The sequence below is a fragment of the Pteronotus mesoamericanus genome, unplaced genomic scaffold (genome assembly GCF_021234165.1).
Source record: "Pteronotus mesoamericanus isolate MK-2021 breed Mesoamerican mustached bat unplaced genomic scaffold, CSHL_Meso_final contig_171, whole genome shotgun sequence".
In the NCBI taxonomy this organism is placed as follows: domain Eukaryota; kingdom Metazoa; phylum Chordata; class Mammalia; order Chiroptera; family Mormoopidae; genus Pteronotus; species Pteronotus mesoamericanus.
In genome coordinates this window covers 43460-278387 of record NW_026555070.1, presented here as the reverse complement: position 1 = coordinate 278387, position 234928 = coordinate 43460, and the positions used below count along the sequence as shown (strand labels likewise).

The following is a 234928-nucleotide window of genomic DNA, read 5'->3' as shown; positions in this document are numbered from 1 at the left end:
GAGGACGGATTCAGAGTGTGCCCTGGAGGCCAGGAGGCCGGCTGGGGAGGACGGATTCAGAGTGTGCCCTGGAGGCCAGGAGGCCGGCTGGGGAGGACGGATTCAGAGTGTGCCCTGGAGGCCAGGAGGCCGGCTGGGGAGGACGGATTCAGAGTGTGCCCTGGAGGCCAGGAGGCCGGCTGGGGAGGACCGATTCAGAGTGTGTCCAGGTGGCCAGGAGGGTGGCTCTGGGGAGGATGGATTCAGAGTGTGTCTTAGACGCCAGGAGGCTGGTTGGGGGAATGCCCTCACCTGGGGTTCCCTGGTGCGTTGTGTTGGGGCTGCGGCTTAGTCCAGGCGTAGTAGCGAGAAAAGTGGGTGGCTCTCAAGGAGATTCTAGGGTTAAGTAGGCTTGGTGTTGTGCAGACATGAAGGATAGGAAGTAAGGATGCCTTCTGGCTCTCTGCCTGATTCTGTAGCCGACAGCCTCTGGGGGAGGATTTGAACATATCGCACCACTTCCCACCCATTCACAGGTGTGATGTGTCTGCCTACTTCCTGACAATTTACCACCTGTATTTCCTGTGCCTGGAATTTCCTGCAGTCCCCCTGGTCACCTTGGAAGTGAGTCGGCTGGGTAGAAGATTCCCCACTCCAAGACCTGACCCAAAGGCAGACGATGTCCTAGGCTCCTGCCTTTCCTTTTCCTTGGGGGCGAGCGTGGGATGGGGAGGGTGAATCTTAGACCCCCAGAGTAAGGGCAAGGCCTCCCGTCCTGTGCCCTCAGGGATTCAGGGCTCAGGAAGCCCAGGTTTGTGGTGGGGACTTGGGGACCGTGTTTGGGTCATCTGGACACGTGTGTTGCTCTGAGCTCGTGTCTGCCTCTGGGGTTCCTTTATTCCTCCATTTGCCCACTATGGCTGGAGGCGCAGTGACAGCGTCCACCTGGGAGAAGCCGCCCTGCCTCCATCTCCCCATCGGGTCTCCTTCTCCTTAATTCCGTCCCTGCTCCAAGAGCACCTTCTCTGAGATGCTGTCTCTGCCCCTGCCCTGCCCCTACCCCACCAACGCTGTGGAAATCTTTGAGCACATGCCCCCTAGGCTCTTCCCCCCATGTCAGGTTTGGCCCATTGCTGAGCTGGAGACGTTGGGTTCTCTCTTGTCTGTGGGTTCCTGCAGGGCAAGATCAGTGCCCACCCCCCGAGAGCCCGCATCTACACAACATTGTGGTCCATGGATGTTTGTCGCCACGCAGCAGAGCACTGACGACAGTGGCCTGAGCAATGAGGTCATGCATGCTGCTCTGTGTCACATGTGTGTTCTCATGTACCAAGCATGTCTGTGTGTGCACCTGAGGCTGTGTGAGCATGTGTGCCCACACCAGTCCCTGCGTGTCCTGAGAATATCTCTGTGTGCCATCTCACACGGGCACCCCTGTGTGCACACGAACCTGTGTATGTCTGCCCCATGGACCATGCACATACCTGAGCCTGCCCATGTGGGTGTGTGGGAGCATTTCTGTGAGTGCGTGATCACACAGGTGTCCAGGTGCACCTGAGCATGTCCATGTGTGTATTTGCATGTGTCTATCTGAGTGTGTATTCTTGTCTGTGTGCCTACTAATGTGCAAACATTAGCTTGAGCATGTCTGTGCATTTGCCCCCTGACACATGTGTCTCAAACATGCCTAAGTGTGTACCCTCATGGGTGTGTCTGAGCTTGAACGTAGGGATCTCCTGACTCCTGGAACTGTCTGATTTTAGACCCAGAGAAGAGCCTGGCCCAGGCAGCCTCGCTCTCTCTCCTGAGCCCCCCGGGCCCTCTCCCAAGCCAAATGCTCCTTCAAAGGACATGGTCACAGTGAAGGAAATCCCTCTTAGCAGCTTCTGGGCTGGCCACGCTGGGGTGTTCAGGGGCTGGTCCTGCCAGTGGGGTCCAGCTCTGTGACTGCGCTGCTGTGTCCAGACACGGGACTGGAAGCTGGCCACAAAGTAGGTGCGATCTATTGGACAACTGGTGAGCATCTGGACGGTGTGTTCAGGAAGCTCGTGGCAGCTTGGGGGCAGTGTCAACATTTCAGAGCCAGGGAGACGCAGGGAGCAAGATTCACCTCAAGTGTGGGTGATTCTAAGCCAGTGGTTTTCAACTGGGGGCTGATGTTGTCCCCCCAGGGGACATTGGTCAATGTGTGGTCTGGAGATGGCTTTGGTTGTCACTTCTGTTAGTGGGGAGGGGTGCTACTGTCATGTGGGTAGAGGCCCTAGATGCTGCTCAGCCTCCTACAAGGCACAGGGCAGCCTCGCATGGCAAAGAGGGGCCCAGCCCCAGTGTCAGGAGTGCCCAGGCTCATGGGGATAAGACGGAGGAGCCTGACGGGAGGCAGGCAGCATCCTGAAAAACAGGCTGAGTTTAGAGACATCAAAGGTATTTCAGGTGCAAAAGACTTGACAGATGTGTCAAGCCAAAGAACGGATGGAGAGCCGGTCTCTGAAAAGATGCAAGTGAGGAGAATACAAACGAGGACCACCAAGAGACACTGCCACATACCTACCAGGACTGCCAAAGGAGAAAACTCCGACACTAAACACTGGCAAAATTCTGGAGCAACCAGAACTCTTCACTCTCTCATTCTCTCTTTTTAAAAGTGACATTTTATTTGACATCTTGCTGTACCTTTGACTATAGCTGTTTGGTTTGGGCCTCTCCACTCTTGCTAGTGGAACATTAGATGGTGTTGCCACATCTTTGGGTCACATCAAGGTGTGGAGAGTTGCGTGGCCGCTTGGACTCGGGCTGGGAAGGAGGCTGCGCTTATGACAGACTCGCGAAGTACTGCAGGCATGTCTCCTGATCAAGCAGAATATTAATGCTTCCCCAGGTTCATGAGCAGGGGCTCAGGGCTCCCAGTACCTCCCACTGAAAGGGGAGCCCGGTTCGAAGGTCAGCATTCAGGGTTTTCTGTCCCTGCTCAGCAGAAACATTGTTAAAATGCAGTTGGCTTCTCATGAAGCCTGCACTGGGCAGCAGTCACTGCGGAATGTTTTAAATATAGTTGGTAACTACAATTTTTTTGAATAAAGATGAGTTCCAAACAAAGTTTCTTTATTGAGTTGTTTCTTCCTGAGCCATGCTCAGGAAAAAGACAAAGGCATGGCTGACATCTGACAGAAGTTTCTTGGGAAAGTGGCAACAAGGTGTTGACTCTCCAGCCCTGTTCCTGGCAGGTGGGTGTGGGTGTCCGAGGACTTGAAGAAGAATGACGTGCCAGCTGGTCAGGCTGTTCCCAGGCCAGGCCTTCCTGAGTCTGGCCTGGAGGAGTTCCCACATTGACATTTGTTCTGTGGCCACACGTAAGGCCCCGGCATTTCCCAAAGTTCAACCTCCAGGACAGCAGAGGCTGCTCCCACCTCTTTGAATGCAGTCATGACAACTATTCTATTTATTGAGCATTGGCTGTGTGCCAGCCCCCAGGCTAAGGCACTATAAACACCACTTTATATCTTCCTCCGCACTAATTGGACCTCCCTTTTCCTGTTCACTGCTCTTCAGAGACAAGAGCTGCCTTTTGGTTCAGACAGACCTCCTTCCAGCCGCAGGGCCTTGGCACTTGCTGTTGCTCCTGCTGAGCCCTCTCTTTCCTCCCAGATCTTCATGGCTGGCGCCTTCGCATCCTCTAGGCTTTAGCTCGAATGTTATATTCTTCCTCAAGTCAGAACTCCTCACCCCATCACTCATGATCACATCAGTCAACTCTACTTTCTTTATTACATTTGTGACACGCTTTGAGCTCATTCATCGTAACTGGGCTTATTCTCTCTCTCTCTCCCTGGTTTGAATGGAAATTTTGTGCGAGCAGGGGCCTGTCTGGACTATTTCCACTGAGCCCAAACCTGACTGCTTATTCCCATGTGGACAACTCATTGGACACCTCTCTATCTCCTTTTTCTGACCTAAAAAATGGGTAAGATAATGATTCTTTTTAAAAAAAAATAATTTTAAAAAAGATTTTATTTGTTTACTTTCAGAGAGGGGAAGGGAGGGAGAAAGAGAGGGAGAGAAACATCAATCTGTGGTCGCCTCTCGCGCACCCCCTACTGGGGACCTGGCCTGCAACCCAGGCATGTGCCCTGACTGGGAATCAAATCGGTGACCCTTTGCTTCACTGAGCCACACCAGCCAGGGCTTTTCTTGATTAACTTTTAAAAAGTGTGGTTTGGATATTGAATGTCCACTATTGAAGAAAAAATTTTACAAAAGTGTTTTGGCCCCAGAAGTTTAAAAATTTTATCTAGTCAAATTTATCGATTTTTTAAAAACTTACTGAGACCTTTGGTAAATATTCATCTTTATTTTCTTCTAGTGATGTGTTATTGAAGTTTTTTTTACATTTAACTTTTTATCCATCTGAAATTTATTTGGTTGTGAGAGTTGAAGTGAAGGTCAAAACTTAACGTTTTCCCAAATGATTCATCAGTTGTCCCAGATCCATCTATTAAGTAAGTAACTGTTTGCATTCAGATTTGAGGGTCCTCATTTATAAATACCAAACAAGTATATTTGAGCCTGTTTAAGAATTATCCATTCCTTTTATTAAATCTTTTTTGTTATCTGTAATATGGTGATATCATCACAATATTCTTCCCATCCAGGAATATTTATCTGTCCAGTTTTTTTATATCCCTGAAAAATTCTATGATTTCATTCATATTAACTCTATATAGCTATTATCAATTTTATTTCTATGTTATACATAGTTTGGGTTGATATTACAAAATGAATCACTTCCTTGGTTACATCTTCTGGTAGTTGTTGGTCTGTAGCAGAACTATTAATATTTATGTATTTATCTTGTATCCTATTACTTTCCTGAATTCCTATTAACTCTAATAGTTTTTCAGTTAGATTTTTTTAGGTTAAATAAAGTTATCATCTGTAAATAAAGATGATTTAACCTCCTTTTCTCTTGATACTTATTTGTATTTTTATTTTTTCTTCTTATACAGCAATGGTTAGAACATTTGGGTGTTAACTAACAATGACAATGACATTCTAATAATGGCAACATGTTCTTTCCTTCACTGTCACGTGAAAGCTGTGTTTCTCTGTTAATCATGATGCAGGGGCTGAGGTAAAACAATTTGTTTTTAGGAAAGTATGATCTTTTTTTCCCCCACACTTAACAATTGATAGCAATAACTACCATTTACTGCCAGACACTTTTCTAAGCATTTTACAGGTTTGTTTCACTTAATTCTTTCAAATAGCCCTCAGAGGTAGGCACTATGGTAATAGACATTTACATAGGAAAAAAACTTATGTTCGGAGAACCTTCTTCTTTTCCAAATAATCCAACAGAAGAATCAGGGTCTAAACGCAGTTCATAGAACTTGTAAGTCTGTGTGTTTAACTGTGTGCTATCCCTCCTTCCCAGATAATAAAATCTTCCTTCCATTATGAACTTACTTTTGATATTGGGGACAAATCAAGAGTTTATCAAATAACTTTCTGCCTTCTTTGGAGATAAATATGTACTATTTTTTCTTTCACTTACTGAATTTTGTTTAAAAGACTTCTAAATGTTCAGTAGAGTTCTGGTAAATGGAAAGAAAAAGGTCGAAGCGTTGTCAATTTCTGTGGTGTAAACCGTCCTACCACGGCTGACTGCAAGCTCCCCATGTGATATTACTGAATGGGGAGCTGGGGAGGAATGAGTTGCCGACATTGAGTCATACCTGCATTCCTGACATTAACCCCAAAGACCTTGGTGAATTATTACTTTAATATGTGCACACACACATATACAACACAGGGCATATATTGTATTGCTACCTAACACCCTTAGTGGGATGTGAAGAACCTTATAATCAAGGACATCAATATTTTAGCAGCAAAAATACTTAAATATTCTTTGTCATAAATGCTATAAAGAGGCTCACATCACTTTGGGTCAAGTTAGTTATCAACTTAGTTTTAATGCCAAACTTACCCAAAAATTCAGTTTGCAGAGCTTTTTGATTTTCAGAATTATGGATAAAAGTCTCTAAACTTGGGTTTTATTTACTTTTTTTCTCTATTTTTTGAACTTGGTCTTTAAATTTGTTTCTAGGTTGTTAGGTTTCATATCAGGGTTGAAATAGTTATAGAATGATTAGGACAATTTCAATCTCTTTTGAAAATCTTCACCTGTTTCTTGAACTTTAGAAATTTGAACAATGGCATAACCATTTGAGACTGACTTTTTGGGGAGAGATTATTTTGGATAATGTTCCTAGTTTTTTCTGTCATTATTTGTTTATCCATTCAGCTGTTCTATTTTTTAAAAAATACTTTTTTAAAATTTTTAGAGATTTTATTTATTTATCTTTAGAGAGAGGGGAAAGGAGGGAGAAATAGAGGGAGAGAACCATCCATGTGTGGTTGCCTCTCCCCTGTGCTCCTCACTGAGGACTCGGCCCGCACCCCGGGCCTGCGCCCTGGCTGGGAACCCAGCAGGCGACCCTCAGGCTCGCAGGCCGGCGCTCAGTCCCTTGAGCCACGGCAGCCAGGGCTCCATTCAGGTATTCTGTTCTTTCCCGGGTGAATGTTGGTAATGAAAGCTCAGTTTCTTTGAGATTTTCAAAAAATTCATCACAGAGCTGCACACCACATCCTTTTATTTAAAAAACCCTCTTTTCACCTATGTTTATAGACCTTTTTCTATTTCTGGTTTTAGATAGTTCCATGTGCTTCCTTTCTTTGTTTCTTTAATAAACTGGCTAGAGACGTGGCTATTCAGTTTATGAGTCCCCTTTTTTAATGTAGGAGTCTAATGGGCAAGGAGCTACTTTGTCACCCAAGACAAAGTCCTCCTTCAGCTTGTTTCATTTCTCCCTGACTTCTTGAATTGAATGCTTCAGAAGCTCAATTCCACAGTAGTCATGGTACAGTGGAGGAAGGTGTTTATTTTATGAAATGCTGGAGAGAGGAAAGTCAGGGGAAGTAAACTCAAAGCTGGGTTTTCATTGGTGAGTAAGTGTTTCTGGGATGGAGAAGTTCTGTCTGGTTGAGTGACCAGCCACAGAGGGATGAGAGGCCGGCTGCATTCTAGAAATGACCGCTGGCACGGTGCGCTGGAAGAGACACGTGAACGGCCTTGGTAATGAGAGATTTATTTTTTATATTTATAATATTAATATCTTTACTATACAATATAATGAATTATAAAATACAATTTAGTGAACAGAACTTTTTTTCTGGAGCTGACGGCTGGTGCGGAAAGACTTGACTTGGCTGGAACATAGGGGCTGGGAGAGAGGGTGGCGGGAAGTCAGCAGGGACACCCCAAGGGGCCACCTGGGAGGGGCGCTGCTTGCAGTCTAATGCATTTGGAGTAAAGCCAAGCCCCGTGGCTGCAGTGCTGAGAATGGGCTGTAGGGGGCACGAGCAGAAGCTGGGTGGTGCAGGTTGGGAAGCTGAGGCTCTAGAGAGAGAGAACCTTTTCTGCTGCGGTGCATGTGTGTAGAACTACTTTGGATTAAATGGGCCTCTTTTGTTTCTATTTTTAGTGGCTTTGTTGAGGTATCACCAATATACAATAAACTGCACATTTTTACAGTAAAAATTGGATTAGTTCTGACACATTTGCACACCTGTGAAACTTCATCACAAGATAAAGTAAGATAAAGGGACACCAGCCTAAGCCTAGCCCTCACTGGAGTTTCCTGCTGCTTCTTATCCCTACAACTTCCTTCCCTCTCGTCTCTCTCCTCCCACCACCCACAATTAAAAAAATAAAAAAATTAGCCCACCGACATGTTTTCTGTCACTACAGACTAGTTTGCATTTCCCAGTATTTTATATAAGTGGAATTAAACTGTATATACTTTTTTTTTTTTTTTGGTCTGAGCATGTGGTATGCTCACTCAGCATAATGATGTTGAGACTGGGCCACATGGTCTGTGTCCATACCTTGTTCTTTTTCTTTTTATTGCTAAGTAACACCCATCCTACAGATATACCATAATTTGTTTATTGAATGTCTTTCCAATTGGGGGTGACTATAAACAGAGCTATGAACATTGGTGTGCAAATCTCTGTGTGGACATGCACTTTCACAGTTCTGGGTAAATATTCAGGGTTTTTTTTTTTTTTAAAGCTTTACGAGAGACTCGACAGCCAAAGTCCGGCTGTGATCATGTGTGAGGTTCCGGCTGTGATTAATGCATGTGAGGTTCTGGCAGGTGAGAAAGGGTGAGTGGCTTTGCACTGCTTCTCACTGCAAGAAAGAGGCCAACGCTACAAGGAGCTTATGCCAACTTTATATGCAGGATAGCGATCCCCAAGTGCCAGCATTGAGAGACCTGTATCCACCCCTTTGATCCTCTAACACTGTTTCTCTGCTATGCAAACCTTAAACACCATTAAAGTTGTCTATTTCACAAATTAGGTGACACATAGCTGTGTTTCCCAAAGGCCCCCTTTTTATCTATCTCTGTAGCAACAGCCCTGCGTCCCAGAGCCGTGGGTGTTTTCAGCTGGCAGTGCCCACCGGTGCCAGCGCACTTTCCAGAGGCTTGAGGTAATGGCCTGCTGCCTCCAGCTGTCCCCGCCTCTGAGCAGCCTGGGTGCCTGGAGCTCCACCATTATAGGCCACTAGGATTTTTAAAGCTCTTTTTTCCTTTCTGATTTCAAAAGTAATAACATGTTGATGAGTGAAAGTCTTGAATATACATCTCCAAATAAGACATACAAATGACCAATAAGCATGTGAAAAGATATTTGACATCATTAGTCATTAGGCAAATGCACATCTAAAGCGCATTGAGATGCCACCTCATACCTGTTAGACTGGCTATTATTTAAAACAAAAGAAAAATGAAAAGGAACAGTGCTGGCCAGGATGTGGACAAATTCGAGTACCTTGTGCATTGTTGGTAAAAATGTAAAATGGTGTAGCCACTCTGGAAAACAGTATGGAGATTCCTCAAAAATTAAAAATAGAATTACCATTAGGTCCTGCAACCCCACTTCTGGGTATATATTCAAAAGAATTGAAAGCAGGGATGTGAAGAGAAATTTGCACACCCATGTTTATAGCAGCATTGTTCACAATGGCTAAAAGGTGGAAACAACCCAAGTGACCATTGACAGAGGACTGACTGGGTAAACAAAATATGATTTATCCAAATAGAATACTATTTGGCCATAAAAAGGAAGGAAATTTTGACACCTGCTATGACATGGGTGAACCTTGAGTACATTTTGCTCGGGAAAATAAGCCAGACACAAAAGAGAGATGCTGTGTGATTCCACTCAAGTGAGGTCCCTAGAGGAGTCAGGTCCACAGAGACAGAAAGTAGATTGGGGCGGGGCAGGTGCTGGGGGAGGGGGAGAGTTAGTGTTTAACGGGGACAGAGTTTCAGTTTTGCAAAATGAGAAAAATTCTGGTGATGGAGGATGATTGCACAGCATGATGAACGCACTTAATGCCACCGAACTGCGTACTTGAAAATGATTAAGATGGTAAATTTTATGTTATATGTATCTCACCACAATTTAAGATTTTTAAAAATTGCTGGATTAAAAAAGAAATACATACTGTAAAAAAACCATAAATATGTAGAATGTGGAAGTCCCCTACAGTGATCCCTACCACCGTGAACCTGTGTATATCCTCCTAGAATGCAATAAACACACACATATACACCTGTATACGTATTTTCTTATGTCCTCTAACTACTAGGTCTGTCCAGAAAAAGTCCAGCCACTGTTAATATAACAAGAATAGTTTGTGTGACATAGATGTAAACTGGCAGCCAAGGAGAGCAGACTGGAATGCAGGTGTGTGAACAATGACGACTTCACTGTACTAGTCAATGGGGGCGGTAGATGCTAGTGAGTGAGCATGTGTGCTGTGTGGCTGTCGCATTTAAAATGACTGAGCGAGTAGAACAATGAATCTGCATCAAATTTTGCGTTAAGCTTGAACATTCCTCCACTGAAACTATTCGGATGATTCAGAAGGCCGCAGCTCTGGGCAGCTGGTTATTAGTAGCTTCATCGAGACAACATGCCTGCTCATGTATCATGCTTAGGCAGAGCTTTTTGGTGAAACGTCAAATCACCCAGGTGACTCAGCCCCTCTGCAGCTGAGATTTGGTGCCCTGGGACTTCCAGCTTTTCCCAAAACTAAAATCACCTTTGAAAGGGCAGCAGTTTCAGACCATTGATGAGATTCAGAAAAATACGACAGAGCAGCTGATGGCGATTGGGAGAACGATGTGAGGTCCCAAGGAGCCTGCTTTGAAGGGCACTGAAACGTCATTATTCTATGTACAGTGTTCCTTGTATCTTGCATCTTCTTCAATAAATATCTCTATTTTTCATTTTACTTGGCTAAATACCTCTGGACAGACCTTGTGTACACAAATAAATAAATAACAGCCATAAATCTTCCCCAAATGGTATTGTACTATGCATATTTTTCTGCAACTTCTTTTCAGCCTAGTAATAGATCATGTTTATCTTTCTATGTTGTTACCTGGAAAATAGGACTTAGCATGCTACTTTTAAGGATGGTGTAATATTCCATAGTAAGATTTGGCATACCTTTCCTTAACGGGCCGAAGAGTACATATTTAGGCTTTACTGATCAAGTGTTATCTGTTGCAACTACTCAGCTCTGCTGTCATACTGGAAAAGTAGCCACAGACAATATGTAAATGAATGGGCATAGCTGTGTGCCAATAAAACTTTATTTACTAAAACTGGCCTTTGTCCTGTGGCATCCTTGCACCATCATTCATCAGCTGGGAACCTCCCCTTTACAGGTGTAGAAAGTGAGGTCTAGAAAGAGATGGTCATATAAATGAGCAGGGAGAATCGAAACATTAGGGTTTATTTGCTACAGCAGCAGCGTTATCCTCAAGCAGTGGTTCCCAGGGGCATTTGGTGATGTCTGGAGACATTGTTGGCTGTCACACTGGGGAGGCGCTGCTGGCACCCGTGGATAACATCCTGCGCTGCACAGGATGGCCTCGTGTACAAAAATTACCCAGCCCTTAAGGTCAACAGAAACCCTGTGCTAACTTCATAAACTCCCCGCTTGCAATACTTTTATCTATTTATTTTTTTCTGCACCATTGAGCAAATTCACATTTCTTAGCCAAGGGGAGAGAAGGGGCTTTCATCTGGTCAGGGCAGGCTGGGCATGGGAGTTGTTCGGAATAGAGCCGGCTTATCATTTACTGCTTGTTTTGGCCTTGCCTGAAGGGTGGGCAGAGGATGTGACTTCAAAACTGACCTCCTGGGTTGAGAACATGCGTCAAGGTCTCAGATGGATCCACCGCTTAGATGTCGAGGCCAGGCTACCTTGAAGGATGAGGTTGATGCCAAGTTCTAGGAGTTCTTTTGGCTGTTGATAAGTTGGTGGTGATGGTGGAAAATTATTATTTTATTACTGGTGTTGTTTTTGTTGGTCCATTTTTCAAGGTCCAGCCATATGGACCTCTTTGCTGTTCTATGAGCGTGCTGGGCGGTCCTGCCTCAGGGCCTTTGCACACGCTTGGGCCAGTCTTCTCCCAGAGGTCCATGCGATTTCTCCCTTGACTCCTTCAGGTCTCTGCTTTAATGTCACCTCTGATGAGGTGACCTCTCTGACCACCCTATTCAAAATCTCACCCTCACCCCCAGTGATTCTGTCTCCCTCTATCGAATTCTCTCCAGCCTGGACGTAAACCAGGGACAGCCTGGACACTTGAATGACAAAGAGAAAGGGGCGTGCACAGGTAAGGCAACATGAACTGGCTGGCAGTTGTCTCTTTCTTTGAAGAGGAAAGAGAATGGACTCCTCCTTTACATGGAGATGTGTTAGAGATGAACTGTGTTTCCCTGCATTCATATGTTATAGCCCTAACCTTAGAATGTGGCTGTATTTGGAGACTGGGCCTTTACTGATATAATTAAGTTAAAGAGAACCTTTGAGGGCGGGTGCTAATCTGAAACACTGAGGTCCTCATTAGGAGAGATTAGGACACACAGAGAGACTCCAGAGATGTGTCTGCAAGCCAAGGAGAGAAGTCTCAGGAGAAACTGACTCAGCCCGCACCTCGACCTTGCCTTCTGGCTGCCCAGTCACTGGCCTTGGTTACAGCAGCCCAAGTTGACCAACACAGGATACAGGCCTGCTGGCCTGCTGCTGCCCGCGTCCCTGCGCTCCAGCTGCCACCCTCATTAGAGCCTGGCAGGGCCCCATTGTACAGACGAGGACTTTCAAGCTTAGAGGGGTGATGGCCTCTCATTCAGGCAGAATGTGACAGAGACGGAGGGGACCGCCTCCGCCTGAGTCCCCAGCAGCGGTGGGAGGTGGAGTGGGGAAGGCCAGAGGCCCGTGGCTGCGGGCCTGACGAGGGACGCCATCCTGAGGGTGTGGAGGGGTGGGACTGGCATTGGGGAAGGGCTGGCCCTGGACGGGAACAAAGTGCCTCTGGCGAGGAAGGAAGGTGAGGTGGCTGGGTGTGGGTGGAGGCTGGGTGCAGGGTGAGAGGGCATGGGGCGGACTCAATGACTCCTTTTCCTTTCAGGGGTGGCGAGGAGGTCACCAGCTGGGTGTGTGTGAGGTGGACCTGGGAGCCTGCTGGAACTGAGGAGGAATGAGGGGGGCGGGCATGAATCCAGCTGTGGGGAACAACCGAAGGACAACTGAAGAGGAATTAGGGAAAGGATGTTCCTGGGGCCTGCAGATCCCACATGAAAGCCGGTGGCACTGTCTGCTGTGTCTCAGCCAGCTGGAGCCTCTCCCTCAGGCCTCCTGCAGCCCAGACATGTATAGGGATTGGGCCCACAGAAGGAAGGGCAGGCGCCCCTGTGGTCAGAGACAGAAGCTGCGGCTGCTCTGGAAGCAGACGCTGAAAAGGAGTTGGGGCGTGACATGTTTGTTAGGGCAGACTACCAGATTCCAAAAGTAATACATGTTGGGCGAAGGACTTGGATGTATGTCTCCAAAGGAGACATACAAATGGCCAAAAAGCATTTGAAAAGATATCCGACATCACTAGTCATTAGGCAAATGCACATCTAAGCCACACTGAGATGCCACCTCACACCTATTTGAATGGCTATTATTGAAAACAAAAGAAAAATGAAAAATAACAATGCTGTCCAGGATGTTGAGAAATTGGAACCTTATGTGCATTGCTGTGCAAATGTGAAATGGCACAGGGCTTGAGGAAAACACCTTGTCGGTGCCTCAGAAAGTTAAATAAAGGATTGCCATCTGACCCAGGCACTTGACTTATGGGTATAATCACAAAAGAATTGAAAATGGGCCCTGGCTGGCGTGGCTCAGTGGATTGAGTGCCGGCCTGTGAACCGAAGGGTCACCGGGGATGGTTCCGTTCCCAGTTGGGGCTCTGGCCTGGATTGCAGGCCAGGCCCCCAGGAGCGGGGGCATGAGAGGAAACCACACAGTGATGTTTCTCTCCCTCTCTTTCTCCCTCCCTTCCCCTGTCTAAAAATAAATAAATAAAATCTTTTTTTAAAAAAAGAATTGAAAATGGTGTTCAAACAAAACACTATACCCACATGCTTATAGCAGCACTGTTCGCAATAACCAAATTGTGGAAACAACCCAAATATCCATTAACCAATGAGCGGATACACAACGTGCTCTATCTGGGCAATAGAATATCATTGAGCCACAAAAAGGAGTGAAACACTGACACTTGCCGCATAATTTTTTCTTATTTTGAAAAAATTTTTATTCAATGGATTGGGGTGACATTAGCTCATAAAATTTTATAGGTTTCAGGTGTACAATTCTACAATATGTCACCTGTATATTGTATTGTGTTCACCACCCCAAGTCAAGTCTCCTTCTGTCACCATTAATCCCCGCTCTGCTCTCTGCTACCTCCCCCCACCCACTTTCCCTCTGCTAATCAACATGCTGTAGACTGTGTGTATGACGTGTTGTGTTTTTTTGTTTTTTGTTTTTTTTTGGAAGGACTTCGGATAGAAGGAGCAATAGAAGAAGTGACAGAAGTGAGCCTGGGTAGGGCTGCTGTTGGCTCACTGAGAAGTCAGAGAAAAGGGGGCCTGGGAGACAGATCAGGGCGGGGCCCGGGACGAGCTGCTGTTGCCCGCTTCTCCCTTGGCTGCAGGCCTGGCGGGGGCCTTCGAGTTCAGGAGATGCATGTCTGTAGGGGAAGAAACGGGGGAAGGGTCCCAGAAGGAGGAGTGTGCCAAGATTTTTTTTTCTTAATCCCTTCACCTTCTCTGACAGCTGTCTGTCTGTTCCCTGTATCTGTGTCTGTTTTTATTTTGTTAGTTTATTTTATTCATTAGATTCCACATATGAGTGCAATCATTTGGTACTTGTCTTCCTCTGACTGGATCATTTCACTTAGCACAGTGCTCTCCAGGTCCGTCCATGCTGTCACAAAAGGTAAGAGTTCCTTCTCTTTCATGTTGAGTACTATTCCATTGTGTAAATGTACCACAGCTTTCTTATCCACTCATCTATTGGACACTTGGGCTGCTTCCATATCTTGGTAATTGTACATAATGCAGCAATGAACACAGGGGTGCATGTATTCTTTTGAGTCAGTGTTTTGGATTTCTTCAGGTAAATTCCCAGAAGTGGAATCACTGGGTCATAGGGAAAGATCCATTTTTAATTTTTGGAGGTACTCCACACTGCTTCCCACGGTGGCTGCACCAGCCGGCCTTCCCATCAGCAGTGCACGAGGGCTCCCCTTTCTCCACAGCCTCCCCAGCACTTGCTGTTTGTTGACTTATTGATGACGGCCATTGTGACTGCTGTGAGGTGATATCTCAACATGAGTAAGTCTTGAAAACCTGATGCTCAATGAGAGAAGCCAGACACAAATATCATATGCTTTATGGTTCTATTTATATGAAATATCCAGAATCGGTAAATCCATAGGCATAGAATGTTAATTAATGGTTGCCAAGGAGGAGAAGGAAGTGGGGGTGGGGTGACTGCTTAATGCTCATGGGATTTCTTTTTGGGGGTGATAAAAATGTTCTGGAACTAGTTGTGATAGATGTACAACATTATAAATATACCAAATATCACTGAATTGTTCACTTTATATTTTTAATATATTTTTTTATTGTTCAAATACAGTTGTCTCCATTTTCCCGCCACCACTTTCCCCTGCCTCACCCACCCTCAATCTTTCCCCACTTTGGCTTTGTCCGTGGGTCCTTTCTACATATTCCTTGACTTGATCCTTCTCCTTCTTTTCCCTGTTACCCCCTCCCACCTCCCCTCTGATTACTGTTGGGTTTGTTTTTTCTTTCAGTGTTGCTGGTTATATTTTTCTTGTTTTTTTGTTTTCTTGATTGTGTTCCATTTATAGGTGAGATCATATGGTATTTGTCTTTCACTGCCTGACTTATATTGTTTAGCATAATGCTCTCCAGTTCCATCCATGCTGTGATGAAGGGTAGGCGTTCTTTCTTTCCTTCTACTGTGTAGTATTTCATTGTGTAAATGTACCATAGTTTTTTGGTCTACTCATTTATTGATGGCCACTTAGGTTGCTTCTAATACTTGGCTATTGTAAATTGTGCTACTATGAACACTGGGGTGCATAGGTTCTTCTGAATTGGTGTTTCAGTATTCTTAAGGTATAATTCCAGCAGTGGAATCGCTGGGTCAAATGGTAGTTTCAATTTTAGCTTTTTGAGGAAATTCCGAACAGTTTTCTACAGTTGCTGCATAAGTCTGCATTCCCACCAACAGTTTTCTACAGTTGCTGCATAAGAGTGCATTCCCACCAACACTAGGGTTCCCTTTTCTCCATAACCTCGCCGGCACTTGTTTGTTGATTTGTTTGTGATGGTCATTCTGACCGCAGTGAAGTGGTGCCTCATTGTGGTTTTTATTTGCAACTCTCTGATGGCTAGTGATGATGAGCATCGTTTCGTGTGTCTCTGTACCCTCTGTATGTCCTCCTTGGAGAAGTGTCTGTTAAGGTCCTTTGCCCATTTTTTAATTGGATTGTTTGTCTTCCTGAGTGGAGTCATGTGAATTCTTTTTATATTTGGAGGTCAAACCCTTGTCCGAGGTATCATTGGCAAATATATTTTCCCATATGATTGGTCCCCTTTTCATTTTGCTGATGTTTTCTTTAGTCCTGCAGAAGCTTCTTATTTTGATGAGGTCCCATTTGTTTATTCTTTCTTTTATGTCCCTTGATCTAGGGCACATATTGGTGAAAGTATTGCTGTATGGGGTGTCTGAGAGTTTACTGCCTACGTTCTCCTCTAGGGCTTTTATGGTGTTGTGACTTATATTTAAGTCTTTTATCCATCTTGAGTTTATTTTTGTGTATGGTGTAAGTTGGTGGTAGAATTTCATTTTTTGCATGTAGCTGTCCTGCCCTCCCAACACCATTTGTTGAAGAGGCTATTTTTTCTTCATTTTATGCTTCTGTCCCCTTTGTCAGATATCAATTGACCATAGGGACTTGGGTTTATTTCTGGGCTCTCTATTCTGTTCCATTGATCCAAGTGTCTGTTCCTTTTTTTCCCCCCTCCATGTGTCTGTTCTTATGCCCATGCCAGACTGTTTTGATTACAGTGGCCTTGTAGCATAGTTTGATGTCAGGTATTGTGATCCCTCCTACTTTGTTCTTCTTTCTCAAAATTGCTGCAGCTATTTGGGGTCATTTATGATTCCATATAAATTTCTGAAATGTTTCTTCTATATCTGTGAAATACATCATTGGTATTTTAATAGGGATTGAGTTAAATCTGCATCTATTGATATGATCATGTGGTTTTTGCCTTTACTTTTGTTTATGTGATGTACTATGTTTATTTGCGAATATTGAACCCTCCTTGCCTCCCTGGGATGAATCCTAGTTGATCATGGTGGATGATCTTTTTAGTGTTTAACTGCTGGATGCAGTTTGACAATATTTTGTTGAGGATTTTAGCGTCTATGTTCATTAGTGATATTGACCTGTAGCTTTCTTTCTTGGTTGTGTCTTTATCTGGTTTTGGGATTAGGATGATACTGGCCTCATCGAAAGAGTTTGGGAGTCTTCCCTCTTCTTGGATTTTTTTGGAATACTCTGAGAAGGACAGGAGTTAGCTCTTCCTTAAATGTTTTATAAAATTCTGTGAAGCTGTCCAGTCCAGGGCTTTTGTGTGCTGGGAGTTTTTTGATTACTGCTTCAATTTCACCAGCTGTTATTGGTCTGTTCAGGCTTTCTGCTTCTTCTTCATTCAGTGTTGGAAGGTTATATTTTTCTAGAAATTTGTCCATTTCATCGAGGTTTTCAAATTTCTTGGCATATAATTGTTTATAGTAATTTCTTACATGTGGAGGATGGTGACGGCTGACGTCAAAAGCAGGTTGAGTGCTTGGCAAAGGCAAGCTTGACCGGCTTGCATCTGCAAAGCAGAGCAAGGCAGCAGCTGATGACAGCCAGAACCCAGTGGGGCAGGACATGGGGTGGGGAGGGGGGAGGGGTGGGAGCGGCAGTTGAGATGGGAGTAGATAACCACAAGCTTCAGGTGAAGACGGCAACCTTTGCAGAAGAAAGCTTTATCATGTAGGTAGCCTGGGAACAGAACAATCCGTGTCCACAGACATCTCTTAAGTCTGGAAAACTCCTTTGAGCTTTACCTAACCAACCCCTATAAAATAAACGCGGAGGCTGTGGTCATTTTCATTGTCTCTCCATCAGAGGACAATGCCTCACCTGGACCCCGCTTTTCCTTAAACTGTCTTGTGTTGTGTCTTTGTGATGTGTTGTCTCTGTCTCAATCTCCCAACGCCCCCACTCAGGGACCACCCCTCCGCGTGGGTCGTGGCGCTTACAATCCTTTGTATTTCTGTGGTGTCAGTTGTTATTTCTCCTCTTTCATTTCTGATGTTATTTATTTGGGTCCTCTCCCTTTTTTTCTTGATGAGCCTGCTTAAAGGCTTGTTGATTTATTTATCTTTTCAAAGAACCAGCTCCTCGATTGGTTGACCCTTTGAATTGTTCTTTTAGTCTCTGTGTCATTCAATTCTGCTCTAATCTTGACTATTTCCTTCCTTCTACTAGGGCTGGGCTTTGTTTATTGCTGTTTCTCCAGCTCTTGAAGCTGGAGGGGTTAGGTCATTTATTTGAAATGTTTCTTTTTTTACGTAGACCTGCCTTACTATGAACTTCCCTTTCAGGACTGCCCTTGCTGTGTCCCATAGATTTTGGACTGTTCATTTTCATTTGTTTCCAGAAACTTTTTGATTTCTTCTTTGATCTCACTGATTGATCTCAATGATCTCTTCATTGACCCATTCATTGTTTAATAACATACTATTCAGTCTCCATGAGTTTGAATGTTTTTTAGTTTTTTCCTTGAAGTTGGTGTCTAATTTCAAGCCCTTGTGGTCCAAGAAAATCCTTGTTATGATTTTGATTTTCCTGAATTTGTTGAGGCTTGTTTTGTGTTCTATCATGTGGTCTATCTTTGAATATGTTCTACATGCATTTGAAAAGAATGTGTATTTTGCTTCTTTGGGATGAAAGATTCTATATATGTCAGTTAAGTCCATTTGATCTAAAGCATCGGTCAGTTCCACAATATCCTTGTTGATGCTTTGTTTGGAAGAGCTATACATTTGTGACAGTGGGGTGTTAAAATCCCCTACTATCAGTGTGTTACTGTCTATATCTTTCTTGAAGTCCTCCAAAATTTTCCTTATATATTGGGGTGCTCCTATGTTGGGTGCATACAGGATTACAATGTTTATGTCTTCTTGATGGATCCTTACTTTGAGTATTATAAAGTGTCCTTCTGGGTCTCTTTCTATGGCCTTTGTTTTGAAATCTATTTTGTCTGTTATAAGTATCACTAACCCTGCTTTTTTTTCCCCCTGTCCATTTGTTTGGAATATTTTTTTTCCATCCCTTTACTTTCAGTCTGTGTAGGTCCTTTGATCTGAGATGGGTCTCTTGTAGGCAGCATATTGCAGGTTATGTTTTCTTATCCATTCAGCTACCCTATGTCTTTTGATTGGGGCATTTAATCCATTTTCATTTAAAGTTATTATTAATAGGTACTTATTCATTTTTTCCCTTTGTACCTGTGATTCTCTCTTTCTCAGTGTTTTTCATCTTCTTAAAGCACTCCCTTAACACATCTTGCAGTGCTTGTTTGGTGGAGGTATATTCTTTTAGCCTTCTTTTGTCTGGGAAGCTCCTTACTTTGCCTTCCATTTTAACTTAGAGCCTTGCTGGGTAGAACATTCGTGGCTGCAGGACCTTACTTTTCATGACTTGGAATATTTCTTGCCATTCCCTTCTTGCTTGTAGTGTTTCTGCTGAGAAGTCAGCTGCTAGCCATATTGGGGCTCCTTTTTATGTTACTACCTGTTTCTCCCTTACTGCCTTTAGGATTCTCTGTCTTTGATATTTGCCATTTTAATGATGATGTGTCTTGGCGTGGGTCTCATTGGGTTCCTCTTGAATGGGACCCTTTGTGCTTCCTGGGCTTGCCTGACTTTTTCTCTCCTCCAATTAGGGAAGTTTTCCATCATTACTTTTTCAAACAGGTTCTCTACACCTTCCTCATCCTCTTCTACTTCTGGTACCCCTATTATAGGATATTATTACATTTCAGGTTGTCCTGTGTTTCCCCTGAACACTTCTTCATTCTTTTTGAGTCTTTTTTCATTTTCTTGCTCTTTCTGGGAGCTTTTTTCTACCTTTTCCTCCAGCTCGCTGATTTGGTCCTCAGCTTCATCTAGCCTGCTTTTGATTCCTTCTACTGTGGTCTTCAATTCAGAAATTGTACTATTCATTTCCTCTTGCCTCTTATTGATAGTTTCTGTGTCCTTTTTCATGTTGATCTAGTTTGCAATAAGTTCCTCATAGTTTCCCTGTAGTTTTTGGTAATTCTCTTTGAGCTCACCAAGCTTCCTTAGAACCATTGTTTTGAATTCGATATCTGATTGTTTACTTGCCTCTATTTCATTTAGTTCTCTTTGTGGGGATCCCTCCTTTCCCTTTGACTGGAGGGTGTTTCTTTATCTTCCCATTATTTGTGAGACTCTTCTTTTTTTCTTCTGCTTCTGCTTCTTTAATTGATCTGCGTTGACTTCCTGACTTTGTGGTGTGAACCTCTACGGTAGGAGACCACATTTCTAATTTTTTTTCTTCCTGGATCTGCCTCTGATGATGTCAGATTTCGTCCCTGTCTGACCATAGGCAGTCTGTTCGAGACTCCCAGGAATCTACTGTCTGTGGCTGTCTCCTTCAGTTGTTAATCTAGTCACTCTGCCCTCTGCAGTCAGGGTCAGGCAGAGTCCCCCCCAACGGCAGGGCTATTGTGTCCTTTCACGCTGCTGCCGCTTGGGGGAGTGGTCTGCCTGAGCAAGATGGCAGCTGCAGAATCGGGGGTGAGTCAGCACCAGCACCTTGCCATCCATTTTCTCAGTTCTCTCCCCAAAGCCTCCTTCTCCAGTCTCTCCTCAGGTGGCTCCAGGCCACTCTGCCCCCACCTCCGCAGGAGCTCAGGGTAAGTGGCCACCACTACAAATTTTTGCGTTGGCCCTTTAAATGGCTCTTTGTGACTCCAGCCACCTGTCTCTAGCAGAGAGCACACTGCTGCATTTCACAGCTGGCTGTTATCTGTGTGCTTTTTGGGCTCTGGTGCTGTAGGCTGGAGATCCCCACTTACAGTTTAGACCCTGCTCTTCTTAGGGGTATACAACTGGCCATTTCAATATCCCTCTGGCACCGCTGCCCATGGGTGCCTATTCCATCTTCTCGAACCTCTACTACACTCCTTACCAGTTAGGTTGTGCCAAAGCCGATACCTCTGTCTGTCTGAGGTTTTAAGGCTCCTCTCTTGCTATTGTTTGCTTGTTTTCCAGGTGATTTGTCCCCAATTTCGTTGTAATTCCACATAGGTCCTGGGAGGAGGTCAGTGTGACTTTCATTCACTCCTCTGTCATCTTGTAGTCTCCCCTGTAAATTTTTCTTTATTTCACTTCGCATAACCTTCATTTTTCCTCCATTTTGTGACCATACTTAACCGTTTCTGTGAGCATCCAGATTACCAGCGTTTTGAACTATGCATCTGATAGGTTGGCTATCTCTTTGTCACTTAGTTCTATTTTTGGAGCTTTGATCTGTTCTTTCATTTGGGCCATATTTCATTGTCTTGGCACACCTGTTACGTTCTAAGGGGTGGAGCCTTAGGTATTTGCCAAGGCGGGGGGCAACCCAGGTAGCTGTGTTGTAATGCTATATGTGGGGGAGGGCTCTGAGAGGGAATAAGATCACTTACTCGGCTCTCTGCTGGCTTTCAGTCATTTCCCCTGCTACCCACAAGCAAATTGGGCCCTTCTGGTGCTGACTCCTGGGTTTGAGTACGTTCTAGGACCCTGTGGGTCTCTTCTATGCACTCTCCTGCGAGGCTGGGAGTTTCTCCCGCTGCCGCATCCCACATAAATTTTTACAGCCAGAGGTTTTGAGGCTCCCTTTTCCCGTGCCGGAACCCTGGGTTGCACAGTTTGTCTTGCTCCCCAGCTGTTCCTCACGGTTTATCCATATGCAAACGTGGGACCGCCTGGTCCTCCAGCCGCTGCCTTGCCGTGCTTCCTCTCTGCCCAGCTGCCCATCTCCGCCCCTCCTACCAGTGTGGATGAATATTCCTTCTTTAACTCCTTGGTTGTTGGACTTACACACAATTCGATTTTCTGGCGGTTCTTGTTATTTTGTTTTTAAATTTGTTGTTGTCCTTCTGTTGGTTGTGCAGGGATGCAAAGTGCATCTACCTATGCTTCCATCTTGGCTGGAAGTCCTCTAATTGTTCGTTTTAGAGCAGTGGTTCCCAACGAGGATTTTTCCTTGTAGGTCCCACTTGGCCATGTCTTGAGACATTTTTGGTTGTCTACTGGCAACCAAAATTCAGGTGCAAAATTTAGGATGCTTCTCAACATCCTAAATGCATAGGACAGCCCATTGATGAGGAATGACCAGGCCTAAGTGTTCATAGCCTTGGGATTGAGGAAACTTCCTGCAGATAAATTTCAGAATAATTTTTCTATATTCTTGTAGATATAGATTTTGATTTGAATTAGATTTGTAAATTATTTTTGGGTTGGGGAGGGAATGGCCCCTATATAATATTTGGTGTTTTACCCAGAAATAAAGTATATTTATTTATTCAAGTCTTATGTTATGTTCCCCTATAAAGTGCTATCCTTTTCTAAAAATGGGTCAGAGTCATTGCTGTTAAAATTTTTCCTTTGTATTTTATTTTATTTCACTTTGTAGATGTGGTGATGATGGTGTCTTATGCTGATTTTTAAAAAGACAATTTACATGCATGGTTAGAACAATCCAGACAGACAAAAAGGATTGCCAGTTTCCTGTTTATTCTTTGGGAGATATTTTCTAAATGTAAAAACACCTGTGAATAAGTATATATGAATTTGTGTTGGTTCACCTCTTTTAAAACACAAATGATAGTATTCTACTTACATTACTCTTCATTTATTATTATTTTTGCATAATAAGATATGCCTTGGAGATTTTCTCATCTTAGTACACATAGATTTAACTGATTTCTTAGGTCATGGTATGTTACTGAACATTGTCCCATTTTTTAAATGTTAGAAAATAGTTTTTTTAATTATATATTTTTACATACTACTTTTCTACCTAGATTCAAGTGTCTGTTGCTCTCAGCCAGTATGAAAGGGCCCGGTACATTTCAACTACGAAAAAAAAATGCTTCTGAGAAATAGAAATATTTTTACACAGTTTCCTCACATCTTTCACCTTTCTCAAAAACTGCGGGGGGCCGTGCCAGAGGAAGGCAGGCAGGGCGGCCACACAGGAGGAGTTCCGTCTTCTCACAAGTCAGTGGTATTTCCTTAATATTTTTTATCCTCTTCAGGTGCAAATAATAGTTGTAAATGGCAGCTTCCCCATCTCCTAAGCATTGTATTCCATGAGTTTCGTTGCTCTTTAAATTCTCTGAAACTTAGTAGGAGGAAACTTCAGTTCTGATGGCGGCCCTGTGGCATCAGGAGCCCGGAGAAGCCCCTCCCCTCCCCCACGCGGGGGTGCTGCGCCCCTGCCACACTGCGGGCTTTGGACACTGTGGGCGACGGCCGGGAGTGAGGGGGCCTCTGCGGACCCCCGTCCAAGGGGACAATGGGACATCATTCAGCCATCAGAAAAAATGAAGTAGTAATGCACTTAGAAAACATGGATGAAACGTGAAAACGTTATGCTATGGAGTGAAAGAAGCCAGCCACAAAGGGTCACATATTGTTTGATTCGATTCCTAGGGAACATCTAGAATAGGCAAATCCGTAGAGACAGAAAGGAGATCAGCCGTTGCCAGGGGCTGAGGGGAGGGGGAGTGAGAGTGATTGCTTAATGAAAATAGAGTTTCCACTTGGGGCGATGAAAAATTTTGGGCGTAGGCTTTGGTAATAGTTGTACAACATCATGTGCTGTATGTCACTGAATTGTACATTTTAAAATGGTTAAAGTGGTAAATTCTCTGTTATGTGTATTTCACCACAATAAAAATAATCAAATAAAACCAATAACCCAATGTATTTGAATGGAGATTTTAGGAATAACAAGAGTCCCACAGCGTTGTTGCAACACACCCCTGCGTGGGGCATGACGGACAGACGGGTAGCTGTGTAAACATAACATGTCTCTTTTCTTTTTCCCTTGTAAAGATACTGTGATACAATGGACAAAACACTGCGTATGTTTAAGGTGTACGGTGTGCTGGTCTAATACCCTTACATATTGGCAAGTATTATAGCAGTGGTAGTTCACACCTCTATCATGTAACATATTTATCATTTCTGTGTGTGTGTCTGTGTGTGTGTGTTGAGAACAGTTAATGTGCAGTCTCTGAGCAACTTTGAAGTGGCTAACTTAGTATCATTGACTATAATCACAATGTTGTGCATTAGATCTCTAGAACTTATCTACTAGTTGCAAGTTGTGACCTTTAACAACATCTCCTCCTTCCCTGGGCCCTGGTAACCACTATCTACTTTTTTTTACTAGTTCAAGATGTCCACCTTCTTATAACAATTTTACATCCTGGCTTTATAGCTCCAAAGTTTGAAAAGGGGAGAAATAAAGCCCATGAAAATTATTAGAGAATATTGCCTGTTACTATAAGAACTTGAGGCAAATCATATGTGAATGGTATCAGAGAAAAAAGAAAGAGAAATAACAAGGAAAATTTGAAACGTTTGAACTGATTAGGTAGTTTTTGCGGAGAATGTATAGGTATCACTGAAACATTGATTGGAAGGTGCCTCTTGTACACACCCTGACTGAAGACTCAACCCAGGCATGTGCCCTGGCTGGGAATTGAACCGGTGACTTTCCCCTTTACAGGGTGATGCCCAACCAGCTGAGCCATTGGTCAGGCTAGGCTGGATATTCCTGTGCATAATTGCTAGAAGTGAGACCAGTGGGGCAGAGGGTCAATGCAATTTAGATGTTGAAAGTCATCGCCAAATTGACACTGGGTTTGAAACTGTTCACACGAGTGATTCTGAGAGTGTCTGTTTTCTCATAGACCTTTGCATTGTGTTGCCTATTTTTCTGAGTGTTGGCAAACTCAGCAACATGGGAAGGGTAAACAGTCTTTTCTATGTTTAAATACCGTTGTATTTCTTTTATTTTTTGTTTTTAGTGGTCTGTTTCTGTGAGCTGCTGATTTATATGCATTGCCATTCAGATTTTTGGAAAACAAGAGTTTGATTATTTTTCTCACTGGAAAAGTTAACACTATGTATTATATATTATGTATTATAATGTAATGCATGCCTTTAACGGTCACTTAAGTTGCATATTTTTCTCCCTTTAAAAATGAATTTTGCCTTTATGTAGGATTTTATTTTTTCTTTTCACATAGTCTTAATGTTTACCTAGCCAAATGTTTTATTTTTAGATTTGGGATTTATATCTCGCTTAAAGAGATATCCCCTACTCTGAAGTTTAAAACAAAATTTCCCCAATGTAGAGTCTTATGGCTTCATTTCTGAAGGGCTACAGAATTCATCAAATACATTTGTAGTAGCAGGGATGTGTCCATGAGTCTCCCGTTCTCGGCCTATGAGTACCGTGACCGCAATGACTAGACTTCCTAGCACTGAGCCATTTTTGCACTCCTAGTCCAAGGTCCACTTGATCCTGGTTGATCCTGGTGGTCCTGGTGGTTGTGTTGTGTTCTTTTACTTATGTTTTAAAGATTTTATTTATTTACTTTTAGACAGAGAGGAAGAGCGGTGAGAAAGAGAGAGAGAGAAACATTAATGTGTGGTTGCCTCTTCATGCTCCTCACTGGGGACTGGCCTGCAACCCAGGCATGCACCCCAATCGGGAATTGAACCGGTGACCCTCTGGTTTGCAGGATGGTGCTCAATCCATCTAGCCACACCAGCCAGGGCGTGTTGTGTTCCTTCATTCTTCTGCCTGATTCTGTTGTAAATTCTTGACGTTGATTTTTTGCACTATTATTCACAAATGAAAGCTGTAGTCCCCCCTCTTCCCTTCTCCTACATGTCACGTATTAAAGCCAGTTTCCATGACAACACCAGAATCAGGATTTACATTAAATTTCCTGCTTCAATGAAATGGAAAGCAGCTAGATGGAGAGACATTGTGCCAAAGGGACCTGCTGAAGAAAGACCTCAGCAGGGGGGTGGTGGGGTCCCTCCCAGCCCTCCTTGACGGAAACGAAAGCAGAGCGTCAGGTGCTGATGTTCCTTAACCATGAACCAATCATGCATCAGAGTACAATGTGTTTAAATGTCAAACCCAAGCCAACTGAAGAAAAACAAACAAAACAAAAAGCCCCAAATGGGTTTTCAAACCTTAAAACTTCCTGTGCTGACATGATGGCGGCAGGAAAGGCGCACAAGCAGTGCGGGGCGCCCGTGCGCACCCCCTGCTCTGTTGACCGCTTATCGCCTTGATCGCATCTGCTCTGTCCTCTCTCTTTCTCTGCCTCATTTTTTTCCCTGAAACATTTGAGAGTAAGTTGCAGACATAACGTCCCCTTACCCCTGCATTCTTCATTCAGTGTGTATTTCCTAAAACCAGGGACAGTCTCTAATGTCACCTAAGTATAATGATCACAATTAATATTGATACAATATTATCAATATCAATAGATAATGATACTATTATCAAATTGGTCTTTCTGGTCTTCAACTGTCCCATTCATGTCTTTTATTAAGAAAAAATATTTAGGACCAACTTTGATCACTTAATTAAAGTGTACCTGCCAGCTGTCTCCTTCAGGAAGATACCATTTTTTCTTTCTTTTATTATTGACAAGTATCTTGCAAACAGTTACTTGAAGACCAGGGAATATCCTGTTACTTCTCAAACTTCCAACCACTAGCTTTAGCACTCATTGATGGTCCTTGCCTGAATCAATTATTTTGGAGATTGCCAAATGGTGATTTTTCTATTCCAATGATTTTAATAAAAGGCAGAGGTTGACTTTCAATTTCTAGGTGGTTGCTTGTGTGTGTGTGTGTGTGTGTGTGTGTGTGTGTGTGTGTGTTTCCAGAGGCCAGCATGTCCCCTTTCATGCCTTTTTCAGCACATGCTGCCTGCCTGGAGTTGTGGTGGCTTTCGGGACTCCCATGGGTCATAGGGAAGCCCACAGCTCTGCCCAGGTTTGCACACGAAGGAAAGGGAACAACATTATTGAGTGCATACTTCTTGCTATTCTGGGACTGCAGTGGCCTTCAATTTCTTCTCCTCGGGTCCATTCTTGCCCCATTGCATATGGTGAGAAATTATTGGGGGAAAAAACCTGATTATGTTAACACTTTTGTGTAAACCCTCTAATGCCTGCCCATTGCTTCTAGGATAAGTGTGAGTACTTAACATGGTGTGTTCTAGATCAGCCCACAAGTTCTGCTTCCTGTCTTCTGTGCTCCAGCTGCAGTGCCTGTTCTAGTCTCAAGAACACCTGTTTGTCCTCCCGTGGGCCTTTGCACATGTTGCTCCCTCTACCTGGAACACTTCTCTGATGCTTCCCTTAGCTGTTTTGTTCTCATCTTCAGATTTCAGTTCAAAATCACATCCTTGGAGAACCCTCCTTGCCATTTGATTGTTTAATTAATGGTCCTTTTCCTCCAGTAGACTGTGAATCTACAAGGAAATGGATCATGTTATTTTGCTTACTGTAAATCCCCATTACTTATTGCATGTTGATTCTTTCATTCAACAAATATTTATTAAGCAACAGAAATGTCAGGCACTGGGTATAAAACAGTGAACAAGATGGACAAGTTTTCTGCCATCACAGGGAGGGGAGAAGATACAGGCATGAAAAACAAAACAAAAATTTCAGGTAGAGATACAGATCTTCCTTGTAAATAAGAGGAAGGGAACAAAGGGATTAGGGGAGGAGCATTTACAAAGTGTGGTCCCAGAAGGCTCACTGGAGCAGAGGTCGAGATACAGGTCGGGGAACTGCCAGGGCAAAGGCCTGGAGGCAGGAAGAGGTTTGGCACCATAACAGAACAACCGGCCAAGTTCCTGGCAAACTGAAAATGTAGGCCTTGGGCCTAGAGCTGTACTGCTTGGCTTCTCCTGCTCTGTTTCTCCCGCAGCTCACCAGATCCAAAAGTCGGGTATTGTTACATCCATCATGCAAGAGAGGCCACCTCCCAGACAGCGAAGTCAGGGGTTCAAGGTCACAGAGTAAGTGAGGCGAGAGTGAGCCAGATTCTCACTCCTTTCTGCTCTCCTATACTTAAGGTGCCTTACGTCCCTTCAGTAAGGTGGGTGCACCATTGTCATGCCCTACTCATGAATGACATTTGCTAGACATTCAGACACACATGGAGTTCAGGTCTGCCAATTGAAAATCTGGTGTCCACCTGCCCGGTACACAGGATGTCTAGAGCCCAGTTTGCACTTTGGTGAAGTTCTGCACATTCTCCCCAGGTGTTATTTTTTCAACTTGAACTCCAGGCCTCCCACAGAACTTGGGCCAGGAGCACATTGAGCACAGGGGCGCTCCTACACATCGCTGTCTTCAGGGCCCTGAGGCTGAGGCAGGGAGAGAGTGGGGTGGGGGTGGGCTGGATGCGGGGCAGAACTTCTGGGGTGGGGCAAGGGGCTCTAGGACCAGACTCGCTGGCTGGGAGGACAGTTAAGGGAGTATGAAAAACCCAAGTAACCAAAATGGATAATATTTTAATGCAATATTAAAATTTTTATTTATTGATTTTAGAGAAAGGACAAGGGACGGCGGGGAGAGAGACTTGTTCCGCTTATTGATTCATTCATTGGTTGCTTTTTGTTTATGCCCTGACCGGGGATTAGCGCGCAGTCTTGGTGTTCTAACCAACTGAACTACCCCGCCAGGGCTTAGTGTAATATTTAAAAAAAAGAAAAGGAATGCCCCAAACGTCTTGCTGGGTTGGGTATCCGGGGCGCCCCCACACTCTGATTCAGGGCGCTCAGTCTCGTCAGGGATCTGGGGTGCCCGCTGAGGTAGCGCGCGACGACGAAGACCTCCAGAGCTGGGCCCAAGAGCGCTAGGCGGGCGGGAGGGGAGGGGAAGGGAGGGGAGGGGCGGCACCTCTCTCTGCTGGTCTTCCCTCCACCCCTACCAGGCCCCTCCCCCGCCGCCGAGTCCCGTCCGCGTTTGGATCCGCGCCGCCTTTTCTCGCCGACTGCTTGGGGCCCAGCTGACGCGCTGCGTTGTTTACGGGCGAGCAGCTCTTGCTCCCGCCCGCCAGCCCGCTACCCGCCAGCCCAGGTGCCCGTCCCTCCGTCCTTCTGTCTTCTGTCCGCGTGTGCGTTTGTCCAGGCGTCCGCAGATCGTTCGGGCCGAGGGCTGAGAGGTCCAGAGCGCAGCACGGGTATCCGGGCCCTGAGATCGCAGGACGGGGCCCGGGCCTCAGTGGCCCCGGGCTGCGGCCGCGCCGCCTGATTTGTAGTGGTCGAGGCCGCGCGCCCCTCCTGGGACTGAATCGAGGGCCCTCCCCGGTGGGATCTGGGCCCGTGGGCTGCCGGCGTGGAAGAGGAGAACTCACGGTGCCTCCCAGGCGGCCACCTCGGAGCATGACCCTGGCGGTCCGGCGCTGCACGCTCTGATCCGCCAGAACCCCGCGCTCCCGCAGCCATGGGCGCCGGGGGCGGACGGGGGGCGGTGGCTGCGCCGCTTCTGGTGGCGGTGGTTGCGCTGCTGGTGGGCGCCGCGGGCCACCTGTATCCTGGAGAGGGTAAGTCTGGGGTTCCGGGGCTGTGTGGGGAGCAGGCGTGGTGCCAAAATGGAGTCGCCGTTGGGGACTCGGAGCCCTCCTTGGTGGGGGGCGGATGGACTGGATCGTTGCTGCAGCCCGGCAGGGGGCGGGAAGCCTCTGACCTTGGCCTTTGCCCGCCTAGGCTCGCGGCTCCGCGCCCCTGTGCGGGCCCCAGACTGGAGGAACCTTCCCCTAGTCCCCGCCCCGCTGCAGGCGCCTCTCTCTCGAGCACGCCTCTGACCCACGCCTGGCCGTCTGGTAGCCCAACTCGGTCCCCCTCTGGGTCGCCTATGAGCAGTGAGATCCCTGGGTCCGGGCGGCCTCTGATAACCCAGTGCCCGGGGCGCACAGAGTTTGCAGACAGAATCGAGGGTGACGGACTGGCGGTCTTTTGGGGTTCCTGCTGGTAGATGACGCCGCCAGGAGTGGGAAATTGTAACATTCCCCCTCTTCCTGAGATCTAGGCCCTTGGCCACCTGGGACTTAGGTCCATGTTTACGCTTTTGGCGTCTGTTTCCAGATGTCCGGAGGCAAACTCCAGTGCTGTGGCAACAGCAGGATAGTAGCAGCAGAAGCAGTGGCTGTTGTTACCAGGTTTTATAATTAGCGTCTCTCCGAATGCCTCTGCTCTGGTCTGTCTTATCTCTGGATTCTCATAGTGGTCCCTGGAGGCAGATACTGCTGTTCACCCATTGCAAAGAGGAGTAAACAGGCCCTGGGAGGAGACATAACTCACTTGCCCTCAAGTCAGTGCCAGAGGGAGGACTTGGACCTCTGTGTGCGCCTCGAGTCCCCTGTGTCTGGGATAACGTCCTCCGACAGCTCTGCCCTTAATGAAGGGGCTTCTTGTCAGCCCCAGGCGGTCTCTCACCTTGGGTGAACCTCTCCTACCACCGAGTCCTTCCTGGGCGTCCCTGTAGTGGCAGCAGACTGAGGCAAACCTCAGCCCCAGCAACCTCCGTGGAACTCGATAGCAAGACTTTCTGACTGTGGGACAATGGCTGAAGAATCAGTTAAGAGGATATAGCTGGTGTGTTTCCCCATGGTGCCTGAGGCCCTGTTTTAAAAGTATTTGTTGGGTTCCTTCAGATCTGTCCTTGAAAGGAAATCAGTCGTGATGAGGAAGGGCTTGGGAAGGGACAGAAGCTCCTGAGATCCCCACGTGAGTGAGGCACAGGGGAAGGCACACACGGGCTCTGGGCTGGACAGACGCAGCGTGATGAGTGCCGCTGCCCGCTGCCCGGCGTCTCAGAGCCCCTGAGTGCCGGCCACACCCGAGGCATTCAGTGAAGGGTGGCGATTGGTTTGGGTTCTTGTTAAGAAAATCCAAGATGCGTTCTTAGATCTACCTCAGGCTTTGTGACTGTGTGTGCGCACACGTGTGTGTGCGTGCGTGGCTCTGTGCGCCTCTGTTTCTTGTGACGTTGGTAATTGTGGATTTGTGCCTGGGCTTCCAGGGGTCAGTGGATGGCATTACCACTTCTCTGTGTGTTTCCAGTTTCCACAAGGGCAGAGACTTTTGTTTCTTTCATTCTCTGCTGCATTTCCAGAGCCTAGAACAGTGCCTGGCACCTAGTAGGTGTTGGGTAAATATTTGTTCTTGATTCGGCTGGCACCTCATGCTCTCTCTAGTACGCCTTTCTTCTCCAGACAATACTGAACTAATAGTAATAGGAGGTGGGTGCTGTTCGGTATGCTTTGCATGTGTAATCTCAGTTAATCCTCACCACAACTCTATGATGTAATAGGGTTTATTATCCATTTTCCAGAAGGTGAGGAGACTGACTAGGTTACAGAGCCAGCTGGTGGCAGAGCTGGGGTTGGAATCCCAACTAGTCTGGTTTCAGAACACTGGTTTCTTACCAAGCAGTTCTTCTTTTGGGTCTGGGACTCTGCACCCTGCTCCTGCAGTAATGGTTAACAAAATCCTATCAAATGACTAAGTAGGGTGCCCCTCAGAGGTTTGGGGAGGGGGAGAAACTTGACAGATTATTAATCTCTAATGTCAAGCAATAGGGCATTCTGGCTGGGTGGGTGTGGAGGGAAAACGGCATGATTTTTAAGGTAGGAGGGACTCTTTCTCAGAGTTGTCCTCACCCCCAGTTCACCTTCCGTGGAGTCCCTGTTGCTTTGCTGAGCTGGGCAGTGGCTTTCTCCTTGGGTGAGCTGGCTCTGGCCTGAGATGACCTGTGGGCACTGCCAAGGCAGAGAATAAAGGTAATGTGGGATGAATTAAAATAAAAACCTACAGAGCTTTGGGGAGCCTCATGACTTGGCTAATTGGGGTGGGAGATGCTTGCTTTCAGATCCCCCTCATTTTTCAAGGCCGTATGACATGTTTCTGTTGTATCTTCTCTCTTTCTTTTTTAATGGCAATTTTAGAGATTTTATTTGTTTATTTTTAGAGAGAGGGGAGGGGAGGGAGAGAGGGAAACATCATTGTGTGGTTGCCTCTGAAACATCACCGTGTGAGAGAAACATCAATCAGTTGCCTCTTGTGTGCCCCCAACTGGGGACCTGGCCCACACCCAAGCATGTGCCCTGACTAGGTATTGAACTGGCAACTTTTCGATTTGCAGGCTGGCACTCAGTCCACTGAGCCACAGCAGCCAGGGCTGTTGAGTCTTCTCTTATGCATTCCTGGGTTCTAGGAGCAGAATACCCACCTGCTTAGTCACCTTCCTGGTGTGATTCCTAACCTTTATCTCCTGGAGACCTGCCCCTTGTCGCTCCCACCTCACTCATAGGGGTCATTAGGGTGAGCCCCCTGGGATCCCCACTGTACCCTACTCCATCACTGACTTCCATCCTTATTTGATTAGAGCACTCTCTCTCACTCTCAGTGACTTTGACATTTGGGTTTGGATTCTCTTGGTTGTGGGTCTGTCCTGTGTGTTGTAAGTAGTTGAGCTGCATCCCTGGTCTCTCTTCACTAGATGCTAGTAGTGCCTCCCTTCTCCAAGTCATGACAAACGACTGTCTGCAGACTTTGTCTCCAGTTGACAGTCACTGCATTTGGGGAGATAACTTTTTCTCATCTAGTGCACTTACCCCCCTGGGTCCCTGCTCTCTCCCCTGTTTGTTCAGGGATTGCCATCTGCCCAGGACCATTACTCTTTCCCCTGAACTCCATTACTCACCAACCCCCTCTGGCCTTGGCTTGCAGTCCCCTCCTCGGGCCCCACCGCCCTTCCGGCTGGTCCTCACCACAATCTCTGTCTAACCTTTCACCCACTGCTCTGCCCCTGGCATCTGGCTTGTGTCTCCAGTGCTTTGCTGATGGCTCTAGAGATGGTAATTCCTCACCTCCCAATTTTGTTTCCTGCAACCTCACCCCAGGTGACCTCTCCGTGCTTGCCACTGCCTGCTTGCTCCTGGAAGGCACAGACCCCTGGTGACTTTTCACCTGCAGCTGGCTTCTCCTGGCCCTCTGTTACCCTCCTTTGTTCCCTTTTGGGCATCTTAACATGTTAGTGCTCTTCACAGTGGACCTGTCCGTACCCTGACCCTTTCTCAACTCATTTTAAAATTTATGTATATAGTCAAACTCCTTCATCTAGAACCGGAGCCAGCAAACTGGAATGGGAGGGCCAAATCCTGCCTCCTCACATATGTTTTTGTAAATAAAGTTTTATTGCTGGTGGCCACCCTCATTCATTTATGCATCACCTGTAGCTGCTTTTGTTCTTGCACATAAAGGACATTGCAATTGCAAGGCCCGCAAAAATGTTTACACTTTGGCCCTTTGCGGAGGAAGTTTGCTGACTCTTGATTTAGAACCAACTCCTTGAGGATCACAAGCACATGCCTTGTCAATCACTCCTGTGGTCCCAGGGACAACGTGAATTAATCCAGTTTTGTGAAACACCCAGGGATACTGAGGTGTTTTTCTTTACAGGACAAACCCTATTAAACAAACGTTATGCATTCACTGTGCTGAATATATGGGTTCTGATGGGAAGAAAGTAACGGTGATGTTCCCTTGTTAGTTGTGAGTGTGTGATCTTAGGATTTATTGTTGCGATCTTGGTGTTGAAGGAGGATACTGTGCCGTCGGCTCTGTCTCTAAAGCCCAGAAGAAAGTGGTGTCTGCCATGAGCTTTTCTGTCAAAACCCCTTGTGTTAATTTCTGTTAAACTATGTCAGGGTGGCTTGGTTTATGTTTTGCAGTCAGACTGTAGTTACGTTATTTTTTTAAAAAATAGAATAACAAGTAATGCATTTTTGTTGCAAAAAAGTAGAAAAGTATAGAGAGGAAAAAACAAGTTCTCAGTTCCAGATGTAGCTTTTAAAATTTTTTAAACTATCGTACGTGTAGATATGTAACATCTACAGTAAAATGGACTCTCTCCTTTTTTTGGTGCGCGGTGTTTAGTTTTAACAAACCATGCGTAGAGTTGTGTGGCTGTCCCCACAGTCAGGACACACAGCAGTCTCTTCCTTCCTGGTTGTACGGTTGTTCCCCTACTTCCTTGGGCTGCCCTTTTATTGTTACATCATCGTCGTCGGCGCCCCCTACCCCCCAGTCCTTCACGCCTGGCCACACTGATTCGTTCATGCCTAGTTTTCTCCCGACTTTAAAAAATATCTCATAATTGGCTTAATATTCTTAAAGTTGACATTGTCAATGTACGTACTCATTAGATCCTCATTATTCCTGGATTCCATATTTGTGAATTCACTGTTCGGTAGTAATTTATTTGTAACTCTATAATCGATATTCGAAGCACCTTTGTGGTCCCTTCCAGACACGCGCAGCGCAGTGGAAGCTTTGCCTCGGTCGGCGCGGCCGCGACGCGCCGCGGCGGGTTGTTTCCTGCTCTCCGCTCTCCTCTTGCGGATTCATGCAGTCCTCGGAACCGAACCGAGGGTCCTTTTTGTGGTACATCGAGTGCTATGTTTTCCTCATTTTTTTGATTTTGTTGGTGGTTTTGTTGTTTCGGACGGCCCCGTGCCCAGACCGCGGCGCTGCCTGCCGCCGTGAGCCGGGGAGGCCGCGAGCGGGGCGCTCGGCCCGGTGCCGTCAGCGGTGTGCGTTGCGCACGGGGTTTCAAGGGGAGCCTCCCGGGTTCGGTAGGCCCCGGTATCGGCGGGGGAGTGCAGGGTTGCCCCAGTGGCTTTCGGAGTTTCATAAACATTTTATTTCCGACAGAGCGAGCCCTCCTGTCCTGTGTTGCTGGGTGCTGACGGGATATGCGTTCCAGTTGGAGCTCTAGTCAGGCTTGTGAGCGTTAAAACTTGATTTCAAACCTGGGATTTTCTTCCAGTTCCACATGGCTATGGTGTCGCATCACCGTTGTGCAGCCACCTGCGAGTTGTGCTCCCGGAAGCGCCCGCCTCTGCCCGGTGCCTTCGTGGGACCGCGGACGACGTGGGCGCTCTCCGGGGACCGCGGTCCCCCGCAGGCGGGAAAAGCGGTGGCTGCGCGCGGAGGACCACGGCGGTGGGGCCGCACTGCTTTCCGAGGGCCTTTCCACGGCTGCGTGCTGCCAGTGTTTTTCCAAAGATCAGTCCTCCCTTGCAGAAGGCCGGAGAGGGGACGTGTGTCGAGGTGTCCCTTCCTCGAGGTGCCCAGGTGCCCTGGGCCGCGCCACCTGCTGCCCGCAACCCCCAGCCCCCCTTCCGGCCTCCTCTGGCCCTCTGTCGCCACAAAACTGTGGCGCTGACTAGAGGGATTAACTTAGGTGTTCCTAGGTTTTTCAGTTTTCGGATATAGGAGGTGTGGGTGCCAGGGTGGCTTTAGGTCTTTGGCCCCCTCTCTAGTTCCCTGTCCTTAAACATTGTGCCCCCGCAGCCCCACCCTCATCCTTTTCCCCTCTCAGTTGCGCGTGTCCTCCTGGTTACACCACCTCTTGTCACCACTTCCACTCTCACTGGCCGCTTTCCGCGCGCGCCAGACCCACACCTTTCCAACGACCCACGTCGGCGAGCATCCCAAAGCCCTCACACTCTCCACGCGCCCCCAGACTGAGCCTGTTGTCCTCACCGCCGCTAGCTGGTCCTGCCTCAGCCTCTCGAGGTCCATCAGTGACCTCCTTCCTTCTCTTCCTCTCCTCCGCCTCCCTGGAGACCAAGGCCTGGTGATTCCAATTCCCCAGCGTCTCCGTGGTCTTGCTCCTCCTCCTGAGCCCGCTCCCGAGACGGACCCTCGGCCTGTCCTGTGTAGCGGTGGTTCCAGCGTGCCCCGTTCAGCCCCTTCTCCGTTCTGCGGCCGGAGCGATGCTTCTGTGGCCTCCGTGGGTCCCTCCCCGGCTTCCAGCTCGATCCCTGCCCCTGGCACGGCGTCTGGCCTAAGCTCTGTGCAGTCTCGCCGAAGCGCGTGGCGGCAGTTTCTGGGGCTCCCTGTTGTGCATGCATCTGCGTTTTTGCTTGAGTTTTCAGTGCTCCAGGCATTCTTCTTCCCCCTTCTCATCCACAGCCACCTGCTTCTTCCTCACAGAAGCTGGTCGGAGGCGCCCTTCCATTCCTCCCTGGCGTCATCACCCACCCCTTCTTGTTCCTTTTCAGCACAGACTGGCAGTACCCCTCTGGGTCCCCATAAACATTGGTCTGTACATTGGAGATGTGTTCCAGGACCCTTCTCATCCTCTGGCCACTCATTTTCTCTCCCCAGAGACAGCCAGTGTTGCAGTTTTCTTTTCTGGCACATGTCTACCCTTCTAGAGACTAGTGTTTGCATATGTAAGCTGACATGTATCTGTATTTCCACATAAGGAATAGCATATCACACAGACTGATCATCTTTTTTTAAGGTTTTCCTTCCTTCCTTCCTCCCTTCCTTCCTTCCTTCTTTCTTTCTTTCTTTATTTTTAGAGTGCTGGGAAGGAGAAAGAGGGAGAGAAACACGATGTGCAGGAGAAACAGATTGGTTGCCCCTCTCACACCCCCAACTGGGGACCTGGCCCACAACCCAGGCATGTGCCCTGACTGGGAGTCAGTCTGGGGACCACTTGGTCCACAGGCCAGCGCTCAACCACTGAGCCACACAGCCAGGGCTGATCATCTTGTTCTTCACTAGTAAGATGTCCTGGAGATCTTTCCATATTACCCATAAGGAGCTTCCTTGCTCCTTTTTTATAGCCATGTAGCGTTCTATCCCACCAGAGGTTGGCATACTGCAGCCCGTGGGCCAGATGTGGTGCACCACCTGCTTTTGTACAGACCCTGAGCTGAGAATAGTGTTCACATTTTTAAATGGTTGAAAAACTCTCTCTCTGGCCCTGACTCGTGTGGCTCAGTTGGCAGGGTGTCGTCTCACAAAGCGAGAGGTTGCCAGTTTGATTCCGGTTCAGGGCACATGCCTGGGTTTAGGGTTCTGTCCCTGGTTGGTATGTACAAGAGGCAACCGATCAAAATTTCTCTCTCACACTGACGTTTCTCTTTCTCTTCTCTCTAAAAAAAAAATAAATAAATAAAATATAAAAAAACCTCCAACTATGATTTTGTGACACATGTAAATTGTGACACAAGTTTAATATAAACTTGAATTTCATTTTTTTTTTTTTAAGATTTTACTTATTTATTTTTAGAGAGGGGACGAGAGGGAGAGAAACATCAATGTGTGGTTGCATTTCCCATGCGCCTTGCTGGGGACATGGCCTGCAGCCCAGGCATGTGCCCTGACTGGGAATCGAACCAGGGATCCTTTGGTTTGCAGGCTGGCACTCAATCCACTGAGCTACACCAGCCAGGGCAAATTTCATTGTTTCTAAATAAAGTTTACTTGGAGCACAACCATGTCACCTGTTGTGATGGTTTTAGTGCTACGAAGAATTGAGTAGTAACTGAGATGGTATTGGCCACAAAATAAAAAATATTTGTTATCTGGCCCCTTAAAGGAAAAGTTTGCTGACCCTTGCATTCTATCATTGGTTCTTGGACTTGAGTATGCTTCAAGGTCACCTGGAAGGTGTTGTAAAAGGCAGATCCTGGGGCCCCCCAGCCCTGGAGTTTCTGGTTCGGGAGGTCTGGAGTGGAGCCTGAGAACTTTCATGTCTAACAAGTTGTCAGGTGATGGTAACGCTGTATCACATGGATGGATCATCATTGTTTAACCGGTCCCCTTTCGATGGACATCTGTGTTGTTTTGGTCTTGGCCATATGGACTGGGCTGGGTTGAATGACCTAGCACAAGGCTCACACAGCGTGTCTGCCCACTGCAGGTTTCCAGGACAGGAATCTTTGGGAGCTGTAAGGCTGTCACCTTAGCCATGTCAGCCACCTCGACAGTCCCTGTACCTAGCATGATACCCAGCAAACATTTATTGAGTGAATAAAGGAGTGATTTTCACACAGCTGACTCGCAGTTCCAGAACCTGTCACCTGCTGCAGCTCCCCCATGTCTCTGTGGAAGTCAATTTTAAGAGCAGTTTTCAGGAATGCAGAGAATCTTAAGGGTATCTAATAATGCAGTGTCCCAAGTTTTAATTTTTGAAGGAAATAAATCTGGGAATTGGTTCCATGTAGTTTGGAGGGGAGAACAAACATGTGTATGTGCCCAGACTTCATGTCTCTCCTTCTCCTTGTAGCTTTTATCATGCTATTGTCACTGTTCACAGGTGAGGAAACTGAGGCTCCTCGCAGCAACTGACAGTGTGACTCAGGATCACACAGCTGGCAGGTGCCAGTGCCGGGGTGGGAAGTCAGATCTGTTGGGTTTCTGCCTGACCCCTGAACACATGCTTGTTGGTGCAGAACCCCTGAATTTTGGACGGAGCAGTGTTAAGACTGGATAGAATGCAGAAGAACATGTGACCCCAGAATAGGTTACTGGAGGGCATTTTAAGACTGCTGCTTCTAAGGAATGAGTACATTCATGATTGAAAGCAGAAAGTGTAAGACTCCTAGCATTGTAAAGGATTTTCAGAATCTTCTTGACACCTTCTTCTCTGCCCCCTTAAACTTCTCCTTTGCTGCTTTCATGGCGGAGAGAAAACCAGCGGAGAGGGGCCACTTTTCAAGACAGCTGTCATGTCAGTCTTCTTTTCTGGGGAATTCCCAGCTTCCTCTGGCAGTGGGGGAAATTTAGACCATCACGTCCCAGCAGAAGGTTTTTGTGTTGATGGACAGTCCTATGTCTGCACTATTCGACACGGTGCCACTGTCCACACTGGGGGCTCTTGAAATTGTGGCCGGCATGGCTGAATTTTAAAAAATTTAACTTTATTTAAATACGTGTGTAAAATTTTATTAAACCTTATTTAAATTTTAAAAAAAATCAGTACTTGATTCTGTTATTGGAAAACTCTTCCTATGTTCAGAACACCTTGGGTATATGAACCTACATTTTCAATGATTCACTTTGTGAAATCTACCAATACAGATCAGGCGTTTCTGATGAAATTTAGCATCTGAATTGAGACATGCTGCATGTGTAAAATACAATGGCATTTTAGAGGCACAGTGTGAAAAAAATTTTAGAGGCATAGTGTGAAAAAAATCCTGTAGAGTATCTCATTAATGTTTTCTTGGTATTGTTTACATGTTGAAGTGAAGTTTTTGGATACACTGGAGTAAATAAAATATATTGAATTTCATGTTTCTTTTAGAGACCTTTTTAGAGAAAATTTAAAACACTATATGTAGCCCACATATTTTTATCAGATGTTGCTGCTGGAGATCCTGTACACTGTGGCTACTCAGAGGGATGAGCTATAATTTGCCATTGCCCTTGACCTGCCAGTGTAGTAGGCAGAACTGAATACTTCTTACTGCATTCTTTGTTCAGGTTTTAGTCCTGGTGCCACCTCCTCTGGGAAGCTCTCCCTAATTCTCCCAGAGCAAGTCAAATAGCCCATTTTTATGAACTCTTGCAGACCATGGAGCTCCCCTTTACAGCGTCCTCCTCAGTTATACTTTTCAGTTGATTTGGGTAGTTAGTAGTGACTACTAGTTTGTGAGATCCAGAGCAGTATCTGTCCTGTGCCCTCTAGAACTTCCAGTACCTGCAGCAGCGTCTGGCTTGGCGCAGGTTCTCAAGCAGATATTTGCTGAAGGAGAGTGAATGAAGGAAATTCTCTTCAACGAGCTTTCTCTGGGTTGTCATGGCATGGCAAGCATTTCATTGTTTTCTTAAATCCAGTTCACCTGCTTCTTCATTTGGCACATTTTTGAAAAAACGAACATGGTAAAACTACCACAGCAGTTATAACACAGACTTTGCATTCGATACAGGATTGCAATCTTACTGGCACCACTTCTGATGGCCTGTGTGTGTCTGTGAAAACGGTATCTCCTCTGGAGATGATGTTTAGAATACAACAAGAGAAAATATTGAAAATGTTGAATTCATCCACTACAGAGCAGGAGCCAAGAGCTTTTCCATACAGGGTGTTCAGAAAATATTAGCCGTCATCAGGATCCGTGCCTCCCCCCACTTCTCATTGTCTTTCCCTACCTGTGTGTGGAGTGACAATTAGCCAGGTGTCACTTATTAAGAACTTGAAGCGTCCTTGCTTTCCAACTAGGGGCATCAAAAGCCAGCAAAGGCCCTCCATCTATCTCTGGCAGCATTTCTGACATCCTCTGGGGAATTTCTGTCCCAACAGTAAATGTGTCTGTTGTCTAAGGGTGATAGGGACATATATGGGATATATATGATATGTGTGTGTATATATATACACATATCATATATACGTGTATATATCATATACACATATATATATCATATATATACACATATATAGGGACATATACTCAACTTTAATGAGTTGAGTTAGAGTCATTGGAAATTTAAAAGAGGGCAATTCTTTATTGTCCCTTGTAATTATAATCATTTAATCTTTTTTATAACAACTTTATTGAGCTATAATTCAACAGCGTGCAATTCACCCATTTAAAATTTACAGTTCAGTGGTTCTAAGTACATTCGGAGTTGTGCAACTGTCATTACAATCAATTTTAGAACATTTGCATCGCTTCCAAATGAAATCCCATCCTTGGGCTGTCACTCCCTAGCCCCTCGAAACCACTGACCTGTTTCTGTCTCTGTAGAGTGTCTGTTCTAGACATTTCATGTAATGGAATCAGATCCCATTGTGGTCTTTTGTGAGCGGACGCTTTCATTGAGCATCATGCTTTCAAGGTTCACACACACTGAGGTGAGATTCTGCATCCTTCCTTGTTGTGGCTGAATAAATCTTCCGCTGTTTTGTTTGTTCATTCATCAGTTCATGGGCATTTTGGCTGCTTCTGCTTTTTGGCTACTAAAAATAATGTTGCTTTGGGCATTTTATATAAGTTTCTGTGTGGATGTGTGTTTTCATTTCTCTTGAGTGTATACCTAGAAGTGGAATTGCTGGGTCATATGTTAACCATTTGCTTAACTTCTTTAAAAAAATTAAGTTAATTTAATTTTTTAAATTTATAAATCATGTTTATTCTATAACAGTTGTCCCAGTTTTTACCCCTTTACCCCCCTCTACCCATCCTACCCCCACCCCCCACTCCCACAGTGAGTTCCCACTCTGTTGTCCATGTCCATGGGTCATTCATACATGTTCTTTGTCTAGTCCCTTCTCCTTTCCACCATTTTGAGGAACTTTTTGAGGAACTGCAACACAGTTTTCCACAGCAGCCACACCATTTTGCATTCCCATCAGTAATGTATGAGGGTTCCAATTTCTCTACATTCTTGTCAACACTTACTATTGTCTGACTTTTTGATTTTAGCCATCCTAGTTTGGGTGAAGTGCTATCTCATTGTGGTTTGGTTTTGCATTTCCCTGTTGTCCAACAGCTGGTTAATCTTTGAATGCATGTTCACATCTGATTTTGATTCTGTCACAACCTGGAGAGGATGGTGGACAGGTGGTCTTTGCACCTGCACCAATTTCGTGTGTGTGCGTGTGAGAAATAATAGAGGCTCAGGCTTGAGGAGCCCAGAGCTATGGCTGAGTCAAAGTTGTATTTTGCCAGGTAAAACACAGGACACCCCGTTAAATTTTAATTTCAGATAAACAACAGGTACTTTCTTAGGACAAGCATATCCCATGCAATGTTTAGGGTATACTTATCCTAAAAAATTACTCATTGTTTATATGAAATTCAAATTTAACTGGGTGTCCTGCATTTTTATTTGCCAGATCTCACAACCCTGCCTGTCACTGGTGGGCTGTGTGCCCTTGGGTGATTGGTTTTGTCTCTCAGAGGTCAAGTTTCCCATCTGTGTGGTTGGGATGGAACTTGTTGAGAGGTGTCAATGATTCAGTACCTGTAGTGTTGATATGACTGTAACAGGGAGCTTTACACTGGGCCGGGGAGGGGGGTGGAGCGTGAGTGTGTGGGGCCTGAACTGGTGTCCTTGTCTTCTCCAAGTTGCCTCCCAATTTCCTAATGAGGGAGGGGGCGAGTATGTGTCTTCTCTTGACTTAGCCTAATCTGTTCGGAATGTGACTCAGGAACATTGCTGCTTTGTTTTTCCCAATTTTTTGCTTGGCTGTTTTCTTTCTAATTTGTGCTTCTTTTGCCAGTTATTCTCAGGATTCATTTAAAAGAGGATTTTCTACTCTCCTCCAGAACAGTGTGTTTGCCTCGGGACAGTAGGGGCAGGGGTAACTACGCCTTGGAGTACAATAAGAAGGGGCTCTGTACTGGATCTTATTGTCGTGGCGCTGAGGGCTGTGTGTGTGTGTGTTTGGCAAGGAGAAGCTGTCTAAAGACTTTGAATCTGGTGAATGTTAACTCAGATATAAGGGGCGCAAGCACAGGAGAAAGATCCTAATAGGTGTATGGAGGAAAGGAAAACAGAGAAGGCTGCCTGGAGAAGGTGGCATTTGAACTGGATCTTGAAGGATGATGGGCTGAATTGAGAAATAGGGAGCTAAGATATAAAGGACCCTGATAGCCAACATGGCAAGTACTCCCCTGTCCAATGCATTTGGCTACTGGAGTAGCCGCCAGTCTCATGTGTATTTGCATTTAAAATAGCTAAAGTAAAATTAAATGTTCAGTTCCTCAGTCTTATTAGCCACATTTCAAGTACTTGAGAGCCACAAATGGCTGGTGGCTTCCAGAGTGGATAGTGTGGATATAGGACATTTCCATTACTGCAGAAAGTTGTTGGATGGCATTGGAATAGGGCAAGAGTGGCCAGACTATAGCCTGAGGGCAGAACTCTGGCCTGCTGCCTGTTTTTGAAAATAAAGTTTTATTGGAACACAGCCAATTGCACTTCTCATATTGTCTCTGGCTGCTTTCAGGGTGACAGAGTGCAGTAGTCTCAGTGCAGGCTGACCACAAAGCTGAAAATATTTATTATTTGAGCCATTATAGAAAATATCTTCCCATGCTTGGTTTAGGGGAATTGAAGGCACACAGTCTAGAGATAACTGATAATGTTTGGGAGAAATAAACAGTAACAACATAGCTGACATTAATAAGCACCTACTGTGTGCCAGGCACTGCTTGTGGGCCAGCTCTGCGTTACGTTACTCCCAGGCTGTGCTGCAGGGGGGACACAGAGCCGTGGGCTTTGTGAGAGTGGCGGGCAGGTCGGGTTAGTGTGGCCTGAGGAGGGAGGGGCACAGCCTCAAAGGACGCGGGAGGGAAGTGCAGGGTCACGGGGAGCCATGGAGGCTGCCAGAGCCTGGGAGGGACCACCTTCAGGAGAAAGGGTGGGCGCGCTGGCTCTGTGTGAAGGAGAAAGCAGACTCTCTGGGCGGCCCCTGCCACTCCCAGGCAAAGGGTCACGAGGCCTTGGCTGCCTGCCTGGGAGGAAGGCAAGTCAAGGAGAGTCAGAGGGGTGAGAAAACCGACCAACAAGCTCATCTCTCCTTGTGGGCACCTTGATCCCTGCAAACCCACTTCCTGAATATCTTCCCCTGTGACTCAGTGGAGACAGCTCCCCTGTCCCCTCCTGCACCTGCCGCATTGCTCAATCAATGCCTGTAGTCCCAGCATCTATTATGTCACAGTCCACGCAGTGACGCTAAGGCTTCTAACAGGTACTGCCAAAGGAGTTGTTTTCTTTGCTTTTCTAGTAATTACTTATACATAGAAACTACAGGAAAAGTCACTACTGAGGGTTGGCTATTGACTTTGTAGGTCTCAGTGCAGAATGAAAACGTGGGGTCCTTTGCTCAAACATGATTTAAAGATTTGAAGATGGATGGGAGAGGATTAAGCCAAGGGCAGGACCCTTATGAGCAAGTTGGGACTCAGATCAGATGCCCATGAAGCTGGCCCTGCCACTAATTTTTATAACCCGCCCATTGTGCGTTTGCTCACCTGTCATGCTTTCTGCATATTTTCACTTGCAGTGTGTCCCGGCATGGACATCCGGAACAACCTCACGAGGCTGCATGAGCTGGCCAACTGTTCGGTCATTGAAGGACACTTGCAGATACTGTTGATGTTCAAAACGAGGCCCGAGGATTTCCGAGACCTTAGTTTTCCCAAACTCATCATGATCACTGATTACTTGCTGCTCTTCCGGGTCTATGGGCTGGAGAGCCTGAAGGACCTGTTCCCCAACCTCACGGTCATCCGGGGCTCCCGTCTCTTCTTCAACTATGCTCTGGTCATCTTTGAAATGGTTCACCTGAAGGAACTTGGCCTCTACAGCCTGATGAACATCACCCGGGGGGCTGTCCGCATCGAGAAGAACAATGAGCTCTGCTACCTGGCTACAATTGACTGGTCACGCATCCTGGATTCAGTGGAGGATAATTACATTGTGCTGAACAAAGACGACAACGAGGAATGTGGGGACATCTGTCCAGGCACTGCGAAGGGCAAGACCAACTGCCCTGCCACGGTCATTAATGGGCAGTTTGTCGAGCGGTGTTGGACTCACAGCCATTGCCAGAAAGGTACGCTGGGGTGTTCAGGGTTTGAAGCTGTTGCTATGCCTTGTTCCTTAGAGAAGCTGGGGGCATTTTTGAGACAGGGGATGGCAAATCTTTTCTGCAAAGGCTCAGATATTACATACTTTAGACTTTGCAGCCTGTATGGTGTCTGTCGCAGTGACTCAGCATTGCCGTTGGAGTGGGAAAGCAGCCACAGGCAGCACAGAAATGAGTGTGGCTGTGTAAGAATAAAACTTTATTTATAAAACCTAGTGGTGGGTGGGATCTTCCGATGCCTTTGCTAGATAGACGGTTGAATGTCCCTCCTGCTTGAGAGAGGGTAGGAGTGGGTGAGTGTAGAACTTGTGGTAGAAAAAACAAATTTATTTCTTATCTGGTTGTAGAAGTCACATTGCTCATGAAAGACATTTGGAAAGCACAACACATAAAGAAAAAAATTAAAACAGCAATCCTTACTCCACAGTTACTAGAGTACTTATTTCCTTCTAGTGGTTTTGTTGTGTGTTAACAACTACTTACCTTTACCTTTTGTTGAGTATTTAGATTCTTTCCAGTTTTCACAAAGAGGGGGACAGACATTGTGGGGTCAAAGCTCTATTGAGCATTTGTATCTTTAAGGCTTGCTTTTCTAGAAGTGAGGTTTCTGTGTCAAAGGTTCTTGATCCTGATTGCCCAGTGGCTTTCCGGAAATGTTGCCCCAGTGGCACTCCTCCTAGCATGGGCCGAGAGGGAACACCTTGGCCAGCTTCGAGTCATTGGAAACATCTTTCATAACTCACTGAGGGCGGAGCTGATGTGTTGTCACTACTCTATTTGCATTTCTTTGATTGCTATCAGGGTTGGATCTTTTAAAACATATTTGTCCTTTAGGTTTTCTCTTCCTGTTCATATCCTTTGTTTATTTTTTAGGACCTTAGTGGTTTTTGAATTGTTAATCTGTAGGCAGCTTTCATAGATGCAGACTATTAACCCTTTGCTAGTTGTGTTCTTAGGCATTTTTCTTCAAATGTGCTAGATGTCCGTTGCCAGAGAAGCTTGGGGTGCCCATGGAGCTCAGAGTCGGATTTGCACGTTCCTCTCATGTTACTTGATGCTTAGAGAGTCCCTTTGTATCAAAAAATGAATGTTTTTTTTCAAGTTTTCTATTTCAATTATTATCATCAAAAGTATTCACCCAGGACGTTTGGTATCTATTTGTGTGCATGATTCGAAGGGGTGTCCATTTTCCCCAAAATAGCAAGTTGGGGTCAAGTGCTGTTTAATGTAGAAGTCTACCCCTTCATTGTTGATTCGGGGTCTGGTTCTGGGTATTTGGAAATACATCTGTCTTTTCTGGCACCAGGGCCATTACTGTTCTAATCATTGTAGTTTTATAATGTTTTGACATCCAGGGAGACAAGTCTTCCCCCCCCCACCCCACTGTGTCTCCAACCCCCCCCCCACCCCCACTCATTATTTGTTTACTGTCTCATGGACTCTTTCCTACATTGTGGAATTCCCTGGGGAGAATTAGTGTTCATGAGATCGAGGTGGTAGAATGTGAGTGGGTTGTTGTATCACAAAAGACAGGTGAAGGGAGAAAGGAGGGTCTTCTCACCCGCGCCCAAAGCTGCCAGGAAGCTGTGTAGGGTGAGTCCTGAGTAGAGCCTGTGGAGTTGTCAGTGAGGACTCCATCAGAGCCCCAGAGAGGTACCTTTCCACTGCACAGATGTTGGATGTAGGAAACATCTGTGAGATGGTGGGAGAGCTGAGAGTGGAGACCACCACACCTCTTCTGAAAGGTTGGGCAGTGAAGGGAAGGAGAACCTGGGGGATTGTGGTTGGGGGAGGGGATGGTGGTTGTATTGTGGAGAAATTTTGAGAATGTTGATAGGTCAGGGCAGAGAGAAGCTAAACTACAGCTGCAAGGGGAGCTTTGTTATCCTTGCTTTAGAGACCAGAGAGGTTACTTAATTAGCCTAAGACCGCACAGCTAATAAAAGAAACTGGGATTTGCACCAAGTCTGAGACACAAAAAAGCATGTGTGTGCTTTTTTGGGGGTTGTGCCCTCTGTTTAGAAACAGGAGAGCCACTTCTGGATGGGGCACCAGGGAAAACAGTGAATACTTTTATCCCAAGGCTGAGTTCTCCAAATTTAGGAGCTTGTTTGAAATTCTCTGGGCTCATATGTCTTGGGATATAATTTAAGACATTCTTCTGTAGGTTTATTTATGTATCCATTTTAGTCAAAATATCCAGGACAGTGTTATCTGCAAATGGCCCTGATATTTTCAGCAGTTTTTTTTTTTTTAAACCTTTTGCTCTTGAGAACAAAGCCTGCTTTTCCAGCAGTGGGGGTTTTGTTACAGGGGAAGGTGCTGCTCCACATGTGTCGCTGCAGCCGACACCTGCTGGGATTCTAAGTTCCTGGCACTTGGCCACTGTGTTGGCTGTTCCTGGTTCATAATTAGTGGTGGGTCCCATAGGGGAAGCATCGCTTTGTCCTGGTGACAGATGTCTACAAACAATTGTTCTTTGAACTGTTTTGCCATTGTCTGTTGAGTATATATAACTCAACTCTGGCTTAAAAAATTTTTTTTTATTGTGATAAAATACACATAATGTAAAATTCACCATTGTGACCATTGTAAGTGCACAGCTCAGTAGCATTGAGTGCATTCGAGCGTCTTGCCGCTGTCACCAGCATCCGTCACTATGACTTTCTCATCCTCCCAAACTGGAGCTCTGTCCCCGTTCAACACTCACTCCCCACTCCTTCCCCTCCCCCTGCCCTCTGCCCCCTCCCCCACCTCCTCTCTGGCCCTGTGGGTCTGACTCCTCTAGGGACCTCCTGGGACCGGGCTCACCCATTATTTCTCCTTTTGTGTCTGGCTTCTTTCACTGATCATAACGTCCTCGAGGTTCATCCATGTTGTAGCAGGTGTCGGTGTTTTCTTTGCTTTTTAAGGCTGAATAATATGCCCTTGTGTGGATGGACCACATTTTGTTTATCCATTTATTCATGGATGGGCTCTTGGGCTACTTCCATGTTTTAGCTGTTGTGATTAATGCTGCTATGAACATGGGTGTGCATTTCCAGTTTTTAAAATGCTTGCCTTACCTGTTGTTGTAGCTTCAGAAATCATATTTAACATTGCCTGGGACTTTTGAATGCCAAGCAGACTGAAGTGAGCCCTTAGAGGATACTCCCCAGTCTTAGGAGACAGACATCTAGTCCCCTAGAACACTCTCAAACACCCCCTTGAACATCCATAGACTTTGTCTTCTTCCTGCATGTTTGCCAGGCTGTGGGAGCTTCTGGGGACTGGTCAGCATTTGGGATGAAGGTATTGGGTTGTCCTCTGGACCCAGTTTAAGCGTTCTCTAAAGTGCCCCTTTTTCCACCTGTCCCCCAAACAGTAATGCTTTAGGCAAGGTTCTTAATGGCTAGGGTAATTAAAAGGAAAAAGTCACTGTGCTGTGCGGCTCAAGATTTTTTTTCGCCATCACTCTTTTTATAGATTTTGGGTGAAGATACCAGAAAAGGCCAAATGCAAGGAACTGGGTACCCACAGGGAGGAGAAGCTTGATCAGGAGACATGTTTATTGAGAGCTGACTATGTGCCAGGCATTGGGGGTCTTGGGAGAGGATCTTTGAGTGGCAAATACAGGCACTGAATACATGACTGAGTACCCTTGTGGGGAGAGTCACAACAGCGAGATGTCTGTGGGTAAAAGCGTGGTTGAAGCTTTAAACTAGTCTTTGGGGTCAGAGAATGCGTGTGTCATTCAGGCCTTGAAATTGGCCTCGCTTGGTCTGGTCCAAAGTGGTTACATGAATGCTGGGGGTCTGGCAGAATTTTTTTTACCTTTTTATTTTATTTTACTTACTCATTTCTAGAGAGGGGAAGGGAGGGCGAAAGAGGGAGAGAAACATCACTGTGTGGTTGCCTCTCATGCGCCCCCTGCTGGGGACCTGGCCTGCAACCCAGGCCTGCGCCCTGACTGGGAATGGCACCAGCGGCCCTTTGGTTCACAGTCCGGCGCTCAGTTCCCTGAGCCCCACCCGCCAGGGCCAGGCGGTCTGGCAGAATTGCTTGGAGTCCTGTTCAGCCATTCTGGGTCAAGCTTTAGTTTCCTCATTTGAAAAATGGGGAAAATTACGGGACCTGCCTGTTACCGTTGTGGTTCAGGGGTTCAACGAGATGGTGCAGAAGGTGCACTTAGCCCATTGCCTCTGCGAGTGTTCTGGAAGCTTCTCCTAAGTGCCATGGGTCCACCACTTTCTGGGCAGACAAGCTGCTGAGTGAATGAATACCTGCCAAGTCTTGGCTGCATTTCTCTCTTTAGTCTGAGGTTAGGCAGAGGGTAGGCATGTCTATGATGAAGGTTGGGCACTGGACCTGCTGCTCCAGAGGGAAGACCACTCTGCTCACTGGTTGCCTCAGCTCCCAGTGCTCTGGAGACCTTGAGCTGCGCTTTTAGGGGTACTAGAAACCACAGGGCTCGCTTGACCAGCTGCTCTAGCCAAATCGACTGGCGTTGTTTCCCTGGGAGGCCACCCAGCTGCTTGCTGCCAGTCAGAGGGGTGGGTGAGGCTGGGCATGCTGGGTGCCAGAAAGATGGCTGGCGACGCCACAGACAGACGTCAGCAGGAAAGCAGAAGCGGGGAGCAGAGGGGACAGGCCCTCCTCCCTGAGTCTGGATTTCCATTTGTGTTTCAGATCCTCTGCAAGTTTGGCGCTCTATTTATATTAAACATTGAATATTTAAATGCATGCCTACTCTTGAAGGGTTTGCTTTGAAGCAGAAGTTTTAGCTTCATATTGAAACTCTTTATTCCTTCTTTCATGGTTTAGCTCTGCCTTTAATATTTTAACAGTCAGAATCTCCTTGGCAACCCATGCTTGTTGTGTGCAGGGCGCTGCTGTGATGCTGCGCGCAGGCCCGCCGGCAGTCCCTGCCGCAGGCGAGGCTGCCGAGGCCCTTGTTCCAGGTCAGACCCCTAATGAGCCTGTGTATTCCGACTCAGAATCTGAGCTCTGAACCAGCAGAGAACAAAGAACTTGGGGCGGAAGGCCCCCTAGAATTTGTCCCTGCCAACATTCTGGCCACTCCCTATTAAGAGCCCTTCTCATTCCATCTTCAGTTAGCTGCCTCCCCCATAGGCTCAGTTCTCTGGAATACAGGGACTGTGGCATTTATTGTGTCCCCAGCACCTGTCATGTAGGTAAGTAGTGACATCTTTGACCACTCATGACTAATGTGTTTGGGCACTTACTAGGTGCTAAGAACTCATGGAATCCTCCTCATATGAGAGGATGTTCCGTTCTTATAGAAGGGAACGCTGAGGCTTGAAGAATAATTAAGTACTCTAGCAGACCTTGCTGGGAAATGGGTTGACCTTAGGCTTATCTGGTGTCCTTGACCAGAGGTCAGCAAACTACTATTATGTGCAGACCATATTCAGCCTGCTGGCAACTGTCAGATGGCTTGTGAGCTAAGAACGCTTTTTACACTTTTAAAAAGTTTTGTGGGGGGAAGTCTAAAGGGTAATATGTTGTGAGAGGTGAAAATAATGTGAAATAAATATTTCAATGTTCCTAAGTAAAGTTTCATTGCGACACAGCTATACTTGTTCTTTTATTCATGTAAGCATTGCCTGTGGCTGCATTAGCCGTGAGGAGAGAGTTGGGTAGTTGCAACAGAGGCTACATGGCCCTTTACAGAACAAAACAGTGGCAACCGCTGTTCTTGGCTTTGTACCTTATAAAGGTGAGGGGGCATCTGGGGATGGCTGTTTTCAGAGAAAGATGGAACCATCATAGCATTAGGCTGTACAGTCTCCCTGCCCCTCGTGGGCCCCAAGGGCCTACGAAGTATGGGATGTCATCCTTGGCCCTCAGGAGCCCTTGCTGCAGGCGGGGGAGTTGGAAGGCAGGAGTGAGTAGCCATTCAAGGCAGGCAGCGGGAAGTGCCGCCGCCGAGGTAGGCCCCCTTGTCTGTCATGGGGCTGGTGGTTCTAGATACCTTTGGAGCCAGAGCACCTGGAAATCATGACGTTTCTCTAGACAACAGGATGGAATCTTGATGAATTAAATTCCTTTGTGGCTATGTCACTGTAGTCCATACAGAAAGTAGGAAAGTTTAGCATGTACACATGGATACTGAACGGTAATAATAATATTTAAAAGGACAGTAGATCATGTAACATGTGAGGTTTATTAATTCATATTTATGCCTTTTTATATTGTCGCAGATCTTTTTAAAAATCTAGGACAGAATTAAAAGCACTGTACTGAAAAAATTATGTGGTTTTTGTGACTTCTTTATCTTAGGGTGATTGGAATTTTTCTTTTCTTTTTTCTTTTTCTTTTTTAATTTTGGAGAGAGGGAATGGGAGGGGGACAGCAACATTGATGTGAGAGAGAATCATCGACTGGGTTGCCTTCCGTACGTGCCTTGACTGGGGACCAAACCCACAACCATAGGCATGTGCCCTGTCTGGGAATCAAATCAGCGACCTTTTGGTTCACGGGAATGACACCCAGTTAACTGAGCCACACTGGCCAGGGCAGATGATTGGAATTTTTAAGATGAATTTCAGTTTTGGAGATGATTGGATCTGTGAATAGCGGGGACAGAAGAAGTGCTCCAGTGTGTGTGTTCTGAGCCTCCCTCCGCCTTGCCAGGGCTGATGGTAAATACATTGCCATTGGCCTGTGTGGAAGGAGGGAGACTGCTCCAGATGGGAGTGGTTATAAAGATGTGGTTTGGTTTGGGTGGCAGTGAACTTAAAAAGAGGGATGAGGGTAGGGTGTTCAGGTGGGGAGGCAGTGATGGAAGTGGAGGTCTTTTGTGGACGTGAGTGAGGAGACTGCCTCACGCTGTGAGGGGAGGCCTGGGCCATTCTGTGCTCTGAAAACAGATGTGCTCCTGCGGGCGTGGTGGAGAAATCACAGGTTACCCTGGGGCTGTGTTCAGGATGGACCCTTTCTACTGATACTGACATTGCTGAGCCAGGCATGTTGCTAGGACCCCAAAGTCCCTGCTGAGTTGGGGAGAAAGTCAAGGGAGTTAACTGTAAGGTTATAAGCCAGGTGGACATAAAGTCTTAAAGTAGGTGCAGGGGTGGACTGAAGAAAGGTAGACTAGTTGGCCACGTGGGCATCCTTGGCACAGTACTGTCTGAAGTTTTAGTAGTGAAGACCCAGACTTAGTTTTAACAAGAGCCCAGCTTCTTGGAGGGAATACAGGACTACCAATTCAGCTAGCTTTTTGCCTAGAGAACCAAATTGGCCCAGTACGTTGGCAGAAGGTGGGATAAGAGTTAAATCTCATTATGGAAAGGTGGCTCTCTGGTAACTTGGTAACTGGTCTGACGAGTTTTTTTTTTTCTCTGTCCTACTTGACAAAATTCATTGACCAGTTATTTCCTACTGCGTCACCAGACCCTTTGTCAGAATTAAAATCTGTTCTTTGTGACTGGGCACCTGAAATACCCCAGGGAAGTCCCAGGGCCCTCAGCCCCTATGGGACTGGGAGCCTAGGAGCTGGCTGGCTCCCTGTGGTCTGTCCTCTCTCCCTGCACCTGGACCTGACAGAATGTTGTCTTTCCCAAATTGTATGCCTTTTCTTCTCAGCACCCTCTCTCTTCCCTCCCTTCTTCCCTCCCTTCTTCCCTCTGTCCCCTCCTTCTCCTGTCTTTTTAGCTCAGGCTAAATGCCTGCACATACTTAGAGATAAATAATGTTGCCAGTGGGAAACAAATTAACAAGAGACTCACTCTCCTTTTGGCTCCATTGTCTGTTGCGGGTGCCATTGTCTGTTGCGGTGTGGTGATGTACGTGACAGCACTTTGGGCTCCTTTGCTCAGATGCTAAGTGAGTCTGACTGAGCTCTCCCAACCCAGCCTCAAGCCACAGGAAACAGGCAGGGGATGGAGCATGTCGCAAATTGGTGTGTGGGGGGGTGGGTGTTGTTTGCGGGGCGGGGAGGGGGGCGGGGGCAGGTCTTAAAGCCTATAATCCTCAAGTGCCTGGACAGTTTTGGGTTTTGGGTAAATAGTTACTTGACCTTCTATTATAGAAGTTTCTTTGCTTCTGGCTTTGTCCCTCAGGGAGAGTCTTTGATCTTTAATAATGGCTGCTTTCTATAAAGCAGGTCTGCCTGGAAGGCTCTAACTGTTTCCAAGTGGTCGTCTAGGAAGGAAACTGTTCTCATCAGAAGATCTGATAAGAACAGGGTTTCAAGAGCTGTTCCCTAGTTTCGTTGGCACAGAGTGTATGCAGCGGATGCTGGTCATTGACCACTTGTGACGCTTGTCCGCGTGTGAACGGGGCTCTTGTCTTGGCCTCGTGGCCAAGGTGGAGGGTTTTCACGTTTGCAAAGCAATTGGATATGTAGTGGGAAGTATGCAAGATAAGATAGGTTGGATCTGGAGCATTTAAACTAGCTCTTCTTTAAAGAACAATGTATTTTTTTTGTTTTTTTCTTTTTTATTATAGTAAAGTGCACATAAGATTCACTGTGAGTGACATTTAGCACGTTTATGGGGCTGTACAACCATCGTCACTGTCTAGTTCCAGAATATTTTGTCACTCACTGTCCTGCCAGTCCCTGTCAACCACTCATCTACTTTCCTTCTGTGGACTTACCTGTTCTGGATGTTTCCTATAAATAGAATCATACATGATGAGACTTCCATGTCTTGCTTTTTTTTCACTTCGTATAATTTTGAGGTTCTCCTACATGGTAGCATGCATGGGGGCTTCATTTCTTTTTACTGCTGAATAATATTCCATTGTACTTATTGATGGACCTTGTGAATAGCACTGATGGAGGCATTTGTGTCAGCTTTTGTTTGATTACTTACTTTCAGTTCTCTTGGGGGAATATATCGAGGAGTGGCATTGCTGAGTCATTTGGTAATTCTTTGTTTAATATATTGAGGCAAGGTTCCTTTATTTTTTTATTTTTTTTTGCTTTTAGTTTTATTTAAAAAAAATTTATTGTCCAAGAAAGCACAGATGCAGAAAACCACACAAAACATGTAGCCGAATGAATTCCTTTAAGATGGACAGCCATAGCCCCCGCCTGGCTGAGAAAAAGCTCTCGGCCAGCACCACCCGCTGCCCTGGGAGGCCTTCCCTGGGCTCCGTCCCTGTCACAGCTGCTCCTCCCCCCACAAAGTGGACACTGTCCTGTCTCTCCTACTAGTGGCTTCCTTCTTTCTGTATAGTTTTATCACTCAAGTGTGAGTCTCTAGACAATATAGTTTAGTCTTGCCCATTAAAAAAACTGATATGTCTCTTTGGATCTACAGCAGTGATTCTCAGCGCAGGGTGATTTTGCCTCGCTGGGGACATTTGGCAATGTCTAAAGACATTTTTGGTTGCTACCGCCTGGTGGTGGTGGGGCTGTGCTACTGGCATTGAGCTAGTGGGGCGAGGGGTGCCACCCGGCGCCGTGCAATGCGGAGAGGGTCCTCACCACCAGCCATGGTCCGGCACTGAGCCCCAGTGCTCAGAAGCTCTAGTACGCAGGTGTCCTCTGTCTCTTCCTTACACTCTCCCGGTTGGAGAACTGGGCTCTTGGGCCTGAGGCGTGTCCCCTAGTGCGAATGTGGCTGACCACTCTCATTGCCCTCTGTCCGCTGGACCCAGAGTCAGGATGAGACTCAGGCTGTCCCTTCGGTGGGTTTTATTTAACACGTTCTGCCCCCACCAGCATGGTTTGCTGCCAGCCATTTCAGAGGAGGTCCCTGGGCTCCTTCCCCGGGGCAAGGCTATGGGTGGTGGGGTGCACTTTGGCTATTTTTTTTCCTTTTTAAATTCTACAAATTTTGTTATTCATCCCAGAGATACCCACGGGCCGCCCTTTTTTAGGTTTTGATAAACAAGGCACAGACTGATCTTCATAATAAAACTTTGTCTTTACAGAAGCAAGTGTTGCTGAGAAAATTATGTTTCTACGGGCAGGAGGTGTGAGGGTCATTTGCAAAAGAATTTCATAAGGGCGAAAAAAACCCAAGTTGATCTTAGGGTTCACGGTTGTAAGGAAGATAGTGGACAGCTGACCTTGTGACACATGACAGATGGAAAACAATATATGGATCTGACAAAGGAAAAGTGTCTCTCGTGGGACTGAGTTTGATGAAGAAAAAAGTTGGACAGTTGTCTTAAAGACGCTCACATGGTTCAGAAGAGGACATGATTCTTTTTTTACTTTATTTTTATTGTTGACACTAATACAGATGTCCTGACCTTCCCCTGCTTTGCCCAGTTCCCCGCAGCCCCCCAGCTCCCATTCCCTGAGGCCGTCGCCACGCTCTTGTCTGTGTCCATAGGCCATGCGGATGGGGTCTGTGGCTCATCGCTTCACCCTCTGTCATCCAGACCTTCCCTCCCCCTCCCCGCTGACAGCTGTCAGTCTGTCCCATGGGTCCACGCCTCTGTTCTTGTTTTGTCAGTTTATTTTATTCATTACATTCCACATGTCAGTGAGATCATACCATATTTGTCTTTCTCTGACCGGCTTATTTCACTTAGCATAATAATCTATGCTGTGCCAAAGGGTAACATTTCCTTTTTTTTCCCGCCGCATAGTGTTCCATTGTGTAAATGTACCACAGCTTTTTTTATCCACTCATCTAATGATGGGCATTGGGGCTGTTTCCAGATCTTGGCTACTGTAAATAACATTGTTTATGAACACGGGGGTGCATATATTCTGGTTAATGTTTCAGGATCCTTAGGATATATTCCCAGAAGTGGGATCACTGGGTAATAAGGCAGTTCCATTTTTAATTCTTTTGAGGTGACTCCATCCTGTTTTCCACAGTGGCTACACCAATCCACGTTCCCACCAACAGTGCACTAAGGCTCCCTTGTCTGCACATCTTCACCAACACTACTCATTTGTAGATTTATTGATGACAGCCATTCCGACAAGTGTGAGGTGGTATCTCATTGCGGTTTTAATTTGCATTTCTCTGATACTAGTGATGTTGAGCATTTTTTCATATATCTCTGGGCCCTCTGTATGTCTTCCTTGGAGAAGTGCCTATGCAGGTCCTTTGCCCATCTTTTAATTGGATTGTTTGTCTTCCTGGTGTTCAATTGTGTAAGTTTTTTATATATTTTGGAAATTAACCCCGTATCAGATGTATCAGTGGCAGTATGTTCTCCTGTACAGTGGGTTCCCTTTTCATTTTTTTGGATGGTTTCTTTGATTGTGCAAAAGCTTTTTAGTTTGATGCAGTCCCATTTATTTGCTTTTTCCTTTGTTTTTCTTGGTGCAGGATATATATTGGCAAAAATATTGCTACGAGAGCTGTCTGAGATTTTAACTGCCTATATTTTCTTCTAGGATATTTATGGTTTTGAGACATCTTTAAGTCTTTATCCATGTTGAGTTTATTCTTGTGTAGGGTATGATTTGGTGGTCTAGTTTCATTGTTTTTGGCATGTACCTGTTCAATTTTCCCAACACCATTTATTGAAGAGACTGTCTTTACTCCATTGTATGCTGTTGCCTCCTTTGTCAAATATTAATTGATCATAAAGGCATGGATTGTAAAGGCATGGGTTTCTTTCTGAGTTCCTTGTTCTGTTTCATTGATCTATATGCCTGGTCTTATGCCCTACTGGGCTGTTTTGATTATAGTGGCCTTGTAGTATAGTTTAATATTAGGTATTATGATACCTTTCACTTTGGTCTTCTTTCTCAAGATTACTGAAGCTGTTTGGGTCTTTTTTGGTTTCATATAAATTTTTGGAATATTTGTTCTAGATCTATAAAATATGTCATTGATATTTTAATAGGAATTGTATTGAATGTATAGATTGCTTTGGGTAGTATGGACATCTTAATGGTGTTAATCCTCCTTATCCATGAACATGGTATATGCTTCCGCTTATTTGTATCTTCCTCAGTTTCTTTCTTCAGTGTCCTATAGTTTTCTGAGTCCGGTCTTTTACCTCCTTGGTTACATTTATTTCTAAGTTCCTTATTATTTTTGTAGCAATATTAAGTGGGATTGTTTTCTTAATTTCTCTTTCTGGTAGTTCATTATTGGTATATAAAAATGTCACCAATTTCTGAATATTAATGTTGTATTGTGTTACATTGCTGAAGTCATTTTTTAGATCGAGCAGTTTTTTGGCAGTCTTTAGGGTTTTCTATGTACACTATTATGTCATCTGTGAATAATGAGTTTTACTTCCTCCTTTCCAATTTGGGTGCATTTTGTTTTGTCTTGTCTGATTGCTGTGGCTTGGACTTGCAGTACTATGTTGAATAAGAGGAGTGAAAGCCGACATCCCTGTCTTGTTCCTGATCTTAAGGAAAGCACTTTTAGTTTTTGCCCATTGAGTATGACGTTGGCTGTGGGTTTGTCATACATGACCTTTATTCTGTTGAGGGTATGTCCCTTCTCTTCCTACTTGGCTGAGAGTTTTTATCACAGATCTTGCTGGATTTTATCAAATGTTTTTTTCTGTCTCTATTGATATAATCATGTGGTTTTTATTCTTCATTTTGTTTATGTGGTATATCATGTTTATTGATTTGTGAATACTGTACCAACCTTGCATCTCCAGATTAAATCTCACTTGACCATAGTACTAGTATGATCTTTTTGATGCATTGTTGGATTCATTTTGCTAATGTTTTGTGGAGGATTTTAGCATCTATGTTCCTCCGGGTCTTGGACTATACTTTTCTTTTTTGTAGTGTCTTTACCTGCTTTTGGAATTAGAGTAATGCTGGCCTCTTAGAAAGAGCTTGGAAGTCTTCGCTGCTGTTGAAATTTTTGGAATATTTTGAGAGGGATAGGTGTTAGTTCTTCTTTGAATGATAGGTTAAATTTGTCTGTGAAGCTATCTGGTCTAGGACTTTTGACCATAATTCTTCACAGACTGTCTTTACAGTTTTGAAAGACTCTTTTTGAAAGAGACTCACAAGCACTGCTTGATTTGATTTGGGAGCTTCTTGCTTTGGGAGTGTTATATTTACAAGTGTTCCCTGATGGGGATTGTAAGTAACAGTGCCAGGCATTTAACAGAGTGAAAAATAGGAGTTAGGGGATGTTAGAAAGTAAAGGACACATGCCACAGTGGCCCAGAGTTTTTGGGAGGAGGGATGAAGAAAGTTCAAGTAGACCCAGGTCATGAGTTACAAACTCATAATCAAAGAAATAAGAAAATGACATCAATTGTTTTCCCTTGACCCAAAGTACTAATGTTGCCCACTCAGCAGCAGACAGATTTCTAAGTTTGTCTTACCTTAGCGAAGGAGACCTTGGCAAGGGTCTAGCCAGCCTGAAACAGTCCATGGGAATCAGCTATTCAGGACCTCTTGTTGCTGACTGAATGGGTGTAAAAGGGAATGGGTTGTCTATTTTATTGTAGGTGGCATTGGAACATTTAGAGAGACTTCTGGTCAAGATGGAGGCATGGGTAAACATGATTTGCCTCCTCACACAACTATAGCAAAGATTGTAACTACACTACAAAACAGATATCATTCAGATTTGTTAGAAAATCGAGCTGTGTGGAAGTCCGACAACCAAGGATTTAAAGAAGCCATATTCATCCAGACAGGTGGAAGGCGCAGAGAGGCACAGACAGGTGGAGAGGTGTGGAGATGTGGCGTGGCATGGAGAGGTGGCAGAATGGGCAGTCCCGTACTCACGTGTGGTAGATAAAGATCAGAAGGGATACCTTGGGAGCACAGGATTTTAACCCCAGACCAGACCACCCAGCCCAGGGTTCCAGTGCCATGCCTTCTGGCTGTAAAAATCAGTGGGGGTTGGGGTGGTGGAAGAAACTGCAGGATTCTCAGGAGACTCCTACTAAAGGGTCCGCAAAGGTCTTAGGACTTAGGCAGACCTACACGCTCTGGGATTCAGCACCAGAGCAGTAGCTGGAAGGGCACCAGAGGCGTACAGGGGGAAACTGAAGTGACTGGCAACAGGGTGAGTGCCAGGGGACAGCTTCCTCCCGGGCAAACCTCCAGAGGCCGGTCACCTCTCCAAGCTCTCCCCTGCAGAGCCACGAAGTGGTGAAATGGTTTGTCCCACCCTGGAGATCACCTAAGGTTCCCTGTACAATTTACAGGTGCCCTTTTCTACAATAGGCCACGCTACTAAGACAAGGAGTCATAGCAGCTCTACCTAACACCCAGAAACAAACACAGGGGAGGCTGCCGAAATGAGGAGACAATGAAATATGGCCCAAATGAAAGAACAGAAGAAAACTCCAGAAAAAAAGAGCTAAACAAATGAAATGGAGATAAGCAATTTATCATATGCAGAGTTCAAAACACTAATTATTAGAATGTTCGGGGAACTCATTGGGTACTTCAACAGCATAAACAAGACCCAGGCAGAAATAAAGGCTACATTAAGTGAAAGAAAGAAAAATCTACAGGGAACCAACATTGGAGGGGATAAAGCCGAGAATCAAATCAATGATTTGGAACAAAAATGAGAATAGACAAAGGAGCCTCTGGGACAACTTAAAACATACCAACATCTGAATCAAAGCAGGGCCAGAAGAAGAGGAAGAGAAAGAAATGGAAAACTTATCTGAAAAAATAATGAAAGAAAACGTCCAAGTCTAGGAAGCACAGTGTTCCAAACAAGATGGACCCAAAGAAGACCACACCAAGGCACATCATAATTACAATGCCAAAGGTTAAAGATAAAGAGAGAATCTTAAAAGCAGCAAGAGAAAAGCAGATAGTTAACTACGAAGGAGTTCCCATAAGACTGTCAGCTGATTTCTCAAAAGGAACTTTGCAGTCAAGAAGGGACTGGGAAGAAGTACTCAAAGTGATGAAAAGCAAGGACCTACATCCAAGGTTACGGAGTCGAGCAGAGCCATCATTTAGAATTGAAGGGCAGATGAAGTACTTCCCAGACAAGGTAAAACTAAAGGAGTTCATCATCACCAACCATTATTATATGAACTGTTAAAGAGAACTATTCTTATATAGTTCCCTTTAAAAAAAGACCAGAACATGGCAAACAAACAAAATGAGAGCTGTCAGCAACTGAATCTAAAAACCAAACTGAGCAAACAAGCAGAAGGAACAGAATCATAGAAATGGAGATCATTTGGAGGGTTATCAGTGGGGAGGGGAAAGAGGGAGAACGGGGGAAAAGGTGCAGGGAATAAGAAGCACAAATAGTAGGTACAAAATAGACAGGGAGAGCTTAATAATAGTGTAGGAAATGGAGAAGCCAAAGAACTTAGATGCACAAACCATAGACATGAACTAAGCAGGGGAGGAGAGTGGTGTGGTGAGTGCTGGCCAGAAGAGGGTACCAGGTGGAGGGGGGCAAAGGGGGAAAATTGGGATAACCGTAATAGCATAATTAATAAAATGTATTTTTTTTTAAAAAAGAACATTTATAGAGGCCTTTCCTAGGTTTGGTGGCAACCCTGTTTCCCTTATGTTGCTTTCCCCTTAAGGTCTTATCTCTTTGAATTCCCACTTCTCCTGGGTTGTCGGGTGAGATTTAGGAGGGTAAAGATGTTGAGGGTCTCACCGTTGATGGCGGTGTAGAACCACCTTGCTGATATTCTAGAGCTGATATTCTAGACCCAACTAATAACCCACTAGCTATGTAGCTAAGTTTACATAAATTAAAGTTAAATAAAATCAAACATTCATTCCTCAATTGCACTCGCCACACTTAGACAGTGCAGATGTGGAACATTTCCATCATTCCAGGAAGCTCTGTTGGGCAAAACTGCTCGAGAGCTTTTCACTTCATGGTAAAAGATAGCTCTGCAGTTAGACAGACCTGCATTTGAATCCTGTGTCTTGTGTGAACTTGGACAAATTGTCGAGCTTTTCTCAGCCTCTGTTTCCTTATGTACAGTGAAGAAATTGTAAGGGAATCAGTCTCAGAATTTTTTCCCCCTCAACTTGTATATGATATCCCTTTTTTTGATGAAAATAAAAATCCTATTCTTCTTCTGTACTATGAGCTTGATTTTTCTCCTTAAGTATAAAATGTAACAATCAAGAGTGTTTTTCCCCAACCTCTGTACCCCTTTGAGAGTCTCTGGAATAGACAAAGAAGTGTCTTGGGAAAGTTGAATGGAACAAAGAGGCTATTATAGGCACATTTGAGTGAGAAGAGGAACAAGGAAGGGGGAGTAGGTATGTTGACTGGGGCTGAGAGTGTCACCATGCCTTTGGGTGACCAAGAATGAGGAATGTGTCAGATCCTTCCTGGTTTGCCCTCTGTCTCTGGGACCAGGGAACAGTGCTTTTCAGCGTAAGCAGAATAAAAAGGGTGTGGGTCTAGAGGAAGTAAATTTAGGATGGAGAAGGAAGTGAGGGAGGGAACCTCAGTCTGAATTTGTCTTTCTTGACTTAGCATTGAGCATCTCGGTCAGCTGGGGATACAGGTAATGGGAATCTACTCAGACTGCCTTAAACCCACAGGGGGCAGTTTATTGGGAGGAAAAAGGGCCTTCTCTTGGAACTCGTATCAGCTACCTTTTGCTGTGTAACAGATGACTCCTAGACATAATGGCTTTACTCAGTTGTTCATTTGGCTTATGGTTCTATGGGTTAGCTGGACAGATTTTCTGGGCTGGACCCACCAGCTGACCACAGACACAGGCTCGACACTCTCCTGGGTCTGGGATCAGCTGGTGAGATGATTGGTGGCTGATGGGGCTGCATGCCCTGCTAGGGCTGGTGGCTGGTGCTGGCTGTCAACTGGGATGTTTTGGTATTTCTCTCTGTGGCTGCTCATCCTGCAGTAGGCTAGCTTGTACTTGGATCTCATGGTGGTTTTGAGGTTCCAAGAGCAGCAGGAGATGAATCCTTAGTTCACAGTGCTTTTCTTTCTGTGCATCAGGTGTTCTAATGTCCCTTTGGTCAAAGCAAGTCACATGGCTAAGACTGTAGACTCCACCTGCTGATGGGAGGGTGTCAACTAATGGTTGTTGGCATCAGGTCAGCACCAACAGGAATCCTTAATTTGGGGTGCAGGGAAGAAGGAAACTTTACTCAGTGTAAATGGCTCAATTGGATGCAGCATGGCTGTGAGACAGCTCAGTAGTGTTACAGCGCAATTATGAAGCAGTACGGCTGCTTGGGGCCAGCTCCCTCTTCAGCTAGACAGGTCTGCTCCCCTTTGGCCTGCTCTGGGCTTCTTTGCCCTGCTCTGCCTGCTGTTCTCCACTGTGGTCCGGTGAGAGACGTCTTTGGTGTTTCAGCTCCAGACAGGGAAACACAGTCTTCAGTCTTTGGTGGAAAGGAAAAGTGCAGGCTTCCTGAGCCAGAGGGGAGCTGACTGATGTAGACAGAAGTCTTTGTCCCTGGTTCGTGATTGGTTTGTCATCATGCAAATGATGACGTCAAATCCTTGCAGTTTGATTGGTCCAAAAAAGCACTCTCCTGATTGGTCAGAATAAAGGCGATGTGATTGATTGGTGAAGATGTTGTTGGGGATATAGGTGCACAGGTCCTATTGGATGGGGAAAGCCTCTGTCCTATTGACTGAAATAGGATTCCAGGAGCTCCTACATAAGGGCTGGCTCAGACAGCAGGGACACAGTGCAGGGGGCAGTTAGGTGCAGCTGTAGGCAGGCAAGTTAGTGCAGGCTTTTTCCTGTAGTACAGCTGGTATGAAAGGCCCCTGATTAGAAACTGTTGCCAGGCTCTGTTTATAAATTGGAGCCCAGTTAGCCCCCAGGAGCCCTTGGTAGGTATCTTCTTTCTCACGATCCACAAGAGGAAGAATTTGAGTCCATTTTTGCTGTCTATCAGAGAACTCCAAGGTGGGAAACATGATGGTACTCATGAAACATTTTCACCAGGACCTAGAGCTCCAGCAGCCACCTAAGTCTGTGTATGGTGTAACTGAGAACCTAAAATGACTTTCCTGAATAGTTATTTAATTTCCCAAATACCAGTTACTAAATAATCAATTCCTTTCCCAAAGACTTGTTAAAAAAAGTTTAATTTATTTTGTTCTAGAGGGGGAGGGAGAAAGAGAGGGAAAGAAACACTGATGTGAGAGAGAAACATTAGTCAGTTGTCTCTCTTACGCTCCCTGATGGAGGACTGAAACTGCATCCCAGGCATGTGCCCTGGCCGGGAATTGAACCGACGACCCTTTGCTTTGTGGAATGACACCCAATCAACCTAACCACACCAGCCCGGGCTCCCAATGACTGTTGATTTTTTTTTTAATCATTTATTAAATTAAACCAAAAACCAGGGTCTGTTTCACTCATCTGTGTCTATTATTCCAGTACCATATGATTTAATTACTATAGATTTAGATCCATTCTTCTCCTGTTACACTTTTTCAAAGGGTATATTTTTTCTTGCTGAACTTTAGAATCTCCAAATCCGCCTCCTACAGTACATGTGGTGTTAAATCTGTAAATTAATTTGAGAAATCAGTACCTTAATATTTTTCCTTTCCATGAAGATATATGATCAGTTTCTCCATTTGTTCTCATCTTTTCATATTTTGCTTTTAAAGATATTTATTCCATCTATTTCCTGCTCTGATTATTTCTGATTCCTGTATCACAGATTTTGGTGTTAGTTGCTGCTGCTGTGAGTCTGCTTTTTTATACTGAATCCCTTGGTGAAATTGATTAGTAAGTTTAAAAGTTTTTTATTCATGGTGTGCAATTTCATTCTATAGAACTTTTGAACCTTTTTTAAAAATTTTATACAACATCCTGTCTAAATGTTCTCTCCTAATCCTGCCTAACCTCTCATTTCAGTTTTATAGTCTATTCCATTGATGAGGGCTTCAAGACATATTAAATATTTAACAATGGTATTACCTGACATCCATGTTTAATAGATTTCCTAATATAAAATCACTCTTGCTTCCCTGTGGTAAACCCTACTTGAGTGTGATGAATTATTCTCTTAGCATAGTGTTGAATTTGATTTGCTAAGTTAGCTTAATTTTTTCTTAAATTTTTTATTTTTGCCATCTGTGTTCATGAGTGAAATTGTGCTGTTATTTGGTCTGTTCTGTTTTATAGTCTGTTCATTTTATTATCTGATAATCTAGCCACATAAAGTGAATTAAGTAAGTTTTCATTTTAAATGTTTTAAATTATATCATCAACCCAATCATTTGAAAAATGGCCATTTGTTGGAAAAAATCATGGTACTATAACCTTTGGGGAATTCTTTGATAACTTATAAAATTTTTATGCTAGATTGTGTGAGAATTCAGCTTAAATTTTTTTTTAACCTCTGGTAAGATCTTTTTAAAGTCGAAACTAAAGTTTTTTAAAGTCCTCACCTGAGGACATTTTTTTTCATTGCTTTTAGAGAGAGAGGAAGGGAAGGAGAGAGAAACATCAATGCGAGAGAGAAGCATTGATTATTTGCCTCCAATATACACCTGGACCAGTGGTTGAACCCACAACTGAGGCATGTACCCTGACCGGGAATCAAAACCTGCAGCCTTTTGGTTATGGGACAATGTTCCAATCAACTAAAGCACAGTGGCCAAGGCTAAGTCAGTTTTTTTTTAAAAATAGTTTTTTATTTTTCAATTACAATTGAATACAGTATTTTATTATTACATTAGCTTCCGGTTTACAACAGTGATTAGACATTTATTTAACTTAGAAGTAATCTCCCTGATAAAACTTCTGTTCCTCTGACACCATACATAGGCATTACAGTATTAATTGGCTATATTCCCTATGCTGTACTTTACGTCCCCATGACTATCTTACAACTACCAATTTGAACTTGTTAATCCCTTCACCTTTTTTATCCAGTTCTCAACCCCCCTCCCACCTGGCAACCATCAAAATGTTTGCTGTATCTATGAGTTTGCGTCTGTATTGTTTGTTCATTTATTTTGTGTTTTAGTTTCCACATATAAGTGAAATCATACGGTATTTGTCTTCCTCTGCCTTATTTTACTTAGCATAATACTGTCTAGGTCCCTGTTGTGCAGATAGAGCTGAGGAATATCCCACTGCATGTGTGCACCACTTCTCCTTGATCCAGTCATCCAGTGGCGGGTGCCCAGGCAGCTTCCCGGTCTTGGCTCTGGTAAACAACACTGTGGTGAACATGGATGCGTCTGTCTTTTTGACTTAGTGTTTTGGATTTCTTCAGCGGTGGAGTTGCTGAGTCCTTCAGATTCAACTTTTGTGATTTACATTTTCTTAGGTGTCATTTCATTGAAATTTTCAGATTTAATAGCCTGCTATTGAGCTTGATACAATCTTGTTGGTATATTCTCCTTTACATCTATTTTAGATTTGTTAATTGTGCTTCTTCTTATTTTTTTCAAAGAAAAGCAGATCTTGGGTTTATTTATCATTGTTCACCTACATCCTTTTTGGGATAAATTGGGGAGTGAATGAATAAATGAAGAATTCAATACCATTCTTTTAATACAGCGAAAGCTTTTAAGACCATGAATTCATCCCTGAACATGGCTTTGGCTGCCCTCCTGGGTTTTGGCCATATAACATTCTTGTTTTAATTGTTTTCTAAAGAGTTTGTGAAAATAATTTTGATTTGTTATTTGTGATAGTCATTGTGAAAACTGCTATTGAGTGCCTATGATTTTTCAATCACTTTGTACAAATGTTCTCATTTATGTTTCATAGCAACCCTAGGAATTATTCTTGTTTACCAGCCTGTTTTAACATCAGATGAAACTGAGTTCCAAGAGAGGTTAGGCGACTTGCTCAAGGTCACACAGATAATGGGGTTGAGGGTGGGGGAAGGACCGGAATTTAGACCATGGTTTGTTTTGATTCTAAACCGTGGGCCTTTTGGACTCTGCTACACGACCTCTCCAGTTGAGTGAGTTTTAATCACTAGTTGTTAGGGTTTAAAAAAATTAACTTCATTTTAATGGGTTTTTTCAGTCTCCAAGTTGATGCAATTAAAAAAAATTAACTTGTGACCTGTAGAGTTTCTGCATTTTACAATTGCTTGTGGCTCCTCGTTAGCTAAGTGACTGTTGGATCAGCTTCTGTATGTGTTGCATGGAAGCTGGAAGAGTTGTCGAGGTCTGAGTCAGAGCTCACAATCTGCAGTTTCACAAGGGAAACTTCCCCTGGGACTGACATACACGTGGAGCATGAAAATAAAGGCTTAACTTTGCTGGCAAAATGTCTCTGCTGCAGCAGAATTACGAATTGTTTCTGGAGAGTTCTTATTTCGCACTTGCTCTGTTATCCCAGCTGCCCTGCCTCCCAAGACAGCTGGAACTGATTTTTCCAAACACACTTTCACTCCCCTTCTCTCATCCTGTGTGTATGGTTTTGTGGTGCTGGCCGCAAAGAGTGAGAGCCGCGCCAGGTAGGGGCCTTGACCTGTGGGCTGACCGGCCTTTTAGCCCTTAGTTCTATTTCTGGGTCTTGCTCTCATCATGACTTGCTGCAAGTCAGTGTGACTTTTTGTGACGTAATGTGGTCAGAACCTTTCCTTTAAATTGGGCTGTGATTCATCTTTATTTTTATGGGATTGTATTATATTAGAAGTATTACAGTAGGAGTTTTGGTTCGAAATCTAATAAAGGTTTTAATCTGCCATCTGGAATCTGTGTTCCTTACACTTTTGTATTGTCCATGACTGACAATACACCACCATGAGAGTGGTGTTGGGGGGCGGGTTGGGAAATGGGTTTGGCTAGAGTATTCACATCCACCAGAAGATTGGTTCCTTTACCCCAGACCTCATTTTCTCTTATCTTGGCTGTGACGGGAGACTGAGAACGGGTTGCTGGTCCTAAAGACGTCCTGCCCTGGATTTCTTTTCCATTCTTTCTTTAGACCCAAACCTTTCATTTATAATGGCTTTGGAGATACATAACATGTACATGTTTCCAGTGTTACAACTTTACAGCATAAATTTTCTCTTATTTAACATAGAAAAATAGGCTAAAAAAACCTTTTTAAATTAAAATTGAACACAAAGAGAAGAACAAAATGGAGAATGACGATTTTTCTAAAGTAATCAACAGTGAAAAAATTAATTTTTACTCATGTTGGTAGGAAATTAAAGTCACCATTTTCTCCATACCTTTCCCACAAATTAATAACATCAGACTTTTTAGTTTGGGTGAGAGTGGAGGGTGTGGATGGCACATCATTGTGGCCTTATGCATTGTCTTGATCATTAACAAAGTTGGATATCTTCTAATGTATTTATTGATCATTCATGTTGTCTCTTTTTCTTTTTTAAAAAAAATTTATTTATACATTTATTCATTTATTTATTTATAGGAGATGGGAGGGAGAAAGAGATGGAGAGAAACATTGATGTGAGAAGAGAAATATAGATCATTTGCCTCTTGTATGTGCCCCAGCTGGGGACCAAACCCCAGCCTAGGCATGTGCCTTGACCAAGAATCCAATTGGCGACCTTTGGCTTTGCAAGACAAGGCCCAACCAACTGAGCCACTCTGGTCAGAGCTATTTTCTTTTTTAAATGTCATTACTTTATGCAGGGTTTCTCAGTCACAACACTACTGATATTTGGGCTGAATGATTCTTCGTTCTGAGGGCCACCCTGTGTATTGTAGACTGTTGAGCGGCGTCCCTGGCCTCTGTGCCCTACCTGCCAGCAGCACCTTCCAAGGTTGTGACAACGGCAAGTATCTCCAGACATCATTGCCAAAAGTCCCCTGGTTGAGAACTACTGTTCTAGAGTGAATACCCTCATCACCTTCACTAGTTCAAGAAATAGCACTTTGTGAATTTCCACTTAAGCCCCTCTGTGGGCCTTGTCTAGTCCGAATGCCTGTCAGTCTCCCCAAATTAACCACTGTCTTGTTTTACAGTGGTTACTGCCTTGAGTTTCTGTATAGTTTTATGACCAAAAGTTGCATCTTGAGACACATAGTTTAATCTTGCCCATTTAAAAATATTTATGTCTTTTGAAAAAATGTATATTCTTCGCTTCCAGTCATGATAGTAGAGTAGGTAAATGCGGTGCTCACCTCCTTCCACCGCCACATCAGAATTACAACTAAACTACAGAACAGCCATCATTGAGAACTGCCTGAGGTTTAGCTGAACAGAAGTTCTAGAACTGAGGATTGAAGCCACATAGGGATGGGTGGAGACAAGGAACGGGCTGCTCCCACACCCACATGTGGTGGTTAAAAATTGAAAGGGAGAGCTCAGCTGCAGAGGTCACCCATGAGGAGCGAGGGGGTCCTAGCCCCACACTAGTCCTCCCAGCCCAGGTTTCCAGTCCTGGGAAGAGAAGTCTCCATAGCTCTGGCTATGGAAACCAGCAGAGACTGAGGCTGAGGGAGATGGTGGCTTTTGGAATCCCAGGTGTTCCTCTTAAAAGGCCCACATATGGACTTACTCGGCCTCACTTGCACTGAGCTCCAGTGCTGGGGCAGCAGCTTGAAAGGCAGCAGGGACATACAGAGAGGAATTGAATTGTCTGGTTTTGTGATGAGCTCTGACGGGGTAGATTTCTCCCAGACAGAGGGGCTGGCAGAGGCCATTGTTCCTTTGCTGAGCCCTCCTCCTGTAGCTGCCATATCTGTGATTCTATCAACCTGGTTGACACTGTTTTCCCCACCTCTGGTGATTTCTCAGACCCTCCCCGACCATAACTTGTGGGTCCACCTGAGCTGCTTCCAATGGCTTTGCCATACTAATGGTCTGTCTTGGTTCATGCTGTGGGCTTTCTAAAGTCTCTCAAAGGTTCACAAACCCCCAAACAAGCAGCTTCTGGGCTTGGCAGGCCCTACCTCTTGCTAAGTGACCCCAAGCCCTGCATGAGCAGCAACCAGCCTCAATTGCCAGCTGGGCCTTTTCTGGACACCTGCAAGCCCAGCAGAAGTGGCAACTAACTGCTGACTACTTGTAGCTTATACCAAGAGGCCTCAGAACCAGCACACTCAGTGGCCAGCTTCAGACTCCCATCAGAGTACCAGCCAACCATCTCCACTGGTGACACACTCAAAGGACAGACTTGGTGGGCACCAGAGCCCTGCTGAAGTGAGGCCTGCTCTGCGGAGGTTGGCCCCTACACAGCTGATCCTCCAGAGTAGTCGTGGCTAGTCCTCACAACCAATTAGCTGAGGGTCAGTCTTTCCCATTGATGTGCCAACAGCAGTCAAGGCTCAACTACAAAAAAGGGCACACAGAGCCCACACAAAGGACACACCTGGACTACCTGCCTCAGGTAACCAGAAAACTATGTCACTGGGCCCCACAGGACATCTACTACAGAAGGCCACTCTACCAAGATGGGGAGATGTAGCAGCGCTACTTAATGCATAGAAACAAACACAGGAAGGCTGTCTTCAGGGAGGAGACAAAAGAAACATGCCCAAAGTAAAAGTACAGAACAAAACCTCAGAAAAAGAACTAAACAAAATGGAGACAAGCAATCTACAAGGTGCAGAGTTCATATCGCTGGCTTATAAGGATGTTCAATGATCTCAGTGAGAACTTGAGCAAAGAGGTAGAAACCATAAAAAAGAACCAGTCAGGAATGAAGGATATAATGGGGAACCTCCCAAAACCTGGAATTTAATTATAAATTATTGTGTATTTATTCTTATGTTTAAACTCCAGTCACCTTTGAAGTAGTCTCCATTTGATGCAATACACCTATCAAGACGTTTTTTCCACTGCTCAAAACAGTTTTTGAACTTGTCGATTTTGATGACTTGCTGTGCCTGTGCCATTTTTTCACCTCATCCACATCAGCAAAATATTTCCCTTTGAGGACTTTTTTCATCAGGGGAAACAAACAAAAAAGTCACTCTGGGAGAGATCAGGTGAATAGGTAGGCTGGGGCATGGAGGGTCTTGCCATTTTTGGTCAAAAACTGTTGAATACTCAGCGTGATGTGGGCAGGTGCACTTGTAAATCACCCATCATGAAATGGACAAATGTGTTGAAAGAGTCTTAAAAAAAAATTCACTGAAACTGAACACAGCCTCTCACAACAGTGCCAGTTGGTACACTGATACAGATGGGTTCCTAGAATACTCATCTAGCAGGGGAAGCCTTGTACTACAAGGGGCCTGTCCTCCAGAAGATAATTCTATTTTGGAGGGAGGTGGCATCTTGCCTTGTCCACTGCAGGGAATCAATAGTAGATTAGATGAAGCAGAGGATTAAATCAGCATTGGAAAAAATATAGCAGAACAGCCAAAAAAAAAAAAAAAAAAAAAAAAAAAGGCAGGGCGGAGGTCGGTTTAAGGGACCTCTGGGAAAACATCAAGCATACCAACATTGACATCACAGGGGTACCAGAAGGAGAAGAGAGAGAGCAAGGAATTGAAAACCTATTTGGAGAAATAATTACTGAAAACCTCTCTAACCTAGTGAAGGAAATGGACATATAAGTCTAGGAAGTGCAGAGAATTAGTTTCAAACAAGATGAATGCAAAGAGGCTCACAGCAAGACGCATCATTATTAAAATGGTAAAGGTTAAAGACAGAGAGAATCTTAAAAGATGCAAGAGAAAAGCACTTAGTTACCTGTAAGGGTGATCCCATCAGACTGTCAGCTGCTTTCTCAACAGAAACTTTGCAGGCCAGAAGGAACTGGCAAGAAATATTCAAAGTGATGAAAAGGAAGGACCTACAACCAAGGTTACTCTTACCCAGTAAGGCTGTCATTTAGAACTGAAGGACAGGTAGAATTTCCCAGACAAGAAAAAGCTAAAGGAGTTCATCACCAAACCAGTATTAGAAGAAATGCTAAAGGGACTTCTTGAAGGAGAAGGAGAAGGTGAGAAGGAGAAAAAAACATGAATAATAAAATTGCAAGAATTACATATCTATTAAAAATGACTCTAAGTGAAAATGGATTAAATGCTTCAGTCAAAAGACAGAGGGTGGCTCAGTGGATAAGAAAACAAGACCCATACATATGCTGCCTACAAGAGACTTCAGGTCAAAAGACACACACAGACTGAAAGTAAGGGAATGGAAAAAGGTATTTATGAAAATGAAAAAAAAGTGGGGGTAGCAATACTAACAGCAAACAATAACTATGTGTGGTATCAGATGAGTATCAGACTTACTGAGATGACGATCACTTTGTACGGTATGCAAATGTCTAATCACTATGTCATGTACCTGAAACTAATATAGTATTGTATATCAACTGTAATTGAAAATTTAAAAATTATTTAAAAGAACACAAAAGTAAATGGCTGCTATTTCATAAATTATCTATGTTTACTTTGGGAATATAGAGATAAAAGGAAATATGTTAGTTCACCCTAAAATCCACATCCCCAGAGCCTTGACTTCTTTTTATATTAAATATTCTAAAATTACCCCTGCAAATATATGTGTGTCCATTGGAATCCTGTTGTATGTTAAAGAAAATCATGAGGTTATATGATGCCAAATGATACCTAGGTTGCAATCTACTTTTTTCTTTTAGATCTATTAAGACTGTATATTTGAATCTATATCACACTTTTAATTTCTTTTTTTAGGCTTATTTATTTAGTCAAGTTTATTGGGGTGACATTGGTTAATAAAATTATATAGGTTTCAGGTGTACATTTCTAGAATACATCATCTGTGTATTATATTGTGTGTTCACCACCCCAGGTCAAGGGCCCTTCCATCTTTTATTTTTTTCCCCATTTTTTCCTTTTTTAAAAAAACTTTTAAATCATGTTTATTCTATTACGATTGTCTCAGTTTCTACCCCTTTACGCCTCTCCACTCCGCTACCGCCACCCCCTGCTCCCACAGTCAATTCCCACTCTGTTGTCCATGTCCATGGGTCATTCATACATGTTCTTTGTCTAGTCCCTTCCCCTTCTTTCCACCATTGTCCTCTTTCCCCATCCCATCTGGTCACGCTCAGTCTGCTCCACGTTTCCATGCCTGTGGTTTATTTTGTTCGTTAGTTTATTTTGTTGAATGGAGTCCTCTTATAGATGAGATAATACGGTATTTGTCTTTCATCAATTGGCTTATTTCACTTAGCTTAATATTCTCCAGTTCCATCCATGTTGCAAAACGTAGGAGTTCCATCTCTCTCTCTCTTTCTTAAATGCAGATTGATTTTATTTATTTTTTAAATGTCAAAGTTAATTATAAAATATTAAAAAAATTTAAAACCATTATAACGTCTCAGCAATTAAACCAACATGACACCAGCACAGAAATAATCAAGTAGGTCAGTGAAATATAATGAGTATTCTAGAGACAAATGTATATGTCTAACACTATATGATTAAGTTGATGTTTCAAATCAATGGGTAAAATAAGGCTTATTCAACAATAAGTTGCATGGACCACTATTACTTGAAATAAAACAAATAGCCCTATTTCACACATTATACAAGAAATATTCAGGTGAGTTAAAAATCAATATGTAGAATCTAGGGAGTTTTAGAATCTAGAACTAATATTTTTCATGACCTGAAGTAAAATATTCAAACCCAGAAGCTATAAAGTAAATATTAACAATATGACTATATTAAAGATTTAACTATATAGTAATATACATATAAAAAAGTTAAAGGACAAGGAATAGAAAAGTATTTGCAACACATCTAAAACATGGTTAATAGGTTTTTTTTATTTTTTGTTTTTCTTGGAAGAAAGTTCTACAAGCCTTTAATCAATAAATGGATAGAGACTACCAAAAAGTCATTTAAAGCTTTTTTTAAAAAAAATTAATAGAAATAGGCAAGAAATATACTAAACAGGTTTAGTGTCAACAAATAGTAAAGGAACAGTTAAAATAACATCATTGTTACAATCAGATTAATGAGTATTAAAAATATTGATAATATTGGCAACTCTGAAAGGAACTGAGTATTTATAGAAACTTTTTCTTCATCTTAAAGCAGGCCCTTTAGCATATTTTGCAATGCTGGTTTGGTGGAGATGTATTATTTTAGCCTTCTTTTGTCTGGGAAACTCCTTATTTTGCCTTCCATTTTAATTGAGAGCCTTGCTGGGTAGAGCAGTCTTGGTTGCAGGCCTTTGCTTTTCAATACTTGGCATATTTCTTGCCATTCCCTTCTGGCTTGTAGTGTTTCTGTTGAGAAGTCAGCTGCTAGCCTTACCAGGGCTTCCTTATATGTTACTACCTCTTGTTTGTCTTTGATGTTTGCCATTTTAATGATGATGTGTCTTGGCGTGAGTCTCATTGGGTTCCTCTTGAATGGGACCCTCTGTGCTTCCTGGACTTACGTGACTTTTTCTCTCCTTCGATTAGGGAAGTTTTCCATCATTACTTTTTCAAACAAGTTCTCTATCCCTTCCTCATCCTCTTCTCCTTCTGGTATCCCTATTATCCAGATATTATTACGTTTCAGGTTGTCCTTCATTTTTTTAAATGCCTCTTCGTTCTTTTTGAGTCTTTTTTCATTTTCTTGCTGTTTCTGGGAGCTTTTTTCTACCTTGTCCTCTTGCTCAGTGATTCAGTCCTAGGCTTCATCTAGCCTGCTTTTGATTCCTCGTACTGTGTTCTCCAATTCAGAAATTGTATTCTTCATGTTCTCTTGTCTCTTATTGATAATTTCTATGTCCTTTTTCATCCTGATACAGTTTGCAGTAAGTTCCTCGTAGTTTCCCTGTAGTTTTTCGTAATTCTCTCTGAGCTCCCTGAGCTCACTGAGCTTCCTTAGAACCATTGTTTGGAACTCAGTATCTGATAGTTTATTTGCCTCTATTTCATTAATTTTTTTTCTGGGGATTCCTCCTTTCCCTTCGAGTGGGGCGTATTTCTTTGTCTTCCCATTATTTGTTAGACTCTTCTTTTTTGCTTCTGATTCTTAAGTTGATCTGTCTTGATTTCCTGACTTTGTGGTGTGAACTTCTATGGTTGGAGACCACTGTTTTTACTTCCTGGATCTGCCTCTGATGATGTCAGATGTTGTCCCTGTCTGACCTTAGGCAGTCTGTTTGAGACTTCCAGGAATCTACTGTTTGTGGCTGTCTCCTTCAGCTATTAATCTCGTCACTCTGCACTCAGCTGGCCGCCTTAGACAGCTCAGGGCGGTCGGAGTCCCTCCTGGGGGTGGGGTTATTGGGTCCTCTCACGCTGGTGCATGTATGGGAGGAGTCCGCACTGGGATCCCACCAGCTACTCTCTCCGTTCTCTCCCCAAAGCCTCTGTCCCCAGTCTCTCTTCAAGTGTCGCCAGACTTCTCTGCGCCCCCTTTAGCCAGGGATCTACTGTCCGTGGCTGCCACTCTGCACTCAGCAGGCGGCTTAGACAGCACAGGGCGGGGTGGAATCCCACCTTGGGCCGGGGCTGTTGGGTACTCTGACCCTGCTGCCACTCAGCAGGAGTGGTCTCCGCCTGAGCAAGATGGCGGCTGCCGCATGGGGGATGAGTCAGCACCGGGATCCCGCTGGCCACTCTCTCAGTTCTCTCCCCAAAGCCTCCTTCCCCAGTCTCTCCTCAGGCATCTCTAGCCCACTCTGCCTCCACCTTTGCTGGAGACCAGGGTAAGTGGCTGCAAATAAAAATTTATGCGTTGGCCCTTTAAACGGTTCTTTGCGTCTCCAGCCGCCTGTCTCTGGCAGAGAGCAACCTTGCCGCTTTTCTCAGCTGGCTGTTTTCTGTATACCTTTAGGGCTCAGGTGCTGGGGGTTAGAGATCCCTGCTTATGGTTTAGACCCCTCTCTTCTCAGAGGGATCCAACTGGCAATTACAATATCCTTCTGGTGCTGCCGCCCGTGGGCACCCCGCCTGCCTTCTCAGGTCTGTACTGCACTCTTACAAGTTAGATTGCGCTAAAGCCGATTCTTCTGTCTCCAAGGTTACAAGGCTCCTCTGTCACTATTGTTCAGTTGTTTGTTCCAGGTGATTTCTCCATAATTTAGTTATTCTTCCAGGTTGGTCCTGGGAGGAGGTCAGTGTGACTTCCACTCGCTCCTCCGCCATCTTGATTCTCTCCTTCCATCTTTTAATTTCTTTATTGGTGGACATTTTGAGATTGTTTCCAAATTATCATTGATATGAAAAAATGCTGTGACAAAATTTTATATATTATTTTTTTTCACTTTTCTGTTTTTTCAGTAAAGTTTCAAAATATTTGTTCAATAAAGTTGCTTTCAACTTGTTTCCCCAGCTTTATTAAGGTATAATTTATAAACAAGAAAATTATATAGGTTTATATACATACATTTGAAGTATACGGTTTGAAGCGTTTTGATAAGAGTATACTGATGTAACTGTTGCCCCAGTCAAGATATTAGTACTTTCCATTAACCCGGAAAGTTCTCTGTTGCCACCTGCACCCGCCTTCCCCAGCCACAGCATGCTCGGCTTCTTCTGAACTACGCCCTTGTCTGCGCCCCTGTGTTGCACAGATGCTCCTTGTCCCCCACGTTTTCCCTCCAATCTCTCCCCCACACACTGCACACCATGCTGGCCCCTCCTCATAGGGCTTCTGAGACTTTCATTTTCTTCTGGGTGGAATCAGATCCAGACAGAAAGTCTGCCTCATTCTGGCAGCGCTCGTTTCCTGGTGCTCATTCTATGCTGGACACTGTTCTTAGAGCTTTGTATGTATCAGTACCTGTCCTCTTCTCAACAACCTAAAGAAACAACATGCGCTGCAGTTCCCATTCCATAGAGGGAGAAATGAAGCCCAGAGAGCCTAAGTAGCCTCTCCAGGATCACCCAGCCTGTACATGGAATCTTTCTTGTTACGTCTGTGTTCTCCTGCTTCTAACACTTCTGAGCTCTTGGGCAAGAAGCTGAATACACACGAACCCATTTTCCCTTCTGTAAAATGGGATAGTGGCACTTCCGTATGCCTGTTGTGAAGGCCAGCTGGTAATGTGGGTGGTGCCCGGCAGTTATCTTCTAACCATGTGGTTCCTGAGTTACAAGAACCGCATCATTGGAAAGCTTCGTGTCCCACCAGTCCCCATTCGGTTGCAGCCCCAAATACCCCCAATAGACTGTCTCAAAGTGTATCTACTTTAGCATCAGTTTACCCCTAAATTTTATCTTTGGGGCGATTGCCAGTGGTCTCCTCCTCTAGTAGACAGGTTGAGCTGGGGACCGGCTTATTCCTCCGCTCAGCCCCTTCTCACAACGCATTTGGAGTTGGGCATTCCATGGATACCTGTGCATGGGAATGAACTGGTAACTTAGTGAGTTAACTTTATTTATTCTTGTTTGATAAGACTGTTTTCCTGTGATTATTGGTGCTTTTGGGATTTGAAAGATTTTATAGGATTTGAAGTCAGAGGGTAGAAACACAGCCACAGGATTCAAAGCACTGACAGGTATTTGATCTTTACTGTGTGCTCATAAGCAGGCTAATCCGCGTGACAGTGTTCTGAGGGAAAAGGTTCAGTTTCCCCACTTTACAGATGACGAAACTGAAGCATGGAGAGAGTATCCTGCCCCAAATCACAGTTTCTGGAACCACGCCATGCCATGTGGTACCTCCCTACCACGTGCAATGCCTGATGGACATGTTTCCCCCCAAGAGTTCCAGTGGGCACCTCCCTGGGTGTTCCCCTCTGGACTACACTGCTGCACATGGCTGTCTCCCTGCCAGACCTACAGGGTTGTTGCTGGAATCAGGTGTGATGTGGAGGTGAAGCTGTTCTGTCAGCTCTGTGCCACCCTGCGGGACCTGAGCTTGGGCACCTGGGGCTCTGGAACTCTGCGGGGAGAGGAGGTGTGCCCTGTGCCATGGTAGGCATGTGTCCTGCAAAGAGTGGATTGGGTGGGTGTCTGATGCTGCACGTGCCCTCATCACTGGCGTTTAGGATGTCACATGGAGATGGGGCCCAGTTATGCTAATTACCATCTGCCTGGGGCTACCAGGGTGGATTCCCCAAGTCTTCCCTGGGTAATGTTATCCACCTGGCATCTGTCTTCCTCTTCCGTGCCCAGGGGTCCTTCTTGAGAATATTCGGAGCAACAGTGTGAGGAGGGTGGCCTTGGGTAGGTGTATTAGTCAGACGGGGCTGCTATAACAAAATACCATAGACTGGGGGACTTAAACAGCAGACATTTATTTCTCACAGTTCTGTAGGCTGGGAAGTCCAAGGTCATGGTGCCAGCAGATTTGGTCCCTAGTGAGGGTCTGCTTCCTGGCTTGTAGATGGGCCACATTGTCACTGTGCCTCACATGGCCTTTCCCCGGTGTCTGCTCTCCCTCCCCCCGCCCCCCTCCCCCACATATAGACAGACAGACAGACAGACACACACACACACACACACACACACACACACACACTTATGAGGGCACTAATCCCTTCATGAAAGTCCCATCCAAATGATCACATCTAAATGTACTCTCCTCCCAAAGGCCTCATCTACAAATATCACATTGGGGTAAACCTCCCTAATGGGCTTCAACATGGAAATTTTGAAGGGACACAAACATTCAGCCCATAATATTTCAGGTGAGTCTGTTGTTTGGACAGTGGCTTGATGCCAGAGTACTGAGGAAGCAACATGAAAGCAACCTGAGTGTCTGTCGATGGGTGAGGGATAAACAAAACGGGGTCCATCCATTCAGTGGAATATTATGCAGCCTTAGAAAGGAGGGCAATGCTGACACTGGATACAGCATGGATCTGCCTTAGGGACATGACGCTTAGTGAAATAAGCCAGTCACAAAAGGACAAGAACTGTATGTCTCCACTCAGAGGAAGTCCCTAGAGGAGTCAGATCTATAGAGACAGAGGAGATGGGGGAGGAGAGGTGGGGGAGGGGGAGTTAGTGTTTAATGGGGAGAGAGTTTCAGTTTGGGAGGATGAGAAGATCCTGGAGATAGATGATGGGGATGGTTGCACAACAGTGTGAATGTACTTAGTGCCACTGGACTGTACAGTTAAAAATGATTAAGATGATAAATTTAAAAAATGTACCTATTATTAGTGTGCAGTTGGATGAGTTTTGATGAAAACGCACACCCCTGCAACTACCACGCACAACCATGAGAGAGAACATTTCCATCTCCTGCCAAAGCTCCCTCCTGCTTTTGGCGGTCGGTCAGTCCCCTCTCACACTCCCCCAGGCCGTCACTTCTCTGCCTTCTGTTGTCGTGGGTTAGCTTTGCCTTTTCTAGAACTCCATGCGAATGAACTCGGACAGCGTACAGGGTGGCGCCAAGGCAGGTTTGCAGTTGTGAGTATGAGAAACCCAGAGTTTATTCTTGTATTATTATTTATTAATTATTGTATTATTTTCCATACAAACAACTATAAACCTGCTTTTGCCCCACCTGTATACTCTTTTGTTCAGCATCATGTTCTTGGATTCATGCACATTACTGCATTTCTCGATAGCATAAGCTTTTTAAAATTGCTGAGAAGTACTTATTGGGTGGATATACAGTATGTTGTATTTACCTGTTGAAGGACATTTGGATTGTTTTCAGTTTTGGCTGTCATGCATAAACCTGCTATGAACATTTGTGTAGGAGCCTTGTGAGGACACACACTGTTGTCTCTCTTAGATGCACGTATAGGGGTGGTGAGGGTGGTTCAGAAACTGCCGGGCTGCTGTCCTAAGTGCTTGTGCCATGTTATGCTCCCGCCAGCAGTGTGCGAGACTTCCGGGAGCTCCCTGTCCTCATTAGCACTGTTCTAGCAATCTTTTTAAAAAACATTTATTATTATTTATTAATATATATTTTATTGATTATACTATTAGAGTTGTCCCATTTTTTCTCCCCCTTATTCCCCTCTGCCCTGCACCCCCCGCCCACCAGCATTCCAACCCTCTCCTTAGTTCATGTCCATGGGTCGTACATGTAAGTTCTTTGGCTTCTCCATCTCCTATACTATTCTTAACCTCCCCCTGTCTATTTTGTACCTATTATTTATGCTTCTTATTCCCTGTAGCTTTTCCCCTATTTGCCCCACTCCCACTCCCCTCTGATCTCCATTTCTGTGATTCTGTTCCTGTTCTAGTTGTTTACTTAGTTTGTTTGTTTTTTAGGTTCAGTAGTTGATAGTTGTGAGTTTGTTGTCATTTTAGTGTTCATTGTTTCTGATATTCATCTTTTCCTGAGGTAAGTCCCTTTAACATTTCATGTAATAAGGGCTTGGTGATGATGAACCCCTTTAGCCTGACCTTGTCTGGGAAGCACTTTTATCTGCCCTTCCCTTCTGATATCTTTGCTGGATATCTTTGTTGTAGGCTTTTGTGTTTCATGATTTTGAATACTTCTTTCCAGGCCCCTGCAAGGTTTCTTTTGAGAAATCAGCTGATCGTCTGACGGGCACTTCTTTGTAGGTAACTCTCTCCATTTCTCTTTCTGCTTTTAAGATTCTCTCCTTATCTTTAATCTTGAGTAATGTAATTATGGTGTGCCTTGGTATGTGCTTTCTTGGGTCCAACTGCTTTGGGACTCTCTGAGCTTCCTGGACTTCCTGGAAGTCTGTTTCCTTCACCAGATTGGGGAAGTTCTCCTTCATTATTTTTTCAAATAAGTTTTCATTTTCTTGCTCTTCCTCTTCTCCTTCTGGCACCCCTATGATTCAGATGTTGGAATGTTTAAAGTTGTCCCAGAGGTTCCTAAGCCTCTTCTCTTGTTTTTGAATTCTGGTTTCTTCATTCTGTTTCAGTTGAATGTTTATCTCTTCCTTCTGCTCCAAATCGTTGATTTGAGTCCCAGTTTCCTTCCCTTTACTGTTGGTTCCCTGTATATTTTCCTTTATTTCACTTTGCATAGCCTTCACTTTTTCTTCTATTTTGCGACCATACTCAATGAATTCGGTGAGCATTCTGATTACTAGTGTTTTGAACTGGGCATCTGATAGGTTTGCTATGTCTTTGTCACTTAGTTCTATCTTTGGAGCTTTGATCTGTTCTTTCATTTGGGCCATATTTCTTTGTTTCAGTGCACCTGTTCATTGTAAGGGGTGGAGCCTTAGGTATTCGCCAAGGTGGGGCAACCCAGCTGGCTGCGTTGTGACGCTGTGTGTGGGTGCGTGGGGGGTCCGAGTGGGAGCAATGCCACGTGCTTGGTTCTCCTCGGCTTTCAGTCACTTCCCCAACTTCCCACAAGCAAATTGGGCCCTTCTGGTACTGATCCCTGGGTGGGTGGGTTTGTGTACGTTCTAGGACCTTGTGGGTCTCTCCAATGAACTGTCTTGTGAGGCTGGGAGTTTGTCCTGCTGCTGCCATCCTCACAGGTTTTTACAGCCAGAGGTTTTGAGGCTCCCTTTTCCTGCGCTTGAACTCTGGGTTGTGCAGTCTGTCTCGCTCCCCAGCTGCTCCTCTGGTTTATCCGCACGCAAATGTGGGACCTTCTGGTCCTCCAGCCCCTGCCTGGCCTCGCATCCTCTCCACCCAGCTGCCCATCTCTGCCCCTCCTACCAGTCTGGAGGAATGTTTCTTCTTTAATCCTTGGTTGTCGGACTTCCATTCAGTTCGATTTTATGGCAATTCTGGTTATTTTTTGTTTTTAAATTTGTTGTCCTTCTGTTGGTTGTGTGAGGAGGCAAAGTGTATCTAGGTACACCTCCATCTTGGCCAGACATCCCTTATCAATCTTTTTAATATTAGCCATTCTAGTAGATGTGAATTGGTGTGCACCATAGCTCTAATTTGCATTTGTCTGATGACTACTGATGTTGCACATCTTTTTGTGTATATTAGAATGTATATATGCTTTGTGGAATGAATGTTAAAATTTTTTGCCTGTATTTTTTGTTTGTTTTGGGTTTTTCCTCATTGTTTATACATTTTGGAATCAAGAATATTAGTGGCTTAATCCTTTCATTTTTCTTAATTGTCCTTTTTTAAAAAATTGAATTTATTGTGATGATGTTGGTTAATAAAATTATGTAGCTTTCAGGTGTACAGTTCTCCAGTACACCATCTGTATATTGTATGTGTGTTCACCACCCCAATCCCAAATCAAGTCTCCTTCCATCACCATTTACCCCCCTTTACGCTCTTCACCTTTAACGCTCTTTTGAAGAGCAGCCAGTATTTTACAGGGTGAGGTTATTAATTTAATTAGCTCCTAGTTGTGGCTCTGAGAATTTCCCAGAAGCTCTTGCCCTAGACACACAGACATTTGTGGAATTTTATTCTTTTTTTTTGTTTATTAATAGACTTTATTTTAAAAACCAGTTTGAGGTTTACAGAAAAATTGAGCAGAAAGTAAAGAATATTTCCATATAGTCCTTCATTCTCCTTAACAGTTTCCCTTATTATTCACATCTTTGTTAGTGTGGTAATTAAACATTTCATTAGTGTGGTTTGTTGTAATTGATGAGCCAATATTGATATAGTATTATTATCCACAGTACATAATTTCTATTATGGTTCACTCACTGTGTTGTACATTTTCTGGGTTTTGACAAATGTATAATGGCACGTATTCACAATTACAATATCAAATGTTGCCTGTGTTCTACCTGGTCACCCCTCACTCCTTCCCACAATTTTATTCTTTTAAAAATAATTGAGATGTAACTGATATGTTACATAATATTAATTTTCAGGTCTACAACTTTCAAATATACAATACAGTATTATTAAATGTAGTCACCATGCTGTATGTTTCATCTCCAGGACTTACTTATTTTATAACTGGAAGTTTATATCTTTTGACGCCCTTCACTAACTTTGCTCACTCCCCTGCCCTTCGCCTCTGGCAGCCACCCATCTGTTCTCTGTGTCTTTGAGTTGTTTTTCTTTTAAAGATTCCACATATAAGTGAAATCATATGGTACTTGTCTTTCTCTGTTTGATTTATTTCATTTACAATAATATCAATCAAGTCCATTCTTTTTTTGGTGAATGGCAGGATTTTCTTCTTTTTTATGGCTGAATAGTACTGCATTATTTAATTTATATATCTATACATACAAGTATATCTCTACATATACATAACATTTTATTTGTCCATTCTTCCATGGTTGGACACTTCGGTTGTTTCCATGCGTTGGCTATTGTGAATAATGCTGTGATGAACATAGGGGTGCATATGTCTTTTTGAGTAGTGTTTTTGTTTCCTTCAGATAAATGCCCAGAGGTGGAATTGCTGGATCATATGGTAGTTCTATTTTTAATTTTTTAAAAAACATTGGCCTATTTTAAAAATGTATTTATTTATTTATCTTAGAGAGAGGAGAAGGGAGGGAGAAAGAGAGGGAGAGAAACATCAATGCACGAGAGAAACATTGATTGGTTACCTCTTCAACATGTACCTACCCCGACTGGGGATCGATCCTGCAACTCAGCCATGTACTCTGACTAGGAATCGAACTGGTGACCTTTTGCTTTGTGGGACGAAACCCAACCAACTCAGCCACACAGGTCAGGGCCTGTTTTTAATATTTTGAGAAGACTCCCAGAACTTTATTCTGTGGAGTAGTAGAAATTCTTCATGTGTGAGAGAGTTTGGAGGAATGATTTTAGGATGACTTTTCATTAGAATTTAAGTAGTACAACACTGTCTTTGAAGAGAGGGAACTATTTCGTGGTGGAATGAGCTTCTCAGGGTCTTTCAAGGGTGTTTTGAAAAGCTGGCAATTGAACCTTGCCTTGTTTTCAGACTGTTGCTTGGGTTCAAAGTTCAGCGAGTGCTGAGGCAAGTTAAGGCCGACTGATAGAGATTGATCTGATTCTGGCATGTGCTCTCATGACATCTGTGAAAAATCTATTTCCAGAAATATTTTAAAGAGGGGAGCAAAAAACCCCCCCAAAACCAAAAACAAAACAAACCCAACCAAACCCTTGTTTTCATGGTTTGAACATATGATTGTATTTTGAAATCTTATCTTTAGATCCTGACATTCTGAACTGTCAGTTTTCTCAGCTCTTTCACCCATGACTGTGTTGTACTGTGAGACACACCTACAGGGCAGCGCACAGAATATATGTATGGGTTAGCAGGTAATTGTAAAGAAGAGGACTCTGGTCAAGTATTGGAACATTCTGGGCTTCCTAAAAGATCTCCCTCCATGTCCTTTTTAAATCAGAACTCCTTTCCTATCCCCAGAGATAACTAACTGTATTTTTAAGTGACCACCAAAACCAAAACTACATTTTTAACAACTAAATGTTGACACCCACACAGCACTGCATCCATTTTGAATGGATCAACATTCTACTAACTGTTTAAAACCTTTCAACACAATCAGGTGAATTTTACTGAGTTTGTTCTTTTTGTATATAAGGTACTTGTGTCTCTACAAGGGTCCCATGTTGACAATGACTTAACATCACGTTTCAAACACACACAGCGTGGATACATGTTGAAAAGGTGTATTGAGCTAAGTCGTAGGGAAACCTGGAGCAAAGAAGTAAGGTAGTACACATGATACATAAGGTAGCTGGTACATTAACAACACCCAGCTATATTTGTGAAGGTTATTCAGAAGTTTCCATCAACTGGGTTGTATCCACAAACATCAAATTACCAGAATTAAAGATTAAAAACAAAACAACTTGGCAGCCGTGTTCAAGGAAACACTTTGTCATTATGATTAAGGGCTTAGATGAGTTTAAATCTCAACCCACTGTTAATTGACAACGCAGGCGGGTTGTTTATCCTTTTGGGGCCTTTGCTTTCCCCCTGTAAAAGGTAAACTATAATCCAGGCTTCCTCCTGGAGCTGTAGAATAACGCACATAAGCAGCTAGTTTAGAGTGAGCAGTCATGTAGAGCCAGGGCATGCAGTTCAGACTGAGGAGCAGGGAGGGAAAGCAGTCCACATCAACCATGCCAACCACAACCTAGGGACTTCCAGTCAACACGGCAGTAAACTTGTCTCCTCCCACACCACGTCTACACTAGAGCTAAACTACAAAACCACCATCACTCAGGACAGCCTGAAAAGAAGCAGCCACATTGAGATTGGTGGGAGGGGCTTGGGCAGGGAACAGGCTGGTCCCGCACCCATATGTGGTGGATAAAAGTCAGGAGAGATATCTCGACTGGCTATGGAGGTACCCCCTGAGGAGTAAGGGGTCCCAGCTCCACATGAGGCCCTCCAGCCCAGGGTTCCAGTGCCAGGAAGAGAAGTCCCCATAAGTTGTGTCTGTAAAAACCAGCAAGGATTGAGGCAGAGGTAGACAGAGACTTTTGGAGTCCCAGGCAGTTCCTCTTAAAGGGCCTGTGCACAGGCTTACTCAGACTCACTCCCTCTGAGCTTCAGCTATGAGGCAACAGCTCGAAAGGCACCAGGGACATATGAAGAAGAACTGAATTGTCTGGCATCAGGTCAAGAGCTGAGAGGCAGCTTGCTCCAGACCTGAGAGCTGGGGGGCAGCGTGCTCCAGACAGGGGCCATTGTTCCTCTTCTGAGGACCCCCCCCCCACCCCCGCCTCCCGTCAAAGCTGGCAGGTAGGTGTCATATCTGAGTCTCCATCAACCTGGCTCACACTCTTGGCCCCCGCACCCCCACCGTGACTCCCTGAGACCCTGCCCGCCCACCTTGCAGGCCCATTCTAGCTGTCCCCAGTGGCTTTTCCATATGAATGGCCTGCTTTGGCTCCTGTTCCACACTTAACTAAAGTCTCTCTAAACAAGCAGCTTCTGTCCTCAGTGTGGCCTGTACCTCTTGTTAAGTGGCTCTAGGCCTGGCACTAGCAGCAGCTTGGCCCTGCCTGGGCATCCACAAGCCTAGCACAAGTAGCAGCCATCTGCAAATTGCTCTGTGGTTCATACCAGGGGGTCCTGGGCAGAACACAGGGGGGGTGAACTTGACCTCTACATCCCCAAAGGCTCTAGGGCCAGCGAACCTTGTGGACAGCTTCAGACTGTGTTGAAGCACCCACTCAACCACCTTCACCTAAGGGGCAGACTTGGGGGGCACCAGAGTCCCACTGAAGTAAGTCCTGCTCTTTGGGGTCAGCCCTGCACAGCTGATCATCCACAGTGATTGGTGGTTGCAGCCAGTCCTTGCAGCCAATCAGCCTGAGAGTAAATCCCTCCCATGAACGTGCCAACAGCAATCAAGACTCGACCAGAACAAGAGGATGTCCACAGCCCACATGGTGGGAGGCACACCTGAAATGCTCAGCTTGGGTGGTTGGGGAGGCTGTGCCAGTGGGCCCTACAGGACATCTGCTACATTAGGCTGCTCTACCAAGGCTGGGAGATATAATAGCTCTACTAATACATAGAAACAAACACAGGGAGGCTGCCAAAATGGGGAGACAGGTAAACATGACCCAAATGAAAGAACAGAACAAAACTCCAGAAAAAGAACTTAACAAAATGGAGACAAGCAATATGCTAGATGCAGAGTTGAAAACACTGGTTATAAACATGTTTTACTCAAGGAACTTAGTAAGAACATCAACAGCATAAAAAAGGGCATGGATGAGGTGGCGCAGGGCTCTGGATCTGAGGCTCCCTGTTTGGGTGCCAGCTGAGGAGGGAGCGTGGACTCTGCATCCCTCAGAGCCCATCCAGGGATTGTCACAGATGGGGGAAATAAAATAAGTTGTTTCAGACACTTCTCTGTCTGCCAGGAGAAGGGATCACACTTGCCTCTAGTGGAGAAGGCCCCAAGCCCCTGTGTCCAGTGGCTTTTATTGAAAAGGTTATCAGTGGTGCTAGGTGGTAGGATTGTGCAGGTGATCTCATTACCTCAATATGTTAATGTTTACAGAGAATAGATGGTGTTTTGAAGAAAACAAACGGTAGGAACACACTGATTTACATGGGTCCGAGAGGAGATGAGTAAATATTGAGAGCGCCAAAGGGTTTAGGGTCAGGGTCTGTGAATAATGTAAATTTTCTTCCCAGCCTGAGCTGGTTATCATAGCTTTTGAGGGAAAAACAAAACATGCTTTAAAGAATTTATTTCTCGGCCTGATTTCCCCTGGGAACTGCCCGATCCAATTTAGGGCTGTCTCCAGTATTGTTTCAAACCTGAGCCAGGTGGGGGCTCAGAGCCACCAAGAGATGAGGAGACTTCTTTCAGGTAGAATGAGGACCCCGGGTATAACCAAGCTGAGGGGTGAGGGTCTTTTTGCCCTTTCTCCGTGTCCCCCCAAGTTCTTCCCTGATGCCCATGCAGCTGGGCCTGTCTTAGGTTGCCCCTGCCATCCTGGGGTCTGACCTGTCATTGACTAACCAGCCATCCTCTGGACCCAAGCAGGGTGATGTGAGGGAGGCAGTGGCTGCGCCCCTGCCAGGGGGACAGGTTTTGTCTCCTCAGTGGCCTGTTTTCCCAAGGCCCCCTTGATTAGCTCCAGCCTTGGGGCCTTCTTGCTTTTTGGCAAGGCTACAGTTCCTGAAACCAGATGGGACGTTTCCCAGCACATGGAAAACATAAAAAAAAAGGTCAGAAATGAAGGATACACTATTTGAAATGAATAATTTACAGGAAATTAACAGTAGAATAGATGAAACTGAGAATCAAACCAGCAATTTGGAATATAAGGAAGCAGAAAACACCCAATCAGATCAGCAAAATGAAAAAAAGAATCCAAAAAATGAAGATAGTGTAAGGAGCCTCTTGGACAACTTAAGTACCAAAATTTGCATCATAGGCATGCTGGAAGGAGAAGAGAGAGAACAAGAAGTTGAGAACCTATTTGAAAAAATAATGACATAAAAGTTCCCTAACCTGAATGAGGGAAATAGACATAGAAGTCCAAAATGAGTGCAAAGAGGCCCTCACAAAGACACATCATAATTAAAATGCAAAAGGATAAAGACAAAGAGAGAATCTTAAAAGCAACAAGAGAGAAGCAGTTAGTTTTGTGCAAGGGTGATCCCTTAAGATTGTCAGCTGATTTCTCAAAAGAAACTTTGCAGGCCAGAGGGATTGGTAAGAATTATTCAAAGTGATGAGGAGTAAGGACCTACAACCAAGATTACTCTACCCAGCAAAGCTATCATTTAGATCAAAGGAAAGATAAACAGGTTTCCAGACAAGAAAAAGCTAAAGGAGTTCACCACGACAAAACCAGTGTTATATGAAATGTTAAAAGATCTTCTTTAAGAAGAAGAAGATAAAAAATATGAACAATAAAATGGCAGTAAATGCATATCTACTAACAAAAAGAAAATAAATGAACAAATAAAACAGAAACAGACTGAAAGATGCAGAGAACATTTAGATGGTTGCCAGAGGAGAGGAAGGTTGAGGGGACAGGTCAAAAAGATAAAGGGATTAAGAAGCACAAATTGGTCATTAAAGAGTATTCATGGGAATGTAAAGTTCCACATAAGGAATATAGTCAATAATATTCAGAAAACTATGTATGGTGTCAGATGGGTGGGAGATTTATCAGGATGACCACTTAGTAAATTATATATGAAACTAATAATATTGTATGTCAACTGTAATTGAAAAATAAAAAAAATGATTTAACTAAAAAACAAAAACAAACAGAAATAAATGCCAAGATGATTGGCCCATATAGACTTTAAAAAAGTTGAGCAGCTACCTAAAGTGCAGATCTTCACTCACACAAACCGTACAGCCCCTGTGCAGGCAGCCTCTGTGAGCTGGCCCCAGCGGTCTGCCTGCTGATGTTCATGCTCCTTGCACCTTACCCTTCTAGCTTGCTCACTCTCACACAGCCAGCTCTCAGGTGGAGTTACCCTGTGGAGAGGCCCACATGACAGAGAGTGGAGGGCAGCCTCCAGCTAGTGCCAAGGAACTGAAGCCTTCAGTTGAACCATCCATGAAGAGCTGCACCCTGCCGCCATCCACTGAGTGGCTTGGAAGCAGATCTTCCACCGCCAGAGCCTCGGGATGGCCGCAGCCCTGCCAGCACCTTGGTGGTGGCCTCCTGAGAAACCCTGGGCCAAAGGACCCAGCTCAATTGCTCAGCCACAGAAACTTTTGTTTTAAGCCACAAACCCCAAAATTAGTTGTCTATATTTGTTTTGTTAAGAACAAAACATTCACACACACGCACATAAATGTATGTAGTGCATGTTTGAGTTAATAAGGAACTTTGTTAAGAGCCATAATAAATCGATCTTTCAGTGGTTAGCTTTTCTGGGCTGTTCAAAGTTGCAAGGACCTGATAGTCTGGGTACCAACATGTTGGGTATCCCGGCTGGTAGCGGGGTGTGTGTGGGTGGGTGGGGTTTCTGTCAGGGGTGGTGGCTCACAACGCTCAGCTTCAGAGCTTCCAGGCAGACATTTCTAGAAAAGCTGCAGTCATGTTTTATTTCTCTGTTGTCCTCCTACCCAGAGCATGCCGGGGCGCAAAGTAGAAACTATGGTTTGTAACCTGGCACTGCCACTCACTGAGGGACCCTGGGCAGGTTGCTGGAATTCTCCAGGGTCCCTCAGTGTTCTCATCTGTAAAATGGGAACAGAAATATGTCACAGGGTTGTAAAGATCAAATAAGATGATGCATGAACAAAAAACATTGTATTTACCTTGTTGCTATTATTGTAGTCATATTGTAGTTATAAATTGTACAGTAGTCTCTCCTTATCTGAAAATATTAAATAGAAAATTTCTGAAATAAACAATTCATACCTTTTAAATGGCACACCATTCTGAGTTGTAGGATGAAATCCCACTCTGTTCCACGCAGGACATGACTGACTTCTCCCTTTTCCCAGTGTCCTCACCATGTGCATCCTCCCTGCACGTTAGTCACGTAGTAGCTGGCTCAGTTATCAAATCAACGACCGTGGTATCACAGTGCTTGTGCTCAAGTGATCCTATTTTGCGTCATAATGGCCTCAGAGCACAAGGGCAGTGATGGTGGCAACTGGGACATGCCAAAGAGAAGCCGTAAAGCGCTTCCTTAAAGTGAAAAGATGAGAACAACACAATGAGATGTTTTGAAAGTGAGAGAGACCACATTCATGTGACTTTTATTTTACAGTCTGTTGTTATAACTGTTCTTTTTTATTATTAGTTATTGTTGTTAATCTCTTACTGTGCCTAATTTATACTTTATCTTAGGTGTGTATGCACAGGAAAAGGCATAATACGTGTAGGGCTGGCCTCTACCTGCAGTCTCAGGCCTCCGCCGGGGCCCTGTAACAAACACCCAGCAGGTGAGGGGGCATCACTGCAGTCACATTGTTGCTGTCATGTTCTTTTTAGTTAAATTTAACAACAAAGACACTTAACATACAGTGAAATGCACAGATCTTAAGTATTCTGTTCAGTGAATTTTGACAAGTGTATACACTTGTGTGACTATGACCAAAACCAAGATAGAGAACATGGCCATTATCCCAGGAGTTCTCTTATGATCGTTTCCAGTGAATTCCTCCAGCCCGGGCATGTTGTGTTATTAGGATTATTTAGTATCATCATCATTGATAAGCATTGTTCAGTTTGTTTTTTGAAGAAGAGAGTGCAGGAGGAGTGGGTTGATAATGAGGACGATCCACCCAGGGAGCCCTGGCTCACTTACGCAAAACGTCCATGAGGAGCCCAAGAAATGGCCTAAGAAAAGTTGTGCTTGAAAAGTTGAAGCAATGTTGGCAGTTGTGGCAGATGAGGCTCAGTGCCATGAGCCGTGAGAACCTGAGGACAAGCGAGTGGCAGAGGAGAGAAGGATAGGTGGCTGATCGCTGTGCACAGACAGCCTGGACAGCCAGTGACTTTGAACTTTTATCAAGACAGCACAGCATCTGAACCAAAGCAATGTTCACAGAAGCCAGTTCGGGATCAGAAAATTTTTTTCCTTTTCGCTAACGAGCTAGAACGGTCCGCAGAGATTTCCTCTTTTCTGGTTTTCCTGGGTGCAGGTTGTGCACATGATGCAGGCAGTTCTGAGTTTCTGCAACTCAGCAGACTGAACCCCACAGCTCCCCCAGCCCCTGGCTCTCACTCCCGAGGCTGCCTAAGGGCCTGGGCCTGCCCAGGGAGTAAGTGTCTCTGTGCCCCGAGCCAGGCGGGGAAGCTGGAAGCTTTAATAGCCGCAACCCTGCTTATAGACACACATCCCTTTGGCATTTGCTTTGTTGAAAACACATTCCCTACATAGTTTCTCTTCTGCATAGATCTCTAGGCTTCTGCTGCTGCACAGCCTTTCTTGACTCAGTGTTTTCTAAAGGAGGCTGTGAGCTAACGCTTAGAGAGGAAGGTGGCATGTGATACTGCAAGCCAGACACTATGCATGAATTATTTCATTGACTCTTCAGGTGGACACCATCATCTTCATTCCCATGTCACGAAGGAGGAATTTGGGGTTTGGAGAAGAATCAGGACCTTGCTCCAAGGGACACAAACTCACCAGCTGGGAGCTTCTCTCTCCTTCATCCCTCTAACCTGTCCCTTTAACTCCTTGAATGGCCTTCATATCCATCTTCCCTCTTCAGCCTGCTCAGTTCACTTACTAAGTGACAGGTGCTGTTCTAGGCTCTGAGGATGTGGTCGCGAACAGCAGAGACAAGGGTTCCTGCCCTTGTGAGGCTGATGTTCCGTCAGGGAAAGGACAGATGTCATTAATAAGCTGGAGGCCAGTGAGATGCCACTTACACACCCACTGGGATGGCTACAATCAGAAAAACAGAAAATAAAACGGTGCTGGTGAGGAGAAAGTGAGCACTTGCGCACTGCTGGAGGGAATGTACAGTGGTGCAGCCACTGTGGAAAACAGTGTGGCGGTTCTGCAAAAAATTAAACATAGAACTACTACATGATCCAGCGATCCCATTCTGGGTACATACCCCAAAGAATTGAAAGCAGAGACCCAAAGAGATGTTTGTACACTGATGTTCATAGCAGCATTGTCCACAATAGCCAAAAGGTGGAAACAACCCAAATGTCTCCTGACACATGAATGGACAAATACAATGTGGAACACACCCACGTGCATGGATATGCGCACGCACACACTGGAATATTGTTCAGCCTTGAAAAGGAAGGAAATTGCGACATCTCCTACAACATGGCTGAACCTCAAGGACTTTATGCTCATGAAATAAATGAGTCACAGAAAAGATAAATACTGTGTGATTTTCCTTATATGAGGTCCCTAGAGGAGTCAGATCTATAGAGACAGAGAGTAGGTGGTTGGAGCCAGGGACCAGGGAAGGGAGGTGGGGAGTGAGTGTTCAATGGGGACAGTTTCAGTTTGGGAAGCTCTGCAGATGGACAGTGATGATGGTAACAACACTGTGAAGGCACTAAATGCCACTGAACTGGACACTTAAAAATGATTACAATGGTAAATTTTATGTTATGTATATTTTATCACAATTAAAAAAAATTAAACAGAGAAAAGAAAATAAGCTGTAGGCTGTGGGAAGAAGTTGGGATTTTATTCCAGTGTGACGTGTAGCTGTTGATAGGCTTGGAAGTGTCTTGTCTGACTTGGAGAGCTTTGTGGCTCTTCCATCTTTTGTGTCTTCAGGACCTCTTGGTGGCTATAACGCAGCAGGCAGTAGTGACATTCGGTAGATGAAGGAGTGAGGAGTTCGGGTCAGCTGGGGGATGGCAGTGAGCACCGGAATGTACGCTTGGGGCAAGGGGGCCTGTCAGGAAAGTGGAGAAGAGAGAGGTGGGTTCTTGTGTTGTGCCCTGAGTGGGCTTTCTGTGGGCCACAGGTGGTGTTTACCATGTCCTGGGACCCTGCGTAACCCTGGGCTCTGTTACAGGTTAACATGTGTGTGCCCCCAAAAGATATGTTGGAGTCCTAACCCCAGGACCTCAGAACGTGACCTTACTTGGAAATAGATCCTTTACAGAAATGATCAAGTTAAAATGAAGTTATTGGGGAGGGCCCTGATCCAACAAGACTGGTGTCCTTGTAAGAAAGGAAACTGGACACAAACACAGACACCTATGGAGGAAGACGATGTGAAGAGATACAGAGAGAGGAGAGTCATCAGTGTGAAGAAAGGAACCAACCCTGCTGACACCTTGATTTTGGACTTCTGGCCTCCAGAGCTATGGGACAATGAAGTTCTGATGTTTTAGCTACTTCGTCTGTGGCAGTTCGTTGCAGCAGCCCTGGAACACGGATGCAGGGCTCATCTCAGAAAAGAAGTAGGTTGAAAACCTCCACAGGGCTCCTGTGATTGGGGCTGGAGCTCACGCACACAGCTCCTCTGTCTCCTGTATTCGCACCTGTCTCCCAGCCCTCTAGTGTCTGATTCCGCCCTTGCTTGCCGTTGCTTCTGTTCTGAAGTTCTTTCTCATCCCATGTGTAGGAAACATCCATTTATATTTTAGGCTTTAAAAGAAATAGTGCTCCGCTTTTCACACATGTGCTGAGAGGTGAGGATGTGACATCAAATTTGTGCAGCATCGTTGGTTGAATGGCCCACCACATGGGCAGGAGGGTCTTACTTCTTGAACTTTGTTTGTTGCATACCTTCATAGCAGATTCTGCTTTTAGCCATTTATTCTAAACCATCGGTCTTTCATTTCTTGTTGCTTTCATGTCACAATTAAAGTGATCTTAACAGTAATTTCCAGATAGTTCTTCCTTCCCATTTTTTGAAAATGCATGCTTGCTTTGTTTATTCTTCCTACAATGTACAAAATATGCTTATATTCCAAGAAAGAAAAAGAAGAGAGAGAAGAAAACAAGCCAATCTACACCTGGGGCCTGTCGTCGGTTTTATTGTGGGATGGTAAGCCTTTAAGTTGACTTGGAGAAAAGTGACATCTCATCAGTGTTTACTTGTACTTATGTATTTTCCCAAGAGTTCTTGACTGTTCTTAGATATGTTTTATGATTTTCCTTCAGACAGAATCTCATTCTTGTGAGCATTGTTCTTAGGTTGGTTAGCTTTCTATCTATCCCTCCATACACCCATCTAATCCTCCACCCACCCACCCTTCCTTCCATCTGTCCATCCATCCATCCATCCATCCATCCATCCATCTAATGAGAGAGATTTTTAAAAAGCATTAAAAGTGGGAATTTTCAAGAATATGGGATAGGGATTGGGTTTTCTATGCTACCACTTTGTTAAGTGCTTACAAATTCTAAAGCCATGCAGTTGATTCCCTTTGATTTTCTAACTCTATAATCAATCATAGTGCCTTCAGATAATGATGGTGTGCTGCCCTTTACCAATAATTATGTTGGTTTTTGCTGTTATCTTGTTAGCAGGAACTTTCAGAACAGTGTTATATGATGGGCTTGAATGTGGGAAGACTGACTCATCTCTCATTAGAGTGGAATATGCTTCAGTTGTTGACTGCAGAGAATAATTATGTAATTGTCAAGACTCTTGACCTTCCTTTTAGCCTCTTTCCTAGTAAATGGACTGTGATCATGAACTCTTCACTGTCTTACATCCAAGAGCTACAAATGGCATTTGTCCATTTAGAAGGACAGCAGATTCAATGTGTTAAGCTGTTAAGCTGCTAAAATAGCCTTTCCACCCTGACCTCAGTTTGTGAGCAGTGTGAGTGTTGGTTTGTCGCCTCCTGCCACGTGTCCGCCTTCGTTCTGGGCCAGCGTTTCCATGGGTGGCTGGTGGGCTCCAGGCCTGGGAGGTCTCAGGACTCCTTGTCCTCGTTCAGATTTGGGTGGCTTTCAGAACTGCCCTGCACAAAGGGTGGCTAGAGAAACGGTGCCCTTGTGAGCAGAGCCTCCTGGGGCCTCTGGAACTGTTTCTTGTGCCTGAGAGAGGTTGCAAGTTTGGAACAGGCTGTTCCAGGTTTGCCAGTGTTTTTTGTAGTTTCCGCCACCCTAATTCCTGTGTTGAAATAGGACCTTTGTGTGAAGGTACAGGTCTCAGACTACCTTGTTCCTGGTATGTTAAGAAACAGAAAAATACCTTTTAGGATATAATTCTAATAATTGGTAATACATGTTGATTTTCAGGAAAAAAAACCCCCAAATGACCATACTGACGCTATGATTTTTCATTGAGGTGGGCCTTTTCCGTTCCTCCCCAGCGTCCCTCAACAGGCGAACTGTAGTGTGACTTGTAAGGAACTGCGCGGCCATTACGGGTTCTCCTGGCAAAAGGGGAGAGCCGCCTCAGGGAGCGTTCTGAGCTCCTTATGATGATAAGAAACTCTTAACATGCTTTTGAAATGCAAGTGATCTTTAGACAAGAAAACATTGGTCGCCCCCCCACCCGGTGACCTCACCCAGTTCCAGCCCAAGGGGCTGTCTAGCAGTCAACAGGGAATGCAGTAATTGTCTAATCTTCTTTGTTCCTTCTTGTTTCCTGGTCACCTCATCTTTTACACCAAGCCTCTTGAAGATAAACAAAAAGTTTCTATGTTTGAAAACTCATGCTCTTCTAGAAACATCCATGTCTTCTACCTCAGGAGCAAAAATCACAGAAAGTCTGATGCTTAGCATTGAGGGGAAAGGATTCCACACAGCCCTGTGACTTGCTTTTCTTGTTTCATTGGTTTCAAAGGTAAGATTTGAACTGTTTACTAAAAGCAGTCGGTGCAGTCAGTCTCCTGGTGCAGATTTCCAGTGTCTAAGCGGAGCTGCCTGGATGCTGCTCCTGAGCAGTGAGGGGCGCCAGGCCAGGTCAGCGTAGGGATTGTCATCCGCGTTTTTGCAATTTGGAAACCTGTTTGGAGTGGGGGTAGGATTGGGATGGTTTCTAGAATTTACTTCCTCTTTTGGGCTTTTAAAATTTCCGGTTTTGCAGCCAATCATTGGAAAGATAAGACATTCCCCTTAAGCAGGTGTCAGAGTTGGAGACGCCGTGATCTTGGCTTTCATGCAGTAGAGAGGGGCATCTCCTTGTTCTGGGACAGAGGTGCTGCCCCGACACTTAGGGCCTGCATGGTGGGGTAATTCCCCCGGGGGAGGCTGCCCGGGGCACTGGGGGCTGCCAAGCAACCCCCCTGGCCTTTACCACTCAGGGCCAGGGGCACCCCTCCCCATAGCTGTGACAACCACAAATGTCCCCAGAGGTTGCCAGTGTCCTCTGGGTGGCACGGTCACCTCCTTTTGAGAGCCACTGAACTAAGATGACTGAGTCAGGGGAAGGGAGCACTCTCCACATTGTTTTCTGCTTTTTTTCTTGGCAAGATGGAAGCCAGGAGCCAGCTGTCAGCCACATGTGTGCAGATTCAGTGCTTGGGCAAGGAGGGCTGCCTGCAGACGTAACCACATCGCCACCCTTGGGGGATGGCGGACTCTCAGGAAATGGGATTATGGTTCAAGACAGGTAGCTTTATGGGTGTTTTAGGTGCCTTGCTAGGAGGTGAGGACACAGTAGCAGGGAGCAAACAAACAGGGGCCTGCCCTCTTGCACATTGTCCTTTAAACACCTGATCAGTGACATCATAGGCTAGAAAAGCAGTTTAGCCCTAACTGCTGTGGCTCAGTGGGTCAGGCATCCTTCTGCAAAGTGAAAGGTTGCTGGTTCGATTCCTGGTCACGGCACATGCCTGGGTTGCAGGCCAGGTCCTTGGCTGGGGTTGTGTGAGAGGTAACCGATCAATCTTTCTCTTGCATGTCGATGTTTCTTTCCCTTTCTCTCTCCCTTCATCTCTCTCCAAAAGTAAGTAAATGAAATCTTTAAAAAACAAAAAAGAAAAGCAGTTTTTTTGCTTTGGGGTAGAGGCTGGGAACTTGGCCACCTTAAGCTGATCTGGAGGAATAGTCAGGGAAGGAGATTCCCAGCATTTTCCCTGGAGCACTTCACACACACGGGTGGGGAGCGCAGAATAAAAAGGAACCACTTTATCCCCGTGATGGCAGCTCACTCACGGCCTGTCTTGCTGTGGCGGGTTAAGTAGTCACTCTGTGCCTCAGTTTTTCCATCTGTGAAACGGGGATAACAGGAGCACCTCAGGCTGCAGGAGGAAGCGATGGAACAGAGAAGCCGGCGCGCAGGAAGCCCCGAGTGTCTGTGAGGCAGCCTCTCCTTTCCCTGCTGCCTCGGTGGGGCGCCTCCCTCTCTCTACACTGTCCTCTTTTCTTTCCTTGGTGGGCTGTGACCTTTCTCCCTCTACCCTGCCCCCCACACCTGCCATTTCTCCTACTCTCCCCCACTCTGGTACAGTTCGGCCATAGACTTCCCTCAGCCAACCAACTTGGAGACAGGTGTCACCTGGACGTTTAACAGAGTTTCAAGTCTTCTGCATGATCCCTGTGTCTCTGTGACAAAAGCCCTGGTTTATTTGTGCAAAACTGCATCTGTTACTGGTTAGCCAGGCCTGTCTCCACTGTGAGATGTGCACTTCACCAGGATGCCCTTCACTGTATTTAACCACAGTGCATGTCCTAGGGACTGTGCGCTCAGGCTCCTGTGCCCTTGCCGCGCGGACCACCCTAAGACCTTTGTCCCCCTGCAGCAACAGTGTCTTCCTTTGTGTTCCTTGAGGCCCGGTGTGGCTTGCTTCTGGAATGGGGCCGTCAGCAAGCCTCCTCGGCTTCATGGAGGCTCCTTGTCCCCATGGCTGACGGCTGACACCTTTGAGCTCTCCCTGACTGGGGTTTCAGAACTTCCCTTGCCAACTTCGCTGCACGCCTCTCTGTGGGCTCCTGTGCAGTCACTGTGAGAGGAAGAGCCAAGTGGAAGACAGCCCTGCTTGGTGTCAGGACTGGAGAGTCATGGAGAAAGACTGAAGTGGAGATGAGTGTCTGCTGGTTTGCACGTGTTACATGCATTTATCTTGTTTATTCTTTTTTAAATTAAATTGTGTGCTAGTCTGTTCTGGTGGTTCAGAGAAGGGAAGATGGGGAAGATGGGGTCTGGTGAAGGACAAGGACAGGTAACAGATGCAGCAGAGCAGGGCTTGGAAGCACTTGGGAACATCTACAAGATACTTTCTCTTACGCACCATCTGCTACGTACGTGGCCCTCGTGAGCATCTCTTCATGGAGCTAGGACTTAAACTTACATAACAGCTCCAGAAATTCCTCTTTCCCTGCTCTATATTGTCTTACAAAGGAAGGGGGGCTTTTGTATTGGGTTTTGAAGGGCAAGTAGGAGTTTGATGAAGAAATATATCCTTGTACAGACTTTGGCCTCTGGATCCTCCTAGATTTTGCCAGAGGACAATATTTGGAAACCAGAATTAGGCTACTAGGGTGACCAACTTGTCCTGGTTTGTCCAGGACTTTCTTAGTTTTAGTATTAAGAGCCCTGCTTCCTGAAAAACCCATCAGTCCCAGGAAAACCAGGACAGTTGGTTTCATCCCCCAGCAGAATTTTATACCCGAGCCTGGAGACCTGCTGACTTGTGTTTTACTCTCTTTAGCAACGGTCATCCCCCAAAATGCTCCTGTGTAGCTCCGTGCTTGGGTCCTCCCTTTAGACTCTTCCATTTTATGGTTTGGGTGAGAATTAAATGAGGTAATTCATGCTTGTGACAAGCTAAGCAAAACACCTGACTCACACTGACCCTTTGGGTTTTAACCCTCTTCATTGTCTCTGTGTGGGAGCTAGCGCTTGTGTCCCTGGTGTGAGCAGGCTTTCTTGTAGCCTCTTCTGAGGAGGCCTAATTCGTCCAGGCTGGCCCTTCCCAAGGACATAGCTGTTTGCCCCATCATTTAGGGAAGCACACGGGTGCTGGTGCTGTGGGTGTCAGGTGTCAGGCTTAGTGGGGTAGATGGGAAACAGATTCAGCGTTGGGATTCAGGGCCAAGACAGCTCAAGGTCACCAGGGGTTTGAGTGCAAGCTGCAGTCCAAAAGGTCAAGCTGGGCCAGATGTTGGTCAAGAGTCGCTTCTCCTTTCAAGCGCTTGCGCCTCTTTCCTTTCTCATTGCGGCTGTCAGCTGAGCAAAGGAGGCCTGCTGACCATTCATGTGAAGCATTGCACTCAGAGTCTTTGTCTTTCAAGTCACGCCCACTGGCGTGGAGAAAGACAAACTGTGAGCGCAGATAAGTGGGGCAGTGGCGGCAGCCCACTGTTCTGCCTGCACCGAAAGCCTGGAAGATCATGGAGTTTCAGCCATGATTCCTTCCTCCAGATTTAGACAATGACATAGGATACATATGAGGGCCCGTGGCCTTCCCTGTGTCCTCTCTGGAAGAAGCCTGGGCTGCCTGAGATGACAAGTGTTCACATTAATGCAAGCAGAGAGGGCCTGTAGTTCTGGGTTCAAACCCCGATTCTCCCACTTCCTTGCTGTGTGACCTTTGAGCTTATTTAACTATGTCTGTTTCCTCTTCTGTGTAATTGGGATAAATAAGTTGAGCCTTCCTGCACTGTCTTTGAGTGGTTTACACGAGGCCGTCTTTGCGAACCGTGCCCCTGGCGCCTGCCGTGGAACCGGCCTCTGTTAGTTCCCCTCCTTGGGCTCCAGCTGTGGTAGGTTTAAAACCCTCAAACTTTCGGCCACCTGCAAAGAAGGTCATTTTCTGTCCTGGGTGAGGATAGTAGAGGGACAGAGACCTCAGGCCAGGTCAGAGAGGCCTGACTTTGTGACCTTGGGAAAGCTTTTAACTTTTGACTCAAGTGCCAAGGTCTGGTTCCCCCAGCTGACCAGCGACTGAGGAGTCTTGGGGTTTCTGTGGCCTCTGAACTCATCGGTTTGTTTGTTCAGTCCACGTTTATGGAGGGTGGACACAGGGACAAATAGGACCCAGACCCGCTGTGTCAGGCACTGGCAGACGTGCAAGGAAAAGAAAAGGCGTTGGAAGAAGCAGGCTCTGGGACGGCAGGCTGCAGCCTCCCTCCAGGGAGGGCGTTTTCTCTCACCCCTGCTTCACTTCTTAAACTGAAGTTCCCCCTTTGGATGAGTAAGTAGTTTGTTTATTTATTTTTATTTTTGAAAAGACTTTATTTGTTTTTAAAGGAAAGGAAAGGAGGAAGAGGGAGAGAAGCATTGATTAGTTGCTTTCGCAAGCGAACTGGGCACCCTGCCCACGACCCAGGAATGTGTCCTGACTGGGAATCGAACTGGCAATGTTTGGGTTCATAGGCTAGGGCTCAGTCCACTGAGCCACACCAGCCAAGGCAAGATGAGCATGTAGTTTAATGGCAGACAAGGCACCTTCATCAGGTTGCCATCCTTAAAAGGAGCTGAATCAGACAATCATTTGGCTTAGCTGTTAATCGCCTGCCCTGGGTCTTAGGAAGTTTGAGTGCTTATGTATTAGCTGTTGTTTCCTTTAAAAACCCATATTGTTACTCCTTACTCCTGTTTTACAGATGGGGGAACGGAGGCCCAGAGAGTTTAACTTACTTGCCTGATTTCACATGAGGGCTGAGTTGGTCTGCCTGACTGACCTCAGCTGAGCTCTGACCTCCAGTTGGCGTCAGTTCCGTCCGGCTCCCCACTGGGCTGGGAGCCCCTTGAGCCTCTTGGCTCAGGTCAGCTGACCTAGAGAAGGCGAGTGTGTGGTCTGGCGGGGTGGGGTGGTGAGGAGCACCCTGTGATTGTCACAATTCCCATGTGTGGTCAGGGAGGTCACAGAGAGGCAGCTGGAGGGAAGGGGAAGGAATTTACCAGAAGGTAGGGCTATTGGCAGATGTAAAGAATGAGGAAGCCTGAGTTTGAGGCCTCTACAACATGGACATTAAAAGGTCCGACTTCGGCCCTGGCCTGCGTGGCTCACTTGATCAGAGTGTTTGTTGTCCTGTAACTGAAAGGTTGGAGGTTCTGTTCCCAGTTAGGGCACATGCCTGGGTTGCAGGTTTGATATCCGGCCTGGGTGCGTAAGATCCCCAGGTGTGGTGAGTATGATCCCTGGGCAGGGCACATATGGGAAGCAACCAGTCGATGTTTCTCTCTTACATCCATGTTTATATCTCTCCCGTCCCCTGTCCCTTCCTCTCCCTGTGAAAGCAATAGAAAAAAAAGTCCTCAGGTGAGGAGAAAAAAAAATTCTGATTCTGGAGCCAGACAGCATGGATTGAAATCCCAGCTCCATCTACCATGTCCTTGATGTGTGACTTTGAGCGAAATAAGGATAATTTTGTACCTGATGTGGTTATTAGCAGGAGGGTGAGACCCCCTAATACAATGCTGGCTTGGGGCTGGCTGTCATTATTGCTTCTTTTATTATGATTTTTTATTGTGGTAAAATAAATATAATGTGAAATTGATCATTTTAACCATTTTTAAGTTCACAGTTCAGTGGCATTAAGTGCATTCACATTGCTGTGCAACTGTCACTCTCATCCACCTCTGGAGCTTCCTCATCCTCCCAAACTGAAACTCTGTCCCCATTAAACAGCCACTCCCCGGACCCCACCTGCTGCTGGCCCCCTCCCCCATCCTCTGGATCTGACTCCTCTAGGAACCTCCTGGGAGTGGGCTCACACAGTATTTCCCTTCGCTGTCTCCCTTCTTTCACTGAGCACAGTATCTCCAGGGTTCGTTCCTGTTGTAGCAGGTGTCAGAATTTCCTTCCTTTTTTTTTTTTTTTTTAAGATTTTATTTATTTATTTTTAGAGAGAGGGGCAAGGAGGGAGACAGAGAAGGACATCGATGTGTGAGGGAAACATTGATTGGCTACCTCTCACACGCCACCAGCTGGGGACCTGGCCCACAGCTGAGGCAGGTGTCCTGACCAGGAGTCGAACCGGCGTCCCACAAGTTGGTGCTTGGCCCACTGAGTTGCACCAGCCAAGGCAGAATTTCCTTCCTTTTTAAGGCTGCGTAATATTCAATACATTGTGTGGATGGATCACGTTGTGTTTATACATCATCTGTTGATGGTGTTCCTTGTTTCTTTGTTTTTTTAAATTTAATTTTATTTACTTGTTTTTAGAGAGAGGGGAAGGGATAAAGAGGGGGAGAGAAACATTGCTCGGTTGCCTCTTATATGCCCCCAGCTGGAGACCTGGTCTGCAACCCACGCATATGCCCTGAGTGGGGCTTGAACTGGCGGCGACCTTTCACTTTGCAGGTCAGTGCCCAACCAACTGGGCCACACTGGTCAGGGCTAGTTTTAAAATCCAGCTTCATGGCTGACATCTTGCATATGTTTCCTTGGCCACAGACAGTGAAAAAATGTTCCATCATATTTACATACAGTAGAAGGCTCTGCTTTCCTATTACTAGATTTGAGTCTTTCCCTGTTTTTTGAGTCAACAACAAATAGAATGGTAAAGACATACCATGTGAGCAGGTGTGGGGAACAGTGGCGACAGCTTGCTCTCTGGCGGGATCGAGACTCTTTGAGATCATTGTGGTGTTTCAGTCATGATTCTTTCCCCCAGATTTAGACAGTGACACAGGGGACAGATGTGAGGACCCATGGCCCTGGTGGTGTGCAGCAGTCAAGTCTGCGAGAAATGAGGAAGCCCAGCCTGTGTCACAAGACAGCCACAGAGAGCGGAGTGAAGCAGGGAGGGCAAAATTCCTCCCCAAGGGCCGGACACAGACCTTGGACCTGCCGCCTTCCCCTCGCACGCAGTGGGTGGCACTGGCTGTTGGATTTGCTCAAGGACTTGTTCTGTCTGAGGTGTTTCCCTGCTGCACAGAGGCTGTTGACAGTGTTGCTTTTCTTGGTAATTTTAGCAATAGAGTGACTTGAAAGGTCTGCAAATGGTTTACAAGCTTTGCTCCTCTCTGAGATGGTCTTTGTCTCAATAAATTAAGAACCTGAGCATTCCCTGGTGAAAGGTGCAAAAGGAAATGGACTGTTGGTAATAATTCTTTTCACACTTCATTGAGGGTGGGTCTGAAACCCTGTGGTGGTTGAAGGCACCCTCCGTTGTTGTTCCCAAACCTCACATTTGAAACGGAGCTGAGACAGGACCGTCATTGCTGGCCTGGGCCCCCCAACGCTGCAGGACTTGCTGAGGAGCTGGGCCGGTCGGGGCTGCCAGAGGGCGGCGCAGCAGCGAACGGGAGCTGCCCTGATTCTGCCTGCCTGCCGGGCCGGGAGCGTCGTCAGGGCAGGGGCAGCAGGACACCAGGACCCGGTGTATGCCACACCCTCAATGACACTTAGACACCTGGACGGTGCGGTGGCTTCCGTGTGTGTGCAAGCTGAGAGCTGAGCTGGAGTTGCAAGACTTGGGTTGTGGGGACAACTGGAAACCAGTGGGACCACCTGAAACCTTGCGGGGTGGTGTGCTGGGGCCTCTGAAGCTATAACTGAGGGCTGGATGGACAGGCAGACAAGCTCAACCATTTCAACCCCATCTATTGGGTTGGCCAAAAAGTTCGTTTATTTTTTTCCATACGATGGCTCTAGTAGTGGTTAGTTGTCTTTAATGTCATTCGAAACAATTTTTGTGAGAGTGTATTGTGACAGCTGTAATATCAACATGCATTTAAGAAAAATACAACATTAGTGAGTTTGTGTAGCCATTTTAATGTTGAAGATGGAAGAAGAGAACACATTTGGCGTATTATGCTTTATTATTTCAAGAAAAGTAAAAACACAACTGAAATGCAAGAAAAGATTTGTGCCGTATATGGAGAAGGTGCTGTGACTAGTTGGACGTGTCAAAAGTGGTTTGTGAAGTTTCTTGGTACTTTTGACACTTTGGAGAAATAATTCTTTGCCGTGGGGCTCTCCTATGCATTGGAAGATGTAAAGCAGCTCCCCGGCCTATACCCACTAGAAGCCAACAGCTTCTAGGGAGGTGGATGACATACTCAAAATATCCAAATCAATAAAGTTATCGGTGAAAATGAAAAATGTGTCTCTTATTTTATGGAAAAAAATGTAACAGACTTTTTGGCCAACCTAGTACTTTCATGATTTCCCTCTGTCTTTGCCACAAGTTGTGCTTTAAGGGTGATTCTGGCAATGTCTGGGGACGTTTGTCATTGTCACGACTGGGGATAGTGGGTGCATCCGGCGTCAAGTGGGCGGAGGCCAGTGATGCTGCTCCTGTGACGCACAGGGCATCTGCTAGGACGGGAAGTGCTCTGTCGCTTCGGGTCAACAGGGCTGGGCTGAGACACCCTGCCTCAGACAGTAGTGCTGGGAGATCAGTCCCAGGTAAGTGGGAAAGAACCCAGCATCAGCAGGTGTGAAGCAAGCCCGGGAAAACAAAGCCAGCGGGGGGTCCTGTCCTGCCTTCGACTAACCGATATTCCCTTCAATGCTCTGTTTGGCAGAAGATGTGTTTGTTGCCTCTGGCCCATGGTATTTCCCTTGATAAGCTTTGTGGATTGTTCCAAATTGCATCGGTGGGACAGCTTCCCACTCCACGCCGCCAGCTGTAGCTGTGGTCCGTGGGAGCGGCTGCAGCTGCTCTGTCAGCACTCTGCCCAGTGTACCTGTGCTCGTGCGTGCTTTGCTCAGGGGTCACTGAGTTGTGTGCTTTTCTTTTGTTGTTCATCAACTTAATTGCCACTAATAATAAAATGTGGAACTTACCAGGCCCTGAAGCCGAAGGTCATTGACAAAGCTCTGTGGCATGCGCACCATTTTTAAAGGCAGAGGATGGAATGAAATCCTCCTCTGGAGCACAGTGTCTGCTGGCTCCGCAAGGAACCTCTCCTCAGCACTGAATTTAGCTATTGCTAAACAAGCCAACAACTGGACGCCAAGGGGACAGTATTTCTAGAATTACCTGGTTGAATCAAGGACAATTTGAGTGATCTCTGGATAAGGGGTCCCGGGCACAAAATTGAAGGTGGCATCAAAAAACTCAGTGCTTTAATGGAGTATTTTTAAAAATCAAATATAAGGCCAAAACTTTGCCCATGATGAACATTTTAACATTTCAAATGAAGATGGGATCTGATCCTCCCCACCTTACCCTCATCTTGACCGTGTCAAATCCTGTCTTTATTTTATTTTTTTAAAGATTTTATTTATTTATTTTCAGAGAGAGGAGAAGGGAGGGAGAAAGGGAGAGAATCATTGATGTAAGAGAAAACCATTGATTGGTTGCCTTGCGCATGTGCCCTGACTGGGGACCGAACCCTCCACCCAGGGTGTGCCCTGGACCGGGAACCAAACCAGCGAACTTCTGCATTGCGGGGCAGTGCCCAGCCAACGGAGCCACAGTGGTCAGGGGTTCTCTTTTTTTAAATATTGTGCACCATGGACTTCTGGGTCTTAATTTTGACTTTTTAAATGTTACATTAAAATATTATTTGTCTTGATGACTGCTTGAGGACCCCTTACATTTTGCCATCCAGGTCCAGCCCTTGACTTCGGAGAGTTTTCTCAGCCTGTTCTACCCATGAGGAGATGGAGGCCCCCGGCGGCCTGGCAGGCCGGCGGGTCACCCTGCAGCAGGCAGCGCACGGGGCCTGGGAGCCACACAGTTGCACTGTGGAGTCCGTGCTCTCCCGGCGCCTGGGTTTGGTCAGTTTGCTAAATGTGCATTATGTATCAGGTGGGCAGAGTTTCTCCCATTAACTTGTTTATGGAGAAAAGACTCTCCTGTTTCCTTCCAGCTTTTACCTTCTTGAATTACATCATGGCGTAATTATGTAGAACCTTGGCACTTAATTGTTCAAACCATCAGGTTTCTACCTCTGTATGACTCTCCACTTATTTAATTAAGAAACTTTTATTGTGGTAAAATATACATAACATACAATTTACTGTCTTAACTATTTTGAAGTGCATAGTTCAGTGGCTTTGAGTACATTCATGGTGCTGTGAAACTGTCCCCATGACCTGTCTCCAGGACTTTCTCAGCTCCCCAGCTGAAGCTCTGTCCCTGCTGAACACCAGCTCCCCTCGCCCCTCCCCTGGTCCCTGGCTCCCATTATCTGCTCTCTGTCCCTATGGACCTGACTCCTTGAGGGACCTCATATTAGTGGATCACACAGTGTTTGTCCTTTTGTATCTGACTGATTCACTGAGCAGAAGCTCAGGGTCCATCCAGGTTGTAGCAGGTGCCAGAATGTCCTTCCTTTTTAAGGCTGAGTTCTGTGTGGATATCCATTGCCTGGATGTGTGTGTGTGTGTGTGTGTGTGTGCGCCTCTCTATCTCGTCTATCTGTTAACATTTTGTTTATCCATTCTACCTATTTTTTTAAAGGTTATAATAAAATGGTCACAACCATTTTAAAGAAGCTCACAAGAAAAAGCAAGACCTTTCCATCCCATGTCTGCCCTCCCCAGAGGCACCTGACCCTCTGGGTGTCTTGTTCACCCAGAGAGAATTCTGTGTATACACGTGTGTGGATGTTGCACACACCTGCCTGTCCCCTTTTTGTTAAAATATTTTCCTCGCCACTCTGTGTCTTGGCATTCTCCCTTAATGACATTTTTGTGGAGGTTGCTTGGATCTTTCTCTCTTGAGGCCACGTTCATTTGTAACGCCATTCTCCAATCCACAGTCCTTGGACATCTCGAGTCCTTTGTTATTATAAATAGCCAAGCAGTTAGCTGACCTCATCCTTGACATGCACAGAATTTTTGTTTTGGGGGCGCTTTCCCTGAGTACTGAGAATACCTAGCCTTTGCTCTTGGACTGAAGAAGGTGGAGGAAGTAGTATTTAAAGATGGCGGTAGGGGGGGATGTCCTGCATTTTACCCTGTAAGTTATTCACACATTGTTTTCACACTGAAACCTACATGGATCTTCTGTGGAGTAAAAGACATTTACAGAGTAGATTTCAACATTTGCATACATAGAGAGTTGGAAGCTTGAAATTTCAAATCAATGTCTGGCTGATGCAGGCTGATGCAGGCTGCTGAGGCGAGGTGTGAGTGATACCTGCCTTGTTCTCTGCAAGGCACGCTTGGAGGAATTAAGCCTAATTACTAAGGTGATGTGCAGGCTTGAGCTGAGACCCACAGGGGCCTCAGGTGGGGTGTGCGACCAAGCTCCAGGTGTGGATGATGATGCTCAACGCTGCACCTGCTCTGACCTGTTTCCGAGGTTGTACAGTTAGCTTTGGTCTCATGCTGAATTTGAAGACTCGAATTTGTTCCAGCACAACTGTGGTTTGAAGACGCAGTTTAAACATGTTGCAAATTTCACCTTTGCTTCTCTGCCATCTTGTCTCTCAGAAAGGTGGGTGAACTGAACTCAGAAAGCTGCTCCCAGCTCAACCAAGTCATGTAGGCAAAAACGGACTCACACATCTGAAACATGCACCCCTCCCTTGGACCCTGCGTAGGTCGTGAGCTGCCATCATGTGCATGTGAGCTCCTGACTGTTTTCAGCAGAAATTAGGCTCTTCCACAGGATTGCAAGGAAAGCATTCCAAGGACCTACACAGGGGAGATAGTGGTGTGGGAAGGTTTATTCGTTTGGAAATAGAAGCTGCCCCTGGGTTTCCAATGTCTCACCTCCCTCCATCCCACCATGGAAAATAAGAGCCTGAAAGAGTCAGTGTCCAGAGATCCTGGGCCATATAGAAGCTCAGTTCAGTCCCGCATCCAGCTTTAGTTTAGCTTGTGTTCCCAGTTGCAGTCCTTTGCTGTGCTGAGGTACTCAGGCTCCCTTTTGGACCCTGCATGTGGAGCTCACATGGTCACGGGCCATGTGGCTGCTAGGGGCCACATGGCTATGGAGAGAGGACTCACCAGTGCAAGGGGTGAGTGCAGGTTGGTGGGGGAGGGGGCGGAATCTTTGTTCCCTTGGGATTATATCAGCTAGGGCTTGGGATGGACCAGTTGCTTATTCAAAATGACCAATGAACTTCCCAGGCTTTTTTCGGCTTTGGATGAGTTTACACTTCCTAGTCAGACTGCCAGGTGCCTGTGGGCCATCGCTTCCACCTGTGCCGCCCAGCTGTCTGGTACTGGAGGGGAGAAGGGAGGAGTGTTAAACCCCTTGTTGGAGCACAAGGCTGTGGTCCCCTGGAGTGTGAAAAGCTGCAGCTTCCTTGTGAAGCAACAGGCGCATGCCCCGCATTTTATTAAACTTAATGTCTAGTTCCCTTTGCTCCCCTTTTCTAGCTAAATACCAATGGTAGCCCGACCTTCTATCGATTTTAGATGACCCTCTCACCATCTCTTCACAATTACTCACACTTGCAACCCTCTGACACCTGCTTCCTCACAAGCAGAGTTCAGGCCTTTGCAGGGTCAAGTGTTTCATATTTTGTAGTTGTGTATTTCTTAACCATTTGGCATGTGCAAAATGGTGTTACCCTTTTTTATTAGATTCCCATTTTATTTTATAATGTGTCATTGATGACGGGTTTGAGTTCTGTGGTGTCAGCCTGTTTTCCCCATAAATGCGGTGATTTTTAGATGCTTATGTAGCAGAGTGGGCTATACTTATTTTCCAGAGTAATGGAATTGAGACCTGGCATTGCGCTATGATCTAGCCTGCCACCTGTAAGGCTTCAGACTCTGGGGCCTGCTCCCAGGCCTCCTGGGAGCGGGCAGGAAGCTTAGTCCATGTGAGGACATTGAAGGCAATAGCTACTATTTGTGCATCTCTTGCTCTTGTCTGGGCTCTGAGGTCTGGCAGTGAATAAAAATCACAAGGGGCCTTGATTCCAGAAGCTCACGCTCCAGTGGGTCTGGCATTCAATAAACGAGCTGAAAGACAGATGGAAAGGACAATTTTCAGGTGGTGATAAGTCCTAGGAAGGAACTAAGTCAGAGTGACACGATGAGGCAGGGTGGAGAGGTTATACCCGGAAGCTGGGGGAGCCCCCTTAGGCTGACATTTGAACTGGGATTGACATTTGAACTGAGACCGGAAGAATAGAGGGGAAATGGCTATGGAAGGCGCTGGGCGGCCGGACTGTACGTGCAAAGGCTCTAAGGTGATGTAGTGATTTTTCAGGAACACGTTTTTATTGCCTGGTTATTCCGTGCCACTACTGAGTCATGGAATGAACCTCACAGCAACGCTACAAAGTAGGTGGCCTGATCATCTTCCGTTTTACAAAAGGGGAAAATGAGGTTCAGCGGCGCTAAGAAACCTGCCTAAGAGCGCAGAGTCAGGGAGTGGCGCATTCCACCTTGGGTCTTATTCTCTGGCTGTAGTTTATAACCGTGGCATGCCCTCCCCTGAATAAAATGCCAGTTGGGGTGTCAGGACAGCGTTGCCCGATAGCCTCCATTAGGCCACCCTCCCTCAGCTTAGCAGCCGCTCGGCCTGCTCCTGCACGGGTGCTGGCCGCCGCAGGCGGGCCCGTGCCTGTCCCAACTGTCCGTCCAGCCCTGTTGTCCTGTGCGTGGCTCCAGCAGCTGGTTTCTCACATTCATGATCATTGTTCAGGTTTATGATGCTGGTGTGTGTCAGACCCCATTTTTCTAATGCAAATTTTCTATCTGGTTGTCTACTGTTTAATTTTCCAAAAGTTTTCTTTTTCGTGGTGGTCGTTGCTAAGGCAAAGTGTGTTACGTTTTATCTTCGTATCCTATGGAACTGTGTGACTAATGGGTGGCTGGGAATGGGAGTTGCAGAGGACACAGAGAGGAAGGAGATTCTGGGGGGTGTCTTTTGAGAACCAAGATGCACCTCTTATCTTCAGATTTCAAAGTGTGGCCTTTAAGGTTAGTGGGAGTGGGGATTAGGAATCTACCCAGGGAGGCCAGCCTTGCAGCTCTCCTTGGAGGCCATATAAGGGTCGCATGGCACGCCATTTGTCTTGGCTCTAGATCTGTAATGGGAAGCAGATGTTTGTGAGCCAAACATGAGGTGGTTTTCCGGGGGGTACAAGGACAGGAATGGAGCAAGAGGGCCAGGTCTTCATGATAAGTCTGTTTTCACGCCCAAGGCCACGCTCTGTGTGCCTCTTCTTCTCTAAGCCAGTTTGGGAGATGTAACTGGGTGGGCTGTGTTTTAGTGGAGAGCCTTATTTCTATTCGTGAAGAATTTCTATCATTCCAGCCTTTTTGTGCCCTTTCCAGCTTTCTCTCGTGTCTGTATGTGTGTGGTGGAACTTAGCTACACCTCTTGCTTTGGGTCTACTCTTTTCAGTATGAGCTCAAAGTTGCTCAAGGCCCAAATTCCCTGTCTTTCCCAGCATTGCATAATCACAGGCCTCAGGGAGGAATGCGCCCAGTTGCCCTCCAATTATGGCTTTTCTAAGAGGCTATTAAATCTCGATTTCTGAGAGGAAAATTGGGCATCTTGTGTTTTCCCTTTCAGTCTTTAGTGTTCTTCTATTGTGGGTCAGCTCTTCCAGATATTTCCAAGTGGTTTCAAAGGTGCCATTGGGAAGTGTGACTATTTTATGGAATAGTTAGGCTTTCGAAAGAGCACCTGGCTCAGTTGGTTAGAATGTTGTCCTGATACACCAAGGTTGTAGGTTCGTTCAATCCCCGGTCAGGGCACATGCAAGAATCAACCAATTATTGCATATATAAGTGGAACAACAAATCGATGTTTCTTTCCTTACCCTCAAATCAATGAATAATAATTTTTAAAAAAGCACATGACATGTTTTATTTAACAGTGCCTTGGAAATTTCTTTTAGGTTGTTTTCTTTGGAGGAATATGTGAGTGTGGGCTGACAGGAGCATGGAGAGATTGTGGGTTCAGACAGAAACGGACATGCCGAAGTGTCCGGCTGCGACTTTTCTGTGTTGGACCGTGGGCCCGGGAGGGCAGGGCCAGGCCCCGTTGCGTCAGCACCCCGTGCCTGGCCTGCAGCCGCCTGGCGCAGAGCAGACAGCGACGTGTGCTTGTTGAGATGCATGGGCACAGTGATGGGCTCGGCTCCCACGATCAGCCATCAGTCCAGGGACACCAGCCCTCGGTCACCCTCCCCGCAGCCAGGCAGGCTGGAGGAGTATCATGCAAAAGTGGGGTGAACACAGTTTGCCCTAGACCATGTCAGGGGGAAAGGAAAGCTTCTTGGGACATGTTTTAAATTTAGTCACTCCACCCCCGCCCCCCACGGCATGCCGGAGGTGTGGAGGGAGTGCTGTTTGCGGGGTTGAACGCCGACAGAGGCGGTGCCCGAAACCGCTGCTGGTGCTGAGGGCACCTTCTGAAAACTCTTTCTTGGGCTCTGTCAGGGGGCAGATGCTGTGCTAAGCTTCTTTCAGGCATCATTCTACCTGGTCCTCAAGACAGCCCGAGGTACTGTTACTGTCCCCGTGCTCACATGGAAAACTGAGGCACAGAAGGCCTAGTCATGGGACCAGAAAGTGGTCTGCCTGACTCCATAATTCTTTGTGCTCCGCACTTAGGTGATTTGAACCGCTGTATTCCAGGTCTGATGGAGAGCCTCAGGAGAGCAGATCTGGACAGTGCAGAATTTCCCTGAGCCCGTCATACTGTCCCCATCTCACTCCTGGGGTGTGGCCAACTGTCCCTATGTCTGTTGGCTTTATCGCATGGCAAGGACGGAGAGGGAAGCTGGGGGATTAAGACAGCCACAGGGTTCAGAGAGAAGGTGGCATTTAGCCCTCTGGTTGCTCAATGCAAGAAAGAAACACTTCAACTTTTACAGAATAACCTTCTGAGGAAACTGACAGTTCACACGGGTCAGAGCCCCTTGTGAAGTTACTTGGAGTATCAGCACGATTTGTACTAGGTGCTTTTGATTTGCAGCAACCTAAATGTTCATGTGCTGGCGAGCTGCTTGCTGTGGAATTGTCTGTGCTCTTCACCGCCTGGTGTCCAGAGTGTGGGCGCTGCTCCTACTCCATAGGATCTCAGATCTGTCGACCCAGGGCGCCAGGAGGAAGATGGTGATGGGACTGGTGGCAGGAAGTATTTTGCTGCCTAAACTTTTTCATTAAACGAAGAGTGTGTAGTCAGGGGGCTTGTCTGAAAAAGTCGAAGGGGTTTCTAGGGCATCTCCATGGTGCAGAAAACAATTCACCTGTGAGTAGATACTGACCAGAGAGCAAGGGTAGGGACATGGCTGATCCTGGTGTGGAAACACAATTCCTCCATGGTCCTAGTATGTATGTAAAAGAGGCTTTTTACCAATAAGCTTTCTCCCCATCAGGTGACTGACTTTGGGTGCTGAAGTGCTACGCATCTGTTACGATGCTACCCAGTCTGCTAGGGAGGCATTGGCACAGCATCATTTTCCTTGCTGAGTCTTCCCCAAGAGCACGCAGGGGCCAGGCAGCGCCAGGAGAGCTGCGCCCGCAGCCCCGGGGCACTGGCTGTGTGTTCCGGTGATCAAAGGGCTGCGGAGTGGGTCGGAGGGGCCAGTGGAGTCTGAGGACCCTGTGGCCAAGGGGCAAACTCTTTTCTCTAGTGAAAATAAATGGGCAGAAAATGGGGTTTCCCCCAAATCAGAGAACTCAGTGCCTGAGCTGTACACGTGGCCGTGTCCCAAGAATAGCTCTGGGGCTCCTGACCTGGAGGTGGCACTTAGGATTTCTCATCTCTTCTAGGTGGAAAACAGAGCAGCCAGACTGGCTTTAGGAACGAACTCAATAAGGAAATAAGCTGAACGTTCTCTCCTGTTGGTCACAATGGAATTTGAAATAGGTGTATCTTCATTGACGTTCACTTCTCTTTCACGGCGTCAGTGCAGAAATTTGGTACATTCTGTTCTTAACCCTTGTCCTTCATAGGTGGAGGAAATAGTCTCCATTCTCTGTCACGGTGCCTAAACTGTTTGTGGATGTAGCAGTTCCCAGGAAAACAGCTTCTGCCAACCTGTGCACGTTGAAGACCGCCACGTACTTGTTACTGAAAAGCCACTGGTCATGTGAGCGGACTCTTCATTGCTGAGATTGTGTGTGGGGAAATCTCCTCTTGCAGTTCAGACCTTCCCCCCACTTCCGTGTTCCCATGGAGGCTGCCCGCTTGCTCTCTCTCCCCCACTAGAAAACGGTTTTGCCTGATTCCTAGAACGACACAGAGCACCTAAACCTGCGGGTGAGCGTGAACAGAGAAACACAGAGAAATGCAATAATTCAAGGCAAAAGGCATTATTAGGGAGAAAAGAACAGTTTTGTATTGTGTGGTGGGACAGTCCTTAATGCAGATCAACTACTATGGAACCAAATTTTAGAGAGCAAATTGTAGGAAATACAAGGAAATTTGAGAAACCTGGGGGCGGGCAGGTCAGGGAAGACGCAAACACAGCCTTGCAAACACAGCCTTGATCCGGTAGGTTAACCTCAATTAGGCAACAAGGAGTTTGAATAAGATTGTTAATAGATCATGGTAATAGATAATGGGTAGAACTTTGTTCTTGGCAAACAATAAACATTTTAAAGTGCCCTTGGAATATTTAGAAAAACTAATAATCCATTAAATCTGAAAAAACCCCCAAACCCAAAACCAATCCCCAAAACCTGATCCAGTACATTCAAAAAAGCAAATACTGCAGTGGCCCTAAATCTCTGTTTGCAAGCAGATGTAACTGGAAATTAATTTGTAAAAGCTTAACCAAACAAGCATGCAAGACAAAATCCTATCTTGTGATAATTACCATAACTCTTACCTTCAGTCAAGGAGGGTCTCGAACTGGCAAAGGTAGAGGAGATGTTGATGCAGAATCAAATGTGAGTCCTGAATGATTATATGTAGATAAATCACATACGAGACAGTGAATAATGAAAACAAATCTATATAGGAAGAAGGAAATAATGAATTAGTAGGGACTAACTGATTAGGAAACAAACAGAACTGACGTATGCAAGAGTTATTATTATCTTTGAGTTATTATTATCTTTGAGAGTTGAAATGCCCAATAAGGTAGCCAGTAGCCACAGGAAAATTCAGTTTCTCAGTTACATTACCCACATTTCTAGCACTTGGAGTGACTACTGAATTAGCACAAATACAGAGATTTTCTGTCAGCTCTGGAAGTTTATTTGTGCTGTTTTAGCAGAAAGAATGTATTATATATAGTAACTAAGAAAAAGGGAGGAAAAGGAGAAGAAATAGGGCATATAAAATTAAGAATGCAAATAGAGATGAAATTTAAAATCCATAAAAATTAATAAAGACAGTTCTGATCATTATTTGGGAATAATATTGAAATAATTTCATTTACTGGTTTAAGCGCTTATCTTATTTAATCGTTTCCGTTTGCAAGAACAGCTGTGCCAGCATCTCGTAAGTTGTGCTGTCATGCCATCATTAATTTTTTTAAATTTATTTTTATTGTATTTTTTCCATTACCATTATCCCCTTTATACCCCCCTGCTCCCCACAGTAGCCACAGTGTTGTTCCCGCCCGTGAGCCCTTTTCCTTTTTGCTCCATCCCCCACCCCTTCGCCCCCCCAGCTGGCAGCCCGCTCTCTGTCTATGAGTCTGTCTCTGGTTTGCTTGTTAGTTCAGTTTGTTCATTAGATTCCACATATGAGGGAGATCATTTGGTATTTGTCTTTCTCTGACTGGCTTATTTCACTCAGCATAATGTTCTCCAGGTCCATCCATGCTGCCATCATTAATTTCTAAATAGCCAGTGACATTTAAATTGCCTCAAGAAGCAGAAAACCTGAGTAGACTGAAACTCAACAATATGTAAAAAGTTATTTCTATAGTTAATTCCATAAAATGTGTATGTATTGTGTATACAAATGAGGAAAATATTTAGAAACATCCACAACCAACAAATGGGGACCCATGCACCTTAGCAAGCGTGGTTTGCAGGAGGGGCCTGGGTGTTTGGAGGCGTGACTTGGCGACAGCCCCAGGCAGTTGTGTGCGGAAGCCCTGGCGCCCTGCACTCCATACCTACACCCAGATTCTCCGGGTTGGATTGCTTCCCTCCCTGTAGTTCCAAGGTGGAAACTTGGGAGTCACCCAAGTGATAAGTCCTGATGGCCTCACTTCCCTGACGGCTTCAGAAGCCAGGCTCTTCCCCCTTGTTCCCTGTGCCCTTGCCTCCCCCAGTCCTCCACCAGAAAGCCAGCAAAATGTGGACCTGGTGGCATCTTTTTTTGTTGGTTCCTTCTGTGGTGCCAAGTCCCGGCGCCTCTGTCCTCTAACCTTCCTGTCTGGCCTGATCTCCCACACCTCTTCCCTGTACTTTGCCCTCTGACTCTGAACGGCTGAAGGCAACCCTGGTGATTCATGCATTTGCACAGATTGTCCCTGTCCTGCTGGGATAAAGCCAGTCACCTGTTCCCCCATTTTTTTTCCTTTTTTTTTTTTTTAAATGAGCTTTACTGTGTACCAACTGTGTGCCTGGCTTTGTGATGCAGCAGTAAGACAGACAAGACCCTCCCCTTTATAGGCTCACACATCTCTTTGTGCCTCCTGTGAGAGCAGAGCAATTTCCGTTTCCACATACGAGTACCTAGAAGGAACCAGATCCAGGTGGGTCAGGGTGGGGAAAAGGTGAGTAAAACCCACAGCCTAACTCCATGATGCCATACCCAGTCCCATTCTCCTTGGGGGACCAGGTTCGAGTTTTAGCACTCTTCCTAGCTGACCTGGCTGTAGCAGCACAGCCATGTTGTTCCTCATTTCCCCCCACCAGTTAATAGATGGTTATTTAATGGTTAATAGATGGTTATAATAGGGTTAATACGAGCATATTAACCACTATGGGTTGAAGGTTGTATTCCGCAGATGGAATCCACATCTCGAAGGGTATTCATGGTTGGGGTTGGGGGTTAGAGGGAATGCCCGTTCACTGCCTGTTTATTGGAATTGCAAAAATACGTGCTGCACGCTGGTTTCACGTGTTCAAATGCATGTGGGAACATTGGCTGGAGGACAGCCCCCAAAAATATCCTGTGCATTTTCTTAAGAATCTAATTCATGACTATGGCCCTTGGTGTTCTGGGAGTGGTGGGTGGATACATTGCGGGGTAGATTACCAGAGTGCACTTTCCCAGGGTGCGGACCCTCCCTCTCCCCTAGTCTGGGTGATGTCGCTATGTCACCTCTTCGAGCCGTTGCCCCTCTCAGAGCCTCCGGAGGGAGGCCTGGGGCCAGGGCGGCCGTTGGCCGCCTCCAGGGCTCTGTCAGGCGGTGACCCGATCTTCCTTGGGTCACAGTTCTGCATGCGTAACCCAAGCCGCCCGGTGGCTGCTTGGGGCGGCCCGCACACTGGGTTTCTCCTTTTTTTTCACATTTTCCAAAGTGCCATCCTTCGCAGCCCCGCCCTGCAGGGTCTGCACTGTGCAGAGGCCCTCCCAGGCGCCTGGCTCTGAGTGCCCAGCGACTGTCACAACCCCCGCGCCAGTTGGGCAGGCGGAGTTCCGTGCGCCCGGGGCGGCGCCAGCGTCCCGGCAGAACGCCCGCCCATTGGCCGAGTGCGAGGGCGGTGCTGTGGCTTCAGCCACCGCCCGGCCCGGACTCCACGGAGTGCGGAGTGGAGCGTGTAGTGGACTCCCTGTGGAGCCCACACCACAGGCTCCAGGGGGCGCAGCCTGGCACGTCCTGGTCCCCGCCCCTGCGGGAACGCAGGCACGGAGTTGCCTGGAACTGACCAATCCAGAGGCTGCCTTAGGGGGGAGGCCTCCATCCCCTCCCTGCCTGCCCTTCGCACCCGTATTTTCTGCGAAGAACTCTGCAACTCCGTTCCAAAGGCACGGCCACTGCCCCTCTGCTCACGCTGGGGGCGGTGTTGCCAGAGGAGATAGACCGGCGCTTTCGGGCTTCGGGGACCCACGTTCCTGCCGCTGCCCGCTGGGGATCCAGACGTGAAAGGGCATCTCTGGATCACCCGTCCCGCTCCCCACCCCGCCTTTAAATCATTTACTAGATTCCAGTGGGAGGAATTTCGTGTCCGAAGGTGCTGCCCGTGTCCGGGACTCTGGGGACGCCAACCTCAGACCTCAGTGTCCGGGCTGGCGTTGGAGGAAAAATCTTTGAATGGAAACAAAGTAAATTACTTTAAGGAGTGTGTAAAAGTGTGTAACACTTTCAGGGAGAGCCATGGGACACTGTGGCGAATGTGTCTGCAGGCCCACAGGCAACTGTTGGAAGTGTTCCATTTGGAAATTTCTGGACGGCCTTAAATTTTGGAATAATAACTCGAGGTTTTTTTTTTTTTTTTTTTTTTAAATTCTAGGCTTAGAAAGGAAGTAACAAAGTATTATTAACATATGTCGTAGTATGGAAACATTAATAATGATTTGTTTGTTTTTTGGTTTTGTTTTGCTTTTACCATGCAGCTTAGGAAAAACAAACAGATTGAACTTTAAAAGGCAAAGGGAAAAAGGGGCCGTATTGTTTTTTTCGCGCTGAGCTTGTCTCTCTTGCTCTTCCTGTTGTCCATCATCAATCATATTTTTTCCTGGTCTGGGTTTCAATCTAGGATCACACTTGGTATTTAGTTGCCTTGACTGTTGGTTTTGTAATAAGGCAGAAATCATTTTAAGAGATGCTGTGTAAAAGCTCTTATTGGTGCCTGTCAGCTATTTGTACAGTTACTACTGGAATATTTGGGGTATAATTTATCAATAACATTTAGTAATTGTTTAGCAGAGGCTTTTGGGAAATTATTTTAAAGGGTATGCCAGTTTTTCAAGGGTAATACACATACATTGTAAACAATAAAAATCAAATTGTGTTCCCCACAGGCAGTCCTTGGGCACGTTTCTGCGGCCTTTCCAAAGGAACATACAGCCCATTTGTGTTTGCCTTTCCCCACCCCTATTTTAAGGTACACTTTACAGATAGCAGAATTCACCCATTTTTGGTATAAAGTTTTGTGAGTTTTGATTGCACAGCCATCTAACCACCACCACAATCAAATGCGGTGATTTCACCATCCTCCGAAATTTCCCTGTGCCGCTTTGCAGTCAGCACTGTGTGTCCACTGTTCCTGTAGTTTTGCCCTTTGCAGAATGTTATGTAGATGGACTCATACAGTGTGTAGCTTTTGAGAGGAGCTTCTTACACAGTATAATACATTTGACATTAACCCATGTTGTTGCAGGGGTATCAGCACTTCCTTTCTTTCTTTCTTTCTTTTTTTTTTTTTTTTTTTGCTCTGTATACTCATTGTGGAGGTGCAACATTTGTCTGTCCCCCAGCAAGGGACATTTGGGTTGTTTCCAGTTTGCAGCGATAATGAATGTAGCCACTGTAAACATTCCCATATGAGTCTTTGTGTGAACATATGTTTTGTTTTTCATTTCACCTGGGTAAACCTGTAGGTTTTATGGTAAGGATAGGAAGTATATGCTTAACTTAAGAAATTACCAAACTGTTTTATAAACTAGCTGTCCCATTTTGTAATCTCACTATGTGTCTTCCCTGTGTCCACAAGTGAGTGTTGTTCTTGAGACACTGTTCTGAACTTCAGTTTTTTCCTGATTGTTATCTTGGAAGTGACTTCGGCGCCAGGATGCACCGAGCCGCCTCCTTCCCTGCAGCTGTGTGCTCTGCCACCTCCTTGAGCTGCAGTGATTTATTACAGGTCTCCTGCCGTGGACCTTCACACTGTTTCTAGTCTCTTGCTGTTATAAGCCAAACTGGCTAATGCCCTGTCAGGTGAAGAATGTCCTTGCTCAGGAGTCTCTGTGCACATATGCTGTCTTGTCTGTGGGTTCATTCCTCCAAGGAGGGGTATTGAGCCACGCCGCTCTTGCCTTCTTTGCCTTGAAGCATCTCTCTAAATCAGTTGACATTTCTGTCCTAAGATCATCTCTCTGGGGACAGACAGTGTTGTTGAGGGGGAGCATTGTGCTTAGTTGAGAGGGTTCAGCTGGAGGCTTCTGGCACAGCAACCTCCTGCCCACTCCTCCAATTTATGTAGAGGTAAGTTTTCAATCTTCTCAGCAAGGTGAAGTGAAAAAGCCACTCGAGGTAAAAGTTTCAGGAAGGGAGTGGCTGTGTCTGCTAGGGGAAGTGGAGACCAGGAGCTTTTGGAAACTAGGGAAAATTGGGAAGAAAATGGGGCCAGCAGCCCCAAAACAGCTTGAGGGTAGCAGGGGCAAGGAATGGAATGAGTGGACAGACAAGGAACTTGTGTGTCTGGGGGGAAGGACTGGTGCTTGCCACCTCCGGGGAGGTCTGGGCACGTCTTCCCTGCACGCCCGGCACGCACCTGGCCTTGAGAGGTTGATGGCTGCTGGATTGCTTGGCTTTTTCGTGAAAAGGTCGCCATCCTGTTTGGCAGACACAGCACGGGGGTGGTGGGCCTCTGGACCTGGGCTGCCGGGAGCCACTTGGTGTCTGGAACAGGGTGCAGGGCAGTGGCATGGCGGGGCGGGGCGTGCGAAGTCAGTCTGTCTTGCATTGGGTCGTTTTTTTCATCTTGTACAACAGACGGTTTCCTTAATTCAGCTTTGGGGGGCGGGGGGGCGGTGGTGCTGGTGAAGGGGGGCTGCCCTGAGTAGTGTTTCTATTAAATAAGATAACGTGCTGGAAGCAGAGTAGGGGAGACACACGGAGCCAGCTTAACGTCATCCAGGTTTAACGTTGTTTGAAAGTTAAAAACAGAACTCGGGCTAAAAAACAAAAAGCAGGAAAGAACACCTGCCATTTTTTTTAAACCCTTTAGTGAGAAGCAGGGTGGTAAAGCCAGAGCATTTGCAATCACTGAAATAGGATTGCAAAGTTAGATGCGGGCTGCTTAATATCCTATGGGCAATAAAACTGCCCTTTGGGACAGGTTATCTTCTTCTGTTGGGTAAAATGATTTATAGCAGATCCGTCTGTAAGTTGACATCTGGCTTCCTGGAGTCTAGGCCCAAATAGAAACAGTAATTTAACCACAGGTAGTCTCATTGGGTAAAGGGTTGGCAACTGCTTTTGTAAATAAAGTTTTATTGGACACAGTGGGCGTGGGGCTGCGTTCAGGCTCCAGCCGCAGAGTGGACAAGTTGCGACAAAGACTGTATGGCCCTAATATTTGCTTTGTGATCCTCTGTAGAAAAAGTTTGCCAGCTCCTGTGCAGAAGAATGAAATAATTCTCGGGAAAACCTTTTAAGTCGGGGCCTCAGTATGAAATAGGAAAAGTCCTGTGGTCAGCTTTCAGCCTGTGTGCTGGTGTTGCATCATTTTCTCAGCATTGTCTGGTCTGGAAGGGTTGTGTGTTCAGGAAGTTTTTGTTAGGTCTTTGCTGACACCTCCTCTGAATTTAAGGACTGACCCTCAGATGTAGCCCCAACCCAGGAAATAGGCCCTTCCTGCTCTCACAGATGGCCTTCCAGAGGCTGGAGACTGTGTGTTTCCTAGGTCATTGTTGTCTGCCTTCTATGGCCTCCTGCCATTGAGTTTCCACCTGCATCCCTGCAGACAGATCCTTGAGAATGATGATGATGGTGATAATAATAATAATACCCATAGTAGCTAATTGATATCACACCTACAGTGTGTCTATCCAGGTATCCAATGCTTCACCCACATCATCTCTTTTACTTAGGAGAAGGAGTTAAGGGACTGTTGTTATTACTCCCATTTTACAGACAAGAAAACCAAGGCTGCTGTTGGTTCTTCAAAGAAACCTTTATGGGGTTCCGGTGGGACATAAGGTGCTACATCACTGAAGCTAATCACTCTTCCCTCTGGGCTGCATGGACCCTGGGCTGGCTTTGTCGTTCTGTAGACCCAGGCGTGCGCGGTTCAGAGCCAAAGAAGCGAGGCTCCAGTTTGGGCTCCGCTGTAGCTCAGCTGAGCCAGTTTGCTTGCCTCTGTGAAATGGAGCCTCTTTGCTGGGCTCTTTGTTTAGAATAAAGTAAGGAGCTTATGGTTGGTATATGAACCCTATAAAAGCTACACAGACATTGGTGGGTTAACCGCCATCCTGCTTCTTAGTCCTTTCTGGTTCCCTGGAGAAAATCAGAACAGGGACGTGGGCATATGCGCGCCACACTTGCGTGTGGTTTGTAAGGGTGTTTGTGGAGGTCCTGCAGCGGGGAGTCCTTGCAGGAGTTCCTGAGCCACAAGCTAAAAACTTGGGACTTGGAACTGCTCCTAAGTCCTTCCTTTGCCTCCTCTCCGTCTATGTGGACATGTGCCTACTGAGCTCCTGCTGGGTGTGAGGAGGGGCCAGTGCAGTGGGTGGTGCAGGTATGGCCCTGCCCCTGAGCTTCCCTCTAGACAGAGATCACCTGCTACGGTCCCAGGTCCCAGGCACGTGACGGGCAGAACGGAGGCGGGGACGGCGGTGGCCTGAGGCTGGGAGACTCAGAGAGGCTGTCAGGCCCGAGGCCACTTGGGGCTTCTTGGCCTTGGCAAGGAGTTTATTTTTACTCTCTGAGCCTCTGCTGTCCAGTGCAAGAGCCATAAAAATTAAATTTGAAATACAGTTAAAAGTTTGGCTTCCCAGTAGAAATTGGAACCTGTGTATACTCTTGGCAGGAATGTAAAATGGTGCAGCCACTGTGGAAAACAGCATGGTGGTTCCTCAAAAAATTAGAAATGGAATTACCTTATGATTCAACAGTTCTGCTTCTGGGTATATACATACAAGAATTGAAAGTGGAGCCTTGAAGAGATATTGGCACAGCCGTGTTCACAGCAGCATTATTCATACTGGCCCAAAGGTGGAAGCCACCCAAGCGTCCACGGGCAGGTGATGGATAAACACAACCTGGTCCATCTGCACAATGGAATATTATTCAGAATTAGAAGGAAAGAAATTTTAACACAGGGTTGGACCTTGAGGACATTATACTCTGAAATACGTCAGTCACAGAAGGACAAGTACAGTATGATTCCATTCACAGGAAGTCCCTAGAAGAGTCAGATCCTTGGAAGCAGAAAGTAGATGGGGGAGCCAGAGGCCAGGGGAGGGGGAGGGAGAGTGAGTGTTTAGTGGGGACAGAGTTTCAGTTTGGGAGGATGAGAAGGTCCTGGAGATGGGCGGTGGGGACAGTCGCACGGTAATGTGAATGTACTTAGTGCCACTGAACTGCACCCTTGAACTATTCAGGATGACAAATATGATGCTATGTGTGTTTTGCCACAGTTTTAAAAAATACGGTTTCTTGGTGCATAACCACAGTGAGCAGCCACGGGGGGGAGTGGCTACCAGGTTGGACAGGCAGTGCACAGACTGGGAACGTTTCTATCACTGCAGAAAGTTCCATCAGGCTGCGCTGCTCGTATGTGAATGTGGCTTCAGGGGACATTTCTGTTCCCTGTGTCCAGTTGGCGGGGTCCACTCAGCCCGTTCACTGCAGCTCTCAAAAAGCCTGAGGGTTTGGAATGAATAACACTCTTCGGTGTCCAAGTCGTGTTTCAGGCCTTGAGGGGAGCACGTGAGGAAAGCACCTCCGAGGACAGGCTCTCCTGTGCCTGAGGCCAGCACAGCCGCGGGGAAGCCCTCTGTCCCTGGCAGTCTGGGAGGAGGGCTGGTCGTTGCGGCCCAGGCCAGATGCCGAGGGACTGAAATCAGGCGGCCACTAGGAAGCGAAGAGGAGTGAGACGTGGGGAGGAAGGCGCTGGCTTGGGGTGCAGGCTTGGCTGCAGTCAGGGCACATTCAAGAGGCAACTGATCCTGTGTTTCTCTCTTGCATCGATGTTTCTCTCTGTCTCTCTCCCTTCCTCTGCTCTCTAAAATAAATACGTAAGTAAGTAAGTAAATGAAATATTAGGGGGAAAAAGAGCCCAGCTTCCTGTAGACAAGTTCAGTTGCACCGAATGATAAATGTCCTCCAGCTGCAAAACCCATGCCCTGGCTGCCATCCGCAGAGCTCTCTCCGTCCTGCTGTAGGGTTGTAGCAGGACGTGACCTCTTCTTTCCTCCAGGACGCTGCGTGTTGCGTGTCCAATGTGCAACATTTGTGTTTTCGAATTACTGATATGCCTTCTTCAAGAGACTGTGTGCTCCCGAGGCAGGGTCTGTGGCCCTGCAGTGACTGCAGTGTCTAGATCAGTGTCAGCACATGTGTTGAAGCAGTAAGTGACCATTGGGCAATTGGCTTAGCCCTCTTGTGCCTCAGTTTCCCCATGTATAAAATGGAGAAAATGGAGACAATAACATATGTTTATGCCAGTACTGCGGCTGTATGCTGGAGCTGGCTTGCTGGGACCGACTGTTCAGTTTTCAGGAAACTTGTCAACTACTTGTTAAACGAGCTGTTATTAAAATTTAAAGAACATAAAATTACAGTGAATAAAATTGTTAAAAACAAAGGTAATAAATACTAAAAACTCCCTCCATCCTAATGATCTCACTCCAGTTTTTATACGTAGTCCCTTATCCATGGTTTCTTTTTCCATGTTTTCAGTGACCCGTGGACTGAAAATACGGAAAATGCCAGAGTTAAGGAATTCATAAGTTGTAAATCGTGCGCTGTTCTGGGTTGCGTGAAATGTCTCGCCGTGCCACTCAGTCCCTCCCGAGACGTGCCTCGCGCCGCCCCGCCCGCGGGCCCCGCCCCCCCTCCCGCCGCACGCGCTCCCCGCTGCGTGTCACTCAGCAGCTGCCTCCGCTGTCAGGCCCGCCTTGGTGCTTGCGCTCGAGCGACCCTTCTTTCACTGCATAACGCCACATCCACCAAACTTAACTTACAATATGTTGGCGGAGTTGTGCTATTTTATTAGTTATTGTTACTCTCTTACTGTACCTAATTTATAAATTAAACTTCATCATTGGTATGTACGTACAGGAAAAAATATATGTGTAGGATTAGATACTATTTGAGATTTCAGGCATTCTCTGGCAGTTTTGGAATGAATCTCTCACAGGTAGGTTGGGGACAATGTTATTTATGCTTTTGAGGTTATTTGCTACTCTTGTATCTTCATAGTGGAGGTACTATTTATGCTGTGGGACCGTGTGTCTCTCACCAGCTCCATGTTCAGTAACTTTATGTTGGTGGTATTTACACAGTGGAAATTGGCAGATGGTACAAGTCAGATCCTCTCTGCCCCTCTCTTTGAAGCGGTTGTTAAGTGTTTAAAACATACCACTGGTTTGGGGGCTTAAATGAGTTCATGCTTTAGTTAACAGTTTTGTGCCTGGGGAGCAGCCTTTGCCATAGAGGTGAGGCTGTTGGTATCATTTTGCTTGGCGCGCACTCCTGCCTCCAGCATTGCTGTCCGTGCAGAAGGAGCTGGGCACGCCGCTGACTAGCTGTTTTCCTCCTCTCTCCAGTCTGCCCGACCATCTGCAAGTCGCATGGCTGCACTGCCGAGGGCCTCTGCTGCCACAGTGAGTGCCTGGGCAACTGCTCGGAGCCCGAAGACCCCACCAAGTGCGTGGCCTGCCGCAACTTCTACCTGGATGGGAGGTGTGTGGAGACCTGCCCGCCCCCATACTATCACTTCCAAGACTGGCGCTGCGTGAACTTCAGCTTCTGCCAGGACCTTCACAACACATGCAAGAACTCGCGGAGGCCAGGCTGCCACCAGTATGTCATTCACAATAACAAGTGCATCCCTGAATGTCCCTCTGGCTACACAATGAATTCCAGCAAGTGAGTTCTGAGTGTGGGTTCTGGGGGTGGGAGCAACAAGGAGGGGAAGGAATGTGAGGTTGGTGATGGTGGTGCCAACAGTTAAAGCTGTGACAAGCCAGAAGCCATTGCTGTGATGGCCGGGGGGGGGGGGGGGGCAGGTTTGGGTCGCCTGCATGCCATTTCTACCTCCTGTTTTGGTTCATGCCTTCACAGCACAAGTCAGCAAACTGTCTCTGTCAAGGGCCACAGGGTAAGTATTTTTGGGATCTTGCACGTGGTTTTTAAAGCTTTCTGTGGTTAGCTTTGGGAATACAAGGCATACAGACAAGAAGAAGTACCTGGCTTCCCATAGAATCCTTCACATTTATGGGACTGTCCCCATGGCTGTGACTTCCTAGCTGTTACACCCAAAATGGAGCTCAGGTTTTTTCATTTCTTCTGAAATGAAGCTGGACATTGTGCTGAGCTCTGCCCACAGCACAAGAAGGAAGAGGCTCAGCTCTTTGATATTCCCCGGGCTTCGTTGTGCTTTGAAGTGTAGGGCCATGGAACCATTCCCTGCTGTTGGGGTAAGAGGGGGCAGGGTTTTCTTTCTTTGTCGTGAGTAAGATGTCCTACACACAGGCAGACTTTTTGTTTATGTTGTTAGCTTCTTAGATGAGTTATTTTGGTTTCTCAGGGCTTTAACCAAGCTTTAAAAAAAATCTGTTTCCTGGTTTTAGTGTTGTGGGTTTGAAAAAAAAGCCCCTCCACAAAACAACACAAAAACAAATTAGAAACAGAGTCACGCCAAGGGGCCTTAAGCTGACCTGCTTACGTAAAAAATCCTTCTCTTCAGACTTGAGAATTAGCCAAAAGAGAGCATTCCGGTGGGCAATTTTATTTCCCCGGGTGGGGAGGGTGGGAAAGACCACCTTCACTTCCGTTCTTATGAACCTGTTTTCAAGTGTTTGTGAAACCTGTAAGTACAACATGTTTTGTTTTATTAGGTTTTGACAAAAACCTGTCATGTGGCTTTGTTGACCAAAAATAGGTCACTATAAATCACTTTGGATGCCAGACAGATCTATTTTTTTCTTTTTTGGGGGCTAGTGTATCAGTAAGGTTGGGAAAATGACCATATGCATTTTGATTCATTTGTTTGTTTGTTTGTTTGTTTTTAATGAACATCTTCTGGTAGGACATTTGTTTAAAAGACATTGTCTTGGCTTTCAATACAAACCTCACCATAACTGAGACCCGAGGAGCAGAGTGACCCCCTTCAGTGCAGGGGTCCCCAGTGGCGCGGGGCCCTGGAGCACCAGCCTCGGGGAACTGACGTGAGCCCCGTGATGCTGGTTGCCTTTGCTGAGAGAGGGCAAAGGGAGTGATGCTGATTAAGACGCATATGGCACAGTTTTAGCTTAGAAGGTTTCTTAAAAAATCAGTATTTTTCCTTACGAAGCTTTTGTTTTATTTTATGAAAGGTGTTAGTTCTGGTGCATTTTCTCATGTGGTTTGATATCAAATAGGACCAGGTATGCTCTCCTCCATTCTTGTAGCTGATCTGAGAAGTAATTCTTGGTGTTTTCAGAGCAGAGACCTGGGGCACGCGTGGAGTCGTATAGGAGCACGCGGCTGCTCCCGGGCACCTGGTGGGAGCAGTGTGTGCTGTTCACGGAGATGAGGACGCGATACTCGGGGTGAATTTTCAGGGTGTGATGGGTGCAGGGTGTTCCTGTTCCCTCCTCCTAGAACGCTCTGCCCCTTGATCTTTGCATGGCTGGCCGCTTCTTGTCATCCAGGTCACAGCGTGCAAGTGATTTCCTCTGAAAGTCCTGCCCTGTCTGACCACCTTGTCTGAATTAGCCATCCGGTCGCTCTTTGGCACATTCTGCAGTTTTAACTCTTTTCTTGGCTTCCCCCACTAGCCGGTATCATAGTTGTCAGTTTATTAATGCTCCTCAGCTCCACCGTGCACTTTCCAAGAGCATTGGTGGGCTCCTTCTGCGGATCAGCCCAGCCCAGCCCTCACTTACGATTCCTAATGGTTGATGGATGGTTTGTCTGGTGTGCGCTCGGTCAGCCCTGATTGGTGGTATTGGATAGCCTCTCACATCTCGGAGGGGCTGCTGGGGCCTCTCTTCATGTGGTTTCTCATCCTGACAGCCAGGAAGGCATGCTCCAATGTGCAAGCACTTTTCAAGCCTCTGCTGACATCACATTTACTCATGTTCCATTGGCCAAAGCGGTTCACCTGCACAAGCCCAAATTCACTGGATGAGGAAATAGACCCTGCTTCTTGATGGGAAGGCTGAAAAGAACATGAGGCCATTTGTAATGTCCCACAGGGAAAGCATGTGGGTTTGTTCACTCTCGTGTGCTTGTGACTTAGAGCAGGCATTGGCACTGGGCCAGAGACTAAATGTGTTTTAGCTCTGAAGGCCATGTGGTCCCTGCTGCAGCTCTTCTGCCCTGATGGTGTAAGGACAGCCATGGATGAGCCTCAAACCACTGGGTGTGGCTGTATATGACGTTATTTACAAAAACAGGTGGTCAGCTGGACACGGCATGTGGGCCATAGTTTTTGGACCCCTAGCTTACTGTGTCACCTGTCACATAATGAGCATTCAATGAATAGTTGTAGAACTAGCAAAAGGACCCAGACATTTGGCCATGGTTCCACTTGTACTCCAGCTGTGCTGACACCAGGTGGGTACACTGCACTACAGTGTGACATTAATCTCTTGGAATTTGTGTCAAACCTCAGGTCAAAAACTGTCTTCCGTAAGACTGCTTTCACTTCAGACTCCAGCCATGCTTTGGGGTCCTTAGGCTGCCTACACTTCCGATCAACTGGCTATAAATTTGGGGGTTCTCACAAACCCTTGTGTTCAATAATTTTTTAGAAGAACTCACAGAACTGAAATAAAGCTGTACCGCTGTGTGGGTCTCGAGCCTACTGATGGCAGCCCCCTCGGGCAGCAGTGCCCGCTGCGCGTGCATCACTCGTAGTGAGCTGTGTGGGCATTGCCCCCTGGGGCCCCTGCTTATGGCCGGCCTGGCTCACATGGTTCTGATTGTGACCACTGGACACACTTCTGAAAGAAGCCATCAGGGAGCTTTGACGAACAAATTTATTACTCAGATTCTGGAGGGTACATGGTATGCCCAGGAGCCACAGAGCCAGGCCTTGGGCAGGGGGCGGAGGGAAGAAAAGGATGGGGGAAGTGGGGGAAGGGACCTGGGGTTCAGCCTATGATAGGGTCTGAGGGAGGCATCTGAAGTTTCCTGGGTTCTCTCTCTCTCTTTTTTCTTTATTTTAAATTAAAATTATTTATTTATTGATTGATTTTAGAGAGAGAGAGCAAGGTGGGGGGGGGGGAGAGATCAATTTGTGTTCCACTTCCCTATGTGTTCATTGGTTGATCTCTGGGTTCTCTGTTGTCAAATTTAAAGCCTAAGAGCAGGAATTAGGGCCCAGGAAGAAAGAAGCAGGTCATCCAAGTGGTCAATGATCTAGGCAACCCAGGGATTTCTGCAGGAGGGACCTTCGTGGATAAGGAGGCTGATTCCTTATATGATTGTTTTACTAGTAGCTGAGTCGTTAGGCTGGCATTGTGCTTATTCAAGATGGATGTCTTCTGAAGTGGATGCCTCGGCATCAGGCAGCTTAGTGTGAGACATACTCTCCATGTACTTAAAATTACAGCTTTGTTATTAAGGATGCATGTAGGGTGAGGTCTGGTAGTGTCTCTGACATGGAGCTCCCCCATGTCTTCCTGGAACCAGGGACGTCACCCTCCCAGCATGTTGTTGTATTCACCAGCCAGAAAAGTCCACTGAGTTTTTACTGGCTTTTCATTACATAGTTGTGATCCATTGAATCCTCCTTGGCCACGTGATGGAACTCCATCTCTAGTCCCTTCCTCTCTCTTGAGGTCAAGTGGCTAAAAAACTCCAGCCCTCCAGTCATGCAGTTGGTCTTTCTGGTGACCAGCTCCATCCTGAAGTTATTATGTAGGGATCACCACAGGCCACTTTTTGTTAGGATAACGCAGGTGCTCCTAGTACACAGGAAATTCCAAGAGCTTTAGAAGCTCTGTGCTGGGACCTGGGACAAAGATCAGCTATGTCCTTTATTTTACCACCATCACAATGATCATTCTGAGGAATCGAATATATAGGCATGTGGAAGTAACAGTAGCAATGATATCACTAATAAAAAGTGGTTGCCATAGCAATGACAAATACATTTTCTTTTTTATGTACTTAGTGCTTTGGGTGGTATATATCACATAGTCTACGTCTTGAGGGTGGGTACTGTCTTTCTCTCCTCTTCGCAGATGAGGAAACAGACTGAGAAATTAACAGGTGGTAATGATGAGATTGTGTGAAACAGAATCCCAATTCAAACTGGCTGAAAAAAGATTAAAGGAGTTTATTGGTGCCTATAACCAAAAATTTCAGGGAACAGCTTCAGGTGCAGCTGTAACCAGGAGCTGTTTTCCATTCTTGGTTTTAATTCTCTCTCCATTGGTTTTGTTCTCAGGGAGCCTCTCCCCAGCTTCTTACTCCATGCTAACAATATAGCAATATTTTCTTAGATACCATAGAAGGAGGACAGTATCTCCTTCCAGGAAGTTCTAGCAAAGTGCTGACTGCACTGACTTGGTATGTCCGAGCCCTCGAGATGGAAAATGGTGCCCAGCCCAGCGTAGATCCTATGTCCTGCCTAGACCCAGGGGAACTGTGCCAGCAATAGCTGATCAGCACAGAGACCTCATATAGGGGAGGGTTCCCAAAGGACTCCTAGGGATTATAAATTTGAGGACATCAGGCTGTAGGCAGGCAAAGCCAAAGTCTGCTCCCAGTCACCCTTCATCAGACATGAGGTCCTGTTATAACCATGGCCACACAGAACAAACATCCCATCTTAGAGTAACAGCCTGAGTCCTGCCACATTGGGGTGACAGCAGTAGTTCTGCCACTTGGTCATAGTAGCAGAGTGAGTCCCATGTAGGCCCATCGGCTCGACAGCGTACCGTCACCGTGGTATCCCTGGGGAGTCCCATTGGTTTGGGGTGATTGTGTGAGTCCTGTCTCCACAGGATAAAGATGATTGTATCCCCATGGGGTGCAGTATGAACCCTATCAGCCTGGGGTACAGCAGGAGCCCTGTCACATAGGGGAAGAAGCATTAGTCCCCTGGGCAACACTGTAGGACCCACTGCTATGGAGAAACAGGAGAAGTCTGCCATTTTAGACAGTGGTTTTTACCTGGGGCAGTTTGCCCTCTTCCCTCCAGGGGACAATGTCTGGAGACGTTTTTGGTGGTCATTGCTTGGTTGGGATTGGAATTGGAAATCAGTAGGTGAAGTTCAGGGATGCTGCTTAACATGCTTAATGCACAGGACAGCCCTACAACAGAGTGCTCTCAGGTCCCAGATGTAATGGTGCTATGGGTGTACTACCTGCTTTAGGGTGATGGTGGCAGTCTTGTTGCTTGGGACCCTGTGCAACATGCTGTCTGTCTCTGTAGACCCCTGACCCTTCTCTCTCCACTTTTTACTCAGCTTGATGTGCACTCCATGCCTGGGCCCCTGTCCTAAGGTCTGTCACCTCCTGGAAGGCGAGAAGACCATTGACTCGGTGACGTCTGCTCAGGAGCTCCGAGGCTGTACCGTCATCAATGGGAGCCTCATCATCAACATTCGAGGGGGCAGTGAGTGCTGGGGGGATGGCCTGCTGGGGTCCGTGTTCCCTGGTAAGGGAGAGGGAAAATGGTCTAGACTTTGCTTCCTGCTTCTTAGGTGATTTTAAGCCTATCCTGAGTGGTTCACTGATCAGTGGAGCCCCCCAACCTGCTTGCTTCCAAACCTAAAATTCACAGCTCCATCTGGTCCCACTCTCCCCACTGAGAAGAGATTCTGAATGTCCACATTGGTAGCTGGAACATCAGGAATTTGCATTTTTATTTTTTATCCTCACCTGAGGATTTTTTCATTGCTTTCCCTCTCATGGGAGAGAGAGAGAGACAGAAAGAGAGAGAGAGAGAGATGTGAGAGAGAAACATCGCTCGTTTGCCTCCTGTCCACCCCCTGACCAGGGATGGAACCTGCACCCTAGGAATGTGCCGGACTGGGAATTGAACATGCAGCCTTGCAGTGTATGGGACGATGCTCCAAGTTATTGAGCCACCAGACAGGGCAGGAATTTGCATTTTAACAAGTGGGCAACATGCCCCATTGCAGGTCTGGGGATTGTGTTTCTAGAAATACCATGGTAGGCCAGAAGATATTCCTCTGTTTATTTATTCAGCAAACATTTGCAAAATATTTACAGTGAACAAGGCAAAGTCTTTACATGATGGATCTTGCAAATAAGCAGATCAACTTATGATGTAAACTCAGGTAGTGGTCCCACTAAGAAGGAAGCAAAGTGGGATAACAGAGGGAGGGAGATGGGCAACCTTTTCTTATAAAGGGCCACATAATATACTCAGCTTTGCAGCCAGAGGGTGTCTGTCATAATTACTCAATGCTGCCCTTGTAGAGAACTTGTGAACAGATGGGCGTGGCTCTGTGCCAGTAAAACTTTAGTTACAAAGCAGACTGGGTTTGGCCGGTGGGCTAGAGTTTGCAGACCTCTGAAATAGAATAAGAGTTTGCTATTGGAAACAGAAGCTTCTGGTCAGAGGAGCCATGTTTTGAGTTGGTGGTGTTACAAACCGAGCACATAGGTGGGAGGGTGATGTTCTGGGCAGAGGAGGCAGCAGGCAAAGTCCTGAGGCAGGAGCATGCCTGGTTTACTGAGAGGATGGTGTGGGGGTCCACGTGTCTGAAACAGGGGGATCAGGGTACCAGATGAGAGAGTTGCTGACCCCATAGTAAGGACTTTGGATTGTATTTTAATTATGATTCATTTTGAGCAGGATGTGTCAGCATGTAATTTAATTACTATGGGAAATTAAGGGAAGATTAAAATATTTCTGTAAACTCACGGGGTATTCTCTGCTTTCTTTAGACAACCTGGCGGCTGAACTAGAGGCCAATCTTGGCCTCATTGAAGAAATTTCAGGGTATCTGAAAATCCGCCGCTCCTATGCTCTTGTGTCACTTTCCTTCTTCCGGAAGTTACGCCTGATTCGGGGGGATACCTTGGAAATCGGGTATGTGGGCCTGGTTTTGTGGCTATGGCCTGACCAGTAACTAGGCAGAGCATGAGTTATAAAAATTTAGGGGTTTTTTGTCAAGACAGGATGAATAGATAAAGAAAATATGTGTATATGTATACACACACATACAAGGAACATTATTCAGGCATATTATTTGTAAAAAAGAATGAAATGCTGCACTTGTGACAACATGGATGGACCCAGAGGGCATTATGCTAAGTGAAACAAGTCAGACAGAGAAAGGTGAATACTGTATGATCTCGCTTATGTGTAGAATCTAAAAAACCCACCATGATCATAGATACTGGAGAACCTTGAGAGGAAGGGCGTGTAGGAATGTGTCTGAAGACCCAGCCAAGGAAAGCGATTCCGGTTTTACAGTCTCTGTTGGAAGTTGCAGGGGGAATGGCCTAACTTTGTGGCCTTCCTAGGACACTAGCCAGAATGAAACAGGGCGTCCGGCTCCCTGGACTTCACTGTGAGTTGGAGTGCAGGCCTGATCAGGACCCTTCAATTGCTGCATCTAGGACCTTCTCATGTCCTGGTCCTGTTGAGTGTTGACCGCACCTGTTCCTCCATGAAATCTCATCTCCTCTGGCCCATAGGGTTCTAACTCCCCAAGATCCTCTGCTGGCCTCCTGGATCTCCTTCCTCATTCCTCTCCCAGGTCATCCTTGAGAGTTGGTGTCCTGGGTTCCCAGACTCAGCCATCTTTCTAGTGATCCCTAATGCTGAGAACTTCTGGCCTAGCTTACCCCCAAGCCTGTTCCTAGCCAGGTGACATCCAGCAGCCTCAAATTTGGCAAATTCAGCCTCCGATTTCTCGAATTTGCTCCTCTTGAAGTCATACTAACCCTATTTCAGTTAGTGAAACAACAGAAATCCAGACTAGCCATGTTTTACGCAGATTGAGATGGACTCCTGGGCCACAAGTCTGAGGAAGACCATCTAAAAATGCCATTGAGGAAATGGCCCAGGCTTTTTCCATCTTTGTGTTCCTCATGGTCACAAGATGACTGCCTCACCCCCAACCTTATGTGCGTAGAACCAGCAGGAATAGAGGAAAGGGACAAAAGTATATGACAACTGAGACTCTTTAAAAAGATCTTACCTGGAACCTCCCACTCTCATGGTCAACACTGATGTCTGTCTATATCTCCTTGGCCAGAACTCGGTCATGTGGCTGCTCCTAGCTGCAGTGGCGTCTAGGAGAGTGGATATTTACCTTTTCCAGTCTGTATAGTAGATGAAGGCAGGGGAAAAAAGGGAATGTGCATGGCTTTCAAGAAGTCAGTCCACAGAATTATTTAGACTACCATCTTCTTTTTCTTTTTTAAAATATTTTAATTCTTTATTTTTAGAGAGAGGGAAAGGGAAGGGGAAAGAGAGGGAGAGAAACATCAACGTGTGGTTGCCTCTTGCACACCCCCTATTAGAGACCTGGCCTGCAACCCAGGCATGTGCCCTGACTGGGAATTGAAGCAGGGACCCTTGTTTCCCAGGGTGGCGCTCAATCCACTGAGCCATACCAGCCAGGGCTGGACTACCTTCTTGAATCATTCACCAACTCATGCTGATTTTTCTGCCATAAAACTGCCTTTTTGTTGACATTCACACCTTCCATTTGTATTCTTCCAATAATCTCCCAGCTGGGTGTCCTAGAACTAGACCAGTGCTGTCCAACAGAAATATAATGTGAGTCATAAATGTGACTTGAAATGTTCTAGTAGCCACATTTTAAAAACTTTAAAATAAATAGATGAAATGAATTTCAGTAATGCATTTTACTTAATGCATGACATCTAAAATGCCATTTCAACTTGGAACCAATGTAAGCAATTACAAAGAGGATCCTTTAACGCTCTTTTTTTGCATGCTAAGCCTTCAAAATTTGTTTTTTGACTTCCAGTACAGTTCAGAATTGCCGCATTTCTTTTTTTTTAATCTATATTTTTAAAATTTTATTTATTTATTTTTAGAAAGTGGGGAAGGGAGTGAGAAAGAGAGGGAGAGAAACCTCAGTGTGTGGTTGCCTCTCATACACCCCTTATACTGGGGACCTGGCCGGTAACCCAGGCATGTGCCCTGACTGGGAATCAAACCTGTGACCCTTTGGTTTGCAGGCTGGCATTCAGTCCACTGGGCCACACCAGCCAGGCCTGGATTGGCCACATTTCAAGTGCTCAATAGCTAGAGATGGCTAGTAGTTTCTGAATTGTACAACACAGGCCTCGATGTTTTGCTTCTCCCATCCATTATTGGCTGGTGGTTCACTAATGGTTCTAAGGTACAGGTCTAAGCAAGATATTGAGTTGTTATGAAACCTTCAATGGCGCCTCTCTACCTACCAAGGAAGATCCCGTGTTCTTAGTCTTGGTCTGATCTGGTAGTATGGCAGAGGTTTTGGCCCGTTGCAGCTCTCCAGTCTTGTTTCCTGTCACCTGTTGGCCAGAGCAGGCTACTTTGCTCGTCCTCAGGTGCCTCTTATCTTCAGTGTTTCCCCACTGTGAAACCCATATCTCAATCCACCACAGTCTTACTTTCCTTCCCCATGGTATGGAGCTCAGGGACCTTCCTGGCCATGAACACTCCCTAAAATTCTCTTGGCCTTTCCACCCCCCATTCAAAACTTACTGAGTTTGTAACAAGCAAGGGGTTAGGGCTGGATATGCAGTACTGAATAAGATCAAATCTAGCCATGACCCCGCCATCTTGGAGTTGGAGACTATAAGCTGATGAATGACAAGGTGTGTGTGTTTCTGTAGGAACTACTCTTTCTATGCCTTGGACAACCAGAACCTAAGGCAGCTATGGGACTGGAGCAAGCACAACCTTACCATCACTCAGGGGAAGCTCTTCTTCCACTATAATCCCAAACTCTGCTTGTCAGAAATTCATAAGATGGAAGAAGTTTCAGGAACCAAGGGGCGCCAGGAGAGGAACGACATCGCTCTGAAGACCAATGGGGACCAGGCGTCCTGTAAGTAGTGATACCCTGGTACTTCGAGCCTGTGAACCAGATAATTTGGCTTCCCTTCCTTTCCCTTACCAAACTGGTCCCCAGGGGTTATCAATGTTCCCTGCCCCCCCCACTAGTGAGCTTAAACGACTCTTTATGTCGTTAAACAGACTTTCTGAAATACTGAAGACAGGTGGTTGTATCTTGTGTCTCCGCCTACTGCGCCAGATACAGTGCCTGATTTTGGAAGATGCCACATAAGCATTGAATAAATGAATGAATAACACCCCTTTATATATGACTTTGGCTCAAATGCTGCAGCAGGGCCTGCAATTGCAATAGTTGGGGACTGTCAGCCAAATAAACTGTGCCAGGTTCCCTCTTGAGGAGATAATCTGATTATTAAGCTGCCTGGGATTCCATAATACCCTCATGTGGAGTTGATTCCTTACAGCAGGATGTGGTCCACGCTGTGGGAATTCTGGGGAGGAAGAGTGAGTTTGGGGTTAGCATAAGGGAAGATTTGCATTCCAGACAGAGGGAATTACCGTTTCCAAGGCATGGAATTGTCTGTCCAAGGCATAATGATCTGTCCACTCACTAAATTAATTTAACATGTGCTTATTTGCACTGGAATTGCATCTTCTGACATATCAGGCCTGAAAGTCCATGTACATGACAAAATTGTGTCAGGACTCAAAAGTCCCTAACTGTTGGCCTGTTGTTCTTTTTGCATTTGTGCTAACTGCTGTTATTACCTGAGTATCTGGCCAGGTAATTGGCTGGCAGTAGGGGCCAACTGCCATGACCAGTTCTTGCCTTCAAATATGTGGAACAACAGGTTGACATTTCCCTTTTCATGGACATTCTTGGGAGTGTAGGATCACTGCTTTGGGCTGAAACAAATTATGAAATACTGATATGGCTTTTTTGAAAAAAAAAAATTTTTTTAGGTGAGAATGAATTACTTAAATTTTCTTACATTCGGACATCCTTTGACAAGATCATGCTGAAGTGGGAACCGTACTGGCCCCCTGACTTCCGAGACCTCCTGGGGTTCATGCTCTTCTACAAAGAGGCGTAAGTAGAGAGTGAAGAGGTGTGGCTGTTACATGTGTGCTCATTGTTCCCCTCTAAGGCTCCTCTCTGTCTCCTTCCTGCTTGTGGAATAAACTTGTAGAAAAGCCAGTAATGAAAACAGACGGGTTTCAACTGGAACTTCAGATTGGCCAATTTCCTATAGTAATATTACATTTTGCCTTTTATATGTACATCTCAGCAGATCTCCTCAATGAAAAGTTATTCAGTATAGTTAGTAGGTTTTAAAAATTTCATTTTTTGCCTATTTTGTATTTTTCCAACATTAAAAATATTGAGGGAGGGAAGTCCAAGATGGTGGCAGAGTAGAGGGATGTTATACTCACCACCTCCCAGGACCAAACTGGGAACTACAACGAAAATATAGAGCACCCAACCTGAAAAACCAACTGAAGACTGCTGAAGAGAAGTCTTATAACCAAGGATTATAAGATCCTTGAAGATTCAAGATTCATAAGATTCAAGAGAGGAAGCCTCATCAAGTCAGGCAGGAAGAGCAGCGACAAGAAAAGGGCTGGCCCCACTCCCATGAATGGTGGCTGAGATTCTGGAGGGATATCTCAGCTGCAGAGTTTCCCTGTGAGAAGCATGGGGTCTCAACTCCAAGCTGGACTTCCTAAGCCAGAGCACAGGAACTGGGAAAAGGTTCCCACATAATATCTGACTTTGAAAATAAGCAGAGATTCTGTCTGCAAGGGAGAGAGAGCAGTCTGCCAGAGACATGGGTACTTTTTTAAAGGGCCAACACATAAAACCTCGTTCATAGCCACAGACCCTGGGCTCTGACAGAGGGAGAGTGGAGTGGAATAGAGTTGCCTGAGGAGAGACGGGGGTTTGTGGCTCTGAAGAAAGCTAAAGAGATAGCTGCCAGGATCCCTGTGCTGAGTCATTCTCCCACACCACAGACACCATCTTCCTTGGGTGGAGCATTCCTCTCTGTGCAGTGTCAGCCTGGGGACATGCAATATCCTTACCCTCTGGGCTCCCTGTCATCCACCCCTGCTGAGCTTGGGCGCTGCTGAGGAGTCAGCTGCCTGGGCCAGGGTGTAAATGTCTGAGCAGACTTGGGGTGTAACTGACTGAATTTGTGTGGCTTTGGTGTGGGGCCTTCCCACTTTCCTGTGAACTTGACTGGCGATGCATCCCTGCGTGGAAGATCCATGGGTCCCACCCTCCCAACTTCTGGTAGCTCTGCCCCGCTGAGGTCTGGGCAGAATCTTGGACAGCCTGAGTTGTGCGGCTCTGGAATGGGGGCTGCGACCCTCCACTTCTGCCAAGCCTAACCAACATCTCCGTCTCACAGGAGATCTACTAGCCCTATCCTCTTGACTCCTGCCTGCTGAACTTGGACAGACTCTGGACAGACTGAATTGAGTGGCTCTAGTATGAGGGTCACTTTTTTCCTCACATGTCTAAAATGTGTAGAAACCTCCCTTCAAGGGCCAAATCTTGGTATGTTTGGGTTTGACACACTCTACTGGCCTTACCCTGATGACTTCCTAGACCCTGTCACACCACAAAGGTGTTTAAGCACCCAGGAGTGGTGGCTAGACTTGGTGTACCCTGGGACATTTGCTGAGTGGCCTCAGAACCAGCACTGGCATGAAGTTTGAACCTGTTTTAGTCCTGTGAACACTTCTCATCCCTACCTGGTGATTCACTGAGAACCTACCTTACACAACTCGACTACAGCCTGTGACTGAGTGTAACAGGCAGCTGGCAGGCAGAGGCAGATCTTAGGTTGCATTGGGACTTTTGCTGACCTGCCTGTGGGCCCAGTGCTGATAAAAGGTAACCTTGATGTGCAGCTTGGTCCTACCCACACATATTGATATCTAACAGAAACAGCAACAAACTGCAGACTGCTTTGTGCATCAAAAAGGTTGCTCAGGGCCAGTAATAGGCAGTGTCTGACATTGGACTGCTCCACAGTCCATTCCAAGAGGTCACAGAACCAACACACAGACTGGCCAGCTTCAGACAGCATCAGAGCAGGATTCAATTAACTTCACAAGAGGCATAGCCAAAGGGAGATCTCAGGAGGCCCAGGACCCTACAGAGGCGAATTCTGCTTCATGTGGTCAGCACCTGCACTGCAGCTTGTATACTGTGGTTGGGGTTGATCCTCACAGTCAGCCAGCATAATGGTCAACCTCACGCATGAACAGGCTAATAGCATCAAAACTCAATTCCAACAGGAGAGCCCACATAACCCAGACAGGGGACATTCCTGGAAAACCCAGGCAAGGTGATCAAGGAGACTGTGCCACTGAGTCTCTCTGGACACCTATGATATAAGTCTACCCCACAAAGACAGGGAGTCATAGCAGATCTACTTAATACATAGAAACAAACACAAAGAAGCAGCCAAAATGGGGAGACAAAGAAACATGCCTCAAATGAAAGAGGAAATCATCAGAAAAAAGAGCTTAATTAAATGGGGTCAAACTATGAATCAGACATGAAATTCAAGAAAGTGATTAAAGGGATGCCCAAGGAACGTAGTGAGAATTACAACAGCATGAGGAAGGACATAGAAGCCATAAAAAGGGATCAATCAAAAATGAAGAATACAATATTCGAAATGAAGACTACACTAGATGGAGCAAACTGTAGGTTGGATGAAGCAGAGGATCAAATCAGTGATTTGGAAGACAGTGTAGCAGAAAAGATCTAATCAGAGCAAGAAAAAGAAAAGAGAATTTAAAAAATGTGGATAATTTAAGGGACCTTTCGGGCAACATGAAGAGTAACAATATCCATTTCATAGGGATATGAAAAGGACAAAAGAGAGAGCAAGGAATTGAGAACCTACTTGAAGAAATAATGACTGAAAATTTCTCTAACCTGGTGAAGGAAAAAGACACACAAGTTCAGACAGTGCAGAGAGTCCCAAATAAGATGAACTCAAAGAGGCCCACACCAAGACACAACATAATTAAAATGGCAAGGGTTAGAGACCAAGAATCTTAAAAGCAGCAAGAGGAAGGAAGTTAGTTACCCTACAAGGGAACTCCCATAAGATTGTCAGCTAATTTCTCAACAGAAACACTTCAGGCCAGAAGGAATTGGCATGAAGCATTCAAAATGATCAAAAACAAGGACCTACAACCAAGGCTACATAACCCAGCAAGGCTGTCATTTAAAATTGAAGGGGAAATAAACAGATTCTCAGATAAGAGAAAGCCAAAGGAGTTTGATACCACTAAATGAGTATTATAGGAAATGTTAAAGCTCTCCTTAAAGAAGGAGAGGGAGGGGGAGGGGAGGAGGGGAAGAAGGAGAAGAAAAGAGGACAAAGTTAAAACAATAAAATGACAATAAATACATATCTTCCATAATCACTTAAATGCAGATGGTTTAAATACTCCAATCAAAAGACTTATGGTAACCGAATGAGTGAAATAACAAAACCCACATATATGCTGGCTATAAGAGATCCACCTCAGAACAGAAGATACACAGAGACTAAAAGTAAGGAAATGGAAAAAGATATTTCATGTGTATAGAAATAAGAAAAAACCCAAGGTAGCAATTCTTATGTCTAACAAAATAGACATTAAAGCCAAAGTTGTAATAAGAGACAAAGATGGACACTATATAATGATAAAGGGAGAAAACCAATAAGAGGATATAATCCATGTAAATATTTATGCTCCCCACATAGGATCGCCTAAATATGTGAAGCAAATCTTGATGGATGAAAAGGGAGAGATTGAAGGTACTACAGACAAAGTAGGGGATTTTAATACCCAATAGACATCAATGGGTTGATCTTCCAGACAGAAAATGAACAAGGAGACAGTGGCCCTAAATGACATACTAGATCTGATGGATTTAATTGCTATCTTTAGAGTATTTCACCCCAAAGCAGCAGAATGAATATGCATTTGTTTCAGATGCACATGGAACATTTCTAGGATAGACTATATGATAGGACACAAAGCAAGGCTCAATAAATATATTTAAGAAGATTGATACGTCATGCATCTTCTCTAACCATAATGGTATGAGACTAGAAGCCAATTGCAAGACAAAAGACCTGAAAAACACAAAAAAGACTTGGAGGCTAAATAACATGTTAGTAAATAATGAATGGGTTAGTAATAAGATCAAGGAAGAAATCAACTAAATATCTTGGCACACATAAAAATGAGAATATAACAACCCAAAATCTATTGGACACAATGAAAGCAGTCCTAGGAAGGAAATTCATAGTATTACAGGCTTATTTCAAGAAACAAGAAAAATCTCAAACAACAAACAAAGCCCAAAATGAGTAGAAGAAAGGAAATAATAAAGATCAGAGCAGAAATGAATGAGAGTCTATAAAAAAAACTACAAAAGATCAGTGAAACTAAAATCTGGTTCTTTGAAAAGATAAACAAGATTGACAAATGTTTAACCAGCCTCATCAAGCAAAAAAAGAGAAAGGACACAAAGAGATAAAATCAGAAATGAAAGAGGAAAAATAACAGCTGACAGCACAGCGATTTGTAAGAAAATATTACAAACAGCTTTATAACAACAAATTGGACAATCTAGGTGACATGGATGAATTCCTAGAAACATACAGTCTTCCAAAACTGAATCAAGAAGAATCAGAAAATCTGAATAGGCAGATTACAATTAGTTGAAGCAGTAATAAAAAAAACAACAAAGAAAAATCTGGGACTAGCTGGCTTCACGAGGGAATTTTACCAAGCATTCATTCAGTGAAGAACAAATACAAGCCTTGATTGGTGTGGCTTGGTTGGTTGGAGCATTGTCCTGTACACTGAAGGTTGTGGGTTTGATTCCTGGTCACGGCACATACCTAGGTTATAGGTTTTCTCTTTCACATTGATGTCTCTCTCTCTGTCCCCGCCTCCTCTGTCTCTAAAAGCAATGAAAAAAATGTAATGTGGGGATTAAAAAAAACCAAACAAACAACTCTCCTCTAATTATTCCAAAATATTCAAGAGGAAGGAAGATTCCCAAGCTCATTTAATGAGGCCAGTATTATTCTAATTTTAAAAGTAGATATAGAGTCTTCAAGGAAAAAAAAAAATTGCAGGCCAATATACCTGATGAACACAGATGCTAAAAATCCCCAACAAAATATTACCAAACTGGATTCAACAATGCATGAACAGGATCAGATGCTATGATCAAGTGGGATTTATTTCAGAGATGCAAGCTTGGTACAATATTTGCAAATCAAGAAATGTGATACACCACATAAACAAAATGAAAGATAACCACGTGATCATATCAATAGGTGCAGGAAAAAGCATTTGATAAAATCCAGCATCCATTCACTATAAAAAAAATCTCAGGAAAGTGGCAATAGAGGGAGCATACCTTAACAAAATAAATGCCATATATGGTAAACCCACAGTGAATAGCATACTCAATAGGCAAAAAACTAAAAGTACTTCCTTAAGATGGGGAACAAGACTAGGATGTCTGCTTTCACCTGTCTTATTTAACATAGTACTGGAAGCCCTAGCCACAAAAGTCAGGCAAGAAGAGGAGATAAAAGATATGCAAATTAGAAAGGAAGAAGTAAAACTCATTATTTGCAGATGACGTGATACTGTATATGGAGAACCCTAAAGATTCAGCCAAAAAACTACTAGAAATGATAAATAAATTCAGTAAAGTAACAGGATATAAAATAAATTTCAGAAATCAGTTGCATTTTTATATGCCAATAATGAACTATCTGAAATGGAACCTAACAATCCCATTTACAATTGCATCAAGAAAAATAAAATACCTAGAAATAAATTTAACCAAGGATGTAATAGACCTGTATTTGTAAGATACTGAAGGAAGAAACTGAAGAAGATACAAATAAGTAGAAGCATATACCAAATTCATGCATTGTAAGAATTAATGTCATTAAAATGTCTGTACTACCCAAACAACCTATAGATTTGACAAAATTCCTATTAAGATACCAATATCATATTTCACAGAACTAAAACAAATATTCCAAAAATTTATATGGAACCACAAAAGAACTGGAATAGCCACAGCAATCATGAGAAAAAAGAACAAAGTCAGAGGAATCATACTACCTGATACCAGACTATAGCACAAGGCCACTGTAATCAAAGATTTTATTTATTTATTTATTTATTTATTTATTTATTTATTTATTTTTAGAGAGAGGGAGGGAGGGAGAGAAACATCAATGTGTGGTTGCTTCTCGTGCACCCCCTACTAGGGACCTGGCCTGCAACCCAGGCATGTGCCCTGACTGGGAATTGAACCGGTGACCCTTTGGTTCTCAGGCCAGTGCTCAGTCCACTCAGCCACGCCAGCCAGGGCAAGGCCACTGTAATTAAAACAGCATGTACTGGAACAGAATAGAGACCCCTAAAATAAACCCATATCTATATGATTAATTAATTTATGACAAATAGGCAAGAATATACAATGTGGTAAAACCAGTCTATTCAATAAATGACGCTGGTAAAATTGGACAGTATCTGCAATTTCAGTACAAAAAAGTGAAACCAGATCACCTTCTTCCACCCTACACAACAATAAACTCAAAATAGATTAAAGACTTAAATGTTAGATTCAAAGCTATAAAAATGGTAGAAGAAAACGTAGGCAGAAAATCTAGGACAGTTGCTGTTGCAGTGTATTTTCTGATATATTTACTTGGGCAAGGGAAGCCAAAGGAAAATGAACAAATGGGACTACATCAAACTAAGAAGTTTTAGCACAGTTAAGGAACCCAACAAAATGAAAAGAAAACCTAATGAATGGGGTAACATATTTGCCAATGGAACATCTGCCAATGGTACATGTGATAAGGGGTTAATGTCCAAAATTTATAAAGACCTTATAAAACTCAACACCAAAAGGAAAAAACAAAAACATAAAACAATGCAGTTAGAAATGGTCAAAGGACCTGGATAGACACTTCTCCAAAGAGGACATACAGATGGCCCATAGACCTATGAAAAGATGCTCAATATCACTAATCATCAGAGAAATGCAAATTAAAACCACACACCTGTTAGAACAGCTACCATCAATAAATAAACGTGCTGGTGAGGATGTGGAGAAAGGGGAACCCTAGTTCACTGTTGGTGGGAAGGCAGATTGCTGCAGCCACTGTGGAATGGAGTTTGGAGTTACCTAAAAAAATTAAAGATGAAACTGTGTTTTGACACAGGGATTTCACTTCTGGGAATATACTCAAAAGAAACCTGAAACACTAATTTGAAAGAATTTATGCATCTCTATGTTCATTGCAGCAGTATGGAAGCAGCTCAAGTGTCCATCAGTAGATGAATGGATAAAAAAAGCTGTAGTACATTTACAGTCGGCCTTAAAAAAGATAAAATCTTAACCCTTTGCGACAGCGTAGGTGGGCCTGAAGAACATTATGCTGGGTGAAATACAAGAGAAAGACAAGTGCACAAGTGCCATACGATTTCATTCATATGTGGAATCTAATGAATAAAATAAGCCAATCAACAAAAAAGACACAGAGACATGGACACATGGAACAGACTGACAGCTGTAAGAGGGAGAGGGGTGTTGGAGGAATGGGTTAAAAAGTTGAGTGGATTAAACAAAAAAACCCTACAAATCTTGTAGAAACAGTCAACAATATGGGGATTGCCAGAGGGAAAGTGGGGTTGGTGGAGCTAGGAGAGGGTAAAGGAAGGTAAATGGTGATGGAAGGAGACTTTATTTTGGGTGTTCAACACATAATACAGTGTAGAGAAGAGTTGTAGAATTGTACACCTAAAACCTATATAATTTTATTACCAAACATTACCCCTGTAAATTCAAGAAAAAAAAAAATGACAACTATTTACAGTGCTTCAAAGGACAGAGTCATGGAGAGTGGAGTTCAGGGAGGTCCAGGGAGGTCCCTGGAGAAATGAGAATGGACTAAAATCTGAGGAAAGGGCCAGAGTCACAATTGTCAAAAAGGCCAGGGGAGGAGCAAATGCAAGAGCAAGGAAAGAGTGGGGCACATTTGAAAAAGTGACCAGTAAAAAGTAGGAGTGTGAAGCCTAGGAGGAGGACAGACCGGAGGCGTAGTGGAGGGAGAGTCTTTACATGGTTTTTTTGACCACATAAGAAACTTGACCTTTACTAAAACCACTGAAGAGAGAACAAAAAAATTATGGGGAAAGTACATAACATAAAATTGACCATTTAAACTAATTTAAGTGTCCAGCTCAGTGGCATTGTGTACAACCACCATCGATCTTAAGAGTTTTCCATGTTCCCAAAGTAATGCGGTGTTAGTGTTAATATCAACAATAGCTCCATTTCTCAAGATTCATTGTGTGTCAGGCTGTGTGCTGAGAAGTTGCATGCCCTCTCTCATGTAATCTTACCAATAACTCATGAGGAAGCTGCTATTAGTATTATCACCATCACTATTGTTATGGGGAAACAACATTGATTACTATTTATTAAATATTTCTTATTAGACATTATTTAATGTTATTTATTACTATATATACGGGGTATAAAACATGTATAATATACAATAAAATTAAACCTAGCACATAATATAATATATAATATTAAATAAATAAAATGTGTTACTGAATATTATTAGTCACTATTTATTAAATATTATTATCATTGAGAACTCAGAGGAGGCGGGTCCCTTTCTCTTTGGCTGTTGGCCGTATTGTTTTTCCTTGTGGCATAAAGTTGTTGGTGAAGAAGATGCAACCCTTTAAGGTGTCATTTCTCCTGGCCACATCTCCAGTCCTCAGAGCAATAGTTGAAAATGGTAACTGTCTTCTTTTTCACCCCAAAAGCCCATATCAGAATGTGACGGAGTTTGATGGGCAGGATGCATGTGGATCCAACAGCTGGACAGTAGTAGACGTTGACCCACCTCTGAGGTCCAATGACCCTAAGTCCCAGAGCCACCCCGGGTGGCTCATGCGGGGACTCAAGCCCTGGACTCAGTATGCCATCTTTGTGAAGACCCTGGTCACCTTTTCCGATGAACGTCGCACATATGGGGCCAAGAGTGACATCATCTATGTCCAGACAGATGCCACCAGTAAGTATATCGTGTGACTTAAGAATTTGTGGAGGAAGCGGACGTGTTGCCCTCACCATGCTGACGTGGTGACGTTGTGTGAAGTGCTTCTGTGCGTGGCCGTGGGCTTCTGGAAGAGCTGGGCGCTGAGGTTTATCATTTCAGGAGACAAGGTCATAGCAACAAGCCAGCTGAGGGGGATATATATTTCTTCTTCCATTGTGGAAAAATTTCAAGTAGTCACAAAAGTGGAAAGAAAAACAAACCCCATGAACCCTCTCGCAGCTTCAACAGTTACCAGCATTTTGCCATTTTTGTTTCATTTCGCATCCCCCTTCCCCATCCCTATTTTTTTTGATGGTGGAGTATTGCAGAACAATTGAGTTATATATTTTTTAAAGATTTTATTTATTTATTTTTAGAGAGGGGAAGGAAGGGAGAAAGAGAGGAAGAAACACCAATGTGTAGGTGCCTCTCATGTGCCCCCAACTGTGGACCTGGCCTGTAACCCAGGCCTGTGCCCTGACTGTGAATCAAACCGGTGATGCTTTGCTTTTCAGGCCGGTGCTCAATCCACTGAGCCACACCAGCCAGGGCTCAGTTATATTTTATACTTCTCCTGTAGCAGTGGGTCTCAGTTGAGGGTGATTCTGCTCTTGGGGGACATTTCGTGAGGTCTGGAGACATTTTTGGTGGTTGTGACTGTGCATCGAGCGAGAGGAACCTAAGGACATAGCACCCAGGAGAAACCCTGTCCTATAGGGTAGAACCCAGACTTCATGAATCAGTCTCAGCTTTTTCAGCTAGTGCCCTCTCATCCTGTACCGTCTAGCAATACCATAGGACTTAGTTTCTGGAAACTTCCAGCTCCCAGGGTTTTGTACACACTGTGTCCTGTACGCCACCCCTCACAGCTCTCTCAGCCACCTCCATCCTTGAGGGAAGGTTTTGTGCAGTCAGGTGAATGGCAGCTAGCTGCCAAAATTTGCCTGTGACTGGGTTCAGTTTGGGATGTTAACCAGAAAATCTGAGTTCACTTCTTCCCACATCCTCCCTCTCCCCAGCATCTTTCCAGTGCCCCAAACAGCGAGCCTGGCCCATGTTGGAGCTGGGTGAGTGGACGGACGGGTAGATGCCCATGTGGTCCACGTGGTCTGTGGTAGGGACGGACCGGGATTCTGCACCTGCTGTCCTCCCTGGGCCAGCACTCTGCATGCCTCCGGTTTTCTTGGATGTTACACAGCCCGGCAGCAAACACCTTCATGGCTTCTCTAACTTGTGTGTCCCCTCACACCTACCCTATAGCTTGCACCCTCCTCATAGTGGACCTGTTTTCTTTTACTTTTCTAGATCCTTCTGTGCCCCTGGATCCCATCTCGGTTTCTAACTCCTCATCTCAGATTATCCTGAAATGGAAGCCTCCCTCTGACCCCAACGGCAACATCACGCATTACCTGGTTTTCTGGGAGAGGCAGGCGGAGGACAGTGAGCTGTATGAGTTGGATTATTGCCTCAAAGGTGGGTGTGGGAGCGGCAGGTTTCACACACGTCTGCTCCACTTTGTTTCACTTTCAGGGAAACAACTCTCTTCCATTTCCCAGCGTGTGTTCGAGAGCAGACTTGCTCATGCTCAGATCCATCTCACATGGAAACACACGTGCATGTTTCTAAACATTACAATGTGAGTATGCATTCTGAAGTCTTATGTGGAAACTAGGTGTTTCCCATGTCTTGGCATTATTTCCCTGTGGAATTTTCTTCTCCCTGCCCACCGCTCCCCATCTTCTTCCCCCACCCTGCGTAATGGGGAGGTAGCTGTGTTCACCCACAGGAGACTTCCCTGCTGGAATAGAAACAACCAAGCGTGCTGAGAGGTGGTTGAAAAAGTCAAGGAAGGACTTTGGCCCTAAATTTAGATCCTTAAGTTTTAAGGATCCTAGACAGCAAGGAGTGATAACCTATTTCTTCTTGTGCTGTTTAATAGAAATTTATACTAATGATGATTTCCTTCAGTCTTTTTTTCTTTCTTTCTTTCTTTCTTTATTTTTAAATACATTTGCCTCTGCCTCCCCCCCACCACTTTCCCTTGCCCCCTCCCTCCTTCCCTCCCTCAGCTCTTCCCCTTTGGTTTTGTCCATGAGTCCTTGCTATATGTTCCTTGACTTTCCCCTTCCCTTCCCTTTCCCTGCCTGCCCCTTCCTCCTTCCCTCTTGTCTCTGTTGATTTCTTTTCCTTTCAGTGTTGCTGGTCATATTTTCCTTGCATCTTTGCATTGTTGGTTAGGTTCCGCTTATAGGTGAGATCATATGGTATTTGTCTTTTGCCCCCTGGCTTATTTCGCATAGCATAATGCTCTCCAGTTCCATCCATGCTGTCGCGAAGTTTAGTAGTTCTTTTTTCCTTTCTGCTGCGTAGTATTCCATTGTGTATATGTACCATAATTTTTTGATCCAATCATCTACTGATGGACATTTAGGTTGCTTCCAACACTTGGCTATTGTAAATTGTGCTGCTATGAACATTGGGGTGCATAGGTTCTTTTGTATTGGCGTTTTGGTGTTCTTAGGGTATAGTCCCAGCAGGGGAATCACTGGATCAAAAGGCAGTTCCATTTTCAGCTTTTGGAGGAAATTCCACACTGCTTTCCACAGTGGCTGCACCAGTCTGCATTCCCACCAACAGTGTACTAGGGTTCCCTTTTCTCCACAGCCTCGCCGGTACCTGTTGTTTGTGGATCTGTTTATGATGGCCATTCTGACCGGTGTGAGGTGGTACCTCATGGTGGTTTTGATCTGCATTTCTCTGATGGCTAGTGATGCTGAGCATCCTTTCAAATGCCTCTGGGCCTTCTGTATCTCCTCCTTGGAAAAGCATCTGCCCAGGTCCTTTGCCCATTTTTTGATTGGATCGTTTGTCTTCTTGGAGTGGAGTCGAGTGAGTTCTTTATGTATCTTGGAGATCAAACCTCTATCTGATGTATCAGTAGCAAAAATATTTTCCCATAGGGTTGGCTCCCTTTTCATTTTGCTGATGTTTTCTTTTGCCGTGCAGAAGCTTCTTATTTTGATGAGGTCCCACTTGTTTATTCTTTCCTTTATGGCCCTTGCTTTAGGAGACATATCAGTGAAAAAATTGCTGCGTGGGATATCTGAGAGTTTCCTGCCCATGTTCTCCTCTAGGACTTTGATGGTGTTGTGACTTATATTTAAGTCCTTTATCCGTCTTGAGTTTATTTTTGTGTATGGTGTCAGCTGATGATCCAATTTCAATTTTTTGCATGTAGCCATCCAGCTCTCCCAACACTATTTCTTGAAGAGGCTGTTATTGCTCCATTTTATGCTTCTGCCCCCTTTGTCAAATATTAGTTGACCACATAGACCTGGGCTTATTTCTGGACTTTCTATTCTGTTCCACTGGTCTATGGGTCTGTTCTTGTGCCAGTACCAGATTGTTTTGAGTATGGTGGCTTTGTAGTAGAGTTTGATATCTGGTATTGTGATCCCTCCTACTTTGTGTTTCTTTCTCAAAATTACTGAGGCTATTTGGGGTCGTTTATGGTTCCATATAAATTTTTGAAATGTCTGTTCTATTTCTGTGAAATACATCATTGGTATCTTAATAGAGATTGTGTTGAATCTATAAATTGCTTTGGGTAGTATGGACATTTTGATGATATTAATTCTTCCAATCCATGAGCATGGTATATGCTTCCATTTATTTGTGTCTTCCTTAATTTCTTTTTTCAATGTTGTATAGTTTTCTGCATACAGGTCTTTTACGTCTTCGGTTAAATTTATGCCTAGGTACTTTATTTTTCTTCTTGCTATATCGAATGGTATTTTTCCTCTGATTTCTTCTTCTATTGCATTGCTGGTGTACAAAAATGCCTTTGATTTCTGAATGTTGACTTTGTATCCTGCTGTTTTGCCAAATTCACTTATTAGGTTGAGGAGTTTTTTTGGTAGAGTCTACAGGGTTCTCTATGTACACTATCATGTCATCTGCACACAATGATAGCTTTACTTCCTCCTTTCCTATTTGGATGCCTTTTATCTCTTTCTCTTGTCTGACCGCTGTGGCTAGGACTTCCAATACGATGTTGAAAAGAAGCGGTGAGAGCGGACATCCTTGGCGTGTTCCTGATCTTAGTGGGAAAGCTTTCAGTTTTTGCCCGTCGAGTATGATATTGGCTGTAGGTTTTTCATATATGGCCTTTGTTATGTTGAGGAATGCCCCATTTATTCCCATTCTGCTGAGTGTTTTGATCATAAATGGGTGCTGTACCTTATCAAATGCTTTTTCTGCATCTATCGAGATGATCATGTGGTTTTTGTCTTGTCTTTTATTTATGTGATGTATCACGTTTACTGATTTGCATGTATTGAACCATTCCTGCATCCCTGGGATGAATCCCACTTGATTGTGGTGGATAATCTTTTTAATGTATTGCTGGATGCGGTTTGCCAATATTTTGTTGAGGATTTTAGCATCTATGTTCATCAGCGAAATTGGCCTGTAGTTTTCTTTCTTTGTAGGGTCTTTATCTGGTTTTGGGATCAGGGTGATGCTGACCTCAGAAAGAGCCTGGGAGTCTTCCCTCCTCCTGGATTTTTTGGAATAGTCTGAGAAGGACAAGGGTTAGCTCTTCCTTAAATGTTTTGTAAAATTCTCCTGGGAAACCGTCTGGCCCTGGGCTTTTGTGTGCCAGGAGTTTCTTGAATACTGCTTCAATTTCCCCAGCTGTTATCGGTCTGTTCAAGCTTTCTGTTTCTTCCTCCTTCAGTGTTTGAAGATTATACTTTTCTAAAAATTTGTCCATTTCATCCAGGTTTTCAAATTTCTTGGCATATAATTGTTCATAATAGTTTTTGATGATCATCTGTATTTCTGTGGTATCAGTTGTTATTTCTCCTCTTTCATTTCTGATGTTATTAATTTGGGTCCTCTCCCTTTTTTTCTTGATGAGTCTGCTTAATGGCTTGTCAACTTTATGAATCTTTTCAAAGAACCAGCTTCTGGATTGGTTGATCCTCTGAATTGTTCTTTTTGTCTCTATGTCATTCAGTTCTGCTCTAACCTTGACTATTTCCTTCCTTCTCCTTGCTCTGGGATTTATTTGTTGTTGTTTCTCCAGTTCTTGAAGTTGTAGTGTTAGGTCTTTTATTTGAAATGTTTCTATCTTTTATAGGTAAGACTGTATTGCTATGAACTTCCCTCTCAGGACCGCCTTTGCTGTGTCCCATAGGTTTTGGACTGTTGTCTGTTCATTTTCATTTGTTTCCAGAAATTTTTTGATATCTTCTCTTATCTCATTATTGACCCATTCATTGTTTAATAGTGTACTGTTCAGTCTCCATGAGTTTGCAAGTTTTTGAAGTTTCTCTTTGAGGTTGATTTCGAGTTTCAAGGCCTTGTGTTCCGAGAAAAAGTTTGGTATTATTTCAATTTTCCTGAATTTGCTGAGGCTTGCTCTGTGTCCTATCATGTGGTCTATCTTTGAAAAACTGCCATGAGCATTTGAAAAGAATGTGTATTTTTCTTCTTTGGGATGTAAGGTTCTATATATGTCAGTTAAGTCTCTTTGATTCAGTGTGTCATTCAGCGCCACAATATGTTTATTAATGTTTTGTTTGGAAGAGCTGTCCATTTTTGACAGTGGGGTGTTGAAATCCCCTACTATCAGTGTGTTGCTGTCTATATCTTTTTTGAAGTCATCCAACAATTTCCTTATCAACTTGGGGGCTGCTATATTGGGGGCATATAAGTTTACAATGTTGATGTCTTCTTGATAGATTCTTCCTTTAAGTAGTATAAAGTGCCCCTCTGGGTCTCTCTTTATGGCCTTTGTTTTGAAATCTACTTTGTCTGATACAAGTATGGCAACCCCGGCCTTTTTCTCTTGCCCGTTTGCTCTGACTATTTTTTTCCATCCCTTTACTTTCAGTCTGTGTAGGTCTCTTACTCTGAGGTGGGTCTCTTGTAGGCAGCATATGTGTGGGTCATGTTTTCTTATCCATTCAGCTACCCTGTGTCTTTTGACTGGGGCATTTAGTCCATTCACATTGAGAGATATTACTGATAGGAACTTCCTCATCTTTTCTCTTTGTACCTGTGTTCCTCTCTCTCTCATTCTTTTCCTTCATCTGCTTATACCAGTCCCCTTAGCATATCTTGGAGTGCTGGTTTGGTAGAGATGTATTCTTTTAGTCTTCTCTTGTCTGGAAAACTCCGTATTTCCCCTTCTATTTTAATGGAGAGCCTAGCTGGGTAGAGCAGCCTTGGCTGTAGGCCCTTGCTCTTCATGGCTTGGAATATTTGTTGCCATTCCCTTCTGGCTTGGAGTGTTTCTGTTGAGAAGTCAGCTCCTAGGCGTATCGGAGCCCCCTTGTATGTTACTTTCTCCTTCTCCTTTGCTGCCTTGAGGATTCTCTCTTTGTCTTTGACATTTGCCATTTTAATGATGATGTGTCTTGGAGTGGACCTCTTTGAGTCCCTCTTGAGTGGGGTCCTCTGTGCCTCCTGGATCCATGAGAGCCTTTCTCTCCTCAAATTAGGGAAATTTTCCATCATTACTTTTTCGAGGAGGTTCTCTATCCCTTGCTCCTCTTCTTCTCTTTCTGGGATCCCTATTATGCGGATATTATTGCGTTTCAGGTTGTCCTGCATTTCCCTAAATGCCTCTTCATTCTTTTTGAGCCGTTTTTCCATTTCTTGTTCTCTCTGGGAGCTTCTTTCTACCTTGTCCTCCATCTCACTGATTCGATCCTCAGCTTCATCCAGCCTCCTTTGGATTCCTTCTACTGTGTTCTTCAATTCAGAAATGGTATTGTTCATATCCTCTTGTGTCTTCTTGATAGTTTCTATGTCCTTTTCCAGGCTGATACACTTTGCTGTAAGATCCTGATAGTTTCTCTGCAGTTTTTCATAGTTATCTTTGAGCTGGCTGAGCTCATTGAGCTTCCTTTGAACCATTGTTTTGAATTCAGTATCTGATAGTTCCCTTGCCTCTATTTCATTTAGCTGTATCTGTGGGGAGTCCCCTTTTCTACTCATTTGGGGGGAACTTCTTTTTCTTCCCATGTTTGTGAGAGTCTGTTAAGTATTTTTGTCCTTTACTTTTCTTTCTGGGCCTGCCTCTGATGATGTCAGTTCTTGACCTTGGGTTGTTTGTTTGAGCCTTTCAGGAGTCTAATGCCTGTGTCTGACTCCTGCTTGGAGCAGCTCTGTGACCCCTTCGGTCAGGGCTGGGCTATTTTTTGGGCTCTCTCTGCACTCTCATGCAGGCTCCTTGAGCGCGCTCCCAGCGTGGCAGGATCCCCCGCCTGGCTGGGCTCGCATGTGCTTGCCCCAGACTAGGGGGCTTATGCGCGACCTCGCGTACTCGTCTGGCCCCCTGGCCGGCGAGCTCAGTGGCATTGGTCAGTTTAGGGTCTTCTATTGTGTATTTTCCCCGCTTTTGGCTCTTTGGGTGCGTTGCTTGCCCTCGCCAAATGAGGACTACGGAAATGGGAGGAAGTCAGCTCCAGGACTCTCCAGTTAATCCTGTCTCTGGTCTCTCCTCCAGGGACTCTGGGCAGCTCTACTAATTTTGTGGGCCGCTCCGCAGTCGCTGGCGGGTGGGTCAATTTACGCCTGCCCTTGCTGCTCTGTGCACTCCCTCGCAGGCCGTATAGATGCCAATCTGTGGGAGGCCTTGCCGGCCGGTGCAAGCATTCGCCAGCCTGCGCGGGTTACACACACGCTCGCCAACCCTCGCTGGTCACTCGGCGCAAGTGTGCGCGCCTGCACTGGGTGTTTTGGGGGTGTCTATGTGTGCTTTTCGGCTTTTGGCTCTTTGGGGGTGTGGCCTCTTCCCGCGCAATGGAGACTACGGCAAGGAGAAGGAGTCGGGACTCCCCGGTTCCTCCTCCCATTCTTTCCCCAATGCCTCCATTTCCAGACTCTTCTCAGGGGCCTCCTGGCAGTTCCGTGACCCCTTCAGCCAAGGATCCACCCCCAGTGCAGACTGCGTTTCAATCGCAGGCAGTCTGGTTCATGCGCACCCCGCTTTTCCTCTTTGGGGTCGCGCCTTCCAGCCCACAATGGAGACTACAGAACGGGGAGGGAGTCGGGACTCCCTGGTTCCTCCTCCCGTTCTTTCCCCAACGCCTCCGTCTCCAGTCTCTCCTCAAGGCTCTCCCATCCAGTCTGCACTCAGCCCCGCAGCTCACATGCGTACAAGCTGCGTGCGGAGCGCACAAAAGGCAGGTTAATTGATTCCGTTACGCCTGAGCGAGATGATAGGCTGCAGAGTGGGAGGTGCGTTATCACCCGGGCTCCACCGGCCACCGTGTCAGTTCTCTTCACAAAGTTTTCCTCCCCAGTCTTTTCCCAGGCACCAGCCCACCCTGCTGCCGCCTCTGCCCAGCGATCAAGGAGGGTGGCTGCCGCTGCAATTTTTGCGTTTGCCCTTTAAATGTCTCTTTGCATCCCCAGCCACCTGTCTCTGGCAGAGAGCGCCCCTAAGCTTTTCGGGGTTGTGTTTTGTCTGTATTTTCTTGGCTTTAGTTGCTGTAGTTTAGGGGTCCCTGTTTATGATTCAGACCCTGTTCTTCTCGGGGGAAGCTATCTGGCCGTTTCAATGTCCCTCTGGTGCCAGTGCCTGTGGGCACCCAGCCCACCCTCTCGAGCCTCCACCGCACTTCTCACCCGTTGGGATGTGTGAGAGTAGAATCACTGTCCGCGGCACCAAGGCTCCTCTCCCACTATCGCTCCACTGCTTTCCAGGTGATTACTCCATTATTTAGTTGCAATTCCAGTTTGGTTTTGGGAGGAGGTCAGCGTGACTCCCATTCACTCCTCCGCCATCTTCTCTCCCCTCCCTCCTTCAGTCTTTAATCTTACTCAATGGGTTCCATCTATCTACAGAAAAAATGAAAAACATTTAAAGCCTCAAACTAGTTTGTATAAAACAGCTTAAGATTATTTTTAAAATGGATTTTAAAACACTCCATCAGATTGGGGAAACAGGTCATTTTGTTCTTTAGTTGGTGTGTGTTTGTCTGTGTTAGTTTTTTTATAGATTTTTTTCGAGTTACTGATCTGTAGCTCTTGACCTCAGGGCCGCTGGCAAGGCGTGGGTGAGGCCCGGAGCTCCTGGGCGTCTCAAGGCTGGACCTCTGACCTACTTTAGGGCTCTGGGCAAGTCACTGAACTTGGCACCAGCTGCCTCCTGTTTGGGAGAAGGGGCAGAAGGCCAGATGATCTCTGGGAGCTGTTCCAGCTGTACGGTCCTGGGCCGTATGTATGCCTGCGACCTCATTCCCTGCCTTAGCCGAGGGTTGCAGGTGTGATTTCTTTCTGTGGGTGCTTTCTGTAACTCGAGAGCAAGCCCAATTGTGGGCTCAGCTGTGAGCTGTTGACCCACAGCAGAGACAGAGACTGTCAGCTTTTCCTTTTTCTTTTTCTTAAAGAGCAACAGCTTTTATTTTTTTATTTTATTTATTTATTTTACTTTTTATTCTGGAAGTCTAAATCTATCATTACAGTGAGACTGTTTAAACATGGTTTGATTTCTAATGATCCCAAAGGTTATGTAATTAAAAAAGAAACCTCCTAAGGACCGGATACCTTGTGACTCACGGGAGGTCCCTCGGGGAGCGTAGAAACAGAAAGTAGATGGGGGCAGGGGCTGGGGGGGTTGAGGCGGAGGAGCTAGTGTTGAATGGGGACAGAGTTTCAGTTAGTGAAGATGAGGAAGTTCGGCAGACGGATGGTGGGGACGGCCACACAGCAGTGCAAGTGCACCTAATGCCACTGGACTCCGCACTTATAAATGGTTAAGGTGGTAAATTTTACGTTATGCGTATTTTACCATAGTTTAAAAAAAACCCAATGCACACGCAAATCTATAAACTTACTAATACACTCAAAATAAATAGCTATACTAATCATGACTAATAGTGGCTTCTTATTAGCATCAATATTGTTTTCTTTTTTAGCTTTATTGAGGTATAATTGACAATTAAAATCGTTAGATATTTAAAGCATACGTTGTGGTGATTTGATATTCGTATCTGTGCATTGTGAAAGGACTCCTCCCATCTAGTTACTTAATATATCCATCCATCACCTCACACACTTATCTTTTTTTTTTTTGGTAAGAGCTTTTAGAATATAAACTCTCTTAGTATATTTAAGTTATACAATACAGTCTTATCAACTATATGGCTTTTTATTGCAATAAAATACATATGACATAAAATTTACCATTTTAATCATTTTAAGTGTGAGTTTAGTGGCATCACACACATTCGCACTGTTCTGCAGCCATCACTACCATCATCTCCAGAACCTTCTCATCCTCCCAAACTGCAACTCTGTCCCATTAAACATTAACTCCCCACCCCTCCCCTAGCCTGTCTCCTACCATCTACTCTTTGTCTCTATTTGAGTGTCCTAGGTATGTCATTATGCTTTACAGTCACAGAAAACCGTGGGACACCAAGTGTCATGAGTGGGTGCTGCGAAGGAGCTATTCTTGCCACCTGATCAAAAGTCCCTTCTCTCCAGAAAATTGTCAGGACACCGTGCCACGCCCCCTCCTCCGAACCCCTGCCCTGCCACTAAGGAAACCCTAACTTTTTTTCTATCCGTAATGCCATCATCAGCCCTCTAACAGTTACCCAGCCAGGCTATTCCATGCTTATTAACAAATGTAAGAAGTATTTTTAAGAGTCCCTTGTAGGCCTTAAAGCTGTGTAAGTGTTGGGGCTTTCAAGTAGACACTCACCATTCATAGAAAGATACTTAGGGCTCATTGTCTATGGAACCCATTCAAGGGGAGAGGAAGGATGGAATTTGCTTTGCTAAGCAGACACTAGTAAGCACCAGACAGCAAAGGCTGGTGGCAGGAAAGGGGGCTTTAAGGGGCTGTCATGGATTTTGCCCCTAAGGCACAGTGCGCATTCTTGAAGTTGGACCAAAAGTATGGCTGTGAGGTTTGACCTCCAGGGTGAAGACGCAGGTAGCCATGTTACTTAAAAACAGCTTTGTATTTGTAAGACTGCCACCTTGAGAGGTTGTTTTGGGTTTTTTAATTCCCTTTCCTAAGCTGATTCAATCAACTTCCCCCTTCCCCCCACCACCGACTCCCCACTCCCCCACTCTCCTCTCATCTTCAGCCCAGGGTTTCTCTGCTCAGCAGGGTGGGCGTTTCAGGCCAGAGAATAGTCTGGGATGAGACTGTCCTGTGAACTGCAAGATGACCTGCAGTGGCCCCGACCTCCGCCCTTGGGAGGCCAGTAGTCCCACTGCCCCGACCTGTCCCAACCACCAGCACTGCCTCCAGCGTCCAGTGTCCAGTGGTGCAGAATCAGCTCCTGGTGAGAACCACCGCTCTAATCTAAGTTATGCGTTCCTGAAGGAGCTGTAGATTCTTGTATTTGTGCTGCACAGTTTGATGGCTCCGTTTGATTGTTGGGTCTCTGAGCCAGACCCCCTGGAAGTCCTGGTAGAATTCTGCTCTGTCTTCTGGCCTCTACAGTTATGTGGTTGGTTGATTGGCTTGATTCATTCATTCATTTGTGACTTGGATCCCCTGTTCTTTTGTAACCCACTATTCTCTCCAATATCCTCTTTTTGCTACCTTGGGTCCTTGGTGTCTTTCAACATGCCAAGGAAATTTCTGCATCATGGCCTCTGCATGTGCTCTGTGCTCTGAGCTGCTTTACACCACGATGTGCGCACGGACGGCTCTTTTCTGTCCTGAGCTCCGGGCTGTTCAGCAGCCGCTTTCTCTGAGGCCACCCCATGGCAAATAGCATCCCATTACCTGCTCCTTTGACCCTGGCATGTGACCCGTGGAAGATTTATTTATTAGTTTATTGTGTATTCCCTACCCTTTTCTGTAGCCCCTGTGCACTAGAAAGTTCCGTGAGGGCAGGGACAAGCCTGGCTGTCTTACCGTCTCCAGCCGCATGGGGATATGGTGTCCGACAGTATCTGGGACATGTTGACACACACCTTCTCAGTTGGCATTGATTGGACTCTCCTGTGAAATGTCTTTCCATGATAGAACTTGAACCCAGACCCTGGTCCCAAGCTCTGTCCTGTGCACCCAGCTGCTCTGAGCAGGCCCCCTTTGCTCTGCCGGTGTGTGTTTTAGGGGGAGATGTGAGTCTGCCCGTTCTGCCTCACCCTAGGGTTGAAGCTGCCATCCCGGACCTGGTCCCCTCCGTTTGAGTCAGAGGGTTCCCAGAAGCACAACCAGAGTGACGACGAGGAGGCTGCCGGGGAGTGCTGCTCCTGCCCGAAGACCGATGCTCAGATTCTGAAGGAGCTGGAGGAGTCCTCGTTCAGGAAGACGTTTGAGGATTACCTGCACAATGTGGTTTTCGTCCCCAGGTCAGGGGTTTTCATTGATTTCAGTTTGGGGGCCGGGGTCATGACCTAGGGAACAAGATGAAATGCGGACTGAGAGAGTGCGCAGAGCCCATGCTAAGTCTCTTCTGTGCACAGAGGAAGAGAGCCTGTGATTTCAACAGGACCCTTACCAGGAAGAGCAATATTATTGAAAGACACGATATGTTTAGAAAAGTCAGACTTTGCTTTCCCAGAACTCTTTAACCTGGCCTCTGGTATCCGTCCAAGTCCTGAGACGAACTTCATAAAGTTATTGACGTCAGTCTTGAGAAATAGCCTAGGCTTGATTTATCACCAGTGTCAAGCTCAAAGCATTCTCTCTTTTTAAAATCTATGCCAGCTTCTCATCTTTCTGGAATTTTCTACAGCATCTTCGGACCCAGAGACTTCTCCTATTTAAATATGTTGCATTTCCCATTAGTTTGTGGAGGGTGTATTTTGATCTACTGAGAGGGTTTGCAGTGATAATGACTCCAGGTTTTTCATGCATTTTTACTTCTGCAAGCAAGTACAGTAAGGTAAAAGGCAGGTTTTGGGTGGGTCTCAGTTGGTGTCACCTCTCTCAGTGCCTCAGTTTACTCATCTGTAAAATGAAGGTAATAATAGTTCTTCTCTTTAAGGATTGTGAGATGCCATGAGTCATATGGGGAGTCTCAGCCTTGACACTGTTGATAGTTGGAGCCAGATTGTTCTTGGTGGTGGGGCTGTCCTGTGCATCGTAGGGTGTGCAGCAGCCTCCCTGGCCTCCCCTGTCTTGAGGCTTGCAACACCGTCTGTATCATGTTAGTTCGTTAATTTTTATAGCCACCCATTGAAGCAGGTGCCACCTCCCTTACATGGATCAAAGCCTGTGTTTCTGAGCAGACCAGGACTTGTTCCAAGTTATCCTAGCAAATGTGTGACATGGGCTTTGAGTGGCCTTCTGCCTTTTCACCCTCGACCTCTCCTCTTCGCCCTTAAAGACCTTAGCAGACAGCTACCCAGAAATGTCTGATGCAGTTGGCCATTTCCAGAGTGGATTGAAACACAAAAGGTTTACATGGGATAAAACAAGATTCTAAAATGTGTCTCTTCGAACCTCCCCCATCACTTATAGGTTAGATGTTTCCTTAGATCCATCAACACGTTCGTTCCCTCTCTCCCTCCCTCCTTCCCTCCTCTCTCCCTTCCCTTCCTTCCTTCCTCCCTTCCTCCCTCCCTCCCTCCTCCCCGCCTCCCTCCCTCCCTCCCTTCCTTCCTTCCTTCAGCAGGCATTGAGACAGTTACCCTTTTACTTGCTAAAAACAAAATGCTGCCGGACTTGGGGAAATGGCTGAGTTGGTTTTGATTGTGGCTGAGTTTAAATGTAATCAAGTTTGACATCCAAGGGAAATCCCAAATGTCCACGTCCCTGGGAGGTATTTTCTCTAATTTTTTTTCCCTCTTGCTAAATTCTCCACACCTGCTGGGGGAGATGTGGCCTAGGCAATGGGGAAAAGTTGTCCATGGTGAATGGTAGGGTGTCTTTGGGCTGTTTGCACAGAAGGTGGCTTCCAGGGTGTTAGGAGCAAGAGGTCTGACTGAAGAAGTTCTGTCTGTACTCGAAGTAGTTGGCTTTGTTTTCACCGAAAACCGTCCTCAGTCTCTGGTGCTGAGAACAGTAGGTATGACTCACCTGTGGGGTGTGCACGTGGCCCCTGGGGGCTGCTCAGCGCAGGCCCGTGGACCGGGCAGGGCAGAGAGCCTGCTTTGAGAGACCCAGGAGCTTCTGTGGCTCGATGCATGCGAAGGGCAGCTCTACCAGGACTGGGTGCTTCACAAATTCACACCCTTACCACCTTCACCCTGAAGTGGGATTTGGGCGTAAATGCGGGAAAAAGTCTTTACTACCACGTCTCCTAGGTGCCACATGTTTCCTCCCTGCATTCACTCACTGAACATATATCGGCGCCCACTGTGTGCACTGAACTCTTCCTGCACCCGGAGTCTAAACCATGTGCAACAGGTAGTAGGGAAGGCTGACCTGGAAACAGAACATTGTTATTGGGGGTGACAAGTGTGGGACTAAAGGTGTGATCAGGTGCGCCATGTCACTGGATCCCACTGAAGACAGGGAGGCATGCTCCCCCTTGAATGGACCTCATTTGTTCTCTTATGACACGGCATTGCCCTGGAGGAGAGGATGATGGGCAGACAGAACAGGAGCGAGGGGCAAGGCGGTAGAGCGAATTGTGGGCTCTGGGGAGGAGTAGGAGGCAAGACTGGAAAGGCAGGGTGGGGCCAGGCAAAAGGATTTTCAATTTTATTTTTATTGAGGTATAACTGACTTACACCATTATATTAGTTTCAGGTGTACAATGTAAAGACTCAATATTTATATCTATTGCAAAATGATAATCACAGTTAAGTCTAGTGAACATCTGTCACCTCACAGTCACACATTTCTTTTGTCACAAAAAGTTCATAGTCACAAAGGTTCTTGTGATAAGAACTTCTAAGCCCTACTCTTGTAACAGCTGTCACCCATGCAGTGCAGCGTTGTTAACTCTGTCCCTCCGCTGTGCATTGCATCCCCAGGACATACTCATTTTATAACTGGAAGTGGTACCTTTCGATCCACGTGACCCACTTTGTTCAGCCTGGTGATTTTATTCTTTAAGCAGAGTGTTTCTTTATTTACTTACGTTTAGGCATTGCGTGGCTAATGCCTCCAGTGGCCACTTGGAATATAATCTTGTAGAAAAGAGGCCGAGAAATTTGAGAGCTTTGTTGACATCCAGCTTTCTTGATCTCAGCTCTGTTGACACTTGGGGCCAGATTGTTCTCAGTTATGTGACTGGCCTGGTCTTCCCTCACTTGATTGCCAGCAGCACCACCTCTCTCCCAAGTAGCGACAATCAAAAACGTCTCCAGACTGGCCCAGTGTCCCCTGGGTCTGGGATAGGGGCAGAATTACCCTGGCTGAGAATCAGTGGTCTAGTGTGCAGGTGTGGGGTAATAAAATGCTGTGTTTGTAGGGAGTGGAAGGACCAGTAGATGTTTCGTCATGGCGGTCTTCTGTGACCGATTCGTGGTCTTTATGGAGATAATTCTTTTGGTATATATGCGTTTTGCCTGTGTGACAAGATCACTTTATGTACTTGGTTGTTGAGATGTCAATTCCTCACTTACTCATGAGGCATCAGCATCTTGGTAATTTTTTTACAACCCACTGTGACTTACAGAAATGTTTGAATCTTGCTAATATGGATAGGTCTATGGTTTCCATCTGAGAGTGTCACTGATCTTTCCATACCAAAAGACCACAAGGAAAATCTTAATGAATAGGCCTCAAAGTAAGGTTTGTTCTCAGACCACATGTTTTCTGACTACAGTGTAATAAAAACTGAAAGTTGACTTTAAAAAGTCTGAACAGAAAACTATACTTCCGGGTAATTAAAAGTCAGTTACTTAGATATCTGTTCATCAAAGCAGGAGTGGAAACTTTCATTAACATCTGTTTGAAAATTAATGGAAATGCAAATCATATACCTTAACCTGTAGAAAAAATTGCAAAGCTGGGCTTTGAGGCAAATCAGTAGACTTCTATGGTTTCTTAACTTAAGAAAAAAAAATGTAAAAATATAAATATTAGGGGCAAGGGGAAAATCAATATGGCTAAACTTGTAAATAAAATCAAAGGGAAAAAAATCACAAATAACCAGAAGTTGAAAAAGGTGACATAAAACTAGCATCAAAGGAAGATTTTAATCTGTTGCATTCTTTTGACAATCTTGTGTTACGCAATTTGAATATGCACTTTCAGTGAGGTGGAAAATTTTAACCTGTCCGAGCTGATTCAAGAAGAAGTACAAAAATTAAATATTCTTATAACCTTGAAAAAAGACTAAGAAAAGATGTCAATTAAGTTTCTTTAAAAAAAAAAAAAGGACCCTCGGCACAGAAAATGTTTACTAGCACAGAAAAGCAGTTTACTTCCTGTAATATGGAAACTTTTCTAGAGCATAGAATCTTTGGAAATTTACCCAGTTCTTCTTCTTCTTCGTCTTTTTTTTAAGGAAACTAAAATAATACCTTTTAGCAGAACCTGACAAGATGTTACATTGAAAGAAAACTCTAGGACCAGCCCATATGGGACTTTAGACACAAATGTCCTAAATAAAACACAGCTGGCAGTTTTGTGTGTCGCAGAGGGGCAAGTTGGAGAGACCTGAGAATGTGATCTAATTCATCAGGAGGTCCAGTAAGAAAAATCCTGTAATTCATTTGATAACGTTAAGAAATTCTAGTTTAGAGAAAGGAAGGAAAAAGAGGCAACAAGATAAATATTACCTAGATCAAACCAACGGCTGAGCTAACGTCATTCTTAAACTGTTCCTGTTAGTCGGGAGGACTCCAGCGCCATAGTTACTGACCTTTCTCTGGGCGCCTAGCTAGTGCAGTTAGACACAAAACGGAAATTGGAATATGAAGGTGGACTGTGCAAAATAAAATCACTATTTGCAGATAGTCTGGTGCTGGGCTGGGTGGGTGCTGGCCCCGAGCAGCTGGCTGCTGGCAGGGGGGTGTGTTCTGAACGCAGCCACTGGCGGGGGGAAAGAAAACACACCCCCCTGTAGTGGCTGCCTTTAGAACGCAGCTGCGCCAGTTTGTTTCCATTGTGTCTGAGGCTGGGCTCACGCTGCAGTGGCTTGAAAGCCATTGAAGGTTGAGTGGTTGTCACAAAAGCCACATGTCCCACAAAACCAAAATATTTGCTCTCTAACGCTTACGGCAAAAGTGTGCTGACCTGGTTTCTGGTGTGTTCCTTGAAAACCCAAGAAGATCAACTGTGAAACCCTTAGCATGAAGAGTTTGGGAAAGTAGGGGTAATATAAATAAACAAAAGCCTGTGGATACACTAGCAGTAATTAGTATATAAAACAGGGGGAAGATTGCTTTCATAATTGCCATAAAACCTAAGTGACCCCACATACAATTACCTGTGAAAAAATTTAATTTGTATTATATTTTATTGTTTATGCTATTATAGGTTGTACAACCCCCCCCCCCCCCGCCCCCCCGCTTTAGGCCCTCTCTAGCCAGTGTGTCGAGATATAAAGTTTTACAGAGAAGTGGGAAAGTCTGTTACAGGGTCATTAGAAAGCTTAAAGAAAGCTTGCGGCAAGCAGGGGCAAGTCACGTAGCACGCCCGGCGAGGGCTGCTCCTTAAGGGGTGGGCAATGCAACGGTGAGCGGGAGGAGAGCAGGGGGCCTCCAAGGAAACAGGGTGAGGTGGGCAGCTCTCTGGAGAAGCACCCAGGAAGCTATAAAGGTAAGAAAAATTCCCACTCAGCAGGACAAAGAGATACAAATAAAGCAGTAGAGTGATGCTTGAAAAAAAATATCAGGTTAACAGTGTGAAAAACAAAGCAAAGGAAAAGGAAACCCCTTTAACCTTACTCAGTGTTGCTGAAGTACAGTTTTATGGGCCACTGGGGGCCCTCAAGTCAGTGCCAAGGTCCAGATAGAAATCTAGCCGAATGTGTTAAGAGGCACACCCTTCTAGGGATTGATGTTTAGGACCTAATAAGACAGTCAGACAATGACCAAAGCAGTATTTATAACAGCAAGAAAATTGGAAAAAACACTCTTCTATTAACAATACAGGAAGATGGCTAAATAAATTGTGGCTCAGGCAGGAACTGGAGTATTTTCCTGCTCGCCGAGTTTTCTGCAACAAGCACGTGTTACTTTCATAACAAGGAGGAAAGTCCTCATTTCACATTGAAAAAGGAAAATGTAAATTCTTTTCTACTGAATATACTATGTTTTCAGGAAGACATTTGATAAATACTTCTAATACAAGTGAACAAAGTATTATAAAACTAGCTTGTTCCTCATCAGAGTCATGCATAACATTTCTAGGAAAAACATGGCGCACTGGAAACAGTAGGCAGTAGAAAGATGAGTAATTTAAATTTTCTTTAGATTTTTCTTTGGTACTTCTAAACTTTTAGGCTACCAATACTTATTTTTTAATAACAGCTTTTAAAGAGGGAAAAGTGTGTCATTTGCATAGGCGCTTCTTTGGGGTTACTTGTACCAGCCCAAGTGGTGAGATTCTTTTACTAACAATTGAAGTTGAATCACTCAGATTTGCAGGTGCCCTAATGGGGTGCAAAAATCAGAACACAAGTTCCTCCTTTTTAAACTTTTTAAACTTTTAATGGTCAGTGGCTCAGAGTGTTGGGCAAATAAATGCCTTTTGGCGGGACTTCCTGAAAACCTTGACTCTTACAGGCTTTTGGCATCTTATTTTTAACACAGCCGCGGCTGGTCTGTCACTCTGCAAAATGGAAACCTGAAACCTAGCTTGCTGAGGGCAGCCTCGTTGTGTCTGATGGTGGTCCTGGCGTCCCCAGCCCTGCCTGGGTGGGCCTGTGCCCAATACTTCGGGTGCTTTTAAGGGCATCATAAAAGCTGCTCTGGGTCGTAATTCCGGGCAATTTGCATTTTAATTCACTGGCTCTCTTGAATCCCAGGGCTCTACAGTCTTTACATTAAGGCTCTCATTATCCAGGAGCATTTACTTAAAGATGGTACTTGCATGACTTGTGTGTCCTGCTGTCGTGACAGGCCATCAAGGAAACGCAGGGCTCTTGGTGACGAGGGGAATGTGACCACGGCCATGCCCACAGTTCCTGGTTTCCCCAATACTTCGTCTACCAGCGTGCCCACGAGCTTGGAGGAGAACCGGCCCTTTGAAAAAGTGGTAAACAAAGAGTCACTGGTCATCTCTGGCCTGCGTCACTTCACCGGCTATCGCATCGAGCTGCAGGCTTGCAACCAAGATGCCCCCGAGGAAAGGTGCAGCGTGGCAGCCTACGTCAGCGCCAGGACCATGCCCGAAGGTGGGAGGCACATCACAGGGCCAGGCACCCACGCTGATCAAGGAGAGGCCCTTTCCCCTTGTTAACTTACTTACCTTTATTGTTTTTCATTTATTTTTAGTTTTCCCCAAACTTATACAGTTGACATATAACATTGTGTAAGTTCCTGTAACACAGTGTACAGTGTATTGATTTGATCCCCTTACATGTGCACTGATTATACTGCATCTACCACCATGTCAGCTAATACCTCCATCAGCTCATGTTATTACCAGTTTTTTTGGGTGTGTGGTGAGAACATTCAAATTCTACATTCTTAGCGCACAATACAATATTGTTAACTATAATCACTGTACCTTACACTAGACACCCAGAAACTGGAAGTTTGTACCCTTTGGCCACCACCTCCCTATTTTCCCACCACCCAGCCCCTAGTAACCACCAATCTACTCTCTGTTTCTACAAATTCAGCTTTTTTAGATTCTACATGTAAGTGAGATCATACAGTATTTATATTTCGGACCTGTCTCACTCAGTGTAATATCCTCAAGGTCCTATTGTTGCCTATTTTATTTTTAATTACACTAGTCACACAGAGCCATTATATAAATATTAAGAATACACACAAGCCATAAGAAAAAAATAAACATTACGAAATACATATATGTAGTGTATTAGTCTCGGTTCTTCAGAGAAACAGAACCAATGGGATGTAAGATAGACAGACAGACAGACATAGATACGTGGACAGCCCTATGAGGTGAGTTTCATATGTTCATTCTCCAGCAAGGGAAGTGGAATATAGGACACTTACGTAACCAGCTCAAGCTGGGTAGTTGGTAAGTGGTGGAGGTGGGATTTGATCCAGGGGTCAGGTCCCTGCCTCTAACAACCACTGCTCTTTACAGCCAAGGCAGATGACATTGTTGGCCCTGTGACCCATGAAATATTTGAGAACAATGTCGTCCATTTGATGTGGCAGGAGCCCAAGGAGCCTAATGGTCTGATTGTGCTGTATGAAGTGAGTTACCGGCGATACGGCGATGAGGTAAGGCCCTTGACACCTGGGCATAAGCCTGCGAGGTTGTCATTGGTACCCCCTTCCTTTTCTTAAATTCTGGCTCAAACGCCTCTCTTGTTAGGTGCTTCATTGTTGGGACTCAAAGCCTTGATATGTAACTTTCCAGGGAGATGGGTCAGAAATGCCAATCCACAAACTGTCAGCAGTTTCTCACGTTGCTTTTCAGGTGTGTCCTACAAGTTGAATGATGGTTGCCTGCACTTGTGTCCTTCCTGACATGACAGGAGACACATCTCACTTTAGAGGTATATGAGTCTGGAAATACATCACTGACCAGAGTAATAAGTGACATTATTGGTGCCTCTCTTTTCTACCAGACACTGGGCAGGGTGCAGGGTGAACGCCGAGATGCACATGACATGGGATCTAAGAACAGAAAGCAGCTAAGCCACCCCCGAGGGCTCACAGTGTGCCCTGCACATATTAAGCTCTCATACAGTGTCTCATGTATTGTATTTTATCACATCTAAGATGTGATTAGAGGCCGTGTTATTTTTATGGACCACTGAAAAACAAAAAAGGATGCTGCCACCTCTAACAGTGAGGTGGAGTTACCTCTACAGTGTGTTCCAATTCTAGAAATGTGAAAATGTGAAGGTGATATGCCCCTTGGGTCCCATGGAGTACAGTAAATGCTCAGAATAACTCAGTGAGCTTTGTGCTGAGGCTTCTAGAATTTAAATTGTGTCCAGAGTCATAAGAATAGATTCAAACCCAAGTCTATCTGATGTTCTAATCCAGGGGTCGGCAGCGGTAAAGGACCAGATAGTAAATATGTTTGGCTTTGTGGCCAATCTCTGTTGCAAATATTCAACTCTGCCATAGTAGCTTGAAAGCCACCATATAGGTGATACGTAAATAAATGGGTGTGGTGTGTGCCAATAAAACTTTTCTTCTTTTAGGTGAGATCAATTGATTTTATTTATTGTTTCAATGTCAAAGTTAATTATAAAATATTAAAAAATTTAAAACCATTATAAAGTCTCAGCAGTTTAACCAACATGACACTAGCACAGAAATAATCAAGTAGATCAATGAAATATAATGAGCATTCTAGAGACAAACATATATCTAACAGCGTAATATATGATTAAGTTGCTGTTTCAAATCAATGGGTAAAATAAGGCTTATTCAACAAATAAGGTGCATGGACCACTGTTACTTGAAATAAAACAAATATAGAGCCCTATTTTACACATTCTGCAAAAAATATTCAGGTGAGTTAAAAATCAATATGTAAAATCTAAGGAGTTTTAGGAGAAAATACAGAATAATATTTTTCTTACCCTGAAGTAAAATATTCAAACCCAGTAGCTATACAATAAAATGTTGACAATATGACTATATTAAACACTTAAGACTGTACAGTAATATACATATAAAAAAAGTTAAAGGACAAGTAATAGAATAGGAAAGTATTTGCAACACATCTGAAAAAAGGTTTTTTTTTTTTTTTTTAGGGAAAAAAATCTATAAACATTTAATCAAAAAATGGATAAAGAATACCAAAAATTCATTTAAAGCTTTTTAAAAATAATAGAAATAGGCAAGAAATATACAAAAACAGGTTTAGTTTCAACAAATAAAGGGATAGTTAAAATAACACATCATTGTCATAATCAGATTAATATGTATTAAAAGTATTAATAATATCAAGTACTGGTGACTCTGAAAGGACCTGGGTATTCATAGACTCGTTTTCTTCATCTTAAAACAGTCCCTTTAGCATGATATGCAGTGTTGGTTTGGTGGAGGTGTATTCCTTTAGCCTTCTTTTGTCTGGGAAACTCCTTATTTCACCTTCCATTTTAACTGAGAGCCTTGCTGGGTAGAGCAGTCTTGGTTGCAGGCCTTTGCTTTACATGACTTGGAATATTTCTTGCCATTCCCTTCTGGCTTGTAGTGTTTCTGTTGAGAAGTCAGCTGCTAGCCGTACCGGGGCTCCCTTGTATGTTACTACCTCTTTCTCTCTTGCTTCCTTTAGGATTCTCTGTTTGTCTTTGATATTTGCCATTTTAATGATGATGTGTTTTGGAGTGGGCCTCACTGGCTTCCTCTTGAATGGGACCCTCTGTGCTTCCTGGACTTGTGTGGCTTTTTCTCTCCTCCTGTTGGGGAAGTTTTCCATCATTACTTTTTCAAACAGGTTCTCTAACCCTTCCTCATCCTCTTCTCCTTCTGGCATCCCTATTATACGGATATTATTACGTTTCAGGTTGTACAGCATTTCCCTAAATGCCTCTTCATTCTTTTTGAGTCTTTTTTCATTTTCTTGCTCTTTCTGGGAGGTTTTTTCTACCTTGTCCTCCAGCTCGCTGATTTGGTCCTCGGCTTCAACTAGCCTGCTTCTGATTCCTTCTACTGTGTTCTTCAATTCAGAAGTTGTATTCTTCATTTTCTCTTGTCTCTTATTGATAATTTCTATGTCCTTTTTCATGCTGATATAGTTTGCAGTAAGTTCCTTGTAGTTTCCCTGTAGTTTTTGTAATTCTCTCTGAGCTCAGTAAGGTTATTGAGCTTCCTTAGAACCGTTGTTTGGAACTCAGTATCTGATAGTTTGCTTGCCTCTATTTCATCTAGTTCTCTTTGTGGGGATTCCTCCTTTCCCTTTGACTGGGGGGTATTTCTTTGTCTTCTCATTATTTGTGAGACTCTTCTTTTTTGCTTTTGCTTCTTAAATTTATGTCTTGATTTCCTGACTTTGTGGTGTGAACTTCTATGGTAGGAGACTGCTGTTTTTTTTCTTTCTGGATCTGTCTCTGATGATGTCAGATGTTGACCCTGTCTGACCTTAGGCAGTCTGTTTGAGACTTCCAGGAATCTACTGTCTGTGGCTGTCTCCTTCAGCTGTTAATCTAGTCACTCTGCACTCAGCAGGCCAGCTTAGACAGCACAGGGAGGGGTGGCGTCCCTCCTGGGGGCGGGGTTATTGGGTCCTCTCAGTTGCTGCCGTATGGGGAGGGTCAGCACCGGGATTCCACTGGCTGCTCTCTCCTTTCTCTCCCCAAAGCCTCCATCCCCAGTCTGTCCTCAAACATCTCCAGACCTCTCTGCGCCCCCTTTAGCCAGGGATCTACTGTCTGTGGCTGCCACTCTGCACTCAGCAGGCGGCTTAGACAGCACAGGGCGGGGTGGAATCCAACTTGGGGGCGGGGCTGTTAGGTCCTCTGATGCTGTTGCCACTCAGGGCAGTGGTCTCTGCCTGAGCAAGATGGCTGCTGCCGCATGGGGGATGAGTCAGCACTGAGATTCCACCGCTACTCTCTCAGTTCTCTCCCCAAACCCCCCTTCTCCAATCTCTCCTCAGGCATCTCTAGCCCATTCTGCCTCCACCTTTGCTGGAGACCAGGGTAAATGGCTGCAAATAAAAATTTATGCGTTGGCCCTTTAAACGGTTCTTTGCGTCTCCAGTCGCCTGTCTCTAGCAGAGAGCAACCCTGCCGCTTTTCTCAGCTGGCTGTTTTCTGTGTACTTTTTGGGCTCAGGTGCTGCGGGCTAGAGTTCCCTGCTTATGGTTTAGACCCCTCTCTTCTCAGGGGGATCCAACTGGCCGTTTCAAAATCCTTCTGGTGCTGCCGCCTGTGGGTGCCCTGCCCACCTTCTCAGGTCTGTACCGTACTCCTTACCAGTTAGGTTGCACTAAAGCCGATTCTTCTGTCTCCGAGGTTAGAAGGCTTCTCTCTTGCTCTTGTTCAGTTATCTGTTCCAGGTGATTTCTCCACAATTTAGTTGTAATTTCAGGTTGGTCCTGGGAGGAGGTCAGTGTGACTTCCACTCACTCCTCAGCCATCTTGATTCCTCCAATAAAACTTTATTTACAAAAACAAACAATGGCCCAGATTTAGCTTGTGGGCCATAGTTTGCCAGTACCTATGAGAGGTTATAACAGAACTGTGTGATTTCTTGGAACTTTGGTCATCCTGTAACCAGGTAGGCAGAGCATGGCTTCCTTTAGCCAGAAAAAACAGGTAGGCCTCCCTCTGTTGACCCCTTTTGGTACCACCTCTACCCTTTGTGCCCAAATATTCAGCTCTGACAATGATTTAAAACTGAAATCAGCAAACTACAGACCTGTGATCCAAATCTGACCTGAGACCTGTTTTTATACGGCTGCAGAGAGTTGTAAAAAGAAACAAAGAAGAATGTGCTCAATGTGAATACAATGGCCAACCCCAGCATCAGTATGGGAGGGGTCTCTCAGGGTTGCATATAGAGAGGCATGACTTGCAGAGGGTCATTGTTGCAAGATTTGTTAGTATCTTATGCTGTGTATATTGATCCCATATGTCGCAAGGAAATAATTCAGAATGGGGGGGATAAAAACTTTATTATGAAGATTTTCATCAGTAGCAAAAAGTACAAGCCAGAGGATGTATGTCTGTTGGAAATGGATACATAGAAAATGGTATATCCAAAAAACAGGTGGATGCACAGGTATCTATATATCTATTTATTTATTTATTTTAATTCTTACCTCAGGACATGCTTATTGTTAGAGAGAGAGAAATGGCAAGAGAGAGAGAGGGAGAGGAACATTGACGTGAGAGAGAAACACCAGTTGGTTGCTTCTTGTGCACCTCCCGACCAGGTCCGAACCTACCACCCAGGCGTGTGCCTTGACCAGGAAATCAGCCCTTGAGCTTTTGGGCCACGATAAAATGCCCCAACCAACTGAGCCATACTGGCCAGGGCTGGATGTACAGCAGTTTACAAGGGAATACGTTTGTTCAGTATAACATAGAGGTTGAGATTACAGGATCCTCTTCTTCCACTATCAATTAAGAAACCCTCCCACCCCCATCAGACTGACTTATGGCACAAGGAAAGCTTATTAGCACCCATTACTGGACAATTTAAGGAGCTCAGGCATGGCTGGATCCAGAATTCTTTTGGATCAGTTGTATCTCAAGGGTCCTTACAGTGAGCCCAGCGGTCCCTGCTTGTCCTTCTCTGGTTCCCGAGGTTCCAAGCCTCATATCCGCTCAGCACCAACGCTGCCAGAAGAGAGAGTCTGTGTCCTGGCATCTCACCCAGGCTGAGGCCCCAGAACGTTCAGGTGCCAGCCCCATGGCTGGGCAGTGCTGCGTTGTTGATGGGCTCGGGCATGACCGTCTTTTCATAACAGCTTCATTGGATACCTTCACATGTCATAAAGTGCACCCAATTAAAAGGTGCGATTCAGTGGTTTTTAATATAATCACAGAATTGCGCAACCGTCACCACAGTTGATTTCAGAATATTTTCATCACCCTCAAGAGAAACGTCATTTTCAGTTTAGACATTTGCCCCCGCCGTCTTCCCGGCCTCCTCTCTCTCCAGCTTCTGGCCATCACTCCTCCGCTTTCCATCTCTATGGATTCACCTGTTCTGCACAGGTCATATGAATGGAGCACATCATGGCACCGCCTTCTTTCATTAGTATAATGTTTTCAGAGTTCATCCACATTGTAGCATATATCAGTACTTATCCCTCTTTATGACTGAAGAATATTCTAGTGTATGAAGAGACCACATTTTGTTTATCTATTCATCCATCAATGGACACTTGGGTTATTCCCACCTTTTGCCTAATAGGAATCGTGCTGCTATGAACATTTGTGTACAAGTTTTTGTGTGGGCATATGTTTTCAGTACTCTTGGGTGCATACCTAGGAGTGAAATTCCTGGGTCATATAGTAACTCTACATTTAACTTTTAAGGAAATGCTAAGCTCTTTCCCATAGCAGCTGCACCATTTGTTATTTCGACCAGCAGTGTATGAGGGTTCCAATTTCTATACATCCTTGCCAACCCTGTTCCAGTCTACATTTTTAAAAAATGTATTTTTTTAATCCTCCCCTGAGGATGTATTTATTGATTTGAGAGGGGGCGGGGGGAGAGAAACTTCACTGTAAGAGAGAAACATCAGTTGCTTCCTGTTTGTGCCCCGACCGGGGACCGAACTTGCAACCTACATGTGTGTCCTGACTGGGGATCAAGCCCCGTAGCCTTTTGGTGTATGGGATGATGCTCCAATCAACTGAGACACCCGGACAGGGCTGGTCTCTTTTTGATTATAGCCATACTGGTGGGAGGGAAGTGGTATCTCATTGTGGTCTTGATTTGTATTTCTGTGATGTCTTATTTGGGTCTGAATTTTGTGCCCTTCCCCAAACCAATGGGACTCTATAGCTCCAGGCTATCAGGGTGTGTCCTAGAACAAGGATGGGGTGAGGGTGGGAGGCAGGAGTCACTCAAGGGGGAGGCACAGTTTCCGAAGGAAGTCTGGGGTGTTGTTGATAGCAAGGAGGAGAATACAGATTCTGTGCAGTGAGCAGCATGTGTTTTCACTGCAGACTCTCCTTGGTTTTATTGCTGCTGCTGTGACCAGTCTACCCTATCTGCCTGCAATTTTCCAGTCTTGAGCACTGGTCTTACCTCCATCCTGGGAACCCCTTGGTCACTGGTAAACTGGGACCACTGGTCACCCTATTGGCATTAGCCCCAACCCTGTGTTCTCCCAGCTGCCTCTGCTGTTCCTGGAGCCCCAGGGCCAGCACTGGCATCCCCACCGTGAATCCTCAGCAGCCTCTGCCCTGCTTGTCCTGGCCCCGATCCCAACAGACCAGCTCTATTCAACATTCAGGGGAACAGAGAGATGGGGGGAAATCAGGAAAGAGTGAGAGGTTACAGTAACTTTTTTAAAAACTTTTTTGTAGACAGGACTGGTCAATGATCTCCAACATTTTCCATAATTGTCTAGCATCACTTTCATAAAGAACAAAGCAAGGTAAAATCTTTGTTACACCATTATGACTTTGCTGGCTTTACAAAATTCTTGCCAGCTTTTTTTTTTTGTTTTTAGATTTTTTAAAAAGATTTTATTTATTAGTTTTTAGACAGAGGGAAAGGGAGGGAGAGAAACTTCGATGGGTGGTTGCCTCTCGTGCACCCCCTGCTGGGGACCTGGCCTGCAGTCCAGGCCTGTGCCCTGACTGGGAATCGAACTGGCGACCCTTTGGTTCAAAGGCCGGCATTCAGTCCCCTGAGCCACACCAGCCAGGGCACAAAATTCTTGCCAGCTTTTAAAAAAACCTTTTGGCGTCTGTGGGGAAAGCTGTGTCAAGTTCTAGTTCCTTTCATCATGTTCCTTCTCATCCACACCCCAGGCCCTGGGCAAGTGACTGAGACTGGAGGGTGTGCATCCCCTTTGTCCTGGATAGTTTCTACCTTTGGTTTCTATATTTGCTTATTTGTTCCTTTCTGCTTGGTGACTCATCCTTCTTGGAAGGACCTTTGGACTGGAGCTCCCAGCCTGATCTGTTTTCTGGCTGATGTTGTCACATGATAAACATGGGAGCCTCTATGTTTCTTTCTCTCCCCGGAAACTTTCCAGGCCACTTCTTTGCATGCACTGTGAACTTGGGTTGTTTTGGTAAGTTTTCAGAATTTGGCCCTGTGAGCATCACACCTTTCCTAATAAGCTCTGGATTTGCCTCTATGTATGTGTTTATCCCTGGGATGTATATGCTTATCTTCTCTCTTTTATCAGACGTGCAGGTAGATCCCCAGTGTTTTAAGTGGCAGTAGAAGAAAGGTAGCAAAGGTAGGGCAGGAAGGAAGGAGAATTGAAATTTGTTCTTGAGACAAATTTCATGTATCCATTTATCCCATGTATATCCATTTGGTTCTAATGAGGCAGAGGCCAGCAAGTGTAACGTAAAGGACTGGTATGTGATTTAGGTGACGTGGGTCCCTTTTTTCCTGTCCTCTGGGACTTTCTGGAGGCCTGGTGAAAATATCCCACAGTGGTTGCAAGAAGTTTTGGAAACAGACAGTTTTGGGGCTGAAGGGCTGGCCCTGCACTCACCGCCTGTGGGATCTGCAACTCGTGGGGAAAGCTTGTCAAGTTCTAGTTTCATGCCCTTAGCCACGGGTGTGCCCACGTTTGTACAGCCCGTGGGCTCAGAATTGCTTCCACATCCTAACATGGTTGGGGGAGAAATGAAAAGAAGAATAGCATTGCATGGTGCATGTGAATTATGTGAAGCTCAGCTTCCAGCCTCCACCGTGTTTAGCGGACACACCACTTTACAGCAGAAGTTTGCCGACTGTGTCCTGAGCCTCACTTTCCTTGTCTCTAAGGAGGGACGAAGCCATGGGTGGTTGTGAGAATTAAATGAGGTCGGCTGTGGTTTAGGAAGATTGGCTGTTATTGATCACGATGACACCTTGTGTGTCATTTCTGAACAGATCCTGCCTGTGACAGTCCCACCCAGGCTGGACACTCCTGAATGTATGAAGCCCAGCCCCCCCCACCCCCCCACTCCTCCCCTCTGTCTTCCAGGAGCTGCACCTCTGCGTCTCCCGCAGGCATTTTGCTCTGGAGCGGGGCTGCCGGCTGCGTGGGCTGCTGCCCGGGAACTACAGCGTGCGAGTACGGGCCACCTCCCTGGCGGGCAATGGCTCCTGGACGGAAACCACCTACTTCTACGTGACAGACTATTGTGAGTCTGCATGGCAGCTTGGACGAGTTGGGTCTGTGCTTGCTGCTGGGGACAGCAGGACATTTCAGAGAACAACGGGGGGAGGTTGGAGGCTAGGGCCTGCTGGCCTTGGACTTGACCTCTGGCTACACCGTGGCCGCTGTTGTGACAGGGGTGAAGTGCTTGCCCTCTCTGAGCTTGCACTTCCTCATCTGTCCATGCGGATAATAATAGGACTACCTCTGGAGGTGAAGGGAGGTGTCAGTGACGACATGAAGGTCATGTGACCTGGAACAGGACAAGTCTGATAAGCACATCAGCTCCTTTGAACCAGTGTTTCAGTCTTTGTTATTAGATGGGCCATGTCCTCCAGCGGAGGAGGTGGGAGCTCCCTCCTCAGCCTTTGCTATGTTCTCAGTGTTCGTGCCTTAAGCGCCGCCTCTGGGCGAGCTGGACGCACTGGACAGCAGGGTGGGGAGAAGTGGGGAAGGCCGAGCTGAGCAGGGGGTGCTTCCTGGATCTGGTGCCCTGTTGGTTGAGACCTGGAAGAATGTGCAAGTCAGGGCCAAAGAGCACGTTCGGTCTGGCACGTGGCAGGAGCCTAGACTCTGGAATGAGTGAAGAGACACACAGCTTGGATGGAGAGGAGGCTGTGGACCAGGGGCTTGGTGGGGAAGGGCGAAGTGTGGCTTCTGCTTGGCTGGCTGGATGCTCACGCCGTGGCACAGAGGGAGTGTGCAGAGTGGGGGTGATTCTTGCTGGGGCGGCTCTGGTCAGGGTCAGGACTAGGATGGGTGTTCTTGACACCAGCGGGGTGTCCTGTGCCGTGATTTTGACGCCGCCCACTGGAGTTGCCATAGAACCCACAAGGCTGAGAGCGCAGCTTCCAACAAGATGGCTGTCACTGAGATGCCAGATGCAAGTTTGGGCGTTTTCCAGGCCACCTGCACTTTTGGGGATTCCCATGACCCCTTCTTGTTAGATCATTTGTTAGAATGGCTCACAGAACATAGGAAAATGCTATTATAAGGCAGGACCACTCCAAGGCAGAGACACATAGGACAAGGGCCGCTGCTCCTCCTGCTGTTGGTCCAGACACGTCGTGTCACCCTCCTGACAGGCAGGTGTGTCCATCACCTGAGCTCTGCCGTCGGAGTGCTCATTGGGGTTTTACTCCCTAGGTGTGATTGCTTGAATCATTGGCCACGCGACTGAACCGAATCTTGAGCCCTGCGCCCCGCTCTGGAGGCCAGGCTGGCTGCAAGCCCTGCCCCTCTGGTCACAGGCTTGCTCCTCTGGGGACCAGCCCCCATCCTGGGTCATCTCCCATCCTGGCAGGAACTCACTGGCCTTCCGAGAGGTCCATCAATAACACAGGCGCTCCTCCTGCTCAGGATGTCCAAGATCCGGAGTCTTTCCCTAAGAAGCGGGGGCACCATGAGTGAAATTCAAAGCAAAATACTCTCAGAGTGGGAAAGATGTTTATAACACATTGACAAAAAGTTAATGTCCTGAATACAAAATGAACTGCAGTTGACTCCTGAACTGCATGGGTCTGTGTATATGCAGATTTTTATAAAATAGAGTAATGTATTTTCTCTTCCTTATGATTTTCTTAATAACATTTTCTTTTCTCTAGCTCACTTTGTTGTAAGAATATATGATACATAGAACATACAGAATATGTGTTACCTGACTATTGATGTTATCAGTAAGGCTTCCTTCCCATCAACAGTAGGCTATTAGTAGTTGGGTTTTGGGGCATCCAAAGTTAAATGCAGATTTTCAACTGTGCAGGGGGTCAGAGCCCCTAACTCCTATGTTGTTCAAGGATCACTTATGTATATTATATGAGTAAAAGATAAATGCCCTAACATTAAAAATAAGCAAAGAATGTAGAAAGCCCATATAAAAAGAAATAGAAAACATAAGAAAAAAAATGTCTAACCTCACTTGAAACCACACTAAAAAAGAAAAAATTAAAACGAGTTGTAATTTTCAACTTATCAAACTGGCAAGGTTTTTGTTGGTTTCTTTTTTATAACTACAGTACTTAGTGTTGTCCAAGAGTTTAGACATGTGGAATTTTTTTTAATGGTTGTTCAGTGCTAAAATGTAGTAGTTTAATAATGTGCGTTAGGAATCTTATCAGGGATCTTACTATTTGAGCCAACAGTTCTCTTTCTAGAAATGTAGCCTAAGGAAGAAATCAGACATGTTTTAAAAAAGATACACGTTCAAGGAAATCCAGCACAGCATTACCCCCAGTAGCCATAAACCTGGAGAGTTCAGTGTCACACTTCAGATTACAGGTGACACTTAAACACCACCAGGCGAGGGCACAGACCCTCCTGCGCTGTCAAAAACCCTTGTGTAACTTTCAGCTCCTCAAAAACCCAACTGACAGCCCACCATTGACAGGAGGCCGTACCGACAACACCGGCAGTCGGTAAACGTGTGCTTCATGTGTTCTGTGTATCACGTGCTGTATTCTTACAATGAAGTGAGCGAGAGGAAAGTGTTGAGAAGATACATTTACAGTTCTGTGTATTTATTGAAAAAAAATCTGTGTGTAAGAGTTCAAACCTGTGTTTGTTCAAAGGTCAGCTATACTTTTTAAAGGAATTCGTTATCATATAACAGTTACCAAGGTGCAGAATTGAGGGAGGTGCTCACCCTCAGGAACTGTCCCTGTCCTTTCATGACCCAGAATAAGAGCCTCTTTCCGATTCTGCACCCAGGGGACCTCCCTTCCATCACTCTAGTTTTGGCTGCCTCTGGAAGCGGAGGAGCAAGCAGGACTGTAGGGTGTGTGGAAAGCAGAGGTGGGGGTGCATCTTGCCCAGTCCTGACCGTGCGGTAGCCTCCAGGCAGCCTGTGGCTTAGGAGAAAGAGAAGGGAAGAGGGACGTTTAAACAACTGTGCACACAGCTGCACACAACCAGACCATTTCCATTTCCCACGTCACATTCAATCACTAAACGTTTTTGGAGACCTTCAGCCTGCCAGGAGCCACCAGAGAGGGTTCTGACAGTTTGCTCTCAGCTGGGTAGGTCCAGGAGGACGAGACATCTCAGGCTAGAGCTGGCCCCCAGAGGCAGCATGGATGGGGCTTCGGTCAGCGCTCACGCAGATGGCTTGGGTCGGATGCGTGCTCCTCTGGCGTCAGTTCTGGGCCTGGGGGCAAGGCCCCTCCCCACCCTGAGCCTCCCGTTTCCCAGCCTGTTGACTGGTGTTAGACAGGGTTCCTTCTGCCTTGGCTTATGGGACGATTAAATAAGATCACCACACAAAGCACTTAAAACAATGCCTGGCTTTTAGTAAGTGTTCAGTAAACTGCTATTATTAAAAGACGCAAATGACCAGATTCCTCCTCTGATTTTGCCAAACCCATTTTTTTTTGGGGTGGGCTTGGAAATGTCTAAAGACATGGGCATGTTAACAGTTTCAGACAACTTGGCCTTGTATGTGAATTTAAAAAATAAAGGCCGCATAACATTTCTTCAGCTAGTTAAAAAGTCATTCTTTGGGGGAAGTGCACTTTTTTTGCCTGGTATTCTTCCAAGGTTCACGGGCCAGCTGTCGAGTGAGGAGGGGCAGGACTGTCTAGCACACACAGGGCACTTCCTGGTGGAGTTTTCACTTGTCAGAGCTGCTGTTCAGAATTTGCAGGGCTCAGTACAAAATGAAAATGCAGGGCCCTTGTTTTAAAATTAAGACTTTCAAGATGGTGGCTGTGGAATACTAAACCCAGAGCACAGCCCTTCTGAGTGCGGGGTCCTGGGTGGTGGCCTGGGTGGCGGCCTGGGTGGCGGCCTGGGTGGCGGCCTGGGTGGCATGGCTGCGAAGCTGGCCCTGGGTGGGAGGGGCGAGGGCCGGCAGCAGGGTCGGGGGGTGCTTCCAGAATACTGACCTCTGAGCCCACTGCCCAGCCCCACGGAGCCAAATGGTGTTTCAGGATTGCTGGGAAATACGGTCTAGGAGACAAAAGATGGGGGAAAAGTGTGTATTGCCCACCATTATATTTGTAGATGTGACTTGTGATATGAACACATTTTGATGCAAAACATGTATTTTCTTATTGTATTTCAGTAGACGTCCCATCAAATATTGCAAAAATTATCATCGGCCCCCTCATCTTTGTCTTCCTCTTCAGCGTTGTGATTGGAAGTATTTATCTATTCCTGAGGAAGAGGTTAGTGCGGTGATGGTTGGTTAATAACTGGCTCTGCAGAAAAATTAAGCCTAATAAGTACATAGATACAGATACAGCTGTATCTAGGTTTGTTAGAAGTTTTACTGATCTAAATGATACGTAGCATACAATTTACAGGTAATGATTGTAAGGCAATATGCAGTCCAGTTTATTGTAATTTCCCTTACCAAATGCTTTCGTCGAGTTTTTCCCCCTCAACCTTTGTATCTATAGCCAACCTATAGTTGCAATTGATAAATAAGTGTTTATGAGTGTTGACTGATATTTTGTTTACGTTAAAGAGTAAGCCAGAAGTGAAATAAGACACATATGTTCATCAATCATAGGAGTGGCTTTGCTGAATCAGATAGTAATTCTTTTTCTTTTTCTTTTAAATTTTATTTATTTATTTTTAGACAAAGGAGAAGGGAGGGCGAGAAAGAAACATCAATGTGTGGTTGCCTCTCAAGCGCCCTCTACTGGGGACTTGGCCTGCAACCCAGGCATTTGTCCTCTCTGGGAATCGAACCAGCAACCCTTTGCTTCGCAGGCCAGTGCTCAACCCACTGAGCAACACCAGCCAGGGCCAGACACTAATTCTTAAATACTTTTAATATTTTCCGGATATTTTGTGCCATTTGCAACATCATGGTTACAGATGACAATTTTAAGTTTCATCTGCATTATTAATATTTTTTCTGTCATTTTCTCAAGCCTAGACAAACAACAGAACAAGAAATCCAGTCTTGGTTTGTAGTGTTTGCCTATTTCCCTGGTGTAAATACTCCCACCGTGATCAATTTCAAGCTACAGACATGACGCCCCTGAGTGCAGAGCTGGGAGGGGATATGCAGTGGCTCCCTGTCATGGGGTGTCTCTGCCATATGTGTGCAGTAACGTGAGAAATGAGGTGATGCAGGTAGCCTTCAGAGCGTTGATCATAGCAAGATGTAGTATGATAATGAGGAAGTGGTGAGTTTTGAATGTTGTTATTTTTGTTTTTAATATAATTTATTTAATTGTAAGCCTATTGAATTTATTTTTGAATGATGGTTATACTTAAAAACTGGCTCGCAAGTTTCCCCAGAATTTAAGAGTTGTTTCTCATGAGCTGGGGTGGGATGGCCCCAGAACAGAATTGGTACGTGGGTGCTGCTGCAAGGTGCTGTTTACATGTGGGGGCCTGCAGGGACCCATGAAGGCCTGTGGGAGCCTTGGCTGGAATGCTTCCCATTTTCTCTTCCAGGCAGCCAGATGGGCCCCTGGGACCGCTGTATGCTTCTTCAAACCCTGAGTACCTCAGTGCCAGTGATGGTGAGTGCCATCCTCTTCCCTGGGGGTGGCAGAATCCTACTGTCTGGTTTCCTTTTCTACCCCTGTCAAGTGAAAGTCAAGAGCTCACCCCCCAGTAGGCTGAGACGAGCCCTTGTGTGGAGCTGAAGGCCTGCCCTGTGCTGCAGAGCCCTCCTGGGGAGCGGCGCCCGTGTGGGCGGGCTGGTCCGGCTGGGCTGGGGCCCATGGGCTGGGCTGGGCTGGGCTGGGCTGGGAGGCCGAGACCCCGGCGCCCGGCTGTGGGAGTGGGGAGCAGGAGGCCCGTGCCAGAGGGAGAGCTGAGGGTCAGAGCTAGGGAGCCGCGTCTGCACTTGGTGCCCATCTGGGAGGTGGGAATTGGAAGCCAGAATGGGAGACTGTGGATGGGAAGATAAGAAGCAGGAAGAAGACGGGTGGGTGGGGGCCAGTGTGGGTGCTAAGGGCACATCTGCTGTTGGCGGCTGGTGAGAATGAGTGCGATGCCAGTGGAAGGAGCATGGGTCTGACACCCGTATTGCCCTTGATGGTACCAAAGGACTGGCTGTGCCCTCCCAGGGGAAGGCATCTGTTGCATTACAAGTTCCTAAGCTGCTTCATGCAGCAAAAAAATCAAGAAACGACTTTCAAGGCATGAGCACCGTTGCCCAGCAGGGTGCTGGCTTGGGAAACAGGGGTGGGTGGTATTTTTAAGGGTACCCCTGATTTGTTTTAATCAGGTTCGATAAGATATGCAGGCATGGAAGTGACTGTCATGAAGGAAAATGTTTTTGCTCATAGTCCCCTAGAAATATGAGGCATGTACCATGCCAGGCCGCACAGGGAAGCACCAGGATCCCTCAGGAGGCAGAGGGAGGGGAAAACCTGGGCTTCCGTGGGGAGGAAGGGGTGAGGCAGGGTGGATGGGATCAGGGGCGGCCTGTGTGAATAACCTCCGTCCTGTTGTCTGTTGTCTGGCGCCTGGCCCTGGGCCGATTAACGATTAGGGCAGGCGGACAGTGGCCCTGAGTGTGGGAGCTCCATGCAGGAGGGGGCGGGCGGTGGGCTCTGGATTGGCTGGTTTGCACGGAGCTCTTGTGAGGCCTCACCATCTCTAGGAACTGGCCGCCCCGCAGCTGGAGGTGGGGGGCGAGGCCAGCCCTTCCCCTGGCACAGCCCCAGGTGTCAGGGCATCAGACCAGAGAAACTAGAAAAGGTGGTCATTGCAGGTGGGACTGTGCAGAGGGAACAGGGGTGGGAAGAAGTAAACGCAGATCTGGGAGCCTCCTCTCCCTCTTTGGGAACGGCATTGAAGTTGCACATCCGAGAGGGGGAAGCAGATCCTCAGTGCTGCTCGTGGGTCCCATTGTTGGGGGCGAGGCCAAGGTGCTGCTCAGCGCTGCTTCTGCACCCTGCCATTCTGCTTCCTTCTAGAAATGTAGCAAAGGCTCAGGGCACAAGAGTTCCCAGACTGGGCTGGAAATTCTATCTCGAGGGTCTTGAAGGTCAGGAAGGCCTGAGCCAAGGGATACATGCAGGGAAAGACCCAGTCTCGGGGCCCTGGCGGGGGGACAGGGTGCCTCTCTACTGGGCCTCTGTGAGTTCATTTACGTGCAGAGGTTTTGTGGATTCAGTGTCCTTGCCTGAGCTTTTGGCAACTGTATGGCTAGGACTGCTGCCACTACGTAGCACACACTGGATGGCTTAGAAAACAGTTTTACTATCTCACAGTTCTAGACAGTGAAATTTTGAGGCCAGAGTGATAGCAAGGTCAGTGGCTCCTGAGGCCTCTGTCCTCGGTGTGGAGATGGCCGTCTTCTCCCTGTGTCCGCACATGGTTGTCCCTGTGTCTCTTTGTCCTGATTTTCTCTTATAAGGACACTGATTGTGTTGGATTAAGGCCCACCCTAATGACCTCATTCTACCTTGATTATCTCTTTAAAAACGTTTTTCCCAATACAGTCACATTCTGAGGTCCCAGGGTTGGGGCTTCCACATGGGACTTTGGGGAGGGACACAACTTAGCTCATTACAGTGACGTGACGGCACAGAGGAGGGCAGGAACCAATTGGGCTTTTCTTATGAGGTCAGTGTTTATTTGCTGTGTAACAAACTACCCCAAACAGTGGCTTAAAACTGCCATTCATTAGTTCCCAGTTGGGTGGGTCTGCCCCCATGGCTGTGCTTGGCTGGGCAGTTCTTCTGGTCTCACTGACGTGGCTGGCCCTGCCTGTGGGTCAGAGGATGTGAGGTGGCCCGGGATGGTGTTTTCCCGGCCCGTTGGCACCCCACAGAAACACTAGCCTTAGGTGGGGATAGCACCCTGAGACTATGCGTCTCTGATTCAGACGGACAGGATGGGGATGCAGGCCCAGTGGGCACGTACTGGACAGGACCCTGGACTGGTGCGGTCCCTTACTGAGCCTTTGTCACCCCCTGCATGATGGCAGGAACCCCCGCTTGTCCTGTTCCTGGAGGTGTGCCTGGCACAGGTCCTGGATCACAGGAGTCACTTAGTGAACATTTGGGTGGGGCTTGGGTGGGAGGCGGCTGGCGGTCCCCTGAGGATGCAGTGTTAGATAAGTGAGGAGTAGTGTTCCCATGTTCTGTGTATGTGCCGGACGAGTGGGAGGTGCCTCGGGAGAAGATCACCCTCCTGCGGGAGCTGGGGCAGGGCTCCTTTGGCATGGTGTATGAGGGCAACGCCAGGGACATCGTCAAGGGCGAGGCAGAGACCCGAGTGGCGGTGAAGACGGTCAACGAGTCGGCCAGTCTGCGGGAGCGGATCGAGTTTCTCAACGAGGCCTCAGTCATGAAAGGCTTCACCTGCCATCACGTGGTGAGTCCCGCGGTTGCCCTGAGAGCCCACAGAGTCTACTTTTGTTAAGCAGAGCTGAGGTTCAGGCTGTAATAAAGAACCAGATGCATTTATTTGAGCAAAAAGGTGAAACCTGAGAGACCCAGATTCAGATAGCAACTACACTGCGCTCCAAAGAGAACAAAGAAAGGCAGGGTTTGCTGAGGCCGAAAGCCCGAAGCTTCATTTTTCCTGCAGAGGAGGGGTGCTGGCTGGGTTGCCTGGCCTCGGTTAGTTTCGAGAGGCAGAGGAGGCGGGGAAACTGCAAGCAGACATCAAGTCCCTGTGCTGTTCCAGGAGCCACCTAGGCTGGGGCTGAGTTTAGCAGCTGGTTAGCAACTTAACAGCAGCTCTGAGAACTGAGGCAAGTCTTGCAGAGGCCGAGTTTCTCTAAGAGCCTGCCATCTCTATTTTAAGTGACTTCTTTAGGAACCTTATTTGCTTTTACTTTTTTTTCTGTTGCTACTTTCATGTTGGTTTCCCTGGTCTTGCTCTGTTCCATGAGGAAGGTTGGTGTGGGCCCCAGCCCTGCTCAGCGCCCTAAAAGTGGGAGGAGGGCCTCCCTTCTCCAATCCTTCCTCACCTGGAGCCAAACTCTTTTTGTCTCAGTGCTTTCTGGAGTCTCCATCTCACCCTCCTCTCAGCTGCTTTTAAACCCTTAAACACACAGTGCTGCACCTCGCCTGCCCTCCCTTAAGTCAGCATGCTCTCCCCCTGGCCTCCTGCTCCCACCTTGCCTGGTTTCTCCTGGAGCCTTGTGTCCTTTCATCTTCACCCCATGCACTTGAACAGAGCGCTTGCCCCATGCTCATCCCTGTTTTCATCTCTGTGATGCAGTAGATTTCTGGAGCTTTCAACACGGTGGGTGTTGGCCAGTAAACAGCCTCTAAACCCAACGGGTTCATTATTAGGAGATGCTGCTCTGGCAAAATGAGAAAGGAGAGCAGGGTTGGGGGACTGGGAATTCAGGGGTGGGGAAGGCGTATTTGAGCAAAAGACTTAAAGGATGTAAGGACAGCCATGTGGACATGTGCAGGAACAGAGAGCCAGGCCGAGGGAACAGCTACTGGGCAGGCCCGAAGGTGGGAATGTGTGCTCAGAGATATCAAGGACTATCCAGTGATTTGCCTTAGAGCGTTTCTATGTGTGGGCTGGCCTGTGTGTGCCCCCACCCAACAGATTGAGTCCTGAATTCTCCCTCCTAGCTCTCCCTCCCCAGGGTGATGTCCCTGGCATTTGAGCTGGACAGACCAGGGTTTACCACACACCACCCAGGTGCAGGGCGCTGGGTGTGATCAGACAGGGAGACCTTGGTGAGTTGAAATGTTCTTACAGACCCTCATCTAAGACTCCCGCCCACCCCACATCCTTGTTTTACAGGTCCGCCTCTTGGGGGTGGTGTCCAAGGGCCAGCCGACGCTGGTGGTGATGGAGCTGATGGCTCATGGAGACCTGAAGAGCTACCTCCGTTCCCTGCGGCCTGAGGCTGAGGTGAGCTGCCCACAGCCACCCTGCAGGACACTCCGTCCTGGCCACGGGCCCAGTGTCACTGAACACGACCTCTTGTTTTGACTTCAGAATAACCCTGGCCGCCCTCCCCCCACCCTGCACGAGATGGTTCAGATGGCAGCTGAGATTGCGGATGGGATGGCCTACCTGAACGCTAAGAAGTTCGTGCACCGGGACCTTGCAGCTCGAAACTGCATGGTTGCCCATGATTTTACTGTCAAAATTGGAGGTTCGTCTGGCTTTTCTGCTTTGGAATGTATGGCTTGGGCCACGTTTAATTTGAGAAGGAATTGTCCATTGTGAGTTGGTAAAGCGTTTCAGTGGTGAAAAGGGGCAGGGTTTTGGATAGGGGCTTGATTCCCATGGTTTAATTTATTTTTTTTCAATTTTGAGAACCTCTTTTTTCTCCTTCCTTTGAATTTTAAAAAATTTTTTCAATTGCATTTTACATTCATTATTATTTTATATTAGTTGAGACAATCATATACTTTACAAATCCCCACACTGTAATTTAATTGCATTCATTCATTCATTAACTTACTCACTTCATTAAGTAGTACTTGTGTTCCCGTATATGTAAGCCACTGAGCAGGCGCCTGTGTATGATGATGAAATCACCCTGGTTTTGCTGCCCTCATGAGCTTGTAGTCTTTGTCTGTATCCTCCAGCACAGAAGCCACTGGCCATATGTGGTCATCTACATTAAAATTAACTTACATTAAGTAAAATTAAAAATTTAGTTGGTGGGCCCCATGGGCCCCATTTCAGGGGTCCAGTGTGGCTGCCATACTGGACAGTGTGGTGTAGACCATGATCATCACCACAGAAAGCTCTGCACAGAGGTGTTCTAGATGAACAGTGAAATGGTTCGCAAGATAAAGAGGACAGGAAAGGAGCCCTGAAGGAAATGGACTTCTGTGGCGGAGAAGAAAGGGCCCAGGCTCAGAGGAAGCACCATCCCACCTGAGACTCAGAGGCTCAGAAGCTGACCTGAGTGACAGCGTCCCGGGGGCAGTGTGAGCACAGGCAGAGGCCATGTGGCTGGAGGGGTGACGGATGTGTGAACAAGACGAATGTAGAGGAGACAGAGCAGCATGAGATGTGAGGTTAGGGGGAGAGGCAGGAGCCAGAACCAGAAGGGGCTCACAAGTCATGGTGAGGCGTCTAGGCGTCCCCCTGCACAGCCAGGGTAGAGCAGGAAGTGAGGTGGTTCTGTGTGTGATCCACAAGGACATTTCCCTACTTAGCAGTCAGTGGGAAGCAGGAAGTGCTGTTATTCTGTTCATAATCCCCAAAGATCTTACCCTTCATCAGCAAGGGAAGCAGGAAGCAGCAAAGCGATGCCGTCCTGTTTATGTAGCTTCTCTCAGGGAGTGTGCTGTCAGGGTCAGCATGGAGGGAGGGTCCGGACCGTAGGTGAGAGAGGGTGGTGGGCCTGGTTGGTTCCAGGGCAAAGGAGAGAAATAGATAGTTAGAGGGGTACGTAGATGGAGAGTGGGTAGGACTCACCACTGTTTCGCATGTGAGGAAAGAGAGTGGTCAAAGGAGGACACAACTCTGGGTTTTTGGTGAGCAGCTGGCTCTTAGGTGGGGCTGTATCCAATGCAGAGCCGGAGGTTGGCTACAGAGAGTTAATACTTTGGTTTGGGATGCTTGTGAGTCATGGGTGGGCAGGAAGCCTTTCTGAGACTGGGATTCCCAAGCTCTGGCCGGAACGTTGCTTCCTTGCCACTCGGTGGTTTCTTTTCCTTCCCTTTAAACGGTGGTCCATCCTCTCCCTCCATATTCCACGAGCACTCTCAGAATCCATTTTCCTGGATTTGACAGCCACCCAGGTGAGCATATACCTGGACCAGGTGAGCCCACCTGAGGGCTCTGCCTGCGGTGGGCCAGTGAAGATGGCAGGCATCTGAGCCGCAAGCTGACGGGTAAGAGCTTGTGAACTGTTTGTTGTCAGACTTTGGAATGACCAGAGACATCTATGAAACGGATTATTACCGGAAAGGCGGCAAAGGTCTGCTCCCTGTGCGGTGGATGGCACCGGAATCCCTGAAGGACGGGGTCTTTACCACTTCCTCTGACATGTGGTGAGTTGTGCATGGGTTGGGGTACAGAATATGGGGCTTGAATCCTGGGTTGCTCCACTAGTCTGAGTAAGAGGGGCAGTTAAAACCTGCCTTCCTCACGGCCACCAAGAAAATGAAGGGAGTGTTATGTCTGAGGACTTTTGAGCAGCTTGTACTATTACATTCCATTTGAGACTAATCTTATAAGCATTTCTGAATGCAGCATAAAAATACTTTTCTTTCATTTTTACTTGTTTTACAATTATAGTTGACATTTAATATTGTCTTAGTTTCAGGTGTACCACATAGTGGTTAGACATTTGTAATTATTTATGAAGTGGTCCCCCCGGATGAGTCTAGTGCCCACCTGGCACCGCACCTGGTCATCACGATATTACTGACTGTGCTTCCTGTGCTGTGCTTTACATCCCTCTGACTTATTCTGCAACTACCAATTTGTACCTCTTAATCCCTTCACTGTTTCCACCCAGCTCCCCAAACCCCTTCCCATCTGGCAACTCTTAGTTTGTTCTCTGTCTCTATGTGTCTGTTTCTGTTTCGATTGTTAGCTTATTTTGGTTTTTAGATTCCACATGTAAGTGAGATCACAATGTATCTGTCTTTCTCTGTCTGACCCATTTCACTTAGTATAATACCTGCTATGTCCATCTATGTTGTAAATGGTAAGATTTCATTCTATTTTGATGAATGAGTAATATTCCATTTATATATACGTGTGAGTGTGTGTATTGTAACACATCTTTATCAATTTTCTATTAATGGGCATTTAGGTTGTTTTCCATATCTTGGCTGTTGTAAATATAATGGATCAGTGAACATAGGGGTGCATACATCTTTCCAAATTACTGTTTTGGATTTCTTCAGATAAATGTTCAGAGGTGAAATTGCTGGGTCATAAGGTAGTTCTATTTCTGATTTTTGAGAAACCTCCGTACTGTTTTCCACAGTGGCTGCACCAATTTGCAATCCCACCAACAGCGCATGAGGGTTGCCTTTGTCCACATCCTCAGCAACAATTTTTGTTTGTTGATTTACTGATGACAGCTATTCTGACAGGTGTGAGATGACCTTAATTTGCATTTCTCTGATGATTAGTGATATTGAACAACTTTTCATATGTCTGTTGGCCATTGGTATGTCCTTTTTGGAGAAATTCCTATTCAGATCCTATGCCCATTTTACAATTGGATTGCTTGTGTTTTTTTGTGGGTTTTTTTTTTGTTTTGGGTGTTGAGTTGTATGATTTCTTTATACATTTCGGATATTAACCCCTGTCAGATGTATCATTGACAAATGTCTTCTCCCATTTGGCAGGTTGTCTTTTTTTGCTTTATTGATGTGCAAAACCTTCTAGTTTGATGTAGTTCTATTTGTTTATTTTTTCTTTTGTTTTCCTTGCCTTAGAACTTATGTCAGAAAAAATATTGCTAAGAAAAATGTCATACATTTTTACTGCCTAAGTTTTCATTTAGGAGTTTTATGTTTTCACTTCTTGCATATAAGCCTTTAATCCATTTTGTGTTTATTTCTTGTGTATAGTTAAGAAGGTGGTCTAGTTTCACTTTTTACATGTATATGTCCAATTTTTCCAACACCATTTATTGAATAGACTGTTTCTTGCCTCCTTTCTCAAGTATTAATAAACCATATTGGTATGGGTTTATTTCTGTGTTCTGTTCCATTGAGCTATGTGTCTGTTTTTATGCCAGTGCTATGCTGTTTTGATTATTATAGCCTTGTAGTATAGTTTGAGATCAGGTAGCATGTTCTCTCTGACTTGACTTTTCTTTTCAAAACTGCTGTGAGTATTTGGGGGTCTTTTGTGATTCCATATAAATTTTAAAATTATTTGTTCTAGTTTTGTGAAAAATGCCATTGGTATTTTGATAGGCATTGCGTTAAATATATAGATTGCTTTGGGTAGTATGGACATTTTAATGAGTTAACTCTTCCAATCCGCAAGCACGGTATATGCTTCCAATTATTTATATATTTTTCAGTTTCTTTCTTCAACATCTTGTAATTTCCAAGTATTGTACAAGTCTTTTACCTCCTTGGTTAAATTTATTCCTAGATATATTTTTGATGCAATTGTAAATAGGATTGTTATCTTAATTTCTCTTTCTAATAGTTCATTATTGGTGTATAAAAATGCAACTGATTTCTAAATATTAATTTTGTATCCTGCTTCTTTACTGAGTTCATTTATCAGTTTTAAATTTTTTTTTTTTTTTGGTGGAATCTTTAGGGTTCTCTATAGGTAGTAGCATGTCATCTGCAAATAATGACAGTTTTACTCCCTCCTTCACAATTTGGATGCCTTTTATTTCTTCTTCTTGTCTAATTGCTGTGGCTTGTTCTTCTAGTACTATGTTGAACCCAAGGGAAATGCTTTTAGCTTTTCCCTTTTGAGTAAGATACTAGCCTCTATTATGTTGTAGTGTTTTCTCTATTCTCACCTTGCTGAGAATTTTTTTATCATAAATGGGTGCTGGATTTTGTCACATTGTTTTTTCTTCACCTACAGACATGATCATATAATTTTTATCCTTTTTATTTATGTGATGTATTGTGTTAATTGATTTGCAGATACTGAACCAAACTTGATCTCAGGAATAAATCCCACTTGATCATGGTGTATGATCCCTTTAAAGTATTACTAAATTTCATTAGCTAATATTTTGTTGAGGATTTTAGCGTCTATATTCACAGGGATATTGGCCTTTAATTCTTTTCTTTTGGAATCAGGGTAATCTTGGCCTCACAAAATGAGCTTGAGAGCCTTCTTCCCTCTTGAATTTTTTTGGAATGTTTTGAGTAAACTAGGTGTTAATTCTTCTTTGAATGTTTGATAAAATTCACCTGTGTAGTCATCTAGTCTAGGATTTTTGTTTTTTGGGAATTTTTTGATTACTAATTCAATTTTGTTAGTAGTAATTGTTCTGTTCAGATTTTGTTTTCTCTTGATTCATTCTTGGAAGATTGATGTTTCGAGGAGTTTATCCATTTCTTCCAGAATGTCCACTTTGTAGATATATAATTGTTGGTAGTATTTTCTTATTATTCTTTGTATTTCTGTGGTGTCAGTTTTCTCTTTTTTTTCTTATTTTATGTATTTTAGTCCTCCCTCTTTTTTGTTTATGAGTCTGGTTAAAGGTGTATCAATCCTGTTCATATAGCCTTAGCAAAGAACCAGCTCTTGGTTTCATTGATCTTTTGTAGTGTTTCTTTAGACTCCAGCTCACTGATTTCTGCTTGGATCTTTTTTTTTCCTTTATTCTACTCACTTTGGGCTTTTTTTTTTTTTTTTTTTTTTGGTTATGTTTCTGGTTTCTTTAGGTGTAAGATTAGATTGTTTCTTTGAGATTCTTCTTGTTTCTTGAGGTAGGCCTGTGTTACTATGAATTTCTCTTTTAGAACTGTGTTTACTGTGTCCCATAGATTTTGGGTTGTAGCATTTTCATTTTTATTTTTCTCGAGGTATCTTGATTTCTCCTGTAATCTCATTGTCAACCCATTCATTGTTTAGTAGCATGTTATTTTTGTCTCCATGGGTTTGTGTGTTTTTCAATTTTTTTTGTTTGTAATTGATTTTCTAGTTTCATATCATGGTGGTTGATGAAGGTGGTTGATATGATTTCAGTCTTTTTAAATTTATTGAGACTCTTTGTAGCCAATCACTTAGTCTGCCCTGGAAAATGTTTCATGCACAGTTGAAAAGAATGTATATTCCGCTGCTTTGGGGTGAAATGCTCTAGAAATACCAATTAAATCCATCTGATCTAATGTGTCATTTAAGGCTGCTGTTTCCTTGCTGATTTTCTGTCTAGAAGATCTGTCCATTTGTGTTAATTGTCTGTTAAAGCCCCTTACTGTGACTGTATTTCTATTGATCTGTCCCTTTATGTCTCAATATTTGCTTTATATATTTAGTTGCTCCAATGTTGGGTGCATAAATGTTTACACAGGTTATGTCCTCTTGTTGTATTGATCCCTTTATCATTATGAAATGTCTTTTTTTTGTCACTTATTTTGCCTTTGTTTTAAAGTCTGTTTTGTCTGATATAAGTATTGCTACCCCAGTTTTTTCTTTATTTTCATTTGCATGAAATAACAGTTTCCATCTTGTTACTTTCAGTCTGTGTGTATCTTTCAATCTGAAGTGAGTCTCTTGGAGGCAGCATATGTATGGGTCTTGTTTTCTTACCCATTTAGCTACCCTATGTCTTTTGAATGCAGCATTTAGTCTGTTTGCATTTAAAGTGATTATTGTTAGGTATGTAGTCATTTCCACTTTATTATTTATATTTATGATAGTTTTATAATAATCTTGAAAAGTTTCCTTTAATTCCTTGTTTCACTGGTTTAGTGGTAATGAACTACTTTGGCTTTTTCTTGTCTGGAAAGCTCTTTATCTCTACTTCAGTTTTAAATGATCGCCTTGCTGCGTAAAGGAGTCTTGGTTGCAGTTCCCTGCTTTTCATCACTTTGACTATTTGGTCTCAGTCCTTTCTGGCCTGCAGAGTTCGTTTCTGCTTAGAGATCAGCTGACAGTCTTATGGGAACTCCCTTGTAGGTAACTAACTTCCTTTTTTTCCCCTCTACTTTTAAGATTTTCTTTTTGTTTTTAACCTTTGCCATTTTGCTTATGTTGTGTCTTGGTGTGGGCCTCTTTGGCTTCATTTTGTTTGAGACTTTCTGTGCTTCCTGGACTTTTTGTTATCTCCTTCACCAGGTTAGGGATGTTTTCCATTATTTTTTCAAATAGGTTGTTAATCCCTTGGTCTGTCTTTTCTTCTTCTGGTCCCTTTTTCTGAATGTTGTTACACCCGATGTTGTCCCAGAGGTCCCTTAAACTATCCTTATTTTTAAAAATTCTTTTTGTCTTTTTGCTGTTTGGGTGTTTTGTGCTACTTTGTCTTCCAAATTGCTGATTCAGTTCTGTGCATTTTCCAGTATTCTGTTCATTCCTTCTAGTGTATTTCAGTTACTGTATTCTTCATTTCTGACTGGTTCTTTTTTAAGGTTTCCATGTTGTTTTTTTGTGCTTCCTATCTTTTTGTTGCAGTTTTCAGTGAGCTTATCTATCCTTCCCCTAAGTTCCTTGAGCATTCTTTTAACCTATGTTTTGAACTCTCTATCTAGCACATTGCTTGACTCCATTCTATTTAGTTCTTTTTCTGGAGTTTTCTCGTGTTTTTGTCATTTGGGGTATGTTTCTTGGTCCCCTCATTTTGGCTGCCTCTCTGTGTTTGCAATTATGTATTAGGTAGGTCTGCTATGTCTCCCAGTATTGGCAGGGTGGCCTTATGTAGTATGTCACCTGTGGGGCCCAGTGGTTCAGTCTCATGGATCACCTGAGCCTCATGCTCCAGGAGTGTCCCTTGTGTGGATCGTGTGTGCCTTTCTGTTTTGGTTGAGCCTTGATTGCTGCTGGCACCAAGTGGGAGGAGTTAACCCTCAGGCTGTCTGGCTCTAAGGATTGGCCACAACCACAGAGAATGAGGTTTTGCATGTGGACCGACCTCACAAGAGCCGAGCTTGCCTGAGTGGGCTCTGACACCAGCTGAGACCACCCTCTGGGCGTGGCCCTTGCTTTCCTAATCTGGTCGTTCTCTGTTACGGGGTGAAGCTGGCCATTGAATGTGCTGTTTCTGAGGCCTCTTGGGAGGGACTGTGGTACAGCTCTACATTAGCCACTGCCTGTGACTGGCCTGAGGCCACCTGGTAGGAGAAACAAAGTGTTCTGTGGTTGGGAGCTGCCTATTCTGGGTCTGGAGGTACATGGGAGAGGCCAGACTGTGAACCAAGTCCTCCTGCCACTAGTACCAGGCCTTAGGACACTTAGTGAAAGGCACAGGGTATCCCAAGGCCTGCTGAGCTGCTGAAAGACTCACAGGCAGCAGGTGAGTTGGATGAGCAGAGTCTCATAGTTGTCAGGGTGGGGTGAATGGAGTTCAGGAGGCTAATGCAGATTCAGATTTGGCTGTGTGGTAGGAGGGCTCAGCTTAGGGACAATGACAGCTGTTCCTCTAGCCCTTGCTCCGAAGCCACACAATTCGTTTCTCTCTGCATATCTCTGTCGACAACATCTCCCTCACCCCCACCGCCACCCCCAGCTGCCGTCTCTGCACTAGAGCCCATGGTAGGTGCCTGAGAACAGGCGAGTCTGTGCATGGGCCCTTTAAGAGGATGCCTGAGTTTCCAGCAGCCTTTCATCTCACCCAGACGGGCAGACTCCCTACTGATTTTACAGTGGACATGTGGGCTCTTCCCAGCACTGGCGCCCTGGGCCAGAGAGTCCAGTGTGGGCCTAGGCCCCCTTGCTCCTCAGCGGAATTTCAGCAGCTCAGACATCCCTCCTGGTTTTCAGCCTTCACACAGGGGTGTGGGGTCGCCATGTTTTGTGTCTCTGCCCCTCCTACTGGTCTCAACATGGCTGCTTCTGTGTATCCTTCATTGTAAGAATTCTCTTCAGTTATTTTTCAGATGCTTCTTCAGGTTGATTGTTCTATAACTTAGTTGTAATTTTCATTTGGCCATAGCAGGATGCAAGCAGAGTGTTTACCTACTTTGCCATCTTGAGAGGAAGTGAATCTGAATTATTTAATTAACTGGCCTGCCAGGTTCTAGTAAACCAAGAAAGTTGTGTGTGTGTGTGTGTGTGTGTGTGTGTGTGTGTGTGTGTGTGTTAATGGCTTCTATGTTTACTCTTCTCAACTGTTCTTGGCAGGTCCTTCGGCGTGGTCCTTTGGGAAATCACCAGCTTGGCAGAACAGCCATACCAAGGCCTCTCCAATGAGCAGGTGTTGAAATTTGTCATGGATGGAGGGCATCTGGATCAACCTGACAATTGTCCAGATAGACTGTAAGTGTAGAAAAGGGTGTTTCTTTATTTATTTAATAATTTTTTAAATTTATTTTTTTAATTGACTTTATTGGGGAGACATTGGTTAATAAAATTATATAGGTTTCAGGTGTACAGTTCTACAGTATACCATCTGTATATTTTGTTCCGTGTTCACCACCCCAAGTTAGGTCTCCTTCCCATCACTATTTATCCCCCATATGGGTGCTTATTTAAAAGGCATTGCATGTTGCGCGCATATTTGTGTTTGCATACTGTGTCTAATGCATGCTTATGTTTGTGTATCATGTCTACATGTGCTTGTGTTGCCACATAATATGTCTACGTGTGTGCTAGTGTTTGCTTATCTTATGTCTACAGGTGTGCTTGTTTGCATATCTTATGTCTACATGTGTGCTTATGTTTGCATATTTTATCTATGCATGGCCTTTGTGTTTGTATATCGTACTTTTGGAAGGGACCTGGGGAGCTAGGGTGGGAGACAGGTATAACTCTGTTCTTCATATTCTTTATACACTTAAAATTTTGATGTGAATATAATACAATGTTATATTCAATTATGTCTCAATAATACTGGAAAAATAAGTCAGTGAGCATAAACATAAAAAATTTTTTTGTTTTAAATATTTGTTATGAGACCAAATGAACAACACATAGTCATGCACACATACCATCAAACATTCGCAAAATCATTCAGCCCCACTAATAGTCCGATGAGTATAAACTAAAATAAAGGAGAGTGCTCTCCTCCTTAATTAACAAAGGAAGGAAGGGAAGGAGGGAGGGAGGGAGGGAGAGGAAGGAAAAGCAGGGTGAGCTTTAACACTCAGTGCTAGCAAAGGTAAGGACCCTTCTTATCTCCCTGTTGTAAAAACTACCCAGAGCAATGTTATTTTTAAAGTCTCAAAAAATTGAAATGATTTAAACATTGAACAAAATAAGAATTTCCAAGTAAATTCATACATTAATATGATGTAGCAATTGAAATTTCAAATGATGCTTAAAAATGTTTTATAACTCAGTGGATAAACCTGTTAAATAGTAAGTGAAAGAGAATGTACATTATTACATTTCCAAATATATCCAGATAAAAGACAAGATGTTGTATCTGAAGGAGAGTTGTGTGCGAGCTGCATTTTCCCTATATTTTGGGGTGTTTTTTAACTTTTTACAATGAGCATTTATTACATATGAAATCCTTTATCAGTGTTGCTTAAGGAAAAAGCTTGACCTGAAAATTTATGGGAAGAAGCCATTTTTATGCATCATCCCCCAAAGAAAAAGACATCAACTTTAAAAATACGGTTTGAAGAGACCTCATATCTAGAAAAGTATGATGCAGAGTCGTTTAGAGACTCTGAGGAAAGTGTTTTCAAAGCATTCCTCATGAAGGCCCTTTCCTAGCCAGCTAGCAGCCAGCTGTGGTTCCAGGACCAGGGAACTTCAGGAGGCACTGGCACTGGGCAAGGGTGTGAAAACTTTTTTGCAAAGGGCTATATGGTTAGTGTTTTCACTCTGTGAGCCTTGATGCTCTCGGCTGCCGCTCCTCAGTTCTCCTGCTGCAGTTGGAAGGCGGCCATAGGCATGGGACTGTGTACCAATAAATGTTCATTTACGGAAAAAAACCATTCGGGGGGTCAGGTTTTGTCCAGGGGCGGAAGTTTGCCAACCCTGCCCTACAAGAAGTTACAGCAGGGAAAGGAAGAGGTAAACATGGAAATCGTAAGCCCTCATCACCCGTCCTCTTTGCTATTGTCCAAGCAAGGTTGTAAGGCCCTCCTGCAGTCCTCTAAAGAGTGACAGCTGGACCTGCAGCAGGGCCTTGCAGAGCTGACCCTCCAGGTTCAAACCTCATGGCTGCGGCCATCAGTGGTGGGGATATATAAAGTGAGGGGTCGTGGTCTTCAACGTGTGACAATACTAAGAGAGGCCCTTCTTGATCTATCTCTGGGTTAAGTCAGTCCCTTCAGGTTCTCTTTTGAAAACCATCTTTCAGCCCCAGGAGAGTTGCTGCCTTTGCTTGACTGTTACCTGTACATACAGCCACTGCCTGAAACGAACACACCATCTGTGGTGTGGGCTGCCGGGGGGGCGGGGGGGCGTGGGGCTACTTGGCTGGACGCCCAGACTCATCCCTGACACGCTCTCTGCCCCACAGCACTGAATTGATGCGCATGTGCTGGCAGTTCAATCCCAAGATGAGGCCGACCTTCCTCGAGATCGTCGACCTGCTTAAGGACGACCTGCACCCCAGCTTTCCAGAAGTTTCCTTCTTTCACAGCGAGGAGAACAAGGCACCCGAGAATGAGGAGTTGGAGATGGAGTGTGAGGACATGGAGAGTGTGCCCCTGGACCGGCCCTCACACTCTCTGAGGGAGGAGGCGGTGGGGTCCTCACTGGGCCTAAAGAGGAGTTATGAGGAGCACGTCCCCTACACTCACATGAACGGGGCCAAGAAAAATGGACGGGCCCTGACTCTGCCGCGGTCCAGTCCTTCCTAACAGCACCTGCTTTGTGGGAGGGGCTCCCGACTTCACTCTCCTGGTTGGAAGGTATTCAGAAAACTCAGGATTTTCCCAAGACCCTGCCGGTGTCCAGTGGAGCTGAGAGATCATCCCTCTCCATGTCTGTTCATCGTACAACCTAAAACACATCTGCCTGATAGTTAGTCTGACCGGCGGTCGGAGAATGTGACTGAACATAGAGGGAAGGGGTTTCCACGGCTGCTGTCCTTGCCAACAACTGCAGGCTCAAGCCAGGATGTTACTTCTAGTTGTTGGAAAGAAAGCACCTGTTTTTTACAAAGGATTTTTTTGTGGGGATGGGGGGCTGGTGTCTGAGCTACAGTATAAACCATAAAACTTGTTTATGGAACAAAAGTTTGAAAGAAAGAGAAATATGCTGTTTCAGTAGAGTTTCAAGCTTTATGGAGTGAACTTTAGGAAGGTTTTTCTCATCCAAGCTGAAGAATTTTTTTTTTCCTTCACAAAAGTAGTTCTTCAAATGACCAATAGCTGCTGCTTTTGTGCTTTTGATAATCTGCGGTTCCAGTGTCTGTGTGTGTGTGTGCATGTGTGTTCAGGGCAGACAGGGCTGGTGTGTGTGTGTGTGTGTGTGTGTGTGTGTGTGTGTGTGTCTGTGCGCAAAGCACTCATGCCGAGGTGAAGCTCTGGGGATCGGCTCATGAAGGTTCTCCTTTTCCAAGCGTGTGAGCATCCCAGTCCCCCTCCTTCCTTCTCATTCACCAGAGACTGCGCCCTTGACACAGTCTCCTGTGTCCCTAGTCTAGCCTCCTAAGGGAGTCTTCTCTCCCTTAACTTTGGTGAAAAATATTTTTCCGGGAGCTGAGGGAGTGGTTTGGAGTGATAATGGATCTTTTAAAGACCAAACAAAGCCAGAACATACAAGAAAGGAAACGAAACAAAACTGAGATGGTAGAGTTTTGAGAATATATTTGTAACATATTTAATTTTTAAAAATCTCCAATTGGTCCCATAAGTTATTGACCGTTTCCTGGTTTGGGGACAGGGCTGATGGGTTGGTCTGCCTGTGTGGGATGGGGAGCGAGGCACAAGGGGCCTCTTTGCTTGGTCTTCAAGGCATCTATTTTTCTGGGAATAAAGCCACGTTTGCTGCTAACCCTTTTGGAAGTCACGAGGCCATGCTGAGGGCATGGACAGTCAGGTTTGATGGATGGTTAGGTTTCTGCTTGGTAAGCTAGCAGCCACCTGGAGATGAGCCCTATCTTCAAATACACTTGTGGCTCTTGGATCTCCTGCTTCCCTGTGTGCACCTCACGCTCTTCCTCAACTGAGGGTGCACATCCTCCAGTTGTCCTGCAGGCACGACAGAATCAGATTCCATGTATGCCGGCACAAATGGACGTAGAGGACACTTAAGCAATATGAAGCAAGAAGCACCTGTCTGTCCGTCCCCTCCATCCTCAGGGCATCCGACTGTCCTCAGAACTGGTTTCCCAGAAGCTGCTCTGTGCCAAGACCTCAGCTGGGCCAGGTGTGGGGCCTGAGCGGAACTCTCAGGTGCTTATAGTGTTGCAGCCCCAAGACAGTAGAGCCCAGGGGAGAAAGCACTAAGGACCTTCACACTCCCCAGAACCTCCGAACCAGCGTGAACCCACAGTTTCTTTCCTTTGGGGAAAAGAACCACGGCTGCTCAAATAAAGAACACAGTGAACTTGCTACTTTGGTTCGTGAGAATCATCACCCTGATTACCCCTGAGTGCATTTCCTCACAGGTTTTTGATGGCTTCCTTCTCTTCTCTTGAGTTGTGGGCTTAAGAACAGATAGAGACTCAATGCGACCTCTGAACTTTTCCTGATTAAGAACACAGGTAGACAAGAAACCCATTGCTCTATTTATAAGATTTGAGAAACTAGAGCATGTAAAATATTTCTGGGGAGCCTCTGTAGTTGGGTACAAGGAGCAAGAATACAGAAATTATTTTCACCAAGTTCATTCTATACATAGGAGAGGGTCTGTACACAAATTTAAAAAAAATACCACGTAGATCTAGATATTTAGTTCTTTTTATAGTGAATTTGTAGTGGCTCTAGACTACACTTGCAGCAATTTTCACGTTTTTCTAATTCAGAAAATTTTTCTTACATCAGGGGAAAATAATTTATTTTAATATAAAATCACTGTAAAAATCATTTTTCTAAAAAATGGAGTGCACATAAATTTTTATCAAAAAAAAAAAATAAACAGGTGAATGTGGGACAGTGATTCTTTTCCAGCATAGTCTACCTCAGTACTGTTAGGATGAGGTTCAATGATGGATGTTTTTGAGACTTCAGAATTCTGCCAGGATCTGATCTGAATCAGGAAAACTCCGTATCAGCTGATTCTGAATGCCAGGGACCAGTCAGAATTTTGAGGGAGGGGTTCGGGATAAAGTGCGGCCTTCTGTGAGCAGTAGATCCTTTTTTCTAGCAAGTAATTGTCTTCTCTGATTCTAATCGTTTTTTAATTTTTTAATTATTTTTTTACCTCTCTCCATTGATACCATGCTTCCCAAACAGGAACCGAGTTTTAGGTCATTGATGTGTGTTTGATACGTGGGGTGCCCGAGCCTGAGCTGCTCCTCTTGGAGGGAGTGGTCGCTCAGTCTCCCGCCGGGGGAAACGCAGGCTTTGCTGTGGAGCTGGCACCCCCTGTCCCACCGCATCCCTTTGGAGTGAGCGCCAAAGGTGCCCTCGTTGCTCCGTGACTTATCCCCACTACTTTCGGACTGAGATGCTATATTAGGTGGATCAAATGACACACAGGGGCACCTCATGCAGACATCCAATGCAGTATCTCCTAGAAGGCATGTCGAGAAATACCAACCCCACCAAACCCACCACACATTTTTTAGCAACAAAACCTGGCACCTCCATGTGGTGGTTTGGTGATCTCCAGCCAGTACCGTCCTGCCTGGTGGGGCTGTGTGAGCCCTGGGGGAGTCTGGACCGGGCCAGTGGGACTATTGTCGTTCTCATCAAACCTTACCGCCCTTGTCATACCTGCAGGCACTACCCCTGCTGACTCACCTGTCTCTGCTTGCCCTGGAGAGGTGGGGTACAGTGCTGGGTCCCCATGTGGACAGGGTTTCACAGACTTTTATAGGTGTCTCTGCTGTTGTAGTGAGAAGAGTGAGCAGCTGTTGCATTACAAACCTCCTTTTGCACCAGGTGATGTTGATTGTAACAACAGAACTTGGGCCCCAGGAAGTCATGGTTGTCCTGGGGGTTTGTAGCGATGGTAAAAAGCAACAAAGCCAGCCTAGGTTGACATTTTTTGTTGTTTGATTTTAAAGATCTCCCTATTATGAAAACCCTTTCCAGTCATGTAGTGAAATCCATGTAGTTTCTTCTGGGAAGAGAATACCAAACATACTGCTACTCCCTGGACCAGTGATGTCAAATGCACGTCTGGGAAGGTTCCTATTGGGGGAGCTGTCCAGGGTGCTGTCCTGTTGTTTCAATCCAGTAGGGAGGGAGAAATGCTGCCGGCTCTCTTGGAGAGATGTTGAGCACAACTGAGAGAAAACAGGGGAACTGGTGCAGGGCTCTGCACACGCAGCCCGTGACCATGGAGACTGCTGCCTCAGTGGACAGGCTGCCATGAAATGTGCTTGTCGGGTTGGAAGGTGTTTATTTGCAACCATAGTAACATTGGCCGGTGGACAGGGGCACTGCCAGGGCACGGTCCCTGCCAGCCCTCTGGGTAAGTGGATGTGCTGTAGTCCCAATGGCAATCATTTTCTACTTTGGTGGAAGTTTGGTATTAAAAAAACTTGTGGATGCCACTTGGTGAGTCCTTGACACCTCAGGCTATTCAGAAATTATGGTCTTTGTTGGGGGTGGGGAAATGCTGATTGTACATAAATGGGGCATGTAGAATGGTGTCCTTTCAGAAAACCTTCCGGAATGTTCTTTAGGATGTTGATTTACACCAGAGATGAGGCTGGGAATGGAAAGAACAGATTGGCATGTGTTCTTTTCAAACACGCAAAATAAGTTTCAGGGTCTGCAACTGAACGTGAACGTTTCCTTAGGGTCCTCCCCAGAAACAGAGGGGAACAACGACTTTTTCCCCTCACTGTCACCTGATTCCAGTTAAGGTCCAGAACCAATGTGCAGGCAGATTTTTATTTGGGCATGGGCCTTAAAAATCCTTGTTAAAAACCAGATCATGAACCTGAGACTCTTGGTTCCATTTGAGAAGGAAGGAGTAGCTCCCCAAGTGAATGTGTTCATGCACTCATCGAGAGACGGCGCAGTTTTCCCACTTTGTGTGTCTGGGTGTGGGGTGGCCTCAGCCCCGTGTGTCAGCGGGAGACACCTGTCCATGCTCAGCCTCATAGGATCAAATGTGCCTTGGCTTATGCAGAGAACAACTTGGAAACACAAAACACACCAATAGCTCGATTATTATTTCCAGTGTTCTCTTACAAGAGCCAAGTAATGCCATGTATAGAACATACCTTTTTTGGGGGGGGGGAGTTGAAATCGCTCTGCATGTAAAACATGGGGTAATTACCTGTTTATATGAAAATTCTGAATAAATTATGTGAGAAGAGTCTTGTTTTCGTGTGGTGTCCAAGCAAGGGCCTGTGAACTGCGTGGGGATGGGGCTGTGGGGCACGGCATGTGAGGGAAATCTCCCATAAAGTTGTGGGACGAACCCCTAGGTTCTTGAGCGAAGCAGGAGGTTAAATATTGTCACCGGTGGGTTGACAATCCACTGGTACCTACCTTGTACAGTTGAACTGGTGATTTAAATAACATGCTGTGCCCATAGCAGTTGGTATATAACTGCTCCCTCAATGACCCTAGACCTGCCATGATCCAAGCACTAAGTGGCTCATTCCAGGGGACCTCTGGCATCTTGCTCCATTTCAATGTGCTAGAGACTAACATGCTGAATATTTCACACCACTCCATCCTGGGAGCATGGACCTCTCCCCAGGGCGGGCAGCCAGCAGGGAACTGCAGATTGCAGGAAGGTTTCGAACAGCCTTCCTTGACCAGAATACAGATGCTGTGGGTAAGGAGACAGACTCTCTGCCTTCAGCAGCCTGAGTGGCTGCACAAGTCACATAATTTCTTGAGTGAGTTGTTGTGTAACAGTCCCAAAATTTAGTGGCTTAGAACAGCACGCATTTATTCCTCAGTTCCATGTGCTGGTGAGGCAGTTCCCGTCAGTTTCCCTGCTGTGCCTGAGGCCGACTCATCTTCCAGGAGGCTAGCTGGGACTTGTTCGCAGGGTGGGGGTTGCAGCGTGCCCTTGGACGGAGAGTAGGCTCCAAATGGGCAAGCACTTTCCAACGTTCTGCTTGTGTGGTGGTCGCTCTTGTCCTGTTGCCTAAAGGCAATGACATGGATGGGCTGGGTCAGCGAGGTGTGGGAGAGGGGAGGGGCCGTAGGAGAGGGAACCAGCTGGGAGTCAAGTCCTGCAACAATCACCTGAACTTCTCACCTATCTGTCTGGGACTGAAGATAAACTTACTTCCTGTGGCCGCAGTGAAGATAATTGAGGTAAGGCTTATTCTTCACGATCCTCCCAGTATGTCCTCCCCACACCCCACACCCCTCCAAGTTTCCTGTTCTCCAAGAAACTGATGCAACTGCTAATTGGGGGTGGCCGTAGCCTGAAATATGCCTCCCCAGGGGGATGAAATTCAATAGAAACCTCTTGGAAGATAAAAATGCTTTTCTCCCCAGCAAGGACTCTCAAGGGATGCTTGAGTCTCAGGATGAGCATGTGGGTGGGTGGTCTGTTTGTCCAGAGGGGCCACTCAGGCCCCTCAAACTCCTGGCCAAGTGACAGCCGTGCCGCTTTAGCAGGGTCCCTGGTCTGGAGTGGCAGGTGCTTGTCCATGGGGTTCTACAGCTTCATCCTGGCTCTTGAATGGCAGAGGTGCAGCTTCTCAGAGTCCCGCCTGTTAACAAGGCAGGTATGTTCCTAGGCTGCCCCCAGGCCCCTCAGGGGTCACTGCGGGGGCGGGCTCTGGGCCTCGGTGTCTAAGGGCTCCCCTGCCCCCAGTGGGCCAGGCTGGTTCAGTTTCTGGTTTTGCTTGCCCGCCACTGGAAAAGTTTTGTTTGATTTAGTGTTTCAGGCCTCCTGTCCAGAAGTCTCACATGGCGTTGAGTCTCTACTCTGGTACGAGGAGCTGTAAGGACTTCCCGTTGTTCCGGTTCCTCATTTGTAAGGCAGGGGTGATAGCGATCCCTGCTTTGTGGGGCCATAATGGGAAAAACTGAGCTTGTCTTTGTAAGGCATGCAAAACAGTCTGGCTGAGCAAACCCATGGTTCATTTTTAGGCACCCCACGCCCATTAGGACCGCGTGTTAGAACAAATCCATGCCCCGAATACTGCTGACTATAGAGGGCTCCCAATTTTTCCTTTTTTAAAAAAATTTTTGTTGCGATTTTGTAACAGTTGGAATGAGTCATATTCTGGTACATCGTTTTTGGTGCACAGGGTGATGAGGGGGCGAGGACCTGGTTTGGCATGCTGTTGCTCTGGGACTGGGTCCTGTGGTCAGCTGACATGTATGTTGAAAGGGAAGGAATCTCCTGACTGGGCAGGTAAAGCAATTTGCACCCTAAGGATAATCAGTATCTGCAGGTTACAGAATAAAGCGCTGACCTCTCAGTGTCGTTCCAATGGAAAAGGAAACTTGGTTTGTGGTTTTAGCATGAAACACTGCCGTCTTTAGGGCATATTTAGGAATTAAAAAGGACACTAGAGGTTTTTTTGTTTGTTTGTTTTCGTTTTTGTTTTTTGTTAGCCTTTGGAAAGATGTATCAGAGTTGCAGAAAGTCTTAATTCAAATTGGATAGAGCAGCAAATTTCAGCCGGTGTGCTGCAAGAATTTGTAAAACAGGCAATACCTGGCTATTTAGTCAGGGGCACTGACCTCTTTTCCCTTAGGTTGTCCAATAAAATAATGACAACAGCCAAGGCAAAAATACCCATCCATTGTGAATGAATCAAAACTATACCTATTTTTTGGTCGGATCGGCAAAAAAATATATTTTTGGTGTGTCACAGAATTTTAGTAATTTATGTGTGCCGTGAGGTGAAAAAGGTTGAAAATCGCCGGGCTAGTGGAACTACACAGTCACAATGCTGAAGATCTTCCTGGCTTTGTTTTGGCCTTGTGCTCTCCTCTCTCATAGCAGAAGGGTGAAGAATGCTGGTTTTGGAGCGAGACTGTCAGATTCTGAATTCCTGACCAGTTGTGTGACCTTGGTCCCTCTCTGACTTCCCTTATGGCTTAACCCCTCTCTGACCTCGGGTCCTCCTAAAAGCACACAGCGAGAACAGAATCAGGTGTGTGGATAAAGATGGAGACAGCAGAAGTGGTCCTCGGTGCAGTTCTGCAAAGTCTCTCCCAGGCCGGTGGGCACCCCACAGCAAATACTGCCTGTTGGAAGATTCTGACCCAGGATAGAAGAGAACCCGTTCTGGTGCTCTGCTCAGGCTTGGTCATAGCTGGGGGCTGCCTGGGGACGCTGTGGCTTTGGGTGAGCCCTGCAGTAGGTCTGAACGCAGGCAGCTGGGAGTTATCAGCTGACTGACACCCAACAGGTTCCCCTGAAGGGAGGTCTGGGCAGTGCACCTCCCTGAGGGCCATTAGCAGGGCTGGGATCTCTTCCCCATGGGAGGCTGGGAAGGTGGCGGGAGGCAGCACCTGAAAGCCCCGGCACAGCGCCAGGCTGGGAAAGTGGGCATGTGTGTCCCATTTTCTATCCCCCTGGGGAAGTGCAAATTAGGAAAATGTTACTGTTTTATTCACTCGTCGTTTATCATGAAGGAGGTTTGGATTTCGATTAGAGGCTGAGCTGATGTCCTCCGTTTCCCCTTTCACAGGTCCCTCTCCATGCTTCTCCATGCTGTCCTCTGTCCCTGGGCTCTGACTTCCGATGGGTCCTGCCAATGGCTTTCTTTCCCCCTCCTCCTCCTCTGTGGGGAGCCTGCAGCGCAGAGGATGGGGAGGCAGGACTGTGGGGGCAACGTGGCGATTCCTCTTGTTCACTCTTGCACCACATTTGGTTTCTGTAACTTACAACAACAGTTTCTCATGCTGCGTGGCCATTGCAGGTTGGCTGTAGCTTTGCTGCATGTCCTAGTCACTAGGGATTCTAGGTTTCTGAGGAGGACAGAGGACTGGAAGAGAGAAGGCACGCATGAAAGAACATGCTCCATTCTGGAATGTCTATCTCTGGATTTCTATTATGTTTTTTAGCAGGAGGATTGTAGGGGAACTCTTTCATATGACCAAATCTTTTTATATATGTTTAAATCAGGTGCTCACCTCTTCCATGCAGAAATGGTCGCTAGAGAGGCAGCTGGAACAAGACACAGGCCATACCAAAGGCTCTGAAGGGAATGTATGCGGTGTCTGTATTAACCATGGTTTTTATTTTCTGCAATTTCATAACCTTGGACATCTTGCTGATGTACCATAGGTAGCTAATTTCTTTAGAGCAAAAGCATCTGACTCAGAAGCAGGCATTGCAGTTAGTTCTCCTGCCTCCTTTGTCTCCTAGGTATCAGAACATGGGTCCAGGCTTCTCTTGATCTCGTGGGCTTGACACCCTGGAAGAGTAGAGGCCCATTACTTGGCAGAATACCCTCAATTTAGGTTTTATTGTTTTACCATGATTAAATTTAAGTTTATTATGAAATTTTCCCCCAAGAAAAACACAGAACTGATGCTGAGTTCTTTGCTTTGCATTCTAACAGGTGGTGCATGGTTTAAATTTGTCCCTTTAATGATGATGGTCACTTTAATCATTTGACTAAGGTGGTATCAGCCAGACTTTATTGTAAAATTACTTTTGTCCCCTTTGTAACTGACACATATTTTGTGGAGAGGTACTTTAAAAGTATGAAAATAGCCTATTTTTAATGGAAATTTCCATTCATTTATTCATTTAGATCAGTATGGATTCATGATTCTTGTTTTACTCGTTGGATTATAATCCAATGTTTTTATCATTTATCTTGATGATCAAATTGTCTCCAATTTGGCAACTGGGAGCCTATTCAAACTGGCTTCTGTGTCCTTTAGACACACCCCTTTTATTCTTTGAGCACTTTTATTTTATGGGTTAGCAATATATTCTAGGTTTTACCTTGTACTTTCCTTTCATCAGCATGGAATCAGGCATTTCTTCAAGGAAATCTGATCTCTGTTGGTGGGAAAGGGTGATTTAGAAGCCAAGGCCTGGTGCTAGATGTGTTCATTGCTGTTGGGATGTTGCTGGACAGTAGACAGCATGTGCATGTACAGGCAGACCCAAGTTCACCCCAAATTCAATCTGTACTTACCTCTATCCAGGGTGGTCAAAGGTAGGCTTACAGTTGTAAGTACGTGAAACACAGAGCTTATTCTTATATTATTACCTATTAATTGTAATTTTCCCATACAAACAACTGTATATCCATTTCTGTCCCATCCTGTATACTGAAAACTGTGAGTTTACACTGATACCAGTCCACACCTAATTCCAATACAATGCGTTTTCATATTGTTCTCCAATAGAAGAAGCCAGGCTTCCGTTGTCTTTTAATTATTTGTTTATTTACTCAATTTCCTATATGTAACTTAGTGGGTTGAATGTTGGTCCCCCCAAAAGATTTGTTCACATTCTAATTGTTGAAACCTGTTGGTGTGACTTTATTTGGAAAAAGAGGCTTTGCAGATGTATTTAATTTAAAGTTTTCAAGATGAGATCATCTTGGATGATATGGATGGGCCATAGAGCCAATGGCAGGTATCCTTATAAACACACACACACACACACACAGAAGAGAGACACGAGAAAGGGGGAAGGCCACTTAAAAACAGAGGCAGACATGTAGAATCTGCAGCCACAAACCAAAAAGTGCCTATAGCCTCCTGAACCTGGAAGAAAGGCCATGAAGAATTCTGCCCAGGAGCCTTCAGTTGCAGTGCTGCGCTGCAGATACCTTGATTTCAGGTTTCTGACTTGCATATCTGAGAAAATAGATTTCTGTTGTTTTAAGCTGCCATATTTGTGGTAATGAGGTACAATGGCCTTAGGAACCTCATACCTCTGCTGCTAGTGCCGCCCTTCTTTCTTTGCCCCAGCTCTAACCTACCATTTTTGGTCACTTCCCCCCTGCCTCATGGATGCCCTTCTCAGTGCACCTGAGCTCCAACACCCCCCATACCAGGACACCCCTTGTGTGGACCCCCTTCTCATACTGTTGCCAGATAGAATACAGGATGTCCAATTAAATTTGTATTTCAGATAAACTACAGGAATACATGCAAGATTGGAAATACATTTGTTCCAAAAAAATAGTCTTCATTGTTTATCTGAAATTTAAAGGTACCTGGGTTTTGTTTTGTTGGCTTTTTGGGACTAAATCTGGCCATTGTACCTTCTCGTCCTACTTAGGCTAAGGCCTCCAGCGCACCCCACCAAGCTACTACTCCAAGGAATGGCGCTCACTCCACTGGCGCTCTGACGTTCATACCCAGCTCCCTCTCTGCTCAGAATCTGTCACCCCACACTGGGCCACTGGGGCCATCCACCACTTCCCTGCTCCCGCAGACACATGACTCTGCCCCATCTAACTCTTGAAGACTGAATTGTGTAGGAAAAAAAGAGACAGAAAAAGAATGGAAGAAGGAGGAAAGGGGAGAAGTCAGATTATACTTTTAAGTGTGGTTTATTTCCCTATAATAGAATGGCTTTTACATGAAGAAATGGCCCGTATGAGTCCTGGTTTTCCAGAGAAACAAAACCAATAGGATATAGAGATATGTATTTATTGTAGGAACTGGCTCATGTGGTATGGAGGCTTATAAGTCCCACAGCCTACCCTCCGCAAGCTGGAGAACCAGGGCAGTGGGTGGTGTAATTTAGTCTGAGTCTGAAAGCCTGCAAATGGGTTGGGGGTGGCGGTGTAAATTCTGGAGTCCCAAGGCCGGAGAACCAGGAGCTCTGATATCTGAAAGCAAGAAGGAGAGAGAGCCAAGGATTTGCCTTGCCTTCACCTGTTCTGTTTTATTCAGACCTTCAGTCTATTGAATCAAATGCTAATCTCCTGCTGCGATGCCCTTGCAGAAATGTCCGCAATGTTTTACCAGTTACATGTGCATCCCCTTAGCCCAGTCAAGTTGACACATAAAATTAACCATCACATGGCCTTTATGAAGAATTAATAGCCCTTTGTCAGTTATTAAATGAAAATAAAATTTCTTGAGCCTTGCCTCAGGAAGGCGAGATTTAGGAGAAATATTATACCATTTGAAGGATGTTAGATCTTATTTTTTGATCTTATCATTTTTCAACGTGTGTCATTGTTAATGCCTCTCATCTGTTTACACTGTCTCTACTCAGGATTTTTATAAGATTTCTGAATAGAATCCATAGGCTACAAACTCTAAATCTCCTACTCTTTCCTACAGCAGTCATTGTCTTGCCTCAACCAGTCTTTGATTAAAAAGCGGGGTGGAGGATTTAAAACAGACCTATTATATCTCCTAAGTACTACAAATAAATTAGTAATCCTACTCATAGTTATTTTTTCTGCCAAGTTCAGTTGCTCTTTTCTTAAGTCTATCCCATACCACCTTTGCTAACGTTGCATGCCAACCTCTTAGTGTCGTCGCCTTGGAGATTCGTTTTTCTCATGTTCTCTTTGGGCTGCATCTATGCTATGCCTGTGCCCAGGCATGGGGCAGAGCCCAGGGGCAGGCCTCTGTCCTTTCTGTCCCCTTTGTGACTGCCACAGGCATTTTCATCTCTGTACAATCGACTTGTTGCTCACTCATGGCCCCTTCCTTTCATTTCCTTGCTGTTGCCTGCTCCTCCTCACACACAGAAGTGAGGCAGGCCCCTGACCAAGTTTTCTCTTTATCCTGAAGCAATAAGAAGAAACTCTGTGGCCTTTAACTCTCCTAGTTCGCCCTTTCGACCTATCTGAATAATGTTTATAGAGTTATAGGGCAAATATCAAAACTTAAGCAGAGTTTTGACCTGAAATAACAGTTAAATTTAAAACTACAACTTAGGGAAGCAGCTTGATGTCCAGAGTGCTCTCTAATTATGCTCTTTTAAGACACTTACTGTCGAAATCAACTATGACCATAAATTGAAGTGCTTTGGTTGGAGGAAATTTTTCTGATCAAATAAACCCCAAATCCAAGTCAGCCAGTCAAAGCATAACATGCTCTTTACAGTTTTTATAGTTATTAGAACAATAAGAGACAAGGAAAAAATGCAATAAAACTATTACCAGACTGAGAGTAAAGTCCCATATATTGGTAATTACAGTATAGCTATGCCAACCTAATAAATTAAAATGCTTTTTGTATGTTAGAGTATTTTCCCATCACGAGTGAGGTGCCAGGTAATGTTTTTCTTTCCAGAGATTTGTCACAATCATTCCTATCATTTTGCTTTTTGTTTTTTTTCCAATGTCAAGTTACTTTTATTATTTATTTTTAATATAATCTTTTTTGTTGTTGTTGTTCAAGTACAGTTGTCTCTATTTTCCCACCACTGCTTTCCCCTGCCCCATCAACCCCTACCTCCCACCTTCAGTTCTACCCCTCTTTGTTTTTTAAAATTTTTTTAATTTTTATTTTTAAATGATGTTTATTCTATTACAGTTGTCTCAGTTTCCCCCCCTTTCCCCACCTCCACCCATCCCACCCCACCCACCTCTCCCACAGTCAATTCCCACTCTGTTGTCCATGGCCATGGGTCGTTCATACATGTTCTTCGTTTAGTCCCTTCTTCTTTCCACCATTGTCCTCTTTTCCCATCCCCTCTGGTCACTTTCAGTCTGTTCCATGTTTCCTTGCGTGTGGTTGATTTTTTAATTAGTTTACTTTGTTGAATAGATTCCACTTATAGGTGAGATCATATGGTATTTGTCTTTCACCAACTGACTTATTTCACTTAGCATAATATTCTCCAGTTCCATCCATGATGTCACAAAAGGTAAGGCTTCCTTTCTTTCTTTCTTTCTTTCTTTCTTTCTTTCTTTCTTTCTTTCTTTCTTTCTTTCTTTCTTTCTTTCTTTCTTTCTTTCTCACATTGGTTTTATTTATTTTTTAAATGTCAAGATCCATTATAAAATACTAAAAAATTTAAATCCATTATAAAGTCTCAGCAATTAAAACATGATATCAGCACAGAAATAATCAAGTAGATCAATGAAATAAAATGAGCATTCTAGAAACAAATGTTTATATCTAACAATGTAATATATGATTAAACAAATCAATGGGGAAAATAAGGCTTATTAAACAAAAAAGGTGCAGGGACCATTATTATTTGAAATAAAACAAATATAGAGACTTATTTCACACATTATACAAAAAATATTCAGGTGAGCTAAAAATCAATATGTAAAATCTAAGGAGTTTTAGGAGAAAATGCAAACTAATATTTTTCTTACCCTGAAGTAAAATATTCAAACCCAGAAGGTATAGAGTAAAATATTGACAATATGACTATATTAAACATTTAAGACTGTACAGTAATATACATATAAAAAGGTTAAAGGACAAGTAATAGAATAGGAAATTATTTGCAACACATCTAAGAAAGGGTTAATATTTTTTAAATTTAATTTTGTTTTTAATTAATTTAATTTTATTTAATTTGTTTTTTGTTTGTAGAATTTTAGGGAAAAAATTCTACAAACATTTAATCAAAAAATGGAGAAAGTATACCAAAGAGTCTAAATGACTTATTTGTTTCAACAAATACTAAAGTAACAATTAACACATCATTGTCACAATCAGATTAATAAGCAGTGAAAATATTGGTAATATCAAGTATTGGTGACCGTGAAAGGAACTGGGTATTCATAGACTCTTTTTCTTTGTCTTCTTAAAACAGTCCCTTTAGCATATTTTGCAATGCTGGTTTGGTGGAGATGTATTCTTTTAGCCTTCTTTTGTCAGGGAAACCCCTTATTTCACCTTCTTTTTTAACTGAGAGCCTTGCTGGGTAGAGCAGTCTTGGTTGCAGGCCTTTGCTTTTCATTCCTTGGAATATTTCTTGCCATTTCTTCTGGCTTGTAGTGTTTCTTTGAGAAATCAGCTGCTAGCCATACTGGGACTCCTTTATATGTTATTACCTCTTTCTCCCTTTATGACTTTAGGATTCTCTGTTTGTCTTTGATATTTCCCATTTTAATGATGATGTGTCTTGGAGTGGGCCTCATTGGGTTCCTCTTGAATGGGACCCTCTGTGCTTCCTGGACATGTGTGACTTTTTCTTTCCTCCAGTTAGGGAAGTTTTTCCATCATTACTTTTTCAAACAGGTTCTCTATCCCTTCCTCCATTTCTTCTCCTAGTATTTCTATTAGGCAGATATTATTACATTTCAGGTTGTCCCACATTTCCCTCAATGCCTCTCCATTCTTTTTGAGTCTTTTTTCATTTTCTTGCCCTTTCTGGGAGCTTTTTTCTACCTTCTCTGCTAGCTCACTGATTTAATTCTCTGCTTCATCTAGCCTGCTTTTGATTCCTTCTACTGTGTTCTTCAATTCAGAAATTGTATTCTTCATTTTCTCTTGTCTCTTATTGATAGTTTCTATGTCCTTTTTCATGCTGATATAGTTTGCAGTAAGTTCCTTGTAGTTTCCCTGTAGTTTTTTTGTAATTCTCTCTGAGCTCCCTGAGCTCATTGAGCTTCCTTAGAACCATTGTTTTGAATTCAATATCTGATAGTTTACTTGCCGCTATTTCATTTAGTTCTCTTTGTGGGGATCCCTCCTTTCCCTTTGACTGGGTGGTGTTTCTTTGAATTCCCATTATTTGTGAGACTCTTTGTTTTTGCTTTTGCTTCTTAAATTTATCTGTCTTGATTTCCTGACTTTGTGGTGTGAACTTCTATGGTAGGAGACTGCTGCTTTTTTTCTTTCTGGATCTGCCTCGGATGGTGTCAGATGTTGACCCTGTCTGACCTTAGACAGTCTGTTTGAGACTTCCAGGAATCTACTGTCTGTGGCTGTCTCCTTCAGCTGTTAATCTAGTCACTCTGCACTCAGCAGGCCAGCTTGAAGACACCACAGGACAGGGCAGAGTCCCTTCTGAGGTCGGGGTTATAGAGTCCTCTCACACTGCTGTTGCTCAGGGGCTTTGGTATGTCTGAGCCAGATGGCTGCTGCTGTATGGGGGAGGAGTCAGCACCGGCACATCACCAGCTACTTTCTCCATTCTCTCCCCAAAGCCTCCATCCCCCGCCTCTCCTCAAGTGTCTCCAGACCACTCTGTGCCCACTTTAGCCAGGGATTTACTATCTGCGGCTGCCACTCTGTACTCAGCTGTCAGGCTTTAGCACTACCTGGCCAGGGCCAAGTCCCTCCTAGAGGTGGAATGTTGTGTGCTCTCATGCTGTTGCCACTCAGAGGAGTGGTCTGCCTGAGCAATATGGCTGCTGCCATATGGGGGATGAGTCAGCACTGGGATCCTGCTGGCTACTCTCTCAGTTCTCTCCCCAAACCCTCCTTCCCCAGTCTCTCCTCTGGAGTCTCTAGCCTACTCTGCCCCCACCTTTGCTGAAGCCCAGTGTAAGTGGCTTCAAATAAAAATTTATGCTTTGGCTCTTTAAATTGCTCTTTGTGTCTCCAGCCACCTGTCTCTGGCAGAGAGCAACCCTGCTGCTTTTATCAGCTGGCTATTATCTGTGTACTTTTTGGGCTCCGGTGCTGTAGGCTGGAGATCCCGTTATGGTTTAGATTCCGCTCTTCTCAGGGGAATCCAGCTAGCCATTTCAATATCCTTCTGGTGCTGCTGCCCATGAGAGCCCCGCCCACCTTCTTGAGTCTACTGCACTCCTTACCAATCAGGTTGTGCTAAAGCTGATTCTTCTGTCTGTCCAAGGTTATAAGGCTCCCATCTCACTATTGTTCAGTTGTTTGTTCCAGGTGATTTCTCCACAATTTAGTTGTAATTCCCGGTTGGTCCTGGGAGGCGGTCAGTGTAACTTCTACTCACTCCTCTGCCATCTTGGTTCTCCTCTTTGGTTTTGACCATGGGTCCATTATACATGTGCCCTCGGCCTAGGTTTCCAGAGAGCACATGCTCCTTCAGGGTTCTTGAAGAACTGGGTCTGCGTTCCAATGGAACATGCAGGTGGTCTGGCCTGTGTCCCAACAGAACACACACTTGCCCTGTGCCCCAGAGGGACATGCAAAGTGCCCCAACAGAACATTCAGCCTGTGTCCCACCAGAGCATGCATGGCTCTGCTAGGACAACTTACTTCAAAAGCGGTATTAATTTCTGTCCTTCTCACTATGCTACAGCAAACACCACAGAACACATGTTGGGGAACACAGGAGGCGAACCTTAATGACTCCCACTGCGGAAGTTGGTGTTTCTGTCGCGATGCTGTTCCTGATGTGAACCTCAAAGCCAGTAGCAGAGCCATAAGCTGATGGGTAACTGCAGTTCCAATGCGATGACATGACTGACACTGCAAGTCCTCTGGCATGCAATGCAGTGGTCAGTTCTTGCTGGATTCTCAGGCTGACAATGAACAGGCACACTGCCAGCACCTGTGTCTGTCTGGTATCACGCCTCTGCACACAGCTGACCTCCACTTTAACTTGCAATCTGTACTCCAGCTTTGAACCAAGATTCACTGAGAGGCTTTATTGAAACCTAACTCTTTTCTCGCAGTCCTTCCCTTTCTACACCATCACATGTCTTCCCAAGGAGCATGTTGCATCCCCTGGAAAAGCAACATTGTTCATTTCAGAAGAAGGGGAGCTTTTTACTGTGGAAACCTTTTTTCTGAGGCTGGGCCTCTCCCAGTCTCCTTGGTGGCAATGAAAATGACATAGTTCCATCACTGCCCTATAGATGTAGATAATGGAAAGGAGGCTGAGAGCAATCAGCAGGTCTTCTACATCAATTCCACATCAATTTAGGCAGCTTCCCAATATCCAGTCATTCAATGGAGTGCATTCCCCTTTCTTCGCAACCATGGGTGACTCCGGGGGAGACAACACCTTGCTGAAGGCAGTGGACTATAGGCCTCTCCCTCAAAGGTGACAGTCTGTGTGAGACTATTTCCAGGTATAAAGTTGCAGCACAGTTGGTTCCTTAAGAGCTGTGGAAGAGCTTCTCTGACCCTAGTTGATTTCCTCAGATCACAGGGGCCACCTGTGTTTCCAACTGCCTCATAACGACCCTGGGGGCTAAGCCTACCTTCCTTGAGGTGAGGCATTCCTTTCTAGGCTCCTGGCTGCTCCACAGATGACAACTGCAGCAGCAAATACATTCATCCCATGTCGCCAGAGAACACACCCCCAGCCACTGTCTCAGCAGGACAGGTGCTCAGACGGTGTCCAAGTGGGGCAAGTCTCTACCTCTCTTCCTGAAGGATAGGCACTTAGCCTGTGTTCCAGCAGAACGCAGGCTCAGCCTGTGTTCTGACAGGACCCTTGCTCATGCAGAATTTTCACAGAACTCCTCCTTAGATCCCTCAGAGCACCCACTTAGTCTCTGCTACAACAGAACTTGCCCTCAGCCTGTGTTCCAGGAGTACACAGTCTCCTTCAGTGTTCTTGCTGAACCAGGTCTATGTTCCTCCAGAACATGCAGGCCACCTGGCCTGTGTCCCAACCAAACACATACTCTCCCTGGGCCCCAAGCAATACACAAAGTGTCCCAAAAAGACACTCAGCATGCATCCCTGCAGAGCACACGTGGCTCCAGTAGGCCAACGTACTTCAGAAGAGGAGTTAATTTCTACCCTTCTCACTGCACTACAGCAAACACCACAAAGCAGATGTTGGGAGATATTGGGAACCATCCCACCTGGTTTCAGAGACTGTAGCCCTGCTGACAGGTGAGAGGGCCCCAAGGCTGGAGCTGAGGAAAAAGGCCTTGGGAAATAGGCCACTGAGGAGACATAACCTGTCCCCTTGGAAAGGGCACAGCCTCTGCCTCCCTGATATCACCTTGCTTGGCCATGGAGGATGGCTGGTTAGTCAATGACAGGTAAGACCCCTTGATGGCAGGGGCAACCCTAAGACAGGCACAGTTGCATAGGGGCTGTTGGGAAAGGACTTTGGGGACACAGAGAAGGGGCAAAAGGCCCTTACCCCTTGGCTTTGTCATGGCTGGAGTCCTCTGAATGAAGTCTCCTTATCTCCTGGCTGCTCTGCTTCCCCTGCCTGAAAGGGTCAGTGAAACAATGCTAAAGGCAGGTACAGCCCTAAACTGGATCAGGCAGTTCCCTGGGTGCAATTAGGCCTGAAAAAGGAATGCATTAAGTCCTATGAAACTTACTTTGCTAAGGATGCCCTCAGGTTAATGAGTATTGATGTTTGGAGTCCAAACATAGGATGAGATCAGTTTCCCGGGTTTCAGGGACCACCCTGTCTATCAGACTCTGACCTGCGGCAAATTCCTGTGTTCCTTCAATTGTTTTCTATGATCTTTATCTGTTTTCTGTAAACATAGCCTTTAGGCATTGATTGATAGGCTTTGCATGCTTGCTGTATACCCTTGCACATATTTTTCTCAATAAAAGCCACTTCAAGAGAAGGGTTTGGGGAATTCTCCACTAGAGGGAATCACCACCCCATTTTCCAGGCAGAACAAGAGTGTCTGGAATGATTTATTTCCTCAGCAGCAGTGGCTGGTGGGACTCTGCAGGCCGGGGTGCCCCATCATCTGGCTCCCGAACAAGGACACACAGGGGAACACAACAGGGCAAAACTTAATGGCTCCCACTGTGCAACCTGCTGTTCCTGTCATGATGCTCTTCCTACTGTGAACCTCAAAGCCAGCAGCAGAGCCATAAGCTGATGGGTAACTGCAGTTCTGATGACATGACTGGCAGTGAAATTCCTCCAGGATGCAATGCACTGGTCAGTTCTGCTGGATTCTCAGGCTGACAATGAACAGACACACTGTCAACAACTTTGTCGGTTTGGTATCATGCCATTGTGCCCAGCTGACCTCCACTTTTCCTTGCAACCTGTACTCCACCTTTGAACCAAGATTCACTAGGAGGCTTTACAGAAACCTAACTCCTTCCTCACAGTCCTTCCCTTTCTACACCATCACATGTTTTCCCAAGGAGCATGTTGCATCCCCTGTAAAGACAACATTGTTAACTTCAGAAGGAGGTGAACATTTCACTATGGAAATCTTTCCTCTGCTGGTGGGCATCTCCCAGTCTCCCTTGGTGGGAATGAAAATGATCTTGCTCAAGCACTGCCCTATAGATGTCTGATATTAGAAAGGAGGGTGAGAGTGATCATCAGGTTCTTCTACATGTATTTTCCATGTCAACTTAGGCATCTTCCTGATATCCAGTCATCTGATGCAGTGCATTCGCCTTTCTGCAGCCACTGGTGTCTCCAAAGGACATGATGCCTTGTTCAAGGCAGTGGACAAGAGACCTCTCCCAGAAAGGTGTCAGTCTGTGCCAGGTATAAAGTTGCAGCACAAGTGGTTCCTTAAGAACCGTGGGAGAGCTTCTCTAACCCTAGCTGATTTCCTCAGGAAACAGGGTCTGCCTGTGAGTCCCACACCCTCCTAACGACCCTGGAGTCTAAGCCTTCCTTCCACGAGTGCAAGCATTAATTTCCATGCTCCTCAGCTGGCAACAGCAGCAACACACACACTCAGCTGATGTCCCAGGAGAACATGACTTTTGCTTGCATCCCAGGAGAACATGCACCCAGCCTGTGTCTCAGCAGGGCACACACTCTGACTGTGTCCAGGTGGGACAAGACTCAACTCCATTCCAGAAGAACAAGCTCTTGGCCTGTGATCCAGAGAAAATAGGCTCAGTCTGAGTTCTGTGGAGACCCTTGGTCATGCAGACTTTTCACAGAACTCCCTCTGTGATCTGACAGAGCACCCACCCAGTCCCTGTTTCACCAGAACCCACCCTCAGCCTGTGTTCCAGGAGAACATGCACTCCTTCAGTGTTATTGCAGAACTGGGTCCTTAATTCAATAGAATATGAAGGTGGTCTGGCCTGTGTCCCAAAAGGGCACACACTCACCCTGCATGGGGGACTGCGGTCTGCGAAGTCCCCCAGTTCACTGCGGATGGAAGAATCAGTCGTTCCAGACACCATTTGGCTGTCAAGGAAAGGGGAAGGTCATTCTCTCTCAAGGAGAATGCCCCAAGCCCCTGTGCTCAGTGGCTTTTATTGTCAGGGTTACAAGCTGGGGATAGGGAGCAGGAATGTATAGGTAATCCAATTATGTCAGTAACTTAAGTTTACAGAGAATGGGTGATGTTTAAAGAAGACAATTTGTACCTTTCTCACTGCACTACAGCAAACACCACAGATCACATGTCGGGGCACACAGGAGGGTGAAACTTAGCTGTTCCCACTGTGCAACTTGTTGTTCCTGTCTTGATGCGCTTCCTAATGTGAATCTAAATGACAGCAGCAGAGCCAGACACTGATGGGTAACTGCAGTTCCGATGACATGACTCACAGTAAAAGTCCTCCAGAGTACAATGCACTGGTCAATTCCTGCTGGATTCCCAGGCTGACCATGAATGGGCACACTGCCAACCCCTCTTTCTGTGTGATATCATGAGCACGTGCACTGCTGATGTAGACTTTAACTTGCCATCTGTATTCCTCCATTGAACCAAACTTAACTAAGAGGCTTTACTGAAAACTAACCCTTTCTCGCAGACCTTCCCTTCTACACCATCACATCTCTCCCCAAGGAGCATGTTGCACCATCTGTAAAGACAACATTGTTCATTTAAGAAAGAGGGAAGCTTTTCATTGTGGAAATATTTTCTCTGCCATTGGGCCTCTCCTTGGTGGGAATGAAACTAAACTCGTTCATGCACTGTCCTATAGATGTCTGATAACAGAAAGAAGGCTGAGAGTGATCAGCAGATTCATCTAAATGTATTTTCCATGTCAACTTAGGCATCTTCATGATATCCAGTCATCCGATGCGGAGCGTTCACCTTTCTTTGCAGCTATGGGTGCTTTGGGGGACATAACACGTTGCTCAAGACAGAGGTCAATTTCCAGATATAAAGTTGCAGCACATGTGGTTCATTTAGAGCCCCTGGAGAGCTTCTTTGACACTGCTTGATTTCCTTGGAGAACAGTCCACATGAACTGTCGAAAATATTAGAGTGGAGCATTTAGTCGCTTGGAAACCACTTTGTACTAAGACTACATTGTACCAAGTGGGATTTCTTTGGCAACACTTCTCAGGGATTTCTAAGCTCAGTGCGCAGATGCCTTTAGTATGAGGGGAATGCTAGCACTGTCTGAGATAAAAAGTGCAGGTCAGGAATGAGTACCTTCTTAGGGAGTTACTGAAAAACACTTTCCTAGCACCGGATAGCATGGCTCAGTGGATTGAGTGCTGACCTCTGAACCACAGGGTCTGAGATTGGGTTCCCAGAAAGGGCATATGCCTGGGTTGCTGGCCAGGTCCCAAGTGGGGGCATGCAAGAGGAAATCACACATTGATATTTCTCTCCCTGTCTTCCTCCATACCTTCACCTCTCTCTAACAATAGATCAATAACATTTGAAAAACAAATTCTAGCCCTTAAAAAAAAAAAACACTTTTCGATGCAGAACAAAGTCATTGGATTCATAGGAGCATTATGACTCCAGTTGGGAGTTCAAATACAGAATGAGCAGCCAGTGCACAGTTTTCCATAAAGTATACTTTCAAGCAGAGAGACGCAGTCCACCACCACTGTGCACATACAGTTCTACTTCATGGAATGTACACTGCACGTTTCTGCATAGCACTGAGCTTAGAGAAAGAAGGGGTGTCCTTATGATGTCCAAAATGTGTTTCCTCTACAAAACAGTAGTGAAGAGTTCCAAGCCATCACGATAAATTTGAACAAAGGTTATATTCTACGGGGAGCTTCCTGGAAGCAAACTCTTCTACGGAGTTGCTAGTCTAATTGTGCATACTCCGTTCGTCTTGTGATGTATATATACTGCTGCTGCCTGAGACAAGAGTGCCGCTCAGGATTACTGTATTATTACAGAGGCACTGAACACATTTCTCTATGTAGAAAACTGTGGATTCATGCAATGATATCTCTTTAGAACTAGAATGAGCATCTCCATCCAGTGTTCTGAGAAGTATGCTTTCCTATATCCCATCTGACAGATGCAGGTGCAGTCCCCTTCATGCATTCACACCCCAGGTTTCTGAATATTAAAGTCAATATAACTTGAACAGTCCACTTGCTGTCCTCAACATGCATTTCCTCTGATATAACTGTAGTGAAGGGTATTTTATACTGAGATTATTTCCTACCAAGTGGGCTTTTGTGGCAGACATCCCCGAGGCCTTTCTGGGCCCAATACACATCCTCAGTCAATATTGATGTGCACCAGTGCTGAGATAAGGAGCGCAGGTCAGGGGTCAATCAGTGCCTAGAGAGGCAGCGAGAACACTTTTCTATATACAACACAGCCAGTGGTTTCATACAAGTACATCTGCTTTGAAACAGAATATGGTCTTTGCACCCACTTGCCTGTAAAGTATTCTTTGAGGCAGAGAACTATCTTCCACCATGAGCATGCTTGTGCAGTCTCCTACCTTATGGGGGACTCTGGCCTGCAACATCCCTGGATTCATTGTGGATGGTAGAAAGAGTCGTTCCAGACACTGTTTGCCTGTCAAGGAAAGGGAAAGGCAATTCCCTCTAGTGGAGAATGCCCTGAGCCCCCATGCTCAGTGGATTTTATTGAGAGGGTTACAAGCAGGGGACAGGCAATAGGAATGTATAGTAATATAATTTCATCAGTATCTTAAGTTTACAGAGAGTAGATGATGTTTAAAGAAGACAATGGCAGGAACACGCCAAATTGCCTGGGTCCAAGGTAAATAAACATTGTGGCACCAGATGAGATTTGGGTCAGGGTCCAGGAATTTTGTAAATTTCCTTCCCGCCTTGAGCTGGTTATCTGGTATGAGGTTAACAGAGCTTGAGGGAGAAACAAAGCATGCTTTAAGGAATATAATGTACTTCCAGGCCTGATTTCCCTTGGGTGCTTTCAGAGCTATTATCAGGTCCTGCCTATCAACCACATTACCAGTGTTCTGGTCAAGTCTTATGGAGCCTCTCCCAGGCCACAGCTTGTGTGGGACTACAGTCCCTGATACCACCCAGAGGGCTCCCTGCACTACCTGATTGGCTCAATGCAGGTTCTGAACAACAAGGTGAATACAACCCTAGAGTCATCTTACAGACCTTCATGGGAACTTCTGTCAAAAATGATAGTGGAGTGTTAAGTCACTTAGAGACCAGTTTGTACTATGACTACATCATACCGAGTGGGATTTCTTGGCAAACATTTCTCAGGGCTCTTTCTAGGCTCAACATGCATATGCATTCAGTATGCAGGGAACGCTAGAGCTGTTTGAGATCAAGAGTGCAGGTCAGGAATGAGTACCCTTGTAAGGAGCTTCTGAAAACACTTTCCTAGCCCTGGTTGGCATGGCACAGTGTACTGCGTGCTGGCGTTGGGAACCACAGGGTCGCTGGCTCAGTTCCTAGTAAGAGCATATGCTCCGATTGCAGGCCAGGTCCTAAGTGTAGGTACGCAAGAGGAAGCCACACATTGATGTCTTTCTCCATCCCTTCCCTCTCTCTAACAAAGAATCAATAACACTTGAAAATGAAATTCTATGCCTTAAAAAAAACCACTTTCTATATATAACAGTCATTGGATGCATAGGAACATGATGACTCCAATTGGGAGTTCAAATACAGAATGAGCATCTGGTGCAGTTTTCTGTAAAGTATACTTTCAAGCAGAGAGACATAGTCCACCACCACTGTGCTCATACAGTATACTTCATGACATGTACACAGCAGGTTTCTGCATGTGACTAGGCATAGAGAAAGAAGGGGTTCTCTTACAGTGCCCAAAGTGTGTTTCCTCTACAAATCAATAGTGAGGTGTCCTGAGTCTTCAACACTAGTTTGAAAGAAGATTCTATCCTATGCAGAGCTTTATGCAAGCAAACACTTCTGCAGACCTTCTAGTACAAATGTACATAGACCTTTTGTCTTGTGATGTACACTGCTGCTGTCTTAGAGAGTGCAGTTCAGGATACCTACTCTTAGAGAGCCACCGAACATATTTTTCAATGTAGGATACTCTGTATTCATGTGATTATGTCTGTTTTGGAATAGAATGAGCATCTCCACGCTCATTCTAAGTGTCCTAGGAAGTACTCTTTCATGGGGAAAACCATATTCACTCTGGCAGATTCATGTGGAGTACCCTTCATGCTTTCACACTACAATTTTCTAATATCAAAATCATAACTTAGAGTCCACCTGCAGTCCTCAACGTGCATTTCCTCCCATATAACTGTAGCGGGGGGCTCCAACACCCCAAGAGTGGCTTCTATTAACATTATTTCCTACCAATGGGGCTTTCTTGGCAGAACCTCCAAGGCATTTCTGAACCTGATCCCCATCCTCAGTCGATAAGAGATGCACACTAGTGCTGTCTTATATAAGGAGTGAAGTTCAGGAGTCCATTGGTTCTTAGGGATCCAGTGAGAGCACTTTTCTATATACAACACAGCCAGTGGATTCATATGAGTACATCTGCTTTGAAATGGAATAGGCACATTGTACCCACTTTCCTGTAAAATATTCCTTTAAGTGGAGAACTATCTTCCACTACAAGCATGCATGTGCAGTCTCTGACCTGAATTGACCACTGCAGGTTCTGAATGCCAAGGTGAATCCAACCCTAGAGTCCTTTTACAGACATACATGTGAACTTCTGTTGAAAACATTGTAGCATTGGAGCGTTCAGTCCTTTGGAGACCAGTTTGCACCACGACTATGATATACTGACTGGAATTTCTTTGACAAACATTTCTCAGGGCCACCTAAGCAGAACACACAGAAACATTCAGTATGCAGAGAATGCTAGAGTTGTCGGAGATCAAGAGTGCAGGTCAGGAATGAGTACCTTCTTCAGGAGCTACTGGAAACACTTTCCTATTCCTGGTTGTTGTGACATAGTGTATTAAGTGCTGGCCTGCGAACCACAGGGTCAACAGCTCACTTCTCAGAAAGGGCACATGCCCAGGTTGCAGGCCAGGTTCCAACTGGGGGCGTGTGAGAGGAAACCACACATTGATGTTTCTCTCCCTGCCCCTTCTCATCTCTCGAACAAAAAATGAGTAAGATTTGAAAAGTAAATTCTAGCCCTTAAAAAAACACTTTTTTTTCTATGAAGAACAGTCATTTGATTCTTGAGAGCACTACAACTGCAACCAGGAGTTCAAATACAGAGTGAGCTTCTGGTGCAGTTTTCTGTAGTGTTTATTTTCAGGCAGAGAAATGTAGTCCACCACCACTGTGCACATAGAGTCTGCTTCATGACAGGTACACTTCAGGTTTCTGCACATAGCTGGGCATAGAGAAAGAAGGGGAATGCTTACTGTGCCCAAAGTGTGTTTTCTCTACAAAACAGTAGCAAAGTGTTCTATGCCATCATGACCAGTTTTAAAGAAGGTTATGTCCTATGAGGAGCTTCATGGAAGCAAACACTTCTACGAAGTTGCTTGTCTAATTGTGCTACTACTGTTAAAGACACTGATAACCTTGTTTAAACTTCAAAACACTAATTTCAGTTACCCTACCAATGAACTGCTCTGCTCACCAGGATAGTGAAATCTAACTAATTATTTGCAGAAGTCTCACTAGGATGCAGTTAAAAGGAGATGATGTCACACACCTTAGCACTCGATTCTCAAAGTGAAGTGCTGTTATGGGCCTCTAGGTTAATGGCAGTACATCTCATTTCCCCGTGGTATTAATAAAATTGTTGATTACAAGTGTTCATAATGACTGTATAAACACATCCTTATGAGAATATGTTTGGTAAAGACTCTACAAGAGCATCCTTATAATGATATGTTGCTCTGAAATAGAGGATACATAGCTGGATAGACCAAGCCAGAGGCTTCTTCTGGGTAAGAAATATCTTATTAACAGTATGTCACTGTTCAATATGGGAAGTCAACAGAGTTGAGCTCCACTTCAGGAAAGGAAAATTTCTATTTGCACTTTCTGAGGCACTCTAAAGATCCTAGAAAATGAAAGAGCACGGCTGACAAGACTCTGTTAACCTCATTTAAGCTTCAAAACACTAAATTCAATAACTCCACCAATGAACTGCTCTGCTAACCACCACCAGGAAATCTAACTAAATGTTTGCAGGTGTAAGTTTGAGTGTCACAGTTCAAATAGGAACTCCCCTTTTATAAGCTTTCATCAGACCAGAATCGTGGCCACCTGTGCTCTTGGAGAAACTCTAATGATCTTGGACAATGGAAGAACACACTGTATAAAGTCTCTGATAACCCTGTTCTAACTCCCAAACACTGCATTCAACCACCCCACCGATGAAGTACTCTGCTAACCACAACAGGGAACTCAAACTTAATGTTGGTAGAAGTCTGCCTAGCATGCAGTAAAACGCAGAGCATGTCACACAGTTTAGTATATAATTCCAGTAGCGAAGTGCTGTTTTGTGCCTCTTGGTTAACTACAGTACAACTCGTTTCCCTGATGGTTTTACAGACTCGTTCATGATGAGCGTAGGAAAAGGCTCTCCAAGCACATCCTTTTCCGAATATGTTTCCTCATTGAAAGAATACATAGCTGAGTAGAGTGAACTGAAGCCTACTTCTGTGTAAACAGTGTCATGATATCAGAACTCACCTCAGAGTTCCATCAGAGAAATCCCTTGCTGTGAGCTTTACTTCAGAACACAATTATTGTTTACTGCCCTTTCTGATGAACACTAACGATACTGGAGAATGAAAAATACACTGTACGAACTCTCTGATAGACGTATTTGAACTTCAGAACAAACACTAATTTGACCTGTCCTCCCTGGTGAAATGTCCATCTAACTGCATCAGTTAACTCTAAGTAAACGTTTGTAGAAACCCACTAGAACGCATTTGGATGAAGCAATTCTCACACACTTGATTTTTGATTCCCAGAATGCAGTGAAGGTTTGGGTCTATTGAGGAACTGTAGCACAAGTGCTTTTCTGTGAATATTAGAAACTTCATTATGAGCATTGGAAAAGACCATACAAGCACATCTTAGTGAGCGTATGTTTCTGTGTGAAAGAATACATGAAGGAGAACAGTGAACTGAAACCTCCTTCTGTATAAACAATGTCTTTCTACCAGAATGTATTTCGGAGATCTCTAATAAAATCCCTTATTATGAGTCCTGCTGAAGAAAGCAGTATTGGTAACTTGCACTCACTGAGTAACACTAGAGATCCTGGAGAATGAAAAATACAGTGTACAAACTCTCTGAGAGATGTGTTAGAGCTTCCAAACAAACACTACATTCCACTCTCTTCACCCAGGGACTCTGCAACTAACCTCATCAGTTAACTCTAAAGAAATGTTTGTAGAAATACCGAGAGAAGTGTTGCATGAGGGGGTTATCACACACTTTATTTTCTATTCCTAGGACACAGTGAAGATTTGGGTCAATCGTGGAAAAGAAGCACAAGTGCTTTCCTGTATTAGAAACTTCATTATGAGGGTTGGAAAAGACCGTATGAGCACATCTTAGTGAGCGCGTGTTTCTGAGGGTGAAAGAATACATTGCTGAGAAGGGTGAGCCCCAGCTCTCTTCTTTATGAAAACTGTCATGATACCAAATGCATCCCACAGTTCCATAAGGGAAGGCTGTTATCTTGTGTCTTGATTCAGAAAACATTCATTTCTAGTGTGTGCTGTCTGAGGAACACAGAATGCTGGGAGAATGAAAGAGCATACTTCATAAATGCCCTGATTATCCAATAGTTACTTCCACACAAACCCTAATGTAATGTCTCTCTGCCATGGAGCAGCAGAGACAATCATCTCAGACAAAAATACTATTCAGAAATCTTGCTAGGTCATCACACCACTTTCTATCTGATTCCCAGAATGAGGTGTTTTGGACATACTGGTTAGCTATAGTACAAGGAGTTTCCCTGACCATGTTTAAAATTTTCAATTTTTAGTAGTAGAAAAGACCTCACAATCACATATCAAGAGGATATGGTTCTGAGAGTGAAAGAAAACACTTGTGAGTAGGGTCAACTGATACTCCTTCTGTGTAAAAAATGTCATTCTACCAGAATGCATTCCAGAGTTCAAAAGGAAAATCCCTTTTTGTGAACTTGCTGCACAATGCCATTTTCAAGACAATGTGGTTCTGAGAGGGAAATAATACCTCACTGAGGAGGGTAAGCAAAAGGTTCTTTCTGTGTAAACAATGTCATTCTACCAGAATTCATTTCAGAGTGCCATCAGGAAGATACCTTACCTGAGTCTTCCTACAGAAAATAATATTGCTAACTAATTCTCTCTGAGAAACACAAGACGCCCAAGAAAAACATACACTGTACAAACACCTTCCTGGATATGTGGGAATGGCCCAAAACACTAATTTTGATTCTACTCACCTGAAAACTCTCCAACTAATATCATCATTTAGGAGTAAGGAAATATTTGGGGAAATCCCACAAGAAGGCAGTTGGACTAGGTGCTTGTCCCATACTGCATGTTCAAGTAAAGGAATGCAGTGGAGTCCTGGGCCTGCCTTGGAAGTGTTCACCAGTGGTTTCCCATGAGTTTTGGAAACTTCTTGATTCTGAGTGTAGGGAAAGACCCTAGGAGAACCACTTAGAGGGTGTTTCTGAAAGTGTAGGAATTCATTCCTGAGCAGAGTGAGGCATAGACTTCTTCTCCATGAAAACTGTAATGACACACAATAAGTCTAAAAACACCAAAGAGAATAGCTTTGTTTGGAGTCTGGCTTAGGAAAACATTTATTTCTACCATGTTCTGAGAGAGGAACTTACAGAATGAGGAGAATAAAAGAGGGTGCTCCGGAAATGCCTTATGTTCACATTGTTTACTAACAAGGGAACCTTAAATATCTTCTCACTGACAAGGAGCTGAATAAGCAACACTCACAGGTATCTACAACTCGACACAAAATTCTTACTGGCTCCAAGGTAAAACTAGAAGCTCACAACACTTTCTATGCAATTTCCTGAAATAGTTCAGTATCGGACCTATTGTTTAGTTGCAGTACCAGGAGTTTCACTGAGCATGTGTAATACCTTAGATTTCAACAAAAGGAAATGACTCCACAATATTAATGGAAATGCTGTTTGAAGAAAGAGAGATTATTTCACTGGGGAAGATAAATCGAAGCTTCATTCTGTGGAAAAAATGTCATTCTTTCAAATTCATTTCAGAGTTCCACTGGAAACACCACTTTCCTGGGCTTTGCTACAAAGAAGTATACTGCTAACTTGTTCTCTCTGAGTAACATTTGAGATCCCAGGTAATAAAAGATACTCTGAGCAAATCTATGAAAGATGAGAGACACTGCCAAAGAAAGAATAATTTCAAATATTCTTTCAAGATACTCTCCAGCTAACATAATCAGTGAGCTCTAAAAACTTGTTTTCTACATTTCCTGTAAGATAGCTGTTGAATGAAGTGGTAGTCTCACACTTCTTGTCTAATAGCAAGAATGCAGTGCAGTGTTTGGCCAATGCTGAAACTGAGCAGAGCAGTTTCCTGTGAGTTTTGTAAAGTTCCTCATTCAGAGTCAGGAAACTACCCGAGGAGAACAACTTAGTGAGAGTGTGTTTCTGAGAGTGGAAGAATTCATCCCCGGGTGGAGTGAGAACCAGACCTGTTCCCCACGGACACTGTAAAGGCACACAATTAGTCTAGCAATGCCATGAGGGAACACTTTTTGTTCAGAGCCTGGGCTAAGAAAACACTCCTTTGTACTGTGTTCTGAGAGCCATGCCCACGATGTGGGAAATTAAGAAGCCCTGAAGGAAACGCCTACTTTTCGCATTGCTTACTCCAAGGGAAACAGTAAATACATTCCGTGTGACAAAGAGCTGAACAGCACAATTCTCAGATATCTCCAGCATGAATCAGAAATCTTCTCAGTGCAAGGTAGAGTAGAAGTTCACGACACTCTCTCGAGGATTCCCTGAGTGAAGTGCAGTTCTGTACTTACTGGTTAGTGGCTGTACTAGGAGTTTCCCAGAGTGTGGGTAACACCCTGGATTTCAACCAAAGGTTAAGATGCCAGCATTATAATTTCAAGAACATGCTATCTTAGGAAAGAGAGAGTACCTTGCTGAAGAAGACAAATGAACGCTTCTCTCTGCACAAACAATGTCATTATACCAGAATTCATTGTCAAGTTCCTTTAGAAAGAGTGCTTCTCAGCGACTAGCTCAGAAAGGAACATGCTCCCTTATTGTGGAACAAAAATCACCAGGAGGGACAAGCACAGTACTTCAGGAACATTCTGACTACACCTTTTTTCATCACCTCAAACAAAAGTTACCTCTGTTGGCAGCTCAGAACCAGAGATTGTATTCTCGAAACTCTCTAACAATGCTCAGAAATCCCCTGGAATCAAAGTCACAAGTAGACTTTCTATGATTTGCAGGAAAAAGTGGAATCTCCTACCATCTCATTCATTGTAGTGCTAGAAGTTTTTCCTTTCAGGGCTTTGAACATTAAATTTACACTGATGGAAGAGCTTTTTCCATGAAACACTTAAGGGAACCAAGTAGTAGGTGGAAAAGAATAGACGACTGCGGTTGGCAAACCAGGATTTCTTCTGTGAAACAATGTGATTGCACATGACTTCCTTTCTGAGTTCCCTAGGGGGAGTTTCATCTCATAAACATTCCTAAAGGATATAAATCTGCTAACTCATTCACACTCAGGAACACTAGATAGCTCCCATTAGAGTAGAAACACCACAGATAGGGATGGATAGGTTAGGGACAGGAACCAAACATGAAGGTGAGTCAGTGAGCACTACCTGAAGGACCCCATCTGTTAACACAAGAAAACATGTGCTGACACCCGAGAGAAAGCCCTTGGACTAAGGGGTTGCCTCTGCTTTCCACTGGAATGCCAGAAAGCTGTGATGTTTTGGCCGATCAGAAGGTGAGCACAAGTGGTTTCCCTGTAGTGTTACCCACTCCTCAAGTCCATGTATAAAAAGAGCCATGGAGTTCAGGTTAGAGGGAGTGCGGTATCTTGGAATTAGGAGAACAATACTGACCTGGAGGAGCTCTAGACCTCTTCTTGAGAACTGTCATCATAGTGAATTTGTACAACACTTCCATACAGGAATAACAATGTTTACATTCCCAGGTCAGAAAACGTTCTGATTCGCAGTGTGCTGCATGAGGAACACAATATACACGGAGGGACAAGCACAGTTTTCAAGGCACACTACGATTACACCATTTTTCACATCTCAAATGAAAACTGCCTCAGTCGGTAGGTCAGAACCACCGATCATATTCTCAAACCTCTCTTGCAGTACTCAGAAATCCACTGGAATCAAAGTCATCAGTAGACGTTCCTCTATATGATTCCATGGAAGAATGGGAGTTTTCTACCAGCTCGTTCATTGCAGAACCAGAACTTCTTTTCTCAGTGCTTTAAACTTTCAATTTACACTGATGGAAGAGCCTGTTCCATGAACACCTAAGGGAAACAAGATTTCAGTGAAAAAGAATGGATGACTGCTATTGGGAGACCTGGAATTCTTCTGTGAGACAATGTGATTCTACATGAATTCCTTTCCCAGTTCCTGAAGGGAAGTTGTGCCTCATGAGCACCTCTAAAAGGAACAACTCTGCTAAGACCTTCACCTTCAGGTACACTAGATATCTCCCAGGAGCGAAGAAACTCCAGAGAGAGGGATGGACAGGTTAGGGACAGGAACCAAACACGAAGGTGAGTCAGTGAGCACTACCCGAAGGACCCCATCAGTAAACACGAAGGAAACGTGTGCTGACATCCCAAGAGAAAGCTCGGACTAAGCGGTTGCCACAGCTTTGGAATGGAATGCCAGAGAGCGGTGATGTTTTCAGCAAGGCAGAAGGTGAGCCCAAGAGGTTTCCCTGTAGTGTTAGACACTCCTCCAGTCCACATATAAAAAGAGGCACGGAGTTGAGTTTAGATGGAGTGTGAATTCTTGGAATTAGGAAAACATTCTGGATCTGGAGGAGCCCAAACCTCTTCTTGCTGAGCCTGGTCATCATAGTGAATTTGTCCCACATTTCCACCCAGGAATAACGACGTTTCCATTCTCAGGTCTGAAAACGTTCCGTTTCGCAGTGCACTGCTTGAGGATCACCATATACGTGGAGGACAAGCACAGATTTTCAGGCACAGTGCGATTACACCATTTTCCACATCTCAAACCAATACTACGTCTGTCGGCAGTAGAGAATCACGGATCGTATTCCTAAAGTTCTCTAGCACGGCTCAGAAATCCCCTGGACTCACAGTCACTAGGAGACATTCCTATATATGATTCTCTGGAGAACGGGAGTTTTCTACCTAATCGTTCATCGTGGAACCAGAACTTTTTTTCTCAGTGCTTTAAACTTTCAATTTACACTCAAGGAAGAGCCTGTTCCGTGAAACACCTAAGGGAACCACGATTTCAGTGAAAAGGAATGGATGACTGCTATTGGGAGACCTGGACTTCTTCTGAGAGAATATGTAATTCTCATTGCATTCCTTTCCCAGTTCCCAAAAAGAAGTTTCACATCGTGAGCACTTCTAAACGGAACAAGTCTGCTAACTCGTTCGCCTTTAGAAACAGTAGATATCTACCAGGAGAGAAGAAACTCCAGAGAGAGGGATGGACAGGTTAGGGACAGGGACCAAACAGGAAGTTGAGTCAGTGAGCACTACGCAAAGGACCCCATCTGTAAACACGAAGGAAACCTGTGCCAACACCCCAAGAGAAACCTCTTGGACTAAGCGGTTGCCACAGCTTGCGACTGGAATTCCAGAAAGCGGTGACATTTTTGGCCGAGCAGAAGTTGAGCACAAGCGGTTTCCCTGTAGCAATAGACACTCTTCCAGTCACTGTATAAAAAGAGCCGCGGGGTTCAGATAAGAGGGAGTGTGATATCGGGATTAGGAAAGCATTCTGGACCTGGAGGAGCCCTAGAGCTCTTCTCCCTGAGAACTGTCATCATAGTGAATTTGTCCCCCACTTCCACACAGGAATAATGACGTTACCATTCTCAGGCCCGAAACGTTCCTTGTCACAGTGCGTTGCTTGAGGAACACCACGTAGCTGCAGGGACAAGCCCAGTTCTTCAGGAATGCTCGGATTACACCATTTTTTACATCTCAAACCAAAACTACCTCTGTCCATATTCAGAATCACTGAATCCATTTGAAAACTCTCTAGCATTGCTGAGAAAATGCCTAAGGTCAAAGTCAGAAGCACACTCTCCTGTGTAACATTCCCGGGAAGAAGGGGAATTTTCTGCCACCCTGTTCATTGCAAAACTAGAACATCTCTTCTCAGTGCTTTTCCCTTTCGTTTAACACTGAAGGAAGAGCCTGTTCTGGGTAACGCTTAAGGCAACCAAGATTTCAGTGTAAAAGAATGGAGGAGTGGTATTGGGAGACCTGTACTTCTGTGAAACAATGCGATTCTCCAAGAATTCCTTTCCCAGTCACCTAAGGGAAGTTTCACCTCATGGACATTCTTAAGAGAAACAAATCTGCTATCTTGTTTGCATTCAGGAAGAATAGATAGCTCCCTGGAGTGAAAAACTCTAGAGAGAGATGGATAGGGTAGGGACAAGAACCAAACAGGAACATGAAAAAGTGAGCTCTACCTGACGGACCCCATCTGTAAACCGAAGGATACCAGTGCCAACACCCCAAGAGAAAGCTCTCAGACTAAGCGGTTGCCACAGGCTTTCCATTGGAATGCCAGAAAGTGGTGATAATTTAGGCCAAGCAGACGGTGAACAGAAGCGGTTTCCCTGTAGCATTAGGCACTCCTGAAGTCCATGTTTACAAACGGCCAAGTGGTTCCGTTTATATGGAGTGTGACATTCAGGTGTGCAGTAAAGATTTCTGACCTGGAGGACCGCTAGAGCTCTTCTCCCTGAGAACTGTCATCATAGTGAATTTGTCCCCCACTTCCACACACGATTAATGCTGCTTCCATTCTCAGGTCAGAAAACGTTCTGTGACACAGTGTGCTGCTTTAGGAACACCATATAGCAGCAGGGACAAGTCCAGTTCTTCAGGAACGCTCTGATTACACCATTTTTTCATTTGAAACCCAAACTACCTCTGTCCACATTCAGAACCGCTGAACCCGTTTGATAGCTCTCTAGCATCGCTGAGAAATCACCTAGAGTTAAAGACAGAAGTACACTCTCCTGTGTAAGCATCTCGGGAAGAAGGGAAATTTTCTGCCACCCTCTTCACTGCAAAATAAGAACTTCTCTTCATAGGGCTTTTCCCTTTCGTTTTACACTGAAGGAAGAGCCTGTTATGGGCAACCCCTGAGGGAACCAAGATCTCAGTGTAAAAGAATGAAGCAGTGATATGGGAGACCTGGACTTCTTCTGTGATACAATGCGATTTTCCATGAATTCCTTTCTCACTTGCCTAAGGGAAGATTCGCATGCTACACATTAATAAGAGAAACAATCTGCTATCTTGTACACATTCAGGAGGAATAGAAAGTTCCCTGGACAGAAAAATTCACAGAGAAATGGACAGGGGACGGACAGGAACCAAACAGGAACTTGAGTCAATGAGATCTACATGACAGACTCTATTTGTAAACAGAAGGAAACCTGTGACGACGAGGTGACAGAGAATTCTCGGGCTAAGCGGTGGCCACACGCTTTCCATTGGAAAGCCGGCAAGCGGTGCGGTGTTCGGGCAAGGAGTAGGCGAGCGCCAGCGGTAACCCATACCCACAGGCACGGCTCCAAGTCCAGGTTTGAAAAGAGGGGCGCAGTTCAGTTGAGAGGAGTGTGATTTCCCGGAGTGAAGAACACTCTCCTGTCCTAAAGGAGAGCTAGAAGCCTTCTCCAGGAGAGCTGTGATCACCGTGAAGCGGTGGCATATTTCCACACAGGAATAGGGGTTCAATGCTCAGGTCCCCAAAAGTCCGTGGTACAGCGCGCTGCCTCACGAACTCCAGGCACCGGAGGGACAAGCAGAGCTCCGGAGTACAGCCCAAACGCACAATTTCTCATCTTCTCCACCCAATACTACCGCTGTCGGCAGGGCAGAACACAGACCTTAGTCTCCAACTTCTCCAACAGTACTCAGTATTCACTTGGCACCGAAGCCTCCAGGAGACGTTCCTCCACATGGCCCCTGCGCAGAGTGGGATTCTCTACCACCTCGTTCTTTGGAGAACGAGAACCTCGTTTCTCGGGGCTTTTACCTTACCGTTGACCCTGATGGAGGCGCCTGTTTCGTGAAACACCTACAGCACCCAGTTTTTCACTGGAAGAGAATACATGACTTCTTTGGAGAAACCTGGCCTTCTTCTGTAAAACAAGCTGAATTTCCAAGACTTCCCTGTTCAGTTCCCTAAGGCAAGTTTCGCCTCATGAGCATTGCTAAGAGCAACAGAGCCGCTAACTAATTCGCACTCAGGAAGCCTAGAATAACTCCAGGAGAATCGAATGAGCAGAGACAACGAGGCACAGGGTAGAGAAAGGAAACAAGCGCTACGGTATGTCCGTGACCACTACCCGATGTAGCAGCAGTGTAAACGCGAAGAAAATGTGGGCCGGCATTCCGGGAGAAAACTCTTGGACTAAGCGGGTGCCGCACGCTTTCCATCGGAAAGCCGGCAAGCGGTGCGGTTCTCGGGCAAGGAAAGGCGAGCGCCAGCGGTAACCCGTACCCATAGGCACTGCTCCAATTCCAAGTTTGAAAAGAGGCGCTCAGTACATTTGAGAGCAGTGTGCTTTCCTGGAGTGAAGAAAACACTCCTGTCCTAAAGGAGAGCAAGAAGCCTTCTCCAGGAGAGCTGTCCTCACCGCCAATGGGTCGCACAGTTCCGCACGGGAATTAGGCATTGGATTCTCGGGTCCCAAAAAGTCTGCGCAACAGCGCGCTGCCTCACGAACTCCAAGCACCAGAGGGACAAGCAGAGCTCTTGAGTACCGCCTGAACGCACCAGTTCGCATCTTCTCCATCCAATACTACCTCGTTCGGCAGGGCACAACACACACCTTACTCTCCAACCTCTCCAACGGTGCTCAGAATTCACCTGGCATCCAAGCCTCAAGGAGACTTTCCTCCACATGGCTCCTGCGAAGAGTGGGACTCTCTACCACCTCGTTCTTGGAGAACGAGAACTTTGTTTCCCGGGGCTTTTACATTTCCGTTGACCCTGATCGAGGCGCCTGTTCTGTGAAACACCTACAGCACAAAGGCTTTCGCTGGAAGCGAAAACATGGCTGCTGTGGAGAAACCTGGCCTTCTTCTGTAAAACAAGCTGATTCTCCAAGACTTCCCTGTTCAGTTCCCTAAGGCAAGTTTCGCCTCATGAGCATTGCGAAGGGCAACACAGCGGCTAACTCATTCGCATTCAGGAACTCTAGAATGCACCCAGGAGAAACGAAAGAGCAGAGACAACGAGGGACAGGGTAGAGAAAGGAGACAAGCGCTACGGTTTGTCCGTGAGCGCTACGCGATGTAGCAGCAGTGTAAACGCGAAGGAAATGTGGGCCGGCATTCCGGGAGAAAACTCTTGGACTAAGCGGGTGCCGCACGCTTTCCATCGGAAAGCCGGCAAGCGGTGCGGTTCTCGGGCGAGGAGAAGGCGAGCGCCAGCGGTAACCCGTACGCACAGGCACTGCTCCAATTCCAGGTTTGCAAAGGGGCGAGCAGTTCATTCGAGAGCACTGTGCTTTCCTGGAGTGAAGAAAACGCTCCTGTCCTAAAGGAGAGCAAGAAGCCTCCTCCAGGAGAGCTGTGATCACCGCCAATGGGTCGCACAGTTCCGCACAGGAATAAGGCATTGGATTCTCAGGTCCCAAAAAGTCCGTGCCACAGCGCGCTGCCTCACGAACTCCAAGCACCAGCGGGGCAAGCAGAGCTCCTGAGTACCGCCCCGAACGCACCATTTCTCATCTTCTCCATCCAATACTACCGCTGTCGGCAGGGCACAACACACACCTTACTCTCCAACTTCTCCAACAGTGCTCAGAAGTCACCTGGCATCGAAGCCTCAAGGAGACTTTCCTCCCCATGGCTCCTGCGAAGAGTGGGAATCTCTACCACCTCGTTCTTTGTAGAAGGAGAACCTCGTTTCTCGGGGCTTTTACCTTACCGTGGACCCTGATGGAGGCGCCTGTTTCGTGAAACACCTGCAGCACCAAGGCTTTCGCTGGAAGAGAATACATGACTGCTGTGGAGAAACCTGGCCTTCTTCTGTAAAACAAGCTGAATTTCCAAGACTTCCCTGCTCCGTTCCCTAAGGCAAGTTTCGCCTCATGAGCATTGCGAAGAGCAACACAGCGGCTAACTCATTCGCCCTCAGGAACCCTAGAATGCATCCAGGAGAAAAGAAAGAGCAGAGATAACGAGGGACAGATTAGAGAAAGGAAACAAGCGCTACGGTTTGTCCGTGAGCACTACGCGATGTAGCAGCAGTGTAAACGCGAAGAAAATGTGGGCCGGCATTCCGGGAGAAAACTCTTGGACTAAGCGGGTGCCGCACGCTTTCCATCGGAAAGCCGGCACGCGGTGCGGTTCTCGGGCAAGGAAAGGCGAGCGCCAGCGGTAACCCGTACCCATAGGCACTGCTCCAATTCCAAGTTTGAAAAGAGGCGATCAGTACATTTGAGAGCAGTGTGCTTTCCTGGAGTGAAGAAAACACTCCTGTCCTAAAGGAGAGCAAGAAGCCTTCTCCAGGAGAGCTGTCCTCACCGCCAATGGGTCGCACAGTTCCGCACGGGAATTAGGCATTGGATTCTCGGGTCCCAAAAAGTCTGCGCAACAGCGCGCTGCCTCACGAACTCCAAGCACCAGAGGGACAAGCAGAGCTCTTGAGTACCGCCTGAACGCACCAGTTCGCATCTTCTCCATCCAATACTACCTCGTTCGGCAGGGCACAACACACACCTTACGCTCATACTTCTCCAACGGTGCTCAGAATTCACCTGGCATCCAAGCCTCAAGGAGACTTTCCTCCACATGGCTCCTGCGAAGAGTGGGATTCTCTACCACCTCGTTCTTGGAGAACGAGAACTCTGTTTCTCGGGGCTTTTACCTTTCCGTTGACCCTGATGGAGGCGCCTGTTCTGCGAAACACCTACAGCACAAAGGCTTTCGCTGGAAGAGAATACATGACTGCTGTGGAGAAACCTGGCCTTCTTCTGTAAAACAAGCTGATTCTCCAAGACTTCCCTGTTCAGTTCCCTAAGGCAAGTTTCGCCTCATGAGCATTGCGAAGGGCAACACAGCGGCTAACTCATTCGCATTCAGGAACTCTAGAATGCACCCAGGAGAATCGAAAGAGCAGAGACAACGAGGGACAGGGTAGAGAAAGGAGACAAGCGCTACGGTTTGTCCGTGAGCGCTTCGCGATGTAGCAGCAGTGTAAACGCGAAGGAAATGTGGGCCGGCATTCCGGGAGAAAACTCTTGGACTAAGCGGGTGCCGCACGCTTTCCATCGGAAAGCCGGCAAGCGGTGCGGTTCTCGGGCAAGGAAAGGCGAGCGCCAGCGGTAACCCGTACCCATAGGCACTGCTCCAATTCCAAGTTTGAAAAGAGGCGCTCAGTACATTTGAGAGCAGTGTGCTTTCCTGGAGTGAAGAAAACACTCCTGTCCTAAAGGAGAGCAAGAAGCCTTCTCCAGGAGAGCTGTCCTCACCGCCAATGGGTCGCACAGTTCCGCACGGGAATTAGGCATTGGATTCTCGGGTCCCAAAAAGTCTGCGCAACAGCGCGCTGCCTCACGAACTCCAAGCACCAGAGGGACAAGCAGAGCTCTTGAGTACCGCCTGAACGGACCAGTTCGCATCTTCTCCATCCAATACTACCTCGTTCGGCAGGGCACAACACACACCTTACTCTCCAACTTCTCCAACGGTGCTCAGAATTCACCTGGCATCCAAGCCTCAGGGAGACTTTCCTCCACATGGCTCCTGCGAAGAGTGGGATTCTCTACCACCTCGTTCTTGGAGAACGAGAACTTTGTTTCTCGGGGCTTTTACCTTTCCGTTGACCCTGATCGAGGCGCCTGTTCTGTGAAACACCTACAGCACAAAGGCTTTCGCTGGAAGAGAATACATGACTGCTGTGGAGAAACCTGGCCTTCTTCTGTAAAACAAGCTGATTCTCCAAGACTTCCCTGTTCAGTTCCCTAAGGCAAGTTTCGCCTCATGAGCATTGCGAAGGGCAACACAGCGGCTAACTCATTCGCATTCAGGAACTCTAGAATGCACCCAGGAGAATCGAAAGAGCAGAGACAACGAGGGACAGGGTAGAGAAAGGAGACAAGCGCTACGGTTTGTCCGTGAGCGCTTCGCGATGTAGCAGCAGTGTAAACGCGAAGGAAATGTGGGCCGGCATTCCGGGAGAAAACTCTTGGACTAAGCGGGTGCCGCACGCTTTCCATCGGAAAGCCGGCAAGCGGTGCGGTTCTCGGGCAAGGAAAGGCGAGCGCCAGCGGTAACCCGTACCCATAGGCACTGCTCCAATTCCAAGTTTGAAAAGAGGCGATCAGTACATTTGAGAGCAGTGTGCTTTCCTGGAGTGAAGAAAACACTCCTGTCCTAAAGGAGAGCAAGAAGCCTTCTCCAGGAGAGCTGTCCTCACCGCCAATGGGTCGCACAGTTCCGCACGGGAATTAGGCATTGGATTCTCGGGTCCCAAAAAGTCTGCGCAACAGCGCGCTGCCTCACGAACTCCAAGCACCAGAGGGACAAGCAGAGCTCTTGAGTACCGCCTGAACGCACCAGTTCGCATCTTCTCCATCCAATACTACCTCGTTCGGCAGGGCACAACACACACCTTACGCTCATACTTCTCCAACGGTGCTCAGAATTCACCTGGCATCCAAGCCTCAGGGAGACTTTCCTCCACATGGCTCCTGCGAAGAGTGGGATTCTCTACCACCTCGTTCTTGGAGAACGAGAACTTTGTTTCTCGGGGCTTTTACCTTTCCGTTGACCCTGATCGAGGCGCCTGTTCTGCGAAACACCTACAGCACAAAGGCTTTCGCTGGAAGAGAATACATGACTGCTGTGGAGAAACCTGGCCTTCTTCTGTAAAACAAGCTGATTCTCCAAGACTTCCCTGTTCAGTTCCCTAAGGCAAGTTTCGCCTCATGAGCATTGCGAAGGGCAACACAGCGGCTAACTCATTCGCATTCAGGAACTCTAGAATGCACCCAGGAGAATCGAAAGAGCAGAGACAACGAGGGACAGGGTAGAGAAAGGAGACAAGCGCTACGGTTTGTCCGTGAGCGCTACGCGATGTAGCAGCAGTGTAAACGCGAAGGAAATGTGGGCCGGCATTCCGGGAGAAAACTCTTGGACTAAGCGGGTGCCGCACGCTTTCCATCGGAAAGCCGGCAAGCGGTGCGGTTCTCGGGCAAGGAAAGGCGAGCGCCAGCGGTAACCCGTACCCATAGGCACTGCTCCAATTCCAAGTTTGAAAAGAGGCGATCAGTACATTTGAGAGCAGTGTGCTTTCCTGGAGTGAAGAAAACACTCCTGTCCTAAAGGAGAGCAAGAAGCCTTCTCCAGGAGAGCTGTCCTCACCGCCAATGGGTCGCACAGTTCCGCACGGGAATTAGGCATTGGATTCTCGGGTCCCAAAAAGTCTGCGCAACAGCGCGCTGCCTCACGAACTCCAAGCACCAGAGGGACAAGCAGAGCTCTTGAGTACCGCCTGAACGCACCAGTTCGCATCTTCTCCATCCAATACTACCTCGTTCGGCAGGGCACAACACACACCTTACGCTCATACTTCTCCAACGGTGCTCAGAATTCACCTGGCATCCAAGCCTCAGGGAGACTTTCCTCCACATGGCTCCTGCGAAGAGTGGGATTCTCTACCACCTCGTTCTTGGAGAACGAGAACTTTGTTTCTCGGGGCTTTTACCTTTCCGTTGACCCTGATCGAGGCGCCTGTTCTGCGAAACACCTACAGCACAAAGGCTTTCGCTGGAAGAGAATACATGACTGCTGTGGAGAAACCTGGCCTTCTTCTGTAAAACAAGCTGATTCTCCAAGACTTCCCTGTTCAGTTCCCTAAGGCAAGTTTCGCCTCATGAGCATTGCGAAGGGCAACACAGCGGCTAACTCATTCGCATTCAGGAACTCTAGAATGCACCCAGGAGAATCGAAAGAGCAGAGACAACGAGGGACAGGGTAGAGAAAGGAGACAAGCGCTACGGTTTGTCCGTGAGCGCTACGCGATGTAGCAGCAGTGTAAACGCGAAGGAAATGTGGGCCGGCATTCCGGGAGAAAACTCTTGGACTAAGCGGGTGCCGCACGCTTTCCATCGGAAAGCCGGCAAGCGGTGCGGTTCTCGGGCAAGGAAAGGCGAGCGCCAGCGGTAACCCGTACCCATAGGCACTGCTCCAATTCCAAGTTTGAAAAGAGGCGCTCAGTACATTTGAGAGCAGTGTGCTTTCCTGGAGTGAAGAAAACACTCCTGTCCTAAAGGAGAGCAAGAAGCCTTCTCCAGGAGAGCTGTCCTCACCGCCAATGGGTCGCACAGTTCCGCACGGGAATTAGGCATTGGATTCTCGGGTCCCAAAAAGTCTGCGCAACAGCGCGCTGCCTCACGAACTCCAAGCACCAGAGGGACAAGCAGAGCTCTTGAGTACCGCCTGAACGCACCAGTTCGCATCTTCTCCATCCAATACTACCTCGTTCGGCAGGGCACAACACACACCTTACTCTCATACTTCTCCAACGGTGCTCAGAATTCACCTGGCATCCAAGCCTCAGGGAGACTTTCCTCCACATGGCTCCTGCGAAGAGTGGGATTCTCTACCACCTCGTTCTTGGAGAACGAGAACTTTGTTTCTCGGGGCTTTTACCTTTCCGTTGACCCTGATCGAGGCGCCTGTTCTGTGAAACACCTACAGCACAAAGGCTTTCGCTGGAAGAGAATACATGACTGCTGTGGAGAAACCTGGCCTTCTTCTGTAAAACAAGCTGATTCTCCAAGACTTCCCTGTTCAGTTCCCTAAGGCAAGTTTCGCCTCATGAGCATTGCGAAGGGCAACACAGCGGCTAACTCATTCGCATTCAGGAACTCTAGAATGCACCCAGGAGAATCGAAAGAGCAGAGACAACGAGGGACAGGGTAGAGAAAGGAGACAAGCGCTACGGTTTGTCCGTGAGCGCTACGCGATGTAGCAGCAGTGTAAACGCGAAGGAAATGTGGGCCGGCATTCCGGGAGAAAACTCTTGGACTAAGCGGGTGCCGCACGCTTTCCATCGGAAAGCCGGCAAGCGGTGCGGTTCTCGGGCAAGGAAAGGCGAGCGCCAGCGGTAACCCGTACCCATAGGCACTGCTCCAATTCCAAGTTTGAAAAGAGGCGCTCAGTACATTTGAGAGCAGTGTGCTTTCCTGGAGTGAAGAAAACACTCCTGTCCTAAAGGAGAGCAAGAAGCCTTCTCCAGGAGAGCTGTCCTCACCGCCAACGGGTCGCACAGTTCCGCACGGGAATTAGGCATTGGATTCTCGGGTCCCAAAAAGTCTGCGCAACAGCGCGCTGCCTCACGAACTCCAAGCACCAGAGGGACAAGCAGAGCTCTTGAGTACCGCCTGAACGCACCAGT

At 45.5% G+C, this 234928-nt stretch overlaps 1 protein-coding gene across 2 annotated transcripts; it reads left to right on the top strand.

The window, feature by feature from the left end:
- The first annotated feature begins 28643 nt into the window (after positions 1–28643).
- INSR (insulin receptor) lies at positions 28644–196776 on the top strand. Of its 2 annotated transcripts, none has more exons than XM_054566255.1 (21): positions 28644–29236; positions 43516–44067; positions 121557–121878; positions 127416–127564; positions 128866–129010; positions 131782–131996; positions 132929–133055; positions 141869–142119; positions 143449–143616; positions 154281–154482; positions 161098–161372; positions 162260–162399; positions 170759–170918; positions 174993–175092; positions 176339–176406; positions 178974–179218; positions 180617–180727; positions 180815–180974; positions 182703–182832; positions 189566–189700; positions 191859–196776. In XM_054566255.1, exons 1-21 carry the CDS (start codon positions 29137–29139, stop codon positions 192199–192201), a joined length of 4098 nt encoding a protein of 1365 aa, XP_054422230.1. In that variant the 5' UTR covers positions 28644–29136; the 3' UTR covers positions 192202–196776. The 2 variants fall into 2 exon arrangements, with proteins under 2 accessions (XP_054422230.1, XP_054422229.1); XM_054566254.1 differs by having other exon boundaries at positions 174990–175092.
- The last annotated feature ends 38152 nt before the right edge of the window (positions 196777–234928 follow it).

Coding starts and splice junctions, on each gene's coding strand:
- INSR (XM_054566254.1), top strand. CDS start 29,137: ATGGGCGCCGGGGGCGGACGGGGGGCGGTGGCTGCGCCGCTTCTGGTG. Junction 161,373..162,259: donor CGCCAGGACCATGCCCGAAG/GTGGGAGGCACA, acceptor TGCTCTTTACAG/CCAAGGCAGATGACATTGTT. Junction 180,728..180,814: donor CCCTGCGGCCTGAGGCTGAG/GTGAGCTGCCCA, acceptor TTTTGACTTCAG/AATAACCCTGGCCGCCCTCC.